Source organism: Melanotaenia boesemani, chromosome 2 (genome assembly GCF_017639745.1).
Source record: "Melanotaenia boesemani isolate fMelBoe1 chromosome 2, fMelBoe1.pri, whole genome shotgun sequence".
Classification (NCBI taxonomy): Eukaryota; Metazoa; Chordata; class Actinopteri; order Atheriniformes; family Melanotaeniidae; genus Melanotaenia; species Melanotaenia boesemani.
The window spans coordinates 21,537,330-21,818,468 of NC_055683.1; the positions used below are offsets into that span (position 1 = coordinate 21,537,330).

General features: G+C 38.4%; 6 protein-coding genes and 1 long non-coding RNA gene across 11 annotated transcripts; 4 read left to right on the top strand and 3 right to left on the bottom strand.

The window, feature by feature from the left end:
* The first annotated feature begins 201 nt into the window (after positions 1-201).
* On the top strand, positions 202-18,389 carry LOC121632088 (nucleus accumbens-associated protein 1). 4 transcript variants are annotated; one of them, XM_041973274.1, is made up of 8 exons: positions 202-879; positions 3,697-3,854; positions 5,867-6,139; positions 6,430-7,060; positions 7,200-7,370; positions 10,112-10,217; positions 10,396-10,493; positions 14,755-18,389. In XM_041973274.1, exons 2-8 carry the CDS (start codon positions 3,729-3,731, stop codon positions 15,063-15,065), a joined length of 1,716 nt encoding a protein of 571 aa, XP_041829208.1. In that variant the 5' UTR covers positions 202-879; positions 3,697-3,728; the 3' UTR covers positions 15,066-18,389. The 4 variants fall into 4 exon arrangements, with proteins under 4 accessions (XP_041829208.1, XP_041829201.1, XP_041829226.1 ...); XM_041973267.1 differs by having other exon boundaries at positions 202-875; XM_041973292.1 differs by having other exon boundaries at positions 202-875; positions 7,203-7,370.
* On the bottom strand, positions 4,817-23,342 carry LOC121632130. The gene is made up of 3 exons (XR_006008879.1): positions 23,267-23,342; positions 8,786-8,789; positions 4,817-4,829 (listed from the first exon to the last, which is right to left on the bottom strand). It is a non-coding gene; the product is annotated as an uncharacterized LOC121632130 (long non-coding RNA).
* Positions 23,343-26,956: 3,614 nt separating this feature from the next.
* Positions 26,957-27,980, top strand: ier2a (immediate early response 2a). Its single transcript, XM_041973302.1, has one exon. The coding sequence runs from the start codon at positions 27,063-27,065 to the stop codon at positions 27,606-27,608; it is 546 nt and encodes a 181-aa protein (XP_041829236.1). The 5' UTR covers positions 26,957-27,062; the 3' UTR covers positions 27,609-27,980.
* Positions 27,981-32,551: 4,571 nt separating this feature from the next.
* cacna1aa (calcium channel, voltage-dependent, P/Q type, alpha 1A subunit, a) lies at positions 32,552-112,422 on the bottom strand. The gene is made up of 49 exons (XM_041973313.1): positions 111,902-112,422; positions 90,374-90,479; positions 89,863-90,002; positions 82,205-82,296; positions 80,745-80,897; positions 79,964-80,151; positions 78,150-78,253; positions 77,863-77,978; positions 77,044-77,088; positions 76,870-76,953; positions 76,105-76,311; positions 75,122-75,234; positions 74,905-75,017; positions 74,669-74,800; positions 74,397-74,469; positions 74,013-74,130; positions 73,576-73,643; positions 73,286-73,392; positions 71,220-71,270; positions 70,306-70,465; positions 69,529-70,151; positions 69,076-69,422; positions 68,820-68,952; positions 68,334-68,463; positions 67,868-67,927; positions 67,639-67,745; positions 62,954-63,053; positions 62,627-62,787; positions 61,680-61,820; positions 61,388-61,589; positions 61,133-61,297; positions 60,726-60,836; positions 58,245-58,328; positions 56,795-56,797; positions 55,339-55,455; positions 55,137-55,202; positions 54,796-54,893; positions 54,471-54,621; positions 54,166-54,293; positions 52,983-53,079; positions 47,567-47,672; positions 46,992-47,099; positions 46,001-46,104; positions 44,118-44,233; positions 43,866-43,998; positions 42,382-42,495; positions 39,080-39,296; positions 38,622-38,917; positions 32,552-36,046 (listed from the first exon to the last, which is right to left on the bottom strand). Exons 1-49 carry the CDS (start codon positions 112,213-112,215, stop codon positions 35,246-35,248), a joined length of 7,503 nt encoding a protein of 2,500 aa, XP_041829247.1. The 5' UTR covers positions 112,216-112,422; the 3' UTR covers positions 32,552-35,245.
* Positions 112,423-121,011: 8,589 nt separating this feature from the next.
* Positions 121,012-123,019, top strand: alkbh7 (alkB homolog 7). Its single transcript, XM_041972839.1, has 4 exons — positions 121,012-121,402; positions 121,674-121,847; positions 121,967-122,091; positions 122,273-123,019. The coding sequence occupies exons 1-4, from the start codon at positions 121,142-121,144 to the stop codon at positions 122,391-122,393; spliced, it is 681 nt and encodes a 226-aa protein (XP_041828773.1). The 5' UTR covers positions 121,012-121,141; the 3' UTR covers positions 122,394-123,019.
* A 1,295-nt stretch (positions 123,020-124,314) lies between these two features.
* On the bottom strand, positions 124,315-134,073 carry gtf2f1 (general transcription factor IIF, polypeptide 1). 2 transcript variants are annotated; one of them, XM_041972826.1, is made up of 14 exons: positions 133,930-134,073; positions 133,383-133,455; positions 131,964-132,013; positions 131,674-131,746; positions 131,269-131,462; positions 130,685-130,855; positions 130,343-130,548; positions 130,101-130,251; positions 129,603-129,658; positions 129,272-129,403; positions 129,059-129,129; positions 125,869-126,010; positions 125,609-125,747; positions 124,315-124,863 (listed from the first exon to the last, which is right to left on the bottom strand). In XM_041972826.1, exons 2-14 carry the CDS (start codon positions 133,392-133,394, stop codon positions 124,659-124,661), a joined length of 1,602 nt encoding a protein of 533 aa, XP_041828760.1. In that variant the 5' UTR covers positions 133,395-133,455; positions 133,930-134,073; the 3' UTR covers positions 124,315-124,658. The 2 variants fall into 2 exon arrangements, with proteins under 2 accessions (XP_041828760.1, XP_041828751.1); XM_041972817.1 differs by having other exon boundaries at positions 129,056-129,129.
* An 82,576-nt stretch (positions 134,074-216,649) lies between these two features.
* On the top strand, positions 216,650-224,595 carry LOC121633422 (protein phosphatase 1 regulatory subunit 29). The gene is made up of 2 exons (XM_041975427.1): positions 216,650-217,223; positions 217,454-224,595. The coding sequence occupies exons 1-2, from the start codon at positions 216,882-216,884 to the stop codon at positions 219,959-219,961; spliced, it is 2,850 nt and encodes a 949-aa protein (XP_041831361.1). The 5' UTR covers positions 216,650-216,881; the 3' UTR covers positions 219,962-224,595.
* The last annotated feature ends 56,544 nt before the right edge of the window (positions 224,596-281,139 follow it).

Sequence of the window (281,139 nt, forward strand, 5' to 3'; positions counted from 1 at the left end):
GCGCCAACAGTCTCCGACGTGGGATAGGTCTCCCCCCAAATTGAGGCTGCGCTCCAAACGATCATGCGATTGAATGACGGACGCGTCATGCTTGTCTTCCTCCTCCTCTGCTCTGTGCGATCAGTGGCTCTGTGTTCCGCAATCCCCTGGGATACTGTACCGCCCTCGATGGCTCTGCTATCGCCGTTTCGCTCGCACTGAATGGCTGCCTGGAGCAAGGAAAAACGGGGAGAGAGAGCGCTGCGTCTCCTCCTTTGAACCAACGCTCTGCATCAGCTTCCCAGCTAGGGGGTGAGTGTCTTGTTTTCCGTTGTGTGTGAGGCATCCTGCCGGGGCTTGTGTGATGATCCACCGGCGGCCGGTTGAAGAAGGGGAGGGCGGAGGGTTAAAGCCGATGGCTATCGGGCCAGCAGATACGGCACAAACTTTGGATTAAGCATGCGACCAAGGTGACGGATTCTGATTGAGGCGTCCCCAAACTTTCTTTAGCCTCCCCAGTCCCACCAAAATTTAATAAAAATATTAGCCCCCCTCAGCGTTAGCGTGTTTACATGCTTGACTTGAAGCTGCTCAGAAAACATGCGAGAATGCAGTGGCAGTCAGATTTTTTTCTTCTTCTTTTTGGCCCGGCAGCCCCTTCGAGAGCGCCGGTTGCAAAGAATTGTGCCTTGTTGTACTCCCACCCCCCGCTCCGTGCCGCACTGGTTCCGTCTGGCTCGCCCTCAGCTGCTGCGTGTCCTGGGATGACCTGTTGATGTCGGTAGAATGGAGAATGGCAGGGGGAGCGAATTCCCCCATCACCAAAATATTTAAATAAGCAACATTTTGGGCTTGACACCCGGCGCCGCAGCACGACTACCTCGTCCGCTCAGGCAGTAAGTGTCTTGTTTATCTTATGAGCGCGAGCTATCGCGGAAATGCTTGACATTGTGCAGCAGGGGGCGGGGGGGTGATGAGTGCGCGTGAGGTGGATGGTGCGCCGGGGCGAACCCAAAATATTTAACAGTAGCGTTAGCTTAGCCGTTAGCCACCTTCTACAGGCCCGCTGCGGATGGGAGATGGCATGAAACATTTAAGCTCTGCCAACCCCGGGCGGCATATAACCGCCTAGCAAGCTGAAAATGGTTTAACGTAGTCCCACCTGAATGCCGTTTGACTCCACGTAAACATAAACACACAGTCACTCTCAGTCAGCTATAACCGGGGTTTGCTGCCATCCCGAGTTCCCCAGTTCCCGAGTTCCTACGATTATCCCTCTCTCTCTTTCTCTTAGACCGGATCACAAAACGGTCATCGGGGTGTGTTAAAGAACTTCTTATCTGTCCCCAAACTATCTAACATCCCTTCCTTGTTTTAACACTTTTTTTTGTAGACAGGAGTGGAGAGGTTAAGAGCTTCGTGAATGGCCCCTGCTTTGATATGAGTAATCATAAATCTGTTCTGCAGCAGTATGTGTCTCGACTTGAGAGGAGCAGCACAGGTATGCGTGCATGGGCACATGAGAACCAGGAAATGCCTATAGAGGGACTGAATTGTGTGCCAGCTGCTCCAGTGACTCCACAGTAATCACCCACATAGCGGTGCTGCTTTCAGTCACAGAACTGGATTAACTGGAAAGCAGTCAGACAGTATAAATTTTGAAATGTGTTGAAAGCGTTCCCATCATAACACAACACAGGCTATTTGAATGTGGGCAAAATATTCTTAAGGCATGCAATGAAAAGTTTGAAATCTTAAGTATGTTGCCAGTATGTTTGACCTACTTTCCTCTCTAGTCTGGTTGGTTTGAGATCTAAGCCACAGGGTGAGCTTCATTTCTTTGCATTGCTGCACTATATTTAATGGCATAAAGACCTGAGATGATCCCTCTCATCTTTGCAGGCCCCACTGCCTCTCCTTAGCATAAAGACACACATGTACACACACACACACACACAGAGTCACATTCTCTCTCCCTGTCAGGGCAAACTGTGCAAACACACCCTGCACTCAGCCCAGTGTTTGTGTGTCTTTATGTGCATGCATGTGTATGCTCACTGCGGCTCACCAAACTGTAAACAAGCAGTATTGTCTAATGTCTGTGTGTGACTCAGTGTGCCTTTTGTGGGTTTGTTTGAGTTTGTGTGTGCGCATCTGTGTTTTAGTATGAGGGAGAGGGAGCTTGAGTGAGACGGAGACAAAGAGAGCATTTCTCTTTACCCTGGAGCCTGGCGAGGTCCCAAATGAAAGGCTTTGGATATGATGGGTTGGCTCACTCCGGCCCCTCATCAGTCAGTCACACCAAAATTGGTTGTATATCTCTGACAGGGTGGGCTTCAGTTGGTTTATTCTCACAATATCAGAGTATCTAATGCCTATATGCCTGTGTGTGTTTATAGAGCAGCATGCAAGTCAGGCAAGAAGCTCTTAGCTATGCATGCGCACTATTGTGTGGTGCACGCCTGTTTTCTTTTCTGTGTAAATACGAAAACGATCATGACTGGTCTTCTGCTTCTGCTAAGAGTTTGTGGGCCAATCAGTGGATCCGTTGTATTCTCATCTTTTACAAATGGGCTTAGAATACATGTGAAGTATAAAGAATATATATGTGAAGTACTGAAAATGCCACCACTGTATGTATACATGCTAGAAAATAGCTGGTATATTTCTTTAGTGTCCCCACATGTCACATCCACAGGATCACTGGTTCAGGCCTAATGTAGCAGTCTAGGAGAGGGTAGAGGGCAAGGGGGTATGTTTGCTTTTAGCTGTTGACTGAGCTGAATTGAAACATGCAATGTGGTTTTTGTTTAGGCCACACTCACTTTCACACATAAAATGAAAGAACATGACCCAGTTATCCTAGGACCCACAACTTTATAGCATACGGAAGACAGAAAATGAAAACAAAAAAAAAAGAAGAGACTTTTACTGAGCCTACCCCTGGCAATAACTTCTGCAAGGCAGAAGTTATGTATAGGATTAATTCTATGAAGATTATCCATGAAAGTTTTAACAAAAACTGCCAAGCTGTCTCCCAAAAGCCTCCCTAAGGACCATATGAGGGTATAGAATTTTTAATCAGGGCTGTATTTCCCTTTTACTAAAGGGAATTTTTTATAAATAAAGTAGCCGGGCAGAAATACAGTTGACTTCCATTTGATTATGTGGAATTAGTTTGAAGTGGTGAAACATTATCAGCCATTCTTTTGTGTCTGTTACTAAAACTCTGATGTTCCTCTCATGTTTTTCTTTAGGTCTGCTCACTTTGAGTGTTTTGTCTTTTTACACAGCCTTGTTACATTGCACCTCCTCCACATACTTCCTACTGAAACGCTCCTCACACAGAGAGGGGGAGAAAAAAAAAAAGCAGCATGAGATAAAATGGTTTTTTGTCATTGTTGTGAGTGTGTCTGTTGAAGTTATCCCACTGTGTGGCCTCGATCCTGCTCCCAGCCGTGGATAAAGCAGCGGAACCCACAAATCAAAGAGCTGCTGCTCTCCAGTTATCATATGAATAATGTCACAGCACAGCCTTGCAGCTCATCAGATTAACTGAAGTCTAGAGACAGCCCTGTCCCACATAAAAATCCTCACCCAGGGGTACAGTCAAGCCCTCCTAAATGCTGCTATGTTTCTCTTTTTAAGTTAAGCAACAGACAGGGCTGGGATACAACTTATTCACTCCCTCTCTCTTTTTCTGTCTGTCTTTCCCAGAAAAACCCTTTGGTGGTGTGCGTAGGCGCACCATGGCCCAGACCCTCCAAATGGCGATCCCGAACTTTGGCAACAATGTTTTAGAGTGTCTGAATGAACAGCGACTGCAGGGCCTCTACTGCGACGTCTCCGTTGTGGTCAAGGGCCATGCCTTCAAGGTACTTACAGTATATGATATCTAGTTACTATTGTCCTCATAATGGCCGTGGATCTTAGATTATAAGTGAAGGTTAAAATTGAAGAGGTTCAGATGGGAGTGTAAACAAACAGTCTTGTGGCTCTGCAGCAATTATGTTGCAAGAAGTATTGATGCCTTTATGTTTCAACAGAGGTAATGTTTGGACTGTTGTGGGGGCAGTTGTACTGTAACGTTTTTGTTACTTGGGTGGACAATGCATCTTTTATCATTCTGTGTTTGACATACTTTCAGTGTGTGCAAGTTTTCTTTACAAGTATTCTTGGAAATCTGTCCTTTCAGCTGGAGCGTTGTGGGTCATTTTAAGAAGCGTTGATCACCACTAGCAGGACCAAGAGTTAGCGTCTAGGGGAGGAATTAGGTCTGAGCCTTGGTGATTTTAGTGTTGGGTTCAATTTATTTATTAATAACATATTTATTTTCATTTTAGAAAACAGTGCCGTATCCTTAACTGCATGTTGTTCTTCACTCTCATTTAGAGTCTTTGTAGCAAATAAACACACCAAGTGTTTAATTCATACTTTATAGGAGACTGTAAAATTAGTCATTTTGTCATTTTACTAGACATGCTAATCTAACATAGAGTGTGAGCATATAAGAGATTAATTTGAAATGTTTTATTTCCTATTGCCAGTGTTAGAATAAAGCTATACATTGTATTAAAATCTAATGAAAAAATAAATAATGGACCTTTTCTCTGTGTCCCAGTTTTAGGTCACAAAGGTGTACAAACCAACAGCTATGAATCACTATGACAGTTGCTTTTTCTTTTATTTACAGAACTCAATAACTGTATTTTGGGAATTATACTTCTTTTAAAACCAGTTAAATTAATACTTAAATAATTTAAAGAAGCACTAATAAACTTTGGGAGATTTTCTCAGTGAATTCTCCCCCTAACAATGGCACATTTTGCATCCCGCCTGTACTCTGAGCTCTCTCCAATCAGGAAAGTAAATCTGATACTGACCCATGTCTTATCTCTTACTCTTACTCTCTTTCATTTCCTTTCTTCCTGCAATGATGTCCTCTTGTGTTTCTGTGGTGAGTTAGCCACGATGCATGCACTGGAAACAGCCAGTGTTCGTATCTAATTGTTGGCATGCGATGTGGTGTCGTAAAGCGAAATGCTGCGGCAAAGTAACGCAGTGTCCCAGACAAAAAGTTGTGAAGTGCGATTTATCAGCCTCTAGATGCTGCTTGGCAACAAAGACACCAGGAATGTACGTAATAAATGTCACTGTGCTGTCAAAACAAGTCAGAAACCCATATTTCTAAGGTCAGAAAGGTATAGTGCTACTTTAAAGTCTGACTAAATTTAGCTGAGTAAAAGCTGGCAGAAATGTTATTACTTTCCTCTTTTCATTCCCTTTATCCACTTTATCCTTCTCAGGGTCGCAGGGAGCTGGAGCTTATCCCTGCTACCATGGCGCTTAAATCATCCATGCCCACACACAACAACACACACTCTACCATCAACCCTTATTACAATTACCACTAACCTGTGGTAGGACACCCACGTGAAAACAGGGAGAACATGCAAACTCTGCAACTAAGAATCAAGCCGGTACTTTTCTGTTTTGTGGTGGCCATTCAAACCACTGCAATATAATATAATATAATATAATATAATATAATATAATATAATATAATATAATATAATATAATATAATATAATATAATATAATTCATACTTCTGTCAATTATAAGCCATCTTTTATTTAGGTAAAATGTATTTGCAGCTGCTTAATTTATAAATTACATAAACAGATTTATTGGAAAGGTGTATATTATTCTAGCTGCTGCCCAAGATTTGAATGTGTGCAAACAGCATACAATTATCAGAATGAACGGAGGGCAAAAACCAAATCTTTTTAGTTGTGTACATAAATTTAAGTGTCACACCCTAAGATACCTCAGCATAAATCACCAAATCTAATATACAACACCTTACCTGCTCCTCTTTTACTTCAGGCTCACCGTGCAGTTCTGGCTGCTAGCAGCTCTTATTTCCGGGACCTTTTCAGCAGCAGCAGCAATGGTGCCGGTGGCAGCGGCAATGAGACAAGCCCAACCATCGTAGAGCTCCCGTCGGCTGTGCAGCCCCAGAGCTTCCAGCAGATTTTGGCTTTCTGCTACACGGGACGTCTCAGCATGACAGTGGGAGACCAGTTTCTGCTCATGTACACGGCTGGCTTCCTGCAGATTCAGCAAATCATGGAAAAAGGCACTGAATTCTTCCTCAAGGTAAAGCTAAATAGTTTTTAGTGTGAAGAATTGTTAAACCTGAGAGGTAACAGAAGGAAATCTTGGATTTACTAAAACTTACATGAAAGAATATCATAGTGCCAGAGCATGGAATCTATAAAGAAATCAAAATCTCTTACTATGTTAGATTTATTAGGATCTGTGTTTTGTGACAGTCTTTTGGTTGTAATTCCGGCAGGTTAATGTTGAGTAAACTTACTAAATATTTACTGTTTCGTTAAAGTTAGTTTGCACGCTGACACAAAACTAATATACACATTTATTTCCAGGTATCCTCTCCCAGTTGTGACTCCCAAGGCCTTCATGCAGAGGAGGCCCCGCCTTCGGAACCCCAGAGCCCTGTTACACAAACGAATAACAGTGCGGCCCGGCCCACCTCCAGCCTGACGCCGCTCCCGCTGGTATCACGCGTGAAGACGGAGCAGCCAAGCAGCCAGCTGGAAGCATCTGCTCCTTATTCTGTGGTCTGCACCCCCGTTGCCAAGCGGCTGTGGGAGGGTGGCAGCAGCAGAGACGGAGGTGGGGTAGGCTCGGGGGGAGGAGGAGGGGCCAGAAAGGCAGCTCGTTATTCCCAGGAGGCGGTGCGGGGCAGTGCTATCCAGAGTCCGGGATCCCTCGGACTGGCCATGTGTATGGGTGCTACTACAACTGGTATGGCGGGGATGGTGGGAAGCGGCGGGATTAGCGGCAGTGCTGGGACCAATGGGAGCTCTGCAGCAGGGCTGGGCATGTCGGAGGGTGCCAGCCCCGGCACCCTGAGTACCTACGCTAGTGACTCACCCATCAGCTACCACGATGATGAAGAAGAGGAGGAGGGGACAGATGAAAGTGCTGAAGAGCAGTACAGGCAAATCTGCAACATGTATACCATGTACAGTATGCTCAACATGGGAGCTGCAGGTAATGGATGAAATGATGGTTTAAGGTTTAAATTCATCCTTACTTGCCTTAAGATGAACCCTCCTTTGCGTTCTCAGTTTTCCGGTTAATAGTAATAAACATGAATGATGTGGTGTGTGGGTTTGTTGTGTTTCTCCAGCAGCTGGCGAGCGTGTTGAGGCTCTACCAGACCACACAGAGACGCGGGGTCGGATGCGGGGCCGGGATCTTACGTGTCTTCCCGCGGAACTCGTTGCTCAGATAGGCAACCGCTGTCATCCCAAACTGTACGAGGAAGGAGACCCTGCTGAAAAGATAGAGTTAGTTTCAGGTATGTGTGTAAACAACATTTGCAAGTCATTTATTCATTCTTACTTTAACTGAAAATAAAACAAAGACCACTTGTCAAAGCCCACAACTTCAGGCCACAAGTTAAAACGGCTATCACTCCTTCTACAAGTTCAGGTTCAATCTGTGGATTAAAATCCAGAAATGCTGCTACTTCTTCTGGACCTGAACCTTTTGTGTAAGATGGATATGTTGGAAAACTTTTCTCTGAGACTACAGAAAAAAATATTTTTAGAAATCAACAACACTATGTTCTTTTGCTAAAGAGGACAGGGATCATCATGTTTAATATAAACAGACAGTTAAAGGGAAAATAAAATCTTGCAGTCATGATGTTATGGGAATACAGTAACCTGCATATCTGTGAAAGCACCATTATTGCTAAGTACACCGTCTGAAGCTAAGAACAAAACAACAAACCAGTAAAACTGCTGTTCAACAGACGTGTAAGCTACCATAGTCACTAATGCAACCCAAAATCATTAGGGATGCAGACTTTTATACTGTCCACTGATATCAAGTGGGTTAGTTCCTTTCCTCTTTCGTCCAGAGGACACAGCATCCATAGTTTTCTTTTGGGTTTGGCTTAGATAATAGAGCGGCATTTTTTAATCTTCTTCACTTATGGCTTCTTCTTTACATGATAGAGCTTTAACCTGTATTTGTGGATTGCACGGGGAACTGTGTTCACAGTGATTTCTGGAAGTGTTCCTGGGCCCTTGCTGTGATTTCCGGTAGAGAACCATGTCTGTTTTTAAGGCATGTCCCAAAATCTATGAGCATCCAGTTTTAACCTTCGGACTTGTTCCGTTCCCTCTGAATCTCAGAATTTTTGGAAAATATTATACACTGTAGATGGCAGGATCTTCATAGTTTTCTCAATTTTACACTGAACATTTTTCCAAAATTGTTCCCCAATTTTTGGATGCAGTTTGTCACAGATTAGTGAATTTTTCCCCATCTTTATATCTGAGAGGCTCTGCCTCCCTGAAATGCTCCTTTTATACCCAGTCATGTTACTGACCTGTTGCCAATAAACCTAACTAGTTATTAAATGCTCCTCCAGTTGTTTTTAATTTGTCCCAGATGCTCTTCCTTCTGTTGCCACTGTTCCAACTTTTTTTTAGATTTGTTACTACGATCAAATTCAAAAGTAAGTGAACATTTTCCATGAAACGGCAAAATATTTCACTTTCAACATCTGATATGTTGTTTATGTTCTACTGGGAATAAAATATGTACTTATGAGATTTGCAAATAATTGCATTCCTTTTTTATTTGCATTTTACACAGTATCCAAGCTTATAAAGCAGGGGTGCCCAAGTCCCGTCCTCAAGAGCTGCAACTTTTAGATGGATCCCTTCTCCAGCACCCTAGAGTAAATGAATGGCTCGTTACCAGGCTCTTCAGAACTGAATGACATGTGCATGAGGGAATGCTGCCATTTGGTTCAGGTGTGTTGGAGAAGGGATGCATCTACAAATTGTAGGATAGTAGCTCTCGAGGACTGGACTTGGGCACCCTTGTTATAAGGAACTAGAGCTGTAATTTGTTTGAGAATGTTTATTTTCTTTATATTGTATATATTACATTGCCATGGCCAGGACTGTTTCCTCACAGCAAGAAGGTTCCTGGTTCAAACCTCAGCTTTTCTTTGAAAAGTTTGTTTCTTTTCCTGATGCTTGAGTGGATTTTCTCCAGTTTCTTCCCACAGTCCAAAGACATGAAGGTTGTGGTTATTTATGATTCCTCTTCATTTTAAATAGCTTTGAGTGTGAGTTTGCTTGATAGTCTGTCTCTTTGTTCATGTGATGAACTGACAACCAGTATATGGTTGGATGAATAAACTTTATTCAGTTACTTAAATATTTGATATTTAATCTTGGTTTAGTTTGAAAAAACATATACAACCTCAGGACTTTTCAGCTGTGAGTGCTGATTTAATGTTTCTATTATTACAGGTAAAGCTGAGGTATAAAATAATTATGTTGCAGTGAAATTCCACTGATCTAAACAGAACTAAGTAAAAGGCACTGACATGCATACACATATTAAGTGGAAGCTCTCCTCAGATGACTGGGCTTGGCATTTAATTACAGGACTGTGTTGCACATGTGACTCAGTGTGTTTATGTCAAGGACGTCCTGTGATAATGTCTCAGTACAGGCTGGGTTACACCTTTCACTTTATAGACATGAGTGGGTGTGGGTATGAAAGGTGAGAATGAGAGAGAAACACAAAGACATAAAATAAGCAAATTAATCCATGAAAAACAGGTATTGTTCCACAGTTACATGTTCACAGAAAAGAAATGCACTCACAGATGCCAGTATCACCATTCTTATCCATTCTTTGATTGAGCATGATTGTACACATACTCCATGTAAAAAAAAATTAAAAGAAATAAAAAAGACAAGGTGAAAAGAGTAAAACCTAAATAGCAAAGAAGCAAACTTTAAACCTGTGATATACAACCAGAGCACAGTCTCCTTGCACTAGCTACAGCCACAGAAATGTGATATGATTCACAGTTGTTGCTAGATAAGCATTCTCCATTCCTTTAAATGACAACAAAGCTCATGACCTTATTATTATAACCCACTTAAAACAAGTTAAAATGCCATGAAGTGAGAAGATAAGGCCTGAAAAGATAATCAGTACTGATGATTTATGGTTCCATTTTTTGTGGATTGTTTATTTTCTCTGTACGTGCTTTATTTGCAGGTACTTCTGTGTATATATCACGAGCCCAGCTAATGAACTGTCATGTGAGCGCAGGGACCAGACACAAGGTGCTGCTGAGGAGGCTGCTGGCTGCCTTCTTTGACAGGTTTGTTTCTTCTATCTGGGTCTATTTCTGCAAATGTTTCATGTAATGTTAGAAAGAGCTTAGATTTAATATAGAAATAAAAGTTGTTTTTATCTGCAGGTTTGAGAGGGATGAAACAAGTAAATTTATTTTTGCTTCCCTCTGTTCTGTGCAACTCTTTCTTGTTTTGATGTATCAGGAATACTCTGGCCAACAGCTGTGGAACAGGCATCCGCTCGTCCACCAATGACCCGAGCCGCAAGCCCCTAGACAACAGAGTGCTGCATGCGGTCAAATGTGAGCGTGCACGTTTTGTCTCTCTCTCTCTCTCTCAGTGGGTGTTTGTTCACAATTGCACAAACTATTTGCATGTAATGTTGGGTTTGGGCAGAGGCATTCATCTTGTACATAAACATATGATTACCTACTGTAAAGCATTCTACAACACACACTAATGCCCAAATTCCTTTAAGTTAAATGGGCATTTTATAAGGCTACAGTGCTAAGTGTTCACACCCCTGACAAAATGCCAGGTTTTTCTGAAGTTTAAAAAATTGAAACCAGAGCAAATCGTTTAATTTTATTTTTTCTCCTTCACTGCGACCTATAGCCTGTGTAATGCAATCGGAAAACAAACAAAAAAGCTGGTTGTACGAGTGTGCACATCCTTAAACTAGTATTTTGTTAAAAGCACCTTCTGGTTTAATCTCAACAATCATTTTTCTTGGGTAGGCGTTCATCAGCATGACACATCTTCCCCTGTTTGCTTTCTTGCTTCTTTCAACAAAAGACATTCTTTTGTTGATTTGGACGTATGTTTGGCTCAAGCGAAAGAAAAGCAACCCAAAGCATAATACTGCCACCACCATGCTTCACTGTGGGCATTGTGTTTGTTTGAGGATCCGGTGTGGGAGTTCTTTGGTCCAAAAGTACCTTTTGGAATAGTAGCCAAAACATTCACCCTTGGTCTAATCAGATCATGGCACATTTACCCATATGCCCTTGGGAAACTTGATTTTGTTTTATTTATTTATTTTGCAAGTTGCAGCTAGGTGTAGATGTTTGTTTTTGTCCATCTTGCAACCCTACCTCATAAACCAGACAAATGGAAAATAAAGGAGATTGTTTCACATGTCGTACACAAGTGGTTTTCACAAATTCCTGCAGCTCCTTCAGTATTGCTGTAGGTGTCTTGGCAGCCTCCTGACTGGCTTTCGTCTTGTCGTTTCATCACTTTTGGGGGAGGACATCCAGTTGTTTGTCCTGTTTTGTCATCACATATTTTCTCCACTTTTTGATCCAATGTTGTGTACATTTTTTCTCTATCCTTCTCCTAACTGAAACTTTTCAACACTGAGATGACACGGATGTTTTGAAAGTTCTCTGCAAACCGTTGCATTTGCTGTAGCAGGCGAGTAAATGCCTTGAAAATCTAGAGCAGCTGATCTTTATTTGCATTAATCAAAGTCTCTTTAACTGATGGCAGGTGTGTATCCAAAATGACTGAATGTTGTTATTAAATCAAAAGATGCTTAAACAAAATAGTTTTTCAGGTGTGTACACTCATGCAACCAGCTTATTGTGTATTTTTTTACTTTAAGATACTCACATTTAAGGAGAGAAAAGTTTTGAAATGCTTTGAAATTGGCATTTTAACAGGGGTGTGAACACTTTTTATCCACTGTACTTTAGGATTGGCATGTAAGAGAGATCATTTAGTATTTTAAACTATATTTGCCATTAAGAAAAAGAGTTGTAAAGAAAATTGTATTAGCTCACAATTCACATAGACAAAACACTAAGCTCAGACTAACTAAAACCCCAAAGGTTAGCAACAGAATATCACATCTATACCACAAGGTGTGACATACATGCCTGTTGTGTGATTAAGAATAAATCATTTCAGCCTCAGCCAACAATGTGGGGTAGACTTTTATTCAGGAAAGTGTCTTCTTCTTTTTTAGCCATCATCCACTGCTGCACAACCTCTGAATTGTTGCAAAGTTGCTCACCCTTTAATTATTGACTGAGATGGCCTGCTGTGATTGGTCAGAGCTCTGCTGTGACAATCTTAACAAATGTGTTTTACTATTGTTTAGGGGGAATATTTGCAAAATATATTAATTGGATAATAACTCAAAGTGACCACTAGAGAGCAATATTCAGCCCCAAGAATGATTACTTTTATTGCATATTCTGTACCAGAATACTACTCTTGATAGTTCGGTTAAATTTTAGCTCGCTGTATTAAGATGAGCAAACTTACCTTCTGCATATCTCCTTAGCAAACTCTGACAGCAGGAAATCACTCAAGTTATATGTCTGAGTAATGGTGGTGCAAGAAATGGCGCTGTAAATATCACTTCATCTTTTACACTTCAATCTTAAAACCAACTAAGCTCTGCAGTGTGGCAAATATGCTGATGGAAGTAAACGAGAAGTTTGCCTCATATCTGTCTGTTACTCCTAAGGTACTGTGGTTGTTTCAGTCTGCAGTTCAGGCTAAGCCTATTTGCTCTATTTTTGTATACAGTTATGAGAGTGATTTTAATCTCAGATAACTAAGGAAGTGGAGATATTTGTTCCCCAAAATGTTTAATTACTCCTAAAACTTGGTGCTTTAATATTTAGAGGTGATTTAATTTTTCACAGTGCATAAACATAGTATTCACCATATGCATCTGTAGCTATAGCAGAATTATGATGCAGCCTGCTTTACCATAGACCAAAGAAATTGCCTTTAGTCTTCTTGGTTTGTTGTTTTCACACCATATTGCTTTGCTCAGAGAAAATGTTTCTGTAGAGGGGGAAAGAAGTCTAATGTAACAGGCTGTTACTGCATTTTTCAACCAAAAAACTAAAATTATTATTCAAATCTGACTGTTTTCACACTTTTTTTATGTTTGTGAATGGGAATTGTGAATTCCACCTACTTGTACCTGTTCATGTTGGAGATGTGCCATAACGGAAGTGTAAAAAAATCACACCCACACTAATGAAACCATGTGCAATTCATCAATGCTTGAAAACACTCTGACTAGGATGTTTAAACCTATTTCAGATGGTAGGAATTTAATCAGGGGTAGTGAGTTTTTGGTATCCCAGCAATAAAGTCATGAAAAGCTAAATACACCTGTCATTTTGAAGGTTTTGTTAACAAAAAAAAAAAAGTTTATGTGGCCCATAGCAGATTCTAAAGTTTGGTAACTACAACCCGGAGGAACAACAGTGTCTTTATAATATATGGTGCTGTTTTAACAAAAATGAAGTCAAAATACAGAAGCAATGTTAAAAACTAAGTACATGATTCAACAGCATGTGGAAACACTTTTAGCAGCAGTTACCTGAAGTACTCTTTCTACATGTTGTCAGTCTCATCGTTGTGAAGGAAATTTATCCCACTCGCTTTATAATGTGGCTTTAGTTCAGTGTTTCTCAGTCTTGGTCCTCGGGGACCACCGCCCTGCTTGTTTTAGAGGTATCCTTCTTTAACACACCTGACTCAAATGAATGGCTCGTTAGCAGGCTTGCAAAGAACTTGACAAGCGGTTCAGAGTTGGACAGAACTGGTCCCCAAGGACCAGGATTGAGAAACACTGCTTTAGTTCATTGAGGTTTGCAGATGTTTGGTAATGCTCAGCTCTCCTAAGGTTAAGCATTTCAACCATGTGTAGACAGATGGCCTCACATTCATGAATTGTTCAACAGCTGCAAGGTGTCCAGGTCCTGTGCCTGCAAAACATGCTCATATCATCACCCCTCCACCACTGTGCTTGACAATTGATATGAGGTGTTGCTGCTCATATGATGGGTCTGGTTTTATTCAAACATGGTTTATGGCTAAACGTCACCACACATCTCTCCAAAAGAGGTTGTTCCCAAAGTCTTGGAGTTTGTTCAGATTCAACTGTTCATTCATGCTGATTTTAGTGAGAAGAGATTGTCTCCTAGCAACTCTTCCAAAGCAGTCATATCTGTTTTGTCTTTTTTTAACTTTACATTATAAACCTTTAACATTAACAAGATAACTATGGCCTGTAGAGTCTCAGTTGTAGTTTTTGCAGTTTCTCTGAGCAGGGTACACTTGCTGGGACGTGGAACCCTGGGTCAACTGGATTGTTTTCCACTTAATGAATGAGCTTTCTTATTGAACTCCTTTTGTATTTTGGCTCAGTTTTATGTATGATAACAACAGTAATATGTAACGTGTTGTTCATCTGAGGCTGTATTGACATTTTAAGAGCTAAATGATTTTTTTTAAATAACATACAAATGCATAAAATCTTGATATTGAAAGAGGAGCACTTTCTTTTTTTACATGACTGTAATTATAGCAAATTATTCATATTGCCTTATTGTAGCAGAGAAGAGTGAATCTAGGGAGATAGAAACACTCAAGCCCTAATTTAGACGTAAAAAAATGTTGTATCATATACACGTCCTTTTAAGGAAACTACAAAACTCTTAACTTTGTCTTTACCCATGTGTGTAGAGATTACAGCTGAACTTATTTCTCTACACATTCAGCCTAACTTTGTGTTTTTCTTCCTCGTGTCAGTTTATTGCCAGAATTTTGCCACCAGCTTCAAAGAGAGTGAAATGAACGCCATCGCAGCGGACATGTGCACCAACGCCCGGCGCGTGGTGCGTAAGAGCTGGATACCCAAGCTTAAGCTACTGATGGCCGAGAGCGACGCCTACTCTGCTTTACTCCCCGACAGCGTCAAGACAGAGGAGGACACCCTTGGGGCAGATCACAGCTTCGACCCCACCTCTCTGGAGGCCGCCGGTGGAGCCGGCATGGAGTCAGGCGGCTCTTTGGGTGAATCCCTGCCTGGTGTGGGCGGGGATGGAGGACAGTTATTTTGAACATTGAGCCCCGGGGAAGGTTGAAGTTCAGTGACGCACATACCCGTATTCCCCAGTTGTGCTTGCCTCCTCACTCCTTGGCCCATGCTGATCTCTCACATCTCAACTGTTTGTGCTACACTGCTATGGGCAACAGCTGTTACCCTGATATAACCAGGACATATATATATATATATAAAATATATATATATATATATATATATAATTAAAAAAAAACTTACAATATTTGCTTTATGACTGTAAAAAGGAGTTAGTTGAGGAACAAGAGAGTTTAAGAGGGTTTAGCTCCTCTTGTCTTTTTAAGGTGTGAGTGCATCCACTGTTGCATATTGACTACATTCCCTGAAGTGCAGGTGGTAGAGGGAGCTACTAGTGCAGCCTGAGGAAGAAGGGATGGCTGGATGGACAGGTTAGAGGTAAAGCTGACGAGTATAATGAATGTAAGTGTCACTGGCATTTTTCTCTATGCAAGCCTGACAACTTGTGTTCCATCCTCGGGAAAAGAACGAAATCTAAACAAAATGAAAAGAAACATTATTACAGAAGCTTAACACTACTTGTTCTTCCTCCCCTTACATCTTCCTCTCATCACCCTGCGAGTATTCTTCAACCCACCTCACCTTTTTCTCAAGACCAGAGAATCTCACCTGGGTGTTTCACTGTGCCGTCTTCTAGCAGTGATCTCATCTTTCTGTTTTTCTAAAGTTTCCTCATGTTTCTCTGTGACCTGAAAAGTGAGAGGAGGAAAGCTTTTTACCAAGATGATTGTAAAAAAAGATTTAGGGGCAACAGGTAATTAAAGATGGTCATATTTTTAGAAGACACACTATATTTATACAAGCGCCCATGCCTAGAGCGGTGTGGGGAAAGAGAACGAGAGGGATTGTTTTAGAATCTCGATATTCAGCTTTTAAAGAAAGAGCTTTTGTCAAATAAGGAAAAGTGCTATTTTTGCAGGAATATAACAAAGCAGTCTTATCATAGGAACCTCTGTTTATTTTTATTTTACAGTGAAAGCGATGGAATAAGCAGTCAAACTGCTAAATTTGACACATATCATCTTCCGTTCACTGGCTTTAAAGGAATAATAAGACTGCTTGAGATGGCTTGACTGTGTCTGTGATAGCCCTTTTTTTTTTGTTAGATTGTGGCCTGCAACGTTTGCCTCCTTTAATTAAAAAAAGAAAAACACTGGCTCACAATTTTGAAGATAACTTAAATGTGACATTGATCTTACAACTCAGCTAGCTTTGTCTTTGTTCAAAAATGATTGAAAAGTCATTAACCGTTATTGGATAATAGGATGTGCCTTTTAATTGAAACCAGTAAGCAGAAGCTGACGAGGTGCAGGATATTGCTTGAAGTAAACCAATTTTTTAAATGGTACTATTTATGTGTACCACATAGTTCTTTGAAATGGCAAGCTTGTATTGTGTGTCTTTCAGTATGTTGTTATTTCTTCCATCTTTTGCACCTCTTTAATATTGGAAATGGGGAAAAAAGGCTTTATTTGGAATTTGAAAAGATTTTTGCACCTTCTGTGAGTAGTAGAGTGGTGGTTTCTGCACCTTAATGAGAAGAACCAGTGGTTCATGCACCTTTTTGAAAAACGCTGTGTAGCAATGAAACCCCTTTAGGTGGAATCTGTCATCCCCATCCCTCACCCCTCCAATTCCTGCCTGTCTTTCTTATATGGAGGTGGCACAAACTCCTACTGTAAATAACCAAGAAGACTGTTGAGTTAAATCCCAAGTGTTCTTCCTTTCTGTCGCTGGATGTGTCTGGTTAAGAAATGTAAACATATGATCTTTTTTTCCCTTTATGTTTGAATGCATGTTGGCCTGTCAAATGTGGGACAGTACAGGAGACTCATTATTCCTATTGCAGGTGGATAAAAGTGAAAGTGGTAAGTGTCTGACTTGGAATGTGTTCTTAACCTCAAAGGGAGTGCTTTCTCCCTGCTGTAAGGCATTTATAACAAGGTTCTACTTTTCTGGAGATAAGCAGGAAGCACACCATGCTTCCTTGTCAATGCTGTTTGATTTGAAACAGTATATTTTGCTGAAAATATAACAAGAAACATGATATTACATATATTGTAACTCAGCATATTTTTACCGTAGCTAAAGATTGACTTGGAGGTGTGTGGACAGAACAAAAATGCAGTACCTTACGAGCATTTAGTAAGGATAATAACTAAACAACCTCAGCTTTGCGTTTGACTGTGGATGCCACACGGGTACCCCTAACTAGTGTACCTCTCCAGTATCTTTTAAGACTGTTCTGTGCTTCCTGTAATTCATGCATCATTTCATGTTTCACTTCCAAAAGTTCAGCCATGTGTTTCAAAGAGAGGTAAAGCAGTGGTTTAGTTTCTTTAGCCTGATCTATGATATGCATCTTTGATTTGTTTATTGGCTGACAAGAGTTTGTTTTGTTTTGTTTTGTTTTGGGTTTTTTTTCTTGGTTTAAAACTGTTTTTATTAAGACTGCAGTTAGAAACATGGAAGAAATAGATGGATTTCACAGTAACCATCGACACACACACTGAATGACTTGCGCTCTTTTCTGAGTCATCACCAGTGAGTCATCAGTGACTCTAAAGGGGTCGCGTTATATACAGAACATACAGTAATCACCACACTGCACACAGCATCTCTCATCTGTTTACTGTTGGCGTCAGTTGAAGTGGGAATAAACTTGGTTACCGTTACATGTAAAAGGTTTTGTCAGATTTCAGAAGGCCCTCACTCTTAACCTTCTTGCATCATGCTTCATCTTCGTGTTTGTTACTTTTATGCCTTCCTTTTAGCGTGTTTAAATTTGTGTACCTTTCAACATACGTGTTTACACTTCACGGAACATGTAGACATACACACTTGAATGGATAAGATGTGGCACGGCATGAGGAGTCTTTTGTCACTAAACAGTACATATATAAATATGATTATATACATGTATAGATAAATACTGTATATTATATATAGACGCACACGTAGAGATCAGATTGTTTGTTGTGCACTCGCAGCATGAGGTATATATTTACCCAGAAACAGCGCTTCTTCACAGCCTGTGCAGTAGCCGGTCTGGCCATGTCTTTTCCCTCTGTAATCCTGTAGCACCAGTGGACCTCCTGTACTGCTCATCCTTCTCTCTGTGTTCCAAGTGCCAATAACTTTGTGAAAGCCCTGTAACTGTGACCCAACATTATCAAAAGTAATTGCACATTAACGACTGTAAAATAAAGCAAATCATAGAAGAAAAAAAGAACATGTCAATACATGGATTCAATAACGAATATCTTAATAAAAAAATTTGTAACAATTCCTTGGCCTCCTCTTTTGCTGAAATATCTAGTTTTATCTTCTAATTGAGTGTCCTATAATCAACTGGCCTCTTTGCTTATGTTCACATAGGAATCTTGTAAATATTTTAAAAGCTTCATAAACGTACAGATTAAAAAAACATGCTTGCCATTTCTTCTTCTTCATTCACACTTCAGTGCTCTCACCTGGCAGCTGCCTCGTATGGCCACCTCTCACACAGCTGTGTTGGTCTTCATTTGATTATAGTTTTACTTTGACACTCGAGATAAAGCACTTTGCATGCTTGAAACAAGCAGTTCCCTCATGAGTTCGTAGATGACTGACATGTTATATGTGAAGAAATTAAACTTTGTTGTACATAAGAAAAGTATGTTAACCTTTCTGTAGCTTCCTTTTCCACAATGTATTGCATTTTTAAATACATTTTCTTTCACATTTTTAGAAAAAGTCATGGTCATGCTAAAAGAGTATGAGTGGTTGTCTCTTTGTGATGGACTGGAAACCTATCTGTGGTGTACTCCACCTCTTCCTTATGTCAGTATGAAAAACTGTTTAAATTAATAATAATAGTAATGAGAATACTCTTATGTCTTTACCACAAATTAACAGGGTATGTAGCAGTCAGGTACTACTAATGAAATGCATTTGATCAGTTCTTCATTAGCACCACTATAAGGTAGAAACTTTACCACTCTGGAGCATTCAGGTGTGTTAACATAATGCCAAGGAGGAAAGACATCAGTGTCCATCATTCTACAGTGAGACAGATCATAAGTGAAAAACATTTACAGAAGTGGAGTTCAGCAGCAAGTTCACCCCAGGGTCAGATGGTGCAATACTCAGAGAAACTGCACAAAACTAATGAGCCTACATCTCTGAGTCTTTAATGTTAAAGTTCATGACACAACAATTAGAAAAAGACTGGAAAAGTATGGCTGGTTTCAGAGTTTTATCAGGAGAAATACTTTCTGTAAATTAAACATTGCATCATAGCTTTTGTTTTTAAACGTGCATCTAAAATTAAAAATAAAAAAACAAAACCTCTGGAGCAATGTCCTTTGGACAGACAAGACCATCATGCACAGTGCTACATTTGGCTAAAGCAAACACATCATGAGCACTAGCTCTTCATAACAACTGTCAAGCACAGCGTTGGAAGGGTCAACTCTGGGTCATAATTCTGAGTCAGATGTGAGACCATCTGTCAAATGGCTAAAGTTTGGCTGAAAATGGGTCTTGCAACATAACAATGATCCCAAACACAGTAGCAAACCTGAAAAAGAATGACTGAAAAAGAAAAGAAAAGAAACAAACTTTAGAAATAAATATTTGAGACCAATTTTTACTCTATGTGTATTGCAAAGAGTGCTGTACAAGTGAAAGAGAAGTTTGTGGTGTCATGTTGAAATCTTGTGTATATGTGTGTTTGTTCGTACACAATTTCATGTCTAGGGACAGCTGTCAGGACCACAGTCTTTAAGGGAGTCTTAAAGACTTTTTTATCCAAAAAATAAAAAAAATAAAAAAATATTTATCATCTCAAGTGAAACTAAACTCAGTGTTACAAACAGAGCATTATGTGCATGTGAGCACACTGTGCACTCACTCAAAATGTGCCTTTGTTTTTGTTGAGGATATTGATGATAAGTTAACAAGTCCGAAGGAGAAAAGTGATAAGCTGGATCTGCATAGCAACACAGCAGCAACAACACAGCAAAAAGGCCATATATGATATTTATATGTATAAAACAGTTTTTACCTGTCTACAAAAAAAATCCAGTTTTGTAGTAAATAAATAAATAAATAAATAAAATAAAAAAATAATTAAAAAGCCTTTAAATGTTCACAACCATATACCTTTACTATAATTAAAATACAACACTCAAGAAGAAAAATGGTCAATTTTACTTGTGGTGCTTCAGCTGAAAACAAACCAAAAAAGTAGTAGTTTAATTTTTAATTTGTATTAGATCAACAAATTCAAATTCAAAACTACAAACATTTTACTGCCTACATGAGATCAACTTGTTGAGTACTGTTTCTCTATATGTAGACAATAATCATTGTTTTCAAAGCAGAATCAAGTTGCCCTGATTTCTTTTGTTAGTGCACCACCAAGTGTTGAAAATCATCAAAGCAGCATGAAGGAAACAATAGGTTCAATAGGTGAAATTTTTACCTTGTTATAATTATGCCTAGCAATGAAGGAGAAGCAATAAAAATGGACATATTACGCTCCACCCAGTGTAACTTACCTGTTTTTCCATCTGCAGAATGGGACCACAAATACACCAAAACTGACCTTAATTTTTTAAAAAAAGAAAAAAGACAAAAACAGATTAATTAACAGATTAACAAATTATTTATACCACCAAGAACCAGTAAACACTAAGCAGTGGCAGTGGCTCAGATGTTAGAGCTGGTCATCCAATAACTGGAAGGTTGGCGGTTTGATTCCCACTCCCCCAGTCATCTGTCGTTGTGTCCTTGGGGAAGACACTTCACCGTCCTTGCCTCTTGTGTCAGCATCGCTGGTGTATGAATGTGGATATGAATGTTAGGTGGTGGTCGGAGAGGCCGCAGGCGCCGATTGGCCACCACGTTTTTGTCGAATAAAAAATGGATACAATGTAAAGCACAATATAAAATCTAAAAAGTTATTTGAAAACTATTTTGTTTTGTGAAGTACATTTATTAGTGAATAGTTGAGCCTATAGTAAGCAGTCTAGGAGCAAAGAGCTCATTTTAACTATGGGAAAATAAATAAATCAGTAATTCCTCAGAGTAAAACAACAATCAAAAAGTGAAACTGACTTTCTTTGAAAAGTGTTTGAACACCAAAACATAGCTATCCATTCATCCATCGCTCGAATATTCCAATAAAATGTGGTGATGAGGTGCAATTCTCATCTTTTTCTCAACAATTCATAATCACTATTAATAAATATACAGTAAGGAGAAAAATACTGACAAATATGTAAACCTAAAAAATGTATATGAAGTTTAAGAAAATTCTGGAAGTTTTTCTGTCCATAACTGAGCAAAAAAAAAAAATGTAAGCAAACTTTGTTACAATGATCTTGCTAACTTCTTTAAATTGCAAAATCCATCCATCAATCCATCCATCCATCCGAGGCGATGAGGAGATTCTGTCCCTGATGTCCATGTGATGCTAAAGAGGCTTGTCAACCAAGACAGCCCAACAGCATCCAGAGCTTTAAGGAATTCAGAGCAGATCTCCCCCTCCATCTTACTGACAACATTACGACTACAGCTCCAGCTAGCCGCCTTAACAACAGAGGTGTGGAACACAGCCCACTCGGACCTAAAGTCCCCCTACTCACCCTGGAGGAGGAAGCTGAAGCACTTTCTGACAGGAGACTCTGCCAGACGTTCCCAGCAGAACCTTATAACACGTTTGTATGGTTCTGCATTCGATTAAACTAAAATGAAGGTAACGATTACAGGTCCCATTTATTCAACAATATCATATGGGTTTCAGAGTTCCAACAACATTGTTTTTAAAGTGTATTGCCTTTGGGTAAAAGGGTAATGTCAGTATTTAAGTGCATGAAATCATGCACTTATGCTCAAGTTGATATTGTGTGATGAAATCGTGATCTTGTATTTAAACAAAATGACTTAAAAAAAAATTATATGCACTGCCTCTAGCACAACATGACAGCACCTGTGTCCAACTGGACTCAAAGCAGTCTGACTATCACTAAATTATGACGCCCCATCTTGTTTGAATTCATGCTGTTCTTATTCTCAAATGTAAGTCGCTTTTGATAAAAGCGTCTGCTAAATGACTGTAGAATAGAATAGTAGAATAGAATTTAGCACCAGGGCCAGTGGTTATTTCCCTTCGTGAGGTCACAAAGGGAAAGATCTCAGAATCACTCATTTGAGCACACGTTCACTAAAAGTGCAAGACGCGAGTGCGAGAGGAGACGGACTTTTCTCATGTTTGAGTCTCATACACAGGCTATGAGGACACATATGACTGTTAGAAAACCTTTAGAAAGTGAATTTTGCATAATATGGGAACTTTAACATAAAGCCTTACTTTGGTTTAATAGTGACAAATTACCTGCAGTGTTTCTCAGACTTAATATTAAAATTAAATGTTACAGGAAATATTAAGGTCACCAAACTAAACATGAAATACTCCAGTCCCATAGCTCCAATGGCTTACTGACCTTACTTATCCACACAATATATTAACAAAAATCCATTGAATGAACAAGGTGTGGCCTTCTAATGTTTTATTTTTCACTAAGAAAATATGTTTTAAAATATTGTTTTAAAGAAGATTTTGATGCCTCTAATTTTTTCACTTTGTTTTCAGGCTCCATGCTAACATACCATCTAAAGGATGACAAATAAAAAAATAAAAACATTCATACACTTTAACTTGTCTGTGTGGACATTGCTTTGATTTAACAATCACACAGGTTCTGTACACAGAACCTTATGGACCCCTTGTGTTCTTTGGAGACCCCCTTAAGGCCCATTTATGCTTGTCTCGGAAGACAGATACACAGACGGACGGACAGTCTCGGGAGTCAGGGAGCTCAGCTACCCGTTGCTTGATGCAGAAGACGGAACACCACCGAAAATCTCGGGGGCAGTGCTGAGCAGAATAGCAGGGAGGGAAAGAAATAAACCAGAGAAGAAGAAGAGGATCAGGAAGGGAACAAAAAGCAGATGAAGAATGAAGACGAATACAACAACTGTAATTGCACAAGCATTTGAAGGACTATGTGAATGTTAAGAGCATGTTGGATGGTTGGAAAAAACTTTATAGAGATACCTTACCACCGCCAAACGGTGTCTGAAACTGACGTCGGCTCACATGCCTGAGCTCTGAACTCTGCCCGCTAGTGGAGGAATTGACTTAACAACCATGGCAACGCAAAACACGCATGGAAGCATGAGGACGGCGACGCATGACAACGTTTAAAACGGATGTTGCTATTTACGTACATAAGGGAGCATAAATTGGCCTTTAGTGGGTCAGGGACCCCAGGTTGGGAACCACTGGAGGCAAACGGCTTCATTGTGTGCTTGTTATCAGAGTGTGTGTGTGTGTGTGTGTGTTCAAAACTCTCTTCAGTGCTACACTGCTATGACATTGTAAATCATTAACGTAAAATCATGCGACGCTAATCCCTCAGTCTCAAACAATTTATTGAAACAAAAGCTAACAACAGCGGTGGATTTACCACAACATAAAATGTTAATGTCTCCATAACATGTCATGTGTTAGGAGTCATCTTGTTTTTATAATGTCAAAATAAAAACAGAAGAGGAATGTTTTACAAGTTGTCATTAAAACCTGAACATTTAGTGGATAATTCATAGTTTAAACACTTAATTTAGTTTTTTTTTTTTTTTTCTTGTTAGAGAGCAGCATGTTTTGCGATAAACACTTAAACATTGAACAGTTGTACATGTGCATTCAAAAGTTTAGAGAAAGTTAAATTAAGTTCATATGTAAAGATTATAGTGCATTTAGGCACATTCCGACACCATACAAAAACCTGAATATCTTCATATTTATATTTTTAAAATGTGGAACTTTAAAAGGGCTCCAACCTTATCAGTATTCTTTAGGTTCAGTCCCAAAAAGTGACCACAGGAGGGCGCCATTGATCTTTTTCTACACTAGGATGTTGAAACACCAAAAATGAAGCAAAGTACCCTCTGTGAGAAAAACAAGCTGCAGGGATTCAAAATTGAGTGTACTAAGACTTCAACAAAGATACCATTGGGTGCTATAGCAAAATCAAACGTGTGTCTTTAAAAGGCTCAACACATGTTAAAGGCACAAACGTGGTTTAGTTTTTGTCATTAAGCTATCAATGTGTTTTTTCATAATTTTTTATATATTGTACCTATATACTTATTCTACAAATTATTCTACACAGAAGTTATAGCAGGTTTATAAGTTGCAAACACTGAGCAGTTTTCCTCTGCCCCTAATGCCATGTTTAAACTACATTCACAAGAGAGACAACTGCCTGCATACCACAAATTCCTTTGTATGTAAGAGAAGCCTGGAAAAGAATGAAAGAGTAAAAAACTCACTTCCTTTTTTCCTTTTAAGAACTAAAATTTGTTGGTACCACAATCTTTTAAGTGAGTGAGTTTTATATGTTTTTATAGCTATATTAGTAGACAGTGGAGCCCTTATAACTTTCATGAAATTGGGAAGTACTGTCCAGATTGTGATCAAAGTCAGTCCACAGATTTCTGTGCCCAAATATGGTCTCAGGGAAGTAGGCTGACGTAACCCTCACTACTGTTGCTTTAAATGGCCCCAGGAAGCAAGGGCTCCCACACACGTCATGGGTTTTCCTCAGACAGGCCACAAGAGCAGGATGTGCTTAATATGGGCATCTGTCTGTTAACCTCCACCCCTCCTCCTTGTTTCCTGCTAAAGGAAGCAGCACACTGGGGGATGGGTGAGAAAAGAGGAGAGCTCAGACAGCAGTATAGTCTTCTTGACTGCTCCAGATACAGGAGTGGAATGGCATTTAGTCTGAGGAAGGCTTAAAATAGACAGAAATACCTTCCACACATCAGAGCTTTTCACCTCCTGCTTAATAAATACACTAGCATTTGTTCATGTTGTCAGTAAATATTAAATGGTTGCAAACCTGTGAACTATCAGATGCATTTTAATCTATTCATTCTGATTCAAGATCTTTTTTGTCATACAAGCATAATGAAATTTTGAGGAGTCTCTCGGCTTAAGCACACATTAAAAAGAAAATAGAAATATGACATGCACACATCAATAAGTAAAAAAATGAAGATAATACATATGTAAAATATATAAGAACGCCTGTATATTTACAGAAAATGAGAAAGAAAGAAAATGAGAACTGTTAGGTGAACTGAAAATAAACTCCTCATAAAGTAGCTTAAATGTGTCCTATCACACCCAGCCCTTTAAATTAGGTTTATACTTATTTTTAAAAACACAATAAGCGTTTTTGAATTGAAGCTTTAAAAAAAAGCATGTAGCTAAAGGTATATTTTTGTGGAATGAGCACACACCCACAGTTAAAATTATTGGTAGCACCCCCAGTAATGTGGCAAAATCCCCTGCAATATTCTCCTGTTAGTATTCACTCTTGTTTTGAGTTGCTTGATGAGTTGGATGATTACACTCTCCTACAGTAATAATAATTACAAAAAAAAAAAAAAAAAAAAACACATATTTTTATGCTTCATCTTATACCATTAGACACTACAGTAACATGATGTGGAAGAACCATGCACAGTCACACCAGCTTGGCACTTTCTCCTCATGCTGGTCACCAGTCTGGTCACATTGTGCTATGGAATAGCATCCCATTTCTCAATCAAGTTAAGGTCAACCAGAGTGGTTGTGTTGGTCACTTTGGTATGAGGCATGCCCAAACTGATATCACAAGTGTTCTATGGGGTTTAGGTCTGGACTCAGGTCATTCAATCCTCTCTACTCCCAGATTCTGGAAGAGGTTCCTAATATTTTGACTCTGTGGGGGAGAGTGTTGTCGTCCTACAGTTAGGTCCCAGCTTCTGGTGATATGGGATCATCACTGGCTCCAGAATCTTTGACCAAAATGTCTGAATATATATTAGCTGCCAAACAGGTACCAGTCATTTGTAACTGACACACATAGCAGCGCTAGAATCTCAAAACAAGAATGAACACCAACAGGAAAATATTTCAGGGGATTTTGGCAATTTTTTGGAGGCACATGACTAACTCTGTTGCTCATTCCACAGAAGCATGTTCTTTACAAACTCCTAACTCACTGTAAAGGTGACTAATAAGACTTTCCAACAATGTATAATACAACACCAATAAATACCTAATTTATCAAGTTGTAATATCTTCCTTTCTTTATTCTTTCTGTATTTGATATTTTGTGGGACAGTTGTATAGCAACTTCTTTATCTGAGTATCTTTATGTACAAAACTCTCAATCTAATGGGACTTTAAAGGTGCAATCACAGTAGTAAAACTGAGCTTTAACAGCTGCCAAATGCATCTACCATTGTAAAATAATAAAATGCATTATTATAAAATTCAGGATTACGCCAGAGCTCAAAGTCCCAAGTTTAAAGCTATCTACATGTGTTTACCTGTGTGTAGTTAACATCTAAAGCCATAAAGATTTGTTCCACTTGCTGGTTAGACATGTTAACCGATAAAATGTATCGAAGATAAATAAGAATTAAATCACAAATTATCATTGTGCATAATTCAGGTGTGTTTTTAAAAAATGAGGATGATATTCAAGTCTCCATTCAGAGTTTGATCTCTACTCCTGCGTTTTTCAGTGTTTTCCAACGTTTCCTGCTTCCTGTGTGCAGATTTATTATTTGATCTTATGACTTGAGTTTGAGTTAATAATGAATCTACACGTGCATACTCCACTTTGGCAGATCAGACAAGCGCCAGCTGCTCCACGGCTGTTTGAAATAGAAGGCCAATGGGCGGGACTGCGTCGTATGACGCAGTGAGAGTGACGTCAAGGAGGTGATAAGTATTTGTCCCGCACGCGGTCCGTATTGTGTCTGCGCGTGAAGTCATTGGGGAGAGACGGGATTATAGAACTGCTAAACCTGTGATTATTTATCCTGGACCAGTTTCAAAACAAACTGTGACATGGAGGTCAGCGCTGAGGCCAAGAGGATCATGGTCGTGGCTCTGGGGAAACTGTACAGCTCCCGCACACAGCGAGGGGGTCTCCGTCTCCACCGGAGCCTTCTTCTGACTCTGGTGATGAAATCCGCAAGGGATATCTATCACGCGGCCCAGACGACGGTAGAGAATGTTCCGGTGGAGGCTGAACAACAACAACCCGCGGCTGAGATGACCACCGAGCCAAGTGGCGCTCCGGGGCTCCAGCATTCTGCCTCTCTTCTCACCGGGCAGACTTCACCTCACCTGCCCGCTGACGCACACAGTCAAAGCAGCGGGGAAAACAAGGAGAACCTGCGAGTCTGTGGACCGACGCAGAACACGCGGAAAAGACGAGGCAAAGCTTCGGCTGAGCCGGACTTCCTGCCCTGCAAGAAGGCAAAACTTGAACATGGAAGTAGCCCTCAACAGCTCCATGTTAATTCCGTGTTGGACTATGTGAAGTGTAGTAGTAATCTGGGACCACCGCAAACTCCCATCCCCCTACAGACAGTCATAGCAGCGTGTTGAGACTCTGCGGAGATGGAAGTTTTCCACACCACCGGATGGGAGCCCGGGTCTGAGCTTGGATTAACTCCAGGAAAAGTGTGGTCCAAACGCCCCAGACTTGACTGTGATCTGCCTGGGCTTGTTACCAGCTATCAAGGAAACAGCTGGTGAGTCCCAGTGACTTCAGGCCTCATTGTAACTTCAGCTGGCCAAAAGATGGAACTACATGGAGCTGCTACCTTTCATGAACATTTCCACAAGTGTATGAACTGTAGTTGCACCATGCAGCAAGTGTAACAGCGTGTTGACTGAAGATGGGAGATGTTTTTTTTAAGTGTAATACATTTAGTGACTACAACTACCTCAGTATTTATTAAACATTTTTGTACTTAAGCTGATTTTGTGGTGTGGTTTTCAAAGACAGACACAAAACATACAGTTTTAATAACCCTATTATAATTATACTGTGTGTGGAGAGGGGGAGGGTGCCTAGTGTGAGTCAACCCCTGTGAAAGTGGAGTGTGGGTGTGTTTGGACATGAAACTTGGGTATTAAGAAGTTAGCTTCCTTCCCCCACACTGATCTGCAAAACAAAAGCGGGGACAATTCAGAATATTGTGGTGCAAAGAATAAGGGGGAGAAACCATAAAGCCCGACTGACAAAACACTGGAGACAATGGGGGTCTTGTTCCTCTCCTAGTAGGCTATGGCTTCAATTTGAAGTCACAGGATTGGTTAGATGTAGACTACACACACACAAAAGGAAAAAAAAAATTACTTTGACAAATCTGAGTAAACCTGAATTTAGTGTTGTATTTGTTTTGCAGTGACCCCTTTGTGATGAACACCTTTTTTTAAAACACAAGTTTATTGATGAAATTAAATGTTCTGTGTTAAGACAGCAGCCTAAATAAGGAAAGTGTGTAAAAGTGAGCTCCCTGCAGCTTGTATGGGGGGATTCACTGGTGGCTGTGTATGTTTGATTTGGGGGAAGGGGGTCATCCAAGAAAACAAGAAGGAATGTGGGGGGAAGTGCCTGTGTGAGCCCCATGAGGCCCCATCTGAACGCTCATTCTTCCGGCTGAAACCAGAGCACCCTGCCTGTGTACACACAGGCCTGGAAGGAGTGTCTGAAGCCGTCTGGTCATACACATTACACACACACACACACATTCGCATACATTTCTCTTGTAAAGTGCACACATTCAGTCATTTCTGTTGACTTTATCGCAAACAGTTCTTTCTCATGCAAGCTCACTGTGAATGAAAATGCTGACGGATTCACATCTTATGCATACTAAAGCATTACATGCTTTTCAAAACTGTGTCACGAGAAAGTTTCACTTCAATTTGAATCAGTTTGGCTAAGATGATTAAATCATGATTTAAATGCACCACATTAACAATTTTCTCCATTTTAACGTGTGGCTTCTTACTATCACTACGAAGTTTTGAACATTTCAAGGTCCTACCAATTTGACATTAGCCTGGGTTTCTTGCAAAAAAGCTTTGATAAAAGTAAGAAAAAAGAATAGGTAGCATATGAATTTGGTGGCTAAAACAAATGAATATTTGTTATCCATTAAATGAATATAATGTTGGATCGTGATCAAACTTGGCTGACTTATAACCTTGTGGTGTAAGCTGCATGTTTATATACGGAGCAGATGAGAGATAGATTCACAAGTACCTTCTTTAAAATACATTTTATTAAAAACCAATGTGAATAACCAGAAGCAGCAAATCGTCCCCTGCTATGCCACCTTATACTATCTCTATCTGGGTGATAAAAACACCACAAAGACTCCAGCGAGGATGGAAGTCTAATCTAAATCTGTGCAATGGAATATAAAAAATCAATAAAAAAACATAAACAAAGCAATATATATGTACAAAGTTTTCTGTTTCCAGACTAGTTATATATATATATATAGATATACCAGGTTAGTGTATTTTAGTTTGTATAGACTAGTCAAAATCCACATTTCAAAGCCAAGCCAACGCGTCAAATGATTTCATTTGTATATTTATGTTTTTCTGAGGCATTAATCCTGAAAAAGTGTTGCTTGTTTTTAGGAAATAACCATGACAAGTGTTCTGCTTAAGTTAGAATAAAAAATGTTTTAAATAAAACAGTTCAAATAATCTCAGCATGTATGACTGATGTAACAAGCTCGATTATCAGTTTAGTGTGTTAGGTCCCCAACTTGTGAAATGTATTTAAGTGGGGTCCAACAGCGTGGGACTCTGTTGGTTCTGCAAAACTCAACGAGTCAGGGCTTTCTGGCTCATAATTCTGTTTAAATGTCAAGTTCTTGCTCATAATGCCAATGCAGTAACACCCCTAACCAGAGCTTTGGGGTCTAACTCACCATTGCACAGCTGTAATTGCTTACAACTACCTTGGTGATCATTCTGAATAGCAATGCAACAACAATTAACTCTAAAAAAATGCTAGATGCCAGAATAAATAGTAGTATTTAGAGCTGTCCCTTTTTAATCCAATCACCTCAGTCGCATGTTAACAGAAGATGTGAACAGGAAAGATAAGACAATGTTCTGTTAATCGCGTGTTCCACTGCACTTAAGAGAAAGTGAATATATGACTGTCAGTGACGTTTCAGTGGAGTAGTTTTATGTGAGGATGGTGAATTTTACTTACCTCAAAAGGTAGACGTCAGGGATGGGAGTTGACTGCTTTCCAGTAGAGCGATTTGTACAAACTGTGCAGTTTGCTGAATAAACAGAGGCGTCATTTATAACTGTTGCATAGACTCATAACAGGGCCAGAAATAGGCACTCCCCTGCAAATGTTAGTCTTTCAACACAAACTTGACCTTTCAGAGTGCGGAGGAGATAACTGGCACTGATGACTGTGATCCCTCACAGAGTACAGCAAATGTAAACAGTACTAGTGATACTCGAATGTCTAACCGATTCCATTTGTATCTGTTGAAGACAGCGTTAAAACAAAAATTGCAGTGCAGTGTGTGAAAACTTTAAGAAACATATCTTGTCTTAATCTAACTTTTTTGTTGTTGTCTTGGCAACTAGTTCAACATTCAACATCAACGTTCACAAAGTGCTTTGTATTGACACTAAGTGGCTAAGTGTGGGTGTATAGAAGATGAGACTAATCCATTTCTGCACAGATTCAGGTGAACTATGATTTCCTTACACACACTGATGGGCTACAGTCAAATTTGTTTTTCTTAAAGACCTTGCTAATTAAATGAGATGACCTGGAAGTCAGAGTACCACGATAAGAACTGTTTAAATTAATTCAAAATTACAGAAAGAAGCTCCAACACTTCCTTTAAGTTCTCTTTTAGCATGGGAAACAGTCCAACTTTTTCTCCAAGTCCTGAATTTCTCCTATTAACTCTCTTTAAACCTTTGGTGTCTTCAAATGAAGTCATGAAAAAAAAGCTTAGTGAAAGATGAAAGGAGGTAATCTTTTCTTTTTTTTGACTATTTGACTATACCCTTAGTATTAGTATTGAGACCTAATGCATTACACAATATTATGTGCATACACAGATGAGAAATGTAAAGTGACTTGCAAGTGACAAAGCATTAAATTCATCATCACAAAAGGGAAAGAGTATGGTACAACAAAGCTGCTCAAAGATGGGCATCTATCAAAGGTCACAGACTGGGCAAGGAGGGCATTTATAAGAGACAATAAAGAGACCAAATGTAACCCTGGAAAATTTCCCAGCCTGCATTGATGTATCTGTACCTAAGACCACTATAAGTTACTCTACAGAACTGAAGTTTTATTAAGGAGTAGACAGGAAAAAAAAAGAGTAAAAAAGAACTTCACAGAATAATTTGTCAAAAGGCATGTGGGACACCCAAAATGTGTAAAAGAGGATCCTCTGATCAGATGAGACTAAAATGTAACTTTCTGGCCATCAAGGCAAACAGTCGGAAAGCAACTCAGCACATCATCACCCCAAGAGCACCATACCCCACAGTGAAGCATGAAGGTGGCAGCATCATGCTGTGGAGATGCGTTTCATCAGTATGGACATAAAAAAATGATCATAATTAAGGAGATGATGGATGGTGCTAAATACAGGGAAATTCTTGAGGGAAACCTGTTTCAGCAAATCACCAGAACAATGTGCCAGAGCATCTCTGAACTTTACAATACAAACAATGTACATAAATTCACACACAAAACACAAAAGGTAAAAAGACCAGAGTATAACTGTAAACAAGAGAGGAAAAAAAAGGCAAAGCGGTGTGCATTCTCTCTGGATTTTATTCTTTAGGAAGAGTTCTGTTTGGAATTACAAAATGCACTGGTAGAAACAGCGGTGAGACTGGCTGAGAGTGCGACAGGTTAGAGTGTGAGAGAGAAAGAGTTAGAGAGAAAAAGAAGGAGTGAGTGAGAGATCAAAGGTCCAACAGCCAGTTAGAACGAGTACATCAACAGATTTGGCTAGCTCCTGCACCGTCTGACCCTCACACAAAGTAGAAAGGGGATACACCATCTTCTGAACTGTATATTTTCTTTTTTCAGTTTTTTTTTCCATTAAAAACAGTTCTTTTTTGTGGTGTCCTGAACATGGATGTGTTGTGTCTCAACCCCATGTAACAGAAGAAAAGAAACAAGACTTTGACTCGCGACAAAGTCTTCTCTGTGTTTTTACTCTTTAGACTTCTTTTTTTTTTTTGTCATTTTTACTTTTTTTGTTCTCAAAAATAGAAGGAAAAAGGAAACAGTTTTTTTTTATTTTTTTAAAAACATCTATCTATTTATATATCTTTTTTTTTCTTCTATTCCTCTGAATTAATTAATGTGCTTTTTCTTTTTATGTCCTGAAGATGACGTTAAACCCACGGTGTGGCATGCACATAGCACATGCATTTCTGGAACTAGAATTTTTTTTTAAAATCTTTTAAAATCTTTTGTACTTAAAAAATAAATTAATAAATTAAAGCAAAACAAACAATCAAAAATAATAAAAAAAGACTATTTTTTTTCCTGTAGCGACTTTACATTGCTTTTTGAAGACTTTGTGTGGTTAATCAGCGTGTTAGTGGATTTTACTGCAGCATTTACACAAAGATGGAAAGTGAAAGTTTGGGCCTTTGCATGTTTCATACACTCTCACACACACACATGCACCCACAAATATACAATTGGATATGGATGAAACAATATGACAGAAATTTAAAAAAAAGGATTTCTGGAGACAAAGAATAGAAAACAAAGTCAGCAGAAAAAAATCCATAAACATATTTACCAGTGTACATACATACACGCAAAAACCCACTTACACACACACACAACCAGGAGCTACATACTTTGTGTGCTTTCTGATTTTAAGTGTAGTGATGTGAATACTTGTCTGTGACATTCCACTAAGGCTGGAAAGACACTAATAGGCAGTTTTTTCCATTTCTTTTTTTTCAATGCATTCTCTGGTCAACATGTGATAGGCCTCCAGGTAAAATGTAGGTCAACTAAAAATGTCAACAGTAATGTTGGGGCTGACAGTGGTGTGTGTTAGTGACCAGTGTTAGTTTGAGGCACACAGAGAAACACACCAACAGAAATAAAAGTTACACAGGAGTGAAACACACAGAGTACAAGTGATTTCCAGGAGCATGGCAAAACTCAGATATCTTTCTTCCAACCCCTCTGCAGTGCAATTCACTCACCTATGTTTACAAGTGAGGAGTGTGCTTAACTCTTGCTACCACACTGTTATACGGCGCCATCTGCAGGCCACAACTGGTAGCTTATCTCTGTGTTGTCATGTCTGAGTGTGGATTCATCCATTTGTACACTGAGCCTGGTAGAACCCTTGCTATATCTAATTAATCTTCAAAAGTAAGACACCTATTACCTTGTTTAACTTCTGATAAACTTCTGATAAATCTTATCCCCACAAAGTGTTGAGGGTTGGAAAAATGACAAGCTGAGCTTAAATATCAACAAAAAATATATAAAAAATCTTTCTCGATCACCACAGTCATTACATGTAATTACATTATTAGGTTATCCATTATGACCTTCAGTGACAAAGAAAACAAAGATGAAGAGTTTCTCTCCTTTCTACACCTTTCTATTGGTCTCTTCTTCTCTGATGCCTGTTTAAACCCCAAACCCTGGAAGACTTTGAGATGTTACTGATTTGTCAGATTCCACCAGTACTAACACCACTTTCTTTTTTTTTTAATCCACATTTATACCCTGCTACCCATTATATCTTTTTCACCTTATGCTCTTGGTTACAAAAAATTACTTTCACTAAAAATATGTGCAATTCCAGCTGTGTCAGTGGCAGGCATTTGGCACGGAACAGACAGTAGACAAGCAAGCAAAAAGTAAGTGATTTGTTTCACCTAGATAAACATACACTAACTATCCAACCACCCCCCCATAGCCCTCTGTCTTTTTATTTTTTTTTTTTTTTTTTTTTTTGTGTGTGTAAATCAAGGTACAGAGAGAGGAATGTCATTCAGAGCACAAAGAGAGAAACAGAAAGCATTTTGAATAAAAAGAGAGAAACCCTATAGACCACAACAGAAAGGGCAGAGGAGAAATTCCCTCCACAGATAGTAAATTCTCATTGCTGCTATTATTAGTATTCTTTTATATCATTCATGCAGGATTCCATTGGGTGTACAACTCCGCAAGTCTAAAAAAAACGAAGCTGCGTGGGGTGCAACAGAAGATTCAAGCTTCGATGTTTTGAAGAAGCAGAAGAGGAGGAGGAGGAAGAAGCAGCTGCAGGAGTAGATCAACAAATACTGCAGAAAACAGTTATCGGTTTGTTTGTTTGTTTGTTTGTTTGTGAAACCCAACTCCACTTTTTTTTTCTTCTTTTAAAGGTCAGAGGTTGAGGTTGGCTGAAATGTTTGTCTGCAGGAGGAGTGTGTTAAACATCCCCAACAAACCTATCCTGCCCTCTAGATTTCTACAGAGGGACTTGTCAACCCCCCTGCAACACTCCCCCAACTCTCCCACCCACTTAGCCTTCTTACCTCATACAGGTAGACGGCTCCTTGTCAGTTCTTATTTAAAAATACAGATGATAAAACTCATCAATATTCAACTGGTGGCTGGGAGGGTTGGATTTGATTTTTTTTTTTTTTTTTTGCTGCTAACTTAACAGAAGTTAGCCTTAAAAAAAGAAAAAAAAGAAAAAGAAAAAAGAAAAAGTTGCTCCTTTGTCTCTGACTTCAAAGTGTCTTTAATCGAGTCGCAACTCTTGACATCTTGTAAGTGGCTATAGCTCATTGCCAGAGGCATAAATTAAGACACAAAGAGTAGTGTCCTTCACTCCTCCTGCCAACCTTAAAAGCTGGAATTTGAGCTTGGTTTCTTTTGGCATCATGAGATGATCAACAACAATGCAAGCAGAACACACCGGCTGTTTGATACCTTCTCTTGCTCTACTTGTTTCTCCAAATTCTGCCTCAGCATTTTTGCTCCATCCTGATACCTATCCTTTCATCTAGCCCAGCATCCCTGGGACACCAAGTAGTGGAGGAGAGGAAAAACAATGAACAGACAAGAAAGAAAAGTTGTGGTTTCCCTTGGCAGTCACTGCTCTGGCTCAGAACTTTCTATTTTCTTTCAGTCCAGTTATCAGTCATTTTTTCCTCTTTTTTTGTCCCTCCCCCATCCCCAGAGGCTAGCACCAATCGTCTTCCTCTGTCTCACTGTAGGGTTCATGCAGGCCCTTGCGGGGACCTCTTGGATGCCCAGCTGGAGGGGGAACCTTGTGAGGTCCAGTATGGGGGGGACCGTGGAGGTGTGTGGAAGGCGATGAAGACCGGTAGCCATTGGGTAGGCGGCGCTGGGCAGCTGGCTGAACCTGGCTCTGCACAGGCCCAGTCAGGGCAGTGGTGGGAGGAGGTGCATGGTGGGCAGTCCTTGGTGAAGTACGAGTGGGCTGCAGGTGGGGGTTGTTTACAGGGTGAGGCTGAGGAGGAGGAAGAGGATGAGGGTTATGAGACTGTTGTTGTGTGGGAGGTGGCAGTGGGTGGTTGGCCAGAGCGTGGGGATGGGGGTTGCCACCCTGCATGGGGCTTGGCTCATACGCAGGTGGTTCATGGTGGGGTTCATAGTCCTGGTATTCCTGGTTGTAGAAGCAGCCATCCCCCTCCATAGAACCACCTCCTCCGCTTGTGTCTCCCCAACGAGGTGGGGGATGATGTCCCTGACGAGGCGGGCCGTGGTGGGCCAATGGAAGGCCAGCAGGGGGAGGACCCTGGCCTTGGGGAGGCTCTGGAGAAAAGTGGCGAGGGGCTGGGACTGGGGGTCTGCTCTGTGGCCCCCCAGGAGGTGCAGGCATGGCCTTACGGACTACAGGAGAGTATGTAACATGGGGTCTAGGTGTTGCAGGTGTCTGAGGCAGCTGCCGCCGACCTCGCCGTGGTGTACTGGTCCCCGAGGTGGAGGGGACGGGGCTTCCGCTGACCGAACTACTGCCCTACACAAAAAGTGAAATAAAGCAAATAAAAAGAACGAACCACGAATTCAAAGACAAAATGTGTAAAGTAGTGAATGTATGTAGTGACAAAGTATAGCAAAAAAAAAGAACAAAAACAGACAGAGGAGTCCAGAGAGAGAAAAGCAAGAGAAGACAAGAACAAGAACCACAGCCACAGTGAGAGTAAAAACACCAGTTATAATGTAGGTGGAGGAGAGAAATGTATGAATGAAATGAGCAGTAATAGGAGCAGAATAGAGGATGAGGATTAAAAGGATGAGATTCCAAACAGCACCATACAGAGAGAAGCAACATGTCACGCAGAGGAAAGAAAATAAAAGACGAAAGGAGAAAAAAGGTTAAAGCTTTGCTTTCCAGGGTAAATATGCTGACAAAACATACATGAGCTGTGTGATATGCTTCCAATACCAGCTTAAAAAGTAATCTTTTATATAAAAAAGCCAAAAAACTAAAATAAAAACTTTCTTCTTGCTTCTTAAAGAGTTATAACAAACTTAAAAAAGAGCAAAGATAATCTAGATTAGATCTAAAATGTGACATGTTTAGAAAAAGGTTGCCACAGAAGAGAGCTAACTGGTGGGACATGACAGAACATGGGGGTTTAAAAACAGGGGCACCTGGTCACAGGGATAATGTACTCAAATATACATTTTAATGCATATTTGTTTGGTATAATAATGTAATAATGGTATGATAATTTCCTTTTTTATTTACATTATTATACTCATATCAATGCATTTGTTAGTGATTTGAGTCATATAAGCTAAACACAAAAAGTAGAGAAATGTGTGTTTGGTTGATTATTTCTCTCCTTGAATAATGTGAGTTGGCGTTAATTATTAAACATGTGATTATTGAACATGGAGAGGCAGCGGATGGATCACGTGGAACAAACTCCCATAAAACACCAAATCTTTTGAAACTCAGCAGTTTTAAATCAGTATTAAAAACTTTTCTCTTTGCCGCCTTTTAATCAAAACTGTTAAATTCCTCACACTGGAACATTTCTTTCTAGCATATTATCTGTTTTATTTAAGCTTTTTCTGTTTTTTTTATTCTTTTTATTTCTTTTAAAAGTTTGTTTTTAAATGTACTTTTATTGTTTGCTGCACCCTGGCATAATGCTTTTAATATTTTCTATAAAGCCCCTTAAATTGTCTTGTACTTGAAATGTGCTATATAAATAAACTTGCCTTGCCTTTATTATATATTGTAGGAAAGCCTGATTAGTCATCTTTAGAATGAGGTACAACTTGTAAGAATTGTGCTTCTGTGGAATGAGCATCTCAGTTAAATATGTGGGTAGTGCCTCCCCAATTTTTTCTAAAATCCCCTGCAATTTTGTCCTCTTTGTTTTGAGTTGCTTGGTGGATGGAATGATTGCACTCCCCCATAGTAATAAGAAAAAAACAACAACACATATTTATCCACTTTATTCATTTTCCACTGTCAGAGACCTCAGTAGTGTGTGGAAGATCCATACGCTACTACAAAAGCCTGACACCTCCTCCTCATGCTGTTCACCAGCCTGCACACATTTTTCAGTGGGATAGCAACCAGTGTGACTCTGTTGGTCACTAACACATACAGCACCCCCAAGCTGATCCTACAAGTTTTCAACTGGGTTTAGGTCTGGACTCCAGCAGGTCATTCCATCCTCTCCTCTGCCAAATTCTGTTGGTACTCTTGTGATGATCCTGGCCTGGGTGGGGGAAAGCGTTTTCATAGTGAAGGATGGAGTTTAATCATAGATTCTGCAGATATTGAATCACCACTGGCTCCAGAATCTCATTCTGATATGTCTATCACTTAGGTGCCATTCAGTCAACTGTAACTGGCACACTGGCCACACCTTTGGTTGTATTTCTCATCCAGCAGTAGCACAATCTTTACAAGTTATATGTCTTTGTAAAGGTGACTAATTAGGCTATCCATTAATATATAACACAACACCAGTTGTTATCAACCAAATATTCAACCAAACACAAGTTTCATACTTTTGATTATATGCCTATATGTGAATGAAGATAAAATGTACAATCTATAGCAAGTATTTAAACACAACAGTGGCCTCTAATTTGACAGCAGCAGGAAATAAACGGATATAGATATCAAAGAGGAAATAACTTAGATATACAGTTATTATGTAATTATATGTTCTATTGCTTGTAACCTGTTTAACAGTGAACTACCATCAAATCAAAGGCCCTGAACTGTAATACCAAAATTAAAAGGGTCCAGACCACTACTAAAAAGTATGATATCTATCTATCTATCTATCTATCTATCTATCTATCTATCTATCTATCTATCTATCTATCTATCTATCTATCTATCTATCTATCTATCTATCGATCTGTCTATCTGTCTGTCTGTCTGTCTGTCTGACTGACTGACTGTCTGTCTGTCTATAAAATATATATATATATATATATATATATATATATATATATATATATATATATATATATATATATATATATATACAAAAAGGATCTCAGTGCATGTTGTTTCACTTGTGCTACAGCATGCACAAAATGACCCAGAAGCCTACCTGTCTGTGTGTGATGCACTCGCGGCCCTCACTGGGCGATCGCGACCAGCGCCGGTCCCTCTCCCTTTCTCTGTCCCGGTCGAGCTCTCTCTCTCTGGAGTGTCTGTGTCCATACTCGCCCCCTCTATCTGCTACATAGTGCTCCTTGTCCACAGAGCCGTGGTGGTGGTGGCGATGGTGGTGGTGTTTACGATCTTTGGACCGGCCCCGGTCTCGGTCTCGGTCTCGGTCACGGTCCTTCTCTTTTGATGTGAGGTCGCCTGACTGAGTGGTTGTACTCAGGTCTGTGCCCAGGCCTGATGATAGAGTTAATATTGGGGTTTAGTGTGTCAAAAACAGACATTATGATTTAAAACTTAAAAGCAACAAATAATCTTTTATTTTCTGGTTTTGGTAAAATGTGCTGATTGTTTATACAGCAACTATCAAAATATCCTTTGTAAATCTGATTTTCCAACCTGTGTCAGCTTCATTGTAGCGAGATAGGGATCTCTCAGATGCCCGATGACTCCGGTCTTTTCGCCGGTGTCCATGTCGGGAAGCCCTCCCTTCCTCTGGTATTGCACGCTCCATGTTGTAATCATCTGGCCCTCCTTTGTCTCTGTGGCCCCGACCAGACCTGCTGTGGCCCAATGATGAGGCGGAGCGTTTCATGGGGCTGCTGTCACTGATAGTCTAAGAGAGAAAAAGACAGAAACCACCAAGGGATGGAGGGAAAGGCATTTCCTTTGACGGCTGCGTTGCTATTTTCTGTGAGCAATGGGGTTAGAGACGATGTGCATGTGTGTGCATGTGTGCAAATTTAATTTGTTTCTATGTGAGCTCTCCACCGGCCTTCCTCTGACAGCTTATTCCAAAGCATACATTTTCACATTATTAATGCTGCTATTTTACCAATTTAAAAACTATTCCACTCAATGAAAATTCAGGCAAAGAATGCCAGAACTTCTACTGGCCAAGCTTGGGCCTTAACACAATTGCAAGTAACTATAATTTGTTTAGTGTCAAAAATATTTTATCTTGCACTAAAAAATGTGTTTATCTAAATAAAAAAATTGAGAAATATAACAACAAATTTATTTTACTGAACAGGTTTAAATAATCATGAAAGAGTTAAGGTGAGATTACATCAGTAATTATCAAATCTGATGCTACCATTTTATTTTTCTGATCATTATCCTTTAACATGTAAATGTGCCTCAAAAACTTTGATGTGCATATAATCAAAGAGACGTGCCTATTTACTAGCGCTTTAGTGACTGTAAACGGACAAGTTAATGAATTTACCACAGAAATAATTTCCCCTAAAAAAACAAAACATGGCTACTGCAGGGCTTTGAAAAGCTAGTGCAGGGCTCACACTGTAGTAACTGCAAACCTCTGAATAAGGAATAATAAAGAAGGAAAAAAGGAGATGATGGCAAACAGCCATGCCTTCCATGCTTCTGTAACTTGCTTTAAAAAGAATAAAAGAGGATTTAAGGATCAGTACAACTTGCAACATTTCCCCATCTTCAACACACATTAAATGCCCAGGGCATGGCACAATTTCCACGTGCTTTTCTTACAGCCATGCAAGTACATAGGAGTTGTCCTGAGTCCTACATATGGTGCTGGAGTTTTCCTTTGCAGTGCTGAGGGCTCATGTTTACAGTAAAGACAGCAGGACAGAGCCTATGGGGCCAAAAGTGGCTGACCTGAGAATGAAAACTAGCAGAGCTGACCAAGTTTAGTAGTAATTGTGTATTAAACTAATTAAATGACAAATCATGGATTGGGCATATAAAATAAAAGTTTTTGGAAGTAGCACTGAGAATAAAAACTAAACAAACAAAAAAATAAAACATCTATTTAAGCACTCGATTGCCCAAATCCCTCCATTTTCTGTCTCTTCTTCATCTCTCAAAGACAAACACACTCACACACAAACACATTCACTTAAAACATACTTAAATTTATAGCATGCGAGTTGAACAATTGCGAGAGGAGACTCGGACGCAGATGGGGGACCATTAAAAACATCATTACAGTCAAGCACACAAGCATGAGGACATAAAGCAACAGAGGACTGTCAGCAGCAGCAGAGCAAAGAGAGACAAGGAGTCATACGACTGTTGGTGATGAGAGGGCACAAGCGAAGATCAGCCCAAATCCAAACTTGTTACATTAGGTGTTGAAGTCAGTTTGTAAAAAAAGAAAAAAATGCTGGTGCATGATTTCATGCTAAAAAAAGAGGCTGTTTTAATACAATCTTATAAACCTTTTCCCTATAAAATGATAGACACGTCATGACGATGGAACAAATCAGGAAAAACAAACTTTCAAGAGGGATCAAGGGTGAAATGGACTGAAGAGGAAGGAAGAAAAGGCGATAACGCAGAAGACAAGGTACATACACTGAGGTTACTGCCACGGTGCTTCCCTTTCCTCCGCTGCTGTATGAGCACAGAGAAGACATACACAGAGCCACAAATACAACAGAGGTATGATCACACATGGAGCAAACACATAGAACCAGGAAGGGAACAAGAAGGAGAGGGAGAAGAGTGAAAAAGACAAGGATGGTTTGATACACAATGCAATAGAGAAAGGATACAGAGGAAAACAAGTAAAAAAAAAAGGTTGGAGGTTCAACCCAGACAGAGATGGGGTGAACCAATGAAGAGAGGAAAGAAGAAAAAGGAGGACAGAAGAGGACTGATTAGACACCAAAGCAGCAGTGAAGGCGAAAGAGAAACACTTACCACGGACACTGGCAGTGGTGTGCACCACAACAGTGTTACACAGACATGAGAGCACTCAATCAACAGAGCCACAACAGCAGTGACGACATTTAAGCAACATACATGCACAAATGGATTTACATTCTCACAAACACACACACACAGTAGACATCAGAGTGACAGGACCAGTGTGACTTTGAGGGCACAAAGAACAGTCGGAGCGCAGATAAACTGCTGAGCACATACATGTTAAACGCATACACACACCTGCACACACAAGAACACACATCTGCAACACTCAACACCATGCTCGTTCCAGTCCTGGATGTAAAAAAAAATTAACCAAATTAATAATATATAAATAAAAACCCTGGAAATTCAAAATGAGTTCAGCAAAGTCAGGACCTTTGACAGGAAGGAATACACAGGTTAGTAAAACCACACAAACTAGTCAGGATAAATAATTTGTCAGGGTCCTGACAAATGAAGAAGAAATAATGTGTGTGAGGGGGGCAGAGAACTGTGTGTATGTGCGCTTTTGTAAAGGTGTTGTGCGTTGATGACAACCTGAGCACTCACCGAGTTATGAGACATAAAATGAATGAAGGTTTGAAATGAAAAACAAGACAAGCACGATTAATAACCTTCATGCAGCAGAGAAGATGAGAGGACATAAACAGAACGAGAGATCAGAACAGACAAAAGGTCTGACTTAGTCTTGCTCAGTCCTTTTAAAACCAAGCCCGGAGGCAACGATTGGGCAAAAATGTACATGTTTTAGTTTGAAGTATTGTGATTTTGATTGTGGAACATGCATATCAATGGAAATGCAAACCAAGTCATGCAAAAATAATTGCTTACTGTGTCCTTAATATTACTCCAAACTTTCAAGTCTGGATTTAAGTAACCACAGCAACAGCTCTTCGAGAAGTAAGTCAGACCTTTCCAAATGCAATCTCACCAAATAAAAAGAGATAGGGACCGAGACATGATGTGGGGAAATACAAAGACAGTGGAGAGGTGAGAATGCTGCTCACTTGGTTGTCGCCTGGGAGGCGGGGCATGGAAGCGGCCCTGCCGTGGCCTTCCATTGGTGGAAAGTGCTCAGTATCCGAGTAACCATCCTGTCCCATCTCTCTCATCTCTACCGTCTGTAAACAGAGCAGGAGAGCAGGAGATGGTGTGATTGGCTGCCATGAAAACTAACAGGAAGGAGGGGGGCAGGTGGAAATGTTTGTTATCCAAACAAAACAGACGGTCTCTGGGAGACAAATGTGAGTAGTGGGATAATTTAGTAAGCGTATGCACGATGAGGGACTACCTTAATTCTTTAAATGTAACTTTAGTTTCGAGGTGGGTAGATCTAAACAAGATAAGACTGCAAGTATTCTCCAAACAAAATCAAATCTGTGTTAGCGTGCACTGCTATTACAGGGACATGATCAAATGATAGTACTGGTCTGCTGCTGCACTGACACACTGTAGGGATAAGATGAGGTTATGTAGAAAGATCACTGCTTTGGCTGGTTAACTTCTACATACTGTAGTTAACCAGGCATCACCACCATGCAAATTTCCATTTAAAAAATGCAGCATTCTACCTTGTTTGGAGTAAACCTGAATCTTACAGCAAGGACTGTTGGATTGGCCAAGTTTTTCTTTGCCAAACTTCTGCTTAAAATGTAGGCGTGGCACTTTTTGGCTGTTGCATAGTCATTAAGTTCAAACCTCTCCAGACCTCTGCTGACTGATGTGGAAAGGTGGATATGTTAAGGTGCTGGCTGATAGTGAGACTGGTCAGTACTTCGAGGAGGTCTACAAACAGAGATGTTTAACTATATGAAAACAGAAGGATACTTTGAAGACAGAGGAAAGACAGAAATGCATTTAGGTGTAGTAAGAAAATTTAAAAATATAGAAGACTGTTAAGAGTCAGGTTGAAGAGGTTAACAAGATTTAACTGCTGAAGAATTAAGGTAAGAGAGTGGAGGAAATGAGAATGATCTAAAATTTAGGTAACAATGCAATAAGGATGGCGTGGGATGAGCACTGAACCGTATTTTTCACTTAATGGCTTCAATTTATGAAGCAGACAAATAAGAAAATACTTCTGAGATTGGCTGTGGAAAGTAACAGACACATGAAACAAAGTCAAAGCCCACACCAACAACAGATTGCTTTATTTATCAGTTTCATCTACAATGAAGGGGAGCACAAATCTGATGTCCCACAGGTTCATTTAATTAATGCAACATATAATGGTTATGACCAAGCAGGATGCTGCTGTCCATGGAAATGAAACTATAATCTTTAACCGTGTAAAGATCATTGTGTGTTTTACCAGTTAGTTGTCCTCTACTGTTCTTTGTAAGTTTGCTCAGTAGCAGTGACATGAAAGTAAAAGAAATATTTAATACTTTCTGATTCAAATTTTACACACAACAGGTCAGCATTTTGTCAGTATAGTGTGTGTTTTGATTGTGGTCTTGCTTGTGTGTGTATGTCTGTATGAGTTGTGTACCTGTGAGTTGGTCATGCTTCCCAGGCTGTCCTCAGCATGTCCTTCAGGGCTCCAGTTGCCAACCTTCTGGGACATCTCCCTGGCACGAGCTGTAACCCACGACTTGCTTTCTGGGATCCCGCCCTCCACCGGCCTTTGACACACACACACACACACACACACACAACAACAACACACACATCTTCCTGCTCTGATTTTCTTTTAACAAATCACTTCCTGTAAAGTGAAACATGCCAACAACATGGAACTCACAGGCTGTTCACAGTCTCTGTTCCATTAAGTGGAGGCAGGGCGTTGTTAAGTCCTGGACCCCCTTCCTGGGTGGGGGTAGGTGGCTCCACGCGCTGAAACAGTAATGGCGTTCGGTTCTGTTTGAGATATACAACATGGCCATCGCCAGCTATCAGGCAGACTGACAGGGAAAGAGGGGGGAGAAGGAGCAAAGCAGGAACAGAACAGGGGCTGTCGCCTAAAGCAAGGCCAGACAAACAAGATCATGGAAAAGAAATGAATGAAGGGCGAACTGTTGAGTAAGCGATGCCCCACAGCTAGCAGAAGAAAGAGAAAAGTGTGCATTCAGGGACCTATGAAGCAAGGTGGCTAAAGTAGAACCCATCTATTCAGTTCTGAGCTGGATGGAAGGGAATGATCAGTGATCATTTAATCTGATGACAAGTTCAATGAGGGGAAAAAAAGGCAAAAGAACAAAAATAGAAAAACAGTATGTTTCAATAAAACTGGAACTGATCAAGAATGGACTAATGAAACAAGGGATGGTTCAAAGAATGATTTAAAAAAACAAATTTGTTAGTCATTTGCTAAAGAAGTTGTACCAGAACTAGCTAATCACATTTCAGAATAATATGGATGCTGTTAACTTGTTAGATTTCCAAATGTTAAATGTCATCTGTCACATTGAAAATGACTAGTTTTAGAAAATGTCACTGCCTTGTTCCCTCAAACTTCATTAAATCTCCACACCTATATGCCTAAACACACAAGAATAATCGAACCGTCAACTTGAAGCAGAGATTGCTGTCATCTGTACTTTTTTTTTAGATAAACAGACAGTGCAGGAGTCTTTCTCGTTGTGTTGCTACAGCATGGTTAACCCAGTTCTGCTAAATCTAATGAAAAGACAGTGGTCCAAAAAGTGGCACATGGAATGAAAAGTCAGATGGTGGAGAATATGTACTATATGTGTTATAGAGTAAGTTAAAACGATAAAAAAGTGGTATACTGATGGTTTAGGGACATTTTGATAAGCATTGACCTGACCAGGTCTAGGACTAGGCTCCAGCACCCCATGACCCTGCACTGGATTAAGTGGGTATAGAAAATTATTGAATGAATGGATGGATGGATGATATGCATTTAAACTCATGTAATGAACAATGTAAATGAGTGTCTAGAGAGGCAGGCAAATATTTATGATCCAGCTACATAAACCTGTGAAGGACCATAACATTTTTATTCTGATACGTCTCTTCCACGTGAAAAATAATCAAATACAGCAACACTGATGTGGAGGGTGGTCCACTCCTTTAACAAATGACAGAATGCTTTTTAAGGGTAAGGGTCAGAGCTAGTATGCAGTGCTAACAGTCCAAGGTTACAAGCATGGGTAATGGGAGGTTAGCAGATGCAGCATCTTTGCAGACAGTCCATATACTAAAGAAGCCACTGAGAAGATTCCCATTTTGTTCAGGGGTAGGCACATTTGGGGCTGTGACAACACTTGAAGCCTATAAACCAATGTAAACTACTTTATTCTGCATTCATTTATTCATTTTATTTGTTTTTTTTAGGAGTTTGGTCATTTATTTCATCAACTATGCTTACATTTTTTCCTCCATTATGTCAATGCTGAAATTACTGCAACAAACTTTGCCACAAGATGGCAGCACTGTGTCTGCTGTTCAGCAAGTAACATGGCATATGGAGGTTGTGCTTAATGATGCTTTTTTTTTAGTGAACTGAATGGGGACTCCTCCCTGATCTTAACAGAGGCTGTCACAGCCCAGGCAAAGAGAAATGAAGCTACAGACCTGTACACTTTATTTGAGCACGTCAGTCTGCCTTTTATTTTCAGGAGTCAGATGCAGGCAGTGTGTTACTTTACAAGACTGCAGTACCTGCTCGTCACGAAGAGCCTGGGAGCGTTTGATCTTGCTCTGCCTGTAGTACTCCATGATCATCATGGCAGCATAGATTTTCCCCACAGTCAGGTCTGTTGCTGCTGAGAGAATGACAAGTTACCCTGCAGGATTAGACCCTTTGGTATGGACCCTGAGCGCAAGGAATGGCAGAGAAAGCTACGACATGCACACAAAGAAACATTTACACTCTCACACCCATCCCTCTTTCTCACACTTACACACACATACACACATTCACACACAATAACATAAAGCACATAGTCTTTTCACTGACAGATGAATAACAAAACAAACCCCAAAAATACTTTCATTATCATTTTCTTTCACTCAAATGATCAAGTAAAAACTAATTTGTATAGGGTTCATGCTTGGTATGCAATAACAAACAATACAAAATGCAGCCTCTCTGACATCTTTGGTGATGGCTGCAAAAATAAAATGCAATACAATATCAGTTTCCAAGGAATTTAATAGCAATAAATTACATGCATTACAACTAACTAGAGCCACTACTGTTGTAAGCTGTTGGTACTTGCTCAAATATGATTAAATTGTTGTTAAAATTACATTACACTACATCTAGTATACAGCAATGACTGGCCTGGAGTGAAAAGACGTCTATAGAGAGTTGATCTATAGTGGGGCACCCTCTGATTTTGGCACAAAGACTGGTGCTGGTTTTTATTATGCATGTGCATATCTGTCTTGTGTTAAACATGCAGCCTGTACTCATATCTTTAACATGAAGAAACATGTTTGTGTCTTTAGAGTTGAGGTTATGTGGGTTGTAGGTGTAGGGATGTGCCAGCTGATTCAGAGGGTGCTGCAGTGAGAGAGAGACAAGAGACACTGGCTGAGAGAAGCAGACCTTAGGTGGTGTGAAGTGAATCATCGTTGGAGCGCTGGGTGGCACGAGGTGGTTGAACCATCCACAAGTTTGTGCCAGAACCATCACTCTGAGACTTACACTTGTGTGGCGTAACCAGCAAATCCAGAGTCTTCTGGGAGAGGTTGGGCCAGATCGCCATCATCTCTTTCCTCAGCTCTGCATCCATCTGGTGCTTGTCAATACCACCTAGATATGTCATAAACAAAACCAACGCATGCACACACATGTAGGTACATACACAGATGCATGGATATATACATCAGCACCCAAGTACACACACATTCATACACATTAAGGTCGGTATAAAAAGGTAAAGAGAAGACATACAAACATAAAAACAGACAAAGAAAAAAATGTGTTTCATTAGTAACATAATAACACTTGATGATCAGTTTACTCAGCAAGTTCAAGTTAAAGTGCCAGCTTTTGATTCCTCAACATCCAAACATTCAACCTCACAAATTAGCAATATACGACAGATACTGGATGATCTTCTATACAAGCTACAGAAGGAAAAACAGAAAATAGTTGATGGTTTTCTAGGTATAGCAAAGAAACAGGAGACTGCACTAAGAGGGAGAAAGAGAAAAGGTCAAGAAAAGGTGATAATAATTAGACACGAGGGTGTCAAAGGGATTGCAAATCTTCCGTACCCTTGGCGATCTTGATATCCAACGCTGTGCGGATCAAAGCCATGAGAGTGGAGTTAAAGTGGACCGTGTTGTCATCGGCCACAGGCAGATCCATACGAAGCAGTCTCTGTGAGAAAGTCAATCAGGGTGAGCAATGAGAAAATTGGGAAACAAGTGGAGCGTACATGGAACCTCCAGGTGACAAGGGGGAAGGGTGCCAGGTTTGTGGCAGGAAGGGAAGCGAGGAGAGAGAAGGGAGGGGATCTGAAACTGAAGGAGCTGAATACAGCATCTACAGTCTCTCTGCCTGTAACGGCTCAGGTTAGACGTACCTTGTCAATTAGACATACTTGACTTTTGGTGCTGCAATGAGAACAAACTCATGGTAATTCACATATTTCAGTCTGTTTCATAAGAACGAACCTGTGAGTGCCAAGGTGGTTAATAAAGTTTTCATTTTTATTATTTGACTAACACACTCATTTGTTTCATAATTTTTACTCTTATCTTGTGATTACTGACATCTGAAAAACCTCACAGGTTGGATTAACATCTATTATTGAGCCGTCAATGGAAGGACAGGAGGACAGGCTGAGCAGCTGCTACTATTATTCAGAGCTCCCCCTAGAGGTTTGGAGGTTCACAATAAAACTAACAAAGACCAGATGATAAACCAATAAACCAAAAACAATTTAGGGATTGTTCTCAGGAAGGAAAATACTTTGTTTTTATATTTATTGGTTTGATCTTGTGCAGGTCTTGTTGACAATCAGTAGATTCAGACAAAAGAAAGACACACACCAACTCACAGCGCGATGTTCGTGCGTGTTTGGTGACCAAAGACGACAAGCGCAACCGGCAACAACTTAACATGCAGCATATCATGCACCCCCTCCACCCCACATTCTGATTAAATGCCTTAACTTTAATCCATCTTTCCCCAAATCCTTCTTGCACATCCCGCCCCCTCCATGCAGCATGCAGTGCTCACACAATATGCCTCACAGGACAAGCAGCTGTGCAGCTGTACAGATTGCATTCTCTGTTTGCAACACTGAAATGAGTTTGTGAGTTGTTTTAATGTGGTTATTATTGGAAGCAATACGAAATTTGATGGGGCTACGCTGAAATGATGGAACAACTTTCTCTTTGGCTTCTAGGTCTAATGTGTGAAAAATGGGAAAAGGCTTGGAGGGTTAGGTGAGAGAGCAGTGTTCTGTAGCAATAGAAAGAGGGAAAAAAGAGCAAAAGAAAAAGAAAAGAAAAGCTCACCATGGAGAGGTTATTTTGGTGCTAAAATGTGCTAATCATTTACCAACATAATCCTGATGAAAATGGGAAAAGTGAAAATATATATTTGTTATGCTAGAAAATAGATATAAGAACTGAAATGGAAACACTGAATGTAGAAACACAATAAAGGAAAATCAATAGTCCGTGAGTGGGGTGTGTAAAAAGAAGACCAAAAATAGAATAAACAAAGGCAGAACAATGCAATGAAAAAGAAAAAAAGGAAAGAAAATGTAAAGAAAGAAATATGACTATACTTTGTGCATGTATAAAGCAGTCCTGCCTGAAGGGCTCTGCTGTCTGTCTTCAGACAGGGAAGATCAAAAGTAAAAAAAAAACTAGATGGATCATTGTTCTGTGAACTGGTCAAAAGGACAAAGGTAGGGCTTGTATTTCCTGCTGACAGGGGAAGTAACATACACACAGGGATTTTCTGGAAAATTGTTCCAGTAATAATGATCAAGGGACATATTATCAGGTTAAACCATGCATTAAATGCATGTTACGTTTCTAGGCAGGGCATCTAAGGGTTTACATTTAACCTCTTTTCAGAAAGGATGCTTATAGTTTGAGGACAAAATAAAACCAGAGGAATAAGGAAAGAAAACAAATCTGAAATAAGAATGGATGCTGGCAAGGGTTACAGTAAAAATTAAATAATAAAAAGAGATTTAGAGAGTTTAAAACCTAGGTCAAATAGTTGCTGAGATGCTAATCATTATTTTAACCGTGCAACAGTTAAATAATAATAAAGGTAACATGTGATCTTGTCAATTATTTGAAACTCTGAAAGGAAAGTAGTACTGGGTCAATACTGTATTAATCTAACTCCAGTTTGCAACCCATTCAGTAAGCAACTCGAAATAATATTAAATGTCAGCACTATTTGTCCCAAGTTGCTGGAAAATAGAGGTTGGATAAAGCAATGACTGGGGATGGAATGACCCCATTGCCTACAGGCTGTTTGGCTTGCTGCCCCCCCTAGGCTCACAGTGATCTGCCAATGATTTCTCATGAGACTGTCATACTGGAACATATGGCAACATAAATGTGATAATCATTATTCTGTATGTTTTTATTTAGAAAACAGTGAATGTGAGATTTGTGTGTCTGTGTTGTTTTTGACAGACAGGGGTGCAGGTGGGAGGATGAAGTGATGTTTATTGGCCATGCAGAAGGCAGGTGAGGGTGTGTGTATGCTAGGGGAGGGGAGCAATATGCAGAGATGAAGGGGGCTGGAAACAGAATAGAACTGCATTGACGACAGAACCAAAGGACAAAGAGAAGATTGGACTTGCAGATAGAGAAGGCTGCTTGGGGGCTTTGAGCTGCTACATGAAGGGTGACAGAAAAAGAACTGCTTCTGTATAGCAACCAAAGGCTCTCTGAGGAAAACACATCACTGACACAAGCCCTTCTGCTCTCTCTACCATGAGAAATAACAGAAAATATCAATGTGTAGGTTGATATGACCTAATTCTGTGTGTGCATGTGTGAGTGTGTTTGTGTGTCTGCATCATCCACAGGATGGAACGAGTCAGAGGACGTAAGTCTGGCGGACCTTCCAAGCCCTGCTGCACATGCATGCTGTTGTGTAAGAGTGTGTTCGTTTAGCAGTATCTCCATGTGTGAAAAGTTCAGTGTTTCCAAGCATACATTAGGTGTTTATATAATTGCCGTAATCTGCATATTAACTACCATCTTTCCATTTGCAGAGTATGATGTTTGTTATGATGTGTACGACTTTTACATGTTTGTGAGCTTGTGCGCCCATCAGTGCAAACAAGCTGAGAAGGTCCCTCATTTTCGTCCCCTCCTGTGGATCCACAACCCTGCCTCAACCCTTTAAACTAACTGTCCTGCTACCTCTTAACGCACCACAGCACCACACAACGCCACAACACCAACCAGCCCGCCCCCACTTTCCACGAAAAGAAACAGAAATAGAACCAAAGAAACAATGACACTAAAGTTTACACCACGTTGAATGCTTAAATCCTTGGTCCCTCCCCCTTTTGTACACCCCCATGTCCCCACAACACCCATAGAAGGCTTGGTTAAAGATGGGGGCCTTTCTGACCTTGTAGGCCACCCGTGCTGGACACCTCTTCCCGAGGCCTAGTGGAGGACTCATATGCCTCAGCATGTCATACATTTCCCTGCAACTGATCCTGCCACTGCATCATCAGCCAGTGCCACCACCCCGTTAACAAAAATCACAAAAGGAGAGAGGCAAAGAGTGGTCGTAGTTAGAGCATAGAGGTAAAAAAGAGAGAAAAGGGTCTTCAGGGAGAAAGAGAGGGAAAATGACCCAAACAAAGTAAAATAATAGGCAGAAATACAAGGTCATTGGGCTTATTTCAGACTGTGGCCGTGTGGCTTTTCTCTATGTTGCAATATTCTCTCCCACTTTGTCATGACAAAAAAGAGAGGAAGAAAACAAGGGAGGCAACAAGAGGAAGCTGAGGATTGGAATTTCAGAAGTAAATATTCTCATTTGGGGATCTGAAGACAATTCTGTGCAAACAAATGTCCAGAAGAGTGCAAAAGTTTGGGTATACAGGGCATAAATTCTGTCAGAGTGAATAGCTAAGTGAATGAAAAGATTAAGTAAATTCCAAAATAAAAAAAAACATTAGATTTTATAAGACAATGCTTTAACATGTAAGCCTAGATTATTTTTTTTTCGACTTATTTGTTTTACAGTTTAAAAAAAAATGTAAAGGAGCCAAAGCAAAAGTCTTTTACTTCTTGTTTGGAAGGATTTTAACCTGTTTGAGCTGCCATGAGATTCCTGGTCATCTTGCATGTGCTACAAAACAGCTTGAGATTGTGGGACTTTTAAAAGTTCAACAAGTTTAGATGCTCATTTAGATCATTGTTTTCTTGTAGAAGTAATTCACATTTCATTTTCAGATTTACAGATGTTTGGTTTCAGGATTTCCTGGTATTTATGTGATTATATTCTTACCTATAACAGTCTAATGCTCCCATGACATTAGCTAAAATACAAGCCCAAAGTATGATCCATGCACTTCTGTGCTTAACAGCTGAATATGTTTTATTTTCCTGACAGTGACAGACCCCTAACCTTCATTTATTTAAATTTATTCATTAGTTATAATTTTCTCATTAGTTAAAATTTTCATTAGTTAGGATTATTAATTATGATTTTCTCAGAGCAATTGGCTTCAGTTTGGGGAAAACTATGGCCATAGCAGCTGGGAGAAAGATCAGGGAGGGAGAGAGGAAGTGCAGAAAATCTAAGATCATAAATCTCTTTTGAATATTGACATTTTCCTTTTATTCCTTCAAGTGAAATTATACAGTATCAGATATCAGACAGAATCAACTTTTTATAACTTGTTATCAACTTGACGGAGTGGATTAAAGAAACAAGATAAGATACTGAAGGAGTTACTTAAAACGATGGCGAGAATAATTCTCTTTAAATTAAAAAAAATATTTACCATTATCTATGCCGTTTGGAGATCAGTTCATCATCCATTCACATAAAAACCCACAGTAACAGAATTTTTGACCACTTGCACCACAACTTTTGCATGTTTTCGTGTATTAAGTATGTCAGTTAGAGTGTGAGCGTTTTCACAGAAGAGCAGGGCGGAGCTTGACAGCAGGCAGAAAGCTGCACCTGCTCGGATGAGAGAGGGGAGAAAGAGGAAGGGGAATGTCAATGCAGTTTCTGTCTTTCCCCCAACCCCCCAAAATACTAAGAACAATGCAACACTACAGTTGGCAACCGTAGCTTGCTACATCATAGCCATGGCTCCACAGCAAGCAAAAGGAAAAAAAAATAGATATTCAAAAGAAGAAGAAGAAGAAAAAAAAGAATAATCAATTTAACAATGTGGCATAACTTCTTAATGTGTTTTAAATTTCACTTTGTGCATTTCACATGCTTCTCTGGGTGTCTGCATTGTCCCGCACATTCTCTCAGCAGTTCAGAATGCAAGTTGATAATGGTTGAACAGAAGTTGTAGGTTGAAATGAAAATTTAAAAAAATAAATAAGAATAGAAAAAAGAAAGAAAAAAACTAAACAAGAAAACAAAGCAGCATTCACTCCATTCCTGGATGCTGTGGCTAGCAAGTGTGATTGAGAGGTTTCATTTGAATGGAAGTCAAACCTTGCAGGCCACCCTATGGGGGCATTTCTTGCCTAAGCCGAGAGGCGGGTCGATAACTCGTAATAAACTGTACATGTCCTTATAATGTATGCGCCCGCTGCAAGAAGAATACAGGGGAGTTAAACACACACATCAACAGGAAAAACAAATCACACACACACACACACACACACAAATCCAGAAAGAAGAGAGGACATTGGGAGGAAGAGCACAAGATTGACAAGAAGATCACAATATCTGAAAATACTTCACAAGATTGTAAAACTGACTCTTAAATTCACACAGTAACACATACTTCACTGCATGGCACATTCTGTCAAATGTGGCCATTCGGACTGGCAACACTCCACTTTCCTAAATCCTCTTCATTGGTTTCCTTTGCCTCTTGACTGGATGTGTGCACAATATAATTTAAGGAATTGTACTGAGACTTGTGCCTGGTAATTGCTTGATGGCTGCTTGTGGTACTCAGATTCCCTCCCTCTTAAATACATGTTTGGTGTTTGGTGTCTTTGTTTCTGGTTTAGTGTTCCCTGTACATGCACAATCAATGTCAGATTAAAGGATAAAAAGGTCTTTGTTGTCATGTCTATCTCTCTCATTAGCCAGGAGAATCAAAACTTTCTCAGCTACCTTATGTATGTTTACAGCAAATTTGGTTATGTTTAATCCTGCAATTCTCTGTTATTTTCTCGTGTCTACATTAGACATTGACACTGTAGGGAGGTTTTCCTTGGAGTGTAGATGTTGCCACATTAAGTTTTTGGCAGGATATTCCAGTGGGGTGGGGGTTTAGGAATGGGTGAAGGATATATTAAGACAGTTTACACTGGAGGGAGGGATGAGGAGTAGGGAGGGGGTTGTACGGTGTGGCAGAGATAACCAGATGCCCGATGAGGTTATACTCAGATCCATTACAGACCCCTTGAAGCTCTTTTATTAGAGTATCACTTTGTTTTTAACTAGGTTAAGCCGGTGTTTTGTTCATTGCTGATTTTCACTTCATCATTAAAAAAGGCATGTGCAGATGTTTACTAGATAGGAAAATTGTCTGTTAGGTTGAAGTGTCTGCTGGCGTTGCCTCTCTCTGCGTGAGCAAGAATGTTAGAGCAACCTCACAAACAGAAAAACATATGAGGAATTTGATGTTTTTGCAGTTGATTGTGTGCACATTAGCACTCACCAGGCGGCTGGATCATATTCCGCCCATATCCTGACATACTCATCCAGGTGATGAGGTCCCAGAATGGATGAATCTCTAGTCAGGTACTCAAAGTTGTCCATGATGACGGCTACAAACAGATTCAGCATCTGCACACATGAACACAAAACATAAAAATGAAGCATTTAATGTGACAAGCAGGTATTCAGAATTGTAATTTATGAATGTCTGCAAAATATTTGTAGACTGAGATGCAGTTGAAATGTAGTATGCTTTCAGCTTTTTGCAAAATACTGATGGTGTGAAATTATGAAGCATGTACTCACCAAGAACGAACAGAAGAAGATGAAGGAGACAAAATAGAGGTAGGCAACCTGGCTGCCACACTCTGGCTCTGTATTCCCTGACAGGGGGTCACACTCCTTACCCCCGAGACACGCCAGCATGATCTCATGCCACGCCTCTCCTGTTGCACTCCTACAGACGCACAAAAAGATTAATTTATCTATTAACATCTATCTTTTCACAAAGTTTGTCAAAAGACTTAACTGGAAGGTAATTCAGACACTAAATATTTGATTAGAGGAAAATACACAATGATGTGCATAAGGTATGTCGTACAAATATGTATGTAAACACACATAGACACACCTAAAGAGAAGCATCAGAGCCTGTACGAAGGTCCTGAAGTTGTTGTGCTGGTTGATAGCACTCTCTCCATCTTCTTCAATTGCTATATTCCCAAACAGCTGTCAACAAAAGAAAATCAAATTATTATTGAGTTTAAGTAGCTACCATCAAGAAACCAATTATGTTTTGTTACTGTTTTAAAATTTCCCTCCTCCTTTCATCATGCACCAAATCCTAATGACCATTATCACCATCCTCACGCTCCCTTCTCTAGTCTTCTCTTCATCTTACTTATACTATAAAACATATTTAATGCATCCCACAAGCTCTGTAGTAATTCTTAGGCTCACACTCTCACCCACCTGCATCCCAATGATGGCATAGATGAAAAACAGCATGGCAATGAGGAGGCAAACATAAGGCAGTGCCTGAGGAGAGACACATTAATCATTACATATTAAGCCAGTATTGAGTTTTGATATTTAAAATAAATGTATGTGTGTGGACAACAGATGTGGATGCAAATGTTTTTTTATGTGTTGGGCTGTATGATAGGGCAGAAACCTTGAAAGACTGAACAAAGGTCCAGAGCAGGATCCTGATAGTTTCTCCCTGCCTCAGTAGCTTGATGAGACGAGCTGCCCTGAACAGCCTTAGGAAACTTAGGTTGATGAAATTATCCTGCAGCACAGCCACATCATGACCAGAGATAAAGATGGATGGGGACATTGAAGATAGAAAAGGGAAAAGGAAATAGAAGTGGAAGGTGACAGAGAGGAAGAATGAGGATTTGGGGTTGGAATAAAATGAAACAGCAGTTAGTTGCACTTCAAAGTGTGCAAAAAAAATTGTTTTACAACAAACCAAACATAAATTGGGGAAGGAACAAATCAGTCAAACTCAAACTGAAAGAGTCAAACTCATACAAATGAAATAATCAGGAGTCAGACAAGTCAAAGCAAACCAAACTCAAAATCAGCAAGGCTCCAACAAGCTTTTCATATCCAGTAGGTTAGACAAAACAATGCAACACAGGGGGAAGGAGACCATCCAAATCTAACTAGTTTCATCCAATTGGTCACTACATAATTACTAATTGTGCTAGGAGAGGTGAGTAGTTTGAGTGCAGGGAGGTCAGGACATTTTCTTGGAAGGACAACCAAATGCACCAATTCTCTCAAGGACAAATATGCATTTTTTTTTCAAATGCAGCAACCCCACAGCATGCAGATGCAAACTAAGGCAAGCAATTCTAACAGCAGATTATGTATCATCCAAAGGGGCTGGCTGGAAAATGTCACATGACTTACTGTAGCGATGTGACAGTCAAAGAAGAAAATCAAAAGTCATTACATCTTAGGTTTCCTCTGTTTGGTCAAAACATTTTTAGATGCTTCTGCCCATAAAGATGAGCAGATACATCCCTTTTTGTTGCAAACAAAAGATGATTTTTACTCTTATCACTTTTGATTTTCACTTATACAACAATTACACTTACAATATGTATTCTTCAACTGTTTATCACAGTAGAGAACAAAAGGTTGCAGTTAGAGGCAAGGTGTATAAAAGGAACTGGCAGCAGCACATGCAGGTTCCATTTACTATACAGCATACTACAGCGTTCTGTGTGTGCCTTGTGAAAATAAAAGGTTCTTGCCAAAGACATGCAAGGGTCATCATGCATCACTTATTCTTTCTGCCAGTGGCAAAGCTTTGAACTCACTCAGTTGTCTGTGGAAACACTCTACCAGTCACTGTCATATGTGTGGGTGAGTATGTGTTCATTGTATGCTTGTATGATGAAAGAACTAATCTCAGTGGATAGATGTAGCAATCCATTCCAGTATATAGAGACCAATCCTTTACAAACTGTGCATTAGTTCTAAGTAAAGGATATGCAGTGAGTGTAGTGGGTGATTGGAATCCAGTAAAGCATGCTCATCTCACAGCCATAACACTGGTTGGGATGCAGAGAAAGCACATGCAGTAAAATAAGATTTTTAAATAAAACATTACAAACCATCTACATGTGGATGTTGCAGATTTATGGTTTAAAGCAGCAAATTTGAGGATTTTTGGTTGATTCGAAGAACAACCAGACAGATTGACCAAGCCAGTTGTCATGGGTGGGCACAGAGGATTCATAGTGCATTTTGATTGGGTAGAATCACAGCAAGTAGTAGGTGACAGGGGGAGGAAGAGGACGGGGCAAAGTAGATTACAGTAGGTCGTCGTTAAGTTTGTGGACGATTTAAAGAAAGCATGTGAAAAGATAAAAAACAAAAACAGAGCAATCAACAGTCATTGCAGAGACATCAGCACATGAGCAGTTTTCAGAGAACAGATTTTTTTAAGTATAATAAACTGAATTAAGAATCGGGATATCAAATTTTCTTAACAAACGTGCAAAGTATTCCCAGCTTTATACATAAACAAATATATTTTAGAAGGCTAATAGTTAAACAGAGCTAATACAGACAATAGATAATGCCTTTAATCATTGACATTGCTTGTTATCACAGAAAGAAAATGGATATCACAAGTAAATTGTTAAATAGCAAATACTTGAGTAATTCCTTTGTACTTTTTCCATTATTGGGTATAAACTTTTAAATTCCTGTGAATCAAAGCTATCTGATAATACAGTATACACAAGCATTCAGTCCTCATCCATGGAACCTCTAGGTGTGTTCAGAGACCCCCAACTAAATTACTTTCCTCTACCATTTGTATGAACTGTCTAAAGTTAGCTTTAAGCTAGCTAATAAATATGTTCCATATGTCGGTCATTTTTCCTTTGATCTGTCGTGATGTCTTAGTATGAATTTGGTGTTTTGCTCTTAATGTTTTCACCTCAGTCAGCACCAAACCCAGGCAAAGAGTATTCTGTCTGATCAACTAATACAGTTACTCTCATTCACCTTGACTATGAGCTAGATAATGGATGCATAGTCTCCTTTTGGGTATTTCTTTTACAGTTTAACTTGACTTAATGGCAAACACTGTGATTTTCAGTGGAACATCAAGCCTTTAGCTGTTGTGATTAAAAGAAGCCTGATGCAACCTGATAACATGAAAGCCTGCTGGGCTGCTTGGACAAGCTGTGAACTGGCTCTCTACAGAGCATCAGCAAGCTTCCTGCCTTGCTGTCAGTGGCTCAGAGCTGGATCCCCATTCCACCAACTGGGACAATTATATAAGACTTTCAAGAGATGGGGGGCATGCATGACTGAGCAATGGCTCATCAGTGGCATCTAACTCATGCTTTGCTCTTACTCCCCATCTTTTCTAGTATATGTTTCTGGGACCCTGTGACAGATAATGAAAGTTCACAGGCACAAACTGAAATGAGAAAAATAAATAAAACCTTTTGCCAAGTTTATAGCATGTCTTTCTAGCATGTTTCCACCTCAGTACGGAACTTTCAAAGATATACAAAGATGCAAAAATGAATAAATTCTGCTACCTACCCCAAGCTCCGTAACCAGGATGTCAGTAATGCTGCCCAGGACTGTCACACAGTCAAAAATATTCCAGGCATCTTTGAAATAATTCTGTGATTATAACAAGAGAGAAGAAAGACAGAAGACAGAGGAGTGCAAAGTGAAAAACAGGAATGGGTGAGATGACATGCAGCAAGGTGACAGTAAAATGCAGAAGAACATGATGAACAGACAAGGACGAGGTTATAAAGAAAAAAGAAACGGGACAGTGCAACGGGATGGAGCACACATAGGACATATTGAAATAAAAAAATAGAAGGATACAGCGTGATTAAGGTGATATTATAATGAAAAAAGCCAAAAGCAAAAAGATTAAGAGGTAAAGAAAAAAGAAAAGAAGACAGAATGAGATAGAATGAGTAAACATCAGAGAGAAAAGGAGAACAAGAAAGTGGGGAAAAAAAAGATGTCAAACTCAGACAGGAACAGGCAGAAATTAGATGAGACAAATGGACCATCAGTGACGGCATGTTGGATGGATGCCAGCAGACAGGCTAGGGACAAATTGTGCTGCATCAGACGACTACAGCAGTCATCTAATGTCACACATATTTTTATTACTTGAAACCACAAAGACTTACTTAGTGTCAGTAAAATACTTCCAGTCTCAAAACCATTCATAAAATAGCAATATACTCTTATATATGTAATTACTTTGATCAGTATATCATTTTCTATGCATACACAGTTATAATAACAGCTATAATAACATTTAACTATACGTGATCAAAATGTTAAAGTTGAAAGACTCAAATAGAAACAGAAACAGTAAGGAGACAACACGGATATGCAAGAATCTTGCTTTCCTACATATTGCCTGTAGCTAAACTGTGCATTAGACATGAGAAGGGACAAGACAAGAGCAGGAGAGGCCTCTACTGTAATAAACCACCCTCACACACATACACACTTATGAGGGAAGACATTAATTGTTTTTATGATATGCATGCTGAGTTTCCTCAATTAAGATTTGAATCCTCTCTCGCTTAATCGCCACCCTCTGTGTAATCTTTGCTTCTATTTTCACCACCTATATGTCATTCACTCTCCTTTCTCTAAATATTCTCTTACTGCTCCCCTTTTGTTCTTTATCTCCTCCCAACATTCATCCCCAAAAATATATCTTCTATCCATTTTTTCCCTTGTCAGCCTCTTGTGCAGCTCCAGTGGCTGCACATTTTTCTGCTGATTTCTGGCAGCTTCTCATTTCTTTGCATCCATGCTTTTTTTAAATCCCTGGAAAAAAAGCTCATTATTTCCTCCTCATTTTCTTTCAAAATATGCAAAAAATATGTAACACAAAACAATTAATGTGTGTCAATGTGACTGCAGTGAATGCCGAATAGGACACTGACTTAAAGCTTTTATCTACATTATAGTGTCTTTCCGTATATTGTTTTGGTTGTCAGGCAATTGTGAGTGTTAAGTCTTCCTGTTCTCATTAAGTGCAGCTTAATGTACAAGCACCTTTTTTAAAGACTATTAAGATTTAGAAACAACAGTTGTTCTAGGCTTTAAGATAAGGCCAGATTTCAACCAGATACGGTTATATGGAAGTAAATCTGTCTCACCAAGCCTTTTAATTTGATTTTAATTTATTGATTTATTTTAAACATCTAAAAATCAATAAATAATTTTAAATACCACAGTTTTATGCAGTGAAATGATGTGTATAAATTGATGTGTATCTGAAAAAATTGCTTCAGATTATTAATAATTTATATTCACTCTTATTTTTTTAGTAATTGAAATATCAACAGTCCAAAACTGAAGTTTAAAAAAAAAACAAAAAATAAAATAAAATAAAATAAAATAAAATAAAATAAAATGCCCAAATTCAGCTGTCTGAATCCAGTGCTTGAAATTTGCTGTCATAAATTTAGGTTTAATATCAGGGACAAGGATAAACAGTCGATGCTGGAACATCAAACTGGTTTTCAATCAATTAATAATTAACCCAAAAAAAATATTATGCTCTATTGGTCATGTGACATTACATACTTGTACTTGTACAAACACCCTGATCAATAAGCCTGCACCAGTATCTGAGCAACTGGCAGTGGCAAATAAAAAGGTGACTGCTAGTTTAAGTCTGTTTTTAACCTATATTTTTCTCATAAGTATATATGTTAAGTATATATGTTAAGTTGAGTTTTCCTTTGATGCAGGTTATGGAAGCGAATATTTACACCAGCTGGTCATATCTGAGAAAAATCCAGTATGAGGCAGGCCTCATTTTAATCTACTTCAACCCAGTTCAATAAAAACTGTGTCTGATTACTTGTAAGCATTTTCAGCTGTCAGCAGGATATTTAGCCATTATTAGCCTCTTAAATGCTAACACACATATAGACAATCCAGTCAACGGCTGAAAGCAGGAATAACTACCCAGGTAGAATAAGTAGTTCCCTGGTACAGTAGCACTAACCCACACACACATTAACTCACCAATGCGCCAAAGGCAATGATCTTGAGTACACACTCCAAGGAGAAGAGAGAGGTAAACACTATGTTCAGGTTGGCTAATACATCTTCATAGGTTTTAGAAGCTCCGTCATACTATAAAAAAACAAGATACACATAAGTAAATGCAGCACATGCTTTCATGCCAGCTAACCAGTGTGCATATACATGACAAGGGATTGGCAGAAGTTTATGGCATGCAAACACACAAACACACACCTACAGGGAGGAATGGGAGTGAGTATAAAGACATAGACACAGTTCAGCTCACTCAATTCAAAATCAATCAAACAGTGCAAACAGTAACATCTGAGTTGGCTTAACATAACAGTGCTGACTGTAAAATCTTACAAAATGAGGCAGGCAGAAAAGAGAACAAAGTTAGATGTTACCTTCATCATCAGCACGACTGTGTTGAGTGCAATCATAGCCATGATAGTATATTCAAATGGTGGTGACACCACAAACTCCCACATTCGGTACTGAAAGCTTAGTTTGTTTTGAGGCATGTGACGTGTCAGAGGCTTTGCATTGATGGCGAAGTCTATACAAGCTCTCTGTGGAAAAACAAAAGAACACATGTTGGAGTTCTGCTTTCACTCTGCCTGTTTATGGCGCTCCTGAATAACTTATTAATCCTTGCCAACCTCATTCTTTTCTAAACTATAGTCCTCCATCATCTTATCTCCTTGTTCCTGAAAGGTGATGATAATGAGAGCTACGAAGATGTTGACGAAGAAGAAGGGGAAGACCACGAAGTACACCACGTAAAAGATGGACATTTCCATCCGGTATCCTGGGCTTGGGCCCTGGTTCTCATAGGTCGCATCCACTGAATGTTTCAGCACTCTGCGTTGGCAAAGACAAGAGCAGCAGGTTGTTATTGGTTGTCTAAAGGAAATTCATGCTGCAGGTGGCTGCTCATGTCCGTGTACTTACTGCGGCCACCCCTCTCCAGTGGATACAGTGAAGAGGGTGAGAAGGGCCCAAGCCACATTGTCATAGTGGAAATCGTATTTCTTCCACTCCCGCTTCTGCGCCTTCACTTCGTTATCACGTTCGTACACCAGATACTCGCCTCTGAAACACACAAATCACCATACGTATGAGTAACAGTCCGAGTTTGTCCTAATATGTATGCAAATTCTGAATATAAAGGCAAAAAGTTAGATTGATTTGAAGTAGGGATGCACGATATATCGGCATTAATATCGGTATCGGCCGATGTTAGACATTTTTTGACATATCGGTATCGGCCCGATAAGCAAAACTGGGCCGCTATTAACAGCCGATAATTATTTTCGTATAATTGCTGTTTGTGTACGTGTGTCGGGAGGTTTGGCCATGCAGCCATGTTTGGACATGTGACAGCGATGCAGCACTACATTGTGGGATGTAACTGAAGCAAGAAGCAATTTCACCTGTGTGGTAATTTTTCACGGTGTAAAAAGAAGGTACTCGAAAAGCAGTATGCAATATCTGCAAAGTCGAAGTAATGCGAGGAGGATGCCGTGTCAACTCATTCAGCACCACAAATTTGATATGTCATCTGAAAAACTGCCATCTAGAATTTTACAAACAATGGTGGGAAGCTAACACCCCTAATGTTTGCCTTATTTTCACTTTGTACAGAATTTTAAAATCTTAAACCTTTTAAAACAAAATATATATATCAACATCTGTAAATATCAGTTATCGGCCATAACAATAATATTAATATCAGATATCAGTATCGGCCAAAATTTTCATATCGGTCCATCCCTAATTTGAAGTTTAAAAGAAAATATAAGGCATTTGTAATGCATGAAGGGTGATCGGGTTGAATATCATGTAGGTGACCTGAACTTGTTCACAGTTAAGGATGAATACAACTTGTATTTCCTGACCTGCAGTCACGCTCAAACTCTTTGGATTCATCAGTGCAGTAAAAGAAACGGCCCTTGAAGAGCTGCACAGCCACCACAGCGAAGATGAACATGAAGAGTAGGTACACAATCAGGATGTTCAGCACATTCTTCAGAGAATTCACCACACAGTCGAACACAGCCTGAGGACAGAGAAGGACAAGAGAGGGAGGGACGCTGGATTAAAATTGGTTAATTCGTTTTGGTGAGAAGTTGCAAAAGAAGACGCAAAGCCTTCATTTTTGCTACAATAAACTAATCACAGCATTTATTCAACTCTGAGGACAAAATCTTCCTGTGTGGACATACCTTGAGTTTTGGAAGACGTTTAATGGTCTTCAGAGGACGCAACACTCTCAGAACCCTCAAAGACTTGATGGTGCTGATGTCTTTTCCTTTACTGCTCCCCCTACATGTGTGCATTTATACACACACACAGCCACACCACAACAAAGACACACACATACATACACACACAAACAAAAATAAATCAAGTGTCAGCTGTTTTACACGACAGCATTATTCCTCTTAATTTCAAAATGGCAGTGGGCAGCCATTTCTTAATGGGATTTGGATCCGAGTTAACTCACAGTGAGTAACTGCGTCTGGGTTAAATACATAGCAATACATGCAGTATTGCTATCATATTGCACTTACTTCTAAGCGTGAGGTTAGCATTGTAGCTACATGCTAGAGTCACGTGGTATCTTACAACTACAACACATGCTGATATCATTCCTGTCTGAATGCTATCTGGTGGCTACATTTGCTAAACACTTTGCAATGTATTTCAATGCTTTCCAAGGATGGCTGAAGTCTTGGCTTGCACATGCCCAGCTAATGGTGAAGTATATTCATGCTGCATTGAAACCTTGCTTTCCATGCTGCAATATTTCTTCTTTTCAGCAGCAGTCTGAGTAATAAAGAACTTTATTTTTTCCTAAAACATTTACAGAGAGAGTTTAGTGCCACATAAATAACCCCATGACTACCTAACAACAATAGAGCGCTCTCTAGCATAATAAGTAGGAAAAAAAGGATATAAAAACTTAATGAACTCAAAATATTACAATTCAGTTTGTAAAGAATGTTAAAACCTGAATAAACAGTCAAACTCTCTCTTTGTATGACTCAACATTTCCAGAACCATTAAGGTATAACTAAGATCTGCTGGTTTTGCAGCATTGTTCGAACAACATGGAATCTTGTCTTGAAGAAGTCTGGCCAAGACGAAAATGCTTTAATAAGCATCTCTTGATGAAATGCTAAGCCAAACATGATAAAGTAGAAAAGCTAAATTTACTCTTTTGGGTATGTTGAATACACATGAACTATAAATAATGTTTAAGATTCACAAATAAGCCAGAAAGTGAATAATCTGGTAGTATTACACATTTAGGATTACAGACTGTGTTAAAAGAATACAGGGTTTGACTGACACTGAAAGATGGCAACTCAAGAATTAATTGCTTCATGTATTTACATAAATTAATCATTTTGTTGTCAAAATGAGAAACTTTATTGTTGGTCTAAATGCTTGATATTTAAAACTTTGCACATTAACAGTAAAGAGATTAAGTTGAAAGGTTACTGAAAAAGGTCCTTAGAAGAGAAAGCAGCTGTGCGTACAGCTGCCTGGTCCTTACAGCTGTCAGACCAGATGGTGGAGTGCTGGTGGTTGTGTATAATTGTGTGACTTGTGTGTAAGGATGCACATGTGTGATTGGGTGTTTGTTTGAAGCACTTAGTTCCTCCACAATTGTTTTTTCTCCATTCTCACCTTATTGTTGAAAATTTCCCATAAGGTTCCTTACAGGCACTTACTGACAGAGTTTCTATCAGTATTTACTCTTTTGGTTATATTTTGTGATAACCCTTCAATTAGCAGCAAATGTCGCTTTGAATCTGTGTTATTCAGCTGAGGATGCAGGTTAATATGAGGTTTAGTCATGTTTAAAGCAGAGTTGTTCCATGGTGAACAATGGAATAAACTCAACAATAGGCAAGTACAAAATTTCAGCTGTGAAGAGGGATGGATGACTAGGTAACAGGTGTGTGGTCACAAGAACAGATGCTGAGACTGCAGAAGAAGAAAATGGGGAGGAGAAAGACAGAGCACTTTACCCGCCGCCGCTGTTGGTGATCCGAACGAAGAGATGAGGAAAGAGTGAAAGACAGCAAGAAACAGGGAGAGTGGAGACAAAAAGACAAAGGGTGGGAGAAAGACACAAAATGGGACACAGAGAAAGGAGGTAAAACATCCATATGAAAGACAGAGAGGAAATAAGAGAACACAAAACTTGCTTCTTTTAGGAACATCCCTCTAACTAAGAGATGACTAATACTTAATCAAACAATCAGGTGCAGTTACTGTGCAAATCCCACTGATAGACGGTCAACAGGCCAGATATTGTCATCTTTCAAGTGTGAAAATATGACTGAATAAGTTTTTAAACTGGAAATTTTAGTCCCTATAAAGACCAATGATTAACAGTGAGGTTCAGTAAAAAGTTGAATAAAATTTAAATGGTAAAATTGCCACGAATGAGGCCGGCAAGCATGATCAACATTCTTAAATGCATAATGTCTAAACAGTTCAACAACAAGTGCCAAGTCATAAGAGTGTAAAGGTATTCTTTTAAACTAATCAAACTCAATTAGTCATCACCTCCGCCTCACAATCATGTCTGGACAAGAATGTGAGTACAGAAATAAGCAGGACTGCAGAAGAAATGACCAAAGACACTGCAGCCCTCAGACCTGACTGATTGGATTAAAGGAGTGATAAAAATCTCCAACGAGACGACTGTTCCTTTCTGGAGTGCTGGTTGATTTCCAGCAATTGAATTAAGGCACTATCTGGAAGTGTATGAGTCTGTCATGACTGTGTCTGATCTCCCCATCAGCTATTAGTGTTGTTAACCCCTACTGCAGTTACATCAGGTCTATTAGTTAAATTGCTATTTATTGGTGAAACATTCCCGCATTTCTACTTTCAGTCCAAACAATGCCTGACTGTATTCACCTGAGTATAATCTTAACATTAAATGGGAAAAAATTTGCATTTGCAGGTCGCAGAGAAGAAATACAGACAGAAGACCGTAGCAAGAAGCTGAAGGACATAGTTAAAGACAGATGTAGAAATATTCATACACACACGCACAAAGCAGAGAGTCAACAAAAGCAAGTAGGGATAATGTTAGTGAAGAAAACACACATATAAAGATGATTCAGAAAGAACAACTGGGGGAAAAAATCAAGCTAAATGATATAGCGCCACCACTACTGCCCCGTGTATCTGTCTAGTCAAGATTTCTTTCTCATGTTGACCTAGAATCTGTAATCAGCAACATCTTTGTTTTAATTTCTCCTCTTGTGAGTCAAGATGTCCCACTGCCATCCCAGAATCACAAATCTAAACCATTTCATTGACTGTCAACCTGGTGTGTTTACATCCAATGTAACAATACAGCAGATAATTCGTAAAATAGGATTACCTTGGCTCCAATATGGTAGGATAATTTCCTTTTATATTGAGATAAAACTAAATTTTAAAGAACTAAAAAATAGTTTTTCCTGAAATCAGAAAGACAACAAAGAAGTAAGGGGGATTCTGTGTGTTGCTATGAGTGATGAAAGAGGTGAAGGAATAGACATAGAGTGATGGAAGAGGAGGTGAGAACTGTAACTATGTTTATCTGGGTGTGCTGCCAAAGAAAGTTTCACTATAATTAACAACTGTGAGTTTTACTATATGGCAGTAACAGTAGTTAAAAAAATGTAGCTCCAGAACATTGAGCCAAAAGCTGCCCAAACAAACTCTGAAAGGGCCACAATGTTAGTGTATATGCTGGTGGGAGGGGAAAAAAGCCATAACTGGCAAAATTTTACACTTCAGTTCAATTTACGTTCACTGAAATTTGCAAATAAATTGATCAAATTGTTCATTTGTCACTGCAAATATATTTGAACACATATATTCCAACTGTGATAATTACAGCAATAATGCATCCTATAAATATCCAAGAAATTGTCTTTGGTAACAAGATTTTCACTTAATCCCACAGGTAATCTATAATAAAGGCAGTATAAACATTTTAGTGTGTGTTGCTGTTTTATTATTGCTATAAGACAATGAAGGTCAACCTCATCCTAGCCAACAAGCTTCAATTACTAATCAAAACAAGAAAAAGGCTTAGTGCTGTGCAAAATTAGAGGCAAAAGAGAAAAAACACATGTCTGACTTTACCAAACAAAAAAAGCTGCTTCTACAGTATCACTTACATTTCTCTTAACAAAGCAAAAGCAACATTCCTAAGCACACTCATAACCTAAACTTTGACTTGACTCACTTACGAACTGTATTTGATCCTCGCAGTCATGCAGATTAAGTAAAGTTTAAAGTACCTGCTTTGCCGAGGAGAAAGGTGTGGAGCTTTTTGGAAGCATGCCCAGCATGACCAGGCCTGGCTTTGCATTGGGCACTTTAACTCTAGAACGCCCTGGGCACTAAAGGGTTACAGGTGCAAAGGGTGGTCCTCACCTCTCACATAGGAAGGCAGAGGTAGATAGGAAGGTGATGCTGGGGCATTATTTTTTTTAATATGTAGGGGTGTAAAGCAGTTGGCAGGGGGGACTTTGAAGGAGGAGAAGCTTAGAAATGGAAGGACTACAGGACCAAATGATGGATTTGAGAGAAAAAAATTAAGGAAATGGTCATTCAGTATGTAAAGGACTGCCTATTTGTCCTGTAATAAGCTTTAAGCAAAAGCCTAAATGAGGAGGGACACAGAAATGGGAATTGTTGAGCGAATGACAAGATGTGGTAGAAAATAAAAACAAAACAAAACAGAGAGCTAGGGTAAGGAGAGGCAGAAGGTGAGTAACGAGGAACATGGGAAACTGTACTCCAAGGTACCAGTGAGGCTGTACAGCTACAAGAGGTGAAAGAGCAGGGAGAGGACAGGATAGGGGGCAGCAGAAGGGAGACTTACGTGAAGGCAAAGGCCACCAGAGCACCACTAACCACTATAAAGTCAAGGATGTTCCACAAGTCCCGGAAATAAGAGCCCTGGTGCAATAGCAACCCCAGATCTACCATCTGGAAGAGAGACGGAAAAACACTGGCTGATGATGATGATGCACACTGTTAGCTCTGGAGAACATTAAAAAGGTGTAGGGGATTTCAAATATGTCTGTTCTTGATTTGAGACATAGCCCTACCTTTATCAGCATCTCAAATGTAAACACTCCTGTAAAGACATAGTCGAAATAGCGGAGAACCTGTACAAAAAGAAGAAAATTAATTTACTGCTGTATCCAGCTTGTGGAACAATGAGAAGAGATGGATGTAGAACAGTTGATTTAACTCTGAAAAGCACATCTGAGAGAAAGGGAAAGCGGGAGTTTATCTCTCTTAGGATATTTTTTAAAATGGCAAAATTATAAAGAAAAAAAAACAATTCTTCTATAATATTCATTGAAAATCAATACAATTGTGGATTTAACTGGTTTGAATGTTTTAGATGTTACTTCACATCAAATGATTACTGGTCTGACCCACATATTTAGAAGGCTGGGGTGACGTTATAAGCAAAAACTAACCTGCAAATCAAATCAAATAAAAAAAATGCACATACACAATATTTCAGATAATGACAGCATCAATAATTTCAACTGGCTTTCTTACATTGTTTCGAGGGGATTCAGGCCAGACCGGGTCTTCAGCAGCCAAGGCAATGCTACTCATGGCAATGACCAGCAGGATGCACATCTCAAAATAACGCAGGGTGCAGATGTAGTGACACGCCCTGCGAAATCTGTGAGCACACAAGGATGTTTGATTTTCTTTTGCATCTACCAAAGAGCTGGTAGAGATTTTGCACTTGTTAATGAGCCAAAATTAAAATTGTCCACTCAGCATATTCGAGAATTGTTCTTTTTTTTTGCAGGTGTGTTCCTATTTCAGTAGACAATTCTACTAATGGGTCACCAAAATGCAGTTTTCATACTAAGATCTATAATAGTAGTATTTGTTGTTTCCCAAAATGTGTACAAGTTACAGTTATTTGACTAGAGATTAGAGATTAACTCAATACCATCAAGGGAATTGCCTTGCCAGTTTTTTCAGTAAATTGCCATAGTGTCAGTAAATATGTGTTCGTGCATCACATACGGGTTTGTGGTGGACAGGATGAACATGGAACTATATGGAGGCATGGGCCTGGGTCCTCCTTGGCCTCCCTTATCATCATCATCATCCTTATCCTCCTTTGCTGGAAGAGGCTCTGTGTTGGCATTTTTATTAACTAGGCCACAAGGCAAGAACGAAAAGAGGAATGTCATTGAGTTGAAATGACAGTTTGCTATATAAGTAAACAGTTAAAGAAGGAATGAAAGAGTAAAAACACACACCTTTACTCTGGTCTTACCTTGCAGTATAGCATTTTTGGATGGAAAAATGGGCATATCCACAGCAGTGTAGTCTGGGTGGGGCAGTCTGATTACACTGTTGGTACGGTGATGACTGATATTCCCATAACTATCTAATGTGACCAAACTCCCGTGAGTGCCGCTGTTGGCAAGGTGGAGGGCAGATCCAAAGGCAGGGACTACAGCGTGCTTAAGTCGGTTAGGGTGACCCTCTGTGGGCGGAGTAGAACCAGAAACAAGTTTGGTGTTCATGAGGTTGTCCATATCCTCACTGTACTGGCTATTCTGCCTGGAGAGGCTCTTTTGGATGGGCCGTGTGGTAGAGAGGTTAGGAACACTGCAATCCCTACAGGAAGATGAAGAGATAATAGTATGAGTTTTAGAACAAGAATAATGGCAAAAGAAAGAGAAAAATTTTAGAATGCAGGAAAAAGCAATGAAGAAAGGCTTACTTCCTTCTGTGCTGGCACATCCTCCTCCCCTCACCCTCTGTTTGAGTTCCATGCCGATTTCTTCTTGGCTTTCTCTCACTGCCATTGCCAGCTCCTTCATGTGCTCCTCCACCTCCCTCCACCCCTTTGCTCTTGTGTCTCCCTGATTTTCCAGCTCCTTCCCCACCATCCTCACCATCTTCTGCATTTTTACGATGTGACCTGGGCTTCCTGTGCTCCGACTGCCCTCCCCCTCGGCTGCCACTCCGGGTGTGGTGATGGCGTCTTGATGGCCTCTCCTCCGAGCCTGGCCCAGGAATGACTGTGGCATCCAATCGGACATGAGATTTATGGTGATGTTCACCTTTACGGCTCCGCCTACTCTCTGTGGACTCCCCTCGGTCCAGGGGTGGCCGGGGTGGTCCTGAACCACCTCCACCACCTCCTGCTACTTGTCCATGATGCTCATGGAGCCGTGTTTGCTTGTGGAACTCATCCCCAGGATGGTGCTGGCTCACGCAGAGGTCTGAATTGTTGGCAGTGTTCTTGTTGGTGTTATTGTTTCGGTTCTCAAGGGGGTCGACGACTAGGGGTCGATCCAGATGGGTCTTCATGTCTGGACGGATGTGACGTGAATAATTGACCTTCATGAAAAGAGAGAACAAAGAAGTGCCGGTAAAAATAAAAGATAGTAAATCTAATATTGCAGCTGCAGATTAGAGTCACATCTGACAAATGCCAGCCAACTTGTGTACACTGATAGCACAAGTCTAAAGGCTTGTTTGCCTTGTCCTTTACATTGTTCTGCTCCTCCCTTGCCTTCCAGCGGTCATCAGAGTCCAGCTCGTTGTAGATGGCCTCGCGGCTGGACACCAGAGTCTGCTTCCTTAGCTCCTTGGTGCGCTGTTCCCAGACCGACTTATTGACCCCTTTATTGTGGTTCTTTTGCTGCTCTTTACTGCAGGTAAGGCAAGGAGAAGAAAAAAAAGGCCGGATGTAAAACCTGTTGTGGTGCAAATATACATTCAAAGACATGAGAATGATGATGTGAAATACCAACACCAAAAGTATATAAAATAGGCAGGACAGAAGAACACACTGGGGCCCACAGATATGTAAGGGTCATTTGGCTGGGCCAGTGGAACAGGTCTACACAGCTTGCCAAAGAACAAGACGGTTCAGCCTTACTTTGGTAAACTATACGGTGACACCGTGGAGGATAAAACTGAGGAAAAGTCCAAATTAATTCTAATAACTTACACATAAACAACCCAAATTTATTATATTTAATAAACAGGTGTTGAGCTGGACAAAAAAAAAGAAAAAAAAAAAAAAACAGGACCCAATATTCCCCACTGACCTAAACAAACTAATTAAACTGAGTTTTTTTTATTACACAAACACAAAAATAGTTAGTGACCACCTCCACTTATTACCCTCCAAAACGTCTACAAACTTTAACTTGATTTTCTCTCAGGGCCAGCAGTCAACCACAGTAAAGCAACAGCCATACTGCAAGGAGCAGGCAACAGAAAAGGTACTCTTAAAATAAGCCAACACTAATAACAGCTAAAGAAAAGCCAGAGATGTAATTTATAAAGGAAAGTTAATAAACCAAAGGAAGTTATAAAACACACAAAAAAAGCAAGGAATGGCTGTAACTTCAAACAGAAGGGATTCGGAAATAAATAAACAAATAAATAAATAAATACCAGTTCAGAAAGGGGTCGGTTGCGTTGTGACACTCACTGTGTACTTTGTTGCTGAGGAGGGAAACAGCTAGTGAGTGAGATGGCACAAAAGAACAGGAGGAGGATTTCATTCCAAAATGGGCAATCCATTCAATACGTTAAAGAAAAAAAGTCCATCTTCTACATGAAATGTGCTGTAAAAATTTATTTAAAAAAAAAGTAACTACTAATTAACATATTTCTGAAGAACAAAAAGTGAACAGATGCAAAACTGAACAGATGCCAGCAGTAGTTTAAGACAAAAAGATTCAGCATTTTGGAATGCAATCCCTCACATACACAGACACAATACAGTACAACATGTGCATCCAAACAGAACTTCACACAAACCAACACCACATCAGTAAAGGTGTTTCATATCTTAACTGAAAGCAATCCCAGTTTTAAGCATCTCACTAACACCACATTCTAACTCCTGATATTATTTCTTGTATCTGTTTATACAGTATATTTTTATATATTTTTATAAAATGTGTTTTACATATTACATCTCTTATAAAATATACTTCAAAAGCTGAAATGTAAACCAACTTTCTAAAAAGATCAAGTAATGTTCCTGTGCATTCACTATATTCAATAACAAACATACTGGCTTGTAACTTCAAACGTTTTACACTAAAAGCTCTTATATGTGAATATGTTGTGTGCTGATGATGATAAACTGTATAAAGGGATGCAACAGTTCAAGCCAAACAGTGAGTGATTAAAAAACAAATGCACTGCATTGTTTATGTATTCCCATTTTAAATTGTAGAATATAAGTTGGACTCGTGTAGCCTTGTTTTCCCTGGATTTTATGTATGGCACCCTTTTTTCCGAGTCTACCGCAGAATATCTTCTTAAGAGATTCTTCATGCACCACTGGTGGCCCCAAGTTTAAAATCCCTGCTTGGAAAAATAAGAACCAATCCCAGTGGAATTTCAATAACTTTCCTTTTTTTTACAGGACAAATTAGGGATTTGGATTTACACTGATACAGTGAAAAGAGATGCAGACTGAAGCTCTAAATTACCTAAAGCTTACCAGAAATTTAAACCAATGGCCTTTAAAACTTAATGCAACATTTAGATTCATCTTTCATGATTCCTTCACACAGCAGGAACAGGTGGTCAGTTTCCTGAGAGTGTGTATATAAGAAAACAACCTCAGTAGGTAAATGGCAGGTTATTTTTCTCCTATATAAATTCAGCTTTGCTCACTATACTGACATACACACACACACATCCACACACATACAAAGTACTGAAAAAATATTTAATTTTAACAATCAGTTCCAATGTAAAGTAAAATTTACTGATACATAGACAAATGCTCACAGCACTCTGAAGTACATCACACAGTTCAAACGTGACGAAAACAATTTAATTCATGAAATGATGAAAAAAATGAGGAATTTTAACCAAAACTAAGTCTGAGCTGTATGTGAAGGAGAGTGAGCAGGTTAAGACTGTGTGCACCGATTATGTGTGTGGTGTCCCTGCTGTAAACAGAGAGTTCAAAGACTCTTCTGACTTAAGGAGAGCTTGCCCAGAGTAGCATGCACATGTGTGTGTGTGTGTGTGTGTGTGTGTGTGTGTGTGTGTGTGTGTGAGCAAGGAGGGGGGTTTCAGTATGCACAACAGTGTGGCAAAGTAATAGATAAATAAAAGAAGAAAAGCAAAGAAAGAGATGACAAGAAGATATGAGTATAGGCATAGGTTTCATTAAATTTGCCAGATAAATGTTTCAAACTGTTAAAATGACTACATGCAGATTTTCTGCATTCATGTTTTCTTCATCTAGCGTGCTGTGCATTAAATTGAGTTTTAATTCGAAAACAAACAATAAAAATAGATAATTTTTATTGTTTATTTAATAGACTGATACCAGATCAAGCGATGTGGTAAGAGTCCAAACTTGAAAAGATGACAGGTTCAGGCACTGTCATCTCTCAAAAGTGCTGAATCCTGCAGAAGTGTTTGACATTTAGATGCTGGTGTTGAAAAAAGAAAAAGAGGATGCCACAGTAACAGAGACAAAAACTCACGCTGCAATGGAGAGGTTGGCAGCAGACAGTGGGCTGACTTCAGCCACCTCCTTGGCTTTCTGCAGGGCAATTTTCTGACTGGCAGCCTCCTCTTCCTCCTGTTCATCCTGCAGAGAGATTAGGAAGGAAATCAAAAGCATCAGATGAGTAAAGTGGGAATAATAGGGTGTAAAAATGTAAAGGAAAAAAAAAAACAAAACAAAGAAAAAAATTCATTTGCTAGTGGAATCGCCTTTTTCTAAATGCAAGAAATTGTTCAGAGATGTTAAGAAAATTTGAATGCATTGTACCTTGGTCAGTTCCTGTGCATTCGCCAAATTGTCTACAGCAATGGCCAAGAACACATTTAGCAGAGTGTCTGAACACAGAGTTAAAAGCCATCCAGCATCTAGGAGATTGTACACGATATACATCATGCCTATAAAAGAAGTGGCTAAACCACTTACATTATATTATTCTTGGCAGGTTCACATATTGGATTGCACAAGAACCAAGAAGGTCACAGCTCACACTATATTCACAATGCAATGACATCCCCAACACCAACCCCACACTAACTGGTCTGTTTAGCTTACAAAAAATAGACAAGTGAGTATAACGGTCATTAAACAAGGAAAGAAGAAGAAAAAACTAATTAAACTGTGATGCATAACTGCAAATGTCTTTATTTTAAGTATTTGGCTAAGTGTTAGATGTCCTTCTTTGCCATATCACAGTCAAAGGATACAGTTGCCGAAAAGTGTGAGAACGATGAAGAAAACAGAGAAGGCCATGCCCTTGTTGACTCCACCCTGAGACTGGATGCCATCATACATCACCACGTTCCAGTCCTCACCTGTCAGGATCTGTCACACACACACATATATATACAGACACAACTAATCAGATTTTATCAATGATCTTATGATAAATATGCACACACACAACATGGATTCACGAACATGGAAGTTTCTGCTCAGTCATTTGACTCACTAAGGATAAATAAAAACTCTAAAGTAGGATTTTACATTTCATATGTATAAAGTCTTAATTTAAATCTAGACCTTGTTTTCTTCAGCCAATGCACTTCTATCTCCTTCTATCTTTTTTGAAAAAAAAAGTGTCTGTTCACCTGAAACACTGTCATTATTGCTGCGGGGAAGGTATCAAAATTGGTTGGAGGGGTTCCATTTTCAAAGTTAAACCTAGTAGGATAAAATAGATGGAAAAGACAAGTGTGAGAAAAACATAGTGGCAGTGAATATAAAGAGAATAACAAGATATATCTTACAAGCAAATGTTATGCCAAAAAAAAAAAAAAAAGAAATGCAGAAATGCATCTCTTATTAGAAAATTAAATGATGACTTTTAAATAGAGGAGAAAGACAAGAAAACAACACTGACTGTCCCCCAAAGAGCTGCATGCCCAGTAGGGCAAAGACAACTATGAAGAGGAAGAGCAGGAAGAGCAAGCTGATGATAGACTTCATGGAGTTGAGCAGAGAGACGACGAGGTTACGCAAAGATGCCCAGTACCTGACGAGCAGAGACGAGTAGCATGTGTTTAGTTGAGGTTAACCTGAGTATAATATGATGTTCTTTATTTAAATAAAAGAGATGCTAATGTAATGGTGACTCACTTGGTGACTTTGAAGATCCTTAATAACCTGAGAGCTCGCAGCACACTGATGCCAAATGATGTACCGGGCTGAATGATGGACCACAGTACTTCAAAAATACTGCCACTTATCACCTGATAGAAACCCAGACAAATGTAAAGACCGGTTTATTAAACATGATATGCAAATGATGTGTTTATATACATGTAAACAGTAACTTTTTTATCTCAGAACTCACAATGCAGTCAAAGCAGTTGAAGGAGGAGTTGAGGTAGGCCTGCCTGCCCAGGCCGTACAGCTTCACGAACATCTCTGTTAGGAATATTCCCAGGAAGATGAATTCAGCTAAATCTACACAAAGAAAGGTGGAATAATTGTCAATTAGCACAGTCATTATTACTGATGCTCCAAGCTCAGCTTCTTAAAGGTCCCATATTATACATTTTTTCAACAATTTCATATGGGTGTCAGAGGTCCAACATCATTGTTTTCAAAGGGTATTACCCCAAATGCAGCCTTGGTCCTTAATTTCAGCCATTCACAAAGTGGCTCTAGTGAGCTCTACTGAGAACAGGCTGTTTCTGTGTCTGAACCTTTAAATGTTCATGAGTGGTGCCTGTCCACGCCCACTCCACGCCCCTCTCTGGGAAAGGATCCGCATTTCGCCCGCTCTTTTATTTTAGAGGGCAGGCTCAGCTAGCCGGGGGAGGGTCAAACACAGGCTATGAGGACACATATGACTGTTAGAAAACCTTTAGAAAGTGAATTTTGCATAATATGGGACCTTTAATTCATTGTTTTAGCTTGGGTTAAACCATCTATATTAGGGAAAACAGGTTTTTTAAAACATCTTTTTTTCTGTCAATCACAAAGTGAAAATAAAAGAAAATTACAAATCAAGTTTATTAATTTTTCCCGCCTTGTTCTCAGAAAGTTTTCAGAAATAGCTCAAAATTAAAGATTAGCCTAAAGATCAGTATCGATACATTTTTCATGTAGTAAACCTCTGCTTCCCAGAGATATTTCTGAAACTAAAAACAAATAAATTTGTTTCAGCACAGTTTCTAACTCTATTAGGATGTGCTCATGTTAAATGTTTTCTCGGATTTAGTCATATTACTAAGGAATTTGCTAACCGACTCCCTTCTAGTTTTCCTTGATGACAGCATTTGAGTATTTGTGGAGATAATCTGTGCTCAAAGTGGTGCCCCTCACACTCACATAGAAAATCTGAAAGTGGTTCAGGCTGGTCGTAGTGCACCACAGCCACACACAGCGTGTTGAGTCCCACTAAACACAGTACGGTCCAGTAGAAGGCCTGGGACTTGACAACGTGTCGGATAAAGAAGCGGAATCTTCGTTCCCGCCGCTTAAAAGTTGATCCTTCCAGCTTAGAGCTCTTCAGGCTGGCACGAGCAAAAGGTGAACCTGAGTGTTTTCATAACATATTGCACTTCGTTAGTTTCACTGGGTTTTTTTTTTGCATAATTGCACAAACATATGAATTTTAAAATAAGGATCATATTCATAAGGTCAAAAAGTGGATATACTGTTATTAATGCTGGTAACAAGCATTTGTTTTTATACGCAGGTAAGATTGGAAATTCAGTCATGATAGATTATAATGTAGATTATCTTTTAGACAGATTGCACTGTCCCAAAACATGTTGTACATTATATCACTTTTAGAAAAAAATAAAATGTCTTAAGAAATTCATAAGAAATTTGTTGGAATGAGAAGATTGGTGACAGATGGGCTGGAGGAGTAAAGCTGGAATGACATAACAAGGGCAGCTTGAAGACAGATGAGGGGCTTCAGGAAAGAAAAATGTAATATTAGGAGCAGAGAAAAGGAAAGGAAAGGGCAGGAGGGCGAAGGAGAGGAGGGTCAGGTAATGCTGAAATTCAAGATAAGATAGCATCTCTATGTACCTGTGGTTTGTCTTTGTGTGCGAGTGTGTGTGAGAGAGACAGACTGAATCTTACCCACTGCCAGATCTCCCTCCCCTTCCTCTGGATTTAGAAGCTCAGCTTTGCTCTTATGGTTCTTCGTCGCTCTCCTACGAGAACCTGGAAGAAAAACGCAGCAACACCAATGCTGACTTTTGCATTGTTCTGCATTTAATATCTTTATTAGAGAAACTCAGTCTGAATACATACCGTCATAATCATTTTCATTTTCATCGTCTGCCAAGATGACCTCTTCTACAAAACAAGCACAAACAAAAATTAGTTTGACATGTACATCTGCCTGCCCCACATTATTTACAATGTTTAAAGTCCTTTTCCTATTATCCATTGTCATTTAGTATTTTAATTAAAACTGGAGACAAAGACTGCACCTGTGTGAGTTACTAATCCTCTCTCATTTCTTTATTAGCTTCTGTTTTCATGTAAATTGTGTTTTTGAGTAGATCAAAGGTCTACTCCTTCTATCTTCTATTTGTTTGTTCCCTCCAACATCTACCATTTGACTTTTTATTCTTCTTATCTTTCACACATCTTTCTTGCTCTCAACAGATGGGTAAAAGGACTAGAGAAAGAATGACAGTTGAGTGATGGATTTGTCTGGCATCAGTAGCCTCTCAGTTACAAGAAAATGTTCCAATGACTACAGGAAAAATAATAATAAGCAAACCAGCACTACTGCCAACATTGAGGTGTTATTAAGTCCTGCCAAGAGACAAAGATTTTCAATTACAAAATATATATAGTCATAGTTATTAGAAACCTATTGGTAGATATTGGCTAAAATGGATACAGGTCTAATTCAATGTGACTATTTAGTGTACCAAGTTCTGAGTAATATCATCTATAAAAAAAAATTGTTTCATTTATAGGATTTCTTTTATATATGCACTGATTTCTACTTTGTACTATATCTTTGTACTATAATGCAACACATTACATGTAAGATGTTGTTAAGACTGAGTTACTGTCTGTGAAAAAGTTGGAACATGTATAGTAAAATGTACCCACCAGCTTTGCAGATCCATTCTAGATAACCATTGAGTTCCCTTTCAATCTGCTGTTGTCGTCTGAGCTTCAGGAACTCACTCCTGTTCTCCACACGCTCTCTCTCTTTGGCAAACTCCCTACAGCGACACACACAACACAAATACATCAGTATATACATCAGCACGTAAAGATATATATATATATATATATATATATATCTATATATATAAATATATATAGATATATATATATCATGTCATAGTGTGACAAATTGCATATTATCTTTATACATCCTCTCAGAGACTTACCCTGACAACACACCAAGCACCAGGTTGAGCATGAAGAAGGAGCCGATGATGATAAGGGGGATGAAGTACATCCAATTCCATGCACTCCCTGAGGCGTCGTTGCTCTGGAAACACCCGCACAAAGACATCATACAGAGTAATCAATGTTTAGCCATGCACCCATGCAACTGATATAATAGCATCTGAGCTAACACAGATGTCACTTTGTTCACAATTAATCAATGAGTATTGAAAATCTGAGTGATCATCATCATAATTATATCCAATTCAATAATAAGAAAAACTCATTATTGATTACTTATTTTACAGTAAATTATGGGCTGCTGTGTCTAAGTTTAAAGGAAAGACAGCTGAGCAAACTAAACTGTGATGTAGCTCTAGTGACCTGTTTCTGTTTGTGTCTTCTGGAAGATGAAAGTATTCTGGTGAAGTGAATGTGTTTTCAGGTCTGCGTCCATATATTTAAAAAAAAGGAAAATTTGCCCAATTTTTAAGGATGAATCAATGTGCCGTTCACTGTTGTTGGAAATATAAACAGCAGGAATGACATGAATTTGCTTTAAATCACCTCAGAAAGTAAATGTGTATCTGCCACTTTGTTTAGCTGCTCTGTCTGAGTAAATAATGTATAACAAATACTTTGCTTGTTCCCTCTCTGTCACAACCATCCTCGTCGAAACGACCCTTCCATTTGCTTTCTTGTCATCTACTTCTTGTTTTTTTGTCTCTTTTTCCGCAACATCTTTTTGAATGCCTTCTCCTAGCTTCTTTTACCTGTCTATAATTAATTCCAATATATGTTCATCAATTCCTTGATGCCTTCCTTCTCTCCTTGAACCTCCCATTCCTTTCCCTATGTGTGTCTCCTTCCTGTCACTAATAAACCTCAGCATTGATTATTCATTTTATCATTCCCAGCTGCTTCTCTTTGCTGTTTTGTGCTATTTCTCAAATCTTCCCTGTCTGTCCTCTCCCATCCCCTCCCTCTTTCCTTCCTCCTGCATGTAAGCTGGTATTGCTGCTGTGTACCCAGTGTACTGCAGACCCTTTTTTCTACCATTAAACTTTTATTGCTCCCCTCCCCAGCAGCTGCAAGAATAACTTGGTCTGAACAGGCCCTTTTAAATATAGAGCAGCACCGGGAAGGAGGGACATGAGGAGAGAGAGCGAGAGAGAGACAGACACAGATAGGGGCAGTGGGGATAAAGAAAGGGGTGTGTGTGTGTGTGTGGGGGGGGGGGGGGGGCAGAAAGAAACAAAGAAGTAACATAAAAAAAAAGAAGAGCAGTGTGGAGAATAAGAGGGACTTAGAGGGGAAGGAGGCAGAAAAAGCGATGACTACAGTAACACTCAAAGACCCTCATCTACCTCTGGTTTCCATAGCAACCGTTGCCACTGACAGCAGGGAACCGTTCAGCCTTGGTCATAAGTGATGACTGTGTTGGAATAAGTTCTGGTACCCATTTTGAGGGTAAGTGCACAGTGTGCACATGTGAAATTTATCTGTTTTAACATCTGAATCTGAGAATTTTATGAGACAGATTGTCGAGTTTTATTTTACGAAATGTGACAAAAAAAGAAAAAAAAAAACAAACAAACAAAAAAAAATGCACCATCTTTCAAACCACGGTTGATGTGAAAAATTGACACTGTAAAATTTCTCTCAGTCTAGTTGTCTATTGAGGCATGACAAGTACTGATGGGTTCTGCATTCTGCATCGCATCGTATGGTCCTTGGTAGCCTTGCTGAAACAGCATTCTTTGTTCCTAACAAACCGGTCCCTGACTGTGTAAATGTGATGAACAGTACATACATAGTAGAGCAGGTCAGTCCAGCCCTCCATGGTGATGCACTGGAAGACGGTGAGAATAGCAAACAGGATGTTGTCGAATTGGGTGATCCCATAGTTTGGTCCCAACCAGTACTTTTTACATGTGGTGCCTTCTGGACACAGCCGTGATGGAGGTTCATGCCCACATGGAAACTCTTCTCGGATCTCATCTGAACATATGGTGGGAGTGGGGAGGTGGAGCAGAAGAGAAGCAAGGTATAAGTCAAAGCAATATTTTTTTATTTTTTTTATTTTTTTGTTGATCCAGTGTTTTTCTTATGTCTTGACTTCTTGTCAAAATCCTTTGATAAATGCATTAGGTGCAAGACAACAGTGTTGAATGAAGGTACATCTCTGAAAATTGCCTTCATCATCACAAACACAAGGTCATTAGAATTTTCTGCATTCTTGTTAACAATTCAAAGCATTTTTTATTTGTGTGTCAACAGCCACATTTACCCAGTTATACACACTATTAGAAAATCTGTATTTTAATAACTCTCCCAAGGACACTTCAACATATGGCCAAGACAAGTTGGGAATTAAACCCACCACATTCTATTTAATTGAAAACCTACTCTACTTCTTGACATGGGCATTCATAATCAAAATTATGCAAAAGTCCTTTTGTTTTTGGTAAAGCAACATCAAATTTGTACTTTTATCACTGCAATGATCTAAACTCTACTTGAGCAGGAGCAGGTGCAGTCTTCTCTGGGGGAAACAGAATGACTGGCAAATACATGCACATGAATTATTTTACCTGTGTGATTGTCAAAGCAAGTTAGGTGGAATTTTCCGATGTAGAACTCCAGTCCGATGATGGCAAACATGAGGATGGCAAAGAAAAGCAGCAGGCCAATTTGCAGCAGAGGAATCATGGCCTTCATGATGGATTTAAGCACCACCTGTAAACCTGAGGAACACAGTGTATAACAACTTAGGATTTTAAGAATTATCATAATAGACCATCACTTATATCACAGACAGCGGGAAGCTGCAGATGAGCAGAGCAGGAAGTGAGGAAAAGGAATAGCATAAAGCTTAAAGTTAATTTTAAAAGTAAAACATCTCGTACTTATTGTATGCCACATCTCCAAAAACTAAGGATGCACCAACCAATACCAATGTTAGAAATAATTATTCAGCAGATGGACAAAAGCTGATGCAGGGTTTTGTCATTTATTTTCTCAATAATACCACTCAGGCCATAAAATATGTGATAAAGAGCTTCAGCTCTTTAAATGAGCACAAATTATTTCATATAAACACCAATCTAATGTTAGGCAACATAACCATTAGCACCAACATAAAGTCAACCAAAAGGTTTTTACAACATAAAAAGGTACATGGATAAAAAAGAAATGGTGCTATGATCTAGAATACCACAAAGCAAATAAAATTCATTTTTGATGGGATTCTATAGAAATAATTGTTTTTAGCTAGGTGACACTTGTACAAGCTAATGAACACCTGAGGTACCATAAACCCCAAAAGAGTCAACAGAAGAATAAACTGTTTGGCGTTGGCAGAAAAGTTGTTTTATGGGTGCAACCTGCCTTCTCAACTTTGCTATTAATCTCACATTTATTTTCCTTACAAATGTGGCACCACTTACAAGGGAAATCAAAAGGTTTTCCAAGGCTGTAAAAATGGTTTACGCAGAAGGATTTTTACAACAAAGAAAAAATAACCCAGACAGAAACTTCCTTACTTGTAACCTGTGATCACACCATGTAAGCCAGGTCAATAACTGCACATTGTTTTAAGGTGACAGAGGGTCTCAAAAGCATAATGCCATCACAGGTTTTTATTTAAAGCCAAATGTTTTTTTGTGGAAACTGGCCACCCAGAAACCAGAAACAGAAACCTAAGTAAGATTTTCTGATGAGTAAGCTTTAGTTTGTCAGTTCAGACCTATAGTGAAGAGCAAGCTATTAATAACAGTGCAGCAGTAGGGCCACTATAACATTTAGAAAATGAGCATAGTGTGCACAAAAATATTTTTTTCTTCTTTATTTGGTGCATTATGCAAAACATAGCAAAACAAACTACATAAAACATGACAGTGTTGTTTAATTCCCCAAAATATCCAATATCATTTTGTTCTTCTTTTTTTTTTTCACTCGGTAAGTAATAACCAACAGTGATGAAAGTGGGAGGCAGATAAAAACATTAAGAAAGTCATTATATTTTTGGCTCAAATGAGAAGTATTGACTTACTGGGAATACCGGATACCAGTTTGAGAGGCCTCAATACTCTTACAGCCCGTAGGGTCCGCAAGTCAAAATCTGAACCCACAGTGGACAGAATCCTGAAGGGAAAAAGACAAATGCAGAGAAGTGTGCAAGGCGAATCAATATTTAAGCCAGTCAGGCTTGTCACTGTCAGTCAACCTCTCTGTTTCTCGCATTTTCTCTCATACACACACACCCTCATGGCAGACCATTACATGCGGCTGGGTGAGCACTGTATGTAAATCCTGTAAGAGCTGAGCTGATCAATAGAGCTGACAAGTAAAGTAAGACAGAGAAGTGTATCAGGATGAGGGAGGGATGCTCTGAAGGGGTGGTGTTCTGTATCAAGATGAGAGAGAGACTACTAAATGAAAAAGGAGAAAGATGGAGATGCAGAGGAGATGGAATTTGGGAGGATGAAAGAGGAATGAGGACAGAAAAACTGAGTGACAGCAAAGAAAAGCAGGCGGAGACTGGGCGCTGGCAGGTGGCTTGAATTAGAGATGCTGACTTGCTTATTTTGTCTACTCCTATTCTTGGTAGGTTTAAAATATTTCTCCCATTATTGGAGGCCACAGTAAACACATCGTGGTGTGCGTTACAGCGCCTTTATCAGCAATAATCTTTTGGACAAAATAAAAAAAAGTCTTAAACAGATTGTGAAGGTTAAGATGTTCCCTTGTGCTGCCAGACTTCCAGTCAGTCCCACTGTCTGACGCACACTATGAATCATCCTTCTTTCCACTTCTCTCTCTTTCATTCTGTCTCTCTGACATATTTCTACTTTCCTCTGTTGCACGAAGAAGCCCAGTGACACAGCAGAGCCTTAATCACAGGTCTGAGCTCTGCTTGCTTTGCTTGGAATACTACCAATTTGTTAGAAGGGAAAAGCAACATCAATTCAGTGTCTATGATCAAATATATACTTGCAGTAGTTGTGCTACTGTATATGGAATAGCATTATCAGGAAGGCCCCCCAGTGATAGGTGCTCCATCATTGGTGTAGACCAAGGGTCCTTGTAATGACATTGTGTGATATCAAATGCCTCATCAGGGGCTGACTTGTAACTGAGAGGTTTCTAGTTTGGTCACAAGGCACTGATGTACTGTACTTTATCTGCTTGTGCTGCTGAAATATCAAGCTACATTCTCTTGAAAAAAAAAAAACAACCAAAGACAACTATCAAGAACATTTAGCAGGAGCACAAAAACCAGTAAAAGTCATTACAGGGAAGGAGTTATGTTGCAAGTGAAATATAAATGGCAGAAACCGCAAGATGGAAATGCAGCAGTGTTGTCTTAGCAAAGCTGATCTTGTAGAAACAAACATTCTTAAATTATTATATGTTTTATAAATGCAATCAATATATTTGTTGGACACTGGCTGATATAATCAAGCACCTCACGCCTAAACAATTAAATCAACTATGAAATTTGATGATAAAACTTAACATAAATAAATAGCGCATCATGATGTTTACTGCAGTGGATAAACAAATAAGCACAAGAGAAGTCATACTTAAATATTTAGCAGATTTAGGCAGAACCACTCTATGTTGTCTTACAACTGATCATTGAGCATAACCGTAATATAATCCTTCATATTATCCCTTGGTAATAATTGATTTACATTCCTTGCTTAAATGGTACTCTAACTGCAATAATCTATAGCATTATTCATGCTAGAACATGAATCTCATGTACATTATATTGGTCGATCACTGTTTCAATAAATGTATTGTGCTGCTTTTAACGGCCACATGATATCCTCTCCACTGTGAGATCACAGAGCAGGCACCGATACACAGCATGACCCCCAAGGAAGGTAAGGATTCTGTATTTTCTCTCAAGGACACATCACACACAGCCTCAAAGAGTCTTGCCAATAAAGGGGGCTACACAGATGCAACTGAGGATGGCAGTGAAGGAAGCAATGAATGTGATATAAGAAAGGAATATTGGTGATGTACTGATCAATACACAGAGTAAAACAAATTAAAAAAACATCAAATTTGAAAAGATAAATAAATAAATGCAAAAACACAGGGTCTCAAATAAAAAATAAATACTTAAGAACCTAACTTAGATTGTGAGATAAAATGGAGGAGTATTATTACATGGCCCACTTATTTTCTTGTACGATATGTTGAAAATTATTCTAAATGACCTCACACCTGCTACAAATAAGGATATACATTAGGGTGCCCAAAGGTTTCTTATTGGGGACAAAATACATATATCAATAAAATCTTGTAATTTCAAATTGTTGATGACCATCATTACAGGTAACACATATGAAAATAATAATGACAACAATGGTGATGATAATAACAACGATGGCTGCGATAGTGACAGCAATGATGACGATGGTAATGATGATGATGATGAGGCAGTCGAGAATTCAGTTTCCAAATAGCATCCGCCGTCACAATCAGTGTCAGACCGATGAGGCAGTTCCTCATTCAAACCGTCTCCACGGTTACTGGGCCCTTTCTCATTCATAAGTGTTTCCATGGCAACAGGGACCTTGGCTCATTGATAGAATCTCTGTATCACCTTGGAAACAGGGCCAAGGGAGGAGTCAGATTGATTGTTTTTTTTGTTTTTTTGTTTTTTTTTCCCCCTATCATTTGCATTTAACGTAAATGTTTCACATCTCAGACAAGCAAACACACACACATCGGTGCGGCAAATGAACATAGGTGGGAGATGAAACATATTGAGAGAAAATAATTCAAACATGCACACTGGAAATTAGGTCATTTGGAGAAGCCAGTGGAAAACAACACTTCCTTCTTCAGGGACAGAAAAACTGTTTACTGTACATCTAGGAAAAACATCAACTCTAGACCTGCACTTTAGGTGGTGGAACAAAAAGGATATAGGACAATCAGGCTAAGCAATATTGCTATTACACAATCTCTCCACTGTCCACCTCTCATGAGAATCCAACACATTATCCAAACACCAGATTTTGCCTGCTTGCCTTGTCTGCTTTTCTGCTGATTTCAGCTAAACACATCAAATATCTCTGTTCCCAAAACTAACTACATCACTTCATCTGTTCCTCTAAACTCTACACATTTTTCCTTGTGATTGAAATATTTTACATTTAATGGATCAGCATAATCTTTCATCATAATTTTACATGATGTCAATGAAAGCAGTACCTCTAGACTATCCTACACAGTATTTAATTATCTGAATGTTAAAGCTGCAGGGAATTGAAATCATTTTCACACAAACCTCGAGACACATTTTAAACTGGGAGACGTCCTCCTTAAGGGTGGAACAGTGGTGCAGTGGGTGACACGGTTGCCTAATGACACTAACTGTCTTCCAGGTGTTCCGTTTCCACCCAAATTACAAAGATATGTCGATTAGACTACGAGGTAATTCCAAATTTCCTGTAGTTATGAATCAGTGTAAATAGTCTCTGTGTGTCAGTCCTGTGATGACTAATGAAGTCCAGAGTGTGCTCTGTGTTCTTACTTCAATTACTGGCTCCAGAAATCATAAAGGAGATGAGCCAGTGGATGCATTAGTTTACCACTTACAGAATGCTTAATTTAATTCGTTTTAGGGTAAAAATAAGTCTCTCTTCTTATTATTATAGTATAATGTAAAAACAGATTTAGCAAATCTCACATTTCTAACTCAGTGAAATATTTTTTTTTATTAATTTTATTTTTTACTTCTCTTTATGTGTATCTAATCAAATGAACTTGAGAAAGGAAACTGGAGGACAGAACAGAGAGGAAGATGCAAGGCCAGAATAGCTATAAACTGTGGGTAATTGGATGACTAATCAATATGGGAATGAAAAACAACTAGCGGATTCACTGTGCCAAACCACTCTTGCAATTTACCACAACAGGTAGGTCAGCACACACACATGAGTGCACACAAATCAAATGACAAAAACACTGCAAAGTGAATAGCTTATCTAGCTGCTCTATTTAGACATGTTAAGTACCATTTGTGTGTTTGTCTTCATATGTCTGAGGAGAGCGGATAAAAGAAGGGTGAGTAGGAAATGGAAAAGAATGTTTGAAGTGGAAATGTCTGTGTGCATGTGTATGTGTGGAGGGGGGGTATGCATGAGTTGGTGTGTGTGTGTATGTACTGGTCAGTGTGTATCAAAGGTTTCCTCCAAAGGTGGGTAGAAAGGCCAAGTAACCTTTCATCTTCAAAGAGCTGCACAGCCAAAAACACAACCGCCATTCAGACTTCTCAACAAAGAATGTGTGTGTGTGTGTGTGTGTCTGCATGTGTGTGTGTGCAAAATGTACTGGCTTTACTTGATGTCCACAATGTACTATGACAATGCCTGCTACTGTATGTGTACTGTAAGTGCTGCAGTGTGTGCTGTGTGCAAGGTGGGGCAGTAAACTACTTTTTCATTGTTATCAATATTTTATAAATGAGGACAATACAGTTTATAGTTTACTATAGTTTACTGCTTTAGATAACCTGTTTTCCCAGTAAAGTCACAGTAGTGTGTAACAGTTAAGCTACACCCCCTTTCCCTTGTGTTTATGAGCAAGACATTGGGCATCAGATAATCTTTTTCCTCATTATTGCTGACATACAGACTTTGACTACCTGCTTGCACCCTGCATTAAATATACCAACACGCTGAAAAAAACCATGGCCAATTCAGAATATTTCTTTTTCAAACTTCTGCAGAGCAGCTGCAGCCTGACCATAGCTGTGAGCTCCTTGTGTAAGTTGACTTTTTCATCATTAAGACACCATTATGGTAAAACCCACTATTAGGTATTATGACTGATTGTGAATTTAAATCACTTTGAAAGGCTCCAACTGCAGGTAAAGGAGACTTCAAGGTATATTTGAGGTGCTCCTTGTATATTGAAGAATTCTTAAATATGAATCACTGTAAACAACAAATATAGTAAGACTTCATGATACATTTAAAGTACTCCTCTTAATGTGGAAATCTATATTTTAAAGACCACAAATGTTTAAAATCACAAATGTCATGCATTACCATAATTTTTGACAATACAAGAGCATTAGGATGCTCTTAAAGTAATGATAGTAAATATGTGCAGAAAATACTGAGATATACTGTAAATTGTGTACTGCCATTTAGTACAGATATGTAATATCTTTGTTTTGTTTTTTGTTGTTGTTGTTGTTTGTTTATTTGTTTATTTTTTTTTATTTTTGGTCATTACACCCAGCCTTAGTTATGCAGGATTAATCTTACAAAATGGGAGAATATGTTGACAAAGAGAAGATGAAGATATACTTGTGGCTTTTTTTTTATCTTTGGTTTTATTTCTGTTCCTTAGTTTCTGTTTTTTTTTTTTAATTTATTTATTTTTTTTTGTTTGTTTGTTTTGGTTTGTTGTCATATTTTGTAGAGCTACACCTTTGTATGTTGTTTTCCTCTTTATTTCCTGTTCAGCACACCTGGTTTAATTAGCTCATTCACTTTACCTTCTACTCATTAGTTATCATATATGTATATATATATATATATATATATATATATATATATATATATATATATATATATATATATATATATTCTCCTTGGTTTCTGTTACTCTTTGATCATCGTTGTTTTTTTCCATGTTTTTGTCTTTGTAAGTTTATCAGTTGACCACATTAAACCCTGGATCGTTACACTTGTCGGCCTCTTGCCTCTTCAATCTGATTTTGGGTTCATTTCTTCCCTCTCATCGTGACACATGGGTGCCCACAGTAATTAAACACTTTTTGGACAGTATTGAAACAGTCGTTCTTTTCTTACGTAGCATCAGTCATTGCATTAGAACACAACAAACATTTGTTTGCATTACTTTATGAAACAAGTGTTGCAATTACCGCGAGGCCATCAGACAGAATCACTTTGTAATAATCGACAAAAAGACCTGTTGTGTAACAATGACGCTGGGGAGGATTTGCACAAGGTGAGAGATTTTATAAAATGTTTTAATGTATTCTTCTTTCTAATAAATCACGAGGGGTTTGTGTTCGAGAAGGCATTTACTGGAAGTTTTCAGGACATCCTTGTCGTTCCTTTCTACCTCTCCTTTCTCCACTCTGCCCCACTCTTTCCTGCTGTCTGGCTGACACTTCTTTTCTTTCTCACCTCTCCTCTCTTTTACAGCCACTCTTGTTGTGTCATGCAGTGAGGAGCATGGCGTCATGATTGCTCTTATTAAAGCATAAGGACATACAGTCAGACTGTGTACTTACTCAGTGAATGTGTTTGTGAGTAATGTGTGTGTGTGTTAGAGAGAGAGGCAATCAGTTGTTCAGCTGTTGCTTTATCAGCAAAGATGCAAAAGGTTTATAAAAATTATTAAGCTCTAAATCATCACATGCATAAAAACATGCGCCAGCACTGCCAATAATGACACTGGACACTCTAATCCTACAGTTCAATTTTAACAGGTGTTTTAGTTGCCAGGCCATTTAAACACATTTATTGCAGTTTTATAATTTAATATGTTATTAAAATGCAAAGTTTGTATAAAAAACAAAAATAAATAAAATCCACTGCACTATAGCAGTCTTATATGCATTCTGCCCAGTCAGCTGGCTGAGGAAATCCTGACGTCAACAGCAAACATTCACAAAGATTTAATAACACACTTTTTTTCCCTTTTCATTAACCTGCCACTCATGCATAACATTTACCTAAATCACATGAATTATTAAATACAAACTACTTCAGCATATTATGAATAAATTTAGGAAGCTTAAGAGAAATATGTATAGACCAAAGAATGACACCTGACCGGCATTTTGGCAGACAAACACAAACGATAAAAAAAGAAAAACTGACGAAGAAGTGTATGTAAAGACATTTGCATGCAAGTAAATTGCAATCATCCTGCTCATCCTACTATTTGTGTTCTCTGTTTCTTTTTTCAGAACTATATAATGAATTCATTGGAAGGTAATAATAAGTTAATTATTGTAAAGCTTCTGACAGAAATGAATTCATTTATTGGATTCCTTCCTTTTGCCCTGACATTAAAGGAAAATGATATAAACATAGTAAAGGAAACTAAGATCGTTGTCTCTTCCTCTTTTCACCAGCTGAAGCAGTGTTTTATAAATGACTCTGACTCTAAATCACATTTTCGCTGCCAGACTTTTGTGCTGCTGCTTTGTATGTTTGTCCCTCCCATTTTTATTTCCCTTCCTTTTTCTTCATTCTTACATTTTTTCCCCTCCTTTTTGTTCCCATTACCCTCTCTCTCTCTCCATTTGGCTAACGTGTACATTATTCTTGGAACCCCTGATCTTGCTTCCTCTCCAATGTATTATCCATCTGTGCCCCCGAGCCCCCTCCTACCTCTGTATATACCGAGGTGACATTTGTTCACTACCCAGGCTGCTGGCTGCCTGCAGTTCTACTCTGTGATCTGACTACTGCCCTGCCCAGAATGGGGCCCATTCATTAGGGCAGAGGAGCAGGGAAAGGACACTCACATACACACATGCACACACAACAACACACATGTGTAGAAACACACTAAAACCAAAATCTGAAGGAAAAGAATGCATTTGATGCTGACTTTGCAAGTGTAATTATGCCGGAACAGTGAATGTGAAGCTTGTGTTTGTGTGTTTGGATGTCTACTTTTAATGCCACTCACCCTGTGAGCACCACCACAAAGTCCATAACGTTCCATCCATTTCTTAGGTACGAGTTCTTGTGGAAGGCGAAACCAAGGGCGAGGATCTTTATTCCAGACTCGAAGCAAAAGATCCCTATGAAGTACGGTTCTGTATCATCCTGGGGATAGAGAGGGAGAGCAAGCAAAGGAAGAGAGAAGGAAATGAAGAAAAAAAGGAAAAAGACAGACAAAAAAAAAAAAAAGCTCAGTTTGGTTTCAAGGTGAACATTTTCTTAAATGTGTCAGTTTTTTTGGTACAAAATTGGATTATCTGTTTTCTACAAAAGACAGTTTTGTCCTTCTAATTGCATAAAATTATAATCGGGTTTTTAATTTTCAGATTTCCAAAAAACAAGAGCAATTCTGAAAATCTGGATCACATTAGAAAAGTAAAAAAAAAAAGAGGAAAAACTTCCTTTACAGTCAAAACAGTAAAGTCACGGTAGTGCTTATGTATAATACATTGACTGTGCCATGCAGTTTCACTTACCAAGCGTTCAGACAGCGGCGTCTTGTCTCCATCAGGCAAATGTTGTTCCAGAGCCAAGACAATGCAGTTGGCAATGATGGTGGCTAGAATCATCCACTCAAAGGGAGTGAGGAGGATGAGTTAAGGAATTAATCTAATCACTTTTTTTCCCCTAAATTAAACACAAACCCTAAACACAGCTTGACATGGTACAAGGTGTTCTGGTAAATAATCATAACACTGTCAGCTTCATAAATACCCAAAACAGATTACTGTGTAGTTTAATACAAACATCAATATGTTTCTTTGCCCATGAATCACCAAAATATAAACCTTTAACTTCATTTCACAATGTATATAAACAAAACTTGGGCTACTTCAGATGTCAGATCAATCAATCTTATAAGTACAGTATGGTAAATAAGTGTTTAAAAAAACCTTGTTTAATAAATAAATAAATAAATTGTCCTTTGCTAAGTTTTTGTTATCTGTAGACGTAAAACTGGCTCATACCTTGTGGTAGGGGCTTTCTTTATGCTTGAATGATTCATAGGTGTTTGGTGGCTTAAAACACACTCACACACACAAAAAATACATTCCTCTGAAAAAGGTCAGACATTGGACTGAAAATGAGAGAAAAAGCAACTATTGTCCAAGTAAAAATAGTCAAAGATATTCAGAATGTCTGAAGGACTACTGCTCAAGATCAGTTTAAAGGATTAAAAGAAGTATAATGAAATCCTATCCATGCGTTTTCTATACCTGCTTATTTCACTGCTGTATTGTGGGGTGGGTGGGGGGTTTTTCAGGTCACCAGTCAGATAATGAAATCTCTGTATTATTTAAATCTATTTACATTCTTTAAACATGCCCAATTTACATATATAATTATGAAGGCAAGTACCATCCTGAACAGAATATCACTCCTCCGGCACTTTCTGTCATCAAACTACAACTCATCTCCTGATTACCCCGTGCCTTTTTATTACATAAAAATACATAAATTACATAAATAGATCATTTTACACACTTAAAATATACAAAAAAAAACCAATGTCTACAAAATGTAATAATACAAGGGATTTCTTTACTCATTTGAAGACCAAAGTATTATTTCATGGAAGCGTACCAGGGAGACATTAATGTATTCCATGTCTAACTACTTACAAGTTAAACACATCAGTTTAGATCCTATGACATCCCTCCCCTTGTGGCAAAGGTCAAAGCTTGGTTGAACGTATGTAATCTAAATGCACTGACTGCACATGAGTCAAACATCCAGCGGGCCTGTGACTCAAACGGACCACTGTCTCGCCCCTCTTTGCAAAAGCTGCCTGTTTACACACACAAATACACACATACACCCACAAGCCATCGTTAGTCAGTTAAATATGTTCAGCTAAGTGTATTTTCTGGTAACACACCACCCACACAGAGAAATAAAACAAACATGCACAGACACAGGCCACGCTAAACGGGTGGTGTGTGGCGCTGAGCCTGAATGCTGAGTGAGGGTAAATGTGATATTTGGCTGCATGTACCAAACATCTAACAGCTAGCTCACATCTTAATGTCACAATCTCAACCTATGACACGCACACATACACATTGTCTTCTTAAATCTGTGCACCTGTTTCATTAAGGTCACAAGACAAACGCATTTTCAGGAGGAGAGCAAGTGAAGAGTAAGAGTGACTGAGAGCAGTACCAGTGTGATGAAGATGAATGAGGGAAGAAGAGATGAATTGATGCATTTTGTAAAAAGGAAGAGGACAAACATGTAAGAATAAAGGGGGGAAAAGAGGTTGAGGTGGAACTACATTAATTGTAAATCAAGTGGAAGCTTCTCTAAAGGGGATCTGTTATTTTTTCTAGCCACCCAAAATAATTCTACTCTTTCACTATCATTCTGCTTCTCCCCTTCACCTTCTCCCTATCTGCTTGGTTCCACTGGGAGCAGCTATTCCCTCAGTACTGAGAGGAGGGGAAATTGAATGGCAAAAGGAAGCTATTTATAGACACATACATCCTACTTCTGCATGTGTCAAACTGTTACACAGATATGCCTGTGTGTCCCGCAAGTGCACTTATGCACATCCTCTATGCGCATGTATGCGTTTGTTCATCCAGTTATGATGAAGGGGAGCTGAAACACTACTATACCTAGCCTAAGCCTGACGTCTGTGTGCATGAGTGTCTCAGTATGTGAGTGTTTGTGATCATGTCTTTGACCACTCTTTAGAGGCCCATATTACGAGTACACCCATGGCACTGCTCAATTAGCCTCCCTGCCCCCTAGCTGTGTGTGTATAGAAATGTGTGTACATGTGTGTGTGTGGGGCTGTGAGAGGGCATGGTGTAACTGACTGAAAGAGGGAGAAAGGAACGATGAGGGGGTGAGAGAGACTGATTTAGAAAAAGAGGGACAAAAGGACAAACGTGTCTGTATTTGTGCAGAGTCTAATACTCCTCATGAGGAATGGCTGTTCAGTTCAATGTTTCATACAGCACACGGTGTATCTGCGCACATTTCAGGGTGCCGCACTGCTCTCTCAATCCAGAGTTTGACCTCAACATTACTGGACAAAGTTACAAAAGTAAAGCTGTAGAAGACGTTATAAAAAATATATATATATATGTGTGTTTTTGTGCTATTCTTAGTCAATCTACTGCAGTCATTTTGCTTCAATTAAGTGGAAAATGGGCTCAACACCCAGTCATGCATGGAATAAAAAGACAAACAGAAAAACTGCTCGGCATTAATCAAAATCATTTAATTAGTTAGCATTTTTCTGCTTGTAGGGCTGGTAGTTCTGTGAGAATTTTTTGGTTGTCTTATAAGCACTGCTCTTCTGAAGTCTTGACTTTAGATTTTCTATGATGTGTTGGTTAAAGAATTGTGATGGTCAATGCAAAAACTCATTGACTCAGTCCATTGTAAATCTTGGTACATGTTTAGGATCATTTTCCCATTGTGGAAGCCCTCCTCTTTTTGCTGTTATTGTTTTTATTAAACAGCCCTAATAGTAATTTGTCCATAGATGCAATAATAATTAAGACATATGGTGTTTTTTATTTTTTTTTCATTCAGAATAGTGCATGTTCTACTCACAAGGGGACAACATCTGACCAGAAATGCCACTGCAGAGGGCGGTCAAATATGCAGACACAAGTGTGACAGCTCCAGAAAGACACATATAAACTAAAAACAACAGATGACTCATACTTTGCCATAAACCTTCAATAATGAATCTCCTCTTCCTCCTTCCTAAATCCTATATATAGCCACTTCAGACTTAAAAGCAAGAGAAGAACTGGGGATTAGAGCTGACAATATTTTGCTCTCCCACACCAAGTTTTCGTTACTTTGTGTTTCACTGATGTTATTTCTGCATATAATTGCATAATTTTATTTTTTAGATGTGTGTCTGCATACAGTTTTACACTGTGATGACCATAAGCTGTAGATGTAGGTGTTTTGCCAGGAAAACGCAAGCTAGACCATCAGAGTATGACAATAGATCCAAATGACGCAGATATACACACACTTCAACAGGCCTTTTATTAACTTTGTCCATTACTGCTTCACACATACTTTAAAGTCCTTTCTCGTCTTCTTTCTCTACCCTTCAGTAAAGCCATTGCCTGTGTCTCCCTGATATATTTTTCTCTCTTTAACCACCTCACTAAGCCTCCACTCTCTCTTACTACCTATTTTTTCCTCTTCTATATTCTTCCATCTCTTCTTAGTCCATATTTCTCCTACTGAGCTTGTCCATCAATCATCCCCATTGCTATCATGCTATTTCTGTTCAATATTGAATGAGACAGAGACAAGGGAAAGAGGGAAGCTGTGTCAGCAAATGCATGAGGACACAAACAGCAAGTCAGTTAAAAAAAGAAAAGGTTGGCTAGAAAGAAAAGATATGGTTGGGTAAAATGAAAGAAATGGGAGAGTGGGAAAGAGGGAAAAAGAAAAAGAAATTGTCCTGTAGGCACAGACGTGGTTGAAAAGAGTGAGTGGTGAGGAATAAAAGAGAGAAGGAGGGAGGACAAAGCTGTGAGAGGAAAACAACAATAGGGAGGAGAGAAGGGCAGAGATGAAGAGCACAGTAGTGCTGAATGAGGAATAAAGCAAGAGAATTACAAAGGGGTGTGATAGGATTGCAGTATTTTCTTCTGCTGAGCAGAGTGTGTATGCTCTGTTGAAAGTAGGTTAGTGGCTATATTCACACATATACATATTTTTTATAAAAGGGGAAGGGAGCTGAAAGGAAGAGAACAGGAGGATTCATTATACTGTTGCAAACAGTCTGCCTGTGCGTATGCATTTGTGCCTCTGACGCACAGATTGCTGTGACCATTATTTGACATAGTGAAACTGAAAAAGTGAGCATACGTACATCTTTTAAACTATTTCACACATGCCAACAAATGGATATGAGCATTTTTAAGAAATAAAAAAAGTAGCAGAACAGAGAAAAATAGTAGAAAAAAAGAAATCTGCTCGTCTACAAAAAAGTTTTATCTTTGTATCTTTCCACACACCTCTGTTATGGGGTATAGAATAAAGAACATATATTGTCTTATCAGCAAAAAATTAAATGCAAGTTAAATTTGTGGCTTGCTTGTGCCACAAATATTTGTTTTATATGTTATAAAGGTACAGGATTTAGTAACACCAGAGCTGGAGTGGCAGACTGAACACGTCTGACACACTTAATCAAACTGAATAGGAGAAAATACAGTTCAGAAGCATGTCAAACATCCTCTTTAAAGCCAGCGCTTGACTAACATAAAAATGTATATACTGTATATTAAAGACCAATAAAAAATAAAAAATCATTATACCTTGTTAAATTGCCATTGGACATATTGTGAACTTTTTAACCACAGCACACAGCCAGCACACACACACCATTGTAAAGAATCAATCCCATCAACTACTCGTGGAGTAAAACCTGTTGGAGCAGTCATCAGCAGCAAGGTTTGTCTAATACCTGCAGCACTTACCAGATATTTGCTTATCTGGTAAAGCCAAAAAAGTAAAAGGTGTTTAATCAGATTGGGCAGTAATAAACTGGGGGGACTGGAGCGATTGCTCATTTGAAGAGAATCTTAAAGGTATAGTGTGTAAGAATTACTGACATTTAGTAATAAAGATGGACAGAGCAATGGCTTCAAATGCCAATCACAGCTGCAAATGGACAGTGGCTGTAAGTGGTCAAAATTCTTCCAGACATACACGTGTCACTACTCTACTCCAGACTCCTTATGTGAGTAGAGTACTCGCTGGAGGTCTGCCTGATGTGCAGCTACAATATATATATATATATATATATATATATATATATTTTTCCCCTCCTACTGTTAAAAATATTCCTGCTGTATCCTCTTCTGTGGGCAATTAGCTCACCTGTAGCCTCAGGTGTGTATGTGCTTGTTGAGGAACTTAGTAAACTCAGCTGTAGTCGAAAACATTGCTAATAAAATCCTTTCTGAGAGTGAAGTATTAAAACACTTATTTATAGGGCTGTCAAAAATAACGCATTAACGGCGTTAATTAATTTATGTAAATAATTGCGTTAAAATTTTTAACAAATTTAACGCATGCACGGCATGCCAAGCCCCATATATCCGTCATTTCTCTGTTATGACGGCGGGACGTGGAGAGGCAGGGTGTAAAAGAAGAGCCGGCTGGCTCTATGGATGGATTTGAGAATAAACACAGCATTAATGGAGTGGCCCATGGACGTCACCTCCGTGGAGAATGTGGGTGTAACTCTTTTCCCAGTGAGAGAGTTCCACACCTGCACTTTTCCCGCATTCTTTTTAAATTCATTCTGCATTTTATGGAACAGCTGAGAAGAAGGAAATAAGCGGTTCATGGTTCACACTGTTACCTCAAAGTATTGTTTTTTCTGCAGGACCTTCGCTAACAAAGTAGCTGACTACACTGTTGCCAACTCTTCAGTAAGAAAAGTAGCTACTGGCTGTCCTAAAAGTCGCTACAATTCACCAGAGCCCTCGATATACTCTTTCAATTGGTAAGGGAATCAATAAAGAACCTGACTGGTAGGCAGAATTGATAATGGAACTGATATCAATAACATCTTATGATTTATGATGATGAACATTAAAAAAGTTTGAGGATTTAAAAGTGGGTTTAAAATATAATAATGTCTCATGAGAAGTTTTGCATTATTTTAAAGAAAAGAGCAAAAAACGAACAAAGGAAAAGTTGAACTCCATAACTTAGCCTCCCCTTCTCTCTGTCAGCTTATTTATATCCCTTCTTCCCCCTCTCTGTCTCTCTCTCTTGCTGTGTCCTGTTACATTATGCAGCAGCAGCAGAACAGCTCAAATAATTACTTCACTTTCTTGTCACTTTTCCCTCAGAAGCACTGATTTGATCGGATGAATGGGATTAAGCAGTGTGGTTGAAACCAAACTAATTATTTTGATAATCAGAGGCTATAAAGATAAGAGGCATGGTTGAAGTGCTTCATTTTATTACTGTAAGACTAATTTGGAATAGAATATTCTGAATTAAAATACTGACCTAAAGATTATTTTCAAATTTTACATATTGTCCCTGCCAGGACTTCATGATATGACTGACGACTGCAATAACAATGAGACATGTGACATATAAACAAACAAATTAAGTATATGATGTTAAGCACAGGTGTATAAATGCACCTGTACAAGCTTGTTGTTAAACAACTAGGAGCCCCTAAGAGCGCTGTTTGGTCCACTTTAAATAAACTGTGGTCCACTTCTACAGATAATCCGGTCCGTTTGAAGTAGTACATTCAGACTGATGTGAACCAAATAAGCAAACTCTGGTCTACTTGAAAACTGTGGGTCTCGAGTCCACCTGCAAGTGAACTCTTGTGTGGCTGACAGTGTGAAAGCAAACTGACCATCCAGCAGACCAAAGAGAGGCAGGGATGTACTATGCAATGTACTGCAACATGTCGGATATCTTTCTGCCTCTTGCCGCGCATACTGGACAGATTCTGGTAAAAACCTACATTAGGTTTGACAGCGAAGTAAAAACAGAAACCTCAAGACTGAATAAATTTATTGTTGCTTCATTGTTTAGTTACCGCTGTTTTCGGCCCTAGCCAATCAATGAGCCTGATTTTCTTCTTCTTGCTCACAGGTCAAGTCAGGGAATACCTCCCCTAGTGAACAGCTGTTGTAACTGTGGCACATAGTTAATGTGATTTGGTTCACTTGACTGAAGTGCAGTGTAAAAGCAAACCAAAGTTAATGCCTGAAAATTTTCAGAATTCCCCACTCAATTATACCAAGTCCCCTGGACTCTTCTAGTGTGAATGCACCCTAAGTCAAATGTAGGGTAGGTGGGATGAATGCCAAGTATGGCTGCTGGTGTGAGTAACTGTTTCTCATTTAGGGCTGCAACGATTAGTCGACGTTGTCGACAATAGTCGACAATAAAAGTAGTCGATAACGAATTTAGCCGTCGACTATTGTCGGCAAAAAAAAAGAAAAAAAAAACTACCGAGTGAGACATCGTCTTCTAATCCTATCTCTGCTGAGAGTTGTACAATGCACATGCAAAGAGGGAAAAAAAATACAGAGTGAGACATCGTCTTCTTTTTTAATCTCTGCTGACAGTTGCACATGCACAGTGAAGTCCGCCAGGGGAAAAATATGGTGGCGGACTAGGGAAGAAAACGGCGGCGGAGAACGTCAAAAGTCTGGGATAACTTCGCTTTAAACTTACAAAATAAATTAAATACATGTGAGATTTGTAAAGCGGACCTTGTGTACCATGGAAGTAAGTCTGCAATGCTCGAACATTTAAAGAGGAGGCACGTCGGACTTGACAACCTTATGCAAAATTTCAAAGCTGAAATTGAAATAAGATCCATTTATAATAATCATGAGATACATAATCCGATTGGTCGACTAGTCGTTTTAATAGTCGGTGACTAATCGACCATCAGAATAGTCATAAGTTGCAGCCCTATTCTCATTAGTTTAATATATTAGTAGAACATAATACTAGCCCCTCTAATTAACTATGAATTCAGCCTGCCTTGAATGTTTATACTAAAATCCATTCATATGCTTAATGCCAACACAACACAGACATTTCACCATTTCACTTACTGCTTGAAGTTCATACTCATATCCTTCAACAACTTTTAGCTTCAGTTTCCCCACAAAGCAAACTTCATACAGGGCTTCATTCATAAAAACTATCATCAGTGAATTACAGCAACCAAATCCAAACATCTTGGTGACTTGTGTAGCTGGCCAGGATAAACAAACTGCATCCACTGATTCAACCGTGCTAGGACTTACGGGGAAGCTGAAAAGGGTCAACATCTCCTTGCAACAAAAACAGATTTTCTTCAAGGCTCCTCTAAAACAATAACAATGTGCTCTGAAAAGTAGTAGTGGATCACTCATTCTTGGCAGTGCAAAAATGGATGCAGTGGAAAACATGCACAGTAGCTTGGGCACAAGAAAGTCCATGTCCATCCAATCTGATGTGATAACGGCTAGGATGCTAAAAAATAAAATAAAGCAAGTACCATCTTCATAAATATTGAAATATGCAAATACTTTGTTTTATTTAGCTGTGATCAGTGTTTAAGCTGATAATACATTCCTTGAACATGGCAGATAAGCCAAAAAAAATGCAATAATTCAAGTTGCAACAGTGTAGCTCAGTTATCAGTGAGTATCTGCACAAATAAAGCACATGGGTTGCTCTAGCATGAGTGTGTCTGCCATTCTCTAAAGACATGCATCTCTGCAGTGAAAGGTGTTTCTATTTTGAATAGTTAAAATGCACAAAATCCTCCTCGGTTTCAAAGGACACAACTTCCCTTTCAGTCTCAGTCTCACCCCTGCGTTTACACCTCCCATAGGGTCTGCAGTTCTCTTCTACTGGTAGCTAAAACAATGTTTTGCGGTAATAAATGGGCATGTATATTGATGTGAAGGAATATCAAAATGGCTGATGTTACATTTGTTCATGCTGAGGGAGAGGATGTTTGTTCTATTAACGGATCATCTGAAAGTGTGTAACATGTATCTCTAAGTTTAATATTAATTTAATTTGGATCTTTTTATTGCCCAGTCCTGTTGCTGCTGATCATTTTTCTGGTAATCCTCTTCAAACCAAGAACACATAAGGCCAACAACAGAGAAAAATTGTCCAAATAGCTTCCAATTAGGGCTGCACGATTAATCGTTAAAAAATCTCGATCTCGATCCACACATACACGTGATCTCATTTCTAACAACAACGATTCTGAAGCATTTTTAATCACTGCTGCGTCACAAATAAACGTTTCGATTTTTTCCCCGAATTTTTTAAAGCGCCCTCAAACGCAGCACTACCGCTGCCTCCCCACCCCCTAACCAATGGTAAAGCGTTATTACTTCAGTGGAGCAAGCCCACCTGCAGTTAGCTGGTTTTTCAAAAAAGCGAGCGAGACGAGAGTAAAGCAAAGCGGAGTTCAGTCTGCAGCTGGGGGTTGAATGGATGACGAAGAGATACCAGGAGGTAGCGGCGACATTCACCCGCCCGCCCGAACCGAGCTAGTACCCAGAAAAGGCTCGCATTCGGCTGTGTGGAAATATTTTGGTTTCAAACCAGGTGACGACAAACAGCGCCAGTTACTTTATAAAGTGTGCCTTGCCCAGGTTGCTGCACCGCAAGGCAATACCACAAACCTTTTCAATCACCTTAAGCGACACCAGACACGAGACTTGTATTTTTGGCCAAGAATCTTTAAGCCAATTCTGAAGTTATATTTTCATGGCCATGCATACGTTTTACGTTCTTAGAAATCTAACTGTTTAATTTATATATGATAAGGGGAATATGTTATCAGCCTCTCTCTTTTTTTTTACCTTTTGTGGAAATAGTCTTTCTTCCAAATGATAGAACTACAACTATGCATCTGCCAAAGAAATGCTCCAACAAAGCTCTCATGCAAACACAAGCTCTTTTTGAACATTTTTTTCAATAGATTGTTTTGTTTAAGTTTATTTGTGCAATAAATATTATGTGGATAAAAAAATCGTGACAGAATCGTGATCTCAATTTTAAGCAAAAAAATCGTGATTCACATTTTTCCCAGAATCGTGCAGCCCTACTTCCAATTAAAACTTTCCAGCCTAAAACTCTATTCCAGACATGCTTACTTCTGGCTTTCGAAGAACCAAGATGTTAAAAATCAATTTTTAAACTCAAGATTTCAAATTAGTGACTAAAAACCATCACAGTGGTTCTCTCCGCTTCTTATACTCATGCTATGGTCTCTGTCTCAACCCTGCCACCGCCACTCCCTCATCACCCACATACAGCAGAGTTGTCATTTTGTACAAGATGCTGACGCTGGTGTGTGCTGTTCAGTGTGTGCATCAGCATAGCACGTGACATTTTTCACATCAGCTGAATTTTTTGGAGGTAGATAGTGTGTTAATATGAAAAGAGTTGGTATACTTGAGAGTACTTGCTTATTTAACAGTGTATACTCACTTGCTTTTCTCTGCCAATGTGTATTTGTGTGTTTAGTGAGCTGAGTTGAGCTTGAGTGTGTGCCAGCTCGCCCTGCAGGTAGAGTGCAGGCTTCCAGCAGGGTTTGTCTAGTAACAGCCACAACACGTGACCAAAAAAACACAAGCACGAAAAAAAAAATAAATAAATAAAAAAATAAAAAATCAATCCATCACAGACTCTCTCCTTCTCTATTTTCTCTCTGTCCACGTATCCTAATCCCAAAAATAGCTCTTCCCCACGTCACTGCACCCCTCTCACACACACACTCACAGACAGAGATACATTGTCAGACACACACGCTCAACACAAACACACACACACACACACACTCATCGAAACTAGTCTGCAACTGAATTATTCAGCAGAGCCAGAACGCACAGCTAAGAAGGAGATAGAGAAGGAAAAAGAGAACAACGCTCTATTTAACGTGCACTTCGCATGAAAACACTCTGTAAATGTAATGTATTAAAAATTATAATATGAATATGTATTAGATTTTTATCTGTCTCCATACAATTAAATGTTTTTCATTATAAGTCATCTTGACAGTGACACTGAAAAAAGTTTAAAATTTCATATTTCCGGCTGCTTCCAACATGTTTTCTTAGAGCAAGATTTCAAAACTACATTTAAATGGCGCAAACCTGTTCAGAATGATGCAACATTGCAGTAAGCTGTATGAAATGAGTGGCTGATTTCTATTGCAGCAAGTGACACTAAAATTTCTATCACGACGCATACCTTCTAAGTTACAGGACTGTGCTGCCTTTCAGTATTTGCTTTCATTGCGCAAATGCCATACACTGCATGGTGCAACAGCACAGTGTGCTATTAAAAAGTCCACAATGCATTTATCAGATTTTAGATACTAATGCGCCATTTGCAGCTTGAGCAGCCATGATGAGTGGCAAGCTGTTAGTGTGTGTGTGTAAACGTATGCTGGTCAAACTTACACAAATCAGCTGCTGGACGGTGCAGGTTATGTGTACGGTGGCACAGGCAATCACTTCACTGTCATAGCAACAGTGTTTGGCTTGAAAGAACTGAAGCATGAGCTAAGAAGACAAGGCTCAAAGTCGGATCTGTGGTGCAGCACCACAGCCATCTTTCTCTGCAAAGCATGAACTATACTTAAAATACACAAAGATTTTCAATGACTAAGACTTTTGAAATTTGCTAACTACAACTAAATTTTCATCTAAACTAACAATTTTTCTGTTATGTTTTCAGAAGTTTTACTGGTCTAGATGTGCAGCCACCTGTGACACGAGCAGGAACCTTTTGTGAAGTGCAACACTGAAAAGAGCAGCAGCTTCTGTTATCTTTATTGTGATAGGGGATATACTTCTAGTTCTGAGTGTATAATTAAAGAGACAAGTTTCAGTTTTTTTATCTGAGAAAAATAATCAGCAAATCTCATTAAGGAATTCAGGCTTTAATATCAGCAAAGAAAAACAGTAACTGTGCCCATCTCCAATATAGCACGTCAATAACACATTCCTTGACACTAAAATTAACTTCTAGAACTATAGAGTCAGACATTTGTTGTTTAGTTAGTTATGAGAGTCAGACATCATCCTTCCTTAAATGTGGGTTTATACACCAGTTCAGCTTTTAGGTTAAATCTCACTGAAAGTAGTGACTATCACATCTCACTTTCAGCTCAACTAATTGTTACAGCTCCCCTCTCTGATCGATTTGATTTGATCCTTGAAAAATACTCTTGATGAGACGATATTTTACAAAACCAACGAAATGTGTGAAGTAGTTGTCCCCAAATCTGGGGTTGGTAACCATTACAATCCACCTATTACACAGTTTATAGTAATGTAGCACATCAAAATAAACAGAAGATCCTGGGCTAAAAGCCACAAATAGTTCCTTAAAGTGCTCCAGACACAACTCAAATCATAACTAAATTTAATATAATATCTTACGTATGACTGCCCACGCGCGACATTTCTGACTCCACAGCTACAACAGTGTATCCATACTGCAGGGTACGCGCATCAAATGAAAGAAGATACTCCACTGAATCTAAACATGTGCTCTACACCAAAGCATTGGAGAGATAAAAGCTAATAAATAACAACAGCAGAAGCCACTTAGCCAGAAGCTAGTTACAAAAATTCTCTTACCTTTTGCCGTTTCACTGTGAAAAGTATATTTTGCCGGTAAATCCACATTTAGTTATTTAAGAACAATGTCTAGTGCGACGCAAATAATTTTCACCGTCTCCACAAGACTTTGTTTAGGACCCTGTGAGAGGCTTTGAAATCCACCAATACAGTAGTCTGTCCTTCTCAAACTACGGCCTTCTGCTACTTTTGATTGGCTGAGAGGGCTGTCATTCGTATCCTAGTTTGATTATATTGGCTTTAATTCATTTATTGATGTCTTGGTCACCCAAATCGACTAATCGGTTGAAGCTATAGGCGCGCGCATTCACATACAGCCAGGTAGCCACACATTGACTATTACGCACAGTTACGCAGAGCGAGCAGCAATAGGGCACAACAGGGGAGATTTGAGGCCATGGTCTGTAGAAATTTGCTGTACATTGTTATAGAAATGTATTAGGTGTTATTGAACACCATTAGTGATATAAAAGGAAATAAATAGTTTTGCACATGAGAAAATGCAGAAGGTGCAGATGGTGCCAAACTGTGCCAAAAGGGTAATTTTGGAAACCAAAAATATTGCATTGATTCTATTTTAGTGAATAAGTAACATGGTGTACATATTTTTGTGCAGTTTTGGAAAAATCCTAACAAAATATCCATTTAGTCTTTTTCCAAAAAGGGAAAACAAATGGGACAATCGAAGAATTAGAAAAGGAGAGAAATGTACCAATTTGAACATAGTGGTAATTGTATAAAGGTAAATAGGGCAGACAAACATGCAGACAAGTTCAAAGTGTAAAGCAGTGCTCTGCATATGATCACTATTAGCAGAACTTTGTTTCATATGAGCAAAAATATAACTGAAAATATCACTTTTAAGCCACCATATCAGTTCAGTAATCAGTTCAATTCTGCATAATCAGAGTACTCAGTTCACTTTTGACAAATAATTTATGAAGACAAGGTTTTTGAAACACTGCTGATAAAAATACATAAAACACATATTAAGAAAAGATATTTTTGTAAAATGCAGAAAAGCAATTCAAAAAGATTAGTCTTCTTTCTAAGCTTGTTTTGGTACCCATGCAAACCCCAATGCAGATTCTGCCCGTGGGGGCTCAGGATACGGATCAACTCACACATTTATTACCAAACAGTCGAAGTTATTAGGTAGGCAGATTGCGCCCAAAGGACACTCACACACACAACATGAATGTGTGCCAACAGACAACACACATATGTGAACTACATGAGCTTACTAAACTAAGCAAGACTAGCAGATGCCTGGATGTTCAACTAAATATCCGAAAATCATCACAATAATGCCTTAAATTACCATCACAGAAGTTAAAAATAGTCCTTTCCACAGAAACAGATATGGGGAAAAAAAAGAGATGCAAAGAATAATGTATCACATTTGAATGAAAGACAAAAAGTAACAGGTAGTAAAACATAAGAGGACATGACAAAACTTCACTTCTTTTCAATGAAAAATGGCAGAAAAAAAAGTGACAGGGAAAAGAAAGGGCAAGAGATTTTTGCTTTAGTGCTTAGAGTTCGAACTTACTTTGGCTTTAGGGAGCAATGCAGACACAAAGAACAGAGCCAAAACATGTATAATCAGCCATTAAGATCCAACCTATAATTGTCTACTTTTGTTATATGTCCATCTTAATTAGACAGGGTATTTAGCCTGTCTTAACCAAACAGGCTGTATACGTATACAAACATTAAATCTTTTTTGACAAAAGCAAGTTTGTTTCTAAGTTCCGGCTGCAGTGACCTAGCCATTCCTCAGTGTTCACTAGTTTGTGTAAAATGATTTATATGCAGACAGGCAGTTGGATTCCCTCCACGGTTTCTCATTAGCATGTCCCTCTCTATAATGTCTACGTCTTCCTGACATTCCCAATTACTGTCTCTGTTTCTATCTTTCCACTCCATCTCTCTGTTCTGCTTTTTCTAAAGCAATTTGAGCATTTTGCTTAAAATCAGAGGGTTATCACATGTCTCTAAGTTGATCCAATCACAAGAGGGCAGCTTTACACAGACACACACGTACACACACACACACACACACATATATATATATCAGATCATACCTAGCCCATATATGACACATGGACAGTTGTGATCAGATCTCATGTGAATAATTTCTGTTTACAAACAACAAGTATTAGAGTTATGCACACATTCAAATTTCTGAATACATACCTGACGGCACTACTGCACTACTACTCAGTCAGCTCATTACTCGCAATTATTTCCAAGCCATGACCCAACCTGTTAATATACGACCCATGATCAATACACAGCCAATGAAGTTACTCACTTTTGCCATTAACTTCTTCTACTTCACTGTGTTTTCATTTTTACTTTACTACTACTGGCCAAGAGCATTTGCAAAATGGATGGCTAAGAATAGTTGCTGGTTCGTACTACAGTGCAGGACTCTGCCAAAAATGTTGTTGTTTTATAGCAATGGGATGAATTTAAATGGGAGCATGAACTAATTTCTTTCTAGAATTCAGGGGGAAAAAAGTTTAATAACACTTGCATAATACTGATTGTTTTTTTGCTTTTATTTATTTATTTATTTATTTATTTTTTTGTAAGTTAGAATGTATGTCTATAACCCTGACTATGAAATATCAGCAGCATAACTATGCTCTGTAGTCTCCATGGTCTTGTCCATGGTGCTGAAGTAACAGATGGTTTTGTAACAGTACTAGTTTTCATCAGTTTAGTGTCAGAACTTTAATATTCTCTAAAATATTCAAAATACTCCAGATAATTCCAAACTATATTCTAAACAACAGGAGAGTAGAGAATATTATCACTGCCATGATTAAAGTTACAGGTAGCAATAAAAAAATAAATTAAAGAAAGTTAGAAAACCATCGTAACAACATGCAGTTGCCTGAATGTTAAAAAAAAAAAAAAAAAAATCTGTTTTATATCTTAAAGGTTATTTAGTGGCATCTACTGAAAATATACCAGACACCAAGTCACATCTACGAAAAGAAGGGGAGATGGACATAGGTTTGTTTTTGCTTTTGGTTCACACAAAGAACAGTAATAAATCTGCATTGACCTCATGCATCATTCGGCTGCTACAGTAACGCTAGGTAAATATAAAATAATTAAAATGCCTGTGAGTTTTTTTTAAATGAACTATTAAAATTTTAAATGTCCACATCCAGTAAAATGAAAAGTCCAGCAAAAATGTTCATTTTCAGCTACTACTGTAAGAGATGTACAAGAGATTAAAGGTTGTCATTTAATTTTTATTTATTCTTTGTCAGAATTGCTTCCTTGGAACAAATTTTAAAGCTAAGAGCTCAAACACTCACATTCACTGAAAAGAACCAGCAGCACAGCCATTTAAATGCAAAAGTCAGATAATATACAGCATCCACAGCATATGAGTCCATATAATGTATAAATGTGTAGTTTAAAGACAATTCTGGTCGTGATGCTGTTCTGAGACTTTACTTTAGATTTCTTGTTATAAAAAAACAACAAAAAAAAACATAGTTATTGTTTAATGTCTCTGATTCCCTTTGATTATAAAAGGATGGTTGCTTTATAAAAACTCATTACTTGTGTTATATTTCATACTGAGCTCAGCGTTGCTATAGATAGAACATGTATCTACTTCCTCTCCATTTACATCAGAGAAAAAAAAAAACTTAAGTGCATCCTGATGACACAGACTACACCATATGTTGGGCATCCAGCATATGTGTGTGAGGTTGGTTGTGTCAGTGTGTGTATATTAGCGTGTAAATGCCAAGGTGCTATGAGTAGTAGCCAGCAAAGACCTACAAATTTAACTTTGTAGCTTTTCACACATGTACACCAAAATAACAGAAAAAGGTTCAAGAAAAGAAAGAAAACAAAAGGTTTCTAAACAGACAACAAAAAAGATAAGCAACTGAAGCCAAAGGTCAGTAAGACATCTAATGGGGATTTCTTTTCTAAGGTCCTACAGTATGAGCCATTTAGTATCAACTTCCGCCTGTATGTAACATGAGCACATCGTCAGGACAGCGCAGTTACTCTGATATATGAACTCTGTAATAACTCTGAGTAGTTCTCTGACACATTATGATGCAGAGATTATAATAGAGCATAGTGCTTTATCAGTACGATTCAGATGCAAATAAGAAGTCATGACAGTTAATTAAGTGTTACTTTTAACATATTATGGCTAGTGTAGTCATTTTCTACATTTCTTTGGTGGCTGAATGGTTACCTCGGTTCAGGGGGATTGTATAAAAGTATGAAACTTTCTAAGTTTAAAACTTTAATATGGGAGGATTTGTGCTGACTATGGCCAAAGTTAAAACCTCTGAATAAGAGAAGTTCCTCTCTCTTTAGAACAAGTTACCTTAATAGTTGATAGGGACCTTTCAGACAAATTTAGCTATTTGGAACAGGCGTACGATTCGATAATACCAACTGGCTAGTAGCAGAAGATTGGACAAAAAATCTAATTAAATTAAAAAAATTAATAGGTGACACACATGCAATTGCCCACGTGCTATTCGCATGTTTGAAAGTGTGACATTGTATCCTCTATATTTTACCAGTTACTGCTAATTTAATTCACTAGATAGACTAACAAAATATTGTTTTTTTGACTGATATCTGATATGCTGATGATTTACAACTCACTGGCCAATAACCAATCCTGATATACAATACTGACCATTTATCAGTGGAATGACTGATATCCAGAATTAAATTTTAAGCCAATATTAGCCGATACCTATACATATGCATCTCTAGTCAAAATATTGATTGTCTATTGAACTGGATGTATATTTTATATTGAACAAAAGTTGAAAGACATCTATCCATTTTGATGATGGATGATTCATTTTTAATGATTAATATTGGAGGAGTGGTAGCCTTGTGGGTTCAAGCCCCAGGGCTGGCAACTGGGGTAAATCACTGTGGGCCCCTGAGCAACGCCCTTAACCCTCAACTGCTCCCTGGGCACTGGATTCTGGCAGCCCACTGCTCCTAGCAACCAGCATGTGTTCAATACAGAGAAAGAATTTCACAGCTGGGATTAATAAAGTACAATAATTTATAATTTATTTATTAATTAATAACTAAATTTTCTTTGCCAATTACTTGTTTCCAAAAAGATTTGGGCACTGTGAACAGGTAGTCATATATATATCATATGTATAAGGAAAAAGAATGCAATGATTGACTTTTTACTTCTGCTAAGGTGTGGGACAAGTATTCGGCAGCAACAAAACTCTAAAAGTTATGGAGGGAGCTTGATGAAATTTTCAGGTAACCTCAGAAATAGAATAAATAATTAGTGATTAGATTTTGGGGGTGATCCGGATCACCACCTGGAGTCTTTACTATGGGAAGATAGGGATAATTTTGTCATTACAGCTTTTAACTTAAAAATAATGCCCACAACCATTGTTAAAAAAAATAAAAAATGTAATGACTTGGTGGAGCTCTACACTCTCTGAGTGCTTCTAGTTATTTAGTAAAAAGGATGTGAGACATGAGTTGGTGTCAGTAACACAATTCAAAAAAGCTGTAACAAATTTTAAGAGCCATGCTTTCTTATTTCTGAAACAACAGATTTTTGTTATTTTAGCTACCTGCCTTGTCATATCTTTTGTTTTATGAACTGTCAAATGTTTTCTTTAGGTGCAAGGTTTAACCTGACTCTTTCTTTCCAGAGCCAAGAGGATTTTTACATGTAGAAAATAGTTTCTCAATGTTCTGCGAAAATAAGCAAGACCTTCTCAGATGGCAGCACATATCATTAATTCATAATGTGGTGGTCATCGTTAATGGTGACAACACAGACATCATCCTACACAAATACACACTTATGACAACTTTTGCATGCATGATTTAATCTTTGAATTTAATCTTTGGCCACACAACAAAATAAAACTATTGGTCATAATTTATCTGATGAGCAAATCCACTGAAACTTTTATGTTTGGTGAATCAAAAGCTATTTCAGTTTCCATTCAGAAAAACATTATATCCACAAAACCAGCATGCATCTGACACCCCCTCTGCTGACTGCAGGTTCACAACAGTATTAATCTTAAAGCATCTTATAAAGAAAACAAAAAAGTTTAATTCAAGTTACATAAAATCCAATTAATATCAGTTTAATGCAGTTAAATTACTTCATACATGAACATATTCATATAATGCTATTTTATTAAAAGCTGTTTATAAGGTGATTGTACTATATCTTCTCTTTGGGTTATTCCTCCATCCTGAGCTTGAAAGATTGAGCAAAAGTAATCATCAGTCATATATCTTTTCAGACTTTTTGTTATTGTGTTACACAGCCTAACTTGCTTTAATGCTGGCCAGTGAAGGACAGATGGCAGACTGAAACTAAAATGAAAGAAAAGACCCTTAAAAGGAGGTATATATTGAAAAGTCTGGGACAGAATGAATCAGATTTAGCATTAAAAAGCTGAAGGTCTTTTACCCATAGCTGCACATATGTGGTGCTGTCCATGGTCCTGAGAGGCCTGGCGTTAGCTTGGTTTGATTCTTACCATTTAAGTTTAAAAGAAAAGTGTTGCAGTGTGATCTGGGCTTACTGGAGATGGCACGATGACTGGCCTTCATTATAAAGCCCTGTCAGATTGAAACTGATCAACTCAACTGACATGAGCTTTAGCACATTTGATAATTTAATTATCTATTTCAGAGCCAGCTAGCTGGCACTTCTGTTAGATAATACCACATCTGCTCTTCTAATGGGTGATTTAATACACAAATTGTAATATAACTAGTCAACGCCATTGCCTATTCCATTCCAAGTTGGAAGGCAAATTTGTGGAATAAATCTTCAACGCTTTTAATTGTCCTCCAAACCCTCAAATATAGTTATTTGGACCATATATATATATAAGATTTTTGAAGGAGATGATAAGGTACTGTTCACAAATACCACAGGGGTGACCATGAAAACCACAAAAAAATTTAGACTCTAAATGCACAGGTCTAAACTGTGAAACTGAAACTGTGAATATTTTTTTGCAAGAAAGTCAGAGAAGTGATTATGAAAAGACATTTTTAAAAAGATCAAATGAAATAAAATAATAACAGAAAAGGACATGCAACACTACTCCATGACTTCAGAGACTAAGAGACACAGAAAAAGCTAATCAACCACAAAGAGTAAAAAAAAAATACCACAAAGAGATGCTAAGCATCTAAATAGAAACCTCATTAAACCTGTAATGGGCAGAAATTAAAACTAAGGCATAGAAAAATAAATTTAAAGAGAAGCACAGCGACCAAGAAGAAATCAGCTTTAGAGAGGAAGATGCCAAAAAAAATAAAAAAATAAAAAAATAGGAACCCAGTCCCTTTCTTTACCTTTAATTAACATTTCAGTAATAGGATAAGGGTCACCAGGTCACCCCAGGTTTGCAGGGAGCCTCCTCTTTTCGTTGCTGTAACCACAATACAACCACCTAAAATATTCCACAAATACATAAACATAATTTACTTCAGAACTCCAAATTTGGCACTATGCCACATTTTCCAAACAAATATACGTATGGGGCAAAAAAGGGGTTGTTGTATCTTGAGAAACTTGCATTTAAATAATAAAAATAATAGAATCCTGTAAGCCACATTATATTTAGATTAATGCATATCTGTTTCATGTTTATTTCCAACATTGCTGTAAAACTTCAGAAATAAAATCTGAGATTAAATAGCAAATTTTCTGCACTTTCCATCTTTCCCTCGCCAACACAGTTCTCTGCCATTTAGATGGTGAATAGACATGATTTGGAGGTAACAGAAGTCCTGCATTTCACCAGAACAGCCCAATTAGTGTGTGTAGTCATATGATAGTTCAAGCATCAGCATGGCTCAGTATATTCATTACTCCAATTTCCTCTCTTGTCATTAACACTCTTTAAACATTTTTGCATGCTTTCACACACACACGTCTTGAAGTTACTTGCAATTTCTCCTCAGAAATGTGCAAAATGTGCTAATGTGAAAAATTGTAAAATGCAGAGGATTGCAGGACAGTTGCATTATTTGTTGGAATGTACACACATATACACACATATACACACATGCACACGGATTGAAGTGATGGCACATTCATTCAGTGACACCTGCATCTTCTGCGATTAAGAGGACAAGCTTTAGAAAAATTTATGTCAATATGCAAGTTAATACTATACACACAGCTACATACCTCTCACTCATTCTTACACACATTATCTAGAAAGGCACCTGCATCATGCTGATATAAGAGTGTGTGCAGGAGAGGTACACGCATGCACACGCACACACACAATGTAGCAGCTTATTTTCAGCTTTTCCTCTTGCCCCCCCTTCTCCCTCTCTTCACTCTACATCCTCTCCTGTTTCTCTGTACAAGGCGCTGGGCCTGTAGCCTGCAGCACATGCTGACATCAGCAACCAAACCAGTACCCCCCCCACCCCCCAGACATCCCCCATCACACGTTCACTTCTCACACCGCATACAGGCAACGTCTAAAGCACAAGTCCCCGCGCGACTGTGGCTTGAAATTACTATCAAACATGATTGATGGTGATCAACAGCCTCGTAAAAGGGGCTGCTGTTTCACACCCAGTCCTCTTAATTCACTATAAATTGCATGTCTAGCATTTTCTCTGTCACCTCCTGTACCTCACCCCAGATGGACTTGTAGCCTACTGATAGATCTGCTTATTACACCTTTAGGTAATGCAATGCCTGCAGTCAATGGAAAGAGAAGAGGGGGGAAAAGACATTAGACCTACCTGTAGGCAAGGCCTACAGCATCAGTATTTACTCACTGCATAACGCCGGGTAAAGGATATGGCCATTCGGTGATCTTTTTGGCGTATTTTCTCACGAAGTTGTCCTCGCTGAAAATGAACAGCGATCGGTTGACAGTGAAACAGTTCTGGCGCACGGGAATTGGATTATAGAGGGCCATTGTCCGGGCTCTCTGCGCCATTGACTGCTTGTACATTCTCTGGGACCCTGGTCCGCCTGGTGGACCGTGGCCGTGGCCATGACCGTGACCGTGTCCATGGGGCCCACCTTGCCTGCTACCACCGCGGCCCCCCGGACCCCCTCCGCCGGGCCCTCCACCGTACCTGGCCGGTACTTCGTCTCCGAATCGTGCCATTCTGTGGACACCGATCTTGGACACCAATCTTCACGAAGCAGCGGAGAAGGAGACCAATGCTCAGTTGTGCAGCCACACAACATTACATCCCATCTGGATCAGAACGTCTCATATGTACAACGGGTTGTCTTGCAATCTTATGGTGAACACCTGCATCCGGTGGGCAGATGCTACTCTTGGTTTCAACAGACGAGGACGCCCATGTACTGTCTCCGTCTCTGTGCGTCTCTGCCAACGGCCAATTGTGGGTGTGAGGAAATTAAATGTATGTTCGGTTGGCTGACTGGTTGCACCGTGGGGTGTTTCTTAGTCCGCTTTTATGTCTATATAAAGTAAGATTCGACCCCAACATAAAATCATGGGGAGACTAACATGAATGTTTTATGTTCTGCATGGTTCATGCTTGTATCAGAGTGCACCAGATGTTCCCACACCTTTCGAGGTGAATCATTTCTTTACTCTCATGATAGCAGTGCAATTAAAAAAATCTATAAATCTAGGCCTCAATAAATAGCAGAAAACTAATCTGGGAAAAAAAGATCATCCAAGACTGATATTACAGAAACAGTCACGTTTCTAAAGACTTCAAAGGTATCCAAAAGGGAAGAGCTACTATTATTTATTTATTTGTCGAATTTCCGCAATGTTTGATACGGTGTGGCAATTACGTGGCTCCCGCCACCCTACAGTTGTTTTATAAATTCACTCTTACAAGCCGTAAGACCAGCAAAATTGGGACATTTGTAATTCAAGAGTCTTATTTCAGAATGCATAATCTCAAGTGGAAAGGAGATAGAAAAATACCGTTCTCCTTTGAAACGTCGGTGTCATTGCAGCCTTGTCGTGTGGGTAAAGTAATTTTTCCTCAAATAAATTCAGGAGCAGCCTCCCTCGTTGCAACCATCATCTTCAGCCCCTCACCTGCGCGGCCATCCAGAAGCGGAGCAAGGGACACACGGACGGCGTCGTCAAAGGCAAGGGTATGACGGCCGCTTCTCCGCCGCCTTACACCCTCTCATGATCTTCATTTGGCCGTTCGAGGTGCAGCAGTACCGAAAAAGTCCCTTACCATCCCCGCCCCGAAAAGTCTACCTTCCCGCACCGATAAGCCCAAATGTCCTGACAGAGCGTCCTCTCTCTCTCTCTCTCTCTCTCTCTCTCTCTCTCTCTCTCTCTCTCTCATTGGAGTAGAGTAGTGCGCTCCTCTCGGCCTCCTCTCTCCTCATCCAGCAGCCCCAAGGGGAGGAGGGTAGGGACAAACGAACGGATGGATAGATGGATCGGTAAATGGATGGAAACGAAAATGAAAGGAAGGACTGGGGCAGGTTGTTGCCTTAAAATTCAAGTCTGTGTCTGTCTATAAATTTAATAAATCGTACCGCCCGCCAAATCGTCTTTTAGCTTGTCTAAACTATAATGAGCGCCAGATCGACTCTGCAGCCACAGCGCATGACGCACGCAGCTCGTCCAACTTTCAGACGTATGTCACGCGTGGAGGCACCGTTTACTGCCCGTTTTCTTATAGTGCTTCGGGCTAGAGCCGTGCCCCGTTGACTTAAACAGCGACAGCCGCCCAATTATGGCGTGTTAGTGTAGACACATGGTTGTCTTTTTTTCACACGTCAGACTATAGGTACCACTCAAAGACAATAGAATGATAAGTATTCTTATTATAGCCAGATGCATATAATGCAGCTCCTACAAAGACACAGCTGCAACCCAAGCTTACAGTGACTGCGCGCGCATAGGCGCGTGTTATAGAGTAAATGCTCGTCAAAGAGCGCGCGCACAAGTCTGCCTGTTTGTTAGGGAAGGTGGAGGAGAGAGGCTATTCTTAGCAACAGACATTTGGAAATTAATGGACGAAGAGAGCGCTCTTCTCCCTCCCTCAACGAAACTGAGTCGAGGATCTTCTTCCCTTACTCCTCTTCTCTGCTCTCCTCGAGGCTTTTTTTATGACACCACCAAAACACTGCTGCTTGTTGAAGGTGTGACCACATGCTCTGCGCCAAACCCGAAGCAACATTTTTCCAGTACCAACACAATGGGAGTAAAAAGGGGGGAAAATCTGCAGTATTTTTTTCTTGCATAGCACATCTGTGTAGTACATCATTTCACACACACAAGCAAGAAAAAAAAAATCTGTTGATTTTTGAGCTTCCTTGGAAATCCTGGAAAAATGGAGAGAGGGAACTTGTGAGGATGGGGAAGGGACAACATTTTCCTATCTGACCCGATTGATTGACTCCACAAATAGCGGTGTCTGAGAATGGGAAGTGATCATGCATATACAGACTTAAGGGTGACCAGGAGAATTGTTTCCTTTCACCTATCGAACAGATTGACTCCAGAGAGAAACCTTGCACGTATGAACGTCAATCGATAACAGCGCGACCTTAAACGACTATTCGATATGTCAGAAAGGGATCTTTTACTTTGTGTCCACTTAGGAAAGGCTTCCAGCCAAGACTGACCCCACCACAAGGTCAAGAAAGATCATTCATAGATAGATAGATAGATAGATAGATAGATAGATAGATAGATAGATAGATAGATAGATAGATAGATAGATAGATAGATAGATAGATAGATAGATCTTCTGAAATCCGGAATTTCAGAACCATGGACAGCGCCAAAAATCCACTGCTGTGGATAAGAGACCGCACTTGAACCAGGAAAACTACCTCCACTGTGTGCCACATGAATGCGTTTACATGCCTTCAGAGATGTATATCGATGCAAAGGATCTGCACAATGTACAGCTGATCGCACACAAAAACAAGGGATTCAGTCTAGGGGAAGGTGTACCTCATAATATGACTGGGCACCTTCAGGTACCACCCCAAGATTAAGCAATTAAATTTTAACAAATATCTAGTGTTACAGCGTTATCTTGCCAATTGTTTACACGGGGAAATGACATGTGTCCGTCCAGACTGTCTACATTTCATGAAAGGGATGTAAAAGTCATAGTACAACAATATGTAATGTTTGTGCCATGTTAATTGGTCCAGCGTGCTTTTTTTTTTTTAACAAAATATGCTGTCCTTTCGACATGACAGCCTTTATATGTTTATTAAAGTCAGTGCAGGAGCAGTGCCAACAATATGATGAGGACCCTAACCAACCTACAAATAGAGTTTTTGCCCTCTGTCTTCAGGGAGACGGCTGCAGACCCTCCCTGTTTCAGACCAGCTTCTTTCCTGAAGATAACCCTAAGCAGAAGCTGATAATTGGCAAGCCACACTAACTGACCGCTACAGGATTTGTTTAGCGTATCTGATACAGTTAAATATTGAATTAATTATTGATACAAAAATTATTCGTTTTTAGGTTTTTGTTTACTGCTTTTTAGTGTAATAACATCTCTTTTTTTTTTTTTTTTTTTTTTGCTTTGTGCGCTCCTTTAAGTCACAGCATAGATGCATTCCTCATGTACTTTAAAAAAATTATTCTCTGGATCTGCTCTTCATTTTCAGTGTATGACTGGATTTGAATCTTGTTGCTAAATTTATTTATTTTGGCCTCATAGATTTGATTTTTGCTGCTGAAAAAAAATGATATCCCAGTTTTCAAGGCATTTACATTCTGTGTGTGTGTGTGTGTGTTTGCAAAAGTGTGTGTTTACAGTTGGGTGAGATGATCTGTGAAATTATCTATCGCCCTTCAGAGATGGAGCCTTTGAGCAGCAGCCGCCTTCTGTCCGAACCCGTTATTCCATACAGTCGCCGCAGGAAGCACAGAGGGGCAACAACACCAAGGCCACCCATGCATAAAATATTATTATACCTCACAAGAGCACATGCACACTTTTCAACAGAACAGATACACATAAAACTGCCTTAAAATAACCTTAGCAGAACAAATAAGGAAATGTTTGTTTCATAACAAGCTGTTGTTACCTCATTTTGGTATTTGTATTAATGACTGCAAAGACAAGGTTGATTGGTGAACATATTACGAATGTTGAATGATTACACAGAGCTTAAGTTGATTAGTTTAATGGTTTATGGTATGGGTGGTAGCAGAAGCCAGGAATCCTCTATTTCATGCTCACCTGCAAAGAAAAGGTAGATTTGATTGGTTTGGCTAAGCAGCTAATAAACAGTGCACTGATGCTTTCAAGTAAAGTATTAAATAAAGATACTGAAAAGTATATTTAATATTTGTACTACCCTCTGGCTGTTGTCTGTCTCCCAGGAGTGGCGCGTGGACAAAAGTTGTCTCCAGGTGTTGCACCATTTATTGGTTCCTGTGAGAGGGAACTCAAGGTTGGAATTAGGTTAAGGGGGAGTTTGTAGGGAATAATTTTCTATAGTTTTGGGTAATCATTGGTTGGGATATTTAGTATGATTTTTGAGTAGTTTCTGTTTGTGTAAATGTGTGTATAGTCTCTGGTAAATTTTTAATGTAAATATTTCCATAATTTCTATAGCTGTCTTTGGAAACCTACATAAATGTTATGATCCAGTCAAGCTTGTCTATTTCAGCAGTCAGTTGTAGTCATTCTGGTTGGTTAGTGTAGGGTGTAATGGTGAAAAATGTTGACATCATATAACTTAACATCATGTCCAGTCATTTTCCCTCTTATGTGCTTTTTTCCATGATGTTTGCCTCGGAGACTGTATTCTGAAGCTGACAGTTTGTTTGTTCCATTATTTCTGTCATTTAATAATAGCAAATGGTGTTGTTTTATACATGACTAGAAAGCCAGATTAGTCATCCTTTTAACAAAGTATAACTTGTAAGGATTGTGATTTTGTTGAATGAGCAACACAGCTAAATGTGTAGGTAGTGCTCCCAAAAACATGCCAAAATCCCCTGCAATATTCTCCTGTTGGTATTCACTCTTGTTTTGAGTTGCTTGGTGGATTAGAAGATTCCACTCTTCCACAGTTTTTTTTTTTACACTTTATTGTACACTGCCAGAGACTCAGTATCATGTGGAAGATTCATACACATTCACATCATCCTGGCATCTCCTCCTCTCATCACAGTTTGCTGTGGGATGACATCCCATTCTTCAACCAGGAGTTGTTAAAGACCAATCAATGTGATTAAATTTGTCACTCAAGGACATACAGCACACAGAAGTGTTCAGTTGGGTTGATGTCTGGACTCACAGCAAGCCATTCTCTCCACTCCCAAATTCTGGATGTACTCTATGATGATCATGGCTCTGTGAAGGATGGAATTAGATCCCAGATTCTGGAGAAATTGTATCATCACTGGCTCCAGAATCTCATATATCTATTTATCAATTAGGTGTCAATCTGGTACCAGTAAAACATCCGTGACTGTTACACACCTGGCAGCTCTAAAATCTCAAACAAGAGTAGACACCAACAGACGAATATTGCAATTGATTTTGACAAATTGTTTGGGGGTACAATCTACTTATTTTGCTGTGTTGCTCATTCCACATGCATGATCCACAGGTTTGCCTCATTGTACAGAGGACTAATCAGATCAAGGTCAAGATGTTCAATCTTCAAGTATCTGTCACTTCAACATTATGACTCTAAATAAGCTGGTTTAATTTCTTTACCTTCCACTATAACCTCTCTATTAATGATCTCTTCTTAATATAAAATATTGTAAAATCCTTTGACAGTATTCAGGCCTTTAAATAATACATTGCGCTGACTGATGGCAAGCCTCTGAAATAAGGTGTGAATAACTTAAAGTGATGCTCTACTTTCTCTTTAGAAGCTTAAATATGTTAGGAGGCTGTACAGATGACACCTGCATGTTTGAAAATAAAAAAGTGGATGATCCTGCTCAACTTGATGGAGAAAGTGATAAACTTTTTTATGACTTTAGTAGTGGAGGGAGGATGGTTTATTTCTAAAATTATTTGAAAACCTAAAATGTGCTACAGCCACAAAAAAAAAAAAAAAAAAAAAAAAAAAAAAAAAAAAAGAATCGATGGTTTTATTGCAGTATGCTTAAAAACCATTTCTATGCATTTCTGGATATAAAAAAGTGCATAATTCTTTATTGTTTTTTTTGCCTCTGTCAGATGTTCAAATAGTCAGTGGCTGGGAGGCTGGAGCTCTGAGGCAAGGGCCTAAAAAGGAGTGGCGTGACTCAATGATTCATAAGTCTGAATAATTCAATGGTTGTATGCATGTAGAGCACTCCGCCCCTGCTGAACCCCAGTCCTCTGCAGGCCTATTGCAGACTTTCATGCAAACCTCTCCACATCATTACAAAAATAAATCGGTGGTAAATGATCAACTCTCAGTATGGGTCAAAAGTGCTAGTTTGAGGTTTCTATAACACGAGTCGAGATCTTAAAGTCAGATCATGTATATATATATTCATAGAAAACTAGACCTGATGTTACACAATGATTAAGGATTAAGTAAGCATATAACAACAACCTGAATGCAGCCTTTAAAGTATAATAGCTTCACTTAGTGATTGAGAAGAGGATATTTGCTCACTGCACATGCACACAAGAGAGAGCTGGCAACCCAGCTAAATCATGACAATGAACAAAGGACAGCGCAAGCAGGAAGCCGTATATCTTCAAGTAATAATGCTGTTTGCATACTGAAAAGGAGCAATGTCTCTTCTCTGAAGGTGTCAAATTTTACAGTACCAGTCTAATGTTTGGACACACTTTTCTATTAAATCCAATGGAAAATTGTGCCCAGACTTTTGACTGGTACTGTGTGTGTATTCTTCCCTGTATCCATCAATATCAGTATGACACAACACTTAGGTTCCCATGTATAAATCAAGTCGTAATCATAATATTTCTTTTGTCCCCTGTTGTTTTCCTCAAAAACTAAATGTTTTAATAACAAAAACTCTGTCAACTAACTGTATAACTTCTTGGTGCTTATTATTACATAGTGATAACAGGGCGAGTACACTTATTTCAAAATGACCACAAACCCAATGAAGATTTTCTCCTTTTGCATGATTCAACAGAAGTCATAATGATGCCTCCAGGAAAAAGCTGAGCAACGAGAATCTAGAAAATTATCTCAGCTTTAAATGAATGGACCAACTGGGAATATGAACCCAAAACACTTATCATGGCTGAATTAATGTAATGCTGGGGGCTGAAACATGGTATCCAAAAATAAAATGGGCATACCATCAGTTGTATTTAAGTGTGTTGAAGGGGGTTGTATTGTGGATGCTCAGTGACCGCGACCAACAGTAGGCTCACAGAAGGAGCACTAATAATCCAGAAGTTGATGCATTTGGATCGAACATGAATAGAATTATGTATTAATGTACAAAAGACATCCAATTAGAGATTGCCTCTTAAACATCTACAATTTAAGGTTAGGTGGCTAGTCATGTGTAAGAAAACTCATTGGTCTCCATCTGTTTCTCCTAAGCTCCCTTTCATTGGTACACAATGCCCGATGGCTCAGTTTCTTTATATACCTGTATTTTACTAACAGAGTTTGACTGGAAACAAACAAAAAGCTAGAGTGAAGAGGATGGAGGCTGGTAACCTGTCCTTAGTTGTATATAGGCCAGTCACTTTTAAGGGTGACTCTAGTGAGGATGGTGACTTCACTTCAGTTATTGTAAAAACAAATAAATATAAAAATAAATAAAAATTGATTTCCATATCTTCCACTCAGCTGAATCATAAGAAACACACATGCACACACAAAAAAAGGAATAATGTAGAATTTCTGTACTTTCTTTTAGATTTGTTCTGCATTTTTTGGCTTAATTTTCAGTGCTGTATTTCTTTTTCCACATTTAGAATTTTTTTTAAATAATCTTTCCATTTCTGTTTCTTATTTGTAGATCTTATTTGAAGCTTAGATATTTTTCCTGATGGTCATTTGCCCATACAACACACTCAATAACCCCACAAAACGTCTAAATTATTAATAAATTATTCTAGAGTTAAAATTGCTACGGTAAAGTCAATATACTCACTATTTACTGCCATTACAAGCCGCTACATCTTGTAATAAATTTCAATAACCAGTGCTACAATATAGAGGACTTTTGTGAATTTTTCATTCATCCTCAATGATCCATATGGTGGTGGACTAATAAAAAAAAACCACTTTCTGTATGAATGCTTACTTAAATTTTGATTAGATGCTAACAGTTGAGGCAAAACTACAGTGTTCACTGCCCTCCACTGTTCACAGTGGAGGAGTACATCCTCATCTGCTGATGAATCTGTTGCCACTCAGCCCTTTTTTATGTCATATCCCAAAGCCATGATAACAAGAGGGCTTGATGGAGGCCTGCACTTAGTAAGCTTCTTTTGTGAGTTATTGCATACATGCCTAAAAGCCTGAACTGGAAGACATAATAGAAACACAGTGTATACTGAGGAAAGCTGTCAGGCTATAACAGAGCTAACACTTGAGATACTGTCTGAAGTCTGACACCACTCCAGTTTGTTTGCAGCTTCTTTCTCATTCGCTGCTCAAAAGCCTCAAAAGTGATCCTCTGATTTAAGATGATGGGCAGCTGTTTTCTGTACTGTCTGTTGATTTAGACTATTTACAATTACTTTAAAGAAACAAACAAACAAATAAATAAATAAACAAATAAACAAACAAACAAATAAATAAATAAATAAATGTTAAGGTGTAAACAGTCTTCGTGATGGAATTTATTGGTTGATTATAACTGGTTAAAATGTAATTTCCTGTTGAAATGATATCAAATATTAATAATACATATTTATGCTTACTGCTATCTGTTTATTAGATTATGTAAACCAAATAAACAGCAGGCTTCTTTTATCAAACGAAAATTTACATAACTGAAGAGTTTTCCGCTGCAGGACTACTCCTCCCACAATGCATTGCAATTTTAACATGGCGCCTCACACAGCTGCCTGACTCCCAGCTAGCAGACTAAAACGCGGCAGAGAGTAAACAAGACTGCGATTAGGCTGAATATTAATAATTTGGACAAGAGGATGAAATGGTTGCTGACGGTACTAAAACAAACCCACAAACCAGCCGTTAACATCAGCCGTCCGAGCTCGTGCGCGAGCAGCGGCCTGTTACCTCTCCGAGATGAGGTAGTCGTGGGGTCAAGCCGGGAGCTGGTACAGACAATCGGCTCTCAGGTGGAGGTGAGGACAGGCTTCATTTCTGAGGAAGAAGAGGCAGCTTTTCTGCGAGAGCTGGAACCAAGCCTGAAGAAGAAACGCTACGAATACGACCACTGGGACGATGTAAGTCACGTTTACTGTGCATGTTGTTTGAATCCGAATTAGCACAAACATGTTTGGGAAAAGTTTCTTTTTGCTCTGAACAATTTATAATTAACAAATACAGTTTGGGAAAATAAAAGCTTATATAGGTTACACATTGCACGGCATTGCAAACGCATTTTGGCCCTTTGTTTCTTAAAAACAAACAAAAAAAAACTTCAATATTTGAACATGTTTTTGATTGACGCCGATACTGAACTTAATTGTTTGTGTTCCCTCGCGCACATTCAAGGCAATTCATGGTTATCGAGAGACTGAGCGGGTGCGATGGGGACCAGCATGTGAGAAAATCCTGAACCGCGTCCGATCTGTGGCGTTTGCTGATGGCAGTCCTCTACTCGGCCCAGCACACATTCTAGATTTGGACAAAGCTGGCTACATCAAGCCGCATGTCGACAGTGTCAAGGTGGGTCTTTAGGAAAATTTTTAATCATTTCAAGTAAAAGTAAACAATAACTAACCCCAGAACTCGGACCTTTGAGTTAGCTGTGCTTTTTTATTCATGTTTTTCTTCTGCTTTTTCAGTTTTGTGGCAGCACCATTGCCGGGGTGAGTCTTTTGTCAGACAGTATCATGCGCTTGGTGAAGGTGGATGCCCCCAACGAATGGCTGGACCTGCTGCTGTCCCGACGCTCCCTCTACATATTGAGGTGTAGCAAATACTCCATAGCATTTATAATATATTTACATATAGTTAAACACTACACAGAGCTAAATGAATATATTAGCTGTACATAGGATGAGCGGCTATTAAAAGCAGTCCACGAGCACACATATTTCCTCATCGAGTGTGTGTGACGGGTGTGTTTTATCCTGTTCTGTTGTTCACAGGGACAAGGCCAGATATGACTTCACTCACGAAATCCTTAAAGATGAGGAGTCTGTGTTCAACGGACAGAGGGTGCATCGGGAGCGTCGGATCTCCGTCATCTGCCGGAACCTTCCGGGCTAACACCTGCTTTGTCTCAGCTTGGATATGAACTGAAGATAAAATGAGCAGAGATTATGTGCCAGTGATCGCTATGGAGATGTTAGCGCCACAAAGTTTGTTTTAATAGAACCAGAATTCTGTTTATATCAGAAACTATTATTTTACCCAAGTCCGGTCCTCGAGATTTACCATCCTGCAACTTTTCGATGCAACCCTTCTCCAACACACCTGAATCAAATGACTGGCTCGTTACCAGGCCTCTGCAGAGCTGAGATGCAGATGACATCTGATTCAAGTGTGTTGGAGAAGGGTTGCATCTGAAAGTTGCAGGATGGTAGATCTCGAGGACCGAACTTGGGCGCCCCTGGTCCAACCTAATTTGCCCAAACTACTGAAGAGTACGTTCATGCACCTGTTATCAGCATTACAATTCATGGATGTTCTATAACTTATAAATTGTGTATTTATATACTGCAAACTTCGGAATGGTCCATCTGTATATATATATATATATATATATTTTTGTGAAGCACATGCAGCCATTCTGCTAACAGATGAACCCAAATACAATAAAAAAGCCCTTCTTGGTTCAGTAAATGACTTTAAATCCATGATGATGTTGTATTAATAAATCTAATCCAGCAAGATATACTCTTACACAGCTGTTTTCTATTTTAAAGAAAAAAAACCTCCTTAGGTGGTAGCTAAAAGCTGTTAAGGGTCCTGATATTAAAACTATTCTATATTTTATGGACAGAATAAAGTTCACCTCAATGGACAATAACAAAATTTAAATGACTGACTTAAATTACAAGTAGACATTACAGCCAGCAGGACATCTGCATGGGTCAGAAAGCAGATGATGCAGAAAGACATGTCTACACTGCTTGGGCAGCGGCCCATGTAGGGTGACTGGCTCCTGGTATAATATCGTTTCCTCACATCTGCATCAAGCCAGGTATTTATTACTTCTAATATTTTATACCATAATATTTTTTTTCTTAAGCTTGTAAAGCACTTTGTATTGCCTTTGGTATGAAAAGGGCTTTATAAATAAAGTCTCTTTAACATGACTGAGACAAAAAGTTGAGAGATTAGAGTCATGCACCTCCAGATAAGAGTTCTACTCCTGTGGATACAAATGAGTAAACAAACTCCTCCCCCAAGAGGATAAAGTTGCATTTGAACAAACTTTTCTAAATTAGTGTAATACTTCTAATTCTTTTAGTCCCAACCCTGCTTATCCACAGTGTACATGTACATTTCAGACTTTAACTAATTAATTTTTCTGTTAATTTTATTGGGAGAAGAGAAACAACCTTTGCATAATCTCCCAAACAGACCTGGTTACAACATTATTTAGCTTGTAAGTTCAAAAGCTATTGACTCACTATTTTTGTACCTTATCTATCTGAAAAATGCAGGTCTGAGCCTGACTTTACTATGACTTAAAAGATATTTTATTCATCCACCATGGGGTGACTTGTATGCATCTAACTCCCTTCATATCATGTATTGGTGCAACTATGCTGCTTCTGTTGTAGCATACACCTCAATGCCATGGTGCTTTCTTTTTTAATCTACCAGTGTTTGCAGGGACGACTCAGCTGAACGTGATGTGGTAAAAGTAACAAAAAGCTCTGAAGCAGATGAACCCAGGTGTTAAATTAAGTAAGCTTTAACAGAATATTAACATGCACCAACCTGTTTTATTTTTGCATTCATTCATGGAGGTTTTTTTTCCCTTTTTCTAATGTTTTAAGTACTTTTCATTCTGAGAAATTATACCTTTGCTTTTATATTAAACTGATTAAATTTGCTCATTAGGAAACTTTTTCTATACATATTGCGTGTAGCAATCTTTTAAATATTCAGTTTTCTATTTGACATGTATACAACATGAAATGAGACTGAATGTGACATGTCAGAAAAAAGACGTAAATCAGATTAAACTTTATTAAAATTTTTTCTACTTAACAAAAACAAGCTAAAGACTATTTTCAATCAAGTTGTGTTTAAGTGTTCACACATGTACTGAGAATCCATCCAGAGCTTTAGATGGATTTAGTTAGTGAGTGTGAGTTCAGATAATGAAAACCAAATTCAGAATGCTCAACAAAACAGTCCGATAGTTGCTCTCCGTGACCACAGCTAGCACCTCTGGTGCTGTGCTACACCACAGTGCGAGCATTTAAAGTCCCTCTTCAAAGCTGGGAAAAGGATCAAACCATGTCACCATATGGGGTTATTTATCAGCTCCTCCACCTCATCTCTCTCTGCCCCTGCTTACTCTGTGAGGTAGAAGTGCATTTTGTCATTGATGTTCTTGCGCTCTGGGTTGAGGCGCTTCAGGATCTGCGCCAGCACGTTGACAGTCTGCTCACTGCTTAAACCAGTGCGCTTGGTCTGGAACTTCTTCAGTAAGTCTTTGGTGGTCATCGGTTTACGGATCAGGTAGCGGCGGACTGCTTCCTCTGTTAGCTGCACATCACTGTAAGGAGAAAAAAAAAAAAATCAAAACAGTGTCTTAAATGTGGTTAATTAGGATTAAAATATTTTGTATATCAATTTTTTTTTAAATAGCCTTTTTGTTGATTGTTATTGTTTTGTGGTTCTAGCAGAAATTCACCCCATTAAGGCCCGACTCATGGTAAGAAAAGTCAAATTTTTTAATATGAGGTCTTTATTTGGCCCTTTAACAAAATGTAACAAAAAAATTAACATTTTTTTGGGAGGGATATCTACTATTTATTACCATGTGATATATTAAAAATATTATAATATGGTTTTCTGCTTCTGGGTATCTGTTAGGGGACAGATAACAAGTATCAGATTGCGTTCAACAGGATTTTGAGTAAAGTTTATACCATAAAGTGAAGCAAAGTGTCTCAGAAACTGTATGTGACAAATATGTCACGTCGGGCTCATGGGTTAAGATGCAACTAATAGTTTCTTATGTGTGAGAGGATTTCTTTATGTGAGGAAGAAACTGGAGGAAAGTTGGGTGTGAGTTCATTAAAAAAAAGTGTTAGTTTTACTAAGTTTAGGATGATTTTTAATGAAGAATGTCATGTGAAACACTTTTTCTGTGGCCCATCAGCTTTGGCAAAAACATTAATATTAACAACAGCATTAATGTTTTTCATCCCAGTCCAGTTATTTGACTTTGTGTTCAGCTTAAAACGCTTCCTAGAGTTTGCAGTAACTCTTTAATATGTCTTGCAGAAAGAAAATACCTTGAGCTAGGGGTGGATTTGCCTGATGGAGGCTGCGGTGTGCTCTTCCCAGAGGGAACAGGGCTCTGAGACCTGGGCTCCATCTTCAGTCTTTTGGCAGCTGGTGAGTCATTGCTGGGACCCTGAATCTGTCTCTTACCTGAAGAAAAAGGATAATTAGTTGAAATGGAGAGAAACCTGAGAGTTGACACCTTCTTTTGGAAGCTTCACATTCAGTGCTCCATGTTTAAATTTCTATCTGCCTTGCTTAAAGTGCACACCTTGCTCTAGCTTGCTGGCCGCAGCACGCAGTGTGTTGGAGGTGGAGGCAGAATCTATGGATGGTGTTCCCGGACGACTGCCAGTTCTGGAGCTGCCTGCAGAGCCACGACCACCTGGACGTTTAGGAGGTGTGCGCTTCTTCTGAGGGGAGAAGAGAGAAGCAGAGGAGAAGCTTGATATGATATAAAGCCAATAAAAGTTTAAATATTGAAGCACTGACACTTTAAAATTTCACATCAGCACTTTTTTAAATGATTGTTCGTGTATATGTATACATACATTCATACATACATACATATATATAAATACACAAACACACACACATATATACACACACACATACAGGGTGTGCAGAATTGTTAGGCAAGTTGTTTTTTTGAGGATTAATTTTATTATAGAACAACTACTATGTTCGCAATGAACACAAAAGACTCATAAATATCAAAGCTGAATATTTTTGGAAGTTGGAGTGGGGCTTTTTGAGTTTTAGTATCTTAGGAGGATATCTGTGTGTGGAGGTGACTATTACTGTGCATAATTATTAGGCAACTTAACAAAAACCAAATATATACCCATTTCACTTATTTATTTTCACCAGGGAAACCAATATAACAAGTCAAAATTTACAAATATACATTTCTGGCATTCAAAAACAAATCAGTGACCAATATAACCACCTTTCTTTGCGAGGACACTCAAAAGCCTGCCATCCATAGATTCTGTCAGTGTCTTGATCTGTTCACGATCAACATTGCGTGCAGCAGCAACCACAGCCTCCCAGACACTGTTCAGAGAGGTGTACTGTTTTCCCTCCCTGTAGATCTCACATTTGATGAGGGACCACAGGTTCTCTATGGGGTTAAGATCAGGTGAACATGGAGGCCATGTCATTATTTTTTCTTCTTTTAAACCTTTTCTGGCCAGCCACGCAGTGGAGTACTTGGATGCGTGTGATGGAGAATTGTCCTGCATGAAAATCATGTTTTTCTTGAACGATGCTGACTTCTTCCTGTACCACTGCTTGAAGAAGGTGTCTTCCAGAAACTGGCAGTAGGACTGGGAGTTGAGCTTGACTCCATCCTCAACCTGAAAAGGTCTCACAAGCTCCTCTTTGATGATACCAGCCCATACCAGTATCCCACCTCCACCTTGCTGGGTCGGAGTGGAGCTCTCTGCCCTGTACTGATCCAGCCACGGGCCCATCCATCTGGCCCATCAAGACTCACTCTCATTTCATCCATAAAACCTTAGAAAAATCAGTCTTATGATATTTCTTGGCCCAGTCTTGACGTTTTATCTTGTGTGTCTTCTTCAGTGGTGGTCGTTTTTCAGCCTTCCTTACCTTGGCCATGTCCCTGAGTATTGCACACCTTGTGCTTCTTGGCACTCCAGTGATGTTGCAGCTCTGAAATATGGCAAAACTGGTGGCCAATGGCATCTTGGCAGCTTCACACTTGATTTTCCTCAGTTCATGGGCAGTTATTTTGCACCTTGTTTTTTCAACATGCTTCTTGCGACCCTATTGACTATTTTGAATGAAATGCTTGATTGTTCGATGATCACGCCTCAAAAGCTTGGCAATTTTAAGAGTGCTGCATCCCTCTGCAAGACATCTCACTATTTTTGACTTTTCAGAGTCCGTCAAATCTCTCTTCTGACCCATTTTGCCAAAGGAATGGAAGTTGCCTAATAATTATGCACACCTGATATAGGGTGTTGATGTCATTAGACCACACCCCTTCTCATTACAGAGATGCACATCACCTGATATGCTTAATTGGTAGTAGGCTTTCAAGCCTGTACCGGTTGGAGTAGAACAACATGCATAAAGAGGATCAAAATACTCATTTGCCTAATAATTCTGCACACACTGTGTGTATATATATATATATATATATATACACACACACACACACACACACACACTCACACACACAGCCTGGCCAAAAAAAAAAAAGAAAATGCACCACCAGAAATCAAAAGGTCACAAACTCTAATATTTCACTGGTCCGGTTTTGGCTGTGATTACATTCGCTGTGGCATTGTTTCGATTAGCTTCTGAAACGTCACTAGATTTATTTGCATTACTTTTTCACCAAGATCTTTTGATGATGGGAGAGTCTGACCGCTGTGCAGCCTTCCTAGCACAGCCCAAAGATTCTCACTGGGGTTCAGGTTTGGACTCTGTGGTGGCCAATCCATGCGTGTAAATGATGTCTCATGCTCTCTGACCCACTCTTTTACAATTTGAACCTGATGAATCCTGGCTTTGTCATCTTGGAATATGGCCGTACCATCAGGGGAGATTTAATGAACATTTAAGGAATAACCTGCTCATTCAGTATATTCAAGTAACAGCTGACCTCATTCTTTGGGCTCATAGTGTTGCTGAACCTAGACCTGAGCAACTGCAGCAACCCCAGATCATAGACTGCCCCCACAGGCTTGTACAGTAGGCACTAGACATGATGGCTGCATCATTTCATCTGCCTCTCTTCTTACCCTGATGCTCCCATAATTATGGAACAGGGTAAATCTGGACTCATCAGACCACATGACCTTCTTTCATTGCTCCAGAGTCCAATCTTTAGGCCCACTAGCAAATTGAAGCCTTTTTCTCCAGTTGTCCTCACAGATTAGATTAGCTTTCTTCAGGCTACACAGCTGTTTTGACCCAATCCTTTAAGTTCCCTTCACGTTGTGCGTGTGATAAATGCTCTTACTTTCACTATTAAACACAGCGCTGAGTTCTACTGTTGTTTTTATTCGATCTGATTTCGCCAAACATTTAAGTGACTAAGGATTTTTTTCCAGCACATATCTTCCTCGAAGATGATGGTTCCTCACTATCCTTCCAGTTTTTAATAATGCATTAGATATTTCTTAACCCAGTGGTAGTATATTCTTTAATCTCCTTAGATGTTGCTTGAAGCATAACAGTCATTTGACCCTTCTTAAACAGACTAACATCTTTTGCATGACCACAGGATGTGTCTTTCCACATGGATGTTTAGGAAATGAGAAGCTACTCATTGCATCAGTTGGAGCTAAATAACTTGTTGCTAGCTGAAAGTAATTATAAAATTATCCAATAGGAGGGTCGTACCTATTTGCTTAGTTAAATCCAGGTGGCAATTTTTTAGTTTGGCCAGGCTGAGTATTATTCAGGCCCACACACACACTAACCACCATGAATAGAGCGGAGGGCATCTCTCCTTCAATGTCGCTGTCATCCGAGCTGTCCGATTCGCCGCTACTGTCTGTGGCAAACAAGCACAAACAACTCAGCATCATTTTACCCTGATTTTTTTTTTTTTTAAATCATGACGCATTTAACATTTACTCATATTTCAAGGAAACATGGGGGAAAAAAAAAAAATCACATCTTCACTAAATTTAGACCTTTTTTCTTCTTCTTTTCCATTTGAACTGGGGTTTTCTTTCCTTCTTCCTCTTCTTCCTCTTCCTTTGTTTCATCTTCATTCTGTTTCTCCTCCTCACTCTCTTCTTCACTCTCAGATGCTTCATCGATTCCTACAAACAGAGAAAACGTTTAGAGAGAAAACTGTATAAAACCATGACAATCACTGAAACTGACATGACATCTTTACGAATTCTTAATTGGCTCTGCATCATGCTTTTGTTTTTATTCTTCACATCTCATATTTATTAAAGTAAATTGTTTTGTGTATGCTAGATATTTTTGTTTTGATTTACCTAAAACAGCACTGACCTTTAGGATGCTCCTCTTCTTTAGTGGGCTTTTCCTTGGCTGGCTCTTCATCTGAGCTGAAGTAGAAAATCAAAGCAATGCATTACAGAAACAAGACTTTCTCCCAGTTTCCTCCCATTAGTCCTAAATCTAGTGTGTGGTGATGTAGTGGCTGAAATCTCTACCTTAAAAAAAAAAAAAAAAAAATAAAATAAAAAGACACATTTCTGTTTAAAGTATGCATCTATAAAAACCAGAATTTTACACAAATGGCTTTCAGATGGGATTGTGCTCTTTCACAGGCTGACTCATTTTTTGCTTTTAGGAATTTATCTACGTTTCCTAATTGGATTTATTCATTTCAAACACATTACAAAGAAAGCAACAACATAATGTGATACCGTAGCAAAGCGAAAACAAAACAAAAACAAATAAACATCAGCAAAAGCTAAAAAAGAGGCTTAAGGTGCAAGGGACAATGGGACACTGCATCCATAAAGAGAAATTCTGTAATCTGACCTGCTTTCATCTGACATATAATCCACTTCTAGACCTTCGTAGTCACCATCATCGCTGTCTTCCAGGGCCTCTTTTTCATTGCTCTTTCGCTTTTTTTTCTTTCCTTTCCCTTTCCCTGCATCTTTCTTCACCTTTGTCTTGCTTTCTCCATCTGTTACATAAAAAGAGGACACAAGTGGTTGAGAAAAGAATATCAAGTGTGTGTGGCTGCCTCCAGTCCCTTCATGTTTCCTCCTCCTTACCTTCTCCCATGCTGCTGTCACTGTCATCACTGCTCATCTCCAGATCATCTTCCAGATCGTGAATGCGCAGGTCTCCCCCTCTCCCACCCCCCTTTTTTTTCTTCTTCCCAGATTTATCTGCTTCGTCTTCGTCTTCTTCACCACGCTCCTGCTCCCGAAGACGTCTTTGAAGCATGATGCTGAAGTGATTGACCACCTTGTTGCGCCTTTTGAAAAGAAAAAAAAAAAAAGGGGGGAATGTGGGACAATGTGCTGTCTGAAACTTTTGCAAAGCTGAAGTAAACGTACTAGTTCTAAGTACTCATTTTTCTACATTTATCCAAACACTGTTCCTCTCCCCACCTGCCCCACTCCTCCTCAGCTTCTTCTGCTGTCAAAGTTCGGTGTTTTGCAAGCGGCATAAAGTTGTACCACCCGTGAACAGGAAAGGCCTCAAAAGCTCCATCAGGACACTGCGTAAAGATGTAGTAGGATGCATTTTCTGTAACACCACCCTTCTTTATACCTTTGAATCTGACAAAGACAGAAGAAAAGCTTAGCAACATAACAAAAGGCACCTATTTGCACATTGCAGCAAAATATCAGGTTAATTGTCTTAACAAAGACATGAACAGGGGTTATAAATGTTCAGAAATATGATCTTCCTCAACATATTCTCTATGAATTAAAGGAATGGTCAGTTTCTTTTATAAATAATGATCAAGTATGCAAAATTAAGGAGCCAAATGTCATGGAAGCCAGTGGAAAAGTTGAACATAGACAAAAAAAACACCTAAAATTTGGTTTGGATCTGTTTTCTTTTAAATTGTCAAAAGGATATACTTTCTGAATTCTCTTTTCATTTAATTCTTAAATACAGTTAGACTTAGCAAGCTTAGTAAAAAATGTTGATAAAACTGAGAGTAAAGAAGAGCCTCTCTATATACCTTTTACCAGCCTTGCCATTGACCTTTAGGATCCATGGCTGATCCTCCACTTTGAACTCGCGAGTTACAATGCCAAACTTTTTTCGCCGAGCTTCCTCACGCTGTTTTTTCCCAAACTCGCTGCCTGCACCACTCTCCGTGGTCTCCTCCTCCCCGTATATCCGCCTGGCACTCATGTCTCTTTCCATGCGAGCCTGTAAAGAGACGGAAAGAGCCACGTTAAGAAGTTGGACCTAATTTAAGGTTTTACCACAGAAATCTGTGATTTTTCTTTATATTCTTTTCAAAACCAATCACAGCACTTAAAAAAACAAAACAAAAAAAGAAAACCCGTCATATTGACTGAACAAACTAAACAAGTTAAGCTCTAGGTGTCAAATATAAAAACAGTAACATGAAGCCCACCTGTGTCCAGGCTGAACAATTGACTCTGTCCCCTGAATTGAATGCCATTATGTTGTACTTCTTGCTGGTGTTTCTACAGGAAAGAAACAGAAATACAAACAGTGTTCAACTTAGCTTTTTTCTTTTTTAAATCACCATTTCCTTCTGCATCACTTATGTGAAAAAATACTTAAAAACTACACAGAAAAATTGGAGAATAAAATCCTTCAAGCTTTGTTTTGTCACTTTCAATCATGCAGATAAAGATCACGTATGTTCTGAGTAGATACTTGATGGTCTATTCTACTCACTTGGGGACTCGTACAGTGTACTCTGTAGTTGAGGAACTGCTGCTGCTGCCCTGTAAGAAATTCATTACAGTCAAAAATTAAAGGTGAGGTAAATGAAAAATAATGTTTTGTTCAAGATATTACATACGTAACTGTCTGGAAATACACCCTCTTCTAATACTAAAGTTTCATGTATTAGCACATAAAAAAACAAGATGCAGAAACATTGTGTGGATGAAATGAGCGCATCCATGATTCAGTGTCCTATGAAACCCGCCTTTAGCAGTAATAACATGAAGTAATTGTTTTCCATATAACAATCAAGTCTCTCACATAACTGGAGAAAGATTTTCCTTTTACAATGCCGTTCATTGAGGTTTTCAGACATTTGCAGATGCACAATTCTCCTAAGTCCAACCACAGCATTGCATCACGTTGAGATTTGGAGACTGACTTTTGTTCTCCAGCAGTTCATTTTATAGATTTACTGGTGTTCTTGGGATCAGTCTCTTTCTGCATGACCTGATTTTGTCCATACCTTAGCAGTCAGACAAATGTCCTCACATCTGACTCCAGGATATTTTGGTAGACAGAAGAGTTCATGGGCAACTTAATAACATTAAATTCCCAGGTCCTGTGGCCCCAGTCACCTCATTACTGATCCATCACTGTGCCTGACAACTGATGTTTGTGCTGATATCCTTTGTTTGGTTTTTGTCAAATGTCTGGCTCTGTGCCCTCATGAGAAATAAAAATAACATTTTTCTGCAGTTAATAGCGCAATTGGTGTTACTGGAGCAATTGAACCCTGTTGAGTCTAACAAGGACTATTAAACAAGCTTTTAAATAAAGAAAAAATGTTTTCATCTGCCCCCATTCACTGTTGCAATGTCTCACACAAGAAATGTATGTTTGGTATGCTAATATGAATAATGGTGACACAAAAGGTTGTATAAGAACTGTGACTATAAGGACTGTTTAACAGTCCTTTCAATATCACTCATATTGATTAATTGCCACTTACAAAGACTTGTCTGAATGAACACTGAAGGACAACTACACAAAAGTGTACAATTTCTGAGTGCCTACATGCCATTGCTCACCTGAATGCTGAACCTAATAATATTAATATTTCATGGGTGAAAAAGGCTTATGTGAGCTAATATCATTTCAAATGTCAATCTAAGTAACAGGAATACCTTGGAAAGAGAAAGAAATTACAATTTAAGCTGCACGGTAATTTGTAGCATGATAATCTCTTATAGTACAGTGATTATAATAAAGAAAGTCTTTATCTGAAAAAGCCAGCAAGAAAAAACCTTTGAGTAATAAGTCTTGGTTGTTTATAATTGCACATAGTAATAACAGGAACAGCAGGAAACCCACAGAGAAGGAATAAGGTTGCTGTCAGAAAGAAGTAACAAATGTCTTAAAACTTACCAGTGATGTCATGGTTGTTGATTCACCTCTGGATTTACTCAAATAAAAGGCTGTTTTATGCTAGTTGGAACCACTATAAAAATTAAAAATAACAAAAAATAAGTACATTAACACCTTTAACTACATATTAAAGAGGTCTTTACAAAGCCAGTCTTTCATAACATCTCAAAGCAAAGTCAGTTCACTCTAAGATTATCTAAACACCTCATGGCTCGATGTTTTTCAATAGTGTAATACTAAATCAACAAACTGAAGCTAAATGCCACCTTAGCTTTGTATGAGTTGCACAAAACTAATCAAGAATAAGTGTTGAATTTATGCAAAAAACAGTTTTATGCTACAAAAGCAACATAAAAGTCGTCTTTGAAAATCAAGTTTTGTATTACAAACCTAAACAATGCATACAACGTAATTTCTTCCATCAAAATTTGCACCGTTGCAACGTTAGCTCATAATGCTAAAATACGAGCACGTTCAACAAGCAGCTGTAGCTGCAGTCTGCTAATGCTAGCAATAGTCATAATAAAGTAGTTTTAAACTGTCTTACCTATGTGCGAAACAAAAACAAATACATAAATCCCCAGCTTAAATATTTCTACAGAACCATGATGTACAAAAATCGCCACTATTGATATACCGGTCCGCGCACCATATGTGGTCCATTACCCCGTCGAGACGACGGGAAACATGGTTTACACACAAATAGTTCCTACTCACCTAACAGATTGGTGCTGCAGTGCAATTTATACCAGCAAATCTGTGTGTGTACATTATAAATAAATAAATAAATAAATAAATACAGAATTTGGAAGGTGATAAAGATAAAGACAAATATACAACATACGAATTCATAAACATAAAGACACCATGATAAAACGCAGAAAAAAACCTATTTTGATTTAAAGTTTTTTGTGCTTGTACAAATAAATAAAGTTTTGTCCAAAAATTATATTTTTTTAAATGTTTTTTTTCAGTTTTCCTGCTGTATGTCTGGAAGTGTTTTAAATCACACCATGTATTTGCACAGTATTTTTTTTTTTTTTTTTTTTTTTTTTTTTTACCTAGACTACAGTCTAATTTGCTTATCTATTCATGTTTTGTTTTCTTTTTTTTGATTTTGATTTAACAGATATGCAGGAGAGTCTATGTGAGATCAAACCCTTAGAGGTAGTTGTTTTGTGCTGTATTGTTTGTTTCATTACAAAAAAAGTAGAAAAGTAAAGAGTAAAGAGTAAGCCTTTCTCTCCAACACTGAACAACAGTTACAAGACTTTTCTGGAATCATCTTGTCAGAACAGGTTGGTGAAAAACAGAAAATGAAAGCTGTCAGCATAAAATAAGAAAATATGTTGTATTTTGTTTAATAACAGAATAAAAGAAATTATTAAATGGCTTTTCTTAAAGCCAGATATTTATGGTACAATGCTCATAATTAGTTGACTATGTCACTAAGTTTGTGTCGTCATGCTTAAACATGTTTTTTTTTTAACATAAATTATCACTGGTTTAGTTCTTTTACTCGTTCCAATAAGATAAAGAACATTTAATCTCTTGAAGCATTTCCTACAAATAATTAGTTCCAGTAAGCAGGCTGATCGGGTGTGCGTGAAACTGTGACAACGCTGATATAATTAATTCTTTCTCTTTCTTCAGACTTAACCAGTAAATAACCTGAGGGGCTTTATCTTAGTTTGTGTCTGCATCATGGACCTAAAGCTGTAAATAAAAAAAATATGTGGGAAATGTCAAAGTTTGGACCATGAGTCAAGTGAAACAGACGGGGAGATCGACAGTCTGATCCTGAGAATCTCTCACAGTTTAATCACCATGATGGTTAAATCAGGTCAGACCCAAAGCAAGAAAACTTTAAAGAGTTCAACAGTTCATGCAATTCTCTCAATTTTTAAAAAAATATTATTTATTGTTTAATTCACATTTATTGTATATGTTTAAACTAGACATTGTTTTAAACTACTGCAGCACTAATATGTTGTTGGATTTAAGTCTTCAAACTGTGACATTTAGAAACAGTGGTGCAAAAATCACTGTTCTCTGTGGAATCACCATAGAGATCAACCATGAAAGTCTTGCTAAAAATAACAATAGTGAGCAATTTCATTCAATGACACAGAAAGAAAAGTGGCATATGAGGTTGTTTCATCCTAAAGGAACAAAAATGATCATTTGCCAAAGTGTATACAAATAACATATCTGTATCCTCTCTAAAATTACTTTCGCAGAGAGAAAAATGTCCATTTAAAATTGAGGAAAATTGTCAGGTATCACTGAAACCTCTGTAATCTAACAAGTTGTTCACCATCTTGTGGACTTTGCAGGGTCTGCATCAGTTGTCTTTATGACTTTAAACAGGATGAAGAGTCTCAGTCATCAATACGTTGAAACAGAAAACAGTACAGAGATGCTCTCCAATGTTATCACTGCTACCCTCAGTAAAAAAACAACCGCCTTACAGAGCCTGTCAGCTTTACCATCCATCACAAAAAAGTGATGCTAATTCATGGCTTTGTCTTTATTTCTCTTCTTTATCAGACATTATGTGAATCAGGTTTGGTGAATGAATGAATGACTGAATGAATAAATGAATGAATGAATGAATGAATGAATGAATGAATGAATGAAGGTTTGGTGATGTGTGTGTGTGTTAGGAGGAAAGAACAGAGCAGGCAAAAATGCAGGAAGAAAGTCAGACAAAAAATGAAAAAACTACACCATGTGCTGGGCAGAGAGCTGTTGGCTTGCATGCTAATGAAAACTACAAGGTGTTCAGTTGCTCTCATCTGTCCACTTTTGCCCTCATTCTGCAGATAACAGAGGTATGTGAATGTGTATTTACTATCACTGGTTTCCAGTTATTGCACAACAAACTGTTTTATGTGGTGTGATTTCTCAGCCTCCACCAGACAATCCAGAAATTCAATTTCTAGAGTGGTTAAACAGAGTGTGTTTGAGTATTGGACTTTTCTTCTTTGCTTGAGCCATCTTCACCTTCCTGTGTAGCTGGAACCCAAAGATCAACAACACAGGCGGTCTTCACCTCATGTCAACTTCACCTTGTCTCATCTCACGACACATATAACAGATTGCTAATTTTGAAATAGTAAATGGTGCTTATGGAAAGATTGAGCTAAAACCAACCATTTATCTAAATCTTATAGATGTAGTGACAATACTAAAAAAAAAAAAAAAAAAAAACATTTCATGGCACTACACAGAGAGAAAATCCAACAATTTCCTGTTGATGAGCTTTTATAGACAGTATGAAGAAAAACAGATGAGAAACATCTGGGGAGAGATTTAGGGAGAGAAAAAGTTTGAACTACAGAAAAGAGAGAAATCAAGTTAACTTTATTGCTTTTGTAGTGTAGTGCTGGTCCTTTAATCTCCAAATCATATACAGTATGAAACAATGTGACAAGGATAGACCAGTGTTGTTTCTGTGCTATAATGTACATCCAGGTAAAAACTCTCACAAACTTTAATTTTAACATAGTTGATTTTCAACAGCTGTGTGGCAGCTGTGTGCATATTTAAAGCACACTGGAGGAGAGAAATTCATGGAAAATAGTTTAAAGCCTTAGAAGAAAACTAATTTTAACGTACCCACCTATTATGTGAGGGTCTGAATACATTCTTATGTGTCTGAATTTGGACTCTAACCCTAAGCTTCTAAGGTATTGGATACTTGTTGAAGCCCTACAGCTCCACTTGCTAGTCCAAAAACTCCAAGGTGCAGGTTACTCAGAGAAATGGCTACCAAACATTTGTATGGAATTAAGGACATTTTAAGGATTAAAGGTAAAATCTAAATGTAGGAAAATCTTTAAACTCAGTCATTTTTTCAGGGGATGGGTAAGTTCTCAAAGCGCAGCAGGATTTGGCAAGTGACAAAAAGGGGTGTGTTAAAATGTACTAAAAGAATTTTTTTTCAAGGATGCTGAATTTTTATTTATTTTTTTTAATGCATTGATCCTCTGTGTTGTCTTCTTTTATGATCAAATGGATCTTATTCAGTGCTACACTATGGAGTCTGAGGGTGCATTCACACCAGGCCTTTTGATTAAAATCCAAGTCCATTTGCTTGGAAAGTCTGCTTTGTTTTATTGTGAACGCATAAATGAATTCTGATTGGAATCAAAGAAGAGGAAATACAGGAAGTGGACTACAAATCAAGATGCATGTAGGTTCAGTGCACAGCGACCAAAACATAAGCAGTAAAATAGCCTTTGGTTTACTGACTGACACCAAGCTAACTCTGACTGATTGTTATCCCCCAGTTTTTGTAACAGACATTTTTATTACTGTACCACACTTTACTATAGTAAAGGCTTGATTTGCATAGATTCCTGTTAGTATGAAACTATGTTTTTGTACTATGTCTAATAAGTGCGAGAGGAGGGTGTGAGATGGCTGGTATGCTGTTTGACATGCTGTGTGATTGCTCTCAGAATTATAAACCATAATTTCTATTTCATTAAATCTTACCTTGGACATCAATTTTAACCTCCCTGACAGACTAAATAACTTTCTGGTTACCATGAGCAGAAAGATGCACCTTCAGTTTCTGATGACCTGGATAAACCTGAGGAACAGAGATGATGGAAACAAGTATCATAAGTAATCTTGATGAATTCAGATAATCTGTTGTTCAACATGAGTAGCTGCATCTTGAAAGTCTGTTGTTTTTATTATTATAGTTGGCAGTACAAATGCCAAATTACTCTAATAGGATGTTTTGTTTCAGTCACTTCTAAAGTACTGCCCTGTCTCCAATGCCACCAGGATCATTTTGATTATTAACCTTATTGAAAACTATACAGCAGTTTTTATGACTTGCATTCTGCTCATGGCAGCATATTATATTAGCAAAATTTAGCATTTTATTTTGCAATTGCTACAAATTACCGTCTTCTGTACACTTGAGTTGGAAAGCTGTATTAAACTTATATTTCATACCTGTTTACTTCTATTAAGTAAATCACAAACCAATAACATTTCAAATTTCCCCTGTGCTGGACTATAAGACTTACTAACATTGTGACCATCTATCCACCTAATTTGCTTGGGTGTAGAGTTTTCACAAACATGCTATTCCCAGCCTCAGTCAGTCAGTGTCAAACAAACTATGTAAAAATATGCACATCTCAGTTTTCTGTCTGCTGTCTGGATCACATTTACATGAGGGCTGAGACACTTTTGATGTCTTTATAAGACTAATTTAAGGTATAACTGAAGCTGAACATATTGTGTCATTTACATCATGACTTGCCATGCACACCAACCCAAAACAACACAGAGCTTTCAGAAATGTTTATATTTATTTGATTTAAAGGCAATGATGAATAATGAGACCACTTTCAGACATGTATGTAATTTAAAACACTGACAATAAAGAAAACAAAATCAGCTGTGAATAGTGTTTGCACAGTAATCATCATATATTGTGGTTTGGCACTTAAATGGCAAGTTTCTAATTGGAATTTTAAAGGTTAAATTTTGACTTTTTGTATATGATGTTTTTTCTGTGTGTACAGGGCAGTAGTTATAAATATTACACCTAATTATATAGTTTAGAACAGTGGTATGGGGGCTGCAGAGCTGAAATAATTACTTTGTGTTTATGTGATATCCCATCAGACTCCAGGCGCTTCTTGAATATATATTGTATACTGAAAGTGTGCATCTGTCATGATTATGGGATATGTGTGGGTCCTGACATGATCATGGGTCCTATGTTTAAATTAAGACCTTGTTTTGGGATCATGGGGTGTATTAGGCTTTTGCTTATATTATGGCTTTAGGGTTCTTGGTTTATAATGTCATGTTAAGGTTTTTGTTTTATAGTCAGGTTTTGTTATGTTGTTGTTAGGATCATGTTTTAGATTGTCATTCTGGGTTCAAGTAAAATTAAGAATTTGTGTTACTCAGGTTACTGTGTTTTCAACTTGTATTTAGGTCATGGGTTCCTGTTCAGGCTTCAGGTTCATCAGGTCACCTGGGCTGATTACAGATTCCTTTCACCTGTTTGTGTCACTCCTTGTCAGATCCTCTTGGTTTCAGTCTGGTTTCATAGCCTGCATGTCACATGGCTTCAGCGTCACAGTTTATCATTTTTTTTTTTTTTGTGGATCCTTGTCATTGTTAAGTACAGACCATTTACCAATCTTTTCTAGTATTACTTTAACCGCGTCATGCCCAGCCTTGTTTTGAGTTCTAGAATAAACCATTCATCATCTATTACAATCCTGCATCCTGTCCTGAACACTCGTCCTTCACCCAGAAAACTTTACAGCATCATGTACTTTTTTCCTCAGATAAGCTGTAAGTTAAAAGATAAAAATTTTGCCATTTTCCAAGATATCCTGTGACAAATGTGTCAAGCAAATCAGTTTTGATTCAATCAAACTTTTTCTTTATATAAGCAAATTAATTCATTGTGATGATGCAAAGGATAGCCATGCTGACACAGAAATCATCTGCTCCTTTTGCATCAGTTTGGACTTTTACAACCTTATTGGGCCTGACTGACTGTTTATCAGAGGCCAAAGAAGAGGTTGTGACTGTGAAAAAGCAAGTGGTCAAGATTTCTTAAACATGGCACTATTTAATCATCTGTATTTTAGAACATAATGGAGGGAAGACTGACCCCATACAACCACATTAGAATTACCTGAGAGAAGCAGTTAAAATTAACAATGACCATAACACAGGTCAGCTCCAACTGCTCCCTTAGGCCACACCTACCTATCCCAAATCACATTTAAATGGCCAGGCCTGCAACAACAAAACAGATCTTCAATACAGCACAACATATGCTATTAGATTATTAGATCTCCTCAATATATCAATATATTTGTTTGCTAAAAATGATTATAATTATATATGAATTATATAGATTATATATGTGTTTATGCAGATTCACATGTAAGTACAACAAATACAAATTAAATGTTTTTTACACAAATTGGTAGCAAATAATATGAATCACAATATTAACACTATTAACAGCAATGTTTTACGACTACCTTAATAGTTTTTGGAAGGAAATTTGTACTTAAAATTTAGTTTTGATAAGACGCACTTGTTTGATGTTGGGGCAATTTTTAGTAGCTGCCACTAGATGGTGGTAAAGTTCTATATATCCTTCCTACCGCCGCTTTGAGTTCTCTAACTGTTCCTTTTGGTGGAAAACTGTTCCTTTTGGTGGAAAAGGTGCCCCCAGTGGTTGTGTGCATATTGATACACTGATGATTTTAAGCAGCGTTGGTACCAAAAACAGAAACAGCAACAAAGGTTAAGCTATAATCAGTCATTAGACAGAGATTCTTCTTATATGCGAACAGTGTTTGGGTTGTCTTCCACTGGAATAACGACTCTCCTCGTAGGAGCAAGTCAGTGAACAGATAAAAGGCGAATCATTTGCTATGTGCACAATTAATTCAATTGCAAGGAGACTGAAAAATTATTGTATGTGAGAAAGGGAGTTCACATTAATTTGCGTGGGATAATGAGCTAAATTTGGCAAGTAGACATTAATGTGTTTTGTCTATTATTATTCAGAAATGTCTTTTTAATTTCATGTTTAAATGCAAATAAGTGAATATATGAGAGACATACTGTGCATTTGGATCACTGTTTGTGTTTGATTCCTGTTTAATGATGCACAGCATCTGTCAGGATCAGCTGGAACTCTGTGTTCTGTCTGCCTGAGTGCTGATTGCATCCCAATTGAATCCAGTGATGCTGCCCTCTACTCTGTCCAGGCATGAGGCCACTGCTGACATGGCCAACATTCATACTCGAAAAACCCTTTTCCCTCATCATGTAGATTTTTGTGCCATGAGTTAAATTGATATTTTGACACATTTTCCCCTCTAAACGGTTGCCATGTTCCTGTAAATGTGGCAGCAAACAATCTTAGACTAAGTTTCAGGTGATGTCCGGTGACATTCCCTGTGAAAATGGCAATGTTTGAATGTACTAATAGAACATTAGATGTGTTTCTGATTTTTTTTATTTTTCCAAATTATAAATAATGTTGGCAACACCCTGAGTTGGAGATAAAAAGAAAAGGTAATAATCTTAATGGATTGAAACAGAGGTGTGTATCCATGCTAATATTTCCAGGACAATAGCAAAAGTCTTTAACAAACGCTGCATGCAATTTGGCTTCCATTGTGATGTAATATTAAAGCTACAGCTACCTGTGGAGGAAATAATGGGCGAAGAGAGGAGAAATATAATAAGACATTACAGTTCTTAGCTTCAGTGTCTCTCCCCCTCTCAAAGCTCCTCTTCAATACTACACATGGTTACCATGGAAACACACTTGCAGCGCATAAGTCGTGAGGCCAGTCAGCTGAGATGCCACGTCTGGTAAACAATCCTGCAATTTGAAAAGAAGATGTTGGGTGTTTGTCAGAGTTTGTCAGATCATGTAAACATCAGCCAAAGGTCAGGAGTGCTAGGAAGGTGATTGGACCAGAAGTGGAGCTGAAGCAACTTAAATGAAAATTAATGTTTTTCTTCACAGATTTTTAAACAAACTGTAAGCTGGGACAAATTCTTATTATTAGTTTTAACTAAACTTTTTTTTCCAGTCTCTTTACTGGCAAAAATAGGAATATTTAAATGCTTAATTCACAACTAAATGCATTATTTTCAAAGTACTGCATAACAAAGTATCAAAACAAATGGAGTTTGTCCCCACCCCTCCCTACATCAAATGCTCGCTTGGCTTGTCCTTGAAGTTGTGGCAGATGGCTTGGCTCTATGTTCGCCATTTTTAAAAGATCATGGCAGTCCTGACCAGAGATGCCAGTAACGCGTTACAAAGTAACGCGTTACAGTAATCTGACTACATATTTTAACAAAATATAATCTAACGCGTTAGGATGTCCTACAATGTAATCAAATTACCGTTACTCTTCATATTCGTCCTGCGTTACTTCGGCACTCCCCACTCCTTTCACATATGATTTGAAATCAAGCGCCGTGGACGAAAGTGTATTTATCTAACTCAACACACCTTCTCATTAACGGTGGTACAGAAATTTTATGTACTCGTAAGCATGCAGTTACCTTTCTTCGCTGAAACTTGACCTTTTTTAAATCGACAAACACAAATCATTCACTGCACATGACTTTAGAAAAAAATATGATATAGAAACTTATTATCCTGGTGCATGATGGGAGGTCCGCCTCTCCACTTCCCTCATCAGAACCTATTCCAAACCGAATTGATTTTTTTTTTTAATAAGTCCGTTACTATTTCATTATTTTCTCATGTGTAAACGTAAAACATAATGCAGATTTGTCTTATGCTTTTTTTTTTTTTTTTTTTCGTTTTTTTTTCCCCCCGTAATTTTCAAAACTTGCAAGCTGCCTCTGGAACTGAGGTGGACGTTAAAGTCCGGTTATCGGAGAACGTGACATGAACTCATGTATTTACTTATGATGGTAGGGAAGAAGCACTGAATGATTTACAAAGTTAATAAGAGACTGACTATGTTCATAGAAGGTGAAAAACAATTAAAAGTTACAAGTTGCAAAACATTGTAAAGTCACCATTCGTAACTAATGCACTTTCAGTAAAGTATATGCGAAAAAAAATCGATTGTCATTTTTTTGTTTGGGGGGTTTTAACTAATAAAGTAACTAGTAATCTAACTTAGTTACTTCTAAACCTTAGTAATCAGTAAAGTAACTAGATTACTTTTTAAAGAAGTAATCAGTAATCAGTGGTCAGATTACTTTTTCAAGTAATCTGTGGCATCACTGGTCCTGACAGAGTTTTATGAAACAAGTCTGGTCAGTTGTAATTCTGGGAAATAATTCATCAGTCTGCAAGGTGTCAGTTGTCCTCCTCCATTTGAGAGGAAACAGAGCTGCCTTGCAAAAAAAGAAATGCTTTCACCATTATTCGAAAGTAATACTACTGACTTAACCAAAACATATCTGAAGCTGGGCGGAGACGCAGCAAGACAATTAATTTTACTTTATAAACTTGATAAGAAAGAGTGATGTCTCCAAGATCATTATAGTTATATATACGCTATCTTTGTACTCACTATTATCTGATGTTCAGAAATGAATCATCAAACATGTTTTTACAATGAAATATTGACAGATGTCCCTTGGATTTTCATTTGATCCTGTCCATGTAAACTTACTCAACACCTGGTTATGTCACAAATTTTATTTAATCTTTTGGAAAGTAATTTGAAAACATGAATGAGATTTTGTGGCTTGAAAAATTGTTAAACTCTTTTTTTTTTTTTTTTTTTTTTTTTTTTTTTTAAATAAAAAAATAAATTTCCAAGCCACAGAAATCAATCTTTTCTTAACTGGATGGGCTTCAATTGTTCAGATTTTCCTTAAACTTTGAGCAAACTACCTTATCTAGTAGCTTGTAGTAGTTTCTTGTGCAAAAATAAAAAAAAGAGGACTCAGATATTTATTGTTGTAGAGCCGAAGAACCAGACTGTACTAAAGAAAAGCATGAATGTGCATGTCCTTTTTTAGATTGTAAAAAAAGCCTTTATAAAAAGGATTAATAGAAGTTAGTTTGAATAACTAAGTTTAAAACCAGCCAGTTCTTTGAGGGTCATGTTTTTCTTACTTCTCCAGTGCAGTCAGCATAATCAGCTCAGCTCTGCTGGGTGTGAAGATGACTTGATGCAGGTGGACTCCCCCCTTGTGTCCTGGATAGTTGAGTACTTGACTGGCAGACCACAGTATGTGCTCCTGCAGCCCTGTGTATCAGACATAGTGGTCAGCAACACTGGTGCTCCACAGGGGACAGTCCTTTCTCCTTTTCTTCTCCCTCTACACCAGTGACTTCATCTATTGCACAGAGACCTGCCACCTACCAAAGAGGAATACACAACAGTGGTGGGCAACTTTGCCACATGTTGTGAGCGGAACCATCGGCAGATCAACATGGCAAAAACCAAACATCTAGTTGTAGTCAGGTCCACCAGTGGACTCCATTTCCATCAAAGTAAATGTGGACTCTGCTGGATTATGAATACCTGGGGGTATTTATTAAAAATTAACTGACTTTCTCCAAAAACATAGATGACTTGTAAAGAAAGAGCCAGAGCATTTTCTATTTTCTGAGGCAGCTGTGGTCCTTCAACATTTGATAGGGTTATTTTATAAGTGGATGGTGGCAGGTGCCATCATTTATGTATTGTGTGCAGCAGATTGAAGGTGGCTGACACCAACATATTCCATAAACTTATCCTTAGTCAGTCATGTTGTGGCTATGGAGCTGGACTCTCTGACTGGTGTCAGAGTGGAGGATGCTGCAGGAAAGGACTACATTTGACAGCCCTTCACACCATTTCAACAACATGCTGGACAACCTGAGGAGCATATTTAACTACAGACTGATTCTCCTACACTGCAACACAGAGGGTCACATGAAATCTTTCTTTCTTGTGACATCAAACTCCATAACTCGGACCTGTAAAGGAGAAATCACAATCTGTTGTGAATATTTATTTAAAGTAGGTGTTGCTATCTAAACTGTACTATAACAATTTTATGTAATCGAGTACTTTAATGTACTTCTTCACCACTACTTTTTTTTACTGTCTTTGTTTGGTTTTTCTCAGAAGGACTCATCAAAAGTCTAAGCTGTATTTGGACTCAAAGCCAGTGAAGGCTTTAAATTATAAAATGTAGAATATGTTGCAACATCCTCATATTAAAGCATATAAAAAAGTGTCATCATAGCTTATCTCATCATGACACTAGTTGATATGACAGTGGGTTCATGAAGCCATGATCTATTGAGAGAGAGAGAAAAAAAGGTGTTTTGAATAAGCCAGCTACCACAGCACTGCCTTAATTAGCTCAATGTTATTAATTGAATCAGATATGCAGGGGTAAAGATAGGGAGGAAAGTTCTTTGATATAGTTAATAGAAGGTGAGTCAGGAAACACTTCACCTTATTTCTTCTTAACTTGTTCAAATTTTTCCTGCCAGTCTTGTTTTTCTTTCCTCTGACCTACTCATTTTCTTCCAGCTAAGACACACAGTCTCGGGAAATTAGATGATCAGAAGTGAGCAAATGCAGTGCAAACTACTTTACTGAAAGAAGATTTCATTTTCTTTGAATGCATAGCAATGAAATAGACGTGAGAATTTTCATTTCTTCTTTGTCTTCTGGAAAATTCAGAAAAAACATAAAAAAATAAATAAAATGAACCATTACCAGCAGAGACACGTAACTTTAATTTTTTGCCTGTAGTGTACAAGCATGTGGAATCTCATGCAGGAGCTAGCTCATTAAACATGACTACACATCCTCCCTGCAACAGACAACTGATTTGTCAAGCATCATGCCAAGACAAGCCATTGTGGTATTTCTTCACACCATGATCAAAGATAATGAGAAAATAATAAGACTCAGAATCACAGCCATCTCTGGAGCTAACAGTCCTCCTGTGGTAGAGAAAAGGGACAGAGACTGAATGAGATCAATTAAATGAACTGAATTATATGAGAAAGAAAGCATCATAAAAATAAATAATAATAATTAGGATGGTAGGAGTGTTAATTGAGCATGATCACACCTTCAACGATTCCTTCATGTGAAATGGGTGAAATCATCCTTCCTTCTGTCTCCACATACAAAACATCATTAGGGCCTTACTTTTGTGTCATCAGTGCCGGCCCCGGGCAATTTGGTGCCCTGGGCTAGATTTTAACTGGTGCCCCCTTGTATCAATTCAGCCATTTGTATTCAGTTCCACAATCAATCTTTATACACTTACACAGAAGCTGCTTGTATGTGTTTACAATTTCCTTTTTTTTTCCAAGTAGAAAATAACGCAATAAATAAAGCTGAAGAAACAAGGGACACAACATAAAATATATTTTAAATAAACATAGAAAAATGTTCATGTTACATTATAAAATAAAAATACTGAACATGAAAACAAGCGAGACAATACGAATTAAACCACTGCAGACACAACAACACACATTAACTATTGCACAGTTTTACAAAGAAAAACACAGAGACCTCTTGATTTTACAGCTATTTTCCGGGATTCTAACAGAGCAAGCTGGCGACATGATTGTTGTAATAAAGGCCTAAACAACACTTCAACTAACTCGCTTTAAAGACTTACTCTGTTGGACTTTCTTCGTGCAAAGTCAATTTTTAATGTCATCTATAACAGCAGTTTTGCAACAACATGGTTGCTGTTTTTAAAAGAAAGCCCACCGAGAGGAACAAACGATGCAGGAGGTGGAGGCCATTGAAATTTTTCAAAAGTGTATCGGAAGAGAGGAAACGTGTATTTGACTACTGGATGTTACAGTTTAATAGAAATAGAAAAATTCTTGGTATGCTAAATGAATGACTAATATAAACTAAGAATGAAAATCTATTTACTTCCAAAGTGAAAGTGTGTAAAAACTTTTGACTGATGTGGATGTATAATGATATGATAAAGCTAAAGTATAAATGATCAACAATAATACATTTTAACTGCAGAACATGACATATTTAAACTTTTGAACATAAACTTTGACACAATAAAACAAAGGCTTACAAATTCATTAAAGGGGATGGAAAATTAATAACATTTTAACTCACATGCCAGTAGAAAAAAACACAGTCAACAGGTTTAAATAACACCTAAACAGGCCCAAAATTAACTTTCCAAATATCCCTGATGAATTTAAAGTGGAAGTAACATAAATGTCAGTCAACTCTTGACTCTAGCTGATTATAAACAATGCTACTAGTTTGAAGTAAGCTAGCAAGTTAACACTGCAACTACAGTAACTATGGGATCCACAAAGCTTTTATCTAATTCTCCTCATCACACTGACATAACTGTACCTCTTGCTTTTCCCCCCTCTTTCCTTATTTTCCTCTCCTGAAGGCTGGACTGTTTTACACTTTTTTTGGATTTTAATCCTGCTGAGTATCAGTATCAGTCTCCAGGTGTTGGGACAAGGTCTAGTCAGATCAGACAACTAGCCTCTCAACCTGTGCCCCACCCTCACAGAGGACAGGTAGTGAGGCGGCCAGGCACCCAGAGACAAAACATGCATCTCCATTATTTAGCTAAAATAGTCTATTGTTATGAAGTTATGTTGCTGTGGGTATATATTTCCAAATTTTAGTATTAGCATTGGTTTAAAAAAAAAATCTTATGAAATAAAATAGTTGTCTTTTTCTGTTTGTGACACCCCCTTGGATCATGGCACCCTTAGCATTCGCCTATGTACAGCCTATGCCAAGGACCGACTCTGTGTATCATGTCTGGATTTTCCCACGACTTGATTCACAAACTGCTGAGAAAACCAAGCCAACTTCATCGTAAAGCATCAAAAAAACAATAGTGAATGGCAATGATCTTTAGACCCTAAATCAGCACTGCTTTAAAAACACAATTTCTCTTTTGGAAATAGCTGCATGGACTCAGAAATGCTTTCGAAGACCAGTGTCAATGAACTCAGTGCTGCATCTATGGAAACCTCTTCCCTTTAAAGAAGAAAAAAAAAAGCCTCTGTCCATATGGACTATTACATAGTACTCCAGCTTGCTCTCATGCTCAAAAAACATGTGCATTAGGTTGATCAGTAATTCCAAAATGACTGTATTCATATATGGTTGTTTATCAAAATACACACCACGTACTCTTTAGATTTACAATGCTTCTGGATAGTTTATGTGGTGCTCAGCTGTGCATCTTTAACCTGTCCTCATTCGACCTGTACCTGCTGTGTAAAAGGTGTGTTTGTCTTCCTAGACTCACACATAGTATTAGGTCAGCGATTGACCATGGCTGTTCTTTCGTGAATGTTCCAGACAGCAGGGGATTGTTCGAGTGAGGTTGGTTCTCACATAAGAGAACAAGGCTGCACACTGGAGGCTGCACAGAAAGCTGCAGTGGTTTATAGAAGAAGGATGATGAATGAGTTCAGTGACTTATCTAATAATAATAATAATAATAATAATAATAATAATAATAATAATAATAATAATAACATTAAAAGTACACATATTTGTGCATGCAGTGCTGGCAATATTAACAAAACTGACAACTGAAATACTTATAGTAGACATATAATACATTATATGTACAGGCTGGCGAAAGCAACAGGAAGCAGCAAACTTCATCAGCACAATAATTCACTTGGCTTAATTATTTGCATTTTTACTCGTTCTCTTATCCCATGTGCAAGTCTGTTATCCAGACCTTTTACAAGATAGCTGGTGGGATAAATTCAGGGCAAAATCCTATCCTCGTAATTTGGATGCAAATACAGATTCTGTCTGCCCTACACACGTTATCCTCTGTTACAATAAACCTCTGTGGCTATGCCATGTTCAGTTGACCCTAATAAGACAAAAAGTGATTTTAAAAAGATGCTTGTCATGCAACATGTCTGAGCAAACCTCTGCCAAACTCTGGATTTTCTCCAATCAAACCAATCAGCTCACTGAAGATGCACTGCCCTCTGCCATACGCAAGGTCCAAACTCACATCATTCAGATGGACATGAATAGAAAGGATTATTATTTAAAAAAAAAAAATCCTGCACAGTGTCTGACTTTTACTGTACTTTTACTCCTGAATGTGTATCAGCTAGGTTTGTCCACAGTGAAAACATTGCATAATTTGTTTAGACAAAAGACATTTCAGTCCAATCCAATCCAGTCCATTCCAACTTTATTTATAAAAAACTTTAAAAAACAACCACTGAGGACCAAAGTGCTGTACAGAAGACTAAAAGCACAATGAATAAAATCAAGCAAAACAATAAAAATCAAATAAATAAGACAAGTTAAAATATTAAAAACCGAAGCAAAATGTCAAAATCTCAAGAGTGTTAAAAAACCAAAGAAAACATGTGAGTTTTAAGAAGTGACTTAAAATCAGGCAAGTTGGACGCCTGACAGACAAATCGTTCCACAAACTGGGACCAGGAACAGCAAAGACCCGATCCCCTCAGAGCTTATGCTTTTTAGGAGCAGCTGAAGGTGCATAAGGATGAAGGATCTCAGCGAGGTAGGGTGGTGCAAGACCATAGAGATTTGAAAACAAATAAAATTATTTTAAACTGGATTCTAAAATAAACAGTCAGTCAATGGAGTAACGCTAAAGTCGGAGAAATGTGTTCATGTTCATGTGTGACAGTTAAAAGATGCGCAGCAGCGTTTTGCACCATTTGAAAGCAAGCAATGAAAGACCCACTAACTCCCAAATACAATCCATTACAAGTAGTCCAGCCGAGTGGTTATAAAGGCATCATGGCTGTCAAGCTTAAAATCAGAATCCATTTTAACACCGAGGTTTTTGATGACAAGCTTGTTGTACTGGGTCAAATACCCCAGATCAACAGGGGAGGACCCAGTTGTACCACCAAAAACCATAACCTCAGTTTTGTTAGCTGAAATTTAATTAAAATTACAGGCTGTCCACACCTTCATGTCATGAAGATCTTGAAGCAGTAGTCTGTCAGAATAAAGGCCCATTTGTGCTTGACGCTTAAGAAGGATACGCAGACGGACAGTTATGTTCACACACTCGTACACATGTAATTTGGTCCGTTTTCAGGGAGCTTAGCTATCGCTCACTTGGCACAGCAGACGGAGAAATACCACCGGAAATCGTGGGGGCAGTGATGAGCAGAATAGCTGACCTATACGAGCAGGGAAAAATAAACAAACCAGAAAACAAGAAGAGGATCAGAAAGGGAACAAGAAAGCAGAAGAAGAATGAAGATGAGGACAACAAAAATAGCAATTGTTTAGAATGTTTGAATGTTTAGGGCGTGTTGGGAGGTTGGAAACCACTAGCGATGTATGACCGCTGCCAATTGGTGTCTGAAACTAACGGGAGTGAACTCAGAACTGCCCGCTAGTGAAGGAATTGACTTAACAACAATGGCAATGCAAAACATGCATGGAAGTATGAGGATGGCGAGGCATGACAATGTTTGAAATGAGCATCGTTATTTACCCACATGAGGGAGCATAAATGGACCTTAAGGGTTGTTCTTTGTTTGTGTCATATAAATCTGGCTATCATCTGTATAACAGTGAAATGGAATACTGTGTTTCCTGAGTACGGAACCTAGTGGAAGCAACTATAGAGAAAAGAGTAGAGGGCCTAAAACTGAACCTTGTGGGACCCCATATAAGGAAAAGGCAGAAGAGGACACAGCATCACCATGGCTGAAACAAAATGTTCTATCAGGAAGGCAAGACCTGAACCACTGTAGAGCTGTGCATATAATGCTCACCTAATGCTCAAGGCCACATATCAAAATTTAATTATCCACAGCATCAAAAGCTGCAGATAAATCAAGAAGTAAAAGAACAACACAGTCTTCAGAGTCAGTAGCTAATAAAATACAATTAAAAAATCTCAGAAGACCTGATAACCGCACTATGTAGAGATTTAAAACTTGACTGAAATATCTCTAGAATATTGCGCTCCTTTAGAAAGGCCCACAGTTGAGTATACATGATCTTTTCCAGCACTTTTGAGAGAAAATGCAGTTTGGAAATGGGCCTGTAATTTTGTACTTGTAATTTGTATTGCTTAACTGAAAAGCACCTATATATATATTTTTTTTTTACAGGCTACATAATGACTAACTACCATTCACATGTTTGGACACACTTACTTACCCATCATGTGTAATTGGAAAGTGTGTCCAAACTTTTGACTGCAGTGCAACCAGACCCATTTCAATGTATTCTTGGAACTATTTCTTGATGAATTAATCTTGCTTATTCTGAAAAGAAAAATACTAGAATTCATTGCAATTTGCTTATCCAGGCTGTTGCTTTTAGCATGCATGTTAAAATAATGAATAAGTAACATCTGCCCCAATGGTTCATACTACAAGGCATGTTCTGCATATTTTTAGTCCCTTCTTCTTGTTTCTCTGAATTTGCCCATTTCTTTTGGTATCAGTCAAGGTTTACAAAGGTTAATCAGATTAATTTAATAATGCCTAATAGGGAGATGTCTGGTCTTTATAGAGTTAAAAATAATCCTCAATGTATAGCAGGCTTGTTTTTTGTCAACCTCGCATTTAACATATTTAAGCATGAAGTCGGCATATGTCCTCTTAATGTTGTACTCTGTGTATCAGAACTATTTCCTATTTATAACACAACACCTGTTACCAAAGGCAATCTGCTTTTCTCTTTGCTAGAAAAGAAAGCAGTTGGAGAGGCGGATGCTTGCTGCAGTTAAACTATATTTCTCTACGCAGAGGTCCATGCAACCTCAACCTCCCTCCCTCTCTCGCTCTCTCTCTCTCTCTTTCGCTCTCCCTCTTTCTCTCTCTCTCTGTCATCCTCTCCCGCCGTGGTGCTGAGCCTGCGACGCTGGATGAAAAAAAGAAAGCAATCTCTCTCTTTGCTCCAGCCAGTGGACGCATCGTTTGGAAGAGAAATAAGTAAAGGTACTGTGCAGAAAAAAAATATGTTTGTTTTCCTTTTAAATGCATTTCTATATTGTTTTTTTTCTTTTTTTTTTTCTTATTTTTTGTATGGAGTCTCGGTACGACACATCACATGCAGAACGCACCTGCCCTACAGACTTCAACGCTCTTCGTGCAACAGAGCCTTGTAGGTCTGATTTTACGAGGGCATAAAAGCATGTTTTATATTTTCTGGCAGTGCTTCGCATTGACTTCTGATAGTGTTTTGCGTCTTCTTTTCTTTTCGCTGACTTGCGGTAGTAAAATAGTGTATGGCATTTGATTTTTACAACGCGCTTATTCTTGCAGGTTCGGCTCTGAACGCTCACCAGAAGTGATTAAATCAAGTGTCATATGAAACCAGGCTGGTATTTACGCTTGATTCTGGCGAGATATGATGGCCAGGCAGCGTACGCGCCATGGACAGATGTGCGAGAAGGGATTTAGTATCGAGGGAGGAATCACGCGGGGGGATAAAAAACTGGTGATGCATGCGTGCGCGTGTGGGCTCTAGCTTTTGTTTTTCTAGGGTAAATGGCCCAGCTTCTCATCAATGTTGTCTACTCTGTCGCACGACAAGCGCCACACTTTACCTGCAGTGAGGGCTTTGGGTGTAAGCTGCCTTCAGTTCTCCTGCATGCATGAGTTACTAAGTAAATGCGGGTTTGCAGCTGTGTGTGTATGTGTGTGTGAAAGAAAGAGAGAAAGCGAGGGAGAGAAGGGGAGGAATCTCATGCCAGCAACAGCAACAGTGTCCGACCGCTGACCGATGGACCACATAGATTCCTACGCCCACACATTGTGGACTGCCAGGCAGCAGATAACGCGTAGCAACAGAGAGCAACATTTTTAAATGTATCTGTCACTATGTTGTTTATATCAGTGCCAGCAGACAGAGAGAGCCTTGTGCGTCCGACACATATTTGCGTGTTAAAAATGCAGAGGAAAGTGGACTGCGGTGCTTCAGCACCATGGGCAGCGAATTGTGCTGATCAAAAAGCGCTTCAGTGGGTCACGAGCTCCACATGTATAGAGCAGATGGTTAAGATATGCTGACTGTGTGCTTGAGCACGATCTGCATGCAGAATGTAAGTGCAATCTGTAAAGCTGCAGCAATTTTCTGAACATAAGTGGTTAGAGATCCTAAACCAAAACGAGTCTTTGCAAAAATGCTTCAGTTTGGAGGCTTGATCATTTCTAGTAGTTCTTTATGCACACTTAGCAAGTTCATATAAACTTGTTAAGTTCTACAGTTATTTAGCCTGTATGATTGATTAGTGTTTCATCTGGTTTCTTTAAAATGGCAGAGCATCACACTGGCTAGATGTAAATGGATTCCTGTTTATCACTTGTAGTAAATTAGCTTTTACTGGAGTCAATGCGAAAACCCTCTTCAGTTCTCACACATGTCACCCATTGGTCCCATTGATCCCTGGCCACACCAACTCAGATTACAGAGAAATGTATTAGGGTTACTTATCAAACTCTATGCCCTACATTATTTTCTTCTTTTATTACACCCATGTAGCCTCTACACATTGCTTCATTTTCCATCCACCTGCTTTTATTTGTGCCATGACTCCTGATGTTGCCCCAGGAGGAATGATGAGCAGTCTCCAATCAATTGCAATCACATATCAGTGCTGTACTGGGGGAAAACGGAGAGGTAATCAGTATGGAACACAGGCCTGAGAGACCTAAATAACGACCACCTCCTGAGCAAGGCTGCTGCCTGGTTGCTGTGTAATCTACTTCATCAGAATACCATTGAACTGCATGAGCCATAATTCAGAGAATCTATAACAGTGTCTATTGGGTTTTATCTCAAGAGGTGATGGATGTTATAGTGGTAGAGACCTGTAGTGCAACTTTCTTCCTGCTTGTTTGTGTTTGCGTGAAAACAACATGGACTGATGTGGACCTTAATGTGCATAAAAGAGGAGAACGATGACAATGATGTTAGACTGGAGTTCAGCCAGATGTTTGGAAGCTTCTGTAGCTATTAAGTAGTTAATGACAAGAGCCAATAGTACTATTATATTTGGTTGATCTCAGAGCTCTGAGACCACGACATAGTAGGCTCAACTGACTTAATTAATTCACCACACACTTGGCTCCTAATGAATGATGGTTCTGAGTTGTCAATTGAATTCAGCCCTGAAATGCTATACGGTAAATACCTGTCAGATGAGATTTTAAAGACACAACAGAAACTGGAGTTTTTGACTCATCTATATATTCTAGCATGTTTACCAGTAAATAATGTATGAGAGCACAGATGTGGAGATGATAAAAAAAAAAAAAAATACATGAAAAGACAATGGTTATGCAATAACCATGTGCACTGTTTGTTTGGGATTTCTGAATAAGAATAAGAAAACAGATGCCTGGGAGGTTACTGACTGCTTTGCAGGTAATTTAATTACTGACTTTGTTCTACAAAACGTACAAAGTACATGTGAACTGAAGCACTGCTGCAACACCAACACTGAAATCATAAGACCAAAACCTTCTATGCCAAATTAACAGGCTGACTGACACAAAATGCAAAGGAACAGAAATTTTAAAATTCCCTGGAAGATTTGTTCATATCAAGAATATTCAACATGCAACATATGTAATTTGCTAGGTGCTTTTAGTTATCCTTTACATTAAATAATGTCATGGATTATTCATCTTTAGTTTCTTTTAAACATCCATATCTATTAACAGTTGGATTGTATGGCTCACTAAATTACATGTACTGTGAAAATGTGCTTTCATTGTAAGGCCTCCTTAAATTAGGTTGACTAGGTATACATATGTTATATTTTTTTAATTCAAAGTATATATTCAAATATTCTGGTCTGTCAGCTTGCTTGCACACAATTGGCACACTCCAATTATGGAGTTTGTAGACCTCCGCAGCAGCTCCACCCCTCCTGGCCTCTGTTTCCCAGCCACGCCCTCCAAATCGATTTCTGCATCCATCAGGAGGGATTATGCAAAGATCCTGAGAGGGATAACCCTTGGGAGACATTCGCACTTGCTCACTCCTCCACATCGCATTCTTGGCCATGGCACACTGTGCTCTCTTTCAGCCTACCAGCTGTTGCAGTGCTCTGTGCAATCAATACGACAGTCATGTTTCACAACAACCGTCACTCCTTCACTGCCAGCAACTTGTGGGAGGTCCCCTTGGGCATGAAACTGAGAGACATGGTAGACACTTATTTGCTGACAAGGTTTCAGACATGAAATAGCATTGACAGATTTGAGGAATCCGGGTGCAGTTTCATTAGCTGCACCCCTGCGGGGTGTGAATGTGATAACCAGGATAGACTTCTGTTATCCTATGCATGGAAGGATGAGATGTGAAAGGGATGCAAAGTGCTTACACAGGCAGAGTGTGCAAAAGAACAGAGCAAAGGAATATGTATAACAGGTACAGAGGGTAAACAAGAAAGTTAGTGCATAAAATATTTGATAAAAATGGAAATAAAGGAAAAGAATGGAGGGTGAGTAATGAGAAGTCAGTGAAACAGCTTTCCAACACCACCTTTCCTTCTGAATGTAAGACACTCTCATAAGTATAAACAAATATGCCTCACATCTGGCATGCTAGCTGTATTATAACTCAGAAGAAAAGTGTTGAAAAATCTGCTGAAATTATTGTCGGCAAGTATTTTCATACCGGAGCTGGTTCTAAAGTGTCATGCAGATTTCTTTTCAACTCTAGTTTAACTTTAAAAAGAATTTAAATTGAATCAGCTGGTTGCTTACTTAGTCTTTTGTTATTTCTTCCATACTTATATCCCACAAATTTTTTAATAAAATGTGCCAAATGCTGGAAATATATAGTATTGTCCAAGATGTTAAGATTGGAAATATTTATATGGCAACATATCTGTATGCAACATTACCCTAACTCTAGCATGAATATTAATTCTAGACCTCAACTCTTTGTGGAGAGAGCAAAACCAAACATAGAAAGTATAGTCACGTTAAAATTTTTAGTCCTTTTGAGCCAGTGAGGTTGGATGGCAAATGCAGATCCATGAAAAGCCATTGACTTTAAATAATGAGAGGGCTGACAAGCATGTTAATTTAATTGAATCCAAATTCATGAATTCAATAAACCCACAGCAATTTCAAGCCCAGCCATCCGATGATGTTACTATATTCATAACTTAGGGCATTTGACAGCTGTGTGACAAAACGGTGCAATGTGGTCTGACACTGACAAAATGTTTTTGACAAGGAATAGCTGTTTTGAGGGAAGTGAGTCAACTGGTTCCTCTATGCTGACAAACTCATGCAGTTATTTAATGAATGAATGGACATCTGCATCTCCTTTTAGAACAGAAATTTCATTAATCTTATTTTGCTAAAAGCCTTTAAGTATCAGAAAGCAGAAGATAGTGCACAATATAATGCTGCACATTCCTGCAATTAAATAAAAAGACAGCTATTTGTGCTACATGCTGCATGGGTTACATTTTTATATCCTTTTTCTTTTGTTGAGAGACATGTGTGAAATAGTTCAGACCGTCAGCTGTTGCTGCACTGAAACACACACTCCTGACATACCTTCACACTCCACATCTTTTACCATCCTCCAAATCTGGCAACCGATTTAAGCTGCAAAATTTCTCATCTTTATTCTGGTCTGCCAGTGTCCCTGCTGTTTTGCACTGCTGTCTGCTCAGTCCCACCACCACATCATCATCCACCTGCAGGTTCCTGTCTGAGGGTATGATATAATCGCTCCCCAATGTCTCTGTGCAAGCGTTTTCTACCAGAAGTGATGAGGTCAGAAGTGAGACGCCAAAGCCTGCTTTTTACCATCCTGGACTGTCTGCATGAAACTGCCTGCACACACACATTAAGAACTTATGCAGGTTGTAATGAAAAGGTGTGTTTTAGAATCCATTTGTGGAATTCAGTATTAATTTAAAAGTTAATGATTCATGTACAGACTATTATATTTAATTTTTCTTCTATAAAAACATATGCAAGTTTAGACTATTGACTTAGCATGGATCTTTGCTCTTGTTTGTAAAATTTGTCATGCAAAGGAAGAAAAGTTTGATCTTCAATGAAGCATAGCCTTTGGAGGAATTTTGGATTTAAAAATCTCCTGAGCAAAGAAGGAGTTGAACATGATTCATGCAATATGTAACTGTTACTTATAAATTTACTCTTTTCAGGAGAGTGGACTTGCACATATTTTCAGTGGAATACGATATGAAATATTTTGAACTAATTTGTCTTGATTATAAGTCATCTTAGAAAAAAAAAGACAAATGAGGACGAGATAAATGGTGGTGGTGTGCAATATTATTAATGATTTAAGGTAATTGTAGCAATTAATCTAAAAATGCTATGAATATTAATTCAAATAAAAAAAATAGTATAATAATTTTAGTCACATAATCTAAAAAATGCAAACAAAATAAATAAATAATGATAAATAAACAGAGCTGAGCTACTTGTGGCTCCACGGAGACGAGAAAGCTTTTGCTGTAAACCGCAGGTAAGTGTGTAGGTGTGTATGTTTTTATCATGAGCTATGTATGTTGTTTTTTATGTGCTCAATTTTCTCTGCACAACAGTGTATTTATTTGGTATGTGTGTGTGTGTGTTTTTGTATGTGTGTTAAGTAAGCACACCATCTGCCATGATCTTTAGTTTGTGCCAACCCCCCACCGCTGTTAACCCACTCTCATGCTCACATACACTAAATCCTTCAGTGTTTGACTTTGATGAGGAGAAATGAAGTCTCTCATTCTCTCTCTCTCTCTCTCTCTCTCTTTCTTTCACTCTCGTTCTGTGTTTGCATGTGTGTGTGAGCGAGGCAGCGGATACTGTAAGAAGAGTGGGAGTGATTGAAAGAGTGGTGGGATTGTTGAAGGATGATGAATTAAAAGAAAGTTATTGTATTTCTACATTAATTTCTAACCCCTGACATGTTGCTGTCACATTAGGTGGATACTTAACATACTGCATTCTCTAGTAAGTCACACCCACAAACATTTAGAAGCACACACACACACGCATACACATAATTGCACATGCGTACCAAGTGGATTTTGGAATAATGCCTTTTTTTCTGAACTGCCCTAGATTCATTTGGCATCTGTGCTGCACACTCATCTCTCTCTCTCTCTCTCTCTCTCTCTCTCTCTCTCTCTCTCTCTCTCTCTCTCTCTCTCTCTCTCTCTCTCAGATTTTATAACTCTGTGTTGCTTCTTGCACATACTGACACTTTCCATCACCCTCTTTATTGTAGTCTTTCTTTTCCTACTCGTTAACCATCTTACATTTTCTCTCTTAGAACTGACTGCTAAGATCTGAGTATAAATATTTTAGCTCTGTAATCCACTCTACATCTGCTGTTTCATAGAGACAATACTGTGCATCTACTCCCCCTCTGTGTGTGTGTGTGACTGTGTGCATTTACATCTGGGCACAGTTAAGTTAGATGAGTACACGCTGCTATGTTCTACTGAAGCATCTGTTTGCCTTATAATTGGGGCCATAGCCAACAGAAACTAAATGTTTAAATCACTTGGCCAGGATGTTCATATTCAACTATTTTAATGTGTAAAAGCAAAATGTGTGCAATCAACATAACATCATGTCAGAGACTGGACTACAGAGAAATCTACTGAGGTTAGTTATACCAAGCTGCTAACTGTTAGGTCCATATAATACCTAATGCTACACTGTTATACTAACTTTTTGTTATGAAGGGTTAATCAAGGGCAGAATCAGATGAATGGCCTAAGGGGGCACGGACAAATCAAATCTCAGCTAAATTCAGTGTTTACTTACCCATGTAACAGACCTTTTGATAGCCTCAGATGCCCAAGTACATGTAAATGCAATATGTAATGTACTTTTATATTAAATGTTCTATATGTTGCTTGAATCACAGCTTTTTAAGACATTTTTAAAAGCTTTAACTGAGATCAGCTCCTGCAGTTTTAAGTCAGTTTGTAAGGTGTTGCAGACTGCAGGGGCAGGAATGAAAAGGATGAATAAAAGATCATAAAACCACCAGATGTGGAGAGGGGTTACAAAGTTAAATTACCAAGAATGCTGAAAAATATACTGAAAAAAGACTACTGATTTGGCTCAAAACATATAAGACTGCATTCACAATGCAGGCTAAAGTGGATTAAATCTAATGTTTTTGCCCATATGTGGTCCATGTCTGATCTTTTTATCACAGTCTGAACTGCACAAAAACTTTTTTTTTCCAACTCTCACCCAGCATGTGAAGCTAAATTGTGTATCCAATCATTTTCGGAGCAACCTCAGTTTGAACAGTCAGGTTACATTTCACCTAACTTTTAGATCAATGAATTGAGACAGACATCACATCCGGTGGGATGTGACAAGATTGAGAGTAAGTAGTGGATGCAACAATATTGTGTAACGTTTTACTTAAAAAGTTCCTTTGGCTGTTTCTTTTCACATTAGATGGCCACCTTAGTTGTAATAATCAATTTGGTTATAACAACTAAGGTTGTAAAATTAATTATTTCCAAAAAATCAGAACCCTTTTTGTCAAAATTCTCATTTACATATGCAAGTCTTTTCAAGATCTCTGAGAGTTTGGGGAAAGACCCCCCCATCAAAAAGTTTCTTGACCCGCCTGCCCCTGGCATTAGTGAAGTACAGTGGTGTCTAGCTAGCCCTCAGAAATGCTCATTTTGGCTTTCAGATCAACATGATGGGAAAAAGCTGTAGCAGTAGAGCAAAGTCATTTCTTTCCAAGCTAGGATTCAAACCTCCTGTCAATCATCCCAAATCATGCAGGAAGTCAGTAAAACTGTGGATGAAACTCTTTGCAAGTGGCATTTGTAGATCACCACCTCCAGAAGACAAAGCAAGCAGGAGTTGCTTATTTACCTATGCAAACACTGACTCTGACTCTTATGCAACACTATGCGTCATGTTTCAGAAAAGAATAAACAAATAAATAAATAAAAGCAATAGAGACAGACAAAATTACAAATCTAAAGCCTAATGCAACAAGTTGAGGTAATCAAAAATAGGCATGACACAGACAGTTTCTGTATGATTGTAATGAAGATCCACAATCACACATAATATATTGAAGCTGTATCACCTTGAGCCGTTTATGCCATTTTATTAGAGATTAGATTTCTAAACCCCACTTGCAACACGCATGCATTGCTTTCAATACTCCTACTGATTGCCTTACATGACAAAATTGTAATGATATGTGTATCTGTATGTACTGTATCTTCATTCATACCTGAAATGGGAAAAGATGCGTGCTATTGAGAGGCCTTTTGGTGCCCAGTCAATTTTTAGGCTGAGACTTAAGTCCTGACGATAAAAATGTAAAATCTATCAGCTGGCTTGATGTAGTCAATAAACCAACAAATACAGTTTTTCCCTTCAATCAGTAGTACTATTGCCATACATCCTCAAGTAAAACAAGAAAAGAAGTTCATTTATTTGTTCTTTTTCAACTACTTTGATAGTTTTTGAGTTTTACAGATGTGTCATGCATCAGAGCTTAATGAATGGCCCCAAACACAAGTACACACAAGCCACAAATATGTTCACAAACCTAAGCCAAACACACACAACAATAAACACAAATACAGCAACACAGATATGTATGTATTCACCCAGAGGGGTTGAGAGGATTTTGCAAATGCTCACACTGCATCCACCTGCAAGAGCAGCATAGACATGTGCAAGAATGTGTGTTTGTGAGTGGATGGAGCACTATGGTTTGTAGGCAGACTGGAATGATTCATTTTTAATTAGTAAAAGAAGTTTAATTATTTTCCTACTGCACAATATTTTTTGTAAACAACACACAATAAGAAGCAATAATTGAAGAGAGAAGGTTTTATACTTCAGGGACTCTGAGAGTTGGGATGGTAAATTCCTTTCAGACATATTTTTGTTCGTTTGTTTCTTAAAGACCTTCCTACAATAGTTTTTTGTCAGTATTCTGCTTTTAATCCACATAAACAAACTAGTGCATGCATGATTTGATAAGATTATAACAAAGAGCATACCCTGTGACACCCCACCCCCGAAACAAACAAACAAACAAAAATAAAACAGTTTTTATTATTATTGCATTTTCTCAGACTGGCCTAAAGGAGTGGGCAAGTCAGTAAACATATATTAAAAAAAAACTACTTGTGTACAGTGCTACTTAATTTATAGTGTCATACATCCCAACCATTTGATCCCACCAGCAATGTTATCAGCAAACAGCCCACACTGTTAACACCCACATGTCTTAAATTAAACTCATTTTGCTGGAAGAAATATAAAGTTCTCAAGTAATGTCTATAGAAAAAAAAAAGGTTGTGATCTTTTCAAAAAGAAATAAGACTTGAAAACTGCACCACAGATTTTATCTGTTATAAAGCTGAATATGACATATTGTAGATAAGATGTGCCTATAATATTTAATAACAACAACTTTTTGGCTGTTTCCATGTGTCAGTGCATGGAACTGCAGAAATAAATCCCCAATATAAACGTATAGTGCCTAACCCTAACCTTTATTTCTATGAAAAACAATAGTAATAAATGCCATTAATTGTGGCAAACAAGCATGTTGTTATAAATCTTCAGTGTAAAAAGATAAAAAAAGTAAAAATTGGAGGTTTAATAACACACACTAACCAGCTGTAAAGCCATTTTGAGTTCCATCAGTTAAGCAGTTATGTGCTGATTAAAAATACTAATTCAGTTTAATACTAAATGTAAAGTTTGTCAGTTTTTTGTTTAGTGCGATCAACTCATATTCTTAATCCTTTTATCCCTTATTTTATTGGCCGATTAAAATCATTTATGTTTACAGACCAACAACCAAGTCACTAGAATACTAAGCAGGTAAGTTACAGTACAGAAAATATTCAAACAGTCAAACAGTTGTATTTATCTTTTCCTGCCTGCATGAAGCATCCTCACAACTGGCCACACCCACCTCCATGTTGAACCTTTCCCTTATTACAGCACAAATACTGGCATGATGGCAGATCTAGTTTATCATCATCATTCTATAAAAAACAGGCTTCCATAATACCACAGAGTCTTTTCACTGATTTCTCGTTTAATAGATGTGCTCCTGACTTCCTTAGTTATTTTTTGGCAGAAAGGTAATTTTATCTTCTGTTTCAAAAAGTTCAGATCTGATATGAGATAACTGTTAGCCTGGCACAGCCTGTTGCTACATTTTTAAAAGCAGTTTTCATTTAAATCATATGAATAATATGAATAATTATGAGACATGAACGTTTTGCAATTAAGAAATGCTACGTATCTAAATACATTTTTTTTTTACTAAGAATCTAATTATGTCAGGATTAGGATCTCAGCTTCTCTGGTGAGGCGAATTCACACACAGTGAACAGTAGCTTCCATCCAGTAGCTTCCTCAGTAGTACTATCCAAATTTATTGCCTATAAAGTCTCTAAGTTTATATTCTTAGCTTGACCATTTAGCTTAACTGGACTCAGCTTTAATTTCATGTTGTCTATGTTATCGGTTTTTATGTCAACAGGAACAGGACAGACTCTGAGCTAAATTAACTTCTGTATTATCTGTAATACTTAACACTGTATTGCTCTATTTTCTGCTCCTAGTGTTTTTCGTCTTACTCTTTTCAGTGTCAGACAGATAACTTCTCTTCATTTAGATGCATTAGATTCACTGCTTCTTGTGGCAATACTGAGAGGTGGAGGGCGAGGCCTCTTTAGGGAGTCAGTTGACCACTTTCATTGGAAACTCTCCACATTGTCACTGCTCTGTAGCGACTAAAGGTGGGTCGGCCCAAGGAGGCCCCCTTCTGGCTTGGGACCCCAAGCATTTGCCTGGTATATGCCTGTTGACATGGGGTATCTCTGCATGTAACCTATAGGTTCTCTATATTTTTAAGGCCAGTGGCAACGCATGATAAAATAATTATCGGTGTTAATTAATGAATGTGTTAATGCAATAATGAAGCGGTAATGTGCCCAGCCCTAACATACATATATATCTTATTTATGCCCGTTACATCTTGTTCATCCTTCTGTTCACTCTTTATCTTTAACAGTTTCTCTCACACTTGCATGAAGTTCTGCAGGACAGATGTAGCTTTAAGGAAAGACAAATTAGTGGGTAATGGGGATCGAAAGCTCAGTTTTGGTCTTTCTGCTTTTCTGAATTTTTCCCTTACCAATGGTGTTGTAAAAAGTAATTGTAACACTGGCAATATTCCGTCCTTGAACAGCAATTGAACAGAATAATTTTCTTCAAAGTTAAATTATTTCATCATGCTCAGCGTTACACTTGCATTGCAGCGCTGAAATTGTGTTTTAGACAATAACCACGTGAGCTGTATGTGAGCGCACAAACATTGACATAATGGTGACTTTACCCAAACAACTCCCTGGGTCAATGTGGCTGTGATGTTGAGTTGAGCCCATTAGTAGTCACTATCCACAGAATTTACTTAAAGTGAACTCCTATCCTGGTGACGTTTGTTGGTTTACGATATTTCCTGATCGAAGGTTGCTTCTAACTCAACTCATTATCATTCCCAACTTCTTACATATATGACAATATCCCTAAAGCATCAGTTTTAGATACACAAGGTTATACTTCGCCATGACAACATAGTAAGTTTTGAAAATGTTTTTTTGCAATAAAACATATGTTGTTGTGCAGTTTAAGATCAAACTATGATGTTTTACAAACCTTAAAAAAGTACTTCTAAATAAGTAGTGCTTTAAAAGGGAAGTTAAATAATGATTATAAATGGAAGTGAAGGGTGCATGGGTATGTCGTTCTGTAGAACGCAGGTTGTGTATTAAGTCACCTCTGCTCCTGTGACTTCTGTACACAACCTGTGTTAAGACGGTGCTACAGGATGACAGTTACCTGTCTGCATTTAGTTATGGCACAGAGGGGGCATCACTGTCCACTGCAGAAAGATAAGAGAGAATATGCAGCAGTTCCCTGTGCATGAGAAAGTGACTGTAAAGGAGTACCCCAAGTATTTTAGAAAGGAGGCGAAGGCTCTTAACCATGCATCATAATAGCATGACAAGTTGTGTTGTTTCAATACATTCCTTAAAGTCCAAACATGTGATATTGACACAAATACAAAACCAGCCATTATTTTAAAGGTTAGGAGGTTAACCCATCATCTGTGCTGACAGGGTTTATAGATACTAACAATATCAGTGCTGTTATTGGTATCAGATGAATATTTATTAATAAATCAATAATAATAATCTATAATAATAATAAAAAATCTATTCCAACCAACTAAACCAAACCAAACCAGAATTGTGGGCTAATAGAATATTTTCATTGGTTACATGGACTTTAGGGCAAAAGGCAAAAAATTTAGAAGATCCGATATTAGTAGTATTTTTAATCAGTTATTTGCAATTTGTTCTTCAAAAATAATTGTGTTTGTTCACAAAATAGAAAGCTGAGAAGTTTAATGAAAAAAGGAAATTTTATGTTGTCATCATTTTATTTACTGAATAAAAAACACAACTTATAATACATTAAACTGCTTTGTTACAATGACTGTAAATAATTCAGTTCATGTTACTTGTCGAGTCAGTTTTTTTTTGCCCTCTTTTTAAAATATATATGTTTAAAATAAGTCAATTAATTATTTTAAGCTGAATAAATCATCATGCAGCTAAGAATGAAAATTTACAGTAAACTTGAGTAACAAAATAAAAGTAAAAATAAATTTCATGGTTGCAACTGACAAAAGGAATTAGTCTCATCTGTGTGGGCACAACATAGTTGCTTCTGACATTTTGGAACATGCAATTCTAAAGAACATATGCAAGATATTTTAAAAACATGATTCATATAAGAACTGGCATCTTGTTAGTTCTTTCACGTGGTAAGAGGCTAATTATATATTTGCATAATCAAATTAAGAATCCGAATTGACCAGATGAAAGCAGACTGATCTTGCTATTTATTTCTGGGTAAAAATGACTTCATACAACATTATTCGCCTGTTGATTGTATCATAAATTTGTATATAGCAAAGAAGCTGACAGCATTTCAAGCATAATTAGACTCCTTTCACTGCTCTTTCAACCAGAGAAGAAATAAAAACATCACAAGCCTTCATATAATCAAGACACTGTATCAAATTAATGAAGAGATGTTTTCATGCTACAAGATACAGATGAAGAGATTAAACCTTTTTTCTTACTTTAAAAATGATTGGTACAGTTCCAATAATAAAACCATGGTTCATTACAGACATGCTTTAGATATTTATCTGTATACTACATGACCAAATACATAAGATGAGCTATAAGTTGTTGATAACACAGATTTTAAAGCCCGATTCAGTTTTAAACATAATTCTTGATCTTGAAGCATAATTTTTGATTTATACTGTAAGAATTTCTATGTCACTGTCAGTTGTGTTGTAAATTAATAATGTAGTCCATATTTGTCTACGTTTTTAAGGAGTGGTCAAAATTTCAGGATGTTATTGAAAATGCTTATGAGCAAGTTATTTGGGTTTCCTGTGCAGGTTTTATCTGCATCTGACACAAAATGTCACAAATTCACCAATCAGACAGCAGCATGAGATCCTGGCAACAGTTTCATCCACACGCACAAAATTTTTTAGCATAGCACGTTGAATTCTGTTTCCTTACATCAGTCTTATTATGAGAATTTGGAAGTAGACACCAAAATATTCAATGGCCCTGTTACTCATTTTGAAAGTGATCCCACCTGCATGATATCCTTCTTGCTCTTAATTGAATGCTATTACAGAAAATCTGGAGGTGTGGCATCATTTGAACAAGTTACATCAGCAGCACATGGGATTATTATATGGTAGTGTTAGTCAAATCCATTCCTAAATTTATGCCCCCTAATTTTCTTTAGTTCATTAAAGTGAGCAGAAATCAGTGTCAAAAGCAACTTGAGAGGGCATGCGTGTCCTACCATGCAACCAAACCAAACAAGACCTAGATTAAAAAAAAAAGAAAAAGAAAAAAGTAGCGTAGGTAAAGTAATACAGAGTTTATGACTAAATTGGACCACGGTGAAATATTTTGCTCTCTTTTGCTCTCTAACTGCTGCTTTGAGCTGTATTTATCTACTGTCTTAAATCAACTAAGAGTTTTTCCCATTCTCCCTTATTCCTTTCTATGGACAACCACACACAAATAAAGTGTTTTATGTGATTTTGACGCAACAAAATGTGGAACTAACATGGCATAAATGTGCATGCCCACAGACTCCCTTCCATCTCCAGGCTCATCTCCCTCCTCCGCTTGCTTCTTTCCGCCTTACATTCATTTCAACCACATTTGATCTACTTACGATTATCCCTCCTCTCCCTCCCACCATTCCCTACCATATCATAGGAGCTATGATCTTCTAAACTCTGCATACATCGTTACTCTTCTGAGATAATATAACCCATTTGTGTAACCCACCTGTGAGAGAATTCGGGGGCCATGGAGCTGCTGACCATACCTACCCATGACTAAGGCTGTTGATGTGTGTTTGTGACTGATTCATTTCAAACCTTCTTATTGTGTCAACAGCTGTGTCTTTCATGTGATTATGAGTGGGAGCAGAGGAGCAAGACAGGAGAGGAAAGAGCCACTATGTAACAGAAAGAGAGAAAAACAAGGATGATACGAACTGCTGTTGTGAAATGTGAGCACCAAGAGAAGTTTTCAGCGCACTTTATTAAATTAAAAATGAAAGAAAAAAAAATCCTGAATCCAAATTCAAAGCCAGTACTTTTTGTGTATTCCTTCTAACAGACAAACAAACCAAACTCCTCCACATAACCTTTTCTGCAGATGTGATATTAATAAACCACTTCCCATGTCCTTTGAGACACTGTTTGTGTCCAACAGAAGACATATAAGCAATCTCAACATGTTTGACTTATTGAAATATTGATGTGACTTATGTATGCAGCATTTGGCTATTTAAAGTACACACTGAAGGCTGAGGGAGAAGTCTGGCATAGAGTCCATCCATTATTGAGATTACCACTGAGAAAATATACGAAACACACAACTTTATTGCCTTGTTTGGGAGCAACAAATCATATCAATACTCCATATTTTTTAAACATTCTGGATTAACTTTACATGTTTGATCTCTAAGTACACACCAGGTTTGGTCCTAAATGCAAATGTAATGACATCCTCTTTTTGGATGCTGTTCAGTGAGTATTACTGTATTCCAGTTTGCTGTTGTGTTTCCAAAATGTTTTGGCACAACTTACTTCTTTTAATAAGACAAGAGGGACATTTGCCGAATTTGAACTTTAAAGTATTGACATTGATCTAAAAGGTTCCCTCTGATCATGCTGCTCTAAAGACCTGTGAAGATTCAAGTCTGTGAAAAAAAGAGAACTAAATATGCATTCGCCACCATCCAACCAAACATGAATGATTAAAGGTAAAATGTGCAATCTCTCTCCATCTGCCAGCAGTATCCATCTTGCAGCCTCAAAGATCACTGGGACTTTGCACCAATCCCACATTTCAGGTCACACTGACCATTTGTAGGCATTTATAGGCATGAATTGATCTGAGCCATCTCTGCTCCTGTTAACAACTTACATAGGACAATTTCTGCTGCAACAGTCATCAATGTTTGCAGTGGCTTTTATAAAACTGGAAACTTTTTGTTCATTGATTTATGGTATTATCTATTATTTAAATGTTATATATATTTTTAATGCACCTTTCCAAAATGGAGAGAAAAAAAATTTATTCATCCTGATCCCACAATTAAATTAAGTTCAATTTTGTTAAATTCAAATCACTTAATTTGTAACCACAGTTAAAAATGGGGACATGTTGCCTGCAATCAGAAGTTCTAATTTAACTTCTCAGCCATGAATTTAAGAAAAAATCAATGTTTATATACTGTACTACTTCATCTAAAAGTCCTCCTTTACTGCTGTGTAAAACTTACAGCATAGGTTTATTTTTTAATCTACATTAATTGCTTTTTAATGTGTAAAGCACTTTGTGTCGCCATCGGATTGAAAAGCGCTTTATAAATAAAGTTTGATTGGATTTGATTTGATAATACAGTTGTGTAAAAAAGGAAATAAAATCATCTTTCAGTTCTGAGATGTTATGTATTAGGGTATAATAATGATAAATCAGGTCCTATAATTATGTAAATATAACCTCAGATAAACAAGAACACATTAGGTATTGATCTACTACTACTGGTCACTATTACAACAATGACCAGTTCAAAAAAGGGCAAAATCTGCCAAAATTAACAGTAAATTCCCAGTTCATACTTACTCCTCTGTGCTATCTCACTGGCAACATTTCAGTCAGTATCTCATGTGGTTCACATTGTTTGTTGAGATAGTTTCAGATTTTAACCTTTTCTCATCACTCCCCAGTCTGTTAACACATCTGTCTTGCAATTCTTATAAACACCCATCTAAGCAAACATAGCCAAAAGTACAATCTATTGTTAAATAAATCAGTTTAGATTTATTTTTTGTTATTATTGTTCCTTCAAGGAAACTCTCCTATGACTAAATAGTTACAAGTAGCATAATCGTGGTACATGTTGTTGGAGCAACTAGCAACCGTATACATGACATAATGTAAAGAAGATAAAAGTAAGAAAACATTGAGTTAAAAAAAATAAAACACTCACTCACACACACACACACACACATGCATATATATATATATATACAGTATATATATATATATATATATATATATATATATATATATTAAAAAAAGACATGAAGAAGTGTTTAAATCCACCATTCAGCAATTTTGGCTTATTTAGAAGTTGAGAAAATTAATTTTGTCAACGATGGAAAAGCATGACCCTCCTCTCCGCACTGTGTGTGACTGTGTACGAATAGAGCACTGAAGCCACAACGGACAGAATTAAGCTCGCTTTGGATGGATTCACACAAAATCTGGCTACATTCCTGCCGGACTGTGCAACAGCTTATTTGGCCTATTCGTAGCTGCTGTGAAACAATGAGAAAATACCTTTTCTTTTTTCTATAATTCACTGCTTTGATGTTACAATAGCAATCCCTCTCTCAGTTAACTCAGCCCTCCCTTGAAATGCTAAAAGATGAGCTATCATAGAGAACTTCCTTTATTCTTTTCTTTAAACTTTTAATAAATCAGCTAGTTTTTCTTAAAATCGAGAAATAAGAGAGAGGTATTGACAATTTAATACATTTACTTCAAAGCAGATAAAAGTAGCACTTTAAACTGATATTATACTGGTATAAGAAGAAATCAATGACTTTGAGGGAAAAGGATAAATGATAATAGCAAAAATGATTACTTAAGGGAACTCACTAGTTAGGACTGAGTTTGACTGCATATGCTCATGTAGTATTTTCCAGAATAAGTCTGTACAGACTTATATTCAAAATATCAGGTTGCCTGTATTATGTTATTTGTTCATTCCTTGACATTTTTTAGTTGTTTTTACTTTGTTTACTTTGTTTTTTTTATGTCTACACTAATAGAGTATGTGTACTTTGGTGTCTAATGGGCTCTATGTAAAACACAGACTACACTACTGTCACTTGCAAGTATATGTCTCTATGAGTCAGAGCTGATAGGATGTGTTGCTGTAGTGTGCACTCTAAGTGTTTGGTGTGGCTAGTAATGTTTGTGCCTACTGCAAAAATATGTCTTCATTTAACACGAGGAACAGTAACAGGATCAGACCGGGATTATTGCTAAAAATGAGATGTCATGCTCAGCTTACTTTGGAGGCAACCAGCCAGACTCTTTCTAACAGATTTAGACTGTATGTGTATAAATATGTGTGTGTTTGTGTTTGTGTAGGGGAGTGGTAAAAGTGCTGATGGGAGAGAGAAAGAGAAAGAAAAAGAGAGAGAGAGAGAGACCGGTAGGGACAGAAAACAAGGGAACTATGTGTGTGTGTGTGTGTGTGTCACTTTCTCTGACAGTTATTTGCAGAAATTGTTCATAGATGGCAAATGTTCTGTGTGCTGTTGGCTGGAGGGATTTTGTGACAGGTGTTCTGCTTTGTGACTGAAACAGAAGATTGGTACCTCATTGTATGTTGTGCCACTTGCAGATCGAGCCATCTGTCACCTTGTGCCCTTCTGATGCATCATCAGCCATAATTGTCATCATTATTGCTACCATACTTTTTTGGCCCAGCGGTGTTATTTCAAGTGTATCACAGTGGCTAAAACTATGAGGAAATTTATGTTGATAAAGATAGAGAGAGAAAGACAAATAGAGAAATACAATGAACAATCAATAGACTTAAAATGGATAGTCAGCATCTTTCTAAAAAAATCTTAATTTCTTTTCTTGTCCGACTAATTTCAGCTCAGCTTTAACTGTCCACCTATCCACCACCCTGCTGAGTAAATTTATTTTGAATTTCTCCTAAAGTATTATTATCATTATTATATGCTATTTTCCTATTTTCTTTAGTACTTTCTATCCGAGGATAGAAGATTTAAGTTGAATGGTAATGATCAACAAATATATCTTTAGTTACACTGAAGCGTTTTATACTTGGGCATGTAACTGGTCTTCAGCATTACCTGTTCAATTTTTCTACATACGGCTGATTAAAACATCTCACTCAGTCCATGCAGCTACAAATATCTGGACTATGTGTAGTTACTAGTAGACTTGATGGACACCTATTGGCACAGATGACAAAAATTACAACACACCAGCCTGACAGATGCAACAACTATAAACTGCCTTGAAGGCAGCTGTGGCTCAGGTGTTGGAGTAAGTCACCCACTAATCACAGGTTTTGATATCATGCCCCTCCGTGTGCCAGTGTCCTTAGGTAACACCAACAAACTTACCTTTGTGTTCTAAATGACAGGTTTTTTTTTGTAACGGGTGTATAGTGGATGAACAGGTGAATGAGATACACATAGTAAAATACCAACTTTGCAAAACACTGACTGTAGTATTTGTCTCCTGTACATTTTGCTTGTCTTCCCTTCTTGTTTTCTTACAACCTGTAACTTAAATGGCTATCTTTTGGTATTTTATGTACACAAAACAGGTTTTCTTAATGTTAAAGTCTAAAACGTTTTATATAAAACTAGAAGTGTGCATATATTTACCTGCTTTGCTTAATGCTTTGAGGATCTGATGCTGCCAGTTTTCTTCAAAACCTACGTGACTATTTAAATTAAATTTACCAGTGTAAGGTGATAGCGCCCTATAATCTCACTATGTTTACACCTGCTGTTAAAGGTCCAGCACTCTGCAGGACTACTAAACAAGCAGCCCAATGAAAGCCAAGATGCTCTCCAATACGTTTAAGAATAAAGCTCTGTAGAAGTACAGACTGTTTAGATTGATGTTTTTCTTTCTTCTTTTTTTTCTTTTTTTTAGAAAACTGAAAGAAACTAGCAAACTTCACTTTAGCCTTGATTTTGAACAACACAAGAATGACATAAAAGAAATAACATAAATCCCCTCAATCTAACCTTGAAGGGGTTGAAAAGGTTTTAGAGAAATTTTTAGCCATTCATTCCCAGTCCTGTTCAATAGCGAAATAGAACAAAATCATAAAACAGAAAACTGAATATTTAGGTCAATTAAGAACTAAACCTTCAGATATTTTTATGCATTTAGCAGAACATTTAAAGTGACATGTTTTAATTAAAAAGAATTAAAAGATTAAATAGAAATAAAAACATGACATGGGATCTTGATCCTCACTCTTTCACCTGACAGTTGGACCATATCCTCCAACCCATTTAACACCTAAATGCAATCTTTTTCACCTCCTAATTGTGACAAAATGGTCCATTTATAACTTGACAAACACCACACTACTAAGCATGCTTACATGACACCAGAACAAACTAATTATTGTAATAGGCGGGGTTTCGAGGCTCCACATATTCTCCAAGGTTCTCTTTTTGTTTACCAAGTCAAGCGTAAGTGTAGCCTATATTAACACTGCCGAATTCCCATTAAAGCTGCTTTCCTTCAAATGTTTTTCAGCTGCTTTTGATAAACGGCTAAACGTGTCAAAATTGTGACTTAAAAAAGACCTTTCAAGTAACTGATGACTGGTCCAGTAAATGTCCTGATGTAAACTGGAACAAGGACATTGGCCCATTTTAATGGTCAAGTTGAGCGGCAACCATATTGACTCAACTATGCATGTAAACATAATGATCGTGTTCTCTAGGGTGATTTTAGTGTCCAGAAGCATGAGAAAATAGGGAAAACTCTGTCTGTGGCCACAAATCGATAGATTAAGTTTTGTTACTATTTCACATTGCGTTATGAGATTGGGTTGTCAATCTATAAAAGTAGACTTCATGGAAGAGTGGTCCGGGGAAAGATTATTCCCTTCAGAAAAAAAGCACATTCACCTCCATCTTCCAAACTGCTTTTTAATGAAATGAAGTAATCACACTGTGAAATAGCTTCTTTTAGGACGTCACATTGCAAGGCATATAAATGCAAATTAAGAAGAATTCCAGTTATGATTAATACAAAGGACATTTTTAAAAGTGTAGGCACAGCACAATGTAGATACTGGACTGGAAATGATCTGGAGCCTTTCTATGTAAATTTTCTATATTTTCCAGTGCTCTAGTTTCTATTTCTAAACTGTTCATAAGTATAGGTGTAATAATTAGCAGATTTGTCTGTGATGTATCTCATATATCACCCAGTGGTAGCTTGGATACGTATCACCCACAATCTACCTTACGCTTGATTCTGAACAACACGAAGTAGGTATAGAGAATGAATTAAATGTGTAGTCTTTCCCTGTGAAATTACAAGATGTGTTAATGATTGACCCTTCTTTTCTTTTTATTCTTTTCTTTTTATTTATTTCTTTTTTTTGCAGGCCCGTTTTTTGTCTCCCACAACTTTGTCAGAACCATGAAGGGCCTGTAGAAAGGCAAAACAACCTACATTTTCCTGTGCAAGACACAGCAACTTTGTGAAGACCACTCACTGGAAAACCTTTATAAAGGATACGCATCAGGAAAGTTGAGGAGCAGTGCATTAACAGAAGTGAGACATAACAGTGGACAGAGAAGATAGAAAACAGGTAAGCCATTCTCTTCAAGTGTTTGGTAAATATGTACCTTCCATGTTTAAAAAAGAAAAAAAGATATTTGGTGATCTTAAAACAAAATCCTGCTAATTAAACATAATACATAATATAAAGCAAAGCAAAACATATGTCCTCTGCTGTTCTGGTGCTTTTGAACACTTTGCACACATGTTCTGCACAGCATGTGAGTGCATTGTTCTTTTGGCATACAGCTTAACATGGGGTTTAAATCATTCGTTAGTGTCCTCATAAGCATACATTATGCCATTGTTTCTGCTTTTATTACACCTATTTTACTGGCAACACTGTCATTATGCTGGTAGTACTTTACTTACCACAGCTATTATATTCTTTGTGCGCATATGTGAGTGTGCTGTGTGTGTCAGGGAAGGATAAAGCAAAAGTAGTAATTGTTGTAATTATTTCTTCTTCAATCTCTGATTATTTCTTTCACCAACTGTGCTAGCATCAGGCACTTTCCCACTATTTTAACAGAAATGTAATACACAGGAACCCAACCCAGTTTAATCACCTTTGTGTTCATGACAGGAAGTTTCAGCAGCACTTTATGGTGCTCATGTGTCATTATGGTAATTACTATTGTCAGGAAGAGACTCAGTGTTCCTGACAGAAGCACCACAAAAAGGGAGCGATTACACATCTAATCACTGTTAAAAGAAGCAGATTTTGCCACTTAAAAAAAATCACAGGATAATGTCGACATGTTTAAGAACGAAGAGCAACACTGATGTGTAAAGTAATGAATGAGTGAATCTTGGTTTGCTTGCCAGAAGTTAAATCACACAAAACAGATAAATTCTAAAACACAAAAAACAAATTTTATGAAATGGCACTGTAGTGCAATCCCACTCCTAAGCTTTTTTTTAAATTTTTTCTCCTAAATGTTAGCTCTCTAGAGCAATGACAAATTAAAGAAGGGGTGCATGTACTTTGCAGTGATAACTGTCTGATTCAGCTCTGTTGAGAGCATCCCAGGTTCGTCTCTGAAATATGATCGCTTACACAATCGAACAATTCCTGGTCTCCACTTTGGTATAGTCCCATTTTCTAACAGTTGCCTGATCTTCCAGGCTCAGAAACGTTGATTCACAGTGAACATGTTTCTGGTACATGATTTGTATAAAACATTGTTGTTCAATATTTGGACAAACCTAGACCACCAGGGGTGTGTCCAGCTCTGATCCTTGAGGCCTGCAATCCTGCTGGTTTTAGATGTCTCCCTTATCCAACACAACTTACTCAAATTCACTGACTCTCTTCAACAGCTTGTTGTCAAGTTCTGCCCAAGCATGATGACTATCAACTGATTTAGGTGTGCTTCAGTTAGAAACATCCAAATCCTGCTGGACAGTAGCCCTCAAGGACCCACTTTGGACAGCCCTGACTTAACATTTCCCATTTATAATCTATGCAACATCAGCGTTTTTGTATTTGGTGGGAAAATGTGTGCAGCACACTTTTTGTTCCACAAAATGACAAGGGTCAGATGTTAGCCAGACATGGCAGTTTTAGAATACCACTGGATACTTAAATTTGTACATATTGCCATTTTGATGGATTCTTTAATCACACTCCTAACTTGACTTTGTAATCCACATCATCAGGTTCATCAGTCACATTTTATAAACTGCGGAGTGAAACCAAGATAAAGAGGTTAAATAATGTGACCTTATAGTATATCTGCCTGTTTCATGGCATAGACATAGAACATGGCATAGAATTTTCATCTTTGTTGCTCGTCACTACAAATACATTAAACCATGTTTCCACTCAGAAAGTCATAACAGTCAAGTCCTCATACAGAAAACGTCTCATTAATAATCATTTTCTAATTGCACTGCAGCCATCTGAACATAAATGAATCCAGTGAGCTGATTTTGTGCTTGAGACAGTTGCTCTTTAAAAGTTTTGTTCTTCGTTTTGAGTTTTTTTTTTAAAAAGAGGATGTGGCCTCAAAAAAGTGCTATCATGTGACACAGGTAAGGTTATAATACCACGTAAGTGTTTTGTGGTTTGTCGTGGCTTTTATAGAATTATTGAAATGTCTTTGGTTTTCAGTCTCAGCTTTGATAGAAGTTATTATGAGCGACTACACAACCCTCAATCCCCCTCAGTGCTTTGAAAGGTTTTGTGGAAAGTCACAGTCATGATGATAAATGAAGCATTGAGTCAATGATTTTAGACTTAAGAGCCACAAAACAAGATAAGAAAAAATAAATAAGAGCATATATATATTTTTTTTTTTAATCCAATTGCATCATTACTAACATCAGGAAATGGAGAAAAATGAGACCACGTTCATACTAAACTTTAAATTTAAAATACAATGGCATCTTGTCTTTATTTGCTATGATGTTTTTAGTCTTTCATCATCACTTATATAATTGTTGCTAAAAAAAACAGCTTTTTCTCACCTTCTAAAGTCCATTTGTTTAAGGAGATACTATCCCTGCACTGAAGTTTTGAGAAAAGTGATCTTCTAGTGTTTCAGTTAAAGTCTACTTTTTCCATTCAGCTTTCAAAAAGGTGACTCCTTCACATTTAGATCCACTCCAACATTATGCACCTTCATGTTTTTGCAAAAGACTTCATACTTAAATTTAGCAAATCAACCAAGCAGAAATGAAATTATTATCATCTATATTGTCTGTATTTTGATTGTCTAACCCTTTGTTTTCATTGTGTTTTCCAACTAAAAATGTAGCAGGATGTATCCAAACCCACAACTGTTTGCTCTTAAGAGTCCTTCAAATATTCCCACTGAAGCCCCTTAATATTTTTGCTGAGTTTCCATATGCAAATAAATAAATTAGAATAACAAAGTCTGAAGTAGGTGAAAAAACACTGTAGTTCCATATATATGTATATATATTTGGTTCTTGCACTAAAACTATTGCAACCTTTGTAGCAGTGGTTTGAATTAATTTGACACTTTTTTGTGAAGGTTTAAAATACATAAAACAAGAAGGTAGCTGTTTTACTGCCTCAGATTCATACAGATCGTGGGCCTTGATATTGAACATACACAGTCCAAAAGCTCTCTTCTGGTTTATCATTGTTTCAGGTCTTCAGGTGCATTGAACCTTAATTTATGTGCTCACGTCTGAGAATTATGTCAATGAATATAGTCACATGCTGATAATCTGTACTATCAAGATAAGGCATTGGTACTTCAGGGTAATGTTGCATAATTTCTCCTTTTACTTTTGTTTCCATGACTTTTTTAAGTAAAGTATTTCAGTGATGTTACTCATTCCTACAAACAGCTAGGAGTGCTTCTTGTGGCTGATGGACTAGAAGTCACTCCACACAACTGCTTACACATGGTTAAGCTGCAGCGCAGCTAAAGCTGAAACCTACTGCGTTGATGTTTTGACCTATCTATATGTAGCTTTTTATTTGATTTTTCTATGCAGGTGAGTTTTCAAAAATACGATAATGTGTGCACTGTGGCCTCCTGTTTCTCTGTGACAGGGTTTCATGCAAAGAGCATGCAGTGCACATTCATTTCAGGATACACTCACTTGGCATGACGTGCACTGCCAGTCAGCGTGAGCCGTAGCTCCTCTGTGGGAGCCAGTAATGCTGTCTCATCCCAGGGAAACCCTTGAATCACAAATGCAGCTTTTCTCATTTAAAGAAAAAGAAAACCTTCTGTATGAATGCTAGAAAAAAATATAATGAAAGTTGCACCAAAAAATAAATATAACAAGTATTTAGATTGCAAGTCATTTAACAGTAACTCTTCAGATGAAATCTGTATGGTTGCATGAGAATGCAGCTTAAATGTGTAAGTCAGCCATGTCTCTGATTTGTTGTGATTCTCCATGTGAAATATCATGCTCATGCATGTCTCCTGTATAATCAGCTGTGACTTAGTTAATCATTGACACGAACCCTGTAAAAATTGTATTTGGTCGGTCACACAGCTACACCCGCCGGTGATGTTATTGTTGATATGAGTAAATCCCCTTTTATGCTACTGTATGTTTAGCTTCAGTTAAGTGCTGGGCTCAAAGGATGACACAGATATTTGGCCAGTTTTTTCAAATAACCACAGGTTCAGTCAGGTACGGTAGCAGAATGGCCTCTAAGGGACCTTTTATAGGGGCTTTTGAGTTTGACAGTACTAATAAGAATTTCTGATGCGGGGGTCATAACCAAGCATAACCAAGCAGCAAAGCATAAAGTCACTCATGCTTCATAAACCAACAGCGGTGCGTGGACTCTCCTTTTACAATGCTGCCCTGCCCATAATGGCAAACATCACAGTCTTCCCTGCTTATTTAATTAACTAATTTGCACACAGGATGAAACTGACCCCTTTTGAATACCAATGATTATTTTAGTGGGAGTAAATTACTCAGAACAATCAAACGTAAATTCTGAAAATAGCCACAGCAGAAATCTAGTCCTTTAAGAGCTATAGCATCATAGAAATATTGGGCATACATAGTGGTGCAATAGTGAAGATGCCTGCATAGAGACAAATTTACTGACATCATTTATATATAGAAGACATTTAGCAATGCAACTCTCTCAGTTAACCAGTGGATAAATAAGTAATCATTACATTATAGGCTGTTAGAGTAATCTCTGATTGAGTTACATAATGAGACTACAGAAGACATTAAACCTGTCACTCAAACATTTATGTTATCTTCTGCATTATCAAAATGTAAATAATATGGATTTTGTAGCGAAAAAAAAAAAAAAAAAATCCCTTCCAAATGTAGACCAGAGGAAGCAACTTTCTCCAAATTTGAGCTGATCTTCTGTATGAATAACATGTAGATGAAAACTTTATATGTTGAAAGGTCTGTGTGGTTTATACTGGAAAAAACTACCAGTCCAATTAAAACTTTGAACATTATACAATTCTTTTGTTCCAACTTAATGTACTTGGGTCAAAACAACTTAAAGGGGTAGTGCACCCAAAAATGTGTTTTTTGAGCTGTAAACAATGCAGTATTACTTAACTGTGATAAAACTATACTGTTGGTAAAATTTGTATTTTTTACATTTAAATTAAAAAAACAGGATTTTGTGGGTAAAAAATGGCTCATAATGCCCTCTACAGAGTAAAACCAGGTAATATTTTTTGAGAGTATATCTATGTTACGAGAACATTTTAAAAGCCCCACAGCCCCTCCTTCCAGATGCCACCCTGCAGGCATAGAAAACCACTTAGAACTTATGATTTGCTAGTTTCAGGCTTCTATTTTTGATGAAATTTTCCTGCAATGAGACGGATTTCTGCTTTTAAGGGGTGTGAAAGTAACACCGGACTTTATTCCTGAACTGCCGATTCTCATCTGGTGACAGACAGCAGCTCAAATCGTAGCAGTGGCAACTTACGGCAGCTCTTCCTGCAGCTGCCACAACGTGCCACGAGTCTCCACAGCTTTCCAGAGCTGCTAGAGCTGCTGACAGGTCTGCATAACAGCTCTAACAGCTCAGACTGATACAGTTCAGGACCACCTTGCTCATATAAAGCTGAGGAAATTCAGGAAGGAAAAAGTCTTCCACCTCAAAGACCGCTCTGAGTGCTTTGTGAATCTTGCCAGTGAGCTGAGCTTTTGTCTGTCAATCATTTCTGCCTGTGTATCCTGTCCCAGCCGTTCTCGGGTACCTGATCACCCTACTTTCATTTTAAAAACAGTGTATTGTAAAAGGCTAAATAAATCAATAAAGAAATAAATGAGCAGGCTCCAAAGGGTTTAATTTAAATCTTTACAGCTACTTATCTTTACGTTTTTAACTTTCTTAAAACTTAAATTGGTACAGAGAATGCATATTATACATGTTTCAGCAAAATGATTGAAGTGAGCTCTCTGCTGCATTCTGTATAGTATTGTCAGAAGTTGTTGGTTTAGGGCCAGTCACACATGGCTCTGAAAAACTCATTTAGAGTACAGAGGTTTCTCACTCAAACTTAAGCTTCAAAGCTGACAAACAAAACCAATGGCACTGGCCATTTATAGAAGAAAAATGAAGAAACCTCTGAAGGTTTTCTGTCTTTTTTCCTATTCCTTTTTATGATTTTAGTGTTCTTTCATGTCTGCCAGTATTGACCGTGTTGCTTTTCTAGACAGTTTTGACTTTGGAGTTATGCATTTACCAAGTCAAAGTCATATTCTTGAGGGATTTGAGCAGTAAACATAAGAAAACCTAACATAATGCAGTTAAGGGAAATATAGATGAAAGAGTCTCCTAAAGCAGGGGAAGGCAAGTTCTGTCCTAGGGAGCTGCAGTCCTGCAGGTTTTAGATGTTTCTGTGCTCCAACACACCAGATTCAAGTTAATCCAAATTCTGCTCACTGACTCATTCATTTGAACAGGGTGTTTTGAAACAGGGAAACATCCAAAACGTGCAGGACTGTAGCCCTCAAGGACTGAACTTACCTACCCGTCCTAAAGTAGACAAGTCAGAGAAATAAAAATGCTCACAAAAGGGTATTTCTTAAAAAAATGAGAAAAGAACTTTGAATGTATTTCCCCATTATATTACCATATCTATTGTTTAAATTATTCAAAAACAATCCTTGCATTGTTAAAGTAAATCACTTTTATCCAAATGTTCTGATCTTAACCTCCAATACTTCATGTTCTTTAGGAGAGACAGCAGTTTTCCATAAGTGAAAAGCAAAACCTGGGAGATACAACTAATTTATATTTGAGGATTCCCAGATATCCTCAATATCAGAAACAGTTATAATAAAGAAAAGCTTTATTACAACATCTGTTGGTGCCCTTCAGTCTGACTCAGTGTTTTCTGAAAAAAAAAAGATTTTGAAATACAATCAATGCTACAAACTCGTTGAATAATGTCAAATCAAGTTTATTATTTTGTAGCTGGAAAGCTGAATTGGAATGATTGAAGCTTTGTGAATATGCTTGACATGTGTGGCCACTTCTGCTTTCTCTTACAATACCTCTACACTATTTTGGACATGAAAGCAGTTCTGTGCTGTGAGCCTTTGCCAAGCTGGATGAAAATCAAGTGTTGATGTGAAGAACATTTGGAAGCCAAAAGTGACTGAACTCCCCTGAACCATTTGACTTTAGCTGATGTTTTGCTTTCAGTGCTGTCGTATTCTCCATTTGCAGCAATGCCGTACTGTTATTGCTAGTGATGTGAATGCCAATGATGACAAGCACCAGCCTGAGGGAGTTGTTGCACTGGGACACTGTTTCACAAATGTTCTTGCCACACTTATACACTTATTATAAAGTGTTGTCCAGTGAGAGTGCCTATTCTAGTGTGCAACAGTGCATTTTTGTGTGTTTGGCAAATTCATGCCTGTATATATTTGTGAATGAAGACAGAAGCTCACTCAACTCCAAAGATTTGTGGTGGACTCAGCTGGCTTGGCTTACACCCAGTGTCAGGGCATCCATCAAGAGGGAAAGAGATCTTACACTGTTAAAAGTGGGACGGGGCAACCGATGGGTAGCACAAAGAAAAAAAATGAGAAGCAAAAATAAGCTCTAGTGTCTGTGGAATGGATACTTTATCAAGCTGATTTTTACTCATGCTGCAGCCTGAGTGTCTTCTTAAATTCTGATCCACCACATTTAACCATCAATCTGCCAAATCCTGGTTTAATTATGAGCCATGCCTCCTCCTCCCCCAAAACTCAATAAGAACAAATACAAGAGCCTTTTCAGCTGTAATGGGATTATCGATTGGGTGGCAGACTATATGAGACTGTGTGTAGGCTATGTTTGTGACTGTGTATGCGCATTTATATTTGTGAGACACCTAATTCTCGTGCGCATGAATTTCTGTGTACATGTGATCATAGACCACGGTGGAACTGAACAAAGGAAAGATGTTCGGTGTGTGCAAGTGTATGCTTCTGACTGTGTTAGCATTGTGTCAAGGAACGGTGGCTCTAGCATTAAATTCCCTAAAAAGTTAAGACCTTTCAATTAAGCGAATACTTAAAAAAAAAAAAAAAAAAAAGGCTTTCTCCCCATTATCTTAGTGGATTTAAATGATCTCTAACTTGAAAAGCAGATGGTTATTGCAGCTACACTAATTTAGATCCGAATGCCATTGCTAAGATTTACAGAAACATTTCATGTAGCTGGAAATCAAAATACCTGCGAGTAAACATGCGGGTAGGACTATGTCAAAGTTGTTTATAGCCACTTTTTTTTGTTATGGTGCTCCAGTGACTTTCCTTACAAAAAAAAAAAAAAGTACAGAATTCAGTTTACTGCCCGCATTAACCCACACTTATCTGCACTTGCTGCACCCTCTGTAAATCAGCCTGTGCTTTATTAGAGCCACACAAGCCTAAATGAGCACTGGCCTGCACACTTCCTGGTGGAATAATCCTATAGATCTTAACACCGATGTAGAAACAATTGAATTATGCTCTGACTCATTAGCTAAGGGAGTGTTTACATTACATAAAAATGTACTGGCTACCATTGCAATGCAAAACAAAAGCATTTGAGCACAATGAAATGCTAACTGTTAATGTTACCAGACTTGAGTTTGCTATAAAGCTTGTAAATTGTAATAAAGCATTCCACCTGAGACATATATTAAATTTCTTCTTCAGTGTATTTGTCTTCTGTTTCAAATGAAAGGAAGACAATATTTGGGTTTTTAACACACTCATGGGCCTCTGTGCATCAGTTTCATTTCTCCTCTGATAATAACAAATCTTCTAAAGAAAGTTTATTTGTTGAAAGTAATTACGATGGGTTATATATATATATATTTTATTTGTGTCACCATTTATCAGCCAGATAACTTTTATTCAGAACCAGACCGTGAATCAGGCAGTATGCAATCTGAATGGCCCAGTTGTCAAAATACGGCCACTTTAAATTCGCCGGAGAAGTTAAGACAAATGTGGGATTCTCTTCAACAGTCTTCAACACTTTAATTGCAAATGCATACAAGGAGATTTCCAACTAATCCCTTACAAGATAGCATACTTCTTAGTGGGTGTCACAGCTGTTTTGACCACAGCTGTTTAAACAGAAAGTAGTTTCACTACTTCTCAAGGCTAAAATCTGCCCATACACTGCAGAGCAGGAATAAATTACACAATTTACCAAGCAAAGCACTTACCATGAAACTGTGATAAGTGATTACTAGACTGACTAATTTGGGTTAAGTAGGTCACTTTATTAAAAGTTAGGAGTCTTTCTTCCACCCAAACTGTATTGTATCAGGAAGTGCTTGTATCTGGAATCTCTGTAAGTTTCCGTACCATCCAATCCTCTATCAACATGCACATTTTCCTCATGTGCGGAAACCCTCACATGGGTTGTATTTCCTTCCTGCTGCCTGTAGGGGTAATACTTTATGGGACACTTTCTTGTTCGAAGGTAACAAATGACCTGTATGATTGCATCAGAGCAATAACTTGTGAAAAGTTAAGTGTTAACTCTGTGTAAGAAGACAGTATAAACCTTAAATTTACAAATATAGACTGATAACTGAATGAAGGATATAGAAAAAAAACATATTCTAACATCAATAAATAATTTTACATGTATTTTTTTCTGTTTATATCAAAAAACTACATTTTGAGTTGACTATGTACTTCTTAGTCTGTCTTAAATAAAATGTTAGGTCAACTGAACACCAAGTATTTAAAGATCCATTTGCATCCACCTAAAGGTTAACAATGAACAATATAAGTAAAGTGTTCAACATAAAGCACACTGAGAAAAGATGTTATTTATAAGCATGTAAACACCTCTCTGTTCTCACACCTCTGACTTCCTGTATCACCTGCATCACACCATCTCCATTACTTTTTGTCCTTAGGCTTGACTTCACCCTGTGCATCTGTCTGTGATTTAAACAAAAAGAATAAGAAAACAGTTTTTTCTGTCAGGTTGATTTCTTTATTTTGTTTTATTTAACTCTAACCTTCTCTTACTGTGTCAGTTTGTCTCGCTGTGTCCAGGTTTCCTTTTAACTTTCCTACCATGCTGCAAAAAAAAAAAAAAAAAAAAAAAAAAAAGAAAATGCTAATGTTTTGCTTGTGTGCTTGTTAGTTTTGTCTGGTCTGTCATTTTCCCTCTCTGCTCATACACACTTCTTTTATTTCATCCACTTCTGCGGATCATTTATTTTTGCATCAGTACGTTCAGAAACACAGAACAGAAGGTTGACGCAGATGCCTTCATACACGGTTATACTCAGTGTAACAGACTAGTATGCAGCCAAACACACACATGCATTAAAATGTCACAGAGGAAATGTTCCAGCAAGCTCAAAGATCAGGTGTAAACCTGTGATATGCCATGCTATGTCAAAAGTAGTCTCAGTCCAATGTTTTCCTCTGCAAATACTCCAATATTCAAGACTGTCTCACATTTTATGGCCAACGATATCCTGCATAATTAGTTTTTTTTTTCTCTTTGAAGTGTTAATCCATTGCCAGGTCTGCTGGCTAATGAAGCTGCAGCTTGGAGGTAATGTTCGGTGCCTTACATGTAAAGGTGCCAGTTAGAGGAAAGGAAATCACTGTAATTGCAAATGTGTTAATGGATATTCTTTATATGTGTGTCAGTTCATTATGGTTCTGAAGTTATGGAATATTATTAGTACACAAATATCATAGTTGGTAAGCTGAACCACCAGAACTGTGGCTGCTTCTGTGGACTTTATTATTTTACTTGCATACTTTTACTCATGTATGCACACACACATTCACACATGAAGAGAAGAGAAGAGAAGAGAAGAGAAGAGAAGAGAAGAGAAGAGAAGAGAAGAGAAGAGAAGAGAAGAATGGGCAGGGGAAAAGGAAAATGACATGACCTGAGAGAAGAAAAACAGAAGAATGAAAAAGACAGGACAGGAACAGACATAATTGCTTTGTCCGTGTCATTCCTATGAAAAAACATTTAAGTTCGAGAAAGTAAAAAAAGCCATGCATTTTTCTGAGCGAGTGAGTTTGCATGTGCCCTGTTTCATCTTTTACTAATTTATGCTGACATTCACATTACAGCCCTGCACTCCACCAGATGCAGAGAAAATTTCAGATGATGAAAAAAAGATGGGTTTGTATTTTCATTTTCTGAGAACACCAAGAAAAGACTTGCATCTTAACATGGCGAGGATCCATTTTCACCAGTTTGGCTATCTGTAACGTTTACTGAATTCCAACAAATAATTTCCTTTGTTGAATATCATTAAATGACGGGTCAGTGTAATTTATATTGCAAAGAGCCAGTAAAATGACCACCAAACCAAAAGAGTGGGAGAACATATGACAAGAAATTGTAGGAGTGTTTGAGAGAGGGTGAGCAGTGAGCGAAACATGTTGCATAAGCCGACTTATATGGAGCTATAATCAGATTGCAAAAACTTAATCCAGAGGCAAATGCTGAACAACAAGAGTTGCATAAAACAAATGCTCTAAATGGCAGAGTTTGAGGCAAAGGAAGAATCAGAAACACAATCAAAAACAACATATCAGTCATAAAACCATCCCATGGAGATTTGGTGCTTCTATACCCAGCTTGGGATTTTCTTTGAATGTATTTGTTTCATGGACAGATACAGTACATCACAGCAGGGAATAGTGTGCATGCATGTATGTGTGTCTTTTTGCTTTGAATCTACCATGTATATTTTATAAGTGCTATGATATTTCTAGGTCTATGTAAACTTTAATATTCACTACTGTCAGAAAAAGGAGGAAGGTAGGTGGGGGATGTGGGTGTGCGCTTGGAGATCTGAGTATGACCATTGAGGTCCGCTGACTTCTTGCAAACTCAGAAAATGGACTACCCACGTAGAGGGATTTTACAGAACAGTTGCAGGACTTTCTTTTATTAAAGTAACATCTTGTACAGAAGTCAGAATAGCCTGTCAAAAGAGACTACACCTCTTTCTGGTTTGATTACTGTAGATTTTTAAGAGTTCAAGATACTTGTACCAACCCAAACTACAATCTTGATTTCATGACAAAACCTTTAATAGCCACACTAGAGTTGCACAATGGCAATGTTCTTTTACCCAGTGCCAAACAAACACACGGCCCATGTTTCAATACCTGATCAGGTTGATATTTGATGTCTCTACATTTTCCTGTGGTGTTTAGGCGTCTTCCAGCATATGTCTTAATGTTCATTTTCCACACATATGTCACTGTTAAATCAATCACAAATGCTTACAACAAGGAAGAAAGAGAAACTAGTCTGCAGACTTCCATAAAAGACATTATGAGTTCATAGCATCCTTCACAATGTTTTTAACAGTCCTTGCACTTTGATTCACAAATACTAAGGCTAATTAATAATAATAATAAAAAAAAAATACGGGGCCTGGAGGAGACTTTAGATATATGGTTGGCTTTAGATGTTACCAAATAGATGGCTACAGGTTACAAATTTTACTATTAATCAGTATTTGTTCCAGACATGTCACATAGTAGCTGCCTAAATAAAAATAACAACCTGGTGCTTTAGGGCTGAACATAGTTGTCCACACACTTCCCTTTGGTTCCCAGTGGGTTAGAGGTTAGGGTTTGGGGTAAGCACCTTAGATATGAGCTGCTCCTAGCTTTTTGGCGCTGTTTTTGGATCTTTAAGTTTGCTCTACTGTGGAGAAGACAGAGAGTGGGTAAAGGCCTGTTTTGTGGTAAAGTGTGAGACATGGGAGACTGTCTAGTGCAGCTGGTATCATTATTGTTCACCTCTTCATCGTTCCTTTTTTTTTATTCTGGCAGTTCTGTCAGTCCCTCTGGGCTCTTGCTAGTTTGAGCTAACTTTTTATTGGTCATTGCATGAATTTTGTTGACTGGGATGTAGGATGTTTACAGTTAAGGTGGTGGATATTATCATCAATATCAATAAAGCCTGTGTGTGTACATGTCATTCTGCAAATTTAAGCTATTATTATTATTATACCTGTAAAAAGGGAGTTTGAAAAACACCAAATACAGGCAAATTTCAACTATATTTTTTAAAGTCTTGGACTGGCGTTTATTATCAGGCTGATGTAGCTTGGTTATTTGTCTGGCTTTTCATCCATAATTAGGCATCTTTAACATCATTTCCCCTTTCTTTAAACCTCCACATTAAACAGTTTCTGTATCAGTGCCTACATGGTTTCTAAACTGTCAGTGTGATAAAGTTTGCTCTGCTGTGGCTTTGTGTACATATGAAACTGCGATAAAGGGATACTAAAGCAGTTATTCAGAAATTTGATGTGCTTAGCGTTTGACTGGCTCAGTGTTTCCTCTGGGATTTTGCTCTTTATTTCTTTCCCCAGTGACCTTTACAAATAACCAGTAACTTAATGTGCAACTCATAATTAGACGAGTTGATGAAACACATATTATCCTGTTCAGTAACTCCTCTCAACAGATGTCCATTTTATTTAGGCAGAGCTGCTATTTGCACAATCTTATATAAAACAAGACGCAGATCTGATGCGCTCCGGAAACAAAACTATTCTGTGAAGTACAGGTCTCAAAGATGCTGATAAAAAAGTGTTAAACTCCGTGAAAAACTAAAAAGGAGCACCACTTACAGATTTCAGCTCCTGAGCGATGCTGCATTTCACTCAAGCTTTTTTTTTTATGTCTGTGCTATTTTTTATGTCACTCGCTGCTGCAGGCTTCCACTCAAGTAAGCAAATGTGCCTTTAAAAAAGTTTGGATGTACAGTATTTTTAGCAGAGACGGAGGAAGTTGTTACTGGGTCAAAATTGCTGTGGTGGGGTCTCAATTAGGATGCCCACACACACATACACCTATGAACACACACACATATGCATTGCCAAGAAGACGAAATTGGAACATTAAAAGGGGAACGGTGTGTCGTCTGAGACCTAGCCTCATGTTATTTTAAACCTGGGAAGCATGTCAGAGTTACACTATGTAGGTAGCCTAGAATGAGAGTGACCTGTTATCCATATAGTATAGTGCAGACAGAAGAGTGCTACAAAAAAGGTTGCCTCAAAGACAATGAAACTCAAAAAACTATATAGGTCATATAAGTCTAATTGTATAGAATATATTTATTAGGGTTTAACATATAGTTTGGATTATCAAAATACATATAAAGAATAATATATGAAGTTTTTGCACTTTTTAAAAACTTGATTACAAAAACTGTCCTAAAAAATTTACTTTTAACATCACATCTGATTGATTTTGGAGGAAACCGCAGATAAACTGTTGAGCCTATGTGCATTTCATATGAAAAGAAAGAAAATAAGTCACCCTCATTAAACCAAACGTGCTTCGCTCGTCACCGTGAACTTCTTGTGAAGATGTGAATTTCACTTCTATTTATGTGTTTGAGGCACGCTTGGCTTACAGAACAGTGAGAAAATGGCAGTGATCATTACTGCTGCAGCCAGCAATGTACAAAACTATTGTTCTCCCGACCAAAGCCACTGTTCCTTCAGCTGTCTTCTGTTTCTGCATGATCACAGACCATATGCTGATGATATGCCTACATGCACATAACAGAAAAGAAAAAGAAAGGTGGCATCCACTGATGGAAGGAGTGAAAATACAAGATAGATAGATAGATAGATAGATAGAAAGATAGAAAGATAGATAGATAGATAGATAGATAGATAGATAGATAGATAGATAGATAGATAGATAGATCATTATTGGTGTATAACCTTCACCATGCTGACAGAAAAGCAGGTAAAGTGATAACAGTTTCTATAATTTCCTAAGCAGGATAATACAGGCTATAATAAGGCTTGTTTTGCCATCTGTCTTGAAGTGCCATCTCCGAAAGAGCTATTTATTTTCCCCCAATGTTCCTACTTGTCATCCCACTCTCCTTGCCTCCTCTCCCTTCCTGTTTCTCCCTTTCTTTCTGAGCTACACCTCTCTCTCTTTTTCCTGTCACATTTTAAGCCCTTTTCATACCAGTCTCTTCCTTTCTCCCCCATTCTCATGTCTATTACTTTGTATTTTTTTCTTTTAATTATCACTGCTTACACAGCTTTTTTTTTTTTTTTTTTTTTTTTACCTCCATCCCCAGCCATAGTCTACCTATTACCTCATCACCTTTCAGATGCAAGGCACATCCAGGACTTCAACTACTTTCCATCTGCTATGATCTATAATCCATCATATCACCCCTTGTGTGGATGCATACACTAACAGAGTACAGTTACATGTCTCCTTATAGTTTTAATGCTCCTTTTTTCTAAAGCAAACAAAACAAAACAAAAAAAAACCAAACAAACAAAAAAGGATTTACAGTAACAAGATTCAGGATGTCAGCTTTTGTTAGTGCCACTTATTTGTGTGTGTAAAAGAATGATAACAGCATTATGTAAAAATTTTTTTCAGCAATTCTTGTAAGGAATCCCACTTAGAGTTTCAGTAATTACATTACAGTGATGCTACACAGAAAACTAATATCAGCTTGGTGCTCTGTAAGTTGGCAGATTGGTTCAGTATTAACTTGGCACAGAGGGGAGTTGGGGCTTGTAGATAAGCTTCTGCCAGAACAGAGATAATGATAACCCTGAAATTCTAAAGTTAGCCTCTTTAAAGTTAATGACTTTTGTTACAAGTTTCTCATTAATCCAATTTGAAGTCACCATTTTAGATAAATCCACCTCACAAAATTATTGGCACCTGATATGTTTTGAATATCTAATGTCAGGAAAAATAGGTGCTGTCAATATTGCAGTATTAAATAAAGTTTTTTTGTGAGAAAGACGGAGTCAAGAAAGAAGGATACCCTAAGAACAAAATTAAGTTGTGTAACATCTTGTTGCATCTTCAGTTTTTTTCTTTATTAGATATGTTAGGAGACACATCGGCTGTAATACATAAAATTAGCTATTTTAATGATATTTTGACCATCATACCTATATTTGTAAAAAAGAAAAACATGACAGGCTACTTGGTAGGGGAAGCACTAAAAATACAATGAAGTTCATTTAGATTTAGTTATTTGCTGCAAGATGGATACTTCATATTCCAAAACCCATCTATCTTTTTACTTAAACAATAAATGATCTCATGATCAATTACTTGAAATACTAAACTTAAATACAAAACAACCTCTTTCATGAAAATAAAATGCATTTATAATCTGTGGAGAAACAAATCAAATCTCAGCTAAAACATCAAAAACAAAATGGCCGCTCGATTTTTATGATTTATTGTATTGTGAGCATTATCACTGAACATTATCACTTAACAAGAGGCGACAAAAAATTAATAAACAAAAGTAAATAAATAAAATCAGAAGCAAATGGTAAAATAAATTAGGTAGGCTCAGAAACAAAACATAGCAGGACCTTACATGGTTTATTGTATTATATGAACTAAATGTAATACAGTCACAAGCAAACCACTGTGGAGATTTTCAGTCAAACAATGGCTGGGAGTGTCTTCAAAGTTAAATAATCACATTTTAAAAGGTAGAACTTTGTGTATTAAGATATTAGGAGAGGTAAAGTTACACTATTGCTGAGTCGAGCTCTTGCAATCTCATTCACAATCACTGTCCTTGCTCAGCCTTTTTCACGAAGAGCCCAAAGTGGAGCTTTCTCCCTACAAGATCACTTATCAAGTCCTGAAGTCCAGCTTTCTTTTCTATCCAGCCATTCTATTATATGGTATCTCCAGTCATGTAATGTCATTTATAATAACATCACAATCATTATCCCTGGTGGCCTCTCACTATTTTGTTTTACTTAAAGGTGCTTTCAGTGATTTCACCAACAATGTCAAGGAAAATTGATTTGACTACCAATCCTCCACGTCATTGTCTCCCTCATGTAGCAACACACGCAAGTCTAATTAGATTAGATTAGTGGGGAAAACATATAAGATGCTATATGGTTGTTGCTACTTAATCTTCTGATTTCTAGAAAATTTAAATATTTCTCTGATTGGATTGAAAGCAGTCACCCAGTCTGCTGCACTAGAAATGTTTCTGTTCCTACTGCAAAGCAGGAGGATGAGTCCCAAACTACTGACCTAACCTACATTACAGTGATAGCTGAGCATTTTCTGAACCATTCAAATTGTTCTAAAATAAATACAAAATATTTTATTTATTATTATTAATTCAGGACAATTTTCTGTTATATAATGTTTTATTTTTTCTCCACAATAATCAATTAATTCAACACTCAGCTGCTCACCACCTTCCTCAGGGGCCACTTGGACATTTTCAGGTGACAAAAGTGAAATGAAGAAAATCCAGAGTTTTCTTCAGAAATATGAGCTAATATGGGAGCAAAGTGAGCTAGCTTATATGAACAAAGTTTAGAAGAGACAACAAGCTGATGTTCCACACCTTTCCATCAGACTAACTAACTGACCCACCTCGCCTCTGAAAGAACTGGGTGACTTACTATCGACCCCTCTGTTCTCTCTCCAGTCTCAGCTTTTTTCTTTTCTTTTAAAACTTCCCGATTTTTCAGGCATCGTGCTGTCTTAGCATCCACTCCTTGTCTGCCTGTGGCTCTGCAGCTGGACTGAACCATTTAAGGAAAATATAGAGGGGGGGTGGGTGTTCAGAAATGTTTCCAAAACAAAGAATCTTAGTGATACCATTGCATTGTAACTAAAATGTTTGTGTGACTGTAACTTTATCATTGAGTATTAGATAATCTCGTTAGTATTACAATTGCATTGAGGGCCCCCCTTTTCAGCATCCCAGCATATCTGATGAGCATTTCCTTCTCAGAGCTACATCCACCAATAGCAGCGACAAAAAAACATACATAATATATATATATATATATATATATATATATATATATATATATATACAAAAAAAGAAACATCAAACATTTTAAATCAACTTAGCAATTATTTTTTAGCTGTTTAAGTTCCAGGTAAGGAAATAGTCCAGAGTGTTTGAGCAGGGTCAGAGCTACATGGAAGGAGAAGAGCTTGAGGAGATAAAGGGGAAGAGCTTCACATCATCTGTCAGGTCATAGATGATGTTGCCTAGCAACAGGAACAACACTCTTAGCCCAGTTCCCTAACCCCCCCCCGACAAAGAAAAGCCTCCCAAAATGAGACCAACCCCCACAGGGACATCCTCAGATCTGACACTTGACTTCCTTTTGCCAAGTCTGAAGTAGATCAGATGAATGGTTGTTTGAAAAGTGGAAAGATAACTCTGTGGCAAAGCAGTGAGACACATACTGAACTGGGACTAAATTTGATCTTATAACTGTAAAAGTTTGGGTAGGCTTGGCTTATTTTATATTGGTTAGACCATAATAAATCACGCAGAAAAAATAATGCAAGATAAAAGTTGTTGGATAAAAAATCTCGGACTGTTATCAGAACCAGACCAGACCAGCAGAATCTTGATTTAGAAAGTTTTACTTGCAAGGAGTTCACATCAGCACAAAGATGGAAAACAACAAGCTGTCAACAGTGTACTGCCAACGGTGAACTGAGTGTGAACTGAGGATACAGTTGTTCTGCACAAGTATTAAAACTGCATTATCTTCTTAGTAAGATCATGCTCAGCTTTCCCATGAGAAAAATAAGCTGTGTAGCTATGTAAGATTCACAAAATATGCTTGCTCTTAATGAGAAAATAATAACTAAGAAACTATCATCTTTATTTCTTCTAACAAAAGTGCAAGGAAATTTTTGATTATATGTAAATTATTGACACACCAGAGAGTGCTATCATTGTTTGAGTGTGTGTAGTCATTTGTTTCTCTTTGTGTCTTCAGCAGATCTTGCACACAGCCAGCTGGGGAACAATGAGTCTATTAAAATGTGGTCTTATGTCTACACATTCTGTTAATTCCAGAATACAATAGATACAGTTTGTTTTATATATACATTACCAATCAAAGTTTGCCTCTTTTTTTATTTATTTAAATATTTTTTACTGAGGCCTTGGGGCTCACAACACACCACAATCTTGTATTTACAGAAAAATATCAGCCTATGTAGATCTGATGAGTGCAGTGTCCCTGTTTCATTCTATATCAAGAACCTGATAATTATAGTCGGCTGACCTCCAATTTCAAGAAAACAGCTAATTTATTTTCACATATAGTTAGAGCCTAATTAACTGATCTTCCGTGTCAAATGCATGACTAAATGATAAGCTGAGAATTTCAGCTCAGTTCAGTGAACTTTTATGGTTCATGGTTTTATTATGGTTGATGGAGCATGTTGATCTAGAAACCTTAGAGGTGTCAGATATCTGTTAGTCTGTTTAGCTGCTACAGTTTCTCCCTGGACTCTCCAGCATAACATAGAAGCATAATGTCCAAACCACAAGCTTCACTTTAAATTTTAATTCAATCTATGGTTGTACTATGGCTGTAATCAAGATGTAAAAAAAAAAAAAAAAAAAATGAAGCACTAATCTGGTCTATGATAAGTAGCTTGGGTCATTAACTTTTGTGTTTTGAAACCTTAACAGTATACGTACCTCTCCATACTATATAGACACTACACCTATTACATCTTAATTAATACTGACATATATTGACTATTTTATTACCACCGTCATCCATGCAGGGAGCTAAAGTGTTGCCATGTAGCTACAATGACGCTCAGAGCTTCTCATCTATATGTTGTTTGCACTGTAGCTATGGCTCACAGGGAAATGCTTCCTCAGTGTCACAACTGGAAACATGACCTTTCAACTCAGCGACAGGTGGCACACCGGCGGTTTAACAACCTATCAAGAGGTGTTGACAAAGATCAGCTCAGTTCTCTGTGTCTGTGTTTACTCCTGACTTTATGGTAAAATCTAGTATAATGAGCATATGACTCTGTGGGGTACTTAAATAAAAACATTAAAGCATGCAAAATGTGTAACACTGGATTAAAACATCAGCACCTGGACAGATGAAATCCTTGTTCACTGTTGGAAGCAAAGTATGTTCTGGAAAAATATTGGTGCATGTTCTTTTGCATCCAGGGCTGAATGCTTCTGATAACTGTCATGTTATGCTGATCTGGCAAGTGCAGAGGTGTCAGATTATGCTAGTGTTTTGCTCCTGAAAGCAGAGTTACAGTGATTGTAAGTTTTTGGTCTCAGATACCTCGGAACACAGTTCATTTCGGATGGTGAACAGGGATTTAATGCATGAATAAAAAAGTTTTCATCATGTGTAAACTGAAAACTCTCACCTATGAGAATGAGATTTGAGATTTGCTGTATTTGTTCAAATTTGTGCTTACACCAGTTTTTAGATGACATGATAGCAGATGTAATGGAATAGTTGTTTTACATCATATGTAATTTAGCTATTCTGGAGCTCTTTGTCTTTTGGGTTCAAATTTTCTAACATATAACCTTTGATTGAAAGGATCTATAATTTGTGGTAAACAATTAACACTTATCTACCCAGGAGCAGCAAGTGACACCAAGCACAAGGTTGCTCTGTGGTTTGGAAGTGAGCATGGAGTGTATTATGACAGCATAATATATCTGGGTTGGGGAAGGCAGAAAATGTCGTAATACCCAGTGTGAGATGCTTTATGTTCACAATCTGACCCTGAAAAAAAGCATTCGTCAAAACTCCCAAGTACTACTTGATTGTCTGTGTAGAGTGCTTTGAATGTTCTCGGCTCTTGGCATGAAAGAGCAAATGAAGCAGCGCTTGTTGCTCCTTGGGGGTAGACAGGTGCTGAAAGAGCACTGATGCATTCTGACTCTCAAATGCATCTAATCTTGGCTGCGTTTTAGTACATGCCTGTGATTTTTCCAAACGCTGCAATTGTAGTTGACAAATGTTGTCATTTTAAGAATGCTAATTGGAGGAAGTGGCACTTAGTTAAAGCTCCAGCAGTGCAAGATAATATACTTCACCGTAGGGAGTTGTCCTTCAGGGACACTGGGAGGGACAACAGGAGAAATAGTATACAGGGAATCTAGGTTGAGGAGAAAAATATTACATTATTAACTTACTGAAAGGTATCTGTGGTGGCAAGGATGTCTGAAGCTCAATGGTATGTGGCAGAGACGCTGTTAAGCTGCTGTAAGCTTCACGTGATCCTCATGCACACTATTTAAATATAACCTGAATAAATCAGTTAGCAAATGATAACACAGATCCGAGCAGGTCAAGATTATCACTTTAGTGAGTCTTTAGTTTACTGAAATTGTTTATCAATTTTTTGAAAATAGTGCAAATAATATTATTGAAAATATTTCTTCTTCTTCTTCTTCTTCTTCTTCTTCTTCTTTTTCTTCTTCTTCTTATTATTATAGTGTTTAATTATAGTGTGAAATGAAGGTTATTTTCAATGTCAGCTTAATCATTCAGCCAAAATGAAAAGAGCACAGTGACAAAAACAGCCATGCTTTGAACATGTAGATAGAAAGAAAACATACATAATGCATGTTTTCTTGTGAGACCGGGCTGTGAAATGTCATAGGTTGGGTAAAATCACTTATCAATGAATAATTAATACTCATACATACCTCAGTGCAAACAAACTCTATCTTTAAAACACCCATATTTATGTTGCAGAATGAGAGAATGGAGGTTTTGGATTTGAACCTATTGATTGGCTGGGACCTTTGTGTGTTGAGTTTTCTTTTTCTGTGTCAGATACAAGTTTTCTCTGAATGTTTTAAATGTGCATCTTAGGAAAATTGGACACATAAGGGATATACACAAGCTCCCTGTGAGCATAGAGAACCGACACATGGAAGATGATGCAATTAATGGGTTGTTTCTCTGATGAACAACTTGTGTCAACATAACCAACACAGCTTCTCGTTTCTGTATAGTTTCTGCACCTGTGCCTATCTGCTTCACTGGTCTGACTTTAACAGTCTTCATTGTCCTTCATAACTGAGTAACTGTTAAGCTGCTAGCTACGTCTATGTGGGTGTGTGTATGAAAGACAAAAGACTGAACAGACATTAACAGACAATGATAGGCTTAGACATTCTTTGATTCATTGTTTCATGAAAATTAAGCCAGAGCTGGAGGTTTGAGGTTAGGCTGACTGCCGGTGCAAAAGAATTAATTCATCAAACATGTCAACATGAGTAAGGTTGGTAATTTAGAAAGTCATATTGCTGATTGTTCAATTAATTCTGCATTGAGTCTTTAAGTCAGTTCATATCTGGAAACTTAAAAACATTCCTGAGTGTTTATAAAAGAGCTCACTGCTGTTATATGTGGAGTTAACAAACTGGGAATGGAATAGTTTTAGGTTTTGCATCTGTCTGAATCCTCATCACTTTTACATGAGTGCAAAAGCTACTATAAGAGAGCCTGTTTTTTGTTTCTTTTCTTTCTTCTTCTGTAGAACTATTTGCAAATTTGTAAACACATTGTGCTTTTGACGTGGATCTATCTACTCTGCCTCAGTCTCCCAACCCTCCATTTCTACTCTTTTCATCACTTTTGCTCCCTGACACTTTTCTTCATCTGCTTTGCTCCCTTTATTTGCGACTTCTACGAGATCCAACTGCAGTTTAGACCGTGCCATGAGTGAGAAAATGAGGTAATAACGTAAGAAGAGAAAACCAGAGCTCCCTCTTATCTCTTGCTCTCCTGAGTCCTCCACTCTGCACTACTTTTCTCTAGTACCTTGTCATCTTCTGCTTGTAAACCCACTTATTTATTCTAATGTACTGTATAACTTTTCACAGTCACGGGAACAGTCATATTAGTAAAACATCTAATATATATATTTTTTTTAGATATTTGGTCATGCAAACAATTAATCCTAATTTGGCCCAGTACCCATAGAGGGGATTGTATAGGCATTTAGCTGAAAAAGGATCATTTTTCTGTTGAAAAGGAAAAAAAGGGAAGGCAAGTTTATTTGTATAGAACATTTCATATACAAGACAATTCAAAGTACTTCACACAAAGCACTGTTGAAAGTCAACTTTAAGTCTGTCTACACTTCAAGGATACAAACTTGGTCAGTGATTTTAAGAGCCCGAGTCACCAGGTGTTTACCAATGCCGATCCTCTTCTCTTTGCTACCGAACAGAATAAGCACAGCTTTGGCTTTTAGAAGCAAGAAAAGACCTCTAGTTATTTTACACAATTGCTCACCAGTATCTACTTGAAATGTCTGATCACACTTGTGTGAACAATACTTTCAGCTCCAAGGTGTTTTCAGCTGTACTTGCACAGATAATCTGCTTATAAATCCGCTCATAACTTTTCAGTAGGATTCAAATCTTGGACTTGGGCGCTCTGTAACCTTTTTTTTCTTTTTTTTTTTTTGAGACATTTGGTGGATTGGTCAGCATGCTGAGACAAATGATCCTTTTAATGCTCCAAGCTACATCTAAACTTTACTTTCACAAATATGGCCTCATAGTATCTTGAAGCACTGGTTAATATCATGCAGAAATAATTATATCAATCACACCAAGCTGCCCAAAACCTTCAGAGAGCAATGCATTGAAAACTTAATATTTCAATTTTTATTCTTCACTACTGTTATAATTTTTTCCTGAAGAATAGAATAATATACTTGTGGTATGAACCAAGCCTTGTTGCTAGTGTAGTGCAATATTCCAAAAAGTCCCATAAATCTTTTTCTTCAAAGTTCTTTTTGAGGACCAAAAACTCTTTCCTGCTGCAGGTCAGTGTATATGCAGGCACTTTGACGTCAAAAGAGCTACCTGCAGACCAATGGTGAATTTTTTGCAACAGAAGCTCTACTTCAGAGCTGAATTTGCAAGAGGTCGGCGAGTCTTTGAAACCTGCAACACTCATACACGATTATAGTTACACAGGAGTGATTTAGTTCAAATAATTTCTGAAGGCCCTTGGAGAGCTTTTAAGAACTTGACATAATGACACACATTCAACCTGTCACTTGTGAATCAAGTTGTAATCATCAGCGCCCGTCTGATTGTGGATGTTTTTTTTCTTTTCCATGTGACTGATTTGTCTCTTTTTTTAAACTTTTTTTTAAAGGGCTTTTTTCTTTTACTTTTAGTACATTTTCTAACAGACATTTATATAAAAGAGGATTAAATCTCACAATCTCCATGAGATGTATTTACTTTTTGACATGACTGCACTCTTTGGCTGTTTCCTTGTTATTGGCTCTGGGTTCTTAGTCTCTGGGTTGCTAATGAGGTCAGATGTTCCTAACAACAGAACAGAAAGTTCTTTCTCACTGTCCGTGTCGTTCACACGCTGTAATTCTTTCTCTCGCCTTTATTTGTGTGTCACAGGAATTTAACTGGCAAAGAGAGCGTCTCATAACATTATCTTCCTCTGTTCATTATATATCTGGTGTCCTTTGATCGTTCTGTATCAGCCCCAATTCTTCATTCTCAGCCATGCATCGCTTTTTTCCCATGCCTCCATTATTTCTGCCACACTCACCTCTTCCTCATAATTGCCCTTTATACAACTTGAAATCTGTTACTATTACAGTATTGATCCACATTTTTGCAGATGCTGGTTCCAAACATCAACAAAATAATACTGGATACTGTTTTAAGTTAGCAGTCCAATGTGTTGATACCATTTCAAAAGAAAGCGGTTGATTTATTTTTAGAGGAATGCTGTTTAAACAGGGGTTTTAAAAAGATCAATGCTGTAAGTATGGTCAACCATAATCCATTTATTTAGCGAGGTTTCACCTCATGTGTCTTTTAAGTTGTCCATATTAATCTACTACAGTCAACAAGCAGTATTTCATTATTTATGCTATAATGCCAAAAAACAGCCATACTCATTGACTTTCTCAGCCTATACCCTTACTGCTGAACACTTGGCATATATAAATAATTACAAGTTTATTTAAATAATGAAAAAAGCAGTATTTTAGATTTTGTGATATCCAGAGGCAAATCTGCAAAATGCAACCAAATGGAAATCACTTTTTCCTTATTCTCCCCCGGTAAGCATGTTGGAGAAACAAGGTGGCGACTCAAGATGTTGAAAGAATAAACAAAATAAAGGTATGTGGAAACATAACTGAACAACATGTCAGACTCCTCTACGTCTGACAGGACCCACAACATCTCTAGTTCTAATAAAGTTTTTGATTTTGTAGCTTGAAAGGTGATATATACATAAAGTTTAATTTACTTACTTACTAAGCTCATTCTAAGGGGGAAAAAACAATAATGCAAGTTTTCATAAGGTTTTACACCACATAACTAGAAAAATGTAACTAGAAAAAAAAAAACTATCCTATTTTTGCTAATAGATTTCCCTCTAAATGCTACACACTGGAACTGTAAGATAAAACAGCATCGTTAAAGCTTCATTTACATAAGAGCTTTTCTTGATGTTAGAGTCACAATCATACCCCATCATTTATCACGCAGCAAAAAATATGCTGAAGTGCTGAAAAAAACCCACCAAACAACCCGGTATCATCCAAGCAGCTATCATATGAGTCATTAACACCTCGCTGGGTCTCACACAGTGATACCTAGTGATACTACTGTGATACTACATTTAGTCCATGTTAAAAATAGACAGAGGAATTATAAAAGGAGTTAATAAACAAAGGAAAAGCATGTATACTTTTACATTTAATCTGTATTTGTAAACTCTAACGTCTATAAATCTATCTATAATTGAAAGCACTTTATAATGTGTCCTCCATCCAATCATTCACATAAAAAACAGCCGTTCTTATTCATTTACACTTAATATATACACTACTTTTTTCTCTCTCTCACAGTTACACCCCACCAGTAAGCATGTCTTGGGCATTGTGGGGGTCCTGTTTCTCCCAAGGACACGTCAACCTGTCTGATGTGACTTGATAATTCTAGCAATTTGTGGGTCATGGTGACATGTAAGGTGCCCCTCATGGTATTTTACATTGTTATGTAATATCGCCGTTACCTCCTTTCTGTCCCTCAGTCTTTCTTTCTCTCCACTTCTCCCCTTCACTGTCTCTCCATCTTTTATTTGCCCGGCAGCCAGGCAGTGGCCTAGTTTAGCAGTGCAGACGGTTTGTTAGCATCACCCCCAACAAAAACAATCGTAATGTGGAATCATGTGAAAACAGCGCAACTGAAAATCTGTGCATAAAAACCTACACATGGAAGCACAGACACCCACACGATGTACTGTGCATATGGACGCATCGTAGTGTTATGCAGATGCTCAGATGTTCTTATATGCGCTATCTACCTTGTGTGTTGTTGGAGAACAAGGACATGCTCAAAAACAAACGTACCCACACCCACACACCAATACACCTCACTGTGCTTGCATGGTTGCATTACTGCCAATTTAATCTCTTTGGAGCAAATAATGTTTTGCCTTGAGGAAAGTACACCTGCTCCCTGACACAACAGATACTGCTCTATGTATGTGCAAAGACATTTAAGGATTTTTATTTACATGTGTTCACTTCTTCCTTTTTGTAAAGACTTCATTTTTTTTTTTTTTGTAATAATAGCATTTAACATTTTTAAATTGCCATAGGGATGTTTTGAGCCTGCAGGAAGTGCATTTGTAATTTTATTATGATATTGTGTAAAAAATGACAAGAAAACCTAAAACTGACATGTAAAAGCAGAAGAGTGAAAACATTTTTTTCATTTAAATTAAAAGAGCCTAAAGTCTGTCATTACACTATGAGTCATAATTGTGAGCATATGTCCCTCATTGGTCTAAAGCAGGGTTTGCTTCAGCTGACCCATGATATAATCAGCCAGTATAGGATGCAGTACTGTATGAAAAGCCACCCATCCATCCATCTGTGGCCACAAAAAGTCACGGCAATCTCCATTATTTTTAACTATGAGTCATTGCTTAGATCCTGCTGGCTCAATGGTAATAATGAACCAAAAGTATCTGAGGAAGAAAGTATAAATCCTTATCAAGAAATAAGAAAGAAGTAAAAAAAATAAATAAATAAAAAATAAAAAATCACCATTTCTATAACTCACAAGTGTTTATTATACAAATCACAAATGGGATTTTTTGGGGGAGCATATGTCTATTTATTTCCCCCATAGCAGTTTAGACATCATTTTGTTGATTTAAGAATTGATTTCAAACCCAAACTTAATAGTGTCATTGTTGATATACAACCAAGTCTCTGACACTGTCATGTTAATATCTCACCAAGGAACAAAATGGTGTGAAGTAACGTAAAGGTGGCTTTGTGAAAAGATTCATTTTCACCATTAATGATCGTCCTTACTTCTAACACCTCAACTGGCCGGGTCAAGGGGCATTGCAGTACAGAGCTGTTCTGTACTGGAATACTTTAGTACAGTCAAGCCAGCAACGGATGCAAGCTGATGTCAGATCAAGAAACATCCATCGCTGATTAATGCTGACTTCTGTCTAGTCTGACAAAATCTGAAATTGCGACCTGTCTGACTATTAAGTTTTACCATTATTCACAGAATTAGACATGATTTCGTTTTCTCAAAATAACAAGAAAAATTATTCTGTTTTCATGTAAAAACTGCCCTTGTCATCTTAAGGTAACAAGAAAATGACCTCTATATATTGAAATAACAATTAAAAAAAATAATAATAGTTGAGCTGCTCTCGGCTTCTGTATGATTACCTGTAAAAGCTTACTGTAAAGGTTGAGGTGTGGATGAGAGGACATAAGTGCAGGCATATGAGGCAGGAGGGAGATGGATGCAAATAAAGGCTTTCAAAACAACAACAGAAAATTTACCTTATAAAAACAAAACGCAATGGAGGCAAGAATATTACATGATATGGAGACTACAAGACATCAAGACTACCCTGAACTGGCAGAAAATAAATTACATCAAGGGGAATATACGCACAGAGAAGTCCTAACAAGAACAGCATAAAGTAAGTTAGCTAAATCAAACCAGGTGCACTAATGACAGGAAGCAGAAATTTAAAACGATTACTCACGGGGAAAAACTACAAAATAAAATAGGAAAGCCAGAACTGAAAATGATAAGACTAAAAGAGCTCTAACCCCAAATCCACAAACCATGACACTTACCAAAGAGGTTTATATGGAGTAGTCTCAACCAAGAAGTGACAAAAAGGGTTTAAGTAAAGTTGTGCTGTTCAAAGACCTGAATGTAAAACCTGGAACTGTAAACATATCTTGTCATATCGCCATCAATCTCAGACTGGAGTTCCAAAAGTTAAAAGTGCTTCAATACAAACATTCAAACCCACACCAAGCTCTTTCACTGGACTTTGTGGCTTTTTAAGATTTATGTAAAAACGTCATAAAAGGCATATTTAGGCATATGAACAGCTTATAGGTCATGTGGATTTGAGGTATTTTGAATATGCGTAACATGACTAAGTTATTAATATTAAAGCAACAATTGTAGATGTGGAGGTCTATAAGATTTGATATATCTGAGAGGTTATCAGATGAAATATTATATAAAAAAGTGAGGGCATCACTTAAAATTTCAAATCAAATTAAAATTTTATTTGCCACATAAACAATATCCTACACAGTACACTATGTAGTGAAATGTTTATCACAGCTGTCCTATATTTGAAGAATGAAAAACTATATTTGAAGAAGAATTAAAGCTATTAATACCAATAGGAAGAATAATAGAATAAAAGAATATCAATAACCTTTATTAAAAGAAAAAGTAAAATATAAACATAAATGTAAATGAGTGATGATAAATAAATAATATACTATGTAAGGTGTGTAAAGTGTTGGTGCAGTATGCACACAAAGATGTCCAGTGAGTGTGGTTGTTGTGTGTGCAGAGTAGTGCAAAGTATGTGTTTCTTTACTTATGTATTTACTTTTTTATTTTCTCTCATCATTGACTAGAGACAGACCTGAAATTCCTTTGTTAGATCTTAAACACTATTTTTCAAACCCAGTCTCTTTAAAACTTATGCCATAGGAGAGCACTAGGCGTTCCAAAGTTACACCAGAGGGGTCTCACTTACAGCTAGCCGAAGATAAACATCCCTCTGTAATTAGTGTTTTTTGGAAGGCAGAGAGGTGAATTCCTTTTTATTTTCTGAGTCAACTAACTCTGTCTTTTAATTTTTCTGCAAAAACAAGCTAACCAACTGCAGGCTGTGCCCTCATTTTTACTTGTTCAGATTTAAGACTGCTATTGATCTACTTGTCTAACTCTCAGAAAGGAAGCCTGCTCTTCAGAAATATGTTTTCTATAAAGGAGAAAAATGTTGGGCTTACTGAATTTTGCAGGATTGTGATGAATGAAGAAAAGCAGACAATATGTTTCCCGACATTGTCAATTTCAATTTTTGATGAAAAACTTTTTCTTATTTATGAGACCCCAAGGTTTCAGTGCCCCTCAACAAACCTTGTTGTCTCATAACTGTGTTAATTTTCCTGTACATTCCAGCAATTTCCCTCCACACCTTGCATCAACAGGCATTCAGTCACTATGGTACTTAAACATAAATTATGTAAAATACCAGCACGATCATATAATGCAAGTTTCAAAGGAGGGGATGTAAAAAACAATATATGAGACCATCGTTTGCCCTGAAAGCCACATAGAGACAGAATGGTGTTGGTTATTGGAAAGAGTGATGTCAAGTTGAATTAGATGGCAAAACCACTTACCATTGGCTACCCATTTTGATTTTATCTGAAAATGCTGTGTAACATAAAAAAATCTTGAAGAAATATTGAGGTGAAGCCAAAGTAATCAGGTTTTATTTCAGGTTTGCTCTGTTCTCAATTTTTCTCCTGTAGTTTAATAATTAAACCGAATCATTCCTCAAATCTGGAAGCAGAACTGAACTGATTTAACCCCTTCCAGCTCCTTACATTTCCTTTTTTATTTTTAACTGTTGTGAGTTCCATGTAGCATACTGTTTTATGCATTTACAGAATGCATATACAAGGTGTAACATAAAAGCTGAAGCCAGAAAATGTGCTTCTGCAACATATAGTGATGATTATAAGCCCAGATGAATACAATAAACTTGGACTTGCTTCTGTAATATTTGTCTAATTAGCGCAATTTTATTTTTTGGGCTCTCTTCCTTTATTTGTATTTCATATCTGCACCTACGCCAGCCAAATCTCCTACTTTTGCATGTATGATGCCAACATGTATAACTGGTAAAGGCTTACTGCAGCCATAAATGTTGATTTCCATGCAGCACGTGCAACTGCAGAATGAAAGTGTTGTTTTTTTTTTTATATTTATTTTTTATTCCTTTTATTTTTCCAGCATTGTGGTTTATTTTCAGTCTTGCAGATAGAATTCCTCAACACTCCAAGATACAATTTAGTGGCTAGAATATTCATGACTCACACATAAATGGTGAGCAATGCACATTGCTGTCCCATGTGGCTTTTTATGTCCTTATCCTGGAAATGCACATTACACATAAAATGCTAACCCAAGTCTTTCCTAGGTTCTACAACTTTAGGTTCTGTTTTATTCATACAAAGCTGCATCCAACATATCCTCGTGGTCAGTGGTGTCTAAAATGACATACATGACTTTACCCTATCCATCAGTCTCTTCTGCTTTTCATGTCACTCGTATTCTGACTCTCTGCTTCTCTATCTCTACTTTACCATCATTTTATGCATCATTAGTTCTCCTGCTCCTCTGTGATCAAAAAGTGAATGTGCTGTCACACTTCAAACACTGATAAATTGTTGCTATGGCAGCATTTGTGCCAATGGATAGGCTGCAGGATAACAGATATGCTGATAGTTGCAAATATACTGAACTTCAAGCTACATTGTGGCATGACTTGTGCAGTTTAATTCTCAAATGCCCCCACAACATACATGGGTCATGGGTGTGTATTGGTGTTGAGAGAATTTTCTTGTAGTAAATTTTAAGACTGTTTTAAGTGTTTTAATTAAAAACATTGATTTAGTGAATTTTTCTAAATAAGATGAGGAAAAAAAAATATTTGGGCCTTTGATCATCCTTACAAGAGAACAGTCCATAGATTAGCAATAAATAGCATGTGATGCTATTATGTTTGGATTTCAACAGCAGATAAAATGGGGGGAAAAAAATAATATTGCTACATGTATAGTAGCAGGAAATGGATGAGCACAGTTACAGAATTTATAAAAAGTGTTTTTTACGTTTTGCAAACATATTTTCAGCCTTAAACTTTGTTTTAAAGTAATCTGTAGTGACCAGAAAGGTTATCATGAATTGACATCAATGGCATAAACAAAAACAAAAACAAAAAAATAAAAAACAAACAAAAACAAACAAAAAAAAAAACATACATTTAGCAAAAGAAAAAAAGTATGTTTTTTTTTTGGTTTGTATTCTTTTCCTTTTTTCCATTTGACTGTAACGCTGGTAATGATGGGTCTAAGGCTGTGAACCTTTATAAACCTCTTCCATCAGGAGACTGTAGTTTTCTGATCACCATATGCTCCCTGTGGATGGTCATCCTTTTAAGCTCATGTCATCTACCAGAGGCTTGGGAGTCTGAAATCCTAGGACTGTGCTTTTCTGGACACACATCTTTGATGTTGTTGCTGGGATGTGAGTCACTGTCCAACTCAAGTGTCAACTTCCCAAGTGAACTAATTACATTATTTTAAATTAAATAGCTTAAAGAATGAAAGGATTTAATAATTATGCTGAAAAATCTCATTTTGTTTTGATTAATGCGAAATCTAGGTTATTGTATAAACTGCACACTATTAGACTTTTGCGCATAACAACAGTAATTGTCAGTAAACAGTAAAAACTAATTGCTCAGAGATTTGACACTGGTTACAGGAAAGGGAAAGATAAAAATCTGTGTCACAACTGAGGCTTAATCTAGGAGAAAATAATTTATTGTTAGCTGCACGGGAAGTAAAAGCATTTAATCATATTGTGTGAGAAAAAAAATCATGACTAGATGAATGGATAGAAACTTAAAAGTATGATTTATGACAGAGCAAAAATAACTTATGTTTGTCTTGTTTCCTTGTATAAAAACACTCATTAAGTAGAGCTGGTTTCACACTATCAAGCTACTCATCAAGATTTATAATGCAATAATAATATAAAATGAAAAACACCCCATGTTACCGGTGCTAACATCCTTCTTTTTAAACAACAGTAAGACCAATAAAAATCACACCAAACAGAGGGTATTTGGAAGTGTTATTAATGCTGAGGTGTAGGGGGAGAGAATCACAACCTGTGTGCACTTCAATGGAATTAAAATCACTGATCAGCGCATGCAATATTGAGATTTCCCAGCCTCCCTGAGTGCTATAAGTCTGATTGGAGCTTTGCTTTATCTATTCCCTGAAATCATTTTCATTTGCTGAAATCAGATCTGTTGCACTGTACCTCAAGCCCCCCCATTTTCACAGACAACTTTGTCTATTTGTCCATCCAGAAATCGATCAATAAATGTATTATAGGTCATAACTAAATGGATAAAAAAAAGAAAAATCAACTTCTGTTTGTTTGTTAACTCTACAGTGGAGTCATCTTTAAAATGAAACCTTACTAAGGTGGGTAATCTAAAGGTTATGATATGTAACAGGCTAAATTAAATTTATCTTCTTATTTTAAAGGCTGGTGTTTTTATCATCCATCTAAAATCTTTGGAAATGCCTTGTATCTACTATCTAATTCACATCTTTTATCACATGCAGGTACAGTGATTTTTTTTCCAGCTTTATTGTATTATAATTGTCTGACACATCCTGCACTTCATTGCTTTATTGTCCAAAATGTAATCTCTGACATTTCACTGACCTCAATCACTGAATTATACTCAATGCCCTTTGTAGTTCTCATAATCCAGTTTCTGTTCTACCTTGGCCCAGGTTCAAGCTACACGTGTCCTGCTTCTCTCTGCTACTTTTCTCCAAATCCTATCCTGGCCTCCGGCAAGAAAACAACCTTCTTCTTTCTACATGGTTGCCATAACTGTGCTTGAGTTTTAACATGCATCTCCTGGCTTTCAAACTAGCTTTGGGGAAAGGTAGTGTATCTCACCTGCTTCCTCTACTGGAAACTCTTTAATCTTGCAGGTGCACCATGGAGTTGAGGCCCCTAGGCCTTCCCCCAGGTCATCATGGGGACAGAAAAGAGAGAATGTTAGTAAAAGTGATGGAGTGGTCAGTTGGAGGGCTGCTGAGGTGCTTTGCTCCATTTAGCCTCAGACCTTCGGGCCCGTCTGCCACACTCCACTGCATCACTTTTTCTTCCTGCAAGGCATTCAAGAAATGGATATGATGTCATGCATGAGGAGCCACAGATGATGGTGGACTAAACATCACACACTGGCAAGCAGATAAAGACAAACACAGAGAAAAAGTCAGAAGGGACATGGAAAAGTGAGACAGACATAACAAAAAGGAGAGATGTTGAAAAGATCTCAAGTAGTACACAACGGTAAAAAAATATATGAATTATAGATCAAACCCACGAGGGGTAGTTAGAACATTCTTTTCTTGACTCTCGCTTTCATTCCTCTCTGCTACCTCACTCTCTAAAGGTCTTTTTGTGTATGTGTTTGTGTGGCTGTGTGTGTTTTCAGCCAGGATCTTCCCCATAATAACATGATGCTTATAAGGTGATTTATATTACAGCATCTGTGACTTTGTCTCTACTCTTTGTGATTATGAATAAGAGGAGTATGAAGGAATCACAGATCAAACGCAGCTCTATCTTTCTCCTTTTTCTGTCTCATCGTCCTAATTTATTTATATCTCGCTGCATTTCTCTGACCTATATGAGCAACAAATAGCTGCTCATGACATGAGAGTAAATGGGAGAGCAATGAAATTCACATTTCTATCAAATGTACAGAAAATATTTTAAAAATATAAATACAGCAAAGTCGTATCTGAAGGTGCATAGCTAGAAGAGCAAATCAGTATGTGTAAACTCTGCCAGGAGTGAACAAGCAACATTTTGCTCAACAGTCCTTAACAAAGTTGTACTACTGCTTTTAGCAGGTTCCTCTTATGGCCACTGAGAAATCATCTGTTCCACTCAGGCTTACACAAGGTTAAGCTCTCAGAGGAACCTCGTCCGCCTGTAGTTGTGTTTGTCTCATTCCTAAGCCATGTGTGAATTGGAGAGGAAAGAGTGTTTTGCTCACAGCACCACACTACATCCACACTACACTGACTGTACTCCAGGGAAATGGCCTGGACAAGAGTGAAAGTACAACAACAGTGCAAAACGATGGAAAAGAAAGTGATACAAGGGGGTTGAGAAAGAGACAAACCTAGGAAATCAGGAGACAGGAACAAATATCAAGGCTTGCAGGGGGATTAGAGGAGCTGAGAGATAAAAAGCAGTGGAGGAAGAATGAAAGTGGGAGAGTAGAAAGATCTAGTGATAACCACAGATATAGAGCAAAAAGACGTCACGTGAAGAATGAGGGCTTTTTGGAGATTATTGTTTCTGAGCAGTTTGGCAGTCAAGTACAAAGGGGTTTAAATGTGTCTTAGGGCCACTCCCAGTGCTCACTTTCAAAGGAATATTAAAATGTTCAAACATTAAGTCGTCCAATCACTTTATTATTTCCACTGTGCATGAATATGCATGCATGTGTATGTGTGCATGATGCCCACTATATACAATATTCTATCAGTTTTACTTTAAAAAAAGCTAAAAAATTAAGTATAAGTGGAAATTTAGATATCCAATCGGTATAATACCAGACCCTCAACAGCAGCATAGGTTAAATGAGGTAAAAATGTCTGTGTTTTGCTGACAGCTACTTGGTACAGCATTGTTTTTCCATCTTAGAAAGCACAGAGGAACACATTAAACAACCTATTAGGGCACTTTAGAATGATGACCATGGGGATGCGAATCAGAAACCATGACATCAGCCTATAGGCTGTCACAAGGGGTACTGGCTTAAAGCAATTACTTACCTTAAAACTCTGTGCCCCTGACTCGTTTTGATGGCACACTGACATTCATGACACACATTCCTGCAGCCCCATTGTCCTGCAGTGTCCTGGGATGTAACTGCACCTCTTAATATTGTGTAGTTTAGAGAGCTCAGAGAAGAGATGGCATGCAAAACAAAAACTTGCCAAAGTTCTGTAAGCACCACTATACTTTGGCAAATTTTCCAATGATGCGCCCCCTAACAACTGCTAATCCAGCATCTGTCTTGCTTCCTAACTCTACTCTGAGCTCTCTACAGCAAGTAAAAATCAGCACAACACTGACTCTTATCTTATTTCTGGTTTTGTCATTTTCTCTTTTTCTTTCCTGTTATTCTCTGATAATGTCCTTCTGTGCTTTTTTGATAAATTAGCCATGATTCACGTTCAAAGTGGCCAGTTGTGTCATGCGGCACAAAAAGTGTAACTCAGCTGTAAAGTGACACAACCACCTGAAAGAAAAGGTTGTGAAGTGCAGTTTGTCAGCCTTGGGACGCTGCTGAGCAATAACAACAAAGCAGATGCAACAAAACATGTAGAAAATCTAATTTCATTATCCATATGACACAATTATGATTATCTGTTTGAGAGTATTTACATCTTTAAGATCTCTCCAAAAGCACTTTAAAGTGGCTGTTTTGTTACAATTGTCAGTTCATACAAACACAACTTTTTATAGTTGCTAAAGAGAACTGATTAGAAAATAAGCTGCAGACAGGCAGAAGACTTTGCACCTGCCAAAATAATCATGCGAATATGGTCATGTATCACCAGTAGCTCTAGCCTTTGATTTTTTTGACATTTTGTCCAACTCGAATGTCAAATCTTAGTTTAAACCCTTTAAAGTGCTGGGAAGGACATGCCATTAGCTGCCATTAACTGCATAGGTCCAAAGTCACTGAATGATTTCCCACATTTCTTTTATCTCATCTAGCAACAGGAGTTAAGTTTTTCCTTTAGATTTATTTTATCCCTGAATTATATAACAATGTTATGGCATGAAGCAACTATACAAGAATGTGAATTTCAGAAAAAAAGAAGTTTGACAACAATGACTATGGCATTTTGTCATTCAAATAAGACAGTGTAACAATTATTGACATTAAGTGGTGACATTGGAATTGGAGAACATCTTAAAATCAGTCAATCTAACTAATATTTTATCTGTATGAGTAATTTGAAATTTATTTAATGGAAAACTCCTTGAGATGCAGCATCTCATTTTCAAGGGGGTCCATAAAACAAAGAAACACCACACAATACAAACAGTAAGCTATTCTGCAGAGTAAAAAAAAAAGCAAGTTCAATGTCAATCAGAAGATCTTAGCACTAAATCAGTTATTTTTTATTTGGGAAGAAGACATGGCAAAGGCAAATATGATATGGTTAATATGGTTTTTCAATCCAGAAGAACCCACAGCATATATAGACATATAGTTTAAAGATTGGTTCAAAATAATAAAAAGCATAAGAATCTATAAAACAGGCTAGATAGTAAGCAAAATATAATGAATGAATATACTTACACAAACACACACACACACACACACACACACACACACGCGCACACACACACACACACACACACACACACACACACACACACACACAAACACACACACACATATATATATATATATATATATATATATACATACCTCTTTTTTATTATTGTACAGTATTCATTTAAGTCAAAACAAGTGCAAATGTTTCTTCAGCAACGCTTTAACCTATGTACTAGATACTATACTGTTCACCCCCACAGGATTTACATTTATGTTACAAGCATTTTGTGAATCATTTAGTAATTATCAAATAATTTATCCTAGGAAAGTTTTGGAATTAATTGCCTTTTTCTGGTCTTAGATCAATTTTTACTGCTTCTCTTGACACCTACAAAGCAGAGGGTCCATGCATGATAGTGTAATGAGTTACTGCCCGAGTAAAACAGCCACTAATCACACACAGATTTCAAGCATGAATTAAATGAAAGGCTCAGTATGCAGTTGCCCTTCACTTTCAAGTGGATAAATCTGCATCACTCTGTTTTAGCACGCCAGTTAGATGAGCCCGAATAATCCACAGGTTATACAATTCAAAATGACTGCATCATATGCAGCCAGAGGCACGAGGGGTCACAGCCAATGAATTTACATTTGGGCTGACACTGGCCTCGGTCCAGGAGTCATGTTGGTAATAGTTCATTTGAGATATGGACCCCCCCCCCCATTCCAGCACCTGTCACAGTCGATGTTCATTGGATGCTATTAGAATTCACGAAGGGTTTTATCATTGTGGGTAATAGAGTGGAACAGACATACTGATTTGATGCAAATGCCAACAACATTCCATTCTCATAGTGTTAGAATAAATTGGCACTGTCAATCATAAATCTGTTTCCATGGTAACAGTTAGGATCAATAGGAGCTTCTTCACAGAGTAACCCAGATCTGTATCACATGAGCGGATGGAGCTTGTGGAGTATGATAATTGCCCCTTTTGCATTGTGTGGTTTTAAAAATGGACAAAAAAAAAAGATTTGTGAAACAGGGACTGTGTGTCTGTTTTATTTGAAGATTAGGGCGGCAGTGGCTCAGGCGGTAGAGCAGGTCGTCCAATGATCGGAAGGTCGGCGGTTCGATTCCCGCTCCCGCAGTCATCTGTCGTTGTGTCCTTGGGCAAGACACTTAACCCTCCTTGCCTCCAGTGTTGGCATCGCTGGTGTATGAATGTGTGGATGAATGTTCGGTGATGGTCGGAGAGGCCGTAGGCGCAGACTGGCAGCCACGTTTCCGTCAGCTTGCCCCAGGGCAGCTGTGGCTACACATGTAGCTTACCATCACCAGGTATGAGTGAGGAGTGGATGAATAATGGATTCACACAATGTAAAGCGCTTTGGGTGCCTTGAAAAGCGCTATATAAATCTAATCCATTATTATTATATTAATTTTATTTTCAGTGATCATTCATAGTTTTCTCACAAAAACACAACTGTATAGCATAATGTTAGCAAGATATGATGCAGTTCTTACAACCTGTATAGTATGTGGTTTTGCCTGGGAGTGGAGATTATGAAAGTAGAAGAATTAGGCAAAGGTATTATCTGAAATTAATAAAGACAGCACAAAAATTCCCTTACATGTGCAGCCCTCCCCCCCCCCCCCCCCCCCCCCCCCCCTTTTTTTTTTTTTTTTTTTTTTTTTTTTTTAGGAGGGTGTAACTAGAGGATACCCCCAATGGACCACCCCCTGTTTAAAGATAACAAATCAGCTACTTTCCACTCATACTGCAAGAAAAATTGGAGTATACTGTATATAGTGGAGCTTTTCAAGTGGAGCTTATCATCATGGCATGAATCCAAAACATTGCTTCCATTAACCTCATGGTTTACTTTACACTTGATTTGTTGAAAATGCTAAATTGCTTCAGCTGCACATCTTTTATTGTACAGCAACAATGAAATAAAGGAAAGTCTGATGTTAAGTCTTACATTTTCACAGTTACAAATGGACAAGTGTTAAGAGTATGCTTTGTCCCTTTGAGATAGGTACTGCTGCATGCCCCATTTTCCTAATTATGCAATCATATCCCTAAACACGAACGCATGCAGACTTACTGTGTCTCTTGCCTCCCCCATGTGAACCCTTTGGGTTTCACTATGTGGAGCACCGAATGAGATCATGTCTCATGTGGAAGGGATAAACCTCATACAAGAGAGTAAGACAATGAATTGCAAGGGAGTGTCTCCAAACAGGCTTGGGATGGACTCAGCAAAGGAAGTATTTGTCCCACCAGAGAGCAATGAAACAAAGGAAAATCACAATTCTGTATACAAATATATCCATTTCAATGTGAGTTGTGATTTTCAAACATGTCAGTCACAGCACTGCACGCAAAGATGTGGTGAGTCATGCAAACTATACTGACTACATATTTGATGTATTAGATGCGACCTGGGTTGGTGAAATGGCTTTGTTGAAGGTTTATTTTGTCTGTTTACTACATTGTTAAAACACTGAAGACATATTGCACTATGATTTGTTAGAGGTTTAGAGCTACAGCTACATCATTCCAAAGTAAAATATATGTCCATTTTGGAAGTTGTTGTTTTTTAATTTTGGGGGGGCCCAAGCCTGAATCCATTCATCCATCCATCCATTTTCTGCCACTTATCCGGAGTCGGGTTGCGGAGGCAGCTGCCTAAGCAGGGAAACCCAGACTTCCTTCTCCCCGGCCACATTCACCAGCTCATCCGGAGGGATCCCGAGGTGTTTCCAGGCCAGCCGAGACATGTAGTCCGTACAGTGTGTCCTGGGTCTTCCCTGAGGCCTCTTTCCAGTTCCGGTGGAACACCTCACCAGGAGGCATCCTGACCACATGCCCGAGCCACCTCATCTGGCTCCTCTCAATGTGGAGGAGCATCGACTGTACTCTGACCCCCTCCCGGATCACCGAGCTTCTCACCCTATCTCTAAGGGAGAGCCCGGCCACCCTGCGGAGAAAACTCATTTCGGCCGCTTGTATTCACGATCTTGTTCTTTAGGTCACTACCCACAGCTCGTGACCATAGGTGAGGATAGGAACATAGGACAACCAGTAAATTATGAGCTTTGCCTTGTGGCTCAGCTCTCTCTTCATCAAGACAGACAGTGTCCACATCACTGCAGACGCCGCACCGATCTGCCTGTCAATCTCCTGCTCCATCCTTCCCTCACTCGTGAACAAGACCCCGAGATACATGAACTCCTCCACTTGGGGCAGGACCCTATTGCAGACCCGGAGAGAGCACTCCATCTTTTTCCGGTTGAGGACCATGGTCTTGGATTTGGAGGTGCTGATTGTCATCCCAGCCGCTTCACACTCGGCTGCGAATCGCTCCAGTGAGAGCTGAAGATCATGGCCCGATGAAGCCAACAGAACTACATCATCCGCAAGGAGCAGAAACCAAATCCTGAGGCTTCCGAACCAGATCCCCTCAACACCTCGGCTGTGCCTAGAAATTCTGTCCATAAAAGTTATGAACAGAATCAGTGACAAAGGGCAGCCTTGGCGGAGTCCAACCCACACTGGAAACGATTCTGATTTACTGCCGGCAATGCGGACCAAGCTCTGACACAGGTCGTACAGGGACCGGGCAGCTCGTCCAAGCGGGCCCGGCACTCCATACTCCCAGAGTACCCCCCACAAGAGTCCCTGGGGAACACGGTTGAATGCCTTCTCCAAGTCAACAAAGCACATGTAGATTGGTTGGGCAAACTCCCACGCCCCCTCAAAGACCCTGAAGAGGTTGTAGAGCTGGTCCGCTGGTCCACTGTTCCACGACTGGGACGAAAACCACACTGCTCCTCCTCAATCCGAGGTTCGACTATCTGATGGACCCTCCTCTCCAGCACCCCTGAATAGACCTTACCGGGGAGGCTGAGGAGTGTGATCCTCCTGTAGTTGGAGCACACCATCCTGCCCCCCTTTTTTAAGAGGGGGACAACTGCCCCAGTCTGCCAGTCCAGGGAAACTGTCCCCGAAGTCCATGCGATGCTGCAGAGGTGTGTCAGCCAAGACAGTCCTACAGCATCCAGAGCTTTAAGGAACTCTGGGCAGACCTCATCCACCCCCGGGGCCCTGCCACCAAGGAGCTTTTTAACCACCTCAGCGACCTCAGCCCCAGAGATGGGAGAGCCAGCACCAGCTACCCCAGACTCTGCTCACTCATCAGAAGATGTGGGATTGAGTCTTCGACGTATTCCCTCCACCGCCTCACAACAACCCGAGTCGAGGTCAGCAGCCCCCCCATCCCCACTGTACACAGTGTTGATGGAGCACTGCTTTCCCCTCCTGAGCCGCCGGATGGTGGACCAGAATCTCCTCGAAGCCGTCCGGAAGTCATTCTCCTTGGCCTCTCCAAACTCCGCCCATGCCCGCGTTTTTGCCTCAGCGACCGCCCACACACCAAAAAGGCCCGATAGGACTTCTTCTTTAGCTTGACGGAATCCCTTACTGCCATTGCCCACCAATGAGTTTGGGGGTTACCGCCACGACAGGCATCGAAGACCTTACAGCCACAGCTGGCAGAGGCACGGAACACAGCCCACTCGGACTCAATGTCCCCCACCTCACCCGGGACATGGTTCAAGCTCTGCCAGAGATGGGAGTTGAAATTCTTTCTGACAGGGGACTCCGCCAGACATTCCCAGCAGACCTTCACAACACACTTGGGTCTGCCAGGCCAGACCGGCATCCTCCCCCACCATCTGAGCCAACTCACCACCAGGTGGCGATCAGTTGACAGCTTTGCCCCTCTCTTCACCCGAGTGTCCAGAACATGCGGCCGCAAGTCCGACAATACGACTACAAAGTCGATCATCGAACTGCGGCCTAGAGTGTCCTGGTGCTAAGTGCACATGTGGACACTCTTATGTCTGAACAAGGTGTTTGTCATGTACAGTCCATGACTAGCACAGAAGTCCAACAACAAAACACCACTTGGATTCAGATCAGGGAGGCCGTTCCTCTCAATCATGTCCCTCCAGGTCTCGCCATCATTGCCCATGTGAGCATTGAAGTCCCCCAGCAGAACGAGGGAGTCCCTGGAAGAAGTGCTCTCCAACACGCCCCCCCAAAGGACTCAAAAAAGGGTGGGTACTCTGAACTGCTGCTTGGTGCATAAGCACAAACAACAGTCAGGACCCGTCCCCCCACCTGAAGGCGACGGGAGGGTACCCTTTCGTCCACCAGGGTAAACACCAACGTACAGTCACCGAGTCGGGGGGCAATGAGCATGCTCACACCTGCTCGGCGCCTCTCACTGGGAGCAACTCCAGAATGGAAGAGGGTCCAGCCCCTCACAAGGACAGTGGTTCCAGAGCCCAAGCAGTGCATCGAGGTGAGTCCAACCATGTCTAGCCAGAACCGCTCAACCGTGCGCATCAGCTCAGGCAATTTCCCCACCAGAGAGGGGACATTCCACGTCCCTAGAGCTAGCTTTTACAGCCGAGGATCATATCGCCAGGGTCCCTGCCTCTGGCAGCTGCCCAGCTCACACTGCACCCTACCCCTATGGCTCCTCCTGCAAGTGGTGAGCCCACGGGAGGGGAGGCCCATGTCACCCTTTCAGGCTGAGCCCAACCGGGCCCCATGGGCAAAGGCATGGCCACCAAGCGCTCGCCTCCGTGCCCCACCTCCAAGCCTGGCCCCAGAGGGGGACCCCGGTGACCCACATCCCGGCAAGGGAAACTCTGGTCCTTGCTTTGTCATCATCATAGGGATGATTTGAGCCACACTTCATCTGGTCCCTCCCCTAATCACCTGTTTTCCATTGATGACCCTACCAGGGGCATGAGCCCCCGATAACATAGCCGCTAGGATCGTCAGGTTGCAAAAACTTCTCCACCACGATAAGGTGGCGGCTCAGGGAGGAGGGCAAGCCTGAAACTTTTTAAATTTGTGTTATGTGCCATTTTTATTTATTTTCCCCAATGAACACATATTAATATTTACACACCTTAACAAATTTCACAACATAACTTTTACTTTGACTCCAAAGGTTTTTAAATATACCCTGTGGTAGCAGAGATATACTTATTTAATTCAAGCAGATGCCTGTATAATAGGCACAGGTCTCTTGGGGTTATACTTATTAACTGTATAACAATTATTTGGTATAAGGAACCCAACCCTGGGTGCTGCTTTTCTATCATTTGCAAAGACATGTATTTAAGCACTAAAGACAGCTTTGTGCTCTGCGTTGTCATACTGATCAATGACCACTGCTGAGGGGGTTGTCATAATCAGAACTAATTATATTTGGCTGTCTATACCTACTGACCACCATGTGTGTCTCATTTCATGTGCATGTGACACAGATGTAGAAAAAATATCAACAATTTTCAAAAATGACATATATTAATTTCTAGCAGTAAAAAGCCCACTTAAAAAGAAGATGGAACAGATTCTTTACTTTCACCTCTGGGGAAACAGCCCAGAATATACTGTAATGAGTTCAGTTCTGTGCTGGAATTAGAAAGTAGTCTGAATGTGGAGCATGGCAGTGACATTTTGGTCTGTTCTTCAAAGAACAGAGCTATGTTTTCTTCGTTGTTTTTGTGGATGAAAGGCATCAAGGCCCTGATATATATATATATATATATGTGTGTGTGTGTGTGTGTGTGTGTGTGTGTGTGTGTGCATGTGTGCGTGTGTGTGTGTGTCTGTTTGTAGTTTGTACATGCATTTATGCAACTGTTAGAAGACATGAGTATTTGAATGTAAATGTTTGTGAAATGCATGTGTGATTATAAGAATGTTGTTCCCAGCAACAGGGCAGACTAGAGAACAATGCTTCTCATGATGCAACAGGCAACTGATCCCTTTCATATGTAAATCTTGACTGCTATTCAAATGACATGCAGATGGGTTAGAAAGCTTGGATTTAAACAGGAAAGTGCCATAAGAACAAATGTCTGTAGAGACAATGTTCTGTCAGCATTTGGGTGATTCATGCTTCACTTTGAGTTAAAAAAGGCTTGTTTGAGACTGTAAAGATATTAGTAAACACAAATGCTGAACTGTATAAGTTAAAGCTTCAGTATTTCATATACTTGGAGGTAAATGACAGAGGAAGAATGACTATGTGTGTGCAATAGGCTAAAATATGTCTGAGGTGCATGGAATCTGGTGAACCTTTTACAATTCTTACGTTCTTGAGTCATGATTTTACAAGGTTACTTATGAAATGTAGAAATACATTTTACTTTATGACATTTTTTAATAGTTATAATAAAATATATCTCTAATAAAAGTCATACATTTCTTTTATGTTTTCTTTTACAGATCATTCCAAAGTTCCATCCATTCAACTTGACACAAGAGAAGCCTACAGAGAACAGAGAGATATGAAGACAAGTGTTCCCTCACCTTGCAGTTCAACAGAAGATGACATAACATGGCTGCCCTGCTAATTACCATGATGCTAAGACTAGCATTGTAAAGTATCCCCCTCCCCTCTTTTCAGCATCCAACCCAGACCCATCTTTTCTTAAGAACATTTTCCTTGCAACTTCCTGCTTGTCCCTAGATTTCTCCTTCCTATAGCTTTCTCTATTATCTCCCTTCACTGGCATCATGCAGGGCGCTTCTGCCACCTCCTCGCTCCTCCCCCTTTTATTCCCCTCGCTCCTATTCTTCTCCTATTTCTCCAACATGGTCAATGGGGACTGCTGGCTCATTGAAGGGGACAAAGGCTATGTCTGGCTGGCCATATGCAGTCAGAACCAGCCACCCTATGAGACTATCCCCCAACACATCAACAACACAGTCCATGACTTGAGATTGAATGAGAACAAGCTAAAAGCTGTGCTTTTCAGTTCAATGTATCGCTTCACCAACTTGACTGACCTCAACCTCACCAAGAATGAAATCAACTATATTGAAGATGGAGCCTTTGCAGGACAAGCCAATCTTCAGGTAATGAGGGCATAGATCCTAAAAGCTTTGTGCTTGAAAAACGAATAAAGCACATCATGACTAGTTTTTTCATTTGATTTCTGCCACATAACTTTTAGATTTTCTTTAAAAAGTTGCAGCGTGAGCACAGTGTCAATTATGATGATTCTTTTGAGTCTAGTCTTCTATTAAAAAAAAAAAAAAAAAAAAAAGCTAAAACTACCATAATGCTATTTTATGATTTTTTTTAGGTTCTTCAGCTGGGCTACAACAAGTTGACAAACTTAACTGAAGGTATGATGAGAGGGCTTGGCCGCATGCAGTGCCTCTTCCTGCAGCACAACCTCATTGAGGTTATTGCCAGCAATGCATTCTGGGAGTGCCCCAGCCTGAGCAGCATTGACCTGTCATCTAACAAACTTACTCGCATTGACCCATCTACATTCACAGTTCTCAGTCGGTTAATGGTGTGTGAACTGGCTGCAAATCCATTTCACTGTGGCTGTGATCTTTACAGCTTTCTAACCTGGTTGGAGTTCTTCAACAATGTGTCACACACCTATGATCGCCTCCAGTGTGAGACACCCCGGGAAATGTTTGGCTACCCCTTACTGAGTCCTATTGCTGCTGGCCATGCTGGTCGGAATGCCAAAACCATTTTGTATCACCACTGTCGGGATGGTGTGATGATTCCTGGAATGACCTCTCTACCACCAGATCTGGATGGTCCTTCTGGAATTGGGCCAGAGATGTTTGGTGGTGTTGGTCCATATCACCAGCCCACCACCTCTTCCTCATCTACTGATGACAATTTCAGTCCCAGCATCAAGGTAATAAAGGTTTCTTTCTCATCAGCGTCTCTCCTTGTAAGGATTCCAAGACCTTTCAGCAAAATGTATATTCTGACACAGAACAACCACACATTTGTGTCAGATGTCATGAATTTGAAGCACAAGAAAGAGATGATTACTGTCAACAAGCTCAAGCCTCATAACAACTACACCTTTTGTGTTGCCTCCATCCGCAACTCTCAACGTTATAACCACACCTGCATCCAGTTTTCCACTTTAGGTCAAAATCAGGATGATATGTCTGCCACTCCCTCCACCACTACTCACTACATAATGACCATTGTGGGCTGCCTTTTTGGTATGCTCATTGTTTTAGGAATTGTATACTATTGTCTTCGTAAGAAGCGAATGCATGATGAGAAGAAAAAGTCTATCTGTGTCAAGAAGACTATCCTGGAAATGCGTTATGGGCCAGAGGTGGCAGCAGCAGTAGCAAACGATCCATCAGCAGTCCACAAACTTCAGGAGCAGTCTAGAGAACATCACCAGTATCAGCACCATCATGGGGGAAAAATGTCCACATCTTCAAGTTCAGGAATGCTCCACTCAGCTAACACCACCTCCTCAAGACTTTCCTCAATCCCTCAGGTAGAAAAGATGGCCACTGCCTTCTCAGAAGCCCTGGCTACAAGTAAAGGAAATTATATGGATGTGAGAACTGGAGGAGCAGGGATGGAAAGAATGGGAGATGGTGGGCATGGAGGGATGAGGGGGGAGAGCTTGAGGGATGATGATGGAACTGATCTTGGAGATGACTCAGATGATGATGGACATGGCTCAGCTTCAGAGATCTCTACTATTGCCATGGAGGTGGACAAGGTTAACCAAATCATTAACAACTGCATTGATGCACTTAAACTGGATGCAGCAGCAGTTGCAGCCTCTGGTGCCTCAACTAACCCCACAGCTTCCTCCAACCCCACCTCTCCCCCGCCCACCAGCACATCCTCTCTTACTCGAGGCCTAATCCCACTTTCTCCAGGGGTGACAGAGGGATGTCAGGTCATTGGTCCCAACAAAATACCACCTCCTCCCCCACTCCCTGCCTTGAATACCCCTCTCTCTGAGCGCCCAGGGATCAGTGGTGGTGGCTTTGTTGTTTCTCCCCCCTACAGGCACCCTCCTCCAGCCACTGCTGCTCGTCCAATTCAACGGCAAATGAGTGCAGATGCAGCTGTAATTATGGCAAATGCTGTCAAAAAACAGAGCAGCACCACATCTTGTGGCTCTGTGGGTCGAGAAAGGGAACGTGGAGGGGTTAGAGTTTACAGCCTGGATGTTCCTGAACCAAGGAGCCCAGATGCCTGCAATCAACAGCAGCAGCAGTTCCCAGATCGGGCCAGTCCTGTGGGCTGTGGGGAGCCCCTTGACAGGCTGCCTTTAGTGGGGAGTGGAAGCTGTGGAGGAGGGGGTGGTGGTGGTTGCGACAGTGGTGGTGTTGGTGCCCAACATCAGGACAGCCAGAAGTCACACCACTACCATCAACAACAACAAATACAACAACAGCAACAGCAGCTGGAGGTGCAACAAGACTACCACTGCTCGGAGCACCGCCACTCCGTCCCAGCTCTCTACTATGAAGGCTCCCACCAGGGCTCCCCAGCCCAGAAAGTTTCTTTCCTTAAACCCCTGACGCGCTCCCGCAGGGATGCAGCATCTTATTCCCAGCTTTCACCTGCCCGCCACAACTCCAGTTACTCTGGATACTCCTCTAGCCCAGAGTACTCCTCAGAGAGCTCACTGAGGATCTGGGAGCGCTTTCGTCCATACCGGAAAGGCCCGCGCGATGAGGCTTGTTATGTGACGGCTGGAAATGCTCTACGAAAAAAGGTGCAGTTTGCTAAAGGGGAGGACCTGCATGACATTCTTGATTACTGGAAAGGTGTGTCTGCTCAGCAGAAGCTGTGACTGATGATCAAAACTGAGCAGTGAAGAAAAAAGAAAGTTTGGGTACTTCTTTTTCCTGATTGGCTTATAAGCCACAGAAACCGTTTGAATTTCTAGGGAAGAAAAATGTAGGACAAATTAATGCCTTTGGGTTCACTCTGTTTGTGATTATTTGTTTTCTTTTTTGTACTTTTTTTGTTTGTTTGTTTTGTTTTTTTATTTATTTTTTTCTTGGCATGCTTGGTGTATAGAATGTTGTGCTAAAGCAAGTACTGTGAAACTGTGCCTGGGATTGGAGAGCCATTACCATGTTTTATTTTACTCTTCATGGTAGCACTTTTTTCCACTCCTTATTTAGTATTTTTTTTGGCTTTCATTAATTATACTGGGAACAAATGCCAACGGTGTAATTTAGTACTCTTTTAAATGATCATGGTTTGTAATCCTTTTTATCAGTGCCATGTTTCACCTCAAGCTTTAAGCTTGTTTGATCCAAGGTGTTTCCTGTTTTGCATTGGGTTCTGCATCCATTTGCAGCATCCACACGGACATGTTTAGGTTTTTAAGTGAAGGGCATCTATGACAGAGTGGAATCAGTGCTATGTTATAACTGACAGCAGTGGATTAATGAATAGCTGTCACATGCAGTACATGTATCTCTCCTTTAGTCCCTTCTTAAGGCTGATCTATCTGTAAGTCGCTTGTCACAGAGAAAGAAAGATAAATATCATATGAACAATGATAAAATAGCCAAAAGGGCATTTAGGTTATGGAGCTTGAGGAAATCGTAAAATTGAGATTAAGCTGGAACATTGAAGTGGTTTCATTTGGGGTGTTGAACACATGAACGCATTTGTACATTGGTCAGTGATTACAAAATGTGGTCTCACATATTAACCAAATCATCCTAAACAGCATTTTCCTGCAGCTACTGATTAGAATGAAGGTCACGGTTTGATAAACCACAGAAGGCAACTGAACAATTCTTCATGTGCTACTTACCTGAAAATGTTTGATAAGGTAATTCAATTTTGTATAACGTAATGTGATCTATGAGCTTGCATTATGTCCTCACTAAAAGCTAAAAGATATGATCCATGTGTGGCACAGACCAAAAAAAAAATAAAAATAATAATAAAAAAAAAATAAAAATAAGCATGAGCATGGGGTATAAAATGAAAAGCATTCAAGGGGACCCCAAATATTTTTTTCTTCAGCTAGTGTGAATATTAACATATGAGGAGATTCATTATCTTCATATAATGTGAGTAACGAAGTACATTCCAAATCCTTTCTCTAACTTTAAAACGAATGAGGCACAGTGGGAAAGGACACTTCTAATTACTGCCAATGTGTCTGTTCTGTTCTGGAAATTAATGCTATTGTTGTCTATAACTGATAACTTAATTAATCAGCTTGTGACAGGCATGTCCGCTTGCACTTTATGCCTCATAATTGTGTTTGTGGCTGTCTGGTACACAGTGGTCATTGTAAGCGGGTGTTGGCATGCCTTGTCGGATTATACTGTATATGCCCAAACTGACTTAAATTAATACTTGTCAATAATTTGCCCAGTGGCTGGTTGTCTGAGTCTGAACAATACTAGATTATTAATGGCATGTACAGATGTACAGATGTCATACATGTACATGATGTTCATTGTTTTTTTTTTTTTCAGTCTGGACATCATCGTGATCATGATGTTCCACAGATCAACAGTGCTCCTTGCTAACGCAGCCATTACATTAGCTATCTAGACTTTTCTTACCTTTTCTATTTCATTGATCTACTTGTCATGTTAATAAATGATAATGTTATTTCCCAGCATCATGGCTGCAGTAAAATTTTCCCTAAAAATGTGAAAATTAAATTTGTTGCCATAGCTTCTCATTTTTGTTCATGGATTTATTTATTTATTTTTTTAATGCCAGAAAGATTTTCAACTCTCTTCCTTTTCACACTTCCCACAACCTCCCTGGCCCCCACAGGTCTAAAGGGATGAAGGTATGGCATTAGCAGAGTGCTGTGCATAACGTGCACTGCTGCATTTAATGTGGAGAATTTGAAATTATCTATCTTGCAAGAAGGGCCTGAGTCTGTATAACACGTATCAACACTTCTTTTTTGGATTAATGTTTTAGCATGTTATTGTGAATAAATTCAAGATGAACAGGAAATATGCAAAAGTATGTTCATATATCTCGATACCGCTCTATGTGTTTTTTCCTATCGGTTTTATTTTCGTCAAACATGTATTCCCTTTCTCTTTTTTACCCTATTTTTATTTAGATGTGTGGCTACAGTCAGGGTCAGAGGTCCTTTCCCTTGCATCCAATGTTCAGATTTGAGAGTTGTGTCCACAAAAAACATCTGACTCAACAAGTTGAAGGAAATGATTACTTCATACTCTGTAGGTTTGCTTTACAAGTATTACATCCCAGAGAAAGAACTTGGTACTCCCTACACTGTCAACTGCCATAAAAAGTTTAGCTAAAAGGACACCAAGGCAGAATTTCAGGAATAGCCGAGTGATCATCCTGTCAGCAGCCATTCATGTTCATCTACCTGATAAAATATAATGCAACGTAAAATGCTCTTTATTACTATTTTCATAGATGACCTTTGATTTAAGACATTTTCTCTTTTAATTAAACTATTTAACACATCAATGTGTTTTTTTCAGGAAAACGATTTTCAGGTGATAAATGCTCAACTGCTCTTCTGCTCAGAATTTATTACATGTGACCCAACTTATGACGGTTATGGTGATGGCATGGGTGGATTTATAATTCCAAGGATATTTTCACTAAAGAATAAACATCTGCTAAACATCTGTTACTTATCACTGTTTACCTTAAAACCAAAATGACAACAGTAGTCATGGAAATGGAAACCAGCTCCTTGTGTGCATATTCCAGATAACATCTATGTTGAAACAACACACACACTCACAGATAAAGACATAAGAGAAACAAAGGACAGTCTTGGATAATGCTGCTGTCCTTGTAAAACTCTAGTTGGCATTTTAAACTAAATTGTTGTGTCAATTAGCCCTTATGTTTAAGGGGTACTTTCTCTTAATTAAAGATGCAACTTATACGGGTATTTGAAACTATTCATATATGAGCTACTAGAATTTCAAAACTTGAGCAATGAGATTGAATAAATAAAAAAATATATCAACAACAGAGAAACAAACAAAGGCAAAGTCCAACTCAGCCCACATTCTTATTGAACCCCTGGAGGGTGGTTGTTTGGAGATGGATGGTCCCTTTTGTATCTCCATCCTTCTTGTTTGTCTCAGAGCCACAGGAAAGCAAGACACAGGAAAGCCATTTACTGTGTTATTAAAGTTTAATCCTTTTGTCAGTGGTTGGCTATGTTGGTACACCACTAAACTCACAAGTCATTTTTCAGATTCTCTCTTGTTGCTACATCTATTAATGCTCTGTTATGGCAAAAATCTGCCCCAAATTAAAACAGATGCTGATCTCTCAAAGTATCCATAGCTCATGTTAAATACTTTAGTCAGACGCTGTGCACATGCCCTTGATGAGCAATCATAATCAGTTAATTGTAATCAGAGGACGTGTCCACACCCATGTAAATGTGACTTATCAGAGGGACTTTTATTTAGCATTCAGCCTTCTTTTTCTTCTGTTCTCCTCCCACAAGAACAAGAACACATCCAACAAGAGTACATGGCAAAAATGGAACATGCAAATCAGTCAGAATGAATCACACATCAACTAAACTGAAATGGCTCTTTTTTCCTGTGAGGCAGGTAATGGGCAAGGTCCTCAGAGAAAAGGCATGATTTTGGTTGAATGCAGGCAGACAGCTGTTACAAATTATGTGGAAGCATGGCAGCACTACAACTCATCATGGTAGTGCTTCAGATGAACACACACGCACTCGCACACACACACATGTGTGTGTGTGTGTGTGTGTATACATGTGTGCATAATCACATAATATTACACTGTTAATTACAAAGTAAAAGAGTGAGATATCCTCCCAGCAGCTCTTTATAAATTTGTTTGTCCTAAATGTAAAGGCAGGTGACTGGCAGGTATCAGCACTCACAATGAGTTGTTAAAACCTTTTGTCTAATATGAGTCTGTTAGCTTACTGTGTGGGAGATTAGCCTGTGTGAATAGTGTGCCAAATTTGATTAGTGGAAAATTGTCTTTTCTAAATAGCCACAGAGGGCTTTTGGCATCAAATTAAACGCATGCCATTTTTGTGTGTGTGCTGCTCTAAAGTGAAACGGTACTTATCAAAGTAATGAAAAAGGAAGTCAGTTGAGACAAATGAAACATGTCCTAGTGTGACTTATTTCTTGGTCGGTCTTCAAACTCCGACTGGTCAAACACTGCCAGTGTTTCCTTTCTGAATGCCAGAAATTTGTAGATGAAATATCACCATAAAATGCTGTTTACTTTGAAAACATTCATCCACAGTTAAATATCATCACCAGAATTGACTGAACTCTATGTGTAAACTCCAGTTAAGAATTTCCGTGCAGGAGAGCATTTGAACCTCTTGTAAGTGAGCCAGGTTGGACTGAAGTTTGCCACCTGATTGGACTCAGTTTCCAAAGATGGGACAAAGGACTGAATCTGTGAAATATATGTGAATTTTGTATACTAGACGAAAAAAAAAAAAAAAGGTAAAAACGCTCTATGGATGTTTTCTACACAGCCTTGATATGTCTGTGTTTTTTTTATTTTTAGTTGGTTTGTCTTTGATTTGTTTGGGTTATTTTTGATGGGGAGGTTGGTGATTCCTGGGAATCAAGGGATTAAATTTAAGTACTTGCAATGATATATGTTTAAAAAAATGGTTTAAGAACAGAAAAAGTTTAACTTATTGTACAACATTAAAGAAAAAGTTGTTATATTTGCATGATTCCCTGTATTTTTTGAGAGACAAAAATATATTGTTGTGTACAATGAGTGGATGTACATTGAAAACAAAAACCATAGGGGCTGCGGTACAATATTTTCAAGTACCTTTGATTTTATTGTTTAGGCATTCTTGCCAGCTGGTTTTTATTTGGACAATTATATCATAACCTGACGCTGCAGTTTTGTTGCTCTTTTAGCCACAGGCTGGGGAAGTGAGCAGTGAAAAGATGGGGCTAACATGTTTGAAGATGGTGGTCGCTTAGATCCATTTGTACACTAGTTTACACAGATTATTCTACATGACAGATCTGAGAAGCTGTCTTCTTTGCTTGAGACTGGGCAAAGTTGCAGTTTGTGTCTTTTTTTTTCCCTCAAAATTCAACCATCTCATTTCGATTTAAAAACATATCACAGCATAAGAGGAGCATGCTGATATGACGCAGGCTGAGACACATTGAATACTCTAATCGTTTAAACCTAATCTCAATCCAACAGTCAGAAGTCAGCAGTGAATTAATGCAACATCAGCAGCTCCTCCATCAGCTTCGGCCCTCTTGCTTTTAGCTAAATAAGTGATTTTGATTCTTCATCACTTGGTTGCAGAGGCTTGGTTGTAGAGCCTGCTGGGTCTCTGTGCAAATATTATTTGAAGTCATCTAATGTCCTGCCACTGTTGCAGATCAGTATTTTTGCATCTTTCCTTTATAATATGATGTTTCACTCAACTTGACTAAAAGATAAATGATAGCTGTGCTATTGTAGAGACCAGAGCTGAAGGCCTAGCTGAAGTAAAGGAGAGAGTATTAAACATGAATATTAATATTCCAGCACAGAGTAGACAGAATATAGCCTAGGAGGGAGGAGAAGGTGAGGCAAATATTCATCCCATAACTTGTTGGTACACCTATAGCAGCTCAGCTGATTTATAAGTTATTGAGTTAGGGCTCATGCAGTGACAGTAAACCATAACTCAATGCTGTGTTTACTTCCTGCAGTGATAACACTGAGGCTCTCATACTAAGATATTTATGGCTTTGCCACTGCAAATACCTAAAGAGGTCTTCTTGTGTCACTTGCAATGAAAAAAAACAAATGTATTCACCTAAGGGGAAATTCTGCTCATCAGCTTGTCATCATGACCACCAGGCAGCCAGTTTCTGGAATTATTTCTAAATGGAGTAGAGTAGCAATATAATCAGATAAAGTAAATGTCCCTTATTATTGCTGGAGAATAATTTGTAATTCCAAGCCCCCATTAATCCAACCCCAACCCCAGAGCTCTGAAAGTTGCTAAAAGTTCCCACTGCGGCAAGACCAGATGACATACAGCTTCAGAGGCTCATCAGTCAGATACATGTTCATGGTCTCTGCACTCACAGATAGCAGCGGGTGGGAATTCATTTTTATTCAAAACACACAGTCCAGCTCTTCACCCTTAGAGCAGGATGATTTGCCTTGCCTGTGCCAGAGATTTAAAACTGCTGCTTGAAAAAACAGGGAGGGATCTGTGAGTTCAAGCAAAGATGGCAGAAAAGAGAGCACATTCTTGACTTGCTGAGGAAATTAGATGTCTGACTAATTTGTTCTTAAGCTAATAGTGTCTTTGCAGCATCAAAGCCTTTTAATGTTTATGTTTGAAAACACATTATTCAAGTTCAGCTATTAAATAAATATGATGCACAGAACCCCGAGTCAGTGTCAAAATACTAAGTCAGGATCAGGGATGTTAAAACCTCCTCAGTTGGTAATCACTGATTAAACTTTTGCTGAGCTCTAAGTCCCCTGATGTTGGTCATCATTCCTTGTGTTAAGACAAACAGGACTAACAGGTCTGTCACAGGTTACATCAGCTGAATATGGATAAAAACAGCACCAAGATCTCCTTAATGATAGTTATTACAACCAAGTCATTCATAGTATGATTACTGAGGTGCTATTTACCATTATTGTTTAATTCAAAGGCAGAGGGCCGAAGCCAAGTCCTATATCATTATCTTGTGATTTTATTTCCCTTTTTGGAGATGTTTGTAACATTGCAACATTGTTTTTTTTAAAAGGGAGATCATTGTACCATGTCAAAAGTCTTGTAATTGTGTTCTATTCCAATCTAATGGGACTCACCCCTTTGGTTTCAATCTCTGTTAATATTTAGAGACCAAAGGGAAAGACAAGACAAATGTTTAGATTGATGGACACAAATCTTGGCTTCCTGCTTTTCTTTATTATCTGTTGCTGATCTTGACATTTTTCCCTTTGCATTTTCTGTACAAAAGATCTATTTATATATTTGCAATAGATTTGTAATAAAATAATAAAAAAAAATACATTTTTAAGGTCTGTTTAATTTACTGGGATAAAATGTGTGGGTGTGATGTGTGACAAAGGGTAGTTTGCATAGTTGCCATTCTGAATATTGCTGTTTTATCCATTGGACAGATCAAGTAATGCAGTCATTCCTACAAAACACCCGTGCCACTTTTCTTCTTCATTAAAACCCATCAGTGTTTTGAAGAGTCATGGGTGCAGATAGTCACTCAAAGAAAAGGGAAAGGCTAAGCTTGATGATTCATGAAGAAAGCAGGAACATTCACCCCAGTCACAGGTTCATTTAGAGTCAACTGTCTAGATCTAATATGAGCAAACACTTTGGTGAGACCCAGGGATTTAGATGCTTTCTGGTGACAATCGAAATGCTGGCTTTGACATCTTTTGTGATCAAAGGCAAGATTGTATTTGTGCAAAGATTCAGGGGTAAAAGCAGAAAAAAAAATAATGTCTATGTTATCTTTTGATTCATAATGGGGATCTGTTATAGTTTTATTTCCACCGCACATTTGTGCAAGTGCATCTCTTGGTTGTGTTTTAAGATCCTCTGTGCAGTTGACGCATATTTGACTTTTTTTAAGCTTTTTTTTTTTTTTTTTTTTGTACATTTCACTTAGTTTTCCTTCCTATTTGCATTTCAATCCAGCTTTTACGTGCTGATTGCCAAACACCATGTTGCATTAGTCAGTAATGTCCCGAATGGCTATACAACCAGATTTCATTTGTTCAGAGCTGGTTTCTCATCATCCCTGTTAATCTGTTGTTTGTTCTGATCCCTAAAGTTTTATGTTACTTATTTGTTTGTTTATTTATTTAGTTATTTACTTTCCAATTTTCTATTCCTTGATCTTTGATCTAAATGTGCCTGCTGTCTGCACTTAACTTATCTTGAACAACAACATGATCACAGAATAAACTAATTAGATTACTTAGATAGATAATCAGAATAGACTAATTAGATTAGTTTCTAAACAATCTCTAACAGGTTTTAACATCAAAAGCAAAAAGTTTGCCAAAAATAAACAGGTTTCTCTCAGCTGTTACTGCTGCCATATATAGGAGATGATGCACTAAATGAAAATGGTGTGCATGGCATTGCTGTAAAAAAAAAAGCCAGTGCTTTGCGAAAAGTCAAAGTCTTGTAAGGCCAAAGTTCTACCATGTTCTTAAAGAACCTACAGCTCACCAGCAAGCAGCTTATGTTAGAAATCATTTTAAAATCCCAAATTTTCAGTTGTTTTCCACAAACAAATAGGCTAAAACATCATGGGGTCACAAAAGAAAGGGTTCACTTTCATTTTTACCAATATTTACACACATTCTTGGTCATCTTTGTGCAGAAATGTGAAATATTTAAGCTGCATTTCTTTTGTTTCCATCAAAACCTCATCACTGTTTTATCATTTACATGATAAGAAACACAAACACACAAAAACAAACAAAAAAACAAAAAACTAAAAAAGCCAGTATTCTACAGACATGTGTGGAAGATTATGAGATCTTATAAAGTCTCTAAAATGCTTTTTTTTTTTTTTCTTCTTTTTTGGATATTTCTTGTTTAAATCAGGAATGACAAACTGGTGAAAGAGATGAGAGCTTAGATGCAGGGCTTACTGTACAGACAAACTGTGTATTCAGTACAAATATTTGGTGTCACCACTAAAAATATACAGTACACTTAAATCCCGTTGCAAAACCAGCAGTAGAAGAAATGTAGAGTAAATACCAGGTGATAAAGGCATTTTTGTTCACAGTTCAACACTCTCCCTCCATATACTCTGTGGCATTTAGGAATCCCTTTCCTCTGCATTGATGGCTTGCAGAGATGCCTGTTGAGACAGACATCCTCACACATTTGTGAATCCAGCTCATTGACTTTGGAAATGTGAAGGCAGTGGATGAGTGCCTGTTTACAAAATTCTGGAGGAGTACAACAAGCTGAGATGACACTGAAGGACACCAGCAACCTACAGTAGTCACTTTTGGACTTTTTTATTTCTATAGATAGGAAACTAACCAGCTTTAATGCCCGCTTCTGGAGGTTATCCACAAAGCGTTCCAGGTGTTATGGGAGTTGTTGCAATTCAGCCACAAGCACATGGAGGTTAAAAGTGTTTAATAGAATGTGGGATGTACTACAAGCACACATTGTCTTGTTGAAGGAAACTCATCTATCGAAGACAACAGTCGATAAACTCTCTCCAGAGCATAGTTTCCTCATGTGTCTATAGTGCAAAGTTTGTTTCAATTCCAGGCAAAGGGGTGTAACCATCCCAATAAACAGAAAGATACATTTTACCACTAATAGCACAATTATAAATCCAGAAGGTAGATTTCTAATAATCAAATTGCATTGCTAACATATGTGGACTAAATGTTGATGACGCCTCTTTTTTTTCCACTTTTTTTTTACTTCACTCTACGATTACTTAGACAACACACTGACTTCAGTATGACATTAGACTCAGAAGTGGACAGGCTGAGTACAACAGGAAACCACAGGGTCTGGTAATACATAAACATTGTTGAACAATATGTGGAGAATTTTGGTCTTTGTAATATTGGAACTCACATCACTCACTCCCACTATTAGAGAATACAACTTTGCACCACTACTCATATTCTAAAATTGATCATTTCCTAGTTAGCAGCTCTAGATTGAGCGATGCATAAGCTAATATCCATCTCATCAATATCAGCAGCCATGTATGGAAAGCCGTTTTATTCAAAATTAAATAAATAGAAAAATAACTAAATTATTGAATATATATATATATATATATATATATATATAAATAAGTAATATATAAATATATATATATATATATATATATATATATATGCATTAATTTATTTAATTGGGATCATGAGGACACTTTTATTTTGGAGTAATTTTTGGGAGCAACATATAGTGCAGCACCACATTGTGCTGCGCCTATTTCGTGCTTCTGTTTTATTTCGGATCCTTATATTCAAATTAAGGGGCGGGGCTTCTAGACGTGGGCTGAATGTAGTAGGAGCAGAGCAGAGTGCCTCTAGAGAGGGTGGCGCCACCGGAAGCTCAAAACGCTTGCCGATCACGTGGTCCATGTAGCCTCCAAAAGTTCCAGGAAGTGCTTGGCGGCCAATACAAAATAATAAGAAAACTACGATAATCGGTAAATAATGATCAATGAAGACTTTGCTTTGCAATATTTTTATAGTTGTGTTCATTGATATGAATCATGTTAACTAAACCTGTATGACATCAACAGCAATGTAAATCGTAATATTTTCTGTTTTTTTAACTTTATCTTTCAGACTGAGGCATACCAACAGGTGATGACAATGATTTACAAAGTGACTACACAATAAATCTAGGCTCACAGCATAATGATAACTGTTCTTACAGGAAATCTATATCCAATAAATAAAATTTAGATCCCAATTCATTTCAAATAAATGGGTTATCTATTCTTACTTATTACTATCTACTTGTGTGAATTGCTTTTAAGTCTTAAGACTTATTTTGACTGAGGCAGACTGATAACTACACAAGTCTGGGCTCACAATATAATGTGTTATTACAGAAAATCCATGGCAAATAAATAAAATTTTGATTTCAATTCATGGAAAATACATGGCTTTCTATCACTATTTGTTAACTATCCCAAGACTTACTCCCTACATATACACAATAAATCAGACAAACACCCTTTGTTTTCCAAATGCATTTAATACCTAAAAGAATTCCTTTACAATAAAACTCGACTAGATCAGCATGTCTAGCCATTTCTTTTCTCTGCTATCCTTGAATACAGTCTTCACCATGGTATGCTGTGCTGCATGGGGATGCTCCAATCGCTCAGAGAAAGGCGTGCGTATGTATGGCTTCCCCAAAGACAGGGACAGAAGGAAAATATGGATGGCCAAAGTCAGCAGGATACATTTGACCACCATCAGGGACTGTGAAAACAAAAAAATATGTGCGGTAATCATATTAAAACAATGCATTTACACATTTTCAAAGACCATATCATTGGGAAGTTTAATATTTTTAAATTAAACACAGAGAACACATCACAGGGAGATTTATATGGTTGAGGTTGCAGAATGTAGAAAAAAAGACAGGAAACAACACTTAAAAGTGGCCAAACCAGGAAAGTGAAGAAGAACAGTATCCCAGTTAACGTCAGGCAACCCCAGAACTGCTGAAAGTTCTTCAGGACAATGCTGCACGAGGGACGAGTGATATACGTCCCTTAAGCATCTCTCTGCTTCTCTGCTCTCATCCTGCACACTGGGAGAGTGCTGAGTGCTGTCTAGTGCAGCAAATGCATTCAAGTACAATCAGCCACTTATTTTGTATATGTATATTTTGTTAAGTTCTTAAGGTTAACATGTTTGTAACATTTAACAGGTTAGGTTTTATAGTTGCAAAGATTGTAAACATATATACTAAGAGTATTGTGCTATCTAATACTGTGTATTCATCTTCATATCTTTGTCCACAATTCCACAGCCTTATAAATACATTAAAATTAAATAAAAATGTAATTACAATCGCTCTCCCTACACATTAACCTCGCTATCAACGGCGTTGGATCAATTTATATTGACGAACAGAATTTACATTCATCAGCCTGTGGCATCTGTTGCTATCAGTGTGCTAGCATAAACTTTTATCGGTTTATAATCTCTAAATATATTAATCTAGACGGGGACAATCCGTCGACATATTTAATTACTCCTGTCAAGTTGATTTCGATTCACAGCTGATATGGAAATATGACTATTAAAACATCTTACCTTGAAGAAGTGTAGCTCCGACAATCTGCTCCATTGAAATACATTGACCGTCGCTTAGCTTTTGCTAACTACCGGGAACTTTTGAGGGGCTCCATACGCCGCCATTGCTGTGAAAAAACTGAACCATTGCAGTGAACGGAGATGGCGCCACTCTCTCTCTAGAGGCACTCTGCTCTGCCACTACTACATTCAGCCCACGTCTAGAAGCCCCGCCCCTTAATTTGAATATAAGGATCCGAAATAAAACAGAAGCACGAAATAGGCGCAGCACAATGTGGTGCTGCACTATATGTTGCTCCCAAAAATTACTCCAAAATAAAAGTGTCCTCATGATCCCAATTAAATAAATTAATGCATATATATATATATATATATATATATATATTTATATATGTATATTTATTTATTTATATATATATATATATATATTTATATATGTATATTTATTTATTTATATATATATATATATATATATATATATATATATATATATATATATATATATATATATACATATATATTCAATAATTTAGTTATTTTTCTATTTATTTAATTTTGAATAAAACGGCTTTCCATAGCCATGCACCCTTTTCATGTACTCTCTAATCTAAACCACACACCAGAAACTTGAGATTTAACACGTCATTGCTTAAAGATCCGGATTTCATCAGTTATTTTAAAAGGGAACAGTCTTTGTACATAAAAAATAATGACCTACCAGAGACATCAGCATGTGTTCTTTGGGAAGCAGGGAATACAGTAATGAGAGGGAAAATAATTTCTTTCTCATTACATAAGAAAAAAAAAAAAAAAAAAAAAAGAGTTCAAAAACAACAGAACTAGAACTTATAATAAAATCACTGAAGGATGCATGAAGGGTCTCTCCAAAAGAACACATGCTGACCAGTATAAGAAAGCTAAATTTGAAATGAATTACATAATTGACAAGAAAAAAATCAGTTTTTGCCGCAGAAACTTTGCTTGGAGAAATTTGAACATGGCAAAAAATCTGGAAGATTTATGACTAATCAGTAAAAAGCAAACAAGGAAAAAACATCTCATTCCTGGACACCTACCCACCCCAGTGCCGTGGCCAAGCACCTCGGAGACCACAATGCCCTCATGATGAGTTGGGGGGCATCATACTCTCCAAAGTATTGGAGATTGGGGTGGGCAGGTGTCCAGGAATGAACAGCCCTCCCTCCCCAATCAGTGACCCCAATCAGGAGACCAGTTGCTGGAGTTTTAGAAAAAGGAACTTTGTCTCATTATTGTCTGATGGATGCTGGATTCTATCTGTTTAATAGTCCTGGGCCTTTATTGCTGTGAAAAATGGAGCACCTGCCATTTTGCTTCTTGACCTCATGGTGCCAATTTTTTACAGGCTTTTTGGGGACCAGCTCCCTGTGGCCTTTCACAAGAACAATTATTGTTATTAGCTGTTAATAAAAAATGACTTACCTAAAGCGAGTCCATCATACATCACCCATGACCGCTCACTTAAATTCAGTTGCTGAGTCATGGGCCAGGCTAGGGCCTGATGTAACAAACTCTCAGGGTTCAAATTACGGGAGCGCTAAGGGGAGCTCGACTCCCCTGAAAGGCAGAGGAAGACGTTCAGCTGATACTGCAGGGGGAGTTAAAAAAATAGTCAACTTTCAGGTTACATTTAATTTTTCAATAAGGTTCCTGATGCTACTTGAAAAGATTAATTTGTCACCTTTTGTGTTTAGGCATTTATTTAATTTAATTAATTAAATCTTTCAAATGACATGGGTGATTTATTCTGTTAACTTCAGCACTGTGGACAGCAGCATTGTTTGTTGTGTGCTGTGAGTGACTGTGCAGATATCATGCATAGGCACATGAGAAAATAAATGTTTTTAACATGGATTAAAAAATGTTACATTTGGTGTAAATTTAATCTCCACTGGCAGTTTCTTCCACTTGTTTGCAGTATAACAGCTAAATGCTGCTTTTCCATGTTTAGTCTGGATTCTGGTCTGGACTAATTGACCAGAGTCTTTGGATCTGAAAGCTCTGCTAGATTTATATTTTCTGAACATATCACAAATGTATTCTGGATCTAAACTGTTCTGGGATTTGTAAATTATCAGATGGGTTTTAAAATCTATTCTGTGACTGACTGGAAGCCAATGGAAAGATTTTAAAACTGGTGTGATGTGTTCAGATCTCTTATTCTTGGTTAAAACTTGAGTTGCAATGTTCTGGATAAGCTGCAGATGTTTATGCTCTTTTTAGGAAGTCCAGTTATAAGACCATTACGGTAAACCAGCCTACTGGAGATGAATGCATGGATGAGTTTCTCCTGGTCTTTCTGGGAGACAAAACTTTTAATTCTGTTGATGTTTCTGAGCTGGTAAAAAGCTGTCTTTATGACAGCTTTGATGTGGCTGCTGAAAGTCTATCAACACTCCAAGGTTACAAATTTGGTCGGTGATTTTAGGAGCCAGAGTCCACAGGTGTCTACCAATGCGGACCCTCTTCACTTTGCTACAAAAAGAATAATCTCAGTCTTCATTTAAATGTAGAAAATTCTCTATCATGAAAATGTTTATTTGCTCCAGACACTGACACAGTAAGTCTGTTGGGCTGCAATCATCTGGTGGCACATAAAGTTGTGTAATATCTGCATAACTGTGATAATTAATGCTAAAGTTCTGTATTATTCTAAACAAAGGGAACTTATATAAGTTGAACAGAAGAGGACCAAGAACTGACCCCTGAGGGACTCCACAAGTCATGGCCCCTTACTCATATTAATACCTGCTGATCGTAACGAAATAACTTTGGCCTTCTAAATAGGACCTGAACCAGTTAAGGACCACTCCAGAAAGAAAAGAAAAAAATAAATTACTCACCTTATTAATCCTTATTAGACAATGTCCATGATAATTATTATAATTTTTTTTTATCCATTTTACAGCATTATCTTATATTCATGTCATACATGTATTTTTCTGGGTACAAGTGATAACCTGAGGGAATCTGACCCTGGACTGGGAACAGTGTGGTTCTCATGGGACACACTGGGTTGTGTGATGACAGGAAAGAAGCAAGAGAAGCGGACTGTTTCATTGATCTTGTACCAGGCAGTGTAAAAGTTTTAGGTCCTTGAGGTCACAGCACAGAATAGATCTTTCCTCTGTCTTTGCTCTTCAGAGCCTCCTGAGATTCCCATAGTATCTGTTTGAGACGTTTTCCTTGTACAAGCTTTATTTTCTCTTTTGTAAAAAAAAAATTGTTAAACTTTACTCATCGAGACTCTTGATAATTATTTTTCTACAACAGAATTCAAAGAATCTGTAAGTAGATTAAAAAAATTTAGTGTACGTTGTTTCATATATTTTGCAAGATGAAGATATGTTTGCATATCGAATTAGGTTAAAAACGATATGTGTGTTTTTCTTACTTTTCTGTTATGACACCCCAGTGCCATGTAGCCAGCACGTGCCTGTGCATGAATGAAATGATATTGTTAGTACCCATGCGACGCAATATTTGTGTGTTTATCAGTGATGGGAATAACAGCGTTAAAATAAACATTACTAGGGACATTACCTTTTCTCAGTAACAGGTAATCTAACTAATTACACTTTCCATCCTTACAGCTCTGTTACAGTTACTGATGATAGTAACGCTGTCACTGTAGTTCAGTACACTGAAGCTGTCTTCACTGGACTGGCGTTTTTCCAGAGAGAAATGACCATATAGTCTAAGTGATGATGATTGATTGATGAAGAGTAAAATGTCATGGCAGGCTCGTTTAAGTCCATGTGTGCAGCTGAACACATGCACACATACACACACACAAACAACCAAGAGATGTACGTAGCAACGGTAAATCCAGAAAAAAAAAGAAAAAGTTTTAAACTAAAATCACAGACATCACTTCTCCCTCAGCGATAAAAGACAACAAAGTTATGAAAAATGTTAATTATGACTTAAAACCAGGAGATTTCTTCAGGTTGGACGTAAGCAGTTAATCACTTGAACCTCTCCTGAGCAGGAGAAAGAGCCACAACATTACTTTTCATTAATTTGTTTTATTAATCATAATATTTTATTCTGGTGGGGTTAGAGTAAAGCCGCTGCTCCTCTGCATCGAGAAGAGCCAGATTAGGTGGCATGTAGTCAGGATGCCTCCTGGACGCCTCCCTGGTGAGATGTTCAGGGCACATCCAGGAGGCCCCTGGGAATGACTACATCACTCGGCTGGCCTGGGAACTCCTCGGGATCCCGCTGGATGAGCTGATAAATGTGGCCAGGAAGTCTGGGTCTCCCTGCTTAGGCAGCTGCCCTAGCGAACCAACCCCGGATGAGGAGCAGAAAATGGATGGATGGATGGATGGATGGATGGAGGAATGGATGGAGGAATGGAGGAATGGATGGATATTTTTCTTTCACTCTTCCATGCCATGGCCATCGCATTCTTTCCCCAACGTCCAATGTGCATCTGGTTTGTAATTGTGATGTCCATGTAAAAGAAAAAGAAATCTATCTGTATTGCAGTATATGATCATACATTATGTTATATACAACTGCATGCAGCTCTAACAGCTGTGTCATTACCAGATTCTTGTCTCCTGTCTTTTAAAATCAGGTTTAATGTGCTCCTTTTTTGACCATGAGCATCTGACTCTTTTAGAGGTCTCTGCACAGGCTTACGCCTAAGAGTCCTCAGATTATGAGCCTCCAGTTTTGACCTTCAGCCTCGTAACATGTGCACATTGTGTGAAAAAAGTTAATTTTATACCTAATCATGTTTCAGACTTGCTATCAGCTGTTTGCCAGTTGTTTTTTAATTATGCCAATTACTTCCCATCCGTTTGTTGTCCCTCTTCAAACTTTTTAAAGATGTGTACAGTATATTCAAAGAATATTAATCTATTGTTCTTTTTTATCATTTTTTTTTTTTAAAACATTGAAAACCAGCCCCAAAGTCTGTAATCATCTATTTAAAGCCTGCTGCTCTAAGGTGACGTCATAGATTGAGCTCACAAGTCAGATGAGGCTTAAGAAACGGCGATGCCGGAAGCTTGCATCGTAACTGTGCTTGCATCACACAGCACCTGCAGCATGGTAGACAAGGTTGGTCATAATGTTTTGGCACATCAGTGTCTGCACCAATTAGCCCAGCACAATAAATCTGAATACAAAAAGGTGCAAAACATTCTTTACATAATCTCAACTGTTTTAGCTGAAGTTTTAAAAATTTGAGTCACTAGTCTGGCTAGCTGTCTGTCTATTTTTTGACTGCATGACAACATTCATCATCCTGTCCAACTTCTTTGGTCTTTCCCCTTTATTCATTTCCACATTGTTTTCAGTCCATCTATTATGAAAGAAAATAATTTCCTTTTCTGTTTCTGCCAACACTGTACTTTCCTCCAGTTTTTCATCATTCACCCTCTTTCTCTCTTTCTCTCTAACAATTTTCTCCCCCCCACTTTATCCTCTCATCATTGTTGCCTCAGCCTCCCTGCAGAGAACTGTTTAAGCCCAACTTGGCAGCTATAGCAATATCCCACATTTCTAAACATCTATAACTCCAAAGCATACATGTTGAGCCCTTTATCGCCTCAGGATTAGGGGGGTGGATTAACCCTACAGTCTCCATTCTCATTTTACTCAAATTTAATGCGGTCATATAATATTTAATATAATCACTGACCAAGTGTTTAACATTGTGAGGATAGATTTTTCTTGCATATGTGCATGTGTTAAACAGATGGAGGGGGGGCTAGAAAATTTGGGGAAAGTCAACATTTTTTGTTGACTAGAGAATGAAAAAACAATTACATCTTTGTTTGATTTCTCTCTCTCCCTTTCTCTCTCTTTTTCTCACACAACCACCCCCCCCCCACACACACACTGCAGTGACACACTGCAGGAAACTGTAAACAAGAATGAAAGAAGTAGGAAACTGAAGTGAGGAATCAAATTCAAAACTAGGCGGATGAACAAAGACTTTTGTGTCTTCGTGGATGAATGTGCACCTGTTGATATTACAGTATTTCTCAAGTGCTAAAACACTATTTTTAAAATATGCTCTCATTTTCTCACATCTTAGAACACTAAATCTATAATTCAAACTGCTTTCACAAAACCTCTGACAATTGCTGCAAAAGTGATTCATCACTTAAAAACAGTTTTATCTGTGCTCAAAACCAAACACTGTTGTTAATTCATGTCCCAAAACTGTCAAAATGTGGAACACTGAGCAGTCAGTACACACTACACAGACAAATGCAAAACACAATGCAAAGGAGCTGTAGAAATAAGCTTTAAAGTTCACAGTAGTATGATGCCTTATGTCAAAAGCAAAAGAAAAACCCATTTCAAGGTTATAGTAACATAAACTAAAGATAACTATGATGTAAAAGAACATCATATATAATTATTCAGCCAAATTATCCAGTGTTCTTACTGGATCAGACAACAGAACCTCATCCGCATCGTCCTCCTCTGCGTCCTCCTCTTACCCGTACTCTTTGTCTTCCTCTCAGATTTCATCTGTCCGTTGTAAAATCCTCACCTGAGCGTGCTTCCTCGACTGGCTTATATTGGTTCCCTCATCAAAAGCCAATGATGAAATCAATTTTGAGTCGTGTTCAGCTGTTGACATTTGTGCTGTAATTGTGATCAAGGTGTTTTGCAGTTGTTTACCATTTTGCATCATTTGCAGATATTAACAGCTATTTATGACTAATAGACAATATATCATGTAAAACATTGCTTTTGTTCTGGTGAACTCATCTTAAACCCCATCAAAACGTATTTGTATGCAACTTTTTTTATCAGCTGACACAGTTTATTAGTACAGACAGGCCAAATAGCAGGGATGTCTCCTGTCTCATTTTTCTGCAAAACTACAGTTGTAGCTAAGATTTGCTTCTCCTTCTAATATGAAAAGAAAGACAGAAACAAAACCAATCAAGAAATTATATTTTTCAGCAGGTCAGTTTTTAAATCCATTAATGATCCATTGTGTGTCAGTCCATTTCCAGCCAGCACTCACACCACATTTCATATAAATCAATAAAACTGAAAAATGAAAACACTATTTTTACATAGGATAAAAAAAAGGAAAAGAAAATCACTATTCTATGCTGCAGAGCATTTGAGTATCTTATTCTTTCCTCTTTTTAAAAATTTATATTGTTAACTGCAACAAAAGGAACTTTACATTTTTCATTTAAAGTATCCTATGAAGACACTACTCCTACACACTCCCCCAATCATTATTTGATTATCTAAAGTAAAATACAATAAAATGATTTCCCATTTGGTATGAATGGTCCATCAATGCTTAGTATTATGAGCCACTAATACAAAAATGAATTTGGGAACATTGGTGAACACAAACCCCTGTAAGCAACACTTCTTAACATTAGTCTTTATAAACTTGAGACAGTGACATCCAGGTTTTATAGAGGTGATCTGTGATGAAGGAATTACAATGTGATTCTTCCGTCATCGACCACCTGCTGACTGGCTGTTAGTTTGCTCAAGCATTCCTGTCTAGGCTGCAGTGTTTACTCCTGTTGAGCCATATCAAAGCATGACTTGCAATGAGACTGTACTTGAAAAAGAGACCAGAATCAACTGCCTGTGACTGCCTGCAAACAAGGGAAATATATATGAAAATCCCCAGCCAAATATTTCTCCATCAGTTTGTTTTATAATAGTCTGACCTTGGATTGCTGTGTGAGCTAGTGTGAGCACTCAGTTCAGCCACTGTATTCTCTCTCATAGAATAATAACATGCTTTAAGGGTCATTTAGTGTAATTTGTGGCCAAATTTTAATTTGCATGGTAGCTCAAAGCTGTTGGACTGATCTCTAATAAAGCATATGCCCTACGGAAGTAGGGTGCAGCTGAGTTGTGTGGGTCCCTTTATCGCTGACAACCATCTGCCCTGATCAGAGCAGTAAATTTATGGCTGAAAAATGAGCCGTTTAAGTTATCTCTGGGGTATTTTAAGCAAACCATGGTGCAGCAGTTTTATTTATTCCTCAAGAAATGTGTCAAAATATGTAAAAATGATAAATATGTCTCCTTTGATATTGTAATGCAACATTCAGTACAGATCATATACAATTTATTTTATTTACTTTAAAAATGAAGTTTTTTGTGCTGAGTAGGGCTGTTCAGTGTTTGGCTTCTGGTCATACTGCAGTTCCTTCTTTAGATCTGAGATGAGGAAAGTTAAGTCATAGTACTGCTTGAGTCCAGAGCAAAAGTAAATGAATGGCTGCATTTATAAACCTCTGCAAGAATTCGGTTTATATTTCAACAGGTAAATGTGATAAACAAATAGCCCAAACTAGCTCTCTCAAATCTTCTCTACAAAATCTGTGCAGCTGTCTTTTAAAATTTTATGCACGGAACATGTACAGTAAACAAGGCATGAGGTATTTGCATGCTAAAAGAAAAGGTTATATTAATATTAATCAATGATTTCCAATTTCTGAATATTTTTAATAATGAATCTGCTCTATTTTCCCTTGGAACCGTTTTATATTTAGTCTTTTCTTTTTCTTTTTTTTTTTTTACAAATTCTGGAGGTGAGATGGGAGGCAGTGAAAGGATAAAAGCAATATCCATCTTGTTTCAAATGCCAAGCAAAATGTAACAGGACAAAAGGCCCATTGCTTTGTTTTGTTTTTATTTGTCTAGTTTTTGCTAAATTCTGACATTTTCACTGCATGACTTGACAACACGATTGTTTCCATGAGCACAATAAATTTGGAGGTCACTAAAAACAAAAGCAATCATGCATGTTTGGAAAATACATTCAGTGTGTCAAAACTTTCAAAGTCAGAAATTTGAAATAAAGTGGTAACTGGGAATGAGATGGCTGGCAGAGAGACATCCTCCAAGTGAACTAGATTATTGCTCAGTGAAGAACATGTACTAGGCTGTGAAAATCTTTAAAGCATGTCGGGAATCGCAAATGTGGCTCCTTATTTGTAACTATAAAAGCAGGGAGCAAACTCGAGACAGCATAAAGGTTAGCTGAAAGGTTCACCACACACACTCTCTCGAAAAGCAACTGCAAAAAGCTCAGGAAAATTTCCCGACATGTTTGTACATCATCTCACCTGTAGACTTTACTAGTAGAATTACTATTTGCAGTACTAATAAAAATATAAATATCTCCAATAAGAAATTAAACTAGGTGAAGAGACATGTTTATGTGGGAATTACATTTTCCTAACCCCTAACCCTACTGCTGCTTTTCAACAAATGCATCACACATCTGCTTTACATGAATAACTTTGCTGTGGCTGCAACCTTCTCAAAATGAACAACCCAGACTTAGCATTGATATCATTCTCTCTTTAGACATGTTGTCTGGTCATGTGGAATGAAAAGCTACCCACAGTGAGGGGATGGAGGAATTTGGGGATGGAGCAATGTCATTTAAACACAGGAATGACCAGAGGGCATTTTCAGGAAATCTCTCGTGGGACATAATGAAAGTGTCGCTTCGGGTTTCTCATGGAAAAGTGTGAGAAGTATGAATGAAGTGTAGCACAGTTCCTTTCGCACTAAATAATGTGAAGTGGGTGTGAATGTTGGATTGTCAGTTTCAGAGTGACATAGACACCTCCTCCCCAACTTGAAAAGCTGCTGCAGGGAGTTTTGATGCTATTTAACCATCTGACATATAGTTTGGGCCATAAATCCTGTTTGATTTAACAAACCATTCATATCATATATACCAACATTCATGGAGTGCTGAGAACAGGGCTGAAACACACTTACAGATGGTGCAGAAAAGAACAGTTTGTAACAGATTACTCTTATGCACATTATAAATTTTCATTTCACTAATTTGTTTATAAAAGCTTCTAAGTAACTGAATCTCATGGCATGCATATGAAAAAAAATCTCAAATAAGCTTTAAATCAGTTTTGAAATAATGCACCTACACACAAATATTCCCTGAAAATGTAGGAATGAATTGATAAACTCCGTCAGCCACTGCTGGGAATAACTTAAAAGCCTTCCATGGCACCCATGTAATTACTCTGAATATTATGTGTCATCCAAGCCCCCACATTAAACACATGTCAGGAATCACGGTGTGATTATCAAGCTATTAAAGCGTATTTGAATGTCTCTCATCCTCCCTTTTTCTACCCTCTTTCACATTTTAAACCTTTCCACCCTCTAATCCTTTCTTATCTCTTCTGTGTTCATCACTCCTTGCATGGTCTTTCTCGTGTGCTCATCTGCTTAGCTAAGAGCTTAAAACATGGAAGCTATGCCAGCATTCAGTTTCTCTGCATTCCTATTTTTTTGCCTGTCCATCCCATTAGTCATGACCTGAACTTATCATCATCTATCAGAAGATCTGTAGTGATTTTTTTTTTTTTTAAATCTAAGTTCTCTGTGTTTTTAGTGCTACTGTGGTGTGCCAAATATGGACAAAAAATGAGAATGCTATTCCCTAATTCTCTATTATTTACTATCCTTTCTTATCCTAAATTACTTCAACTAGGCTTTGGCTTAGGTGTTGAAAGGAGTCTAATGAAGATGACTTGATATGTGTAAGTAAAAAAATAATAATAATATTAAAAAATAAATACATATATAAGTAAATGTTGGAGCAACTGGGTAAAACTGCCCAGGCTCATATGGGTATTAAACAGGGCCTGTCTCCATTGCTCAAGAACTTTACAGTATGGGATGGCATGTAGCTAGTTCAGCAATATGGTTCAGTTAGGATTAAATATCCCTGAGCTAATAACAAGTGATGTTGCTCCATCCTACTTCACAGCAAGTACCATCATGCCTGTTCTCACTCCATAGCTGTGCATTGTATTACTATTTATATGTACAGTAATTGCGTAACTTCTCAAGTACCTTTTATTCTATTTTCCCCCCAATTATATTCCTAATTATCCTGAATTCACTGGTCAGATTCTTAATATTGTCCTATGTTAGTTTTATTTTTCTCTTGAAACAAAAAGAAAGAAAGAGAAGAAATTTCTATTTCAGCTATGCAGCTCTATAGTATAATGAAAATAATGGGCATGTATTTTCAGTGTACGTACCACTGATGATAACAGGGGGTTCTGCTGCTGTCAAAAACAATGCAACAGAGATGGTATTTGTGCAATTATTGCTTGAATAAAAAGGCATTATGAAAAGCAGCTCAGGCATCCCAATAAGATGATTCTATAGCTCTCACACACATGGCTTCTCCACCCAATCAGGCTCATTAAAAACCTGTTGGAGGGATCCTCTGCATTTTTAATGTAGAGTGATGCATTCAGGATTCTGCCAGATGTTTTATTCATTGTACTTAAATATACATGGCATGTGTTGAATATTGAATGTGGTTTTTTGGACATATTTGTTCATATTCTACTTGTCTATGCAAGTGTGTGTCTTCCGTGCTAAATCTAATTCAACTGCATATGTGTTGAAAAACCTATGTGGAAGAGATGATTAGAAACAGAATCAATAGAAAAAAGTGATGCAAGAAGAAATTCTTTGAGCTTGCTATCCAAGTTTGTTCTTTCATGTGTTTGTCAAGATTTCCATTGGATTTGGCTGCATTTCAGCTCCACTGACATCAGCACTTGCAAATATTTGCTATCTACAGCAACTACCAAGTCAAAAACTCATGCATAACTCAACCCTGTCACTTTCTTTGCAGCTACCTTGGTTTTATTACAGCTTACTCAGTAAGTCATTCAAATCTCAATCCAACTCAGACATTAATGTTGAGCTAGACCCATTGAGCAATATTTGTACGTGCATATTGCTCAGTTTTAGCTGCACAAAGCAATACCCACCATTATATCATTCTAAAGCTTCAGAGAATATAAGAGCTTAATAAATAGACATTACCCCAGAAAACACTTTATCTTTTCAGAAAAACTTATTTCTAATAAAATAGTCAGTTAAATATTTTTCTATTAATTTGATGTGTCGCAGTCAGCTGCCTTGGCTGTGTGTGCTAATGTTAGCTCCTAGGCAAGGTCATACAGTATAACCTAATGTGCTTCGGCATTTATTAAGTGTGCGTCTAAATTCACTGTTGCATAATAGCTTGAAGCTGTAGCCTATCTCAACACAGAGACATCTTGTGTAATGGATGGGTGGGCTGAGCAGTGGCTCACAACAAGAGATCCAGTCTCACCATCCTATAACTGGCATGTTAAAATATTGTGAGCCTGTGTCTTTCATGTGTGTGACATGTTGAGGAACTTCTTGCACCTGCATTTGAATTTTGCACAGGTGGCTCTGCTGACAGGAAGAATGATTTAGAATGTATTCTATTGACCGTTCAGACTTAAAGTTATGTTAAGACATAATAACCGCACCAGCCTCAGTACAGTCCCACTTTTTGTATGTTTATTGTTTATCTAGCAGCAGCTGCACTTGTCACAACGAATAACATGTGGTGACACAATCCCAGGTGGAAATGAACGTGTTTGTTTGTGTGAACAAGAAAAGGTGATAATCACAAAAGGGATGCACGTAGAAAGAGGATTACGGTATGATTCAGCGCATCCAAAAGGTGTGTGTTTGCGTAAGGTTAAAGAGATGCAGAGCCCTAGCTTTTGTGACTTTTTCATTTCTAGTGATCCATCAGTCTAAGTCTAAAGTCTAAGGCCAAACAAGCGTGGGAACACTTATCAATACCAGCACAGTAATTTTGTTGCTGCTACAGAATCCCAGCTTATAAAAAGAGCACAAACATGTGTCAGGGGCTCAGAGCTGTTAACTCAAGCGTGACGATGTTAGACCTCAGCTCAGCCTCCAATGAAACCAAGGCTTATGAACACCATGCCTGATGTAATCACCAGCAGGCACTCACATACCTGGGAGCTTTGCTTGAATCCTTGTGTACATTTACCCAGTAGCAGTCCCTCTTGTCAGAGCTATACACACAGAGGTCATTAGCAAAAGCGAGCACATAACTGCACCAGTGAGGCTCTTCATGAACGTTGGTATCTTAGACTCTCCCCCACTAAAGAAAACACACCATTTTTTTAAGGCTGTCTTTAGGTTTTTAATCTAGTTTTTCTGTTTATTTCTACTGATGGTGAACCTGCTTCACTTTATGGCTGGATCTTTAGCTGCTGATGTTCTATCCTGAATACTGAATGATCTACAGTATATGTGTGATGTGGAACGTGTGGATTATGTTTTGTCCTTTGATGTGACTCATGTCTGCACACTGAATTGCCTCTTGGGGATAAATAAAGTGTTGTGAATCTGAATCTTTTTTAATCTGCTTGTCATAGTTTAACATGTTTCCACTGGCACTCACATAAATTCACCACATGGAAATGTTCCACTCCTTACACGTTTGAACAAGCAAATAACCAACCCTGTTTAAAATTGTTCCTGAGGTTATGAACACAACATATAATGCAAAAAAAAAAAATCGCCATTTTGAAGGCATTTCATAATTTAATCAAAAATTATATTACATCAATTTGATACAGGATGAGAGTGGGGGGTAATCTGGTAACATGGACATCACATGTGGAGTACCCCAGGGGTCAGTATTAGGCCTGATTTTTATTTATAATATAAATAATAATATATTATAATATAGTTACTTATCATAATGACATATGGAGAGTATCAAAATTACTGGAATTAGTGTTGTTGGGAGATGACAAATATTTTCTGTTCTGCGGAGAATTTGCATCAAATTTGGAAAGATTATTACAGAAATGATCAAACTAAACTGGTTTGATATAAATAATCAATTTTTAATTAATAATTAATTATCATTAAATCTAAGCAAAACAAAAATATATATTGTTTTGGAGAATTATCACGGAATCACAACTAGAACTGATAATTGATAATACACAAATAGAAAAAGTAAATGACACTAAATTTCTTGGTGTAATCCTGGACCAAAAAGTCTGCTGGAAACCTTATGAAAGCAGAAACAGAGAACAGAAAAGTCGGCAAAATGGATTTCAATTTTTGGAAAAATAAGTCACATTCTGCATGTTAAATCACTATTTATTCTATATTCTTCACTGTTTTTACTGTTTCTGTCCAAGGTCTTGGGGAAACATCCATAAAAGCACCATACAGCCGATATGCACACTTCAGAAAAGAGTAATAAGGACAATAAACAAAGCAGGATATAAAGAACACACAAACCCACTTTCTATAAAATAATGCATGTTGAAATTTATGGACCTGGTTAAATTTAAAAAATATTAAAAAATAATGTACAAAGCAAGAAATAATGTATGATGAAACATACTCAGCGAATGTTCACAGAAAGGAAAGGGGGCTATAATCTAAGGGGAAATCTAAATTTTAAAATACACAAAGTAAGAACAACGATGAAAAGTACAGGTATGTGCATATCATGCTGTGCGGGGACTTTGTGGAACAGTCTGGAGCATGATCATAATGCAAAGAAGAAACATAAATTTATTTAAAAAGAGGTATAAAAAATTTATTCTGACAAGGTATGGAAGATGGGGGGTAAAAATAACTAAACATATGGGATATTATAAGTTGATATGGATATCTATGTAGTCTATATGTATGTTTATGTATATTTCAATATACTGCTATATATTGTTGCCTTCATACTCCAGCTTTGAATTGATCTTGTTTGAGGTGGGTCAATCTGACTCAATGCACGATTTTAAACTCCTCCACTGCCATTCTGCTCTTTGTTGCTTTAACCAGCTCCTTGTTTCCCCGGCCGCCTCTGTTTCTGATGTGTAGAAATAAAGCTTCTGGTTTCACTTCTCCTGTACCAACATTATGGACTCTGCAGCTCCATTAAGGACTTTGAAGTCCACAGCCAAACGTGAGTCCTAGTTTAATGAAAGGACTTGATCAGCTCAGAGGGACTGCAGGAAAGCAGAACACAAATGGAAGAAGGACAAACTACAGGTCTCATTTCATGCCTTAAGGAACTGTTGGCAACTTTATCAGGCCACTGTTAAAAGAGCCAAAAAGAGAACACCTGTCAAAAATTATTGTTTCTAATCAACATAATCCAAAAGTGCTGATTTAAACAATAGATTCTGCATCATTAGAAGCCTCCTCTGAAATGTGTAATACTTTTTTAAATTTTCTTAGTGACAAGGTGGCAAATTTAATGGCTGCCGTCACTCCTCTTCTTTCAGATCTGTCAACTCTTGCCACTTGGTCGGTCGTATTTGAAAAGTTTGAGCCCATGGCTCCATTATCCTTAGATGAGATCGTCTGGCAGATAAAGACATCTGGTTGTTCTCTTGATGCCATTCCTCTTCATCTTTTGCAGTCTGGTGACTGGTGTTGTCCCCTCTTCTTTTAAACAGCCCCTGCTCAAAAAACCTGGCCTTCAATGCATCATACAGGCTAACTTCAAGTCAATCTCCAATATGCCAATAGATAGATGGATGGATGGATGGATGGATGGACGGATGGACGGACGGACGGACGGACGGACGGACGGACGGACGGACGGATGGTTGGATAGATAGATAGGTGTATCTTTCCATTTGTATACTGATGATAGCCAGATATATCTACATCTGAAAAAGAAAGACCCCTTTTCTCTTACACCTCTTGTGTCATGCCTCTATGAAACCACATAAATATTTGGTTGTGTGTTTTATTTGTTTTTATGGATGTAATATTTATTGCTATGGATATTTAATTAATGTATTCATTACTTATTCATTACTTTTTTTTATTGAAGTAGTAAATATATTTATTGATATGGATTAATATATCCGTATATAATTTGTATATAAACCATGGTGAGTAGAAAGGGGTGGGATTTCCAAATAAAGTGTTTATTACTTCCCACTTCTTTTTTGAACGTCCTTAAATTATGATTTGATTATGCAATATTTTTTGTTATTATTCATTTTTTATTATTTTCCTTTTGTTCGTTCGTTCAAAATAAATAGATTCATTCATTCATTCATTAATCAAATCCATATAATTAGAGGAGCGGTTCCAGATTGTGTGACAATGATTGAAAATGTGAGGGACCCTGTATTATTAAAACATCTGTAGATTGTGTTGTTCTCTTTGTTACTGAAGTGTTGTCATGGTAAGATCTGATGAGTTTTCTAGGGCCTTTCGACAAGGAGGTTAAACATGGCTTTGAGGCTGGATTTCTTTGTCATCCAAGCTCCAACACTTAAACTGGGAATTGTAATGTCTGAAGGTATCGGATATCTCATGATTATTAATACATCACTCCACTGTAAGGAAAATATGTACAAGCGGTGAAAATTTCAATAACTGACAATGTATCCTTGAGTGGCCAACCCCAATTCAGTCCAAAAGTAAACAGCTATTGGATAAAGAAATCTCAAAGAGCATTAACATTTTAGCACTGGAGCTGTATGTGACTCATGAAGTTGTTTCACAAGTTTATGGATGTAAAGCCAAAAAGAAATTTCACATACATTTACTCATTTCCAAACTTTTAAGTGGTGCCGTATGATGTCTAATAAAAGGATTATCGCAAAACTGCAGTATGCCAATGAACTCAAGATCTGGCATTCAGGAATAATGTGCTTTGGACTGACAAATCAAATTATCTGGCATCAGTAACTGCAATAGGATACATTTTTGGCAAGAACAAGTTATCTTACGCACACAAGCAAACTTGCTAAGGGGGAAAAAAAGAGAATTATTAAATGGCCAAGTCAAAGCCTAGTGGAGTCTTGATAAAATATTATTCCCTCTGAAAGAATTTTGCATGGGAAAGTGATGATTTCAGGAAACTATTTTGAGAAAGGAATGAAGAGAGAAGAATTGAATAATTGTGCAAAATGTAGGTTGTTTGAGCTTCTGATGCTAAAGGTGCATACTTTGACCTTCAGATGAATATTATATACAGTAGATATGTTTATAGCATAAAATATTTCCTTGTGGTTGCACCCTTCACATTTATCTTTAAGTATTATATCAAATAGGATCACGTTTACTTGTATTCATGTGTTACTAAAGTCAAGTTTCCTCCTGAATCTGGACTTGTAATTGAATTTTTAATCTTTGAATTGATAAACCCTGAGAATCTGAAAGCCAAAAAGGTTTGCCCTGAGGATTAGGTTTAACATTTTTATTTATATAAAAAAAAGGAAAAGGGGACTCTGTTCCAGAACCAGGGAAGCTCGAAATTGCTTTACCCTCTTTGAAACTGCACTCACCACATTGAAGTTCTGAGAGGGCATGTCCATTTAAACTGCTGGATACACATACAGTAATGTAATTGCTTATAACATTTCCTTTCACTGACTCATTATAAGTGACTCACTGTTGTTTAGTTGAATTATTTTTTTAAAGGGCAAATCATTAGGGAAGGGGTTCTGTTTTGATTTGCCTCAGTGAAAACTAAAAGTATTCGAAAATAATTATTTGGATTCAAGTCAAATGTTATCCTGTGCTTTGCTTTTTGTTACGTACCATACATCTGATTCTCATTTTCCTCATTGCAACATTTTCATTCATGCATTTTTATTAATGTCAGCACAGTAACCTAATACAGCTTATTTAGCGAAGTACATTCTGTGTTTCCAAATGACTTATTGTTAACAGAATGTGAGCCACGATGTGTCTCTATATTTGTTTAGGCTTGTTTGAATGCACGTATCCATGCGTACATGAAAGTATGAAAGCCAGAGACATTGTAAAGTATGTTTGCTCACATTTCAGAAAAGCTTACGTCCACAGAAACTTGTGCATACATGAATTCATGCACAGTTAAGACCAAGATATTTGGTCGCAGGCAGACCAAGAACCTACTAGAATCCTTGAGTGTGATAATAGAAAAGAGATGAGCTGCAGTAATTTGTGTTGTAGAGTAGATTTCAATCCTCTTAGCTACTTAAGACATTTTGTGTTACTATAAATGCGGATTAGGGATTCTTTATAGCTACATTATACTTTGGTAATAAAAGGTATATTTTTTGCTGAAATGAAGATGTACTGCATTTTTAACTAATGTGGGAGTTGTATGGGTGGATGCTTTTTATCTTGTAGTCATTGTTGTTTACAATTATGCGTGACCCTACCTTATTGGCAGAGCTCTGGTATTGTAACAGACCATGTTGACATTGCTACAGATGTATTAAAAATAATTTTGTATAAAATATTAATCAGCTTAATATACAGTATAAAATTTTACTCTCAGTTCAGTCATTACTTGATTTATTATTACTTTCTTAAAGACAGATTGGAACTAAAATTATTAGACTATATTATTTAACATATTTTCACTGTTTGTGACTGACTGGGATTTTGTAGAGTTATGGTTCTTCTGCAAATGGAAATTCAAAAGCCAAAGACTTTTAAATTTAACCCCACATCTCTGGACTGCCCTCTCTCTCCCAAATGAATTGCCAGCCTAAACAGTTATTGTGCTCTGGGTTTAGTTTGCATCAGTTTATCTAGGTATATTAATAGGCAAACCATCTGAATGCAGATACCAAAAGTTTAAAAGTTAGTAAAATATCACATGCTGAATAACCCTCCTGGTTCCTGTAACAGCAAAACTAACCTTTACCTTTTTCTTGCTGCTGAGAACTGACCTTCCCAGGAGGTTGTCTACCATGAACTCACACTGCCAGGCTTGTCATGCTGCAGTTGGAGCTCATCACACTACGAATGTCAGTTGACAGGGTGTCATGGCCGCAGACCATTTTATCCCTTGAAAGGAACATAAGGCTGTTCAGTAGAGAGGCTTTTTTTTTTTTTTTTTTTTTTACAGCTGGGCTCTTTTAGAATCACAAAGCACACATTTTATGTTCTAATACTTTATTAATAAATTATTTAAATGTATATTTGTCCATAGTACAGTATGTAATGATGAATAACATGACTAATCAGAGAAAAGACATTCAGGGTAGAGATTTTTTTAAACAATGTAATCACTTCTGTTAAATTGTTCTTTGTTTGATCTTTGTATATGACATTGGTTATTCCAGAGCTTTCTTTTTAGAAAGGTAAAGATTCATAAAATGTTTTTATTTATTTATTTTTACTTTAATGTGTTTTCTACAGTTTGTGAGCTCCCAGAACCCCCATTTTACATTTTTTAACATTTTTAGACACACAAAGGACCTTCAGATGCTCAAAAGCAGATTAGATGTCAGCATGTTCCACATTTGTAAAGCACCTATATCCAGTTTTTACCAAAAGCTGGAGGGGAATATGCATGTATGTAAGTTCAGGGCTCTACCCAAGAGGAGACATTAAAATTTCAGGGAGGAATAACCTCTCAGAGTGCCCCCATAAATATTGAATGTGCTCTATTTCCTCGTGTAAGACCTCGACTGTGCGTGTGCTTGTGTGTGCAGACTGTAATTACCTCGCTGCAGCAGAAACACAAGAGAAGAAGTGAGGCAATGGGAGTGAACAGGAAGATGAAGGAAAGGGTAGAATGAAGTCAGACTACTCAGAAAAACATGATTATGATAATTTACAGTTGGAGGGGCATTGTAACAGTTTCAATTCCCTCACATTGTGATTAGACAAAAGAACGTGTGCACACACAGGTGGAGGAACACATAACTTGCACACAAAACTATAGAGCTCTCTCTTTCTTTTGTTGTCTCTGTGTTTGACATTGACTTCCCATTCAGACTTCTATGAGATAAAGACTTTAAGCATTTCAAGCTCCTTGTTTTTTTCAAGTTGGTCATCTTATACCACAGGTGTCAAATCCTGGTCCTCGAGTGCCATTATCATGCAGATTTCAGTTGTTTCCCTGCTCCAACACACCTGACTGAAATTAATGGGTCATTGTGAACAAGTTGACAAAAAGCCATCGGAGCGATTTGATTTGAGTAAGATGTGTTGGAGCAAGGAAACAAAAACCGGCAAAATGGAGGCCCTTGAGGATCAGATTTTGGCACCCCTGATAGTGCCACACTCAGCAGAGTTTATTCCTCAGTATAATACTGTTTCATATCATGATTGAATTTTTATATATCCAATTATTACTATTTTTTAACATGAATCAATTCAAATAATTGAAATATAAAAAAAACAAGGTTTTAGAATGAGTTGCAAATGCTTGGAAATGTTTAGCTTTCACTCTGTCATAACAATGTGCAAAATCTGACTTAAAGTTAATCATATGACCAGTGGTGTAGATAAACAGATATGTTTTGCTAGGTGCATGTCAATTTTTTTTTTTTTTTTTGTAATAATTTTATAAACATTATCATGAATCTTGCTGTAAAGTTACAACAATGGAGGTTCTTATGAGTTCATATTGTGATGCATAGATGATACTCCCAGCTATTGTAAACAAGATTTTCCTTTATTTTCGTTCTCAGGCTAAAATATTTCTTTGAACGTAGGCAATCTTCAAACTTTTTAATCAAGTTGTTTGGTAAAGGCTTCAGACAACAGGCTGTATGTCTCATGCTGTACTTTTCAAATTTGTTTAAACTTGATTTGTTTTAAAAGTGACAGTCTTATTGTGGTCTATGTATAGACTGATTAAAGGTCAATAAAATAAATTCATGTCAATTTAAATTAAATCATTTTTAAACAAATATTCCAATGTATTTGCCTGGTGTTATTTGGAACTACATACAATTTTAATTGCATCTGAATGCTGAGAGAGAGAAAGATTGCTTACAATCAGTAGTGATAATAACCCCATCTACTTAAAAGAGTTGTAGACCTTATGTAATGGTTGAATATAACTTTGTACCAATAGAAAGATAATAAAAATGACAGTAAAACACAAAAGTGGGTTTAAAAATTATTTTTTCATTTTGAATTAATACAAATTTAATTAGTCAAATATCAATTTATAAAACTTAAAGACTCTATGTCCTCTATTCTGGTGACCTTACTGAGACTCTGCGAAATCTTAGCATATAACTAGTTTCCTGTGTTGCCTCCCCCCCAAATCAACTATTACCGAAATAATGTCAAACTAAGATGTTTTCATTCACCAGTCAAGATTACATTGTCCTGTAAACTATTTTGCAGCATACTACTGCTCACATTAGCAGCTAACGCTAAGACTGCAGGTTGTCGCATTAGCAGCTAACACTAAGACTGCGGGTTGTTACATAAGCAGCTAACGTGGAGGCTGCGGGCATCGCTACGTTTAACTACAGGAAGTGAATTCACCACACATGTACATATGTCATAATAAATCCAATATGGTAATTTAAAGTAAATTTCCTCTAGAACAGGTTTACAGTTTGTCCTTTCATCAAAAAGTAAACAGTGTGATGCTGTTTGTCTGATTTAAATGACGGCATGTCATAGCTGCTCTCTGTGTCCACAGCAGTGAGCCCACACACATAGACATTTGTGCGCTGCACACACAGATGATCCCATTTCCATCAGAGGACAGAATACACATGTCAGAAAACACGTCAACCAGCTGAAAATTGGACAAAAATATGAAAGTTTTCCAAATTATCTCAAGCAGGTGAAAATGGAGGCACTTTTGCTCCAGTGAGGAGCAGGTGGAGTATTTCTCCACCAATCATGGCCATCATGGGAAAGCACACAGCAGATCAAGCTGATCAAGCTATGTCATTGTAGAATTTTATTATGGCCTAAAGTGGATCTAGTATTCTTTGTAGGTTTTATTAACATCAACACGTTATCTGAGATCTGAACTTTAAGAATATTTAGAGTGACTCCACTGAATGAAACGGTTTCATCGGGACATTTAAAAGGTTAAACTTTGTTCTGTCCTGAGTGTTTTTTTGTTTTTTTTTATTTGTTTTTGTTCATCACAGCATTTGTGGCTGTGAATCTGAGAAAACACTGTACTATTATGGTATTTCAGAAATTCATGTAGATGTGTCAGATCAGATTATTATAATTATCTGAATTCTCCCAGATAACTGATTTTTTATTGTTTCATGTAAATGGATTCAGTCTTTTATAAAAATACTTATCTGAGAATGTCTTTAATATTCAAGAAAAATAGGTGATGTTAGATGCAAATTAATCAATATTTAGAATCAGATTTAATCAAAATCAAATCAAAATATGCTTCTGTGAATCTAATCGATTCAGGAAATTAGTGACAAAACCCAACCCTAGTAAAACAGTTCTAACATTTGTCTCTAGATTATTCTCACTGCCAGTTTAAGTGTCTGTGCTTGGATCAATAATATGGTTTCAGGAGGAAAAAAACAACATTGAGATAAAGGACATAATGTAAGCTGGGATTTAAGGGGATACAGAAGACATGAAAGTCAAATTGCAGTTGTTATTCAGTGTTTTCTGTACTTTTTTCTCGCTCTTATCTTGCTCATCACTGTACGTCTGTACTTGTCATACACTAAGCTTCTTTTAGAAAACAGCAACTTAAATGGCTTCCCAACAAACATGAGGAGAAAGCAGCAGTTCAACATGTTAAAAATTACCTTGAAATTTAATGAGCTGCTGACTCACTCTTGCAAACTTTTTATTTGCACATGAACAAGTCATCATTCAGGTTTGAAAGTTTAAAAGTACCTTGAGTGAATGGAGTGTCAGAGCGCTAACAAAGCAGGTCCCAATTTATTCTTCAAGATAAATAATACATCATATCCTAAAGCTGTTTACCAAGCCAGAATTGATTCTCAGTAAATAGCAGTTTAACTAACTGCTATGGACTATATGCCATTACTTGCAATTTATTTTTAATGACAGAAGACATGACCAAGATAGCATAAGATTCAAAACTTAAAACCCACTTAAACACATGCAGCGCATATCCCCTTGCTCATGCAAGTTTCAGGCAGCATCTACAACAGAGTGGAAACGTGCTAAATCAAGAGTTTGAACAATAGAAATTGTAAACTAATAATTCTAAGCGAAGCTGGGATACTGTTACAGATGAAACAATGCTACAGCATCACTTAGTGCTACAGTTCACAAGTTACACTAGAATGTGTATCTGCCGTCTTTCACAGAAAGTAATCATTCTTTTTATTTCATCGGACATCTCCTTTTTTGATTGCCAGGCTCTAATCCAGACTCCAATCTGGATTGACATTAAAACTAATTACTTCTAATTAAAAAGAGCAAGGTCCAACTTCTGAACATATTAAAGCTATGTTGTGAAAAATGTAGATATTTCCAGTAATAAAGGTTTAATTATTATTTTAATAATGTACAATTATGTCATTCTTATTATCTACATTTATAAAGCATATTTAGCTTCTTTTGGCATTGTTGAACTTTTCAGCTCATTTTCATTTATCCCTGTTTTCATCCCTGTCGTGGAACAGTGAACCAGCTCTGTACTCTTTTCAGGGTCTTGGAGGGGGCATGGGAGTTTGCTGAATCAGTCTACATGTGCTTTGTGGACTTGAAGAAGGCGTTCGACCGTGTCCTCCAGGGACTCCTGTGGGGGGTACTCCGGGAGTATGGAGTGCCGGACCCCCTTGTACGACCGGTGTCAGAGCTTGGTCCGCATCATCGGCAGTAAATCAGTCGTGAGGGTTGGACTCCGCCAAGGCTGCCCTTTTCCACCGATTCTATTCATAACTTTTATAGACAGAATTTCTAGGCGCAGCCAAGGTGTTGAGGGGATCCGGTTTGGTGGCCTCAGGATTGGGTCTCTGCTCTTTGCGGATGATGTGGTTCTGTTGGCTTCGTCAGGCCATGATCTTCAGCTCTCACTGGAGCGATTCGCAGCCGAGTGTGAAGCGGCTGGGGTGAGAATCAGCCCCTCCAAATCCAAGACCATGATCCTCAGCTGGAAAAGAGTGGAGTGGCTTCTCCGGGCGGGCAATGAGTTCCTGCCCCAAGTGGAGGAGTTCACGTATCTCGGGGTCTTGTTCACGAGTGAGGGGATGATGGAGCGGAAGATCGACAAGCGGATCAGTGCGGCGTCCGCAGTGATGCGGACTCTGCATCGGTCTTTCATGGTGAAGAGGGAGCTGAGCCAAAAGGCAAGGCTCTCGATTTACAAGTCGATCTACCGTTCCTACCCTCACCCATGGTCAGGAGCTGTGGGTAGTGACCTAAAGAACAAGGTCGCGAATGAAAGCTGCCGAAATGAGTTTTTTCTGCAGGGTGGTCAGGCTCTCCCTTAGACAAAGGGTGATAATCTTGGTGATCCAGGAGGGGCTCAGAGTAGAGCCGCTGCTCCTCCACATCGAGAGGAGCCAGATGAGGTGGCTCAGGCATCTGGTCAGGATGCCTCCTGGACACCTCCCTGGTGAGGGGTTCCGGGCACGTCCCACCAGAAAGAGGCCCCGGGGAAGACCCAGGACACGCTGGATGGACTACATCTCGCGGCTGGCCTTGGAACACCTCGGTATCCCTCGGATGAGCTGGTGAATGTGGCCAGGGAGAGGGCAGTCTGGGTTTCCCTACTCAGGCAGCTGCCCCTTTGACCCGACTCCGGATAAGCAGCAGAAGATGGATGGATGGATGGATGGATGGATGGATGGATGGATGGATGGATGGATTTCATTTATCCAAAAGTTTTCCAGTTCCTAGATGTAATTCAATTCTACATTCATTAGGGATGCACTGACACCGATACCATTATCGGTCCGATACCATGTGCTCATACTTGTAGTAGTGCTGATACTACAAAACCGATACCAATGTGAAAAAACAAGTGCTGTCAAACTTAACACATTAATGCAGAGCTCAATTTGTGGAATTTATACACACTTTTAAAAAAATGCATTAACACCTAAACCACTAAAAACGCCCATGTTAGCAAACGCAACATTATAGCACTACTAGGTGACAACAGATCAGCCAGGCTCGGAGAATAGGTATGCTATGTTACCAGGATCATTCATGATGGAGTTTATGAAGACTACTCCTGGAGCTGCTCGACCATAGGATGGAAACTGATGTCATTCTTTTACAAGATGGGATTGAAGCCATCTTTCCTATACCCTGCCAGAGGATGAGTCCTGTGTCAGTGACTGAGGCAGAGCAGTTCATCCAAGCATTTGGTAAACCCTCCTGACTGTTTAATTGATTAGTTCTGGGGTGAAAGATATAACTGGACCTGAAGATGATCAGTGTTTACTATGCACAATTATGGCCACCTTTAATTTAAGCGGTAATCACAATCAGTATTAGTGTTATCGTTTTTAATTTAACTTTCTTTTATTTAAAATTATTCTCCTCTACCTAACCTATTTTTGTTATTTATTATAACAGTATTATAATAATTTATTACTTATTCCATATTAACAATCTGAATTTGGCATTATTGCTGCAAAACAATCTGATTTTGAGCATGTAGATGCTTTGACACAGTGATGAAACACTTTATCTTCCTTATTTATGAAGATCCTGCCAGCCTTATATTTAGACAATCGCTGCAGGATAACTCATATTGTATATCACAATTTACCACTCTGTCATCTGGTCAACACTCCTTACCAGTGAACTGTAACCAGATTTATTTGTACTTGTATCACGCCTCTGTATCGGAGAGTACTATAATTTAAGTACTTTTACTTGTACCCGGTTTGTAAAAATGTGGCATTGGTGCATCCCTAACATCCATCACCAGCTATGTAATGGCCTTAGCAAACACCACACAATGTTCTTCATTAGAGTTTGTTATTAATGTGGCAAAAGTTGAAAAGTGCAATAGAAATAACGCTGATAAACACCAGCATATTAGCTGTACCCATATTAGTAAATACAAATATAATAGCAACTTGCGGCTCTGCAATCAGTCATACTGTTGCCGTCAGATCTTGTATGTCGGATTGCTTATCAGTTGCTTGTGTATCAAGATATGATATGTGTTACACCCGCTACAGATTGCTGATTGTCCACACCCTCTCCAGCCACGCACCACTGCAGTCACTCTCCAGATTCCTAATTGTCTACACCTGTAATCACTCTGATCACCCAGCAATATATGTTCCAGCACCACACTCTTTCCCTGTTGGACCTTATTTACACATGCTTGGACTTGTCCTCTTTCCCTTCCCGGCTCTGTGGCTCCAGGATGATCTGTCTACTCCTCCAGGTCTACATGTAGTAAGACCATTCCTCCTGTTATTCTGTGTTGAATAAAGTTTGTTAAACCTTCTCCTGTCTCCCAGGAGAATGTGTAACAGAAGGTCCGACCGACAAAACAGCATAATTAGGCCAACTATGGACTCAGCAGAAGGTTATCGGGGGCTGGACCTGGTGGTCCTCCTTTTTCCGGAGGACTTCATGGTGGCGCAGACGGTAGTTAGGGACTATACCAACACTCTTGCAAAGAACCCTGGGCCCTGGGAGAGATTGCGGGTGGCTATTGACCCTATCCCACTGCTTGATCCGAAACCTATGCTTCTGTCTTATTTGGGGATGGCTGAACTGCTGGAAGAAGCTTGGGCAGTACACATCATCAGTTAAACAGAGATTCAGCCCCTGTCTTCAAGGCCCATATCTCCAGTATTGGCTCCAGATCCATGGCCCAAGTTCAGTGTCATCGCCGGCTCCATGTCTCTCATCCACAGAGTCTCCACCAGCTCCACGTCCCAAGCCTCTGGTGTCCTTGCCGGCTCCACATCCCATGTCTCCAGTGTTGCCTGCAGCGCTTTAGCACCCCACGCTGGTGCCCAGGTCCTGCCCAGCTCTTCGGTGTCCGACGCCTGCACCCAGGTTGTCTCCAATGCTGCAGCATCTGACACTGGCGTCCAGGTCCACACTGTCTTCCGAAGGGGTCCCGGGAGGCTTCCCTTCTTCTGGTTCCTGTCTCTGAGGAGATCTCTGGTCGAGATCCTCCTCTTGAAAGCTCCTGCTTCCAAGGAGGTCGCTCCTCCTCCCACGTCCCTGGATCCTGTGTCTGAGGAGGACAATCCTCCTCTGTCTCCTGTGGTTCCTGACGCCAAGGAGGTTGATTCTCCTCTGCCTTTGGCGACAGGGCTTGTCATTGTGTGGATGCTGCTGAACTCTCTAGAGATCTAGTTCCTGTCAGCACAGCCTCCTGGCTGCCCTCCAGAAGTTCAGCTCCTGTCGGCGCAGCCTCCCAGCCCCTCTTCAGAGATCCAGTTCCTGTCTGCGCAGTCTGCCGGCAGTCCCCCCAGTATCTAGTTCCTGTCTGTGCAGCCTCTCGGCCGCCCTCCAGAGATCCTGCTCATGTCCTTGTAGTCTTCCAGCCGCACTACAGAGATCTTGCTCCTGTTTGTTGCTGTTACACCCACTGCAGATTTCAACCAGCCTAATGCAGTACCTTTAGTCCCAAAAACATGTTTAAGCCTCTGTAACCAAATGTTGTGATCAATGGTGTTGAATGCAGCACTGAGATCTAACAAGATAAGTATAGAGTTCTTTATCTGATGCAATGAGAGCATTAGTCTCTTTCACCATTGGTGTCTTTACTCTGATAAGCATTAAATCCTGACTGAAACTCTTTCAACAGATTATTTCTGCTTAAATGGGCACAAAGTTGGGAATGATTTTTTTTCAAGAATTTTAGACATAAAGGTGAGGTTGATATAGGTCTATAATAAGCAAACACTTCTGGGTCAAAAGTCAGTTTTTTAAGTGAAGGTTTGATTACAGAAGTGTTTAATGACTGAGGGACATACCCTGTCAATAGAGAAATATTGATCAAATCCAATACAGATGCATTAATTAATAAAAAAAAAAACTTCCTTTAACAATCTTGTTGGGAAGGTTAATAATGAAGCTATTATTCTGGTTAACTCAGAAAGAAAATAAATTAGGTTCTATAGATGCCGCTGAAGCTGCTGTCATCACAGTTTCCAGTCTGGCTCCATGACCATGACTGAATATGACATTATTGCTGCGAAAGAACTTTATTTTGGACATATTTTGGTCATTTTTCCTTTCACTTTTCTCTACCCTCTGTTCAAAGCAATCAGCCACAAATTAACCAAGGCAGTTTCACCTGTCCCTCTGACTTTATAAGCAGGAGTGTCAACCCCCATCTCTTGCAAAGATGGTCTGCGAACCTGTTTTCAACAAGCAACCTGCCAGCCTTCTGTATTCTGCACTTGGATGTTGATCTGATCTGACCAGTTCTGGACCTGATCCTGATCTCTGCCTCTGGCCTCCCCTTTTAGATGCATCCCTTCTCCAACACACCTGAGTCAAATGGCTGCATTCTGTCATTGGCATGTCATTCAGCTCTGCAGTGGAGACATCATTAATAGTGGGAAAGATACCAGAGATTTTCTCTTTAATAGACAAAATTTTGTTTATAAAGAAACTCATGACATCATCACAACTGAGAGTTAAAAGAACACACCAGCCCTATGACTCTTAGTCAGCCTGGCTACATTGCTGAAAAGAAACCTAAGGTTGTTCCTGTACTCTATCAACAATTAAAAATAAGTTGTCCTAGCACTACGAGGGCCTTTCTTAAATACTGTTAAACTTTCTTTCCAGATTAAGTAAAAGTCTTCTAGACCAGATGAATGCCATTTCCTTTCTAAATGCCTTGATCTTTGCTTCAAAGCTCATAACTGGGAATTAAACCAAGGACATCTTCTGTAATGAAATTTCTTCTCAGTCATTGTGTAGTCAAGTAAAGTAAATGATCAGACAAACCAGTGTTATATGGAAGAACTGTTAAATAATATGTTGACTCTTTCTATGACACACAGTCATGTGCATGTAAACACACACATACAACAGTGAATACAGGGCAAAAGGATTAGTCATAAACTCCCTAGAGCATGTATGGGTTACAGAGAATGTATTGCGACAGGGAACTTGACTCACAACAGCACCCGCAGGAGCTCAGCGTTAGTAGAGATCCAATGCGGCCAGGTGCTCGCAGCACCAAATCTCCTTTCAGAAGGGAAACAGCATCCAACACACTGCCATCCCACAACTGTCAGCGTCAATTATGATGACTTTTTCAAATCGTCAGCATGCTTCAATTCATCTTGCTGGACTGGAGGTGAATTGTCATCATCAATTAAAGTCTCCGAGGTTAGACCGTAAAGTCATCCACAATCAGACTTAATATTTTCAGTTTTTTCTTGGTAACGATTAATAGTTAATGATTGGTCTCTGTATTTATTCTCACCCATTTGTGGCCAAACATCTCTTACTATTACTGTAAGAGTGGTAATGAATGCTAGTTGGGAATATCAAATGTCATAGGATTAGTGTTACACACTTGCATAGATGTTCTGCTTTGCTTATATTTTGCAATGCTAATTATCTTCAAATTTATAATCTCGTTAAGTTATTCTATTTGCAACCTTCTGATTATTTCCACTGGTGAGCATTTTGGTTTTCAACTTGTCTTACATTGTTTTTTTTTTTAATGGGCTGCTACATTAGAAATAAAAAGATGAAGATGTTTGGGACATTCAATCCACTTTATGTTATTTGACTTTATTTATTTATTTATTGTTTGTTTGTTTGTTTTGTTCTATAAAGAGACTTTTGCAGACTGTTGCAGTCGAAAGTTGTGCTATTCACTCATGTCAATTTTAGTAGTGTGTAACCAACTTTTATATATTGTGTTTACTGTAAAGGAAAATAAATCTGGAACTTCAACACTTTAGGTTGGGATTTAGTTTCCTCCTCTTCCTCTGTGATTTCATTCATGTAATTTTTTTTTAAAAATAAAACATGTTCCCATTTAACTTTTTTGCCATCATATATTTTTTTCAGTTTTTCCTTTGTTCATTCTCTCTTTCATGTGTACCTCTATAACCCCTTTAAAACTTTATTTATGACTGAGGGACTTTCTTCCCATGTTTTATTCCTTTCCATTGTATTTTCACTTGCACATCACTCCACTCATCTCTCTAAAGCTCTAGTGGTCAATGGCAAACATGATTCAGTCTTAATTACATCCCAGAGGAGCTTGCTCCTCTTTTCTCCTCATCTTCACTGCTGTTCCCTCTTTGCTTTGTTCTTTCTCACTCTCTTCCTCCTCCTCTTCTTTTTACTCCAATTGTGCACTTATACCTTATATTCTCTTATATTACTTCCAGTTTGATCTTGATTCGTGTTCCTCATCTTCTCTCTCTGCATCCAGCCATGATCATCTTGTCCAGCTCATTTTTTGCCCAAGCTCCAACTCACCATTAATACAGTCATCATGGAATAAAGAAATGCTTTCAGTCCTTCATGTCTTGCATAAACAAGATTAGGAGTCTAAAGCCTCTCTGTGCTCTGTGTGAGCTTGTACTTAGCTACAGTGTTGCTGTGAGAGAAATGTTAACATAAGCAAACAGCTGTCCAATGACATGATCAAAAATGACATCTTTTTCTATGCAGACATTTTGTAATTGGATTATTTTGGTTAGAAAGCATATTCTCATTAAATTGAATATAGGGCAAGTAGATTTTACACCTCTTCACTTTTGCATCAGACATTTATGTACTTCGTCAGTGTTTTCTTTACCTGATAAATTTCCCCATTACAACAGACCACCGCATGCACAGTGGCTGCCCAGTGTATCCTGCCAATTATGGGGGTATTTTTTGATCTTTAATCAAGAGCATAATTGTTTGCTTTGAGAGCAAGATTTCTGGTTTTCACGCTCAAATACCATTTTGCTCTCTCTCAAAACTCTGATCTCACACTCAGAAAGTCCCCTCGTGCTTTCAAATATATTGTTCTATCTTTCAAAACTCGGCGCTCAGACTTGGTCTCTTTCCCTCACATTTAGACACATTCGCTGCTCTTTCAAAACTTCTGCTCTTGGATATTTTTTCCTCTCTCTTGGGTTGCTGAAAGAGCTGTCTGTCAAACCTCCTCCAGCCAATAGAATACAAGATAAATTGAGCCACTAGTACTCGTCTTGGTCAGGGTGAAAACCAGAAATCTTGCTCTCAAAGCAAACAATTATGCTCTTGATAAAAGATAGAAAAATACCCCCATAGCCAATGACCAGTTGAAACTCTCAGTGAAAACACTAATAACACCAGCTATGAATCAAATTAATAGAAAAGCATAAACACCACATCAGAATCAGAAATACTTTAGGGAAATTGCTGTACTGCAGTGCTTCACACAGTAAGAGAAAGGGATATAGAATATAGAGAAATAAGAGTCCAAGTGAAATTTTTTGATGTTGCTGAAATTAAATAATAAATAAATAAATTCTTTCTCTGCATTTAACCCATCCTGGTTGCTAGGAGCAGTGGGATGCCAGATTCCAGTGCCCAGGGAGCAGTTGGGGCTTGAGGGCCTTGCTCAGGGGCAGTTGTTCACCTTGGTTGCCAGCCCGGGGACTTGAACCCAGTTTCTCCAGACTCAAGTCCACCTCTGGATTCAAATGAAAAGGTTTATGTAGCCCATAATGGCCCCCATTGTTCAACACTTTGACCAGTGTGTGTTAGCAAGTGTATATTAAAAGTAATTTTGTTTTCCCATACAGTCTTTGGAACACAATGACACATTTTTAAGAGCTAGCTTTGCTATCAAATTGCTTTCGGTCTTTATGGTATCCTGCAGTAATGTATATATGCCAAACACCAGTCGGAACAATTGGTTCAAAAATCTTGCAGGGAGTATGCCTTTCAATACAGGTAGAGAATAAAAAAGGAGAAATGCTCGACACTCCTTTTAGTGACCTTGGTGTCGTTGTAATCTCAACAGGTGGTTTGATTTTTACAAGTCACCTATCAACTTCATCAATCTCTTTACCCATGTACCGGGAGAATCACTGTTGTATCAAACCACAGTGTAGAGAGTTGCCAAGTGGCTCCAGGACACATGTGTTGATATTCAGGAATGAAGCCATTTATCATTTGGAAGTGTTGAAGTTGCATTAAAGGAGATGGCCCTTTGACTCCATGCACTGGCTAGATTTTAAGTCTATTCTGACATCATTCGACAAGTGAAATATCCCTAACTTTTTGCAAGTAGTGCATGCCTCACTATTTATTCCAATGGGATCTAGGCTTCAATCCACTAAACGTTCAACATACATGTGTAGCAGCTTCCAGCGTCTTCAAAATAAAGATTGGAACTTTTGTTTAATCGTGACTGAATTAAACATCTTTGAGGATTTTCTCTCCTTACAGACTAACAGTCTCACTCCCAAAGTGGGGGTCTGACTCAAATTTATGACTTGGTTTCCAGCTCCACAGGTCAACAAGGTCGACTCTCTCCAACATGGACTGGGGAGGACTTCATTAAGTTAATTTCGAGATCTGGGAAATTTCTGAAGTTTAATCTTCTGCAACATAAATTTGCTTTTTAGTTAACAACCAAAGGATCCCAGATGCAACTCTTCATCCAATGTCCACTTTTGAAACTGTCTCTTTCTTAACTGGTGTTTTTCTTTCACTGATAAAGAAAACCCCCTTTTCCAGGACATCTGGACACACCGAGGAACGTTTATCTTAACATTCCAGAGGGTAATAAAGTGTCTTAATGTTTCTCTGTGTCCCAGCACAGAGAAGGCGAAGACTTTGCATGAAGAGTAAAGATTATATTTTACTAGTTTAAAACGTTCATTTAAATAGATACATATATACATATGTGTTTTATCTTGATACCCTGCATATGCATATAATCATTATCATTGTGTACAAGGTTTAATCAACAAGCTTGATTAATTGGTGACCTGAAACTTTATTACTGTGTTTGTATGAGATATAACCTTTTTACTATTTTCTTGTCTTTTCAATGATTCACTGGAGTTTAATGATGTCTCATTTAAGGCTTTAATAACTTTGATATATAGATATATTCACAAAATGTTTAATTTGATAACTCTTTACAAAATGATCAGACCAGCCCTCTATCTGCTATTTGACCTAAAACCAGCCCACAAGACTGTTATTGGTCACGATAATGGTCCCATCCTTTCATGGGGTGGGCCTTCAAACTCCAAACAGAACCGGACGAGTCCTGCTTGGATCAATTCTCTGCTCTAAGAAATGGTTGGTGTCTGACAGTGATCTTTGTAGTTCTACATTTTAGTTAAACTTCCAGCTTTAACAGATGAGACTCAGTTTTCCCTCTTTTCCTTTTAGGATTTAGAGATCTTTTTCAGTCCTGAACCTTAGTTTAATTAACACCACAGGTTAATTAACTTTTGTTCATTTCTTGCAGACATTCCATTCATTCTGACACATTGAAATAAGATTTTGGTTTGAACTCCATATTCTGCATTTTACAATGTTTGATTCATTTTCCCATGCAAAGTCCTTGGTAAATATTTCCTTTTCATGTATGCATGATTAGTTTAGTAATAAATATTTCATATTTATCCTAAACTGGTCTGGTCATTGTGAACTCCTCCTTTGAACCATGTTATGGGTCCCTTCGACATAAGAATTCACGTTAGTAGCGTCCTGAGACTGATTGATTGATAACTGATTGATTTGACTAGCTTGAATTAATTAATTTATTAAATTAATTAATTTAGTTCTCTAATGGTGTCCACACAGCCATTAGATTAGAATAAAGCTATATGTGTGGTGGTGCCCCACGACGAAATTAATAACAGAATTTCATGAAATTATTAAAATGAATAATTTGATTAAACATCTTTAATGTTTAATGACGCTAAACGCTACACATGCACCCAGTTCAATCAAATCACGGTAAGACAAGCGTACCACTGAGCCCGCTCACATCCAAAGTGAGAGACCCCCAGTAGGGGTCAAAATGGAACCATTAAATTAGGTCAGATAAGTCAAATAATCAAATTTGGGGTCTCTTTGCTACAAACAAAAACTATATTCATAGGTTTGTCTGTTTAATGTAATTTGAATGCAGTTGAATGCTTTTGTAATCTCAACTATTTTGATAGAAACAATACACAAAGGGTATGTTATTCAATAGCTGTGCCTGATATGTTGTATCAGTTTTTCCTATAAACATTAAAAGACAAGAGGGTTATTGGTGAAATCCTCATAAAAGGTGTCTCTGTGGGTTGTAGATAAAACCATCTGAAAATAAAAGGATTCTTAGTGGAACTCCCTGTGTGGAATCTGGATGAAACCCTTAGGATATAAAAGGGTACCAGCCATAACCCCCAGTAAGGGTTATTGGTGGAACCACCACATCATTGCAGGGTTCAGTGTAGAACCTGTCATAGGAGGTTCTGGGTAGTACCTTGTAACGTAATGTAACCCTTTATGTTAGCTTCCAGTGAGAACCCTCTGAAAAGGTTTCATGTAAAATCCTTACAAAGGGTTCTGACAGGCACCAATAATGGTTCCTCTATGAGGACAAGCCAAAGAACCTTATATGTTATAGACAGCACATTTTTCTAAGAGCATACTATGAATGCACTCAACTATTACAGCAAACCTCTAACTACATGTACTGTAGTACATGTAGTTAAAACAAAACAAAACATGCCAGTGAGGCAGGCTGGTTGTGGAAGAGTTTCCCCTGAGTTCATCTTCACTGCTGAAATTGTTGAGTTCTTCCTCTCCATTGGTCACAGTGTTACTCATGTGACCATCTATGTTGATGCTATCATGATGATTTGCATTCTACAGATTAACAAAAGCAAGACAATGAACAATGTCAAGTCCAATCACCAAGTCATAAACAGAGTAGGTGCACAATTTAATTTTTAGACAACTTAAATGTACTTCAGATATCAACTGCTTTTAGTGTTATGGGAGAAATATACATCAGTGAGGTGGCATATGACATGCTAATGATTATACCTATATGGGGAGCTGACAGCACAGTTTAGGGAAAATTCCTAAAATTGAATCAAGCAGAATATGACATTTACCCATATACATTGGGGAACGTATCCTGGCAACAGAAGACGTCCTGTCATATTTTGAAATTAGATGCCTGTAAAGACTTGGACATAAAACAGTTCCGCTAATATTAAAACTGTGTCATTGCATATTTACCTGCTGAAAGACAGTATCATAAAGCCTAGGTGTGGAGGAGCTGCTTCTGTTTATCATCTTTAATTTCTCCGTAGGTAGCAAAAGGCTGACTCATGTAATCTTGTATGTTTTGTAATTCTCATGTCTTGTTGTTCTGCCCTGTTCTGAAAATGTCAGTTATTACTCATTACAGTCATTTCATTACCCGTGGATATTTGAGTGCATTTAGAATATAAAATCATCTCAACATGTTTTGGGAAAATGCCTCCAAATGAGATTGTACACAAAGCATGGGTAGCAAAAACCTTTGAAAACAAAACCAGATTCAACCTTTCTCCTCAAGTTGATGGCACATTACAAAATTTTACTATAAATATTTGTAGAAGCAAATTACAAATCTATATATTAATTCATTTTAAAGTAATGCAACTAGTAATTTATATAGTCTCAAAATAAACTAAAAATATAACATTGCAATTTAGTCTGACATTTTCAATCAATATTTTTTCTTAGCCATACTACAACATAAAAATACAACTAGAAACAGTGATTTAATGTAAAGCTGGACACATGATAATCTAACCTCACATCACCAGCAGCCTGCGGCAAGTAATGTAATGTAATATTCCACCAAATGCATAAAGCTCACCAGCATTTTAAGCAGCCTGCTAGCTGCTGTGTATTGATCTTGGAAATCAAACATGAAATCATAGCAGTCTTAACTCATTGTCTGCATCATCCAGCAGATGTTGAAGGACCTCAGCTGCCTCAGAAGGTAGAGATGGCTCTGGCCCGTCCTTCAGTGTTTTTAGTGAAGTCCAGTTTATCGTCAATGGCCACTCCAAGGTATTTATAGTCGTCCACAGTGTCCACATTCACATTACCGATGGAAACAGGGATCACTGGTGGTCTTGCCCTCCGCATGTCCACAATCAGTTCTTTTGTTTTTGCTGCAGATGGTTCTGTTTGGTTACCACAGTTTTTCCTCTGTGATGCATCCAACCACTGCAGAGTGGCAGGTCACTGAGCAGTAGTAGAAGTCACTGTTAAAACTTTACAAAGAAATGCATGGCAGTAAACATTTAAGATGTTGGACACAGCTTCTGACAGACTCAGCAAATCAGTGGCAGAATACATTAATCAGCCATGGTACATTCAATGATGTGTAGCGACAGTGATGTGCAGTGAAGTACATGGCTGGTGAGGCACTGACTCCTTCAGAGTCCGATTTACAATTGTAAGAACTCAATCTATTCAACTGACAGCATATTGACCACTGAAAATGTTTCATATCTCATGAGCATTCCTCGCTCACACTCACACACCAGCAGAAACATAAACAGAGGAGCATACTGTATTTGGCCAAAAAAAAGAACTTTTACAGCAGCAAGAGACGATTAATGGAGAAAATTTGCTCCCTTCATGTGTTCTAAACATTTCATATTCATTTTAAACAAAGTAAATATAAAGATGTGAATACAATTTAATTTTAATCCTCAGTTAAATTCTTAGTTGTTTTGGTACCATCTGGGGAGTCAGATGAAGCAGAGCATAAAATAAACTGCAGCATCACTTGACCTTCTGACTTTAGCTAACACTTTAGCGTGGCAGCAGCAAGCACCCGCTCCCTCTCAAGGTGCGGCAAAGTTCTGTCTGATTCACTTAATTACTTTTCGACACAGTTTATTGTCCAATCAGTAAGAATAATTATGTCACACACTTACATTAAAAACATTACACAGATTGTACAAAGCCATGGTGTATAATAAATCTTTCTGTAAACTTTATATTGGCGACATGATGTGAAACAGAAACGGGCATGCAACCCAGTGTGTATGGGATCGCGCATTCGCTCGGCTCGCCACTGTCTCATCTTTCTGCTCTGTAGTTGATCAGTAAATGGGCAAATTCAGGGATTTTACTAAAGATAATTTTAAAAATAATTGGAGCCATACAAAAAAATATATTTGTAACAGATCAGTAGATAAATATTTAAATTATATTACATGATAATTGTTAGTTTTTTTTTTCTTTTGTTTGAGTTTTTCAATATGCATGACAGGTAAGGCTGTGCCTTGCCTGCCTCCCCTGCACATGTCATTGCGTAGCAACACTAACATTCTTTGGCTGATAGAAATACTAACAAAGTAATTGCATGTCAGACAAATAAGCGACACTTTGTAAAATTATCTATATAAAGTGTTTGCTTAATTGGCTATAAAACGTTTGATTTTCAGGTTGGTTTCAGGTTGCAAAAATCTGATTTTCAATGGCACAATTACACTCCAGAATTCTTCTCTGAGCCAGTGCTCTGACAGGTGCGTGTTGTAGGTAATACACTGACTACTGATGGTGCTTCACATCAAGAAAAAAACAAATAAAAGCAAAAAATGTGAAACAAACAAAGACAAACTTGTCCCTTTATTCTGAAGATATGAAGGTATGTAAAAAAAGATTTAATTGAAAATTTACCTTGACTAGTAGAGATGGGATTCATGGCTCTTTGAAGGGAGCTGGATCTTGAGGAGCCGTTCTTTAAAAGAGCCATTCACAAGACTGGCTCGTTCTTACAATATCTCACAAAATTTAACAATATATAAGAATGACAAATAATCAAAATATGTACCTACATAAAATCTACTATACAAGATTAAAAAAAATATATATATAGGAAAAATATAGATATAAAAAGGATAAACCTGAGCAGTCAGTGCAAATTCTAGTAAATGCTTTGGAAAGAACTCACAGTATATGTTTCCAAACAATACTCTCTGCCCATAGATGCTTCACATGAATGGAGTGTGTTGGACATCAGACTTCTCTGATGTCACTAATGGGATGAAGGCAGTGTGGAAAATTTGTATATAAAAAGAACAGGTCACAGGTGTGACTCAGTTCCCATCGTTCATTTAAAAGAGCCGGTCAAAAGAATCAATTTGTTCATGAACATCACATCTCTATTGACTAAATACATGCACTGTAGAATTCACTGAGTTTGCAATTACTTACGACTTTATTCAAGAAAGTAAATTCTTGTCTCACCTTGTAGAAATTTGATTTAACTGGAACAATTTAAGTTTATGGATCTTAAATTATTTTATAAATCTGAGTATGTTAGCACATGATATTGAGCAAGAAACTTGACGTGATCAATTCTACATAAATTATAAGTGATGCTTCACATAGTGATTTCAGGTTAACCTGACTTAAATTAACTTGTTAACTCTAGTTTCTCTTTCACCTGCTTTTCTGCAGCAGGAACCTGATATGAATTTGATCTTTGCTAAAATAATGACACACCACCAACCTCTTAGGGATGCCAGTAATGACAATAAATAAACTGTTGATATAACTTAAAAAGGCATAAAAGTTACCACCAGCAGCTTGAGAGCAGTTAATTTTGTCCTTCCAAAACTCATTTAAAAATCATTCATTTTGCATTATAATAGGTAGAGAAGGGGTGTCCAGCTCCGGTCCTCGAGGGCCTCAATCCTGCAGGTTTTCGATGTGTCCCTGCTCCAAAACCACCTGACTCAAATTAATGCGTCATTGTGCAAAACTTAATAGGCTGTTGGATCCATTTCATTTGAGTCAGGTGTACTGAAACAGGAAACATTGAAAACCTGCAGGACAGTGGCCCTTGAGGACCAACTTATAGTATAGTATAATACTATACTTAGCGTATAGTATTATACCTATACCATGTGGTCTATACAATGAAACTATAGGGAGAGGTGTGTTATTTCTGAAAAGAGGTCAATATGGTGACCAAAAATATTTCCTGTCCAGTATGCTGAGCCCTGCTTTCCTCACATCATGTGTGGGTTTGACTTTTGGAGTCAGAGATTGTCAAGCGTGACCCCCACCACCACCACCATCACCATTTTTTTTAAATTCTTTTTTTACATACTCATCTTATTTACATGGAAGAACATTAATTTATTCAACCTTTTACTCTAAAGAACATTTAAGGCTTCTAAGATGAGGGTTGATAACTAGATTAGAGTTAAGTTATAGCCACTAAATATTAACTATTAAACCCAGTTTTATAATTTATAGTTTGAAATGCAGTGGATTATAGTGTTGACCACTTAGTACCTTCTGTATTCACACGCTCATATTCATATATGCTTTTGTTTGTTTGTTTTTTCCACAGTGCGATTTGATTACATTAAGGCCGCATTCTTAACAAGCACATACTTAAACAGTAATGAACACGCCAGGGTGTGGGGTTTTGTATCTTGCGCGATGAACCTACAAACCACTAACCTTTCAATTGTTGGATGATATTGCAAGAAGTTTTTTATTTTTTTTTTAATTTTATTTACTTATTACCCAATGACCCATATCAGTGTTAAAGACATTGTATATATTATTCTGATTCCGAAGAAAGGTTAAAGTTTAGAGACAGTTCATTCAGATCTAAGCTTAGGGAATGTATGCTGTCATGCTGACATGAACTGCCTGCCCTTTCCACACAGCCATCCTGCCACAGGCTTGTGATTCATCCCCAGAGCCGTGGTCAAAGCAGTGGATGAGCTGATAGTTGAAAAAAAAAAAAAATAGCTTGGGTTTTAAAACAGCAACATACAAACTCAGCAGCTTAGAATGGGACTGGACACTGAGACAAACAAATATACCATTATACATGTTTTTAATAATTTTCTTTCTAATTTAGGCCAGTACAGTAAGATCTGAAGCCATAGTTCTGATTTATGTGATTGTATTTGATATATTCACTGACTTAACCTTGTTTTCTGTTTTGAAATATTAAAAGACTCTTTTTGCTACTCAGTGCTACTAGTTATCCCCCCCCCCCTTCTCTGTTCAGCAGTTCTCTCCCACACTCCAGCGGTCTCCCTCTTGGTTCCCTTACCCAGTCTCCAGAGTCCTCATTCAGTCAAACGCTGGAATCACATCAGCTGGTACGTGAACCTTTACACCCGTTCAGTATTATCTCACTCTACCTGCTTCCTAACCCCTGTCTCGTGTGTCCACAGACAACTGACCAAAGAGAGACCGGATTGCACATTCATTTCATTCACTGTGTACAATAAAAGACCTTATACCTATCCCTGGGATTCTGAGTTTTACTGAGATGAAAGAACGATCTGGCCAAACAATGGACTCATCAGAACCCAAAAATTGCCGTATCAGGGTAGAAAGTGCTATCTGTCAACAGGAAGCGAGTTTGAACGAACTCATCGTGCAGGTAAGAACTCTGGCTAAAGGTATCTCCATGCTGACAACGTCTGACTCCATGGAAACCCTTTCGCCTTGGATTTCCCCGACGGTTAACACTGGCTTCGAGCCTCGCATGGCACCCCCTGAAACATACGCTGGAGACCCAGGTCAGTGCCGGGCTTTTCTGACGCAGTGTTCACTGCACTTTGAACTGCAACCATCATCGTTCCCCACTGAAAGAGCCAAGGTGGCTTTTGTTTTATCCCTGTTATCAGGAAGGGCCAAGTTATGGGGAACCGCTGAATGGGAGAGAAATTCGCCAGTCATCAGGTCTTTTTGGAGTTTCTCGGAGGAGCTGCGCCGGGTTTTTGACCCAATTCGCCCCGAACGAGAGGCATCTAGGAATCTGTTCTCCATCTGCCAGGCTAACCGAGCTGTGACAGATTATGCCATTGATTTCCTTACCATGGTGGCAGATTGTACCTGGAACACTTCAGCTCTTTTTGATGCATTTTACAATGGCCTATCCAACCAGATTAAGGACGAGCTTGCCGCCAGGGATCCGCCAAAGGACCTCAACGCTCTCATAGACATCTCAGTCCGCATCGGCCAGCGGCTCCGGAAAAGAAGGAGAGAAAGAGGAAGGATCTGGAGCCCGAACACTCATCGTGCTCTCCTCAGACCTGCTCCACCGTCCACCTCCGAGAGGTCCGCCTCCGCTTCTTCACATGACCCTGAACCGATGCAAATTGGTTTTAAGTTATCCCAAGCAGAGAGAGATCGGAGAATTACCAACAGACTTTGTTTATACTGCGGCCAGCCAGGCCATGTAGTCCGTTCCTGTCCAGTAAAAGGAAGGGCTCAGCAGGGGTCGGGAGGACCCTGCTGAGCCGAACTCTTTTAGATCCATCTGTCTCCCGTCTCATTTTCCACATACAGGTCACTGCAGCAGGTCAAGAACACAAACTATCCGTATTTATTGACTCAAGTTCCAGTTCAGAGTTCATGGAAAAGAACCTGGCTGAACAGCTGGGCCTCCTCTTCTCCCCCCTGCCTGAACCAGTACAGGTCCGAGCCTTAGACGACCACCTTTTACACAAAGTGACTTTAAGAACAGAACCTGTACCAGTGGTTATTGACAATTGTCATCACGAGACCGTCCAATTCCTTGTCATTGACTCACCACAGGTCCCGGTCATATTCGGCATCACCTCACTGCAGCTACATAATCCTCAGATCGACTGGCCGGATGGCAGAATAATTAATTGGGGCACCAACTGTCTAACTATTTGTCTCCATTCTTTTCCCCCTTCAGTCAACACGTCAGCAGAAACCACAGAGGCCAGTTACCCCTGTCTCTCGCAGGTACCAGACCAGTATCACAACCTAAAGGAGGTATTTAGCAAGAGCAGAGCCACCTCCTTACCACCACACCGTCCCTATGATTGTGCCAATGATCTCCTGCCTGGCACCACACCTCCCAGAGGCAGTCTGTTTTCCCTGTCTGCCCCCGAGTAGAAAGCTATGGAACAGTACATTTTGGAATCCCTCACCACCAAACTTATCGGTCCATCCTCCTCTCCAGCTGGGGCGGGATTCTTCTTTGTGGAAAAGAAGGAAGGCTATCTTTGGCCGTGTGTTGATTACCGGGGGCTTAATGACATCACTATAAAGAACCGTTATCCACTACCTCTCATGTCTACTGCTTTAGATCTCTTACAGTAGGCAACCATATTCACCAAACTGGATCTACGCAACGCCTATCACCTGGTTCGCATCCGCAAGGGAGATGAGTGGAAGACGGCTTTCAACACTCCTAATGGGCACTACGAGTATCTGGTAATGCCCTTCAGGCTGACCAACGCTCCCGCTGTCTTCCAGGCCCTGGTCAATGATGTCCTATGTGACATGTTGAACAAATTTGTTTTTGTCTACTTAGATGACATCCTCATCTTCTCCCGCAACTCCGAAGAACACACATTCCATGTACATACTGTCTTGCAGCGTCTCCTGCAGCATCATCTGTTTGTCAAAGCTGAGAAGTGCAAGTTTCACCGCCCATCCATTTCGTTCCTGGGAAGAATAATCTCGGCGTGAGGCATGGAAATGGATCCCTCCAAGGTCTCCGCTGTGCGTGAGTGGCCAACACCTGTCAACCATACACAACTCCTGAGGTTTCTGGGGTTCGCAAACTTCTACCGCAAATTTATTAAGAATTACAGTGTCATAACCTCTCCACTTCACCAGTTGACTTCTGTTAAGAAGCCCTACGTCTGGACTGAGGATGCTGAGTCTGCCTTCCTCCAGCTCAAGCAGAAATTTACCATGGCTCCCATTCTGCGCACACCTGATCCCTCTCAGCAGTTCATCGTGGAAGTTGACGCCTCTGACTCTGGTGTAGGAGAGGTTCTCTCCCAGCGTAGCACTGATGACTCCAAAGTGCATCCCTGTGCGTATTTCTCAAAAACCCTGACACCCTCCGAGCGGATCTACGACATAGGGAATCGGGAACTGCTGGCGGTCAAGCTGGCACTGCAGGAGTGGCGTCACTGGCTGGAGGGCGCTGCTGAACCATTCCTCCTCTGGACTGATCATAAGAATCTGGAGTATCTGCAGACAGCCAAGAGACTCACACCTCGCCAGGCCCGTTGGGCGTTATTCTTCAACAGGTTCGATTTCTCTCTTGCTTACCGTCCTGGATCCAAGAATGTTAAACCTGATGCTCTCTCCCATCAGGCCGTTCCTCCGGAGGAAGATATTGAAAAGGTCGGGGATTTCATCCCCCCCGCTCGCATCCGTCTGGGCATAAACTGTGTGCAGCTGGACAAGGAGATCTGTCAGGCCCAAGCAGATGCAGTCATACCTGGTGGATGCCCCGCTGGACGTTTGTTTGTACCTCCCTGCCTGCATACCAAGGCTGTAATACTCTGCCACTCTTCTCGCCTGGCTACGCCCACATATCACCTATTGTCTCAGAGGTTTTGGTGACCCTCCTGCTGTCAGGATGTGCGGAATTTTGCAGCCGGCTGTCCTGTCTGTGCACGTTCCAAATCTTCTCGATTACGTCCCGCTGGTCTTCTGCATCCTTTGCCTATCCCTTACCGACCCTGGTCTCACATCACCATGGATTTCGTGACAGGTCTTCCCCCCTCCAATGACATGACCGTTATCCTGACCATCATCGACAGGTTTTCCAAGATGGCTCACTTCATTGCTCTCCCTAAGCTGCCCACAGCCAAGGAAACAGCTGACCTTCTCACATCCCATGTGTTCCATTTACATGGCATTCCGGTGGATGTGGTTTCTGATCGGGGACCCCTGTTCGTCTCTAAGGTCTGGGCCAAGTTCTGCTGCCTGCTGGGGATCCGAGTCAGTCTGTCCTCTGGGTTTCATCCCCAATTCGACGGTCAATCGGAGAGGACCAATCAAATGTTAGAAACCTGTCTCCAGTGCCTTTGTTCTGAGAACCCTCTGCCTGGGCTAGCAACCTGTCCTGTGTGGCGTACGCGCACAATTCGTTGCCCTCCTCGGCCACTGGGCTTTCCCCTTTCCAGGTGGTTAATGGGTTCCAGCCTCCGTTGTTCTCTTCACAGGAGGAGGTCAGGGTTCCATCTGCACAAGCGGTGATCTGCCGCTGTCACTGGATCTGGCGGCGTGCGTGCATTGCGCTTCTGCAGGCTTCCCAGCACTACCAGACGGCGGCCAACCGCCATCACCGGGCAGCTCCTCCCTACCGGGTGGGTCAGCGGGTTTTGCTGGCCACTGTTACCTGCTGTTAGATTTGGAGTGTCGGAAGTTAGCTCCTCGGTTCGTGGGGCCGTTTCCCATCTCCAAGGTGATCAACCCGGCGGCCGTGTGTCTTCGCCTCCCTAGGGCCATGAGGGTCCACCCCACTTTCCATGCGTTTCGGATCAAGCCCTTCCTCTCCTGTCCATTGGTGCCCACCTCCAGACCCCCTCCACCCACTCGGTTTGTGGGTGGTGGGCCGGTCTATACTGTGCGCCGCATCCTGCGCTCCCGTTGCTCTGGTCGCTCCCTCCAGTACCTGGTGGATTGGGTGGGTTATGGCGTTGAGGAGCATTCCTGGATTCCTGCTCGCTTTGTTGTGGATCCTGTACTTCGGGCTCTCTTCCATCGGTGCTTTCCTACCCAGCCTAGTGGGTCGTCATGAGTCGACCCTTGTGTGGGGGATACTGTCATGTTCCGTTTTATGGTGCTCAGATTTCCCAGCTGCCCTCAAATCATCTTCCTTCCACTCTCACTGATTATTTATGCGCTCCACCTGCGCTGGGCTCCTTATATACCTGTGTGTGACAATCTTCCTGTGCCAGATCATCTTGGTTCTGCCCTGCAAGTATTCAGCCTTTGTTTTCCTGCCTGCCTACTGTCGACCTTGTATTTTTGAACCTGGATTCTCTTCTCTGCCTGCTCCCTGTCTGGTACTCTGCTGTGATTGTGTCTGGATCGCCTGGCTCTCGGACCTCTGGATTTGTTAACAGGATTGGATATTGGATGACGGACTTAACCTTTTCTCCCCCATTGGAGATATACGGAAACCCCCACCGCTGTCTACCATACACGGTACCCCTGCCCTCAGTCTGTGACTGGCTTCCCTTACCCCCCCACCCCCTCCAGAGTCCTCATTCAGTCAAATGCTCGAATCACATCAGCTGGTACGTGAACCTTTACACCCGTTCAGTATTATCTCACTCTACCTGCTTCCTAACCCCGGTCTCGTGTGTCCACAGACAACTGACCAAACAGAGACCGGATTGCACATTCATTTCATTCATTGTGTACAATAAAAGACCTTATACCTATCCCTGGGATTTTGAGTTTTACTGAGTCCAGTCACCTGAGTTATGACAGATACCAGACAAAAAAATAATACTGTCTTTGGCTTTTCCAGCTTACTGACAGTCTGCACACAATGCGGCCACAAAAACATATTGTTGACTAGTAGGGGCTGAATAACCGTTGACAGGGTAGCCTCTTTTTACAGTTTTACCTGTCTGAAAATGTCTCAGGTGCTTGATTAAATTAATAAATGGACCACCACAAAAAGAAATGCTGAAGAAAAAGTTTTGACAAGTTCGATAAATGAATACTATTCCTGCCTGGTCTAATTGGAGTTATGTAAATCCACAAACATTTTTAACTTTTTAAATTTGATTATTTTATCTGTCTGTTTGCCCCAAAAGCAGAGGAAAGGAATGTTGCATATTAAACTCTGCATTCTTATAACTCAGAACTATTATTAATACTAATGGACAGAGACCCAAGTTCATCTTGTATCTATATAAAATATTTATTTTCCCATGACTTTACACAGAAGAGGAAACAAAGCAATCTTTAGTTATGTAAAACATATCATGAGGATCTTGGCAAGTAAGATAACTTAATGTTCTGAGTATGAATAAAGGCATTATTCATATCCATGTAGCTGCAGCTGCAGCTGCAGGCCTCTTGAAAGTGACGTTTGCAAGAAAAATACATTAATTACATTATAAGGCTAATGAATCATAAATGATCAAATTACATATAAATTTTAGCATGTAGCATAAGTGTGTGTTTATGTATATGTTTTCAGTGCATGGACATAGTGTACATGCTGTTGAACTACCTCCATGTGTGAGTATCTCCTTGTTCTCCATTCACATTCTTCATGTGCAGCAGTGAGGGAAATTGGTGAAGCATAGCATTACGATACCCTGCTTGTTATCAGGTAGAGAGGATGAGGACAGAAAGTGGGCATACAGAGCTGGCAAGCTGAGAAAAAGAAGTGGCTGGGGAGGGGGTGAACAGAGAATGAGAGGAGCTGAGATGTGTGTAAGACAGAAAGAGAAAGGATTGACAGCATTGGCTGTGGACAAATGACTGTGAGAGAGAAGAGGCAGAGAGAATGACACTTGAATCTGTGCTGAGAGAGAGGTGATACCGACTGGATTCAAATCGATGAGGAATGAAAGACATTTGAATATTAGAGGGGGAGGGGAAAAATTAGTTGAGATAGTGGCTGACAGAACAGTGACAGCAATGTTATTAGAAAAATGACATTTTGTGTAGACAGTGTCAAACACGTTATAGCTACCATGGAAAATGTATCCATTAATCATTCAAACCGCTTCATTATTGCTCCATGTTACAAATATGTAAATATACACCCAATATAAGTTAGTCACAAATTTGTATTAAACCAAACTGAGTGTCAATAATTAGTGACTCTTTTATTGCCGCTATTACAAGTACAATATATGGAGTGTAAAATATTTTTCTTATCTTTTACACATGCTTAGGTATCACACTGACTATGAAGCTGTAATTAAAATGCATTTTGTGTTGCCGTCCATGTTCTAGAAATGGTGTTTTTCTTTACACACATCACTTTGAAATGTAAATATTCTTTTATACATGCATGACTGCGGATATGTACACAAATGTCAGATGTGCAATTGCATGCATGCAACATGCTAAATTTATTTATTAAAATGCAGATGAAGTGAATATTTTATTTTCTGTGCAGTAGCTTCAAGGATGAGTGGTGAATGGACAATCTGAAATATCTGATTCAACCGAAGTAGCACGTGCACCCATGAAAAATATCCTTTGATTTTTAAAAAAGAGAAACACTGGCCAAACATAGCAGGCTTTTGCAAGTATTTAAATTAAGATAAATGTATTTTAACATGTCTCTTCTCTTAGATTCTAACAGACTAAAAGACCTCAGCAATGGTGTAACATTTTTTTTAATTTCCTACTCCTATACATGGATTCACCGACATATGCAAAGGTAAAGCACTTTTATGCATAACTGATACAGTTACATGCACAACTGCTCCAAACTGTGGTTAAGTTTAATTTAATTGTATTATTATTGTCACCTCCATGCCTAATGCAACATTATAAAAATGTGTGAAAAATGTTAGATATTCTACCTCTTCTAACTCTCTCCCTGGGATATCATTGTGGATGTAAGTGTGGTTGCATTTGCTTTGTAGTCACTGTTTTTATTAAATCTGTATTTTATTAGAAAACAATACATCCTGGTAATATTTTGCACTGCAGACATAGTCCGAATAGGCCTTATTTTCAGTTTCAATTTCTGTTTTATATGTATAATAATAATTTTTAAAAAAGATATGTATATGAAAACAGCTTTATTTAAAATTTAGCTATATTATTATTTATTCACACTTCACCGTATTACAAAAAGATGCAAAATTATGAAACTTTGGAGCTTGCACAAAGCATCTAGACAATCATGTTTATAGGCAATTTCACCCTGGAGATGTTTCTCTGCTCTTTCACACCTGTTTCAAATTAAATAGATCGTACAGCTTATCTAGTTCTGCACAGTGAATTTTGCAGGACTGCGGCTCTCAAGAACCAAACTTGCCAACCCCTGATCAAGGCCCTTTTAACTTTGGCTGAGGGTGCATATGCAGGAGTTAGTCTACCTCCAGCTGTATTACCCTATTTGTGTGTGTTATCCTACCTTGATAATTTCCATTTTGAATTATTTCAGCATAGAGGAACATGTTACAAATAATCTGACAAAACCAGGTTTTTAAAACATTTACATTTCTAGTGTCATGTAAATAAAGCGATTTCTGTTACCTTAGAAGCACATAGCCCCTAAACTGAGATCATTTATTGTGCCTATAACAAAGTTACTGGAATATACCAGCTTAACAGTAACATTGTGTTCATACCACATACAGTATATTCAAAACTGCAATACATACTGAAGATTAGGATTATCTCCAACTCCTATTTTGATGAAAAAATGTTTCTCAAATTAGGATTATGAGAACTATTCTCATAATCATTGTAAATTCTGATATTTTAATGATTCTATCCAATACAAAGGATACTGGCAAGTAATTTAATCAACTTTCTTTTAAATTACAAAAAATGTTGATGCCCAAAATAATGACTTTGTGACTTTTTTTATATATATAGTTGACTGGATGGTACACATAAAATTCCTAACAGTCACATGTTTCACAGCATGCGCTGCATTATAAAAATAAATAAAACCTCTGAGCTGAGGCGCAGGCTTGCTCCCAACATGAAAGCACTGTTCAGAAAAAAGATAATTATTTCCTACCTGCAAATATCAGCTCAGTTTTTCATGTTCGTATATTGAGGTCAGAGCAGTAGATAAGTCCATGCTTGCTTCTTATATCTCAGCATGTTCTGCTCTCAGCTCCAGCAGTTTGGCAAGCCAGTGTTCATTTTTGTTCAACAGAGAAAACTGCCTGAGCTTGAATGGATGATAGAATCATTGCTGCATATCACTTTAAATAATTTAATGATGTCACTTTCAATTTTACTTCTGAACCACTTTTGAAACAACATAAAATAAACCAAAGTGCTGTACTGTTCAACAACTCAGGAGCAATAAAACAGCAAAAACACAATTAGACTGACTGGGTGAAATCAATAAAGTAATTAAACAGACTAATAGTAGTTAAACAATCAGAACACAATAAAATTCAGTGGATACAATGAAGTTGTTGAGCTCTATCTACATTGAAAGCTAACGAGCAAAAGTGACTCTTCAGTAAAATATCTAAATTTTCTCAGGACTGATCCGTTCTTGTATGAGAGTCTGTAAGCCACAACAAAGGTAAAGTCACCTCTATTTTTGTACATGAACCTTGGCAAATTTAAAGTATGAGATTAGTCAACCCCCATGCTCCAGCTGGAGCATAAAGATATAAAAGTTCCTCATGACAAGGTAAAGCCACAATAATTAGGGCTAGAGGGGTGGCGACCCCTAAAATCTGACTGGCCGCCCAGGTGCCACTCCAAGAATAGACAATAAAACTCTGACAAATATTCAGTGTAAACTTGCATTTACCTGGGTCTAAGGGCAAATGAATGCAGCATCAAATGTACTTTTAAATGTTGTTTCTAAATCAACATCACATTCTTGATCATTATGCAGAATTCATACAGCATCATCTGGCCCACTGCCTACATGGGGGATAATATTTGTCTCTTCACACAGTTTACATTTTATAAAGAGCATGCGAACTTTATAAAACCACTAGATGTAATGATTGTAGTAAGTTAATTAGCCGGTATGCTGAAGAAACACGGATAAAACATGTGGTCTGGCTCAAAGCATGCTTTTCCCTTTATCAGTTATGTTTACAGCAGTAATTAAAGCCATAAGAGAACTCTAAATCAACAGTTATTTATTTAATAAAAATCATAATCTCCTTTTTGTTTTTACAAATG

Bases quoted from the DNA above. Each gene is read 5' to 3' on its own strand.
- gtf2f1 (XM_041972817.1), bottom strand. The intron at 131,747-131,963 runs GTGAGTAGAATA...TCTTTCCTGTAG, and splicing joins TACACTGTACGAGTCCCCAA to AAACACCAGCAAGAAGTACA. The intron at 129,659-130,100 runs GTCAGATTACAG...TTTCTACTTCAG, and splicing joins TATATGTCAGATGAAAGCAG to CTCAGATGAAGAGCCAGCCA.
- cacna1aa (XM_041973313.1), bottom strand. From the start codon at position 112,215: ATGGCACGATTCGGAGACGAAGTACCGGCCAGGTACGGTGGAGGGCCC. The intron at 54,622-54,795 runs GTGTGTCTATGT...GTGCGTCTGTAG, and splicing joins GCTCTGATGCTTCTCTTTAG to GAGTGCAACAGGAGAGGCGT. The intron at 54,294-54,470 runs GTGAGTACATGC...TCATGTGTGCAG, and splicing joins TCTTCTTCTGTTCGTTCTTG to ATGCTGAATCTGTTTGTAGC.
- ier2a (XM_041973302.1), top strand. From the start codon at position 27,063: ATGGAGGTCAGCGCTGAGGCCAAGAGGATCATGGTCGTGGCTCTGGGG.
- LOC121632088 (XM_041973274.1), top strand. From the start codon at position 3,729: ATGGCCCAGACCCTCCAAATGGCGATCCCGAACTTTGGCAACAATGTT. The intron at 6,140-6,429 runs GTAAAGCTAAAT...ATTTATTTCCAG, and splicing joins GCACTGAATTCTTCCTCAAG to GTATCCTCTCCCAGTTGTGA. The intron at 7,061-7,199 runs GTAATGGATGAA...GTGTTTCTCCAG, and splicing joins GCTCAACATGGGAGCTGCAG to CAGCTGGCGAGCGTGTTGAG.
- LOC121633422 (XM_041975427.1), top strand. From the start codon at position 216,882: ATGCAGGGCGCTTCTGCCACCTCCTCGCTCCTCCCCCTTTTATTCCCC. The intron at 217,224-217,453 runs GTAATGAGGGCA...GATTTTTTTTAG, and splicing joins CAGGACAAGCCAATCTTCAG to GTTCTTCAGCTGGGCTACAA.
- alkbh7 (XM_041972839.1), top strand. From the start codon at position 121,142: ATGAAATGGTTGCTGACGGTACTAAAACAAACCCACAAACCAGCCGTT. The intron at 121,848-121,966 runs GTGGGTCTTTAG...CTGCTTTTTCAG, and splicing joins CGCATGTCGACAGTGTCAAG to TTTTGTGGCAGCACCATTGC. The intron at 122,092-122,272 runs GTGTAGCAAATA...TGTTGTTCACAG, and splicing joins CGCTCCCTCTACATATTGAG to GGACAAGGCCAGATATGACT.